The 250,260-nt window shown below is 63.3% G+C and overlaps 28 protein-coding genes and 2 long non-coding RNA genes across 56 annotated transcripts in view; 17 read left to right on the top strand and 13 right to left on the bottom strand.

The window, feature by feature from the left end:
* The first annotated feature begins 12,644 nt into the window (after positions 1-12,644).
* On the top strand, positions 12,645-28,546 carry LOC125325812 (meiosis 1 associated protein). Of its 4 annotated transcripts, none has more exons than XM_048303285.1 (10): positions 12,645-12,716; positions 16,999-17,281; positions 19,516-19,698; positions 21,296-21,470; positions 24,472-24,645; positions 25,153-25,303; positions 25,884-26,025; positions 26,544-26,750; positions 27,282-27,437; positions 27,621-28,546. In XM_048303285.1, the coding sequence occupies exons 2-10, from the start codon at positions 17,033-17,035 to the stop codon at positions 27,759-27,761; spliced, it is 1,578 nt and encodes a 525-aa protein (XP_048159242.1). In that variant the 5' UTR covers positions 12,645-12,716; positions 16,999-17,032; the 3' UTR covers positions 27,762-28,546. The 4 variants fall into 4 exon arrangements, with proteins under 4 accessions (XP_048159242.1, XP_048159245.1, XP_048159246.1 ...); XM_048303289.1 differs by having other exon boundaries at positions 12,651-12,763; XM_048303288.1 differs by lacking the exon at positions 27,621-28,546 and having other exon boundaries at positions 27,277-27,379.
* Positions 28,547-29,868: 1,322 nt separating this feature from the next.
* DOK1 (docking protein 1) lies at positions 29,869-36,207 on the bottom strand. Its single transcript, XM_048303284.1, has 5 exons — positions 36,115-36,207; positions 35,640-35,933; positions 33,300-33,408; positions 32,995-33,167; positions 29,869-31,412 (listed from the first exon to the last, which is right to left on the bottom strand). Exons 1-5 carry the CDS (start codon positions 36,175-36,177, stop codon positions 30,288-30,290), a joined length of 1,764 nt encoding a protein of 587 aa, XP_048159241.1. The 5' UTR covers positions 36,178-36,207; the 3' UTR covers positions 29,869-30,287.
* Positions 36,208-38,729: 2,522 nt separating this feature from the next.
* LOC125325810 (protein O-GlcNAcase-like) lies at positions 38,730-51,412 on the top strand. 6 transcript variants are annotated; one of them, XM_048303280.1, is made up of 17 exons: positions 38,730-38,812; positions 41,503-41,554; positions 42,720-42,817; positions 43,371-43,501; positions 43,958-44,129; positions 44,412-44,510; positions 44,786-45,070; positions 45,172-45,300; positions 45,787-46,964; positions 47,048-47,222; positions 47,525-47,581; positions 48,224-48,309; positions 48,521-48,625; positions 49,463-49,554; positions 49,936-50,128; positions 50,209-50,380; positions 50,680-51,412. In XM_048303280.1, exons 2-17 carry the CDS (start codon positions 41,526-41,528, stop codon positions 50,814-50,816), a joined length of 3,138 nt encoding a protein of 1,045 aa, XP_048159237.1. In that variant the 5' UTR covers positions 38,730-38,812; positions 41,503-41,525; the 3' UTR covers positions 50,817-51,412. The 6 variants fall into 6 exon arrangements, with proteins under 6 accessions (XP_048159237.1, XP_048159240.1, XP_048159236.1 ...); XM_048303279.1 differs by lacking the exon at positions 38,730-38,812 and adding an exon at positions 39,262-39,698 and having other exon boundaries at positions 45,790-46,964; XM_048303278.1 differs by lacking the exon at positions 38,730-38,812 and adding an exon at positions 39,262-39,698.
* A 710-nt stretch (positions 51,413-52,122) lies between these two features.
* Positions 52,123-68,146, top strand: LOXL3 (lysyl oxidase like 3). Of its 3 annotated transcripts, none has more exons than XM_048304148.1 (15): positions 52,123-52,252; positions 58,082-58,403; positions 58,749-58,912; positions 59,285-59,496; positions 62,394-62,453; positions 62,718-62,937; positions 63,144-63,324; positions 63,614-63,768; positions 64,519-64,692; positions 65,254-65,416; positions 65,779-66,022; positions 66,564-66,679; positions 66,771-66,907; positions 67,266-67,377; positions 67,528-68,146. In XM_048304148.1, the coding sequence occupies exons 2-15, from the start codon at positions 58,094-58,096 to the stop codon at positions 67,599-67,601; spliced, it is 2,322 nt and encodes a 773-aa protein (XP_048160105.1). In that variant the 5' UTR covers positions 52,123-52,252; positions 58,082-58,093; the 3' UTR covers positions 67,602-68,146. The 3 variants fall into 3 exon arrangements, with proteins under 3 accessions (XP_048160105.1, XP_048160103.1, XP_048160104.1); XM_048304146.1 differs by lacking the exon at positions 64,519-64,692 and adding an exon at positions 64,839-64,994 and having other exon boundaries at positions 52,133-52,252; XM_048304147.1 differs by lacking the exon at positions 62,394-62,453 and having other exon boundaries at positions 52,134-52,252.
* Positions 68,147-69,730: 1,584 nt separating this feature from the next.
* On the bottom strand, positions 69,731-75,625 carry HTRA2 (HtrA serine peptidase 2). The gene is made up of 8 exons (XM_048304151.1): positions 74,984-75,625; positions 73,911-74,115; positions 73,626-73,820; positions 73,461-73,493; positions 72,936-73,044; positions 72,458-72,527; positions 70,318-70,413; positions 69,731-70,077 (listed from the first exon to the last, which is right to left on the bottom strand). The coding sequence occupies exons 1-8, from the start codon at positions 75,346-75,348 to the stop codon at positions 69,912-69,914; spliced, it is 1,239 nt and encodes a 412-aa protein (XP_048160108.1). The 5' UTR covers positions 75,349-75,625; the 3' UTR covers positions 69,731-69,911.
* A 98-nt stretch (positions 75,626-75,723) lies between these two features.
* Positions 75,724-83,951, top strand: AUP1 (AUP1 lipid droplet regulating VLDL assembly factor). Its single transcript, XM_048304150.1, has 12 exons — positions 75,724-75,839; positions 76,128-76,265; positions 76,702-76,852; positions 78,023-78,210; positions 78,365-78,437; positions 80,514-80,587; positions 81,368-81,434; positions 81,964-82,069; positions 82,207-82,353; positions 82,490-82,650; positions 82,805-82,893; positions 83,718-83,951. The coding sequence occupies exons 1-12, from the start codon at positions 75,790-75,792 to the stop codon at positions 83,764-83,766; spliced, it is 1,293 nt and encodes a 430-aa protein (XP_048160107.1). The 5' UTR covers positions 75,724-75,789; the 3' UTR covers positions 83,767-83,951.
* A 191-nt stretch (positions 83,952-84,142) lies between these two features.
* Positions 84,143-86,246, top strand: LOC125326028 (BCL2/adenovirus E1B 19 kDa protein-interacting protein 3-like). Of its 2 annotated transcripts, none has more exons than XM_048303774.1 (6): positions 84,143-84,340; positions 84,908-85,037; positions 85,137-85,266; positions 85,341-85,435; positions 85,551-85,672; positions 85,886-86,246. In XM_048303774.1, exons 1-5 carry the CDS (start codon positions 84,253-84,255, stop codon positions 85,657-85,659), a joined length of 552 nt encoding a protein of 183 aa, XP_048159731.1. In that variant the 5' UTR covers positions 84,143-84,252; the 3' UTR covers positions 85,660-85,672; positions 85,886-86,246. The 2 variants fall into 2 exon arrangements, with proteins under 2 accessions (XP_048159731.1, XP_048159730.1); XM_048303773.1 differs by having other exon boundaries at positions 84,146-84,340; positions 85,523-85,672.
* A 195-nt stretch (positions 86,247-86,441) lies between these two features.
* Positions 86,442-132,121, bottom strand: LOC125326002 (dedicator of cytokinesis protein 2-like). 4 transcript variants are annotated; one of them, XM_048303730.1, is made up of 53 exons: positions 131,343-132,121; positions 129,704-129,787; positions 129,553-129,593; positions 129,245-129,300; positions 129,048-129,165; positions 128,810-128,958; positions 128,240-128,375; positions 127,967-128,121; positions 127,495-127,576; positions 126,481-126,616; positions 126,148-126,223; positions 125,905-125,984; positions 125,609-125,734; positions 125,399-125,523; positions 124,699-124,797; positions 124,223-124,295; positions 124,025-124,128; positions 121,902-122,091; positions 120,908-121,005; positions 120,687-120,776; positions 120,292-120,392; positions 119,990-120,124; positions 116,924-117,035; positions 116,238-116,308; positions 115,727-115,833; positions 115,425-115,552; positions 114,871-114,921; positions 114,085-114,180; positions 95,297-95,395; positions 95,086-95,180; positions 94,734-94,812; positions 94,516-94,616; positions 94,307-94,365; positions 93,997-94,145; positions 93,742-93,827; positions 93,103-93,259; positions 92,702-92,742; positions 92,437-92,527; positions 92,234-92,353; positions 91,588-91,677; positions 91,362-91,466; positions 90,722-90,863; positions 90,456-90,537; positions 90,279-90,363; positions 89,968-90,054; positions 89,586-89,762; positions 89,377-89,460; positions 89,152-89,289; positions 88,738-88,823; positions 88,162-88,312; positions 87,773-87,881; positions 87,254-87,387; positions 86,442-87,181 (listed from the first exon to the last, which is right to left on the bottom strand). In XM_048303730.1, the coding sequence occupies exons 1-53, from the start codon at positions 131,524-131,526 to the stop codon at positions 87,092-87,094; spliced, it is 5,640 nt and encodes a 1,879-aa protein (XP_048159687.1). In that variant the 5' UTR covers positions 131,527-132,121; the 3' UTR covers positions 86,442-87,091. The 4 variants fall into 4 exon arrangements, with proteins under 4 accessions (XP_048159687.1, XP_048159688.1, XP_048159689.1 ...); XM_048303731.1 differs by having other exon boundaries at positions 129,048-129,144; positions 131,343-132,120; XM_048303732.1 differs by having other exon boundaries at positions 131,332-131,448.
* LOC125326012 (basic proline-rich protein-like) lies at positions 105,402-112,258 on the top strand. Its single transcript, XM_048303750.1, has 3 exons — positions 105,402-106,954; positions 109,201-109,275; positions 111,808-112,258. Exons 1-3 carry the CDS (start codon positions 105,429-105,431, stop codon positions 112,034-112,036), a joined length of 1,830 nt encoding a protein of 609 aa, XP_048159707.1. The 5' UTR covers positions 105,402-105,428; the 3' UTR covers positions 112,037-112,258.
* Positions 132,122-133,570: 1,449 nt separating the features above from the next.
* Positions 133,571-139,879, top strand: DQX1 (DEAQ-box RNA dependent ATPase 1). Its single transcript, XM_048303744.1, has 11 exons — positions 133,571-134,429; positions 135,564-135,757; positions 135,951-136,326; positions 136,558-136,794; positions 136,997-137,096; positions 137,234-137,389; positions 137,557-137,748; positions 137,840-137,965; positions 138,769-138,959; positions 139,042-139,232; positions 139,311-139,879. Exons 1-11 carry the CDS (start codon positions 134,148-134,150, stop codon positions 139,495-139,497), a joined length of 2,232 nt encoding a protein of 743 aa, XP_048159701.1. The 5' UTR covers positions 133,571-134,147; the 3' UTR covers positions 139,498-139,879.
* Positions 139,880-139,958: 79 nt separating this feature from the next.
* Positions 139,959-143,395, top strand: LOC125326024 (interleukin-12 subunit beta-like). Its single transcript, XM_048303767.1, has 7 exons — positions 139,959-141,260; positions 141,423-141,492; positions 141,846-142,067; positions 142,273-142,381; positions 142,465-142,646; positions 142,746-142,894; positions 143,141-143,395. Exons 2-7 carry the CDS (start codon positions 141,423-141,425, stop codon positions 143,279-143,281), a joined length of 873 nt encoding a protein of 290 aa, XP_048159724.1. The 5' UTR covers positions 139,959-141,260; the 3' UTR covers positions 143,282-143,395.
* Positions 143,396-144,043: 648 nt separating this feature from the next.
* LOC125326029 (alpha-internexin-like) lies at positions 144,044-145,756 on the bottom strand. Its single transcript, XM_048303775.1, has 3 exons — positions 145,245-145,756; positions 144,524-144,648; positions 144,044-144,459 (listed from the first exon to the last, which is right to left on the bottom strand). The coding sequence occupies exons 1-3, from the start codon at positions 145,647-145,649 to the stop codon at positions 144,408-144,410; spliced, it is 582 nt and encodes a 193-aa protein (XP_048159732.1). The 5' UTR covers positions 145,650-145,756; the 3' UTR covers positions 144,044-144,407.
* A 146-nt stretch (positions 145,757-145,902) lies between these two features.
* Positions 145,903-150,412, bottom strand: TLX2 (T cell leukemia homeobox 2). Its single transcript, XM_048303770.1, is given in 4 exon segments — positions 145,903-146,938; positions 147,348-147,585; positions 150,030-150,387; positions 150,389-150,412. Coding segments are annotated over 4 exon segments (837 nt in total). The 3' UTR covers positions 145,903-146,721.
* A 7,061-nt stretch (positions 150,413-157,473) lies between these two features.
* On the top strand, positions 157,474-160,691 carry PCGF1 (polycomb group ring finger 1). 2 transcript variants are annotated; one of them, XM_048303764.1, is made up of 9 exons: positions 157,474-157,824; positions 158,593-158,698; positions 158,792-158,944; positions 159,274-159,345; positions 159,434-159,542; positions 159,659-159,692; positions 159,834-159,917; positions 159,992-160,072; positions 160,532-160,691. In XM_048303764.1, the coding sequence occupies exons 1-9, from the start codon at positions 157,729-157,731 to the stop codon at positions 160,577-160,579; spliced, it is 783 nt and encodes a 260-aa protein (XP_048159721.1). In that variant the 5' UTR covers positions 157,474-157,728; the 3' UTR covers positions 160,580-160,691. The 2 variants fall into 2 exon arrangements, with proteins under 2 accessions (XP_048159721.1, XP_048159720.1); XM_048303763.1 differs by having other exon boundaries at positions 157,476-157,824; positions 159,831-159,917.
* An 11,157-nt stretch (positions 160,692-171,848) lies between these two features.
* On the top strand, positions 171,849-176,140 carry LBX2 (ladybird homeobox 2). Its single transcript, XM_048303771.1, has 2 exons — positions 171,849-172,198; positions 175,354-176,140. The coding sequence occupies exons 1-2, from the start codon at positions 171,883-171,885 to the stop codon at positions 175,737-175,739; spliced, it is 702 nt and encodes a 233-aa protein (XP_048159728.1). The 5' UTR covers positions 171,849-171,882; the 3' UTR covers positions 175,740-176,140.
* Positions 176,141-176,657: 517 nt separating this feature from the next.
* On the bottom strand, positions 176,658-180,842 carry TTC31 (tetratricopeptide repeat domain 31). 3 transcript variants are annotated; one of them, XM_048303746.1, is made up of 15 exons: positions 180,629-180,842; positions 180,393-180,512; positions 179,995-180,266; positions 179,796-179,879; positions 179,540-179,608; positions 179,291-179,434; positions 178,979-179,207; positions 178,741-178,831; positions 178,520-178,661; positions 177,997-178,098; positions 177,843-177,915; positions 177,628-177,766; positions 177,466-177,540; positions 176,952-177,054; positions 176,658-176,869 (listed from the first exon to the last, which is right to left on the bottom strand). In XM_048303746.1, exons 1-15 carry the CDS (start codon positions 180,753-180,755, stop codon positions 176,753-176,755), a joined length of 1,887 nt encoding a protein of 628 aa, XP_048159703.1. In that variant the 5' UTR covers positions 180,756-180,842; the 3' UTR covers positions 176,658-176,752. The 3 variants fall into 3 exon arrangements, with proteins under 3 accessions (XP_048159703.1, XP_048159705.1, XP_048159706.1); XM_048303748.1 differs by lacking the exon at positions 176,658-176,869 and having other exon boundaries at positions 176,986-177,260; XM_048303749.1 differs by lacking the exon at positions 176,658-176,869 and having other exon boundaries at positions 176,988-177,078.
* Positions 180,843-181,048: 206 nt separating this feature from the next.
* CCDC142 (coiled-coil domain containing 142) lies at positions 181,049-186,067 on the top strand. Its single transcript, XM_048303740.1, has 11 exons — positions 181,049-181,130; positions 181,448-181,544; positions 181,925-183,286; positions 183,366-183,452; positions 183,660-183,824; positions 183,890-184,044; positions 184,119-184,283; positions 184,381-184,495; positions 184,569-184,746; positions 185,276-185,484; positions 185,802-186,067. Exons 1-11 carry the CDS (start codon positions 181,083-181,085, stop codon positions 186,041-186,043), a joined length of 2,823 nt encoding a protein of 940 aa, XP_048159697.1. The 5' UTR covers positions 181,049-181,082; the 3' UTR covers positions 186,044-186,067.
* Positions 186,068-186,542: 475 nt separating this feature from the next.
* MOGS (mannosyl-oligosaccharide glucosidase) lies at positions 186,543-189,454 on the top strand. The gene is made up of 4 exons (XM_048303742.1): positions 186,543-186,935; positions 187,029-187,240; positions 187,314-187,504; positions 187,619-189,454. The coding sequence occupies exons 1-4, from the start codon at positions 186,575-186,577 to the stop codon at positions 189,324-189,326; spliced, it is 2,472 nt and encodes an 823-aa protein (XP_048159699.1). The 5' UTR covers positions 186,543-186,574; the 3' UTR covers positions 189,327-189,454.
* A 111-nt stretch (positions 189,455-189,565) lies between these two features.
* On the bottom strand, positions 189,566-191,672 carry WBP1 (WW domain binding protein 1). Its single transcript, XM_048303766.1, has 4 exons — positions 191,567-191,672; positions 191,397-191,499; positions 190,847-191,008; positions 189,566-190,375 (listed from the first exon to the last, which is right to left on the bottom strand). The coding sequence occupies exons 1-4, from the start codon at positions 191,627-191,629 to the stop codon at positions 189,819-189,821; spliced, it is 885 nt and encodes a 294-aa protein (XP_048159723.1). The 5' UTR covers positions 191,630-191,672; the 3' UTR covers positions 189,566-189,818.
* Positions 191,673-192,403: 731 nt separating this feature from the next.
* On the bottom strand, positions 192,404-195,967 carry INO80B (INO80 complex subunit B). 2 transcript variants are annotated; one of them, XM_048303754.1, is made up of 6 exons: positions 195,836-195,967; positions 194,835-195,548; positions 194,545-194,728; positions 194,256-194,377; positions 193,863-194,074; positions 192,404-193,404 (listed from the first exon to the last, which is right to left on the bottom strand). In XM_048303754.1, the coding sequence occupies exons 2-6, from the start codon at positions 195,340-195,342 to the stop codon at positions 192,940-192,942; spliced, it is 1,491 nt and encodes a 496-aa protein (XP_048159711.1). In that variant the 5' UTR covers positions 195,343-195,548; positions 195,836-195,967; the 3' UTR covers positions 192,404-192,939. The 2 variants fall into 2 exon arrangements, with proteins under 2 accessions (XP_048159711.1, XP_048159710.1); XM_048303753.1 differs by having other exon boundaries at positions 194,835-195,967.
* Positions 195,968-199,047: 3,080 nt separating this feature from the next.
* Positions 199,048-207,184, top strand: RTKN (rhotekin). Its single transcript, XM_048303752.1, is given in 13 exon segments — positions 199,048-199,440; positions 200,828-200,968; positions 200,970-201,022; positions 201,501-201,562; positions 201,714-201,767; positions 201,849-201,966; positions 202,528-202,752; positions 202,987-203,081; positions 203,480-203,586; positions 204,812-204,943; positions 205,177-205,342; positions 205,788-205,892; positions 206,465-207,184. Coding segments are annotated over 13 exon segments (1,593 nt in total). The 5' UTR covers positions 199,048-199,404; the 3' UTR covers positions 206,764-207,184.
* A 2-nt stretch (positions 207,185-207,186) lies between these two features.
* LOC125326030 (drebrin-like) lies at positions 207,187-213,411 on the bottom strand. Its single transcript, XM_048303776.1, is given in 14 exon segments — positions 207,187-207,539; positions 207,656-207,701; positions 208,003-208,388; positions 208,390-209,058; positions 209,131-209,239; positions 209,336-209,410; positions 209,837-209,891; positions 210,158-210,309; positions 210,751-210,828; positions 210,979-211,113; positions 211,572-211,646; positions 211,722-211,834; positions 211,917-211,969; positions 213,273-213,411. Coding segments are annotated over 14 exon segments (2,133 nt in total). The 5' UTR covers positions 213,359-213,411; the 3' UTR covers positions 207,187-207,438.
* Positions 213,412-215,713: 2,302 nt separating this feature from the next.
* Positions 215,714-220,871, top strand: LOC125326010 (rho-related BTB domain-containing protein 2-like). The gene is made up of 9 exons (XM_048303745.1): positions 215,714-215,980; positions 216,254-216,357; positions 217,643-217,828; positions 218,256-219,061; positions 219,429-219,547; positions 219,820-219,970; positions 220,200-220,288; positions 220,419-220,524; positions 220,603-220,871. The coding sequence occupies exons 1-9, from the start codon at positions 215,789-215,791 to the stop codon at positions 220,770-220,772; spliced, it is 1,923 nt and encodes a 640-aa protein (XP_048159702.1). The 5' UTR covers positions 215,714-215,788; the 3' UTR covers positions 220,773-220,871.
* A 1,537-nt stretch (positions 220,872-222,408) lies between these two features.
* On the bottom strand, positions 222,409-227,254 carry WDR54 (WD repeat domain 54). Of its 2 annotated transcripts, none has more exons than XM_048303762.1 (10): positions 227,178-227,254; positions 226,594-226,801; positions 225,929-225,991; positions 225,774-225,840; positions 225,022-225,078; positions 224,819-224,946; positions 223,856-223,956; positions 223,613-223,775; positions 223,303-223,377; positions 222,409-223,157 (listed from the first exon to the last, which is right to left on the bottom strand). In XM_048303762.1, the coding sequence occupies exons 1-10, from the start codon at positions 227,195-227,197 to the stop codon at positions 223,026-223,028; spliced, it is 1,014 nt and encodes a 337-aa protein (XP_048159719.1). In that variant the 5' UTR covers positions 227,198-227,254; the 3' UTR covers positions 222,409-223,025. The 2 variants fall into 2 exon arrangements, with proteins under 2 accessions (XP_048159719.1, XP_048159718.1); XM_048303761.1 differs by having other exon boundaries at positions 226,594-226,891; positions 227,178-227,212.
* Positions 227,181-229,645, top strand: C5H2orf81 (chromosome 5 C2orf81 homolog). Of its 2 annotated transcripts, XM_048303756.1 has the most exons (5): positions 227,181-227,297; positions 227,833-228,075; positions 228,163-228,375; positions 228,465-228,578; positions 228,694-229,645. In XM_048303756.1, exons 1-5 carry the CDS (start codon positions 227,196-227,198, stop codon positions 229,444-229,446), a joined length of 1,425 nt encoding a protein of 474 aa, XP_048159713.1. In that variant the 5' UTR covers positions 227,181-227,195; the 3' UTR covers positions 229,447-229,645. The 2 variants fall into 2 exon arrangements, with proteins under 2 accessions (XP_048159713.1, XP_048159712.1); XM_048303755.1 differs by lacking the exon at positions 227,181-227,297 and having other exon boundaries at positions 227,638-228,075.
* A 1,594-nt stretch (positions 229,646-231,239) lies between these two features.
* Positions 231,240-233,711, top strand: LOC125326022 (retinol dehydrogenase 13-like). The gene is made up of 6 exons (XM_048303765.1): positions 231,240-231,653; positions 232,230-232,469; positions 232,557-232,646; positions 232,718-232,906; positions 233,169-233,275; positions 233,363-233,711. Exons 1-6 carry the CDS (start codon positions 231,497-231,499, stop codon positions 233,549-233,551), a joined length of 972 nt encoding a protein of 323 aa, XP_048159722.1. The 5' UTR covers positions 231,240-231,496; the 3' UTR covers positions 233,552-233,711.
* Positions 233,671-237,152, bottom strand: LOC125326018. The gene is made up of 5 exons (XM_048303757.1): positions 237,030-237,152; positions 236,237-236,349; positions 235,655-235,807; positions 235,395-235,561; positions 233,671-235,015 (listed from the first exon to the last, which is right to left on the bottom strand). The coding sequence occupies exons 3-5, from the start codon at positions 235,803-235,805 to the stop codon at positions 233,717-233,719; spliced, it is 1,617 nt and encodes a 538-aa protein (XP_048159714.1). The 5' UTR covers positions 235,806-235,807; positions 236,237-236,349; positions 237,030-237,152; the 3' UTR covers positions 233,671-233,716.
* Positions 237,153-237,616: 464 nt separating this feature from the next.
* Positions 237,617-247,930, bottom strand: LOC125326031. 2 transcript variants are annotated; one of them, XR_007203655.1, is made up of 5 exons: positions 246,929-247,930; positions 244,544-246,826; positions 239,498-239,716; positions 238,386-238,749; positions 237,617-238,264 (listed from the first exon to the last, which is right to left on the bottom strand). It is a non-coding gene; the product is annotated as an uncharacterized LOC125326031 (long non-coding RNA). The 2 variants fall into 2 exon arrangements; XR_007203654.1 differs by having other exon boundaries at positions 246,646-247,930.
* Positions 244,997-250,260, top strand: part of DCTN1 (dynactin subunit 1) — a 42,600-nt gene continuing 37,336 nt past the window's right edge. For all 6 annotated transcript variants that reach the window (XM_048303739.1, XM_048303738.1, XM_048303737.1 and 3 more), the window contains exons 1-2: positions 244,997-245,078; positions 250,124-250,260. The exon at positions 250,124-250,260 is cut by the window's right edge and continues 109 nt beyond it. In XM_048303739.1, the coding sequence (XP_048159696.1) occupies positions 245,046-245,078; positions 250,124-250,260 (170 nt within the window). In that variant the 5' untranslated portion in view covers positions 244,997-245,045. The remainder of the gene's footprint in view (positions 245,079-250,123) is intronic.
* Positions 249,868-250,260, bottom strand: part of LOC125326032 — an 8,994-nt gene continuing 8,601 nt past the window's right edge. The window contains exon 4 of the long non-coding RNA XR_007203656.1: positions 249,868-250,260. This exon is cut by the window's right edge and continues 227 nt beyond it. This is a non-coding gene — a long non-coding RNA (uncharacterized LOC125326032).

Genomic DNA, 250,260 nt, shown 5'->3' with positions numbered 1-250,260 from the left:
CCCTGCCCATGGCAGGGGGTGGGATGGGATGGGATAGGATGGGATGGGATGGTCCAGCGTGCCAGGGCCTCACCACCCTCACAGGGAAGAATTTCTCCCTACTATCAATCTAACCCTGCCCTCTGGCAGTGGGAAGCCATTCCCTGGGTCCTGTCCCTCCAGCCCTTGGCCCCAGTCCCTTTCCAGCTCTCCTGGAGCCCCTTCAGGCCCTGCAAGGGGCTCTGAGCTCTCCCTGGAGCCTTCCCTTCTCCAGGGGAACATTCCCAGCTCTCCCAGCCTGGCTGCAGAGCAGAGGGGCTCCAGCCCTTGGAGCATCTCCATGGCCTCCTCTGGATTTGCTCCAGCAGCTCCACATCCTCTGATGCTGGACCCGGGGCTGGAGGCAGCTCTGCAGGTGGGGTCTCACCTGAGCAGGGCACAGGGGCAGAATCCCCCTCCCCCGCTGCCCACACTGGGGGATCAGCCCAGCACACACACAGGGGGGCTCTGGGGGCATGTCCAGCCAAAAAGTCTCATGTTTGGCTTTCCCAAGAACCGAATCACCCACCTAGAAGCCCCAAGAGAGATGTGGGTTCCCAACAGATGGACAAATACCTGTGTAAATCACCGTAGGTGTGAGGATGCTGCTCCCTGCATCCCCAGCTATTACCACGATGAGGCTCAGCCACACTGGGAACTTTTAAAGGCAGGAACTGGGGAGCAGGGAGGTGATTTGGGACAAAACTTTGGCAAATCCTTGAAAAAAGGAATGAAATTGTACAAGCTGATGTCCAGGTCCCTGATTCTCGTGAACCCCCGGCGAGCCACGAGCGTGTGGCACCAGCATGGATGGAAAGGCATCCTCCAGTGTCATTAACTGGGAAATAAATCCCCAGTGCGTGTCACAGATGGAAAGGCAACCTCCAGCGTCCTTAACTGGGAAATAAATCCCCAGTGGGTGTCTCGCCTCTGCTGCCCGGTTTTATATCTGGAACTAATTTCGTCGTCATTCCGATGAGTGACGAGATAATTGCTGCAGCTGGGCTATTCAGCCTGCTCCAAAGAACCCCCTTTTTTCCATTAATTCAGGCAGTGATTGCAGACTCCCGACCAAATTTATTTCTGCTGCGCGTAAAACCCCATTAAAGGCAGCGCCTTCACCCTGGGGATGGGCTCAGCCCATCACAGCCCTCGCTGTTTAAATGGTGTGTTCACGTTTCTTTGTTCTATGGGAGACAAAGGAAAAGCTATTTTCCTAGATCAAAATAAATAAATACGGAAATCTGCCGTCTCCCTGCGCAAAAATGGACACTCACGTCCCAATCCCAGATAATTATAAATGATCCATTCTTGCCCCAGAGTCAAGAAAATGCCCAAATTGCTGCCTGCAAACTATCTGTGAAATGCTCTCTGTTCTCTGAGGAGCGCTGGGCGGGCGAGGAGCGTGGCGCTCGCCTGGCACGGCCGCGACGCTGACAGAGCTGGGGACAATGATCACAAACTCTTCCCCGACCAGCTGGGAGAGATTTGGAGTCGAGGAGGGCTTTGTGCAGAGGAGGGCACTGCGTAAAAGCGAGACAAGAGTTAAAAAAGGAGGAGGGGAGAAGCTGCCCGGGATAATCGCTGGGAGAGCATCTGCAGGAACGTCCACAAAGCCTCCTCGTGTTGATGCTCTCTTCATTTTTTTTCCTGCTCCTCTGTGTTGTGCTGGCAACACAATAAAACAAGGGAAGGTCTGGGGATACGAAATAAGATTTGATTGCTGCTGGTTTTCCCAAGTGTAAAAATAATAACGTGAGGCAGAGGGACTGTACATCGGATTGAAAGTATCTGCAGGGGGGGGTTGTGTGAATGCGATTCCTATTCTTGCCAGCGCCATAATATTCCCTGTTCACCAGCTAAAAGGAAGCTAAAATTAGGATATAAAAGTGTCTTCCACCGAGGGAACAGAAATAAATTGCCCTATTGTCAAGAGAAGGGCGTGGGGAATCTCCCGTCTCTGACCTTGACTTTGACCCCGTCTGCCTTTCTCCCTTGTGTCACCCCGAGCTTCTCATCTCGTCCTTTACCTTGCTCGATCTTTACACGGGGAACAATGGGAGAGGAGCTGTCAAGTTAAATGGCAATTTACAGCTGAAACAAAGGGGCCGGCGTTTTACACCACGGCCTCTGGCAGCCCATTAAATGAAAACAAACCACTGATCTCATTAGCGAGCGCTCCCAAGGCGGCTCCTGCCGCCGCCTCCCGGCCCTGAGCCGCTCTGAAGGCAGAGGATACAAAATCTTGGAAAGGAAATAGAGGAAATATCCTATTTTTCTTTTGTCACAAGGGGTGTTTTTACAATCAGAATCGCAGAATCGTGGAATGGTTTGAAGAGACCGTAAAAAAACCCCATCTATTCCCACCCCCTGCCATGGGCAGGGACACCTTCCACTATCCCAGCTTGCTCCAAGCCCCATCCAACCTGGCCTTGGACACTTCCAGGGATGTGGCAGCCACAGCTTCTCTGGGAATGCCGGTCCCAGGGCCTCACCACTCTCATCATAAAATATTTCTTCCTTATATCTGTTCTTTCTAGTTTTCTGTTGGAAGATCTCGCTGGTAGGGAGCTCAGGCAGAGGACTGAGGTGGAGAGGTTTGAGTTTAACTCCTGATAACCCACTTCACTTATCCCATCATAAAATGCAAAGAAGACCCATCAGCCCTTTTTAAGATGTTGATGCCGATGAGTTAAAACTGTCCAAGAGCAGGTTGGTAGAGCTGCAATTGCAACGTAAACCTTCCTGCAATCAAACAGCCCCAAAGAGCATCACCCTATTCCTCCTGGAATTCAAAAGCAGTCAGAAAATTCTCACTGGATTAAAAAATTTTGAAAAAAGAAACCCAAACAGGAAAAATTATGTCCAAGAATGAACATAAGTATCAAGTACAAGCCCCACACCACGAGGGGATGCACCTTTGAGATATCAGGAGGTGATATCTGAGCTGGTGATCAGTCATCTCTTGACCACATTTATGATCCGAAGAGGATTCAGCCAAAGCACAGGAAAGGGCAGATGAGAAGCCAGCAGGGTGAGAGTCGAGTGCCCATTGCACGTGCAAAACCTTCACTTGACCTGGGTCCATCTATTTTCTCCCTAAATGATCTACAGAAGGCTTCTGGAATTAACATTCCTGCGGGAAAAGCTGGAGCTGTGTCAGGTTTAGGTCGGATATCAGGGAAAGGTTCTTCCCCCAGAGGGTGCTGGGGCACATTCCCGAGGCTGCCAGAGCTCCAGGAGCGTTTGGACAACGCTCCCAGGGATACACAGGGTAGGATTGTTGGGGTGTCTGTGCAGGGCCAGGAGTTGGACTGGATGAGCCTGGGAGGTCCCTTCCAACTCAGGATATTCCATGATTAAATAAATCGCATCATTATTAGCTTAAATGACACTCAGAAATACTTACACACCTGAGAAAAGTCTGCTCTACAGGAAACTCTCTGCCCAGGAAGGTTTTTATCTCTCACTCTGAATTTTTTAAAAAATCCTTTCTCTGCAGAGGTGTGCAGAGGTGGGCAAGCTCCTGGTTTCTAAAAGCATCAATGTCCAAAATTTGCTATCAAATAACATAAAATATTCCAGGCTGGATGTGTGATGGGTCATGAGCTGATGCTTCCATCTCTCATGCCTTTGTTGTCAGAGCTGTGCTGCTCCAGCTCCTTGCTCCACTGGCACCAGGAGGCAGCAAATCCATAAAAAAGGTGGAAAGCCAAAGAAAAAAAAAACATCCTGGATGTTGCTTTGCCTCCTGTGGCTGTTGCTGAGCTGGGGAAGCACTAATATTTACTACCCTGGTCCTGGTTTTAATTGCAGCAGGTTCTTCCTCTGGGTCTGCAGGGCTTTGCTGGCTCCTGCTGTCCCTTTCCTCTACATCCAGGTAAAACCTGGAATTTGCTTTCACCTGCAGCAGAAGATGCAGTCAGAGGCAGAAGGGAGCCCTGTGACCAGAGCTGAGGGGGCTCTCTGTCCTGGAAGGGCCATATACGGATGCCTCATGCCTGCAACAGGAATTCCCATATTCCAGGTCCAGGTATTATCCCAGGATTTCTGGGAGTAACCACAACATTTGTAACAGGAGTCTCCAGCTGAATGAAAACTGCAGGAGAAATGGCATTTCGGACCAAAATGGAGGCCACAAACCTGGAGGAGAAGCTTTAAGTGCAGAGTTACGTGACAAGGAGCCATTTCTCCATCCCAGCCTGTGGGGTTGCTCCTTCCCCCAGCTCTCAGCACCAGCAGGAAGGGATAAAAACAACACTGCTGATCCAAAAGAATCAACCTTGGGGTTTATTTGACCTGCAGGAGGCCCTTGCTCAGGTTCTTTCTCTGAAACACGCACAGAAAACTCCAGGGATGCCTCATCCCTGGAAGTGCTCAAGGCCAGGTTGGATGGGGCTTGGAGCAGCCTGGGAAGGGAGGTTTGGTGCCTGCTGGACACACAGAGAGGAGATTCCCAGAGCTGCTTCCTCCTGCAGGCTCAGACAGTTTTGCTGCTTGGTTTTTGTCATGTGTCCATGCATTTCCCTCCTCCTCAGCTGCCAGGATCTGCACACCAATTACACCCAGACTGCTGCAGGCTGTGGTCACCTCTGCCAACAGCAGTGCAGGCCTCCTGCAGGAAAACAGAAGTCATTAAAATTAATAACAACCTGCCAGGCACTCAAGACGCAGTGAATCAGCATTTAAACTCAGACCTAAAGGCTGGGCCTCGTGGGGCTTGGAAGCTGAAGAAACAAGTTTCAAGTAATTGTGTGTTCATGCTTGGATTTTAATTACATCCACGTGGAGACACCATTTGTTATTTTATGAGCATTGCTCTTAAAGGCATGAATTTGGGATAATCACAAAAGCCCAGGGAGGCAGTGAGTGAATCCATCCATCCATCCATCCATCCATCCATCCATCCATCCATCCATCCATCCATCCAATATGTTTGACTGTGATTTCAAGAACCTGTGCCCCTCTATTAGAGCCAGCTCACTCCAGCTTGGTAAATTCTGTGTGAAGGCAACAGGAGGGAAGCCAGGCCTGAACTGCAGGGTCTGTAAGGAGCTCCCAGACAGACGCTCAGTAAATCAGGGGACGCGCATGATCCCATAAATCAGGATCCTGATTAGGGTCAGAGGCTGCACGTGCTGCACAAAGCACTGCCCAGGAGCTGCTGGGCTCCTCCCGTGGGAGGAGAGCCAGAGTTTCTCTCCATGGCAAATTACAAATTACTGGAGTGTGCAAAGTCCTTGTCTCAGGGGAGTCCAGCAGCAAACAAAACGAATCCTGCTCTTTTAGGGATTCTGCTCTCACCTGGAAGTTTGTCTCTAGGGGAGGGAGGGAAGAAATCACTGTTTCTCCAATCACATCCATGAATGTCACCCATTGGAGGGCACAGGGTGGGCACCAGGCACAGCCCAGGCCACCCATGGATGTTGGGGTCCCTCCCCTGCCGTGTAGCCCTGGGAGAGGGGCCCTGAGGGCACAGACACGGGGTTTCCCTGCCCCTGCTCAGCCTCGTTCCCATTGGTTGGTTTGTGTTCCCTGCGCGGGCAGAAGGACCCTTGGTCCCGTGACTGGAACAGTTCCTGGGCAGAGCTCCGGCCATGCGGCTGGAGAAATAAACATCTCTGAAACAGCTATCAAGAATCTGTCTGTCCGTATATATTTCTTTTCCACGGGACTCCTGGTTTGATATATGCGTGTTGCAGGATCCCCACTGCAACAAATGGTGGAGAATGCGGGCAGAACGATCCCCGATCCCTAAGCGACTGATTTGTGTGAGTAACCCTGGAAACTTTGGATTCCTCTTCTTGGTTTTGCTTTGCTATTCCGTATCTAAACTATGGAGGAACCGTGGGAAGACTCTTGGCTCTCAGAGCCGCATATGGACATTTATCTTAAACTTAAAATGATTCTTGAACAACGATTTGTAAATTTTAGCTTGATTCAAGCTCAAAAAGAACTGAAACACTTCCTGGCATGGTTGTTTAAGAACTTTTTCTATGTTTCTTGGGATTTAATTCTTACCAAGGGCTTTTGGAAAACCGTTTGGACACAGTTAATACTGGAGTCAAAATATATGCCGATGGAAGAATATTTTCGTGAATATTATTTAGTTACCGAGAGTGTTGAGCAATGTCAGCTGTGTCCTGGGGAAGGGAAGCGTGGCGCAGGGACCGTGCGGCCCAGGCCACGTGCACCGAGCGCTCTGAGAGCAGCAGCGAGGCAGTTCCCACGCGCGGGCGGAGCCACGCGAGCCGCAGTGTCGGTGGCGGAGCGGGGAGCGGCGGGACCCGGCGGTGCCCGAATGGCCCCGTGCAGCGCGTGGTGGAGCGAACCCCGTGAATGCCCGACCGAGAGGGGCGGCGCGCGGGCGGCGGCTGGCGGCGATGGCGGTGGAACGGAGCCGCGCCCAGCCGAGACGCGCGCTGGAGCAGGGCGCGGGGGGGTCGTCGCTCGGGGGCCCAGCCGAGACGTGGGTGCAGCGCCCGGCAGCGGCAGCGAAGCTGCGACCAGAGGAGGCGACGCACGGAGAACTGAGCGGCGTGGCCCGGCCCGGCCCGCGCAGCCCCGAACGCGACCCCGGGAAGAGCGCGCAGGCACGAGCAGCCCCGACAATTCCAACACGGGAGCGACCGAAAGAGACAGCAAAGACGCAGCGAGACAGAAAACAGCAGCCACTCGGAAAAAGGAAAAAATCATAGTAACTAAGATCTTAGGGATAGTAAAATGGTATAATGTTAAGCAAAATTATGGTTTTATAACAAGGTGTGACAACCAGCAAGACATATTCGTGCATAGAACTGCTATTAAAAAGAATAACCCTGAAAAATGCATCCCAAGCTTGGGAGATGGAGAGGTGGTGGAATTTAGTATTGTACTAGGGAGAAAAGGGTTACAAGCATCGCAGGTCACTGGGCCTGATGGTGTTCCTGTAAAAGGCAGTATATATGCAAAAAATCGTAGTCATGTTAGACAGTATCTCCATTGTAAGCCCCCCCTACAGTCTCCCTTTCCTAATCCCACCTTTCCCTTTTACCCTATGTCCTATTACCCCCAGTGTATTCCCAATCCGTTTTTTCATCCATGGTTTCCCTCACAAAACCATGCTTTTGCCAATTGTGTCCCCAAAAATCCCTTTCCAATGCCGAGTGGGGGATGAAAAGGGGGAGGGAAGAAGTTAAACCCTCTCCTGCCTCAGTTTCCCCACAAAGCATGCTCAGAGAATTCTGTCTCCCTTCTGTCAGCCCTAAGATGTTCCAGAGAATCTGTTTGGACATTTAAAGACTCAGGAGGGTGGCTTGTTTTGTCTTGAAACTGTTCTTGTTATGTTTATCCAGTTGTTTTCATTCTCCTTTTATTAAAATAAAACGAGTGAGGTGTTGGGGTCCCTCCCCTGCCATGGAGCCCTGGGAGAGGGGCCCTGAGGGCACAGACACGGGGTTTCCCTGTCCCTGCTCAGCCTCGTTCCCATTGGTTGGTTTGTGTTCCCTGCGCGGGCAGAAGGACCCTTGGTCCCGTGACTGGAACAGTTCCTAGGCAGAGCTCCGGCCATGCGGCTGGAGAAATAAACATCTCTCTGAAACAGCTATCAAGAATCTGTCTGTCCGTATATATTTCTTTTCCACGGGACTCCTGGTTTGATATATGCGTGTTGCAGGATCCCCACTGCAACACATGGATGTTGATATTCCAGTGGAAAAGGGAATTTGGGATTTATTTGCACAAACACTGATCTGGCACGGGGGTGTTTCTGCCTATATTCATCCACAGAGTTACCCTTAAGCCAGCCTCTGTCAGGAATGTGCTGCCTGCTTAATATCTTTATTTTCGTGTTTGTTTTCTTGTTCGTTTCCTGGTTCCTCTAACAGGAAGAGCTGCAATTCCCAGTGTTTAATCCTGAGCAGGTTAAATCCCCGTGGTGTAGTTTCATTATCTTCTCCAGGTATGTGGAGCATGAAGTTAATGGGATCAGAGCTGTTCTGGGTTAGCCAGGCACAAAAACAAGGGGGAAATCAATCCATAAAGGTGAATTCTCTGTGGCTGAACACAAACTGACACTAACAGCCTCTTAATTAGCGACAGGGATAATGAAATCACTCGGGCAGGGAAGCATGAACGCATGCACACATCAGAGAATCAGGGAATGGTTTGGGTTGGAAGGGACCCTAAATCCCAACAATCCCACCCCTGCCATGGCAGGGACACCTCCCACTGTTCCAGGCTGCTCCAAGACCCATCCAGCCTGGCCTTGGGCACTGCCAGGGATCCAGGGGCAGCCACAGCTTCTCTGGGCACCCTGTGCCAGGGCCCCACCACCTTCACAGGGAACAATTCCTTCCCAATATCCCATCTAACTCTGCCCTCTGGCAGTTTAAACCCAGCTTTAAGCTGAAAGTTTAAACTCAGCCCTCGCCTTCAGGCAGAAGCCCCATTTCGAAATTTTATTCCATTCCATAAAATTTCAGTTCACTTCATTTTGTTCCAAAAAATTTCATTTCATTCCATGAAATTCCGTTTCGCTCCCCTTCATTCCATGCAATTTCATTCCATTTCATGAACTAAAATGACACTTAAAATTTTATTTTATTTCATTTTACTTCATTCCATAAAATTCCATTTAATTTCATAAAATTGTTTTTATTTAATTTAATTCCATGAAATGAAATTTCCTTTCATAGAGGAATGTTTTGAAATTTCATTTCATGTCATTTCACAAAATTTCCTTGTATTTCATTTAATTCCATGAAGTGAAATGAAATTTCCTTTCATGAAACGAAATTTTGAAATTTCATTGCATTGCACTGCACAAAATTTCATTTCATATAATTCCTTCAAATTTCAGTTTAATTCATTTCATTCCATTCCATGAAATTTCCTGTGCCCTCCAACACTGTTCCTTCAACAACACCCACACAATTTTGAAGGAAAAGGAAAGGAATTCTCCAAAAAAGTCACAGCTAAGAGGAGCTTCCAAGGAAACAAAAAGAGATGGTTCCAAACCGAGCTGAGTCACTTTGACCAAAGCATTAAAAAAAAAGTTCTTTTCACCTGTGCAGGGGACAAGCTCCCATCACCTAAAGCTAAACCAGAGGTGCCCAAATCCAGGAGTGACCAATCCCTCCAGCACGGCCACTTTCCAGCAGAAATGCAGATTTCTCTTAAAAATAAGGGTGTTTTGTGGGGTTTTTTTTCAATACTCAGCGTTTAAACCAATTTGTTCATGAAAGGGCAGCAATTTGTGCTTCCTTGTCAAACCTTGTCCCATACTCTTCGTGGAGTCAGGTTTCAAGGATGCCCCATCTAAAGTTTAAAATCTTTATTTTAAAATCATCTTCAAAACATCTGCAAGTGCTGAGGAACCGTAATTACTTCAGAGTAAGTAACAAGAATAAGATGCTTTGCTTATATATATATACATATAAAATTAATATCAGCATATTTCTAGATTTCAACACCTGGAAAATGACAAATTTTGGACAAAACAAGCCATTGCTAACAGCATTTCAAACCTTGACCAGAGTCAGCACTGTTGAAATCCAGGTGTATCTTTAGTGTCTTTTTTTTTTACACTCCATTTAAAAGAATCAGCTCTCAATGCCAATCGTTTCCTTTCCTGTCATTCATAAAGAGGCTAATTTAAAAAGCAAAACTATGACGGGTTTGAGTAATTTGAGCTCGTGTGCTCACAGGGCTCTTGCGATGCAGAGCCCCTCGTTAATTATTTTTCTGCTGGGCACTTGTAAAACAAAGACTTTTCCTCAGCGCCAACCCTGCGTGGGTCTTGGAGGAGCTGAAAATCAGATTTGGCTCTGCACAATTTCAGCTGTTCTGAGAGGATGGCTGGGATTAAGAGCAGAAGTTTGTCTTTCCCGAGGTAGCTGAGTTCAGAGTTCAGCTGGAGAGCCAAGGTAGGGAACATCTTCCAAACAATTTTTTCACGGAATGCCTTTGGACGATGACAAATAAACGCTATTTACAATTTCCTTTAGCGAGTTTGCCGTGAGAAATCACTAAGGATGGAGCCCAAAGTTTCTTCCTCTGAACTATAAAAAGAAGTTTTGCCCTTTTTTGAGTGTTTCAAGAACTCAAATGTGGGATCTGACATGACAAGGACACAGCACAAGAGCAGAGCAGGGAACCCAACATGTCACAGACACGCCTCAGAGCAGCAAGGAAAGGAAACAAAGGGGAAAAATTACCCCAAAAAATCTAACTCCTCCTGCCCTCCCATAGAGCCAGAAACACCTCCTGGATCCCATCATGGTTGGAAGGGCTCTGCCTGACCCAGGAGTGACGCCGGCTGGAAAACCTGGAAATTGCAGAAATTTCCTTGCTCGGAAAAGCGCGGCCGGAGAGGGAACTGCGGGAGTCAGGGGCTGGAATTCCCAGGGGTTATTTGTGCTTTTTTCAGAGCTAAACCATCACGGGACTGTTCCATCCTGTCTCCTTTCTGCCATCCATTTAACCTTTCGCGTTGTATTTCCCCCCAAATATTCCAGCGCAGTTCCCAGGATTTTTGTCAGGCAGCAGAAACCACGAGCCGCTTGAAGCTCAGAAAAAGCCTCGCTCGAATCTGTTCTGGGACCACACTCCAGGCAGCATTTCCCTCTGCAAATTCCAGAGGCTAATTAGTCAGCCATAAAAGAATAAATACTGACCCTGGAATTATGGAAGGATGCTTTTACTTCAATCAGGAGAGACGGAGGATATAAAAAATTCATCAGTTTACACCTGAGCCATTTCCTAACTGCAGAACCGGGAAATAAAGTCACAATCACTCCTGACTTCCAGAGCACCCAGGTTTCGTAGACTTCTGTGGAGTGTTTTCAGATGCTTTGCTTATATATATATATATAAAATTAATATCAGCATATTTCTAGATTTCAATCTCTGTCCGAAATGCCAGCCCTGCCTCCCCGACCAGTTCACTGATGCCTTTTACTCCAACGTGTTCTCTGTCCCCTATACATGAGCTCCGATTTTAAACCCAAAATATTCACTCTGTCCCCTATAGTTTACCTCACATTCCCCCCCACAAAAACGTTCATTCCATCCCTGACAGGTTTTATCCCTCCAATTTTCCCTACCTGTCCCTTAGTGATAAGCTCAATTTTACCCCCAAAATATCACCCATTCATCGCCTCAATTTTACATCAAAATTTCCATTTTCTTCAGCACAGATCAACTCAGTTTTTACCCTCAAAATAGTCATTTTATCCCCTAAAAAAACCGCGAGAAACGGGAGAAGACGCCGACTTGCAGTACCGGGCGTTCCCCACACGGCGGCAGCACTGAGCGGAGAAAGCCACTGCGCATGCGCCGCTCGCTTTGTTCCATCCCGGGAACAAATTAATTACGGGCGAAGCGGGGATTCACTCGAGTCACTGCGCGTGCGGCTTTTTTGGGGTGATTGTCGTGGATTTTCGGTTTGGCTTGGGTCGTTTTTCGTTTGGTTTGGAGGGTTTTTGTGGGGGGTTGGGGTTTTTTTTCCCTTGCAGTACCGCCGAGTCATTGGGGGGCTGCAGTTCCTCGTGTTGACCACCCGGTGGCAGCAGCGACTCAAGCCAAGCCGCGATCCTGGGCTCGCTCTTTTCTGGCCTTTTCAAGCCTTTTATTCTTTTAATTTATAAATTCAGAAGTTAAATTTGCCCTTTCAAACACTGCAGTTCTATAGCCAAAGCTCTCTTATATCTTAAAATCCTGTATATAAGACAACAGACACGTAGGGTTGTTTCGAAATCAATTTTTATCTATATTCATTTTGTCAATATGTATAAAAATGAGGAGCTTGAAAGGTTTTAGTATTTACACACACGCACGCTCCCTGTGAGTTTTCAGGCATTTTTGGGGCTGTGACCTCCTTTTTCGTGAGGGCCCAGCTGCTCTCCTTGATTCCCTACTCATCCCTTCCCTCGTGCCACTACGGAGCTGGAAGTCAAGAGTAAAAATGCAAAGAGTAAAGCGGAAAACCAACCCCAAATCTTAAAAACTCGCTTTATAGTAAAAAGATGTGTCTTTGTTTACATACCTCCAGTAAAAATATTCCCTCTAGAGAAGTCCTGGATTTCCTTTTGCATTCAGTAAACTGGCACAGCTGCGAGCTGATTCCATTAAATTCTTATCTCCAAAATACACAGTTATCCTTCAAGGAGGGATTTTTGGGCTGTCACACAGTTAGGAGGGACCTCTGGCCAGCTGCACTGGCCCCACCGATGCCCATTGGTTCTAAGCCACGTAATTCTCTTCATTAATTAGCATTCTATCCCTATTAGTTAATGATTTCTCGCCCTCATCTGGCCCACATTCTTTAGCCCTTTAATCACCTTTCCAGCCCTTAATCCCCTCTGCATCTTCTGATTCCTCCAACGTCCTTGAAGGGCCATAAATTTACAATCCCAGATGTCCAATCTTCCAACTCCCTTTGGCTTTGTTAATTGAGGCTTGCCGGGGTTAATTTGGGAAAAATTAATGTTTAGGTGATTGAATGATCAAAGTAACAATAATTTAAGCGGTGCAGCATGCGATGGGAGGGTCACAAAGCGCAGGTTTTGGGAAGCAGAGCGATTCCCGTTTTCCCGAGCATCCCAACCTCGGGATTGCGGGAAGCTCTCGCTGCGCATGCGCGGCGGCCCCGCCCGGCCGGGACCCACCCGGGATCCGCCCGGGATTTGGGACAGGACCGGGAAACCGGCCCCGCCCAGGTGGGTCCGGGCCTGGATCGCGGCATTCCCACGGGAGCAGCTCCGGGGTGAGCCGGGATCGGGAAGCGCCGCCGGCTGCGGGGGGAGCGGCACCGGGCAGGGCCCGGCCCCAACCGCGGGCACGGCAGCGGGAAAAGGAGCTTTCTTCCCAAATTCCTTAGGGAGGGCCTTCTCCAGGGTATTTGGGAGTTGGGAGGTGAAAAACATAAACCTGTGCTTCCGTGGGAAGTTAATAATTAGTCCTGACTTCCCGCGTTAAATGCAGCTGAGGCATCCAAGGATAGCAGCCTCGGGCAGTGCTGCCGTGGGGCAAACGTGAAGGAAAACGTGGGGAAAAACCCAATTCAGGGATGGAAGGTGCCCCTGAAAAAAACAGAGATCGGCCAGAGGGGTTTAGTCCTGGTTCTGCTTTAATTGCAGCACCAAAATGCTCCATCAAGGCGCCAGGTTGGGGGAACAAAGCTGGAGCCCTGTGTCCCTCCCCGTCCTTCCATGCCACAGCAGGGAAAAATGCCATGGCAGCAAGGAATAATGTCTGGAAAACACAAATGGGATGTGAGGGAGTCCAGCAAAGCTGCTGGTTTACCTGACACCCCTTGGTGGCATGGCCACCCTTCAGGCACACATGGCTGTCACAGTCCCAGTACAGCCCAGTACAGGTGTCCCAGTCCCTGTCCAGCTGTCCCAGTCCCTGTACTGCCCAGTACAGGTGTCCCAATCCCTGTCCAGCTGTCACAGTCCCAGTACAGCCCAGTAGAGATGTCCCAATCCCTGTCCAGCTGTCACAGTCCCAGTACAGCCCAGTAGAGATGTCCCAATCCCTGTCCAGCTGTCCCAGTCCCTGTACAGCCCAGTACAGGTGTCCCAATCCCTGTCCCTGTACTGCCCAGTACAGCCCAGTAGAGCTCTCCAGTCCCTGCAGAGACCTCAACAGCCAGAGCCACCTCAGCACATCCTGGTGTTCCAGGTGGGACGTCCCACAGGATTTCCTGTGGGACCAGTGCTGCCATCCCTTGCTCCCAGGATCCAGCCACCAGTGAGGGGGTGTTGCTGCCTTAAGCTTTTAAAAAAAACCCCAAAACAGTACAGGAAATATGAATATGAAAATGTCACAGTAAGACTGAAACTTTAGACTCGGAGGTCACATCCAGGGTAGAAGGGGTTCAGGTTGTAGGAGCCATCGGAATGCAGGGACCTGGAGGACAATTCCAGTCTGCTCCAGCACGTGGCTGTATCCCAGGATTTTCCATGCAGCCTCAGGGGCGATTCCCTGCCTGCAGCACGTTCTGGGCCCATGAATTATTTGTGTTTCTGTCAGGTTAGTGTGTGTGTGTTGACATGGTGTCATCCCAGGTTCTTAATCAAGATGCCAGGGAAGATGGAGCACCTGCCCCCTGAGGCTTCATTAGCCGTGCCCATAATCTCATCACAGAGTTATTACAATTCCTATAAAGTTTAATTCTGAGAATTCCAGCCTGTCACTCAAGCACAAGGTCCCCCTGATAGCACAGCTCTCATGGTGGGCTTTGAGTTGGCTGTTGTTCCACAGGAGCACCTGGGAATTCCGCAGGAGCTTGTCCTTGCTCTGCTGCTCTGTCCACACACTGGTGGTTAAGGTTTTATTATTTTTACTCATTTTTAGTGATTCAGAATTTAAAAATGCCTTTTTCTAAACTCCTACAATGTTATAGTTCCTCTTCTTTTGAGAAAAAACAAAAACCCTATAAAGGTTATAATGAGTGATTTTAACACTAATATAAAGTGACGATTCTTACTAAGGTTTGATGATTTTTCTGTCAGTAAAAGCACAAGTCTAAAGCCATTTATTTATGATTGATTAGAGCACTGATGAATAGAGTAACACAATATCTTCTATTATACAGGCTCTGGAATAATCTTGTTTTCAGTGGCTTGATTTTATGCGAGCTCTTTCGCTTTTTTGTCTTTATTCTTCTGTTGATCCCAACCTTTTAGATAAATCCTTTCTAGGCTAGGTGGACAAAAGGATTCACACCAGAGTGAATCCACACTGCACAGCCAGTTTATTTTCTAGTAAACCCACTTATTTCTGCAGCTTGATCTGTTTTGCACATGACAATATTCCTTTTTCCCAGGGTTTTGAAGCTTACTTTGAAAATGGCACCTTTTTAAACCAATTATCTTTAATCCTCTTTAACCAGTGGCTTTGTTGCTACACCTTTTTAGACTTGGATATTATTTAATAATGGGTTTTTATAACAAACTAAGCATGTAGGATGATGTGCAATTGCAGAATGTCCTCAGCAGCCACAAATCACTCATTATAAAGAAGTTTTCTTTCTGTCCCTTTCTAGTTCTGCAGAATTTGTGTCTCCTTGCATTGTGCAAAATGCACATCACCAGCCCTGACACCTGGAGAGTTCTGTTTTATTGAGCAATCACTTAATGTCAAATCAGCTGCCAGGACTTGCAGTTTACGCAATTCTCATGGAACTGTGGTGGAATCCCATGGGATGGGCTCTGTCAGTCCACCCAATGCCTAAATGAGGATGTCATTTTACCACAGCAACCACTGACACAGAATTCCTCAGTTCTCCAGCCTCACCAGAGCCCAGGGAGGGCTATAAAAGAGGTCAAATATTGTACAGAGTGCTGCGTATAAATCATGTTAATATTGCTAAGCAGAGATTAATTAAGACACCACAATTACGAAGAAATGAAATTCAGTTGGTAAAGCGTTGATGAGGGGCTTATTTTACAAAACCAATTTAAAAGAAGCATAGTCCTGTAGAGCGCCAAAAATGAGAGAATTCATTCAAAATTAGGAAAACTCTGTCTGCTTCAGCATCAAAGCTCATTTTCCTCTCTGAAACCCATGCTAAGGCCCAACTCTGGTGGATTTCTGACAGGGTGGGTTTTGTTTCCTTCTTTGAGAAAGCTCTGGGGGGGTTGCAGAGTTCAGTAGCATTGAAGCCTCATCAGAAAAAATTCAGACAGACAAGTCCTTTCCCAGATTCAGTCATGTAATTGAGTAAACTCTGCTGTAAATTGAAAAGCTCCAGGAGAGACACTGATTAAAGTGGTATCTGGCAGTTTTTCATTTGACAATCTAATTCTATCAGAGGACTAATCAAAGCAAGATACCTACATGATCTGTATCTGTATTTATAATATTTTCACCAGCTCTGAAGTGTTCACCCCAGTTTTGAAATTCAGGCTGTGATCACTCTGTTTTGCCTGCACTGACAGGCATCCTAAGGAATCCTAGAAATTCAGATTTTTCTCTGATGATTCTTCAGCCAGATAGAAACTAATTTCTTGCTCTTCCCAAGCCTTGCAGAAATTCTTACTCCAAAGTGCTGGAGGCTGTAGGAAATGTAGTATCTTGTCTCCTTGGTGACCATAAAAGAGCTGTTTGTGTGAGCTGAGCATACCACACAAGTGACAGGCCTGGATTCTGACCAGAGCCTGACTATGTGAATCCAGGGCTGCTTCAAACTTTTACTGATTCTGCTGGGAAGGAAGCTGTAGGAAGAAAAAATGATCCTCGTTCATATTGAGAAGGTGCATGCAGTCATACCAACACTTTTCTTTTTTGAAGCATTTCCTGTATCTTTAGAAACAGCACTGAATGTTTTGCATGGATTTAGTGAAGGTAGGATTTTAGAAAGGCTCTTTGCTCACGAAGTAAAAAAGAGAATTTTTTTAACAGGAAAATGCTCTTGTGCTTAAGATTGAAGGGAGATTGGGGGGGGTGGGGAACAAATGTCATATTCAAGGAGCTCATCCCAGGTGTTTGATGCTCTGAAGAACAAGGGTTGGCTCTCCACACCCACAAAGTAAAATTCATGGATATGCAGGATTTTCTTGCTGTGTCCTGCTGGCCTTTTTTAGCTACAACAGCTGGGGATGAAGGAGCAGGGACTGTTCTCCCCAGGGTTTGGGTGCAACCTCCTGGCCAGTGCAGAATTAGGAGGTGGAGTTCCCAGTCTTGTTTTCCAGCAGCTGATGGATGCACCAGAGCCAGGCTGGGGGACCACCTCACAGCTCCATGCTGCCAACATTTGAAACTGCTCCAGCTGCACCTGTAAGAGCCTCTCTGCCACATTTTTCTTTAGTGAAAACATTCTGTTTCCTGACCACAGGCATCTTTCCTTTTCTTCCTGTGGGTTTATGAGAGTATGGACAACAGTTGCTTTGGAGAAGGATTAGGAATCTAAATTATTGGTGAGCTGTGATTTCAAGCAAATGGGAAAGGGAGAGCCTCCCTCATTGCAGTTCTTTATTTATTTCTCCCGTTCAGATGCATCACCAGGCACGTAACACCCACAGAAGCCATGAATTCCAGAAGATTACCCTCAGAAACACGGAGAATTTTTCCTGCTGCTAAAGCCCCCAGCCAGCAGCCATCCCGCATCCTGGTGGTGGATGTCACCTCTCCTTCCTGGGCCAACACTTGCTCCGTGCTCTCCGAGGCTCTGGAAAACGTCCTGTGCCTGGCATGTGGCCTGGCAGGGCCCTGCCGTGTGCCCCTGCTCAGCCTCTACATGGTACAGCCTCAGCAGGAGTGTCTGCTGCCCTTCACGGTATGCCCCAGGCTGTGCTGCTGCTCAGGAAAAAAAAAAAGTTATTATTTATATCTAAATTTATCTCTAAAAATCTGTATTCAAATTTGTATCTAAATATCAACCCTTGTCAGAGCGATCGTTTCACGGACCTCACGGAAGAGGTGAATTTTCTGAAAGGATGAAGTTTAAAAGGAGGAGTGTCATTTTTTATCTGGTGTGCATAAATTAGGTTTTGTGCTCTTCCTTGCTAAAACATCTGGTTTGGAGCATCTGTTGCACCTTTCATGTGCTGCTCTGTGCTGTACTGCTTCTCTGTCAGAATTTGCACACACAACTCGAGCTGTAATAATTTGGACACTGAACAAATACTGCCAATGTGTGAGAGGTTCTAGATGTTGAAGGGGAAAGGTGCAGAGTTAAAATAACTCTGCTGAATTTGAGAAATATCCTGAAATCATAGATATCACAGAATTACCTGGAAGAGTCCTCTAAGACTAAATCCAACCCAAAGCTCAGCACTGCCAAGCCCACCACTAAACCATGTTCCTAAAGTGCCACATCCACACAGATTTTAAATATAGAGATCTAAATCACTAAGAACAAGTATTGCTCTCATTTAGGGCTCTGCAGAGGAATAAATGTAGATGCAGAATGAGTAGCAGCTCTGCAGTAATAGTTTGGGAATACAAATATGCATCTCAAAGTTCACAAGAATTTTTGAAGATTGTTAGAAGCCATCACACTGAGCACTCTCATTTGCACATCAGTGTGAACACACAGGATTAACCCTTCCACTTTATCCAGCACTGGTGGAAACGTTCTGAAAGGTTTTGTAGAGTCTTCACCTGGGGAAAATAAAAAATCAGAGGTCAAGAGTAAATTAGCAAATGGGATCAGCAAGAAGACTCTGGCTAATGGTGGTGTTTATTTTGTAGAAAAGGTTATAGGTGATGTGACAAGGATAATCTTATGACTGCTGCTCCTGATCAGGTGACTTTTTTATTTAAACAACAATTCCTCATTTTGATGGCCACGGTTTTTAAAGACAGAGGAGCCCTTAGATCACAGTTTGGCTTTCTTCATATCACAGGCTATGCTGTTTCACCGAAGTACGCCTATCTCATTAAAGCTTCCTTCCAGAAAGCCGTCTAGTTTTGATCTGAAGATAAAACAAGAGGGGTAATCAAGTACTTCTCTTGATAGTTTCATCCAGTGGTCAATAATTGTCATTTTGAAACTTGCACCTGGTCTCTAATTTTCATTTATTTGCTTTGTCTTCCAGGGATTTCTTAATATATTTACCCTTCTGTCTAGATTGAAAAACCCACTTGTATTTTATCCTTTCTTCCTCTAAATAGAAGCAGGTTCCTTCTCTGTTCTGGCTGGTAAATCAAGAACAAATTATAAGTTTAACTGCAAAACATTTTTACAATAATTTTAATAATTTCCAAGCCGTTCTTTGTATTCCCTCTGCTGGTTTTTTGGGGGCAGCATTCCAGTAGTAGACATCAGCTGCTGTACTGAAGCTGTTTTTCAGAGCTGTGTTAAAGGGTGCTTGTTAGACAAATCACATGAAGTCAGGAAAGCCCCAGAGCTGAAAATAGAGGTGGGGAGAGTACATGGGGAAGCGTCACACACAGTTACCCTGGTTTTAATCTCTCCTTGGTGCTTGTTTATGGTCTCTGTTCCCACTGGTCTCCCCAATAGGAGAGCCCATGAAGCTTCCCTGGAAAGGGCAGGGAGGGGAAAACAGAGAAATCAGAGAAAAAGTAGATAACTGTGGGGGAGAGCAAATGGTGACAAGATAAGAAATCAGGACTTAAGCATCAAAAAATTTAATGTGGGAGTGAATAACAACTGAGCAGAGCCCTTCCACTGTTCCCACTCAGTCCCACTGAAAGCTCACCCTGCAAACCACGGCTCAGGTGTGCTTCAGTGACTCAGGGGCTCCACACACCTGAAGCAAACGAGTCAAATGTTCACCTGCTGCCTCTTCAGTGAGGAAGGTGACTTCTGGCAGTAATGCCTTGTATTGTTTTAAATAAATTTTGTAGAGTTCACTCAATATCTTTCCTGAGCCCACCATGGACCAGTTTAGCTGGTGGGTCTGTCTCAACTCTTGAGTTCTTGCTGAGGAAGGTGCACCTGAAGGTGAGCTGACATCTCTGTGACCAGCAGCCTTTTTCCACATTATGGAGAGGTATTTCACATTGTTTACCAGCCTTTCCTGCTCCTTGAACTCTGTTTTACAGCAAGTGAAAGAAAACTTTGCCCGAATTCAAGCCTGCATTTCCGAGCTCCGCTCGCTCCCGGCTGAAGGCTGCTTCCCCCAGGGGGGGAATGGAGTGGTGCAAGCTGTGCAGGATGGATTGCAACAATTCAAGCAGTACAGCAGGCACACGGCAGCAGGAGGCTCAACAAATAGTTCTGTTGAGGTAAGGAAATGCTGGGAAGGGAGTGGGAGCCAGCCCACATCATTGTGCTTTATAAATGTGTATCTCATGTGCAGTGAACGTGCTGAAAAATTTCAGTATTCAGCATTCTGGTTGTTTCAGAGATCCACTGTCCAGAAATTCTGAAGGAAGATATCAAGTGCTTAAATCCCTCTGGACAGATTCCTGTGGAAAAGGGGACATATCTAGGGAAAGCTGCATGTACAGCAGTCCTGGCCCAGGATGTGATAGATTTTGGTGGCTGTGTTCTCAGCTCTGAATGTGTGTTTTTGCATAAAGGGGAGGGAAGCTGCTAATAACACATGAGAACAGACATATGAGTGCAGAAAGCAGAGCACGGTTCACAGGAGGAAGTATTTTTTTTAAAGCAGTATCAACTGACATGAAAGAACAGGGGAAAGGACTCACACAGAAATGGTGTTTTCCCCTGGACATAAAATATCAGCTCCAAGCAGTTTTGCATTTCAGACTTCCCAGGCCCAGGGTCCACCTGCCAGTCTTAAAAAAACCAGTCTTAAAAAATAAAATGAGATTTCCCACAAGTGAAACTTCCCAAGTCTTTCTGCTTTGTTTAGGTCCTTAAACCCTTCCAGAGTCTCACAGAGCCACGCTGTGATCAGGCTGTAGTTGAGGCTCACCCCCAGTGTCTGTCCAGAAAACCTTTCTCCTGATTTTCTGCTTTTCTTAGGGCTTTGAGGTATTTTTCCTGACCATTTGAAAGGTGATTTGTGCTTTAACTCTAAAGCTGGGGGTTGGAATGAACAGAGCACACTTTGGACACAAGACCTTTCTTGTCACACAACAAAATCCAGGATATTTTCTGGTGTACTTGAATGAACAAGCTACCTTCAAAATTAAGTTAATCCACGGATGTAGGGAGTTTTTACTCTGCTAAGCAATCCTTGTTCCTCTAGATTATGCGATTTTATTGTACTTCTCTTTGCAAGGGGATGTAAGACATGCTGCAGGGACAGGCTCTGATCACTGACAGGCAGGAGGGAGTTTAACCCTTACAAAAGGCCAAAAAAAGTTTCAGTTAAAGGCCTCTTTCTGCTTCAGATACTTAAGTGATTGCAGTCCCCCCCCATCACAAGCATCTTTTTATGCAGAGTAAGTTGAATTTTTGTTTCCTTTTCTCCGTATCAGACCAAAACTGGGCAGTGGGAATCACACCTACTGCTGCTCTCTTGGGAAATATCTTTAGGATAGACTGAATATGTAAAAAAAAAATAAAATTCCCATTCAGCTTTTGAGGGAGAAGGCCAAGTTTAGTCTGTTTGAACTATAATTAATGTGGAAGTCCCTTCTTACACACAGAGACTCACTGATCACAAGTGCAAAGCAGAGAGCACAAAACCTGTAGATGTTCCTCCAGTGAACCCTCTCAATCCATTTCAAATTGGCTTAAATGTGAGCCAAAACTCAAAAAAATTCCTTATAAATCTGCTTTAGAATAGATCAGCTATTTCAGCAAGATTTCTCCTCTCTCCATGGTAAGACCAGTGCTACTCAACATCATCACCCCTCAAGAGAAAATTTGGGTACAGGCATCTCCTGCATGCTCTGATTTGTGTTCCAGATCATGATTTTGACCAGCCAGCCCAGCAGAGAAATGGTAAAGCAGCTGGAAAAGAAGCTACAAGACATAGACCTGGTGAGTCTGCGAAGAATACAGGTCATTGAGGTTCTGAAGAGAGATTTCCTGGAGCCCGAGGACGTGGAGCAGTGTGTGCTAGCAGAGGAGCCCAGCAGTGGTGAGTGGAAGGCAGTTTTAGGGAAGTTATGGCTTTGGGCAGCACGACAGCCACTGGTTCTTGCTCTGGTCCAACCTCTGCCACTTCCCTTTGGAAGTGCCATTTAATGTCCCTTAGGTCAGTGGGAACTGCTGTGCCTGGAGGAAGTCTGTAGCAGAGCACTTCTCTGGGCCTTAGAGAACTTACAGACCTCATGTATTACTTCAGCTCTGGGTATTATTTAAAATTCATGTGTGATACAGCTTTACTGGAGGGGGGGGGGGGTTAAAGAGAAAAAGGCATCGAGTTATGGGGGTTACACACTCTAAGCATGGACAAAAGCAGCAGCAGGTAAGCAAGAACAGTATCAAAGACAAAAAACCAGCTGATTAAGAGGCTTGGTCAGTGAAAGTAACTCTTCCCAGCACTGTGCAATGTGCAGCCTGGGAGAGAGGAGTAGAAGGGGTTATTTCTGTTTTTCCTGAGAGACAGGCAGTGTTGTCCCTTGCTGTTCATCTTCTTTTGTGGTTGCAGTAGCAAATTTCTGGTCAATTGTCACAGTAGGGACTGGGAATCCTGCAGGGAAGCCCTGGAAGACTCAACTCCACAGAGGAAGAGATGTTCTGTGCCTCTCTGTCACAGGGATGCTTTAGGGAATGCGAAACCCCACCATATTATTTTTTGAAGTGGAGTTTTGTGTAGCCCTTTCACCCAGTAAATGGAATGAAAACATAAATGTGGACATCAAGGCCACTGAAATGTCATGTGCTGAAATTCTAATTTTCTGAGTAGAAGAGTCAGATGAACTACTTGCTAAGAAAAGCAACAGGGGATGAATAGGTCAAATAATTTGAAAAATGAGCCCACCTGGTTTATGATATCCATTGGAGCTCCCTTCTTCTGTTTCAGAAAAAAAAAAATCCATTTTACTATTAAAAAATTGCGGTAAAGAGCATTGAATTTGCAAGATCCAGTGTGCAGGAAGTGCAAGGTTAGTGCTGTCTGGAACTACAAAATAAATATTGTGGTGCAGCACTTCATCAAGAGCTTCATTTCACTGAGGAGATTTCTTCCATTAGTTTATTTAGGGGCTATTTGAACCTACTTCTATTTTTAGTATGCAGAGCAGGATCAGGATATCCCCTCCACAGGCTCATTCCCAGGGTAGTGCAGCTGGGGAAGACTTCAATATTTTGAAACTCCCCCACTGGCAAAACTTAGAACGGCTTTGAACATGCTGAGATTTCGGAATCAGAACAAACTGATTTAACTAAACCCCATGCAGAGCAGGACATTTGAGGTGGGAATAATCTGGGGGAGTAACCAACAGGCTGCCTGGCCTTTGGATGGGCTGGTCTCTAAATTGTAACCTATTATTATTATTTCTCTTCCCCTACCCCATTACACTCCCTGAAAGCAGCTTTGCCAGACCTTTTGCTAACAAAGGTTAATATTTGCATGTGCTGGAGATAACGGGTCCCAGCTATTTCTGTTTGGGGAAAACAAAAAACAAGCCCTGCAGATAAAGCACTAATGCATTTTTTGTGACCACAGCCCAACTTCTGCAAGTCCCAGGGCTCCTTTCTCTACATGAGCTCTGCTCTCCAGGAAATTTGATTCCCATTGCACAGGAGATGTTGGCATCCCAACCTGTTTTTCCTAAGCAATGAATGCAGTGAATTTATTTGGAATTGTCATGTCTTGTGCCAGCTGCAGATGTGTAAGTGATTAAATATCTATTACAGACGAGAAAGTTAAAAAAAAAAAAAAAAAAAACCAAACAGGAAAATATTTACTGAGGGAAGATCTGAAGCATTTACCAGCCCCAAAACACAAATAATCCCCCTTGTCAGCAGTGTTTTGCTGTTTGTGAAAGTCAATTACATGGATTTCCTGGTGCTTTGTCTTCTGAGCTGTTAATGCCCTCTTCAGTGCACATCCCTGAGAGAAGCCCAAGTCCAAAATCCATAGGGAATGCCTCCAAAACAGGAGGGTGCATTCTGCAGGGAAATGGGAGCAAGGCTCAGTGTCAGGGCAAGGGGCTGGGCAGTGGAACAACTCCATTCATGAAGAGTGGCTTCCAACTTAAAAAAAAAAAAAAAAAAGAAGTAAAGAACAGAAAAAAATGGAATGAATGGTCCTGGCAGCCAGGGACAGTCAAAGAGGATGATAAGGAAAGGTTTTTAGTAGCAAGGGCAGTGGGAAAGATCTCCTGTTGTGAGTGGGAGTCAAGTCTGCTTTGCTGCAGAGGCACAACCGATGTGCTCCTAGTGCCTTCCTCAAGGCTGGGAGGTGGGAACAGTCCAAAAGTGTCTCCTGCAGAGCATTTGAAGAATGGCAGTCATTACAGTAGTCCTGGGTTATTTGCCAGGTAGAAATGAATGAATTTCCATGATTTTTTTCTTTGGTTTTGGGGTTTTTTTTAAATGCACAGTGACGTTTTTGCCAACTAGAAGTACTGCATAAAGAAAAGATTTCTCAGTGTAGATGGATGTAGCACTGTTTTTTAATCCCCCTACTGGCCTGGTAAACACAAGGGGGGAAAAAAAAGGCTATTTCAGCTATTTATTCATCTTCTCAGAAAGCCTTTTCCACATCCTGGCTATATGGTAAAGCTATTTGTGCTACCAGACTGTACCTTCTGTCTTTACAAGTGGCTATATCGCATGTCTTACGCAATTTGCAAATTGATTTTTTTTTCCCTTCACTTTATTTTATTTATCCTGTTTTATTTCTCTGCTGGACTTCAAGCTAGCTTCTTATTTAGATGCACCTCTGAGGTATTATTTTTGGGTGGGTTTGGGGTTTTTTTTTGCAAGGGTTTATATTGTTCATATCCTGCCTAACTCTGCTGTCCAGCCTACATTTCTCCGTGCCTAAAAGCTGGTGCTACATCACACCACATTTGTCTGCACCTCCAGCACAGGAGTTTAAGAATTGCTGGGTATGAGAAACCAGCGAAATCTTTTCGATGGCTGAAAATATTGGTGCCTTTTCACCTATTTTTTTCTTTTTCCTGCAGATATGGCAATCCTGGGAATGGACATCGAGGTGCAAACTGTAGAGGACAATGTCATCAGCCTGGAGATGCTGTTTAAAACGTGGCTCCATGACCAAGGCACAGAGAGGGAACAGCTCCATCTCCTCCTTCCCTCAGGAGGCTTCAGCCATGCTGCTGCACCCAGGAACACCTTAAGTATTTCATTTTCTTTCCCCTCTGCTCCCCTTCAGGGAGCTCCTGAATCCCTCAACCTTAAAGGTTACCCAGGATTTTCCTATGGGCATCTTCCCTCCCATTTAGAGACCTGAGTGGGATCTGTGGGTAACTGGGAAAGTCATCAGGCTTAGAAAGTTGCTGCTTTGCTACCATGGCTGCTGAGGCTGCAATAATTTCCATTCTGCAGCAAAAATGTGCCTGGAGGGGCATGTGAATTTATAGCAACGTGGTCAAGGTAAAAAGGAGCCTTTTAGAGCTTGAATAGCCCTGAAAATTGTGTTCAAAACTAAGAGTCTGTGCCAGAGCTGCACTTAAATAAATGCTGTCTCACAGAGGGACTTGGGGACAGGTTGATGCTTGGTGTCAGGCTTTAGTGTTGTCCCTCCCTCAATAACTGCTAGAAAACACTCATTTTTAAGTGCTTTGAGCATGTCATGTGCTAAACATTGCCAATTCCAGCAAGCTAAACCATTCTCCTTCTCCCAGTGTGCCTGAAGTGCGATTTGCAGGAGAGGCTGCTGGACCCAGCCCTGCTTTCAGGGCCAGCTGATGGCCCTGGGAGAGCAGCAGATCCCAGTTCTCCCTGGCACGTGGCAGCCTGGCCATCCACAGTGCTGCACAAACTCCGGGTGCTAAAGTAAGCGGTGCTCCTTGCCTTCCACTGGGTAACTGGGAGAGGGTGTAGGAAAAGCTTCACCTTCCTGTACAATATCATCCTGGGGCCTGGTGACATCACCAGGAGGCTCTGGGGTGCTGGTAAGCCAAATTGTGGTGTGAAAAAACCCCAATTCCATAAGTCTTCCTCTCATGGAACAGCACAGCCCACATGCAGACCACGGTCACACCTGGTGTCACCACGGCACGCAGTGAGTGTGACAGCATAGGTGTCATTCATGCAACAGTTCTTTCTCCCCAGTGAAATGTTTTATTGCAATAATTCTGCTCTCTCATTACCTAGTGAGGCCACAGCAATTAATTAGATGCCAGAGCCTGGGCTAATTAGTTGGAGTAGTAGTAAAAAGCAAGCAAAGCCTCACCGTGCTGTGATTTCACCTAAGAATTTGCTTTCCTGGCAGCAGTTCATGGCACAGGGCAGAGCACAGAGATGCTCTCCAGTGTCTTTTCTGAGATTTATTTATAGGAAAAACCAGTGTAATTTCTGAGCTATGCACTTGTTCTTAAAATCACGAGCACTAACACGAGCTGTGTCCCTGCAGGGCTCTGAAGTCTGAAGGGGTCTGTGAGTCTGTGCTCTATGGGCTGCCCTTCATCATCAAGCCCACAAGCTGCTGGCAGCTGGACTGGGATGAACTGGAGACAAACCAGCACAGCTTCCATGCTTTGTGTCACAGTCTCCTGGTGAGTGTGTGAAAATTGCAGTGTGATGGGGAAAGGAACAGTCAGTGCACACCTTGTAACATCTGTCTGGCCTGCACCAGGAAACATTTTAAAAGCTGCAGCTTCATCTCATGGGCCAGAGTTGGGCTTGGAAATCCTTCCATCTACTGGAAAGATGCTACAGCTCATCAGACCTTACAGAAGACCTTCAAACCTACCAGAAATGAGTGTTTGGGGGTGTGAAGTGCAAACATCAGGCTGGAGTTAAGACTTGCGGCTTTAATTGCAAAAATAATTAACCAAGGCTTGGAGTGTGGAGAACTGGCCGTTACTGACAAGCTGTAAAGCAAAACTGGGTGTTTTTCATAAGAATTGACTTGCTAAAAGAACAAAACAAATGCCATACTGTCCTCAGCCCTACTGCAGAATAGTTTCCCTTCCCTGGTGTGTGGGCGTGCCTGAGCCCCACAGCTCCCACGGTGGCAGTGCTGAAGGAAGTGGCTGTTGCCTGTTGTTCACACCTGGATTTTGCCCTTTAGAAAAGGAAGTGGATGCTCTTGGCCAGGCGTGAGCCCCAGAACACTGGACCAAACTGGAACGTGGTGGTGCATCCCTATTATGTCATTGTCCCCTCTGACTCTGCCACTCTCCTGGTGAAAGCAGTGGCCGCCAGCGAGCTCCTGCTGCCATCAGCCTTCCCAGCCCTCCTGGCTGAGCACCCTGATCGAGTCCAGGGCCCCATCGAGGTGAGTCACTCATTATCAGCTCTCATTATCACCTCAGCAGATACCAAGAGAAGGAAATGGCTGTGACAATGTCTAGTGACAGCTGGGATGTGATGGAGCACTCCAAAACTCCTTCCCAGCAGACAGCTCTGTTCATGGACAGCAAATACCTGTCCTTTGGAGCAATTTGCATGTCTCTTGGGGGGGAAGAGGCCTTGTGAAGCATAGTTGAGGGTGACAGTGCCCAGAAAGGGTGCTCCAGCTTGTTGGCTGGTTCTGGGCATAGGGAAAGACAGGACTGCATCCTGCAAGGGAATGTTTAAATCCATTAAGATCTGTTTGCAGATGCCTCTTGCTCTATAGACAGCTAAGAGTGCTCCTTGTGGGTAGCAGCACAGCCACAGATCCCTTTTACCCTTCACTGTAGGGTGGCTTAGAGTGTCTACAACTCTGTCCCTGAAAAGGAAACCCAAAAAACCACAAACATGCAAACCCCACAGCCTCTACCTGTCACATCCCGTAGCAAACTCAAGTTCTTTCTTCCAAGAGCAGAGTGCCCTGAACAACTTGGAAGTGGAAGTTGCTTACAACCCCTTGCACCTGAAGAGCAACCTCTACAAATACCTGAAGAGTTCCTTGTACAAACCTCCACACCGGCAGCAGCCCCAGCCCCGGGAGCACCGCCCGGAGCGGCACCAGCCCAGGCAGGTGAGTCCCTGTGTGTGTGAGCAGCCTGGACGGGGTCTGATGTTCCCTCCTGGTCAAATTCCTGCAGGAGAGCTGCAGGCAGCTCCCTGTGCCCAGCAGGGCTGGGTGTAGCACCGGCAAGGCGAGGCACAGCCCAGCACCTCCTCCCACAAGATGCATTTGTGTTTTGTCTCTGTCTTGCAGCCTCAGAGCAGAGCCAAAGCTGCAGTGGCTCCCCTGCTGATGGCTCCCTCTCCTCTCCAAACGTTCAGACCAGCAGCAGCCAGGAGAGGCTCCTGTGAGGGCTCCCTGCTCCCCAAGGAGTACGAGGAGTTCCTGCAGTGAGCACCAGGACCTGCCCCTGGGCAGCCACAGGTCCTGGCTCAGCAGCTGGCCGGATGTGGTCGGGCAAGACACAGAGCTTGGCCTTGGTCAGACAGGCACTTCCCATCGTTTGTTCCTCCTTGTTGTTGTTTCACGGTTGTGTTCGTCACCGAGCCAGTTCTGCAGGAAGTTTGCTGCTCGGGGACCCTCTGTCCAGAGATCCAGCTGTCCCCTGCAGCAGCAGCACCACGTATTTCCTGTTCTTGCCAGCACACGTCACCAGCCTGCCTCAAATTTGGGTTTCTGAGACTGGGCTAGCACAGGCCACAGATCACAGATCTGCAGGAGCAGAAGAGCTGCAGGCAGGGCAGGGAGGAAATCAGACAGGCAAGGCAGGCAGTCGTGCTGAGCTGCCCTCATCCCACAGCAGCAGGTTCGGTGGGGTGTTTGAATAGGGGATGAAACAGGGCTCTTGAATTTAATCTTAAAGCCTGGAGTTCTGCTCTCCCAGATGATTTGGTTGCTTCTGAGATTGGCCTCGCTGTCCAACGCCCCAGCTCATGAAGGGGGTTGTAGCAAGTGCCAAGCCAGGGCAATTCCAGAGAATTCCTGCCCAGATGCCAGCCTGTTTTTCAGTGCAGGTGCAGGGCAGCTGCCCCTGGCACAGCAGGAGCCGAGGGCAGCTCGACCAAGCCAAGGTGGGGTGGTCTCACCAAGCCCCTGCTGCTGAGCACCAGCACAGTTTGTGTTCTACTTACTTGGTTCTGAAAGCTGTTTCAAAATAAAGTTATCCTCCATTGAGTTCATTTTGTGCCTGTGGTTTCTGGCATGTCCAGCACTGCTATCCCAACACTGACCTGTGCTTCCTGGGAAACAGCTGCAGGTGAGCAAGGGCACGAGGCAAACACCACGATCCCATCGGAGCCATCTCTTCTCCCGGGGATGCGAGCTCTGACAGGCCCTGCTATCCAACCAAAGGCATGGGCTGGCTCTTCTGTGCCCTGGCATCTCATCAGGCAGCTGCTCGCAGCAAGACATCAAGGACAGGTATCTTGGAAGACAGGGCAGACACCCAGGCAGGCCACAAGGATTGTTGGGTGCCGAAAGGAGCCATGGGCAGGAAGGAACACACAAATGGCCCAGCCTGGGGCCTGCAAACCAGTCAACATAAAAATGATAAAATCAGGTCCAGGGAGGGGGCAGCAGGGAGGCAACAAAGTTTCTGGAACCACCTCAGCCTCCCTCAGATACCCCAAAACCCATTAGACTTTTTCCCTTCTCCTGCAGCAAAACCCCAGTGGAGAAGAGGACCCAGCAGAGTGGAAGAGCCACAAGTTGGTCCTGGCCACAGCTAAGCTATATTTTTACAGGACTGAGGCTTTCCTCCTGCAACTTGGGCATCAGATAAATGCCCAGAGCTCATCCCCTTACCACCATCTCACCAGCCTGGGGACCTGAACCTGAACCTCCAGCCTTCCCCAATGGTTTGGTTGAGCTGGGGCTACAGAAGTCCTGCTTAGCCCTCTGCACAGGAACAGCACAGTGCTGCCTGTCACACTGGTATCACAGGCTGCTAAACCTGCAGAAGTCACCAGCAGCCCCATCCAGACGTGGGGGCAGCCAATGCCAGGGTGCCTGGTCTGGCACCACATAAAAAGGACATGAAATCTCTCAAAACCATTACCAGCACCAAAAGGAGAACCTGTTTTTCCCCTGGGTAGGCTTCTGCCCAAGGCTGGCCACACAGCAATCACCCAAACCACACAGCAGGGATCACAGATTTTGCCATTAAAGTCAATGGGATCCAGACTGAGCCATTCCAGGCCTTTCAAAGCAGCTGGGAACAGGGTGGGGGGGGATCAGCATTGGGATCAAGCTGGAGAAGGAGAGCTACATTGAGCCACAGCACAGCAGCTGAGCTAGCACTTGTCCCTGCCCAGCCTTATGGCTGGAGGCCATCAACATATCTGAGCCTGACTCTCGTTTCCCTTAATCCCCTGGCATCAGGGCATCCCAGCCACAGCTCAACCTGGCAGGCACTTTTCTTTGAGGCTCCCTCTTAACTCAGTAGCTTTGGCACAGGCACAAACGCACACCTGCAACTCCCCATCCATGCCACAGGCAAACGTGTCGTTCTGAGACATGCAGACTTTAATACTAAAATAACTTTGTATAAAAATACTTTTGGAGACTGATGGCAAGCAGCCTTCCACGCCCCACAAAGGCACCAGAGCCCTGCAGCCTGGTCTGACAGGAAGCCAGAGCAGAGTCGGAGCAGCAGTACAGGGCAACACAGCCAGCCCTCCTGCAGATCAGAAGGCACAGTGGAGCCAGCTCCAGAGCTGGAGAAACACACTGGCACTTGCACCAGCCACAGCTCTCCTGCTCTTGCTGTTTCCCTCCAGGAAAACACAGCCCCTCAGCACTGGTGAGCAAAAGGGGCGCTGCCTGAGCCCGAACAACCCCAAGCCACCCCCCAGAGGAGGAGCCCAGCTGGCACTGGGATGCCCAGTCCCTCCTGAGATACAGATACAGAGCAGCAGCACCTCATATCTCCCCTAAGTCCTCATAGAGAGGCGACAAGCTGTACTCATCCACAGACTGCTCCTTCTTCTGCAGCTGCTGCGGCTTCACCACCTGGCTGTACAGCACCTCCACGTTGTTGTTGTTGCTGCTGTTAAGGCTGGGTTTGGTGAGCACCTTCTCAGGGGCAGCGCTGCCCCACCGCCTGCCAGGGTCCTCCACCCTGTCTGCCCCTTTGGGGATAAAGGCTGCCTGGGGCTTGGGGGCTGGGACTGGCTTAGGGTTCTTGGCCTTGGCCGGGAAGGCGGGTACCGAGTAATCGTCAGTGCTGGGGTTGTAGGGGTACTCGTAGCCGCCCTTGCCGTCATGGCCCTGGGTGCGCCAGGCCTCGCTCGTGGGCCGCGCCTCGTCGTAGATGTAGGTGAGGGGGTGCAGGGGGCGGGGAGCGCGGCCCTCGGGCTCGTCGTAGATGTGCTCCTTGTGCCCAGGGGGAGCCTGGCCACGACCCTCGGCCCGGCCCTGCCCCTCGGCCCGGACCTGCTCGTACGGGCCCGAGTATGGCAGCACCAGCAGCCGCAGCTTTGGCTCCTCCACAGCCCCACCGGGCGCCTTGGCCCCGCTCACGGCCTTGCTGTCCACAGGGTCCGAGTACAGCGGGTCCGGCCGTGGCCGCAGGCCCTTCACTGAGTCCAGGGGCTCTGAGTACACACTGGATAGGTCCTCGGCCGGCGGCACAGCACGGAGCACCTTGGGCAGAGGGGAGCGCGGTGGGGTGCTGGACACTGCGGGCTTGGCCGGTGGCACGGGCAGCTCTGGCAGAGTCCGGCTCTTCAGCAGAGACGCAGCGTCTCGATCCTCCGCTGCTGCACCGGCCCTGGGTGCCAGCCCCGCTTTGGGTGCCGGGGTGTCATCCCCCTCGGCGGGCAGCTCCAGGTTCAGGTTGTCAGCCAGGGCCTGGCGGATCTGCACCATGCCAGGGCTGTCGGCTTCCAGCGAGTCACAGCTCTGACGGTTCTCCTCCACCTGCGCCTTCTGCTCCTGGATGGAGGCTTCCACCAGGCGGAAGATCTCGTTGCCCTGCTTGGTCTCGAAGGTGAAGTTTCCAGGTCCTGAGTCACAGCGCCTGCCAGCCTCAAAGGAGAACATCACCTGAAGGGGAAGCAGAAGGGTCACATCTTGCTCAGCACCCGCTGACCCAGCGCATCATGCAGGCTGTGCTTCCCACCAAAGGGCGTGTGGCTGCAGCACTGATCCTGCACATCCTGCAGGAGAGACTGCCCTGAAATCCTGCTCCTTCCACTCCCACACTGAGGGCCACCCTGTGTCCAGCAGCTGGGCAGGGAAAGGCCACGCTGGCCAGCAGCCCAGAACAAGCTGTGGAACCGGAACTGGAGCACACCTGAGGGGACATCACTGCTGGAGCCCTGCTGCCTTATGTGAGCAGTTCCAGCAGTTTCAACCACTGGAACCAAATAGTCCAGGAAATAACACTGAGGAGGGAGTGGGGTGAGAAGGTGAGTGACAGTTCAGCAGGGGAAACTAGTATGGAATGTTAGGTAAGAAGGGAGCAATCTGGAAGCAAGAGATACAAAAGGAAGGACACGGCTTGGCAGCTCGGCTACCAAGAGTAAGCAAAGCATTGACCTACCAGCATTAATCTGTTCACGGTAAAGATCCTCTAAAGAGAAGTCTCGTACCAGGGCTCTGCTTCCTCTGGTCTGAACACACTCTGGTGAGCAGGTTCCCACCAGCTGACACACACACCCTTCCTGAGCCTCATTCCCTTAACCAGGGGGGATTTTCTGCCTCTCTCACAGGCAGCAGCAGCCCCTGTGATTGCTACAAAGGTCTCTGGGGACAAACTTCTTCTCGTGGGTCAGTGCTGCTGAACAGAAGCACAGTCAACCCCTCTCTGCTCAGGTCACTGTGGGTGCAGCTCCCTACATCCTGCAACTCTCTTCCCACCACCAGCACAGACTCTGCACATGAGCTGGACATCCCCACAGGGGCAGCTCGGTTTCCACCTCTGTTTTGGGAATGTGCCACAGAAAGCACCATCGGCAGAGTGCGGCCGACACGGTCACCGCTATAAACAGCCTCAGGGACACCACTAAACAGCCCCAGGGCCACCACTTCCTCCCTGTCCAGCGTGCCCCAGACCTCCTGCACTCAGGGTAGCAGCAAGGCAGATTGGGGACTCACTGCAGGAGGAGTCTGGAGAGGGACTCTGGAGAGGTCAGTGAGAACAGGAGCAGTTCACCCCACAAAGTGAACAAATCCAGAGCAACTGGTGCCTCAAAGCCCCTCTGCTCTAGCCACCGTCCTTAGGAGGGAGAGACTGAGCCCAGGGCAGAGCCAGGACTACCAGGAGCCAAGAGCCCTGGATGCTGGGGAGAGCTTGTGTGCAGCACTGAGGAATGTCCCTGCTCACGGCACAAGCTGGGAAGCGCTGGGATGGAGAAAGGGAGCGGCAGAGGCTGCAATGGCCTCAGAAAAAGTGGGACAACCGCAGAGGGGATGAGTGTGCTGCCAGCCCATGCTCCAGCATGGTGACACAGGCGGGAACTGAGGACAGTCAGGGTGACATGTCCCTGGCAACTCTGCCATGGTCACAAGGGGCTGCAGCAGTCCTGGCATTTGGCAGGGCTGGCTGCAGGACATCAGCTCAGCCTTCCACAAGGGAACAGCTACGGGGGAGCACCTGCAGCACACGGGGCTCCCCATTCCCCACCTTGTCCCGGCCGTATCTCCGGAGCAGCCGGTAGGGCCAGACATAGAGGATCCTGTCCGTCCGTGGGTCCTTCAGGACGAGGCTGTCACGCTCGGCCTTGAGCACGTAGGTGCCACGCAGCTCGCACCGCTCCGCGGCCTCGGTCCGCTGCACCGTCACCCAGAAGGCGTTCACTGCGGGGACAGAGCTGCTCAGGGCAGAGCAGGGGCACACAGGCAATGCCCAGCGTGGCCCCAGCGATGGGGCAGCAGCAGGACAAGGCTCCATGGAAGGTGGCCCCAAGTCAGGGCAGCAGGAGCTCCCACCTTCGTCTCTGGAGTAGTAGATGGAGTTCACGGCCATCTCCAGGGCCGGCGCCTCCCCGCTGCCCTCTCTGCCATACTGTGACACCACGCCATCGCTGGGGCCATTTCCCTGGCAAAGGAGAGCAGATCAGACCCAGAGTCCCCTTCCCACATTAGCCCCGGGCTCCCTTGCATGGCCTGGGTCCTGCTGCCCTCCCTGGCCCTACACAGCCTGGCTGTCCTGCACCCTGCTCACCCTACAGCCAGTGACAGCCCCCCCTGAGCCCACATGAACATGGATGAACAGGGCCAGGATGCACAGGAGGGACTTCCTTGAGCTCCTGGCAGCACCTTGTCCCAAGCTGGGCTCTGCACTGACAGGGTGCAGGGAAGCACAAGCCACAGAGCTGCCCCCAAATCACGGCACAACCCCAACACGCCCTCCTGGCCATACCAGCACAAGCTCAGGGGGCTGATGGCCTGGCAACAGGGGGTCTGTGTCCTGCCCAGGAGGAGGGGTGGCCCGCAGAGGGGAAGTGAGCAGTTCTATTTTAGCACATGCAGAACTGAAAGTGCAACACACACTGTCAGCAACCGTGTGCCAGCACGGTCCCAAAGGGCCTGGGGAGGGACACAGACCCTTGGTGCTTTCAGAGATCTTCCTCCAGAAAATCCCCTCACAAATTACAGGCTCACAGAGCCCTGTGCAGCTGGCACAAGGGAGGGCCAGTGTGTGGCCAGGAGCTGGAGTTGTTCCGTGGGGCTGCAGCAGAGGGTACATCTTGCAGGAGGCGAGTGCCACAGTTTCAGTTTAAAACCCACAAACACGAGCTTCTTACCAACAAGCCCAAACGAGGCCCAAAAAAGGGCCATCCAGCCCTTGTGTTTGGGTCCTAAAACCTCATGTCCTGACAGCTGATAGCAGCAGCTCCTCCTCAGCTAAAGCATCCAGTGCAGCAGGGCTCCAGCCTGGGATTGGAAAGCCAAGGGCCACCTAATCTTCCACAGCCTTCTAAGGCTCCATTTGACTGCACTTTTCTTCATCTTCAAAAGGAAAAGAAAATTCTGTTCTGAACTCCAAATGAACTCAGGCTCCAGCTTCCAAGCTGCTGGACCCTGCTTACCCTCTGGGCAGCAACATGACACAAAATCACATTGATCAGCACTCCCAGCTGAAGATGCTCTGTGCAGAGAGGCCACGTGCAGCTCTTGTGCCTCCTGCTCCAGGTCAGGCCTTTCTAAAACACATGCCAGCCTTGAAGCCTTTTGCTTACAACTTCCTAAACTGTCAGCTTGCTTCTGGACCTCGGGCACACAAATAATGGCTCCCCTGAGAGGGATGGCAGGAGCACAGCCCTGCTCCAAGCAGGTGCTCCCTGGCCTGGCCACTACCCTGCCCCACTCCAAGGGTGTGTTGTGTCCCCAGCTCAGCCCCACAAGCCACTTCCAGGGCAAAGGCTGCAACCCCAACTGCATCAGGAGACACAGAGTCATTTTCACCAGTGCCTCCCGGCCCCGTCAGCCCTGGCATTTGCTGCACAGACACACCTGGCCTGGCAGGAGACTGCAGGGAGACGCACGAGGGACAAAGGTAAATCACACTCAGCAAACACCCGTCCGGGGGAGATCCTGGGATCACCAGCTGTGCAGCCAGTCCTCCTGCCAGGCAGCCCTGCCCAGCACTTCAAGCCTGGAATCGGCTGGAGCCCAACCAAGGGCTCTCCAAACACCTCCCAGGAGGGACTGTGGGGCCGGGCAGGCATAGGCTGCTCTCCCAGAGGGCATGGAAAACCACACTCTCAGGGCACCCACTGCCCAAACAGCCTCGGGTGGTCATGCTGGCTGACCACCAGCCCCAGGGCCTGCAGGGCTAGAGGACCAGCACAGATGGGGTGTTCCCAGCAGCGAGCCCCAAGGCTGGGCAAGGGGGTTCCAGGCCCTGGAACCAGATGGGTCCTGGAACCGGGCACCACAACACTCTCGAAGCTCCGCTTCCGCCGCTGCTGCTGTGGCAGGAAAGGCAGCAGTGGTTGGGCCAAGAGGAAACACTCCTCGGCCATCACCTGGCCTCCGGCCAGCTCTCTACAGGGGCGAGCACGAGCTCTGCACCGGGCAAGAAGAGCCCGACTTAAAATTTGGAGCCACACCCACGAATTACTGACAGCACGCCGAGGAGTCCCGCAACCCACAGCAGGAGCCAGCAAGAGGCAACCGGAGTGCCAGGGCCGGGTGCTTTAAACCTGGGACCACTGGCGCTGCCTCAGGGCGTCCTTCTCTGTGCCGCCAGGTGGGAAGGGGTCACCCCCACACACACTGATGTCCGTGTCCCGTCCCATCCCCTCCACCCACCCCGGGGCTCACCGGGAAGGCGATCTGGCACAGCTTCGCCACCCATTCCTCGCTCTGCTGCTTCTCGGCCGCGAAGAGGAAGCTGCGGTCGCGGGTCTCCAGGCGGAAGGTGGCGGTGCCCGCGCGGGGGCCGCCCTCGCCCACCGGGGCCACGCTGGTGCAGTCGCTGAGCCGCACCACGGTGCGGGCGAGCCGCCGGGTGCCCGCCCGCCCGGCCGCCGACGGCTCCTTGCAGTCGAACACCTCGAGCCGGGCCACGCCGTGCTGGCTGGCGGGGTAGAGCGCGGACCAGCCGCGCTTCCAGCGCTGCGGGGAGCGGGGTCACACCGCGCCGGGGCCGCTCCCCACCCGGGCCGGCCGCTCAGCGGGAGCGGCCCCCGGAGCGCCTCCGCTCCGGCACCCAGCCGGCCCGAGGGCAGGGAGAAGGGGAAGAGGGGAAGAAGGGAAGAAGAAAGAAAGAAGAGAAGGGAAGGAGGGAGGGACCCACCTTGGTGCCGAACTTGTGGCTGTGCTGCACCAGGAGCGGCCCCTCCATGGCCGGCGGCTCCATCCCCGCGCGCCGCGCGCTTCCGCCCGCGCCACTGGGGCGGGGACGGGGCGGGGACCGGGCGGGGACGGGGACGCGCGTGTCAGGGGCGGGGCGCGCTCGCGTGTGCACGTGTGCGCGTGCGTGAGTGTGAGCCCCTATGTGCACACCTGTGCGTGTGCGTGAGTGCGAACACGTGTGCGTGTGCGTGAGTGTGAACGCCTATGTGCACACCTGTGCGTGTGCGTGCGTGTGAACACGTGTGCATGCGCGTGAGTGTGAACGCCTATGTGCACACCTGTGCGTGTGAACACGTGTGTGCATGTGCGTGAGTGTGAACGCCTATGTGCACACCTGTGCGTGTGCGTGCGTGTGAACACGTGTGCATGCGCGTGAGTGTGAACGCCTATGTGCACACCTGTGCGTGTGCGTGCGTGTGAACACGTGTGTGCATGCGCGTGAGTGTGAACGCCTATGTGCACACCTGTGCGTGTGAACACGTGTGCATGCATGAGTGTGAACCCCTATGTGCATACCTGTGCGTGTGCGTGAGTGCGAACACGTGTGCATGCATGAGTGCGAACGCCTATGTGCACACCTGTGCGTGTGCGTGAGTGCGAACACGTGTGTGCATGTGCGTGAGTGTGAACGCCTATGTGCACACCTGTGCGTGTGTGTGCGTGTGAACACGTGTGCATGCGCGTGAGTGTGAACGCCTATGTGCACACCTGTGCGTGTGCGTGTGAACACGTGTGCATGCATGAGTGTGAACCCCTATGTGCACACCTGTGCGTGTGCGTGAGTGCGAACACGTGTGCATGCATGAGTGCGAACGCCTATGTGCACACCTGTGCGTGTGCGTGAGTGTGAACACGTGTGTGCATGTGCGTGAGTGTGAACGCCTATGTGCACACCTGTGCGTGTGCGTGAGTGTGAACACGTGTGTGCATGTGCGTGAGTGTGAACGCCTATGTGCACACCTGTGCGTGTGCGTGAGTGTGAACACGTGTGCATGCATGAGTGTGAACGCCTATGTGCACACCTGTGCATGAGTGCGAACACGTGTGCATGCATGAGTGTGAACGCCTATGTGCACACCTGTGCGTGTGTGTGCGTGTGAACACGTGTGTGCATGTGCGTGAGTGTGAACGCCTATGTGCACACCTGTGCGTGTGTGTGCGTGTGAACACGTGTGCATGCATGAGTGTGAACGCCTATGTGCACACCTGTGCGTGTGCGTGAGTGCGAACACGTGTGTGCGTGTGCGTGAGTGCGAACTGGTGCACACACATGTGACACAGGCGTGTGCTATCACTGGAGATGGGAAAATCTGCTCGGATGGGCTGAGGATAAATGAGGGCCATGTGGGCAGTGGACAGGGGATAGGTGAGGTTTCACAGGACGGGAAAAAGGAGTGATGTCTTTGCTAGGAGAAAAAAGCAAGTGGAGAACTCGAGGCTGCTTAGCTCAAGTTCATAGTCCAAGAAAACCGTGGAATAAATAGCCAGGTGCTCCCAGAGAAAGCAGAGGAAGGAAGGAATCACAGCAAACACCTGTGTATGCACAGCCCTGCACAACTTCATTCTCTGACTGTCCATGTGGATGGGGTAATACCATCCGTATCTCTCCGCCTCCAACTATGCCATGTCCCCAGGCCCCGAAGCCACTCCAGAGGCACTGGGCTGCTCCCAGTACTGTCCCTGCCATGGCTGGCCATTCCAGCCTGCCCCAGCACCCTTCTGCAGGCTCAGGTTTGAGTCCAGCATTCCCAGCAGCAGGTGGGACAGATGCTGGCTGTGAGGCAAAGAACAAGGACGAGCACAGCCAGGTGCTCCCTGCACCTGGATGGCCCAGCCTAGTGGCACTCTGATGGCACTGTGACCCTGCCAGGTCACTGCTGGTCAGTCACTCTCAGGCTTCTTGCTGCTTTGATGGCCCAGGCACCATGACTCAGTTTCCTGACACAACATAAACCTGCAAAGGGAAGAGGGAGAAGCCACAGATCTTGGTTTTCCAGGCCCTGATGCCCGTTTCTCCACCCGTGGTTTTGATGAAACAGCTGCAGGCGGAGACAGCTGCTGGGAGAGACTTGGCAGTGCCTGGCTGCAGGGGTGAACCTCTGCACTCTCTTAGCTCCATCCCTCACACTTGCATGGTAACAAAATTGTGCCGGTGTCCTGGTTTAGGAATGCTATTCCCCAATTTAGTGTTCCCATTGAAACATCCCAGACCACCTGCTCATGCCCTATCCTCCCCCCGAGGCAGGACGGAGAGGAGAGTTGGAGGCACAAAAAGTAAAGGTCACACAGGGTGAGATAAGAGCCATTTACTAGCAACAGCAATAGGATGTAACCACAGCAGTACCAATAACAGAGTGTACAAGACAGGCGAACGATCAGACCGCAAACCCTGGCAAAACAGTGGCGTCAACAAACAGGGACAGTGGTCTGAAAAAGGGCAAAATGATTTGGTGGTGTCAAACACCTCGGCTCGCGTGTAGGCAGGGCCCCGTGATGTGCAGCTGCAGGACAGGGAACTCATGACGTGGCAGCACGTCTGCAAACCACAGCCTGTGGGACGGAGACAACCACGAGCCAGACGAGCGTCAGCAGCTCAGAGCAGGGTGGCACAAGGCAAACAGCCTGACACAGGCAGGGAGGTGAGTCACCTGCAAGGCACATGGACCGGCCTGATGGCACGGACCAGGAGAGGGAACGCACCGTAGGCCTGGCACGAGGGTGTGGCCAGGGCAGGTGCCAGCTCAGTGGTGAACACAAGGGGATAATGACACTCGACCCCTCGGGAACAACTCTGGGGCTGTGGGGTCCCGGGAAGCTTCAAAGGCAGGAGAAGGAAGTGTCCTCGGGCTGCACCGGGAGAACCCCCGCAGCTGGGGACGCGGGGGAGCCGGGGCTGGCGCGGGCACAGTGCCCGGGAGCGGCGGCGGCTGCAGCGCCGGGGGCTCCGGGCCGGGGGCTCCGAGACTGCGGCTCCGAGCATCGCCTCCCAGGGGCTCCGCACAGATTTCGGGCAGCCCCCGCTCCGCCCCCGCCCCGGCCCCACCCGCGGGGCCGCCCCCTGCGCTGCGGCGAGCGCGTCCCCGCGGGGAGGGCGGGCGGTGGAGCCGCCCCTGCGCGAAGCCGTCCGCGCACCCTCCATCGCCTCCCGCGAACACTCCATCCCCCCGCAGACATTCCACCCCTCTGCGCATCCTTCCATCCCCTCCCGCCAACACTTCATCCCTCCCCGCGCACCCTCCGCCCTCTGCGCACCTTCCATCCCTCCCCGCGCACCCTCCACCTCTGCGCGCCCCCCATCCTTCCGCGCACTCCTTCAACCCCCGCTCCCCCTCCATCCCCCCGAGCACTCGTCCGCCCCTCCGCGCATCTCTCCACGCATTCCTCCGTCCCCCCGCGCACTCCTCCGTCCCTCCGCGCATCACTCCGTCCCCCCTCCGCGCACCCTGCGCCTGCCCCCGCGCCGGCAGGGCCGCTCCTGCGCGGGGATGGCGGAGCGGCCGCGCTTCCTCTGCGGCGTGGTGGAAGGTAGGTGCCTTCGGGGCCGCGGCTGGGGCCGGCGCCCGACCCGCTCGGGCATTACAGGGGCTGGTCCCATCCACCCGAAGTGAGCCGGGCCGGGAAGGGCCCCAGGCTGTGGGGGAGGCGGGAGTGGGGCTCTTGCACGGCACCCCATCTCTGCCGGGGGTCTGGAGCAGCACCCCTGGGATGGTCCCAGCTCTCCCCAGAGCCCCGCTGAGCCCCGCAGCCACACCAGCAGAGCTGACCTCCCAAGAGGGGCACAGGGACCCTCTGCTCGGGCTCCAGAGCTCTACACGAGGTTCTCGGCTGCCCTGGACTCAGGGGCAGCTTCCCGGTGTGCCCCACCTGCCCACCCTGCCCATGGGCAGCAGTGCAGGACCCGTGCCCAGAGCTGGCTCTGTGCTTCTCCCTCCCCACATCCCCAGCTCCTTTTGGAGCTGAGCCAGGCCTGGCAAAATCATCTGCCCTTCTCCTGGCAGCACAGTACCCCCCTGAGGGCCACTGCCCACTGCCTCACCTGAGAGGAAGCTGGGGCACCATGCAAATAAATGTAAAATAAACAGGAAATGCAGGGGTGGAGAAGCTGACATGAGTCAGACAAGAATCATCGATATAGCAGAGTTGACCTGGGAAAGAGGACAGGGATGCTGCTGGCAAAGCCATTCCAGGAGAACACTGCTGGCAGGGCGTGTGCCGGACTGAGTGTCCTCCTTGCCAGCCCACATCAGTTCACAGCAACATGTGCTGTGAAAGTGTCACTTGCAGGTGCCATACAGGGACTCTGGGGACCTCGCTGTGATCTCGAAATAGCAAATTATTTACCACAGAAATAACTTTGAAATGTTTGCTGGGATTCTCAAGTGGCCACAAATTTGGCCCCGTGTATGGTGGGGGATGGATAGCAAGGTGACTATAAATTATTTCAAAGTATATGGAATAACCATGTAGGTGTTCAAGCAGGTAGAAGATCTGTCTGCAGAGAGAAGACAGATGGAGAGTGGGTGTTGCTGTGGTGCAACCCACCTCACCACTGCCCAGGGCTGGTGCTGGGGGTTGCAGGGTGGGCTCCTGCCAAAGGGAGCCAAGGGAATGAGGGCAGATGAGCTCTGGGACACTCAGGTGCTTTGGGAAATGCAGGTGCTTTCCTGGGTGACACTGGCCTCGTGCCAGACACCGAGAGCTGATCCCTTCTCCCAGCTTAATGGAGTTAGTGCAGCCTGCGCCTGTGCACCGCCCAGTTTTGGGAATGCCGTCACTTCCCAAGTATCTGCTCCCCTTGGCCTTGGCTGCTGGAAGGTGCAGTGATTGACTCAAAAGTTGCCCGTGATGCAGAGAGAAAGCAGGAAGATGCCTTGATGGCCAATTGCCATCACCATCCAAGATGTAATGGATTTTCCATGAGACTTCACGTTGCAGCTGCCAGATCTTGCAGAGACTTGAAGTGGCTGAAAGTTCTTCTCTTGCTAAATCTCCCATCTGTGCTGGGACACTGACGGGTTCCCCTTAACCTCTGCTTTGAGGAGCTGTCAAATCTGCATCTCTCCAAACCCATTTATCTGCCTGTCCCCAAGGGAAAGGGCTTGTGTTCCACTGGATATCCTTTCTCCCTGGCCTTGCAGACAACTCTGCACCTCCCAGGGCTTCCTACACACAGAAATATGAAGGGTTCTTCATATTGGAAGTGGTCCCAATGGCGGAATGGGTGCTGCATGTCCAGCAGAGTATCTCTGCATTCAGGGATAGCACAGACAGAGACTGTTTTAAGGCACTAACAACTACATTTTGCCCTTTTTTCCCCTCCCTTTTACAGGTTTCTATGGGAGACCGTGGTCAATGGATCAGAGAAAACTTCTTTTTCAATGGCAAGTACCCCGAATTTTCCTCTCTGAAGGGGCGGTGGCATCGAAAGGGGCTCATGCTTCTTCAGTGTCCCCCTGTCCCAGCGCTCGGGAAGGATCCGCGCTTGGCCGGGCCGTGGGTGCCACGGGACAGACGGACGGACGGACGCGGGGCCGCCCCGTGCCAGCAGATGGTGCTGGGGCTCCACTCATCCTGGTGCAGCCCCGTGTGGGTACGCTGGCCGCGTCCCCGCTGCCACCAGCAGCGAGCGAAGACACCAGGCGGGCAATTCCAGCCTGCCCGGGCTCGCTGGAGCTGGGCTGAACCCTGTGGGAACGAGGGCATCACTCCATCCTGAGCACAGATGGCTGCTGTGTCCTGAGGCTGCCACCCCTGCCTGGTGTGGGTGGCCCTGCTGTGTCCCCGTGAGTCCCCATGCCTGTCTGTGCGTCACCCCATGTCCCAGTGATGGAAGGATGTGCGCAGGATCCGTCACTGGGATGGGAGTTGATCCATGCAGCTCCTCTCCAAGCAGCGCGTGCACAGGCCATCCCTGCACAGGAATGAGCTGCACTGACAGGACCTGCCACCAATGAACTGGGGCTTTGCAGGGCCTCCTGTGGGCAGTGCAGTGGTGACAGTGTGGGCAGTGCCCTGGTGACTGCATGGGCAGTGCAGTGGTGACAGTGTGGGCAGTCACAAGTGTAATTAAGGACCAGAGTGCAGGGACCAGAGATGTGGGTACAGAAAAATGGAAGGAAAACAAGCTGTGATGTTTTAAAGTAACTCAGGAATGAGAAGGTCTAATGGGGGCCTTGTCTGGTGCTGGACTGGGATGCGTTCACATGGTGGCACATGAGAGTGACATGTCCATCGGTGTTTTTCTTATCTGGAAAGAAACAAGACAAGGGACTTTTATCACGAGATACCTGAAGTGCTTCCTACTCTGTTGACCATGGGAAAATGTAAAATAGTTTCTGCTGAGGAGGATAAATAAAACCAAATGAATATATCAGATGGCTTCCATACAGGAGTGCCAAAAGAGGGAGGTGTCTGCCCTCCTGGGGGGCACGTCCTGCTGCTCTCTGACACAAACCTTAGAGCTCAGCTGGCTGAGATTTCTGTCTCCATGTGGCCGTGCAAAGAGCCCGTGTGGAACCTGGGTGACCCCTTGTTCTCCCTGCACAGGCTGCAACGCCAGGGGCTGAACTGCTACATGTACGCGCCCAAGGATGAGCTGAAGCACCGGCTGCTCTGGAGAGAGCCCTACACAGAGCATGAGGCAGGTAGCGGCTCTGCTGGGCCCCACGGGGGGCTGCAAGCATCCCGGGTCCCTGAGAGGGTAGCATGGGCTGTGCCTCAGCTATTTCCATCCTGCCAGGACCCTGCCCATTGCATGGAGGCCCCCAGATCTTGCCAAGCGCAAGAAGATTCCCAGACCGTGCCCATCATATGGAATTGCCTAAGGAACCACCCAGCATGGGGAACTCCCTATGTGGGTCTCTGGCAATGTGATCTCTGGCCCGTACACCCTTGTCAAAAGTCCTCTGTGTCCTGAGGGAGTGGAAATGGTCTTCCTGGAGCCTCTCCCCTCCCAACGACCTCAGCTTCTTCCTTTCAGACTGCTGGGGTTCTCCCTCCATCCCTTGTCTTGCTCCATCCCCTGTCCTGCTCTACCCCATCCCCCTTCACACCTTGTCCCCCTTCACACCTTGTCCCCCTTCACACCTTATCCTGCTCCATCCTTTGTCCCCCTCCATCCCTTGTCCCCCTCCATCCCTTGTCCCCCTCCATCCCGTGCCTCCCAGTTCTCACAGACCCCCTGTGCTCTGTCCCCAGCCCGCATGCAGTCTCTCATCGAAGCTGCCCAAGAGCAGGGTGTGGAGTTTATTTTCGCCATTTCTGCTGGCCAGGACATGGTGTTTTCCAGCGCCGGGGATCGGCTCCTGCTGCAGCAAAAACTCAGGCAGGTACCGTGGGCCATTCCTTCATCCCACTGCTCCCAGGCAAGGGGCACATGTGTGGTTCCTGTGCCCACCCCATGGGCTGGTGTGGGGGTGTAAACCTCTCCTGCTGCTGCACAGAGGGAGCAGCTCTGGGGTGCCCGGTGGCCAATGTGCTGTCCCTGTCATGGTGACAGAGAGCTGAAGGCTCCATGGATGCCTGACGGGGGCAGGAGATGGACCAGCCAAGCCCCAGAACTTGCTGGGCAGCACTGAGGCCTGGCACAGGCTGGAGCTGAGCCCCGGGTCCCCAGGGAGGGCAAAGAGCCACTGGCATGGTGGGGTTGCTCCATGGGCAGCTGCTACTCCTGTGGCACAGCCCAGGCAGGAACTGCCCCATCTGTGCTGTGCCCAGATGCCTCTCTCCAGCCCCTTGGGGCTCTCTGGTGCCCAGGGATCCCAGCAGCCCCTCTGTGCCCACAGGTGGCTGCCATGGGGTGCTGCTCCTTCGCGCTGCTCTTTGACGACATCGACCCCTGCATGTGCCAAGCTGACAGAGATGTCTTCCCCTCCCTGGCACAGGCTCAGGCCTCTGTGGCCAACGAGGTCTACCAGGAGCTGGGCCAACCCTCTGTCTTCCTCTTCTGTCCTACAGGTACTGCCCGCAGCGCTGCAATCCCAGCCCCCCAAACCAGGGAGTCCCCTCACACTGGGATGCCCTTTGGCTGCACCCAGCCCCTGTCCCTGCTGAGAGCTGAGTGCCCTGGCCGCCCCCACAGCTCTCCCTGGACTCCTCACGCTCCTGGGGGAGCTATGGACATTTTGGGACTAAGACAGGACCAGGCTGCAGCAGGGCCCCAGCCCCTGTCCATGATCCCGGCAGCCTTTCCTCTCCTGTTCCCCCAGCCCTCAGGGGATGCTCTGTGCTCTCTCCCAGAATACTGCAGCTCGCTCTGCTCTCCCAGCCCCAGCCAGTCCTGCTACCTGCAGACCATCGGCCAAGAGCTGCTCCCAGGGATCGGTGTCATCTGGACAGGTGAGCACCAGGACCAGCTCTGGGTGCGTGGCCACGTGCAGTGTCTGCAAACCCTGTGGCCACGGGCTGTCCTGGGAGAGCCACCAGCAAGTGACCCCACTGTGGTGCCTCATATTGGGGTGTGCAGCCCCAGCCAGGCAGGAGTTTGAGCTGGGGGTCTGCTCTCCTGGCTTGGGAGTGTGGGTGGGGAGACCCAACCCACATCTCTGCCCGTGTCCCTGCTGTGTGTCCGATGGACCCTGTGCCCCACGTGTGTTCCCGCCCTGATGCTGCAGGCCCAAAGGTGGTGTCACAGGAGCTCTCAGCAGTGCTGCTGGAGGAGGTGGAGGCTGTCCTGAGGCGCTGTCCCGTCATCTGGGACAACCTCTACGCCAACGACTATGACTGCAGACGTGTCTTCCTGGGCCCTTACATGGGGCGTGCTCCTGGCCTCATGTCCAGGCTCCACGGGCTGCTCCTCAACCCCAACTGTGAGCTCCAGGCCAACTTCATCCCCATACACACACTGGGCACCTGGTTTCGGAGCGAGCTGGGGAGCTGTGCCCACCCTGACCACGCAGGTACCTGGCCCCAGTGCCCATTGCTGCCCATCCTTGCCCAGCCCTGAAGCTTTCCTGCATGGAACCAGGGCTGCCCAGGCTGACGAGCTGCAGTTCCTTAGGAATGGAGGCAGTGGCAGCCCTGGGGGACAGCCAAGGTGCTCAGGATAGGAGCTACAGCCCCCAGGAAGCCTTGGAGCTGGCGCTGTGTGACTGGGTGGCCGAGATAAACCAGCAGGCCTTGGAGCCAGGTAGGCAATGGATCTGCACATGCAGCATCCCTCAATCCCTGGAGCGCTGGATTGGCTCTGCCAGGAGCTTGGTGGGCACGGGGTGAGGGAGCCCCAGCCTTGCCCATCTGGAGGGTCTCTGGGGCTGGTGTGGCAGCAGGGCCGTGCATGCCGTGGTGGGCAGGTGTGAGTGTCCACCCTGCCATGCTGCCCCATGGGTGCTCCTGCCATGGCCACAACCTGGAGAGGGTTTTCTTGGCTGGCAGCACTGAAGCCTGCGCCAGCTCTGGAAGAGGGGGTCAGCCAAGGGTGAGCTTGGTGTTTTGCAGTGTTTGCCTCTGCAAAGCCACAGCCTCACCAGCTCCCGGGGCCTGAACTCGAGCCCAGGGTTCTGGCAACTCATCTCCTGCCAGCTTGGGGATGGAGCTCCCCAGCACTGTCCTGCTCCATGGGCAGAAGTTTCCATGCAGCTGCCAAAGGGGCTTCCCTCTTGTTCCATTCTGCCAGGAGGAAGGACCCCAGGACACCCCAGTGTCAGCCTCAAGGGAGGACCAAGGCTGCAGCCTGGCACAGAGCGAGGACAGGAGGTCACTCCCGACCCTCAGCCCCACGACTCTGCTCCCGGTGGGGCAGATCAGCACAGCCCCAAGCCCTGTGGAGTGGCACCAGAGGAGGGGTGCAAGGAGGTGACCTCGGAGCCTGAGAAGGACAGCGGGAGCAGGACACCCACTGGCGGTCAGCAGGGCCCTACAAGGGCTGGGGACCAGCTCGCCACGGAGAGTGGGGAGAGCTGTGAGCCCTCCTCTGCTCTGCCCAGTGTGGCTGGGAGTGCCCAGTCTGCAGGAATCCCAATGGCCACTGAGACCCCCCCCAGTCCAGGCCCCACCACGAGCTCCAGCAACGGGGCCACCACCAGTCAGAACATTTCCTCGCCCACCAGTGATGCCAGGACAGGGAGTGCCAGCCCCGCCCAGTCTCTGAGCAGCACCCAGCCTGAGGCCATCAGGACTGATGTGCCCCAGACACCCCCAGGGCCTGAGGTTGGTGACAGCCCTGCCCTCCCAGCCCCACTGACTGATGAGGTTGGTGCTAGCCCTGGTCCCATGGCACCAGTGACCCCAGAGGAGGCTGGGTCTGGCCCCATGGCACCACTGACCCCGGAGGAGGCCAGGACCAGCCCCACATCACAGATGACCCCAGAGAAGGCCAGGACCAGCCCCATGGCACCAGTGACCCCAGAGGAGGCCAGGACCAGCCCCATGGCACCACTGACACCAGAGGAGGCTGGATCCAGCCCCATGGCACCAGTGAGTCCAGAGGAGGCTGGGTCTGGCCCTGTGACCCCCAAGGAGACCAGGACCAGCCCCACATCACAAGTGACCCCAGAGAAGGCCAGGATCAGCCCCGTGGCATTGGTGACCCCAGAGGAGGCTGGGTCTGGCCCTACGGCACTGATGATCCCAAAGGAGGCCAGATCCAGCCCCACAGCACCACTGACCCCAGAGGAAGCCGTGTCCAGCCCTACAGCACCACTGACCCTGGAGGAGGTGCGGATGCTGGTGGAGCTCTTCTACCTGCCCTACCACCATGGAGCTCTGGCACAGGATCTCCTGGAGCACTTTCGGTGGCTGCGGGCAAACAGCCTCAGCGTGGGGGTCCCAGCCACGGCACCCGATGCCTGCGGGGTAAGGCTGGTCCTGGTGCTGCTGCAGCAGGGTGGCTGCCATGGCGTGTGTCCCTAGGTGGCTGACACCTGGTGTGTCTCCAGGGCACGCAGTGGCGAGGCCGGGCTCAGTCCTTCCAGCTGCTCTGCGCACGAACGTGCCGCCTGCACAGCCGCTTCGTCAGCACCGCTGGCCGGGCGCTGCTCTACGACCTGCACCCCTACCTCTGGGACATCCGCAACATGCTGCTGGCCGCCAGTGCCTTTGTCCTCTGGCTGGGTACGTGGCTGATGCCAGCCCTGCCAGCCCCTGCCAGTCCCCGTCACACCTATCCAAACCCAGCTGAGTTGGAGTGCAGGACTCTGTGGCACTGGGGCACATCCAGGGCACCCTGATGCTTGTTCTCTGGGGATCCACTGCTTCCCCACTAAGGAGGTGAAGGTTTCTGGGACCCACCCCAGAGATCTGGGGTTCCAGTGTCCAGCTAGGGGTGCCAGGGTCCCTTCTGGGAGTGCACCTCCCCTTGACCCCTTTTCTGCGGCTGATTTGTGTCCTGTGCTCACCCCTTCACCTCTTTGCAGATGGTCACCTGCTCTGCGACCCCGACCCCAAGGGCACCTGGGGGAACTGCTTTGGCTGTAAGTATGGACACTGCCCTAGCTCACCCCTTACCAGCCCCAGCCCCACAGCAGCAGCCAGCACTCGCCATCAGGCTGCCCTTCCCCACACTCTGCCTGCTGAGCCGAGCAGGAATGGCCCTGGGAATGACACAGCGGGGCAGGATGAGGCACTGCTGCCAGGGACAGGGCAGTCATTGGAGTAGATCTTCACCATATCTCACAGTCATTTCTAGGATATGGTTCCTCAGCCCTTTTATCCCAAAGACCCCAGAGCCTGTGTGGAAGAAGGGTTCTGGGAGCAATATGCCCTTGGTGACAGAGGTGGAGCTGTTTTTTCAATGCCTGTGCATCGCTTGGCACAGTTTTCCTCTGGTTTAGGGCTCCCTGGTTGCTTTGTGGGCCTTGTGACCTCTTAAAAACCAAGAACTGTTACCAGGTGATGACCTGAGCAGGTCTCCAGTGTGAGAGGGAGCCGTGTACCTTGAGCCCCTTCCTCGGGGACGCAGCCATGCAGGGCACGTTCCCACTGTCTCAGGCTGCACAGCTGGGGAACACATCCTTGGAGCTGTGACAGCAGGGATCTGCCTGGCAGAGGCTGACCTCCCTTTGCCTAGCAGGTTTTTGTTCACCTCATGTGTGTCTGTGTCCTGCTGCTTCCAGGGTGCCAGAGTATCACTGCCCCGATCCTGCTGGGGAGGGACGCCGAGCCCTGGGCACGTCGTGGGGGCCTCTTTGGAGAGCTGCAGGTGAGGGTGTCTCCCTCCCTGTGGGGGCTGAAGGAGCCATTGGGAAGCCAATATCCCAACTCTGCTGTTGAGCTGCTGCAAGCTTGGGAAGGCAGAGCAGCCCCAGGCCTCTGCACCTGGGCTGTGATTCCTGGGATTTCGGGAGTCTCAGAGCCACCCTCCTGCTGCCTCCAGGATGCCAGGACCAACTGATGGACTGTATCTCTTCCAGGCACTGCTGCCTGTGGGGAACAGCTGTGACCTCTTCTACCATCCACCCCCGCTCTTCCCATCCAGCCAGCTGTACCTCCTGCGCCCGCTGCTGCCCCTGGACAAGGTGGGAGCCGTGGCATGGAGGGGTGTCCTGCCAGAGCCTTTGCATGGCTTGTGCTGCCCTTAAAATGATGCGTTATGGGTTCATCTGCTGCTGACCCCAGGCTGAGCTCCCAGTGTGGGGTGACACAGGTGGGGAGGGACCTCGGGTCCAGCTCTGCTCAGAGCCAGCTGGCCTGGGGCAGCTCTCGGGGCTGTGGTCAGCATGTCGGACCATGGGCTGGAGAATGTGCTGTGGCCTCAGCAAACCCACCTCTCTGTGACAGGGGCCTGGCCAGACCTCACTCCCTCACCCTGCTCCTCTCCAGCTCAAGGAAAGGCTAACACCACAAATCCAGGCACCACAGACACGAGTGCAGCTCATCTGTTCAGGCTGAACCTTGACAACAACAAAGTCTGTGTCCAGTGAAACCCTGAGAGGAAAATCCAGCTGAGCCCATCGGCCTGTTGCAGGAACAGGCACAGCAGGGCACGGTCCTGCCCCTGTTGTTGGGTTATCAGGGCAGCCTCCCCTTTCAGGAGCAAGGCTTTTATCAGAATGTTTGCAGCAGCAAACTCAACTGTGACCAAGACAGGACATTTGAGGATGTCCTGCTGTGCTCAGGCTCTCTGGAGACCTGAGTTTCAGTGTTGTTTTTGGTGCCGTTCTGGCTGCTCTGAGCATGCTCCTGCCTGGGGCCGTCTCTGCAGCGGCTGCTCTCAGGATGCCTGACCGGAATGGCAATTTCTGGTTTGAAGGCTGGCTGTGCTGTGGTGATGAGCCCGAGGCCAGCAGAAGGTGGTGGCTGGCATTGTGGCACGGCAGGCACAGACAGGGCTGACATGGGTCTGGGTCTTCCAGGGAGAGCTTTACCGCATGTGCCGGGAGAGTTTGGACTGTGATCCCAAAGTGGCAGAGATCCTCGTGGCCCACCCGGATCTCCTCGGTGACAGGTGAGATGTAGCCCTTTGGACTGTGCTGACCCTGGACACGTGCTGGGTGATGCAGGGCTGGGGAGTGAGGCAATGGCCTCTCGGCATTCTTTTGGGGACCAGCTTTGCCCCATGGCTGGCAATGGCCTCACTGAGGGGGGCAGGGAGGGACACCCCCATGCTGATGTCCAGCAGGGTCACGGCAGCCACTGTTACAGATGTCCAGCCTGGATGCTGGAGGCTGCAGTGGCTCCCGTTGGCTGAGGGTTTCTAGCAGGGATCTCAAAGGGGTGGTCAGTGGGTGCTGGGTGCTGTCCAGCTGGGGCATGAAGGACGAAGCTGCTCTGAGGTTTCCCAGGGGCTCCAGGCTCAGCTGAGCCATGCTCCTGCTCTGCCTGGCAGACTCCTGGGCAGCTTCCTCAGCCTGAGCCCCGAGTACACCTTTGTGCTGGAGGATGAGGGTGGCCCGTGTGGCTATGCAGCCGGAGCGCTCCACGCCGAGGGCTTCCTGCAGCAGCGAGACAGCAGCTGGCTGCCGGCCATACGGCACAAGTACCCCCCAGACCTGGGCGCAGGTGGCCCAGCTCTGGGACAGGTGAGGGGACACCTGGAGCAGAGGGGAGCGTGGATGGGAGAGGTGGAGGGGGTTCCCTCACTTGTGCTTGTCTCCTGCAGGATGCCCTGGAGGAAGCAGTGGTCTTCTTCCATGCAGAGCCACTGGCTGTGCCCCAGCCCGTGCTGAGACGTTTCCCCTCCCTGGTACAGCTGGGCACGGCCCCCCGCGTGCTGGACGTGGGGGCCAGTCGCAGCCTGGCCCTCTGCCTGCTGAGCGCACTCAGGGCCAACGGTGAGCATGACCTCCGAGTGCTGGCCCTTCATCCAGCACAACCCCATCCCAACTGCTCCCTCACCCACCAGAGCTGGGAGCTGGCCCCTCTCTGGTGGAGAGCAGCCCCAGCTCCCAGGCACTGTCCCCTCCCTTTGCACTGGGGGAAATGACTGGGACATGTCTCAGGGCATCACAGGGGCACTCTGTGCCAAAGGGGCAGTGGAGAGACCAATCCCCTTACGGAGGGGATCCCTGTCACTGTGCCCCCAGTCCCAGCACTGGGGTTCTGGTGCCCTGACCTCTCACCTCCCTTCCAGGGTCACGGGGAGTGTTCTGCCAGGTCAGTGACACCGACCGGCAGCAGCTGAGCTTCTACAGCAAACTGGGCTTTGTCGCCCTGCCGGTGGCCTGGGGCAGCTCTCCCGGCACTCAGCTCCTGGGACGTCTCCTCTGATGGGGCACAGAGAGCCAGTGCCCCAGGACAGGCTGGTTCCCCAGGCCAGGCTGACCGCCCATCCCGCACAGCGTCGGCCTGAGCAAGCGGGAACAGAGGGGCACCTCGAGCAGACCAGGTACAAGTGAGAGGGGACACAGCCTGGGGGTGAGCAGGATGTCACTGGGATGTGTGCAGGGCTGTGAGGTACCTGGGTAGCAGAGAGCTATTTCTGCCACTCAGGGGATTGGGCCACCTCTGTGCCACCCCAACTGGTCCTGTTTGCTGGGTACCCTCCACCTTTGCTGGGGAGCCAGGCTGTCTGCAGGCCCCCAGGCCTGCGGGAGCCCATGGGCAGTGTCTGGGTTGGTGGTCCCGGAGCACAGCACGGTGCCTTAGTGCTACGGGAGTGTCCCTGTCACGCAGGCTGGGCTGCCCAGCTCTCTCCATCCCCTGTGTGGCCTGAGGCTGATGCTGGGGCTGGCTCTCAGCACCGAGGACCTGCTTGTCCGTAATGGATTGATCTGGTATGGGATTCGGTGAGGCAGCCTCTATTTTTGTGCCTGGGGGCTGAGGGAAGCGCTGTCCTTGGCAATAAAGCGTTTGCTGGGCTCTCACCATGGCTCGTCTCTTGGGGGAAAGTGTTGGGGTGCCAGCACGTCCCTCTCACACCCTCATGCCCTCTCACACATCCCACACCGGCTGTTGCTACAGTCAGTCTTGTGTCACCTCAAACAAAGCAGCTCCCCACACACCCACTTCCCCAGCTGCTCCCCGGCTTCCCCCTGCTCTGCACTCCGGGAAGGTGCTCCAGCCTCTGGCAGTGTGAGCTCACGGCCCCAGCCCTGTAGGGCTTTCCTGCGGGATGGGACCCCCGGGCTTGGGCCTCCCCTATGGGTCTGGGCGCCGCAGCCAGCCCAGGACAGGCAGGATGACCAAGGAGGGGGCATCTGTCCAGCCACCCAACTGCCACCCCTGGAAAAGGGCTGCCAAGGACAAACCATTCCTGGCTGTTTCCCTCCCTTGCCCTTCGGAGCTGGCTGCCCCGGCCCCGGGGTGAGCAGAGGGCTGGCTGGGGTCGGGGTGGCCAAACCCCGGGAGTGGGGGCTCAGCTGGCAGCCCCTCGCGGCCCCAGGAGCGGCCGGGCAGCTCCCGCGGCTCCGTCCCGGGGGGCCGGGGCCGGCCCTGGAGCCGAGCCCAGCCGGGGCGGGGGCTGGAGCCGGCCTCATCCCGGGGCGGCGGGCCGGGGGCGCGGGCCCGTCCGGGCCGTCCCGGCGGCGGGGCCGGGGCCGCTCGGCGCGGGCCGGGGCGGCGGGGCGGCCCCGGACACGGGCACGGCGCGGGGCGGGCCGGGGCGGAGCGCGGCGGCACGGACCGAAATTGCTCGGCTCGGCACTGCAGGATACGATACGGCACTGCACGGCTCGGCACGGCTCGGTTCGGCACTGCACAGCTTGGTACGGCTCGGTTCGGCTCGGTTTGGCACACGTTTCTGCTCAGTACGGCTCGGCTCGTTTCGGCACGGCTCGGCACGGCCAGCCGGCACCCCAGAGATACCGCGCGGGGCCCGGGAGCGGCTGTCCCGGCAGCGGCGGGGGCTGCGCCTTGCGGGGCCGGGGCGCCTCGGGGGTGTCGCGGGTGCGGGGTGGGTGCGGCGATGCCGCCCCAAAACCCCGGTGGTGGGAGCGTGTCCGTGCCGTGCCCGTGGGCGCTGCGTGTACCGTGGTGCGGGAGGTGCCGTGGGCCGTGTCCGTGCCCCGCGGGCAGCGTGAGCGGGGCGGGCAGCGCGGGTGTCCCGCGGGAAGGGGAGCCCGGCGGACCCGGCGGGGTTGTGAGTGCCGCCTCGGGGCTGTACCGCACCCCAAAGCGTGTGGGCTGCGGGCCGAGCTGCGGGTTACAAAGTCCGGTGGAGAGTCAGGATTTCCATGAAGACCGGACTTGCTGTAGCTCATGGAAGAGAGGATGGATGGAGGGATGTGGGGCGGGAGGGCTGGCGGTGATGGAAGGGATGATTCTTCGCTGCTGGCTGTTCGCCTTCCCAGCTGCTCTCAGAGGAGCCCGCAGCTGAGCTGGTCCCGTCTCCAGCAGGTCCAGGAAGGCTGGTTCCCTGCTCCGGGATGCCTGGGACCCCAGCCCTACCAGCAGCCCCCCAGCCCCGCTGCCCGCCCCTCAGCCCGTGGTGATGGCTGATGTTTGCGCATTCCTCCGAGGTCTTTCCCTCCTGCCGGCAGCTGGTTCCTCCCAGGGCTGCCTCTCCCGAGCCCGGGGCAGCTCAGAGCAGATTGGGCAGACCCGAGGGCCCTGCCGTGTCTTGGGGAGGCTGGGTGGGGGTAGGAGCTGTGCCGTAACCTGCCCTGGCTTAGGGGGTGACAGCAGGATATGGGGATATCAGGTAGCCCAAAGGGGCTGGACCCGGAGCTGTCAGGGAAGGGAAGTGCAGCCCCAGCCCCACACAAAGCTCTGCCCCGCTGACACCCCGAGATCCGGAGTGTCCTTTCCGCAGCAGGGTCCCTGTCCCTGCATGGAATGGGGTCACACAGAGGGTGGCAGGGGTAGGCACCCTGCCTTCGGACAGCGAGGGGCAGCGAGATCCCAGCCACGGGAGGTTGTGGTTTTGGGAGTGACAGTAAGCCTGCCAGGGAATCCAGATTCCCATGTGACCCTGGGCTGCTTCCTGGTGCTTCTGGGACCAGTTTGTGGAATCCTGTGCCCTTCCAGACCTTGCTTACCCCGGAGCTCTGACCCATGGCAGGTCCCCTCCTGAGCGGGGTGGGGGTATCAGGGCTCCCCTGCTTCGTGCACATGCACTACTGACACTCCAGGGCTGCCGGGAAGTGGGAAAAGTGGAGCAGGCCCATCCAGGCAGCCGGATTGCGAAAGGGCCAGCGCTGGGCTGCGTGTGATGGGGCCCTGGGGAGAAGGGGAGGGATGGAGCCCTGAAACCATGGGACTCACCAGACCTTCTCCTGCCCCGACTGCTGGGGATGTGACCCCATGCTCTCAGGGATGTCCTGGCATGGGACATCAACAGAGAGTGACTGTGTCACCCCGTAACCTTCCCAAGGAAGGATAAACAGAGCGAGCTTCCTCTCCCTTATGCTGGCGGGTTTCCCAGGTCCTCGGTCTCTTGTGCTGCTCTTCTCCAAGTCCTCCCAGTTGTCAGTGCCTGGGATGCTCCATGTCCCCGTGGGTGTGTCCAAGGCTGCTGCTGAGTGAGCATGTCCCTGTGAGGCCTCTGTGGCCTGGCCCTTTCCTGCTGCCGTGGTTTGGGATGTCATCCCTGTGCTGCAGGGATGCCCCGTGCTGATCAAATACACGGACTCACCCGAGGACCTGCTTCACCAGGAGCTGCCCCTTCCCGAGGTCTGTTGGATGTTCACCGGGATTTTGGTGGGGCAGACTGAGGTCCCGCTGTGTGCCCAGTGAGTGCTGAAGGACACACCTGATTTGAACAGTCCTGAGCCCCAGGCACCCCCATCAGCACAGCCGAGGAGCTCTGGGAGGGGCAGGCCCCGTGCAAGACACTTGGGAGAGCAGAACAATGGTGGGGACAGTGCCTGGCCATCAGGGCTGCAGGCCCTGTCAGGGTGACTCTGTCCAGGGGGACTCAGCATCCCCCATCACCCACTGGGACAAGCAGAGCCAGTGGGCTGGCATGAGAGCAGTTTGAGCAGTGCCATGTGGGGCTGTCCCCTGTCCTGAAGGGTCCTTTCACCCGTGCCAACCCCAGCAGCGCAGGACTGAGGCTGAGGACTGGAGAGAGCCCCAAGATTTTGGGTCCGCAGGACTCTCGGACACCCCACCACCAGCGCCAGCTGCACTGAGGGCTGGGATGTGGCTCAGGGCCCCGTGCACACCCGGCTGGGACATTCCTGAGGTTTCCTGGGCAGTGGCAAGAACCTGGGCTGCTTCCCGACTCCCACGCCCAGCACTCGCTCCAGCCAGCCCGTCCTCCAGAGCCCTTTACCCTTGCAGTGGAGTTCTGCTGAACCTCTGTGCCCTTGTGCCAGGGCAGCACATCCAGAGTGGCACAAGCCCTGGTCCAAGAGGAGACTGTCCCTGGCTGGAGCTGACAGCAGGACAGTCGGGATGCTGGGGTGGGCTCCCCATCCAGAGCAGCAGGCAGGGCTGGAGCGGAGCAAAGCAAAGCCTGCCAGTGGAGCAAGCAGTCGGGCAGCAGGAGAGGAGCAAACGCACGGCTTGTGCCTCAGAGAACGGAAAAAGTGATGTGGACAATGAGAGCCCTGTTAGCCTGACTGCCTGGGACACGGACACGGAGCGTGTTCGGAGAGGGAGGTGGTACAGGAACGGGGAAGGAGCCGTGCTGTGCTGCAGGGAGCTCACATGGCAGCTGGCCTGGGGAAGGGCTTTGGCCCCACAGAGCTCAGCAGGGAATGTCACTGGGAAACTCTGAGGTGAGTGGCAGAGCTGAGGTGGCAGGGCAGAGGAAGCGCAGTGGGGATGAGGGATGCTGGAGCGGAGCTGAACCAGGACCTGGGAGCAAGGATTACAGAGCCTGGAGGTCACGCTGCTGAGGCTTGCAGGGGAATTGATGATTTGCTGCACAAAGCCCAAGCACTTTCTCAGGTGCCGTGTTCTGGTCTCTGGTCCTATGTGTTTTGTTCCTCAATGCACAGGTTTAAATTTTCCTTGTAGTCAAGGATATAGGCTGCACGACACTGCTTTACCAGGCTGTCCCTATTCCCATCTCTGTTTCCCCCCATTTCTGTCTCTTCAGTCTGTACTAGGAGAGTACTTTTCTCCTCCTCCTGGCACAGTTTTGCTTTGAAAAGCATGTGATCCTCACCAGAAAGCCCACAGAGTGGTGACTTCCCCATGTAACCACATTTTAGTTCCAGCAGGTGACCGGTTTTAATCCACTTAGCAGAAAGTGCACTGATTTTGTTGAGTGCTAATTATTCATTAAAAGGTGGTGCAAGATGAATCGAATGCCTTCCAGTCTCAACCTGCTATATCAACACAGTTACTCCAATTAACAGGACCTGTGATCTCATAAAAGGCCATTCCCGCTTCCTGACGCGGGCTATTTCTGCCGGACCGTGGAGATTGGCATTAATTGTGCCGATGTCCTTCAGGGTTGTACTGACCCCGTTGCGAAACTGCCCAGTTCCACAGCAGAGCATCCTGCTCACTCAGGAGTGCTGGGGAAGCTCCAGTCCTTGTGCACTCCAGCTTTCCCTAAGGAAACACTCTCCAAGGTGTGTTACAGTTAGCACTGAGAGGGCTCACATTTGTGTGTCAGGACAGCTCTGAGGGTTTACAGCCCTTCCTCTGGGCAGGGCGATGTGGAATAAGAAGTTTTGTTACTGCTGTGAGATGGCAAACTCATCCCTTCGCTGCTTCCCAGGCGGTGTGGAGGTGAGGATGGAGCATTCCCATCCCAAGCCCAGAGACTTGGTCCCCTTTTCTAAGCCGCTGGCAGGGCTGGAGTGGCCCATGCACCCGCCTTCCCTTCCTGCTGGCTGGGTAAAAGGTTCAGCAGAGCGTTTCTCTGCTGCCTGCCCACAAACATGCATCCTGCTGGGCTCTGCTGTTCTCACAGTGCCAGAGCAGGCAGCTGAGGCACCGGGAGCCCAGAGCTGGCTCCCACCACCCCCAGGGCTCCAGGCTGCCTGGGCTATATCCCCACCAGCTCTGTGGCGTCCCCTGTGTCCCAGTTGTGACAGAGGAGAGAGCCAGACCCACACTGACATGATTGCCCCGAGGGATTCGATGTGCTTCATAGAATTATAGGGTTGGAAAAGACCTCCAGGGTCATCAAATCCAGCCTGTGACCAATCCCCACCTTGTCAACCAGACCAGAGCACTGAGTGCCATGTCCAGTCATTCCCACCACTGTGTCTGGTGTAGAACTGGACCAGCAGTGCTGGTCTTTGTTACTCCTCACTCCCTTGCTGAGCATCTCTGCAGGCACCAGGCTCATCCCGAGGCTCTCGCTGCTCCTGGTGGCACCTCCGATGTGATGTGTGCCCAAAGGGGCCGGCAGGCAGCAGGGCTGGGCCCTGTGGGGCTTCTGTTGGTGTGATGGGTGTGGAAAAAGGGCTGGCATTGGGCACCATCCTGATTCATCCTTGTCTTGGCCCAGGAGACATTCCCAGAGGCTGGAGTGTGGACCAGGTCCTCACCCTCTGGAAAAGTGAACCAAGCAGGGATGGGGCTGATTCCTCTGTGAAAACCCTGCCCTGGAGGCTGGTGGGGAGGTGGAGCAGCTGTGCCACCCCCAGCTCTGCATGGGGTTTGAATTTGTTTCCCTTCCTCTGTGACACTGCAGCTAAACTTGGGAATTTAAAATCACCCCGGGAAAGCCAGACCTTGTTCTTTTTAATGTTTCCTGATGGCGAGCATGGTCTGTGTGAGTGCATTGGGCAGGATCTGTGCTCAGGGTGGTTGTGGAGCACAGAGATGTCTTGCTGTGGGGCTATCCTGTAGGGGTTTTGGGGTCTGTTTTCCCACCTTGGAAGAGACCAGCAGGGACAGTGGCATGAGGCTGCAGTGGACAGGGAGGTGGGCAGGTGGCCATGCTGGTGCTCATGCGTGAGCATCAGTCAGAACTTGTCAACACCAAGCAGAAATGCTGCTCCTGAGCTCCAGGATCCATGGGAATAGCACACTGAGAAGGGAGGGCGGCTCACAGAGAAGGGTTTTCACTATTGTTTGCCATGGGACTGGTGCAGGAATACCACATCTCCCTCAGGTATTCAGGGAGCCACAAATATCGTTGGAGGAATGGAGGAACGCAGCACAGAGGAATGTGAATGCTCTGGCTGCCTCGCTCCTCACAGAGGGCAGGAGCGTGGGCTGGAATCCCCTCAGCCAGCAGCCATTCCCTGCTCCTGCTGGATCGAGCTCCTGGCCAGTCCAGCAGGGCTTTCCCTGTGCCCTGAGCCTGTTCCAGCTCCCTCGGCTCTGGCAGCAGATCCCCCTCCTTCCCTTCACCTCTCTGGGGGTGACGCACACCCCTGTGCCCGTCTGCCCTCACTGCCCTTCAGATGTGACCGGGCAGCGCAGTGGGGGCTCAGTAGGGGCTGTTGGTAGAGGGGGACTGGGAACAGGGGCACTCTGGGCAGGTCCCTGACAGACCCGAGGGGGCAGGGCTGGTGCAGGGGCTGCGTGTGGGGAAAATTGGGCTGGCTCTGGCCAGGACAAGGCACGTGGCTGTGCTGGTGCTGGGCAGGGGGTTTAACCAGCACAGGGCTGGGCAGGGAGGCTGGATGGGGGGGCTGATGTTCCAGTCCTGCATGCCCTGACCCTGTCTGCCCCTGCAGAGCCACGCTGCCATGGGAGGCTGCGGCACATGGGCATGGCCGGAGCTGCTGGTGCTGCTGGGCAGCGCATGGCTGTGGGTGGGCAGTGCCCAGCCCACTCCCCCGGGCCCCACGCAGGCCCCTGGGCCCCAGCTGAGGTTCCGCCTGGCCGGTTACCCCCGCAAGCACAACGAGGGCCGCATCGAGGTCTTCTACAACGATGAATGGGGCACCATCTGCGACGACGACTTCACGCTGGGCAACGCGCACGTGCTGTGCCGGCACCTCGGCTTCGTGGCTGCCACCGGCTGGGCCCACAGCGCCAAGTACGGCAAAGGAGTTGGTAAGAGAGGGGTGGTGGGCACAGCATCCCCCTGGCACAGCCCCCCACACTGCCGGGACTGGGGTGGGTGCCCTGACAGGTTTGCAAGGGGCAGGTTCTGTGTTTGCAGAGTGTCTGGCAGTGAGTGTGTGCACATGTGGGCACATGTGGGAGCTTTCTGTCTGTCAGAGCAGCCCCTTGGGGAGGTGGAGACCACCCAGGGCTTTACTCTTGGCATTTCACTGGCCTCAGCTTTGTGCTACAGCTCCTGCTGCAACCTGTGTGGTCCCTGGCCATGCTCCGTGGGCGCCTTCCCTGTTCCCAAGGGATGCTTGGCTCCCCCTCACCCCCAGCTGTGTCTGGCAGGGCGGATCTGGCTGGACAATGTGAACTGTGCCGGAAGCGAGAGGAGCATCGGGGACTGCAAACACCGGGGCTGGGGGAACAGCGACTGCAGCCATGAGGAAGATGCGGGAGTCGTCTGCAAGGATGAACGCATTCCAGGCTTCAAGGACTCCAACGTCATTGAGGTGAGGAAGCTGCTGGCCAGCGTGGGCAGCTGGTGATGTCCAGGATCCCACAGAGCACCCTGGGTATGGGGCAGTGTGGGAATTCTCCCTGGGGGTGCAGGAAAGCAGTAGTGGCTTTCCTGGCTGTGCTCCCCAGAGCTGCACCTGGGGACTAAAGGGGACAAGGGGCACTGGGTACACTGGATGGGATTTGGTCCTTGGCTGCCCAGGGCCATCAAATGTGGCCAGCAAGGATGCAGGACTGGCTATTCCTGTGCCCTGCCTGTGACTAGGGACCCCTCTCCGGCATCCTTGGAGATTCCCTGGGGGTGGGCTGGCAGGAGAAGGGGTGATGGGATGTGATGTGAGCTGGGGCTGACCTGATCCCTGCAGACCGAGCAGAGCCATGTGGAGGAGGTCCGGCTGCGGCCGGTGGTGTCCGGAGGGCGACGGCAGCTGCCGGTGACAGAGGGCATCGTGGAGGTGCGCTACAAGGACAGCTGGGCACAGATCTGCGACCAGGGCTGGGACAGCCACAACAGCCGCGTCATCTGCGGCATGATGGGCTTCCCGGCGGAGAAGAAGGTCAACAGGAACTTCTACAAGTGAGTGAGGCCGGCAAGGAGCCCACAGGGGTGGGGTGTCAGAGCAGAGCCAGGGGCACGGGGCTGGGGGTGGTGCCAGGGGCATGAGATAGTGCTGGGGGGACAGCAGAGGCTGTGCTGTTGGGTGGTGTGGCTCCTAAAATCCCTCCCACCCTACTGCTCGCCAGTCTGAGCCCCAGCTGGCTATCTGGACACTCAGTAACCAAGCTGAGGGGCTGTGGGGTGGTTGGGGGGCCTATCCCCCTACCACACACACTACAGCAAAGGCCACTCCAAGGCAAGCGCTTTTGCTCCCTGGCAGTGGTGCAATGTCATTTCCCTCTGGCTCCCCATCCCAAGGGAGGTTTGCAGCCATCAGGGGATGCTCCAGCCACACCATGGCTTGAGCAAGGGGCTCGGACAGGCCATGCCTGGCATTGTGTGTGCCCTGAGCAGGCAGCTCCGGTGTTGCTCTGCAGGCAGCCGAAGCGAGCAGCCAGGATGAAGGGCCGCAGCCCGAGACCAGGCAGCAGGTAAGGGGCCAGGGTGCCCCATCTGCTGAGCTGTGGCAGAGCTGGGCTGTCCGGCCCCGCCAGTCTCTACCGTCAGAATGGATCCTGCCACAAACGGATCCGGATGGAGCAGACTGAGGGCCTGGGCTGCGCTGGCCCAGTAGGACAAACCCTACCCCAGGGGACCTGCCTGTGCATGCTGGGGTCCCCCATTCCCCACAAGAGATGATCTCTCTCCCAGGCCAGTCATGCTCCAGCCTTGTCCTGCACACCAGGCAGGAGTCCTGGCACCCCAGGAGGGGAGCAGGAGGCCTCGGAGCAGAGCCGTCTCTCCTGGCGGATGGGGAGGGAGGGCTGTGGAAATGGGCTGCTTTCTTCAGAAAGCAGCGGTGGGGACACTGGAAAGGCTGTGCACCCCTCCATTCCCTGCAGGATGGGCTGGCATGGGCACCAGAGCCCATGCTCAGCAGTGCTGATGGGCACAGCATGGCAGGTCCTGCCCTGAGTGCCACATCTGCGTGGGGTCTCTTGCATCCTCTGCCCACTCACTCTTGCTGCCTTTCTGCCAGACCCAGGGGATGGTCTGGCTGCCTTTTCCCTCCCTCTGCTGAATCCTGCTGCTGGATTTGTTGGTGGATACAGTGAGCCAGAGCCCATCCTCTCTGGGCTGTGCCATGGCACCTCTTTCCTGAGCCCGCTGCCCCCAGCACGGGGCCTTGCCCCAGTCCCACCACCTTCCCTGGTGCTGAATGTGCCCTACACCCACTGCGAGCTCTTCATTGTGACACTCACAGGTCTGTGTTCCCAGCAGTCATCCTTGCCAGCTCCTGCAGCTGGCGATGGGAATTCAGGTGGGGTCATCCCCTGGGTTTCCTCAACCCTCACCTGCAGGTCCTGTTTGCTACAATGTGCTGTTTTCTGCCTGGTTTGGTGCTGACTGCCCCTTTCACAGTGAGCAGGTCCTTCCCCTGCTGCACTGGGGGAAATATTTTGTGTCTCCATGAGGCTGCAGTCCTGTCCCTCTGCCCAGAGCAGGAACTGGCTCCTGAGAGCCACACTCTGTTTTGTAGGGGCTGATCAATTTGGGGCTGCACAGCCACAGTCATATGTGGGCACAATATCCAGGCTGAAAGGGGAGTCCTGGTCCAATTCCCTGTGTGGAGCAGAGCCAGCTGTGGGTTAACCCAGGACTTCATCCAGCTGGCTTTTGAAACCTTCCAAGGATGGCAATTCTGCAGCCCCGTGGTCTCTGCTCCAGTATGGAACAGCCCTCACAGGCAAAAGGTTTTCCTTACCCTGAGCCTGAACGTTGCATTGTCAATCACGCCTCTTTTCTCTTGTGCTCTTCCCTCCCTGCTGGAAGAGCCAGGATCCTCACAGCTCCCACCTCAGCCCTGGCTGGAGCAGTCCCACACCCCCCTCTCCTCCCACACCGCCGTCTTGCTGCTCTCTCTGGCGCTGGCACCACATAGATGACATCTTCTTTTCCTGGGGACCCAGATCCAGATGCTGGATCCAGATGTGGTTTCCTGAGTGGGGATGGTTTAACCAGATGGCACTGATGCCCTCTGGCTGTCTGAATCCCAGCCCCGTGCTGTGTCCTGGGGCTCGCTGCACTGTGCAGGCTGATAGCAACCTGTGCTGACCTGCAGGACAGTGGCCAAGCTTGGTTTTGCCTGGTCCCTGGGGCTGTCAGTCCCCTGCCCTCCTTTGGGCCACTCTGCTCTTCACTCCTTGCAGGCTCTGGGGTTTTGGCTCTGCTCAGCATCTTCCTCCCCGAGGGAAACAAAGCATTTGAGGATGTTGGGATTGCACCTACGCCTTGTGTGTGCTGAGCCTCAGGCAGCTTCCCTTCACGGCTCAGCCTGTGCCAGGGCTGCTCCGTTTGCTGGCAGTGGGTTCTTGCCAGCCTGCAGCGAGTCCCACCATGCCCCATGGCCCCAGGGCGAGCGCCCCAGGGTCGCCTGTGCTGCTTGCTTGGTGCTGTTTGCTGGGTGTCCTGCTCCTTGGGGACATGGCACAGTGGTGGCATCTGGTGTCTGGATGAGGACACGGACACACCTCACCCACACCTGACTGATCAAATGGTGGCCTCCGGTGTTTGATCTTTTGCTGTGTGACAAGGCAGAGCAGGATGTGGCTGCATCCAGCAGTTTCCTGGTGGGATGCATGCAGGAAACTGCATCATTGCCGAGGAGTGTGGCTGTGTCACACTGCTGGCGGCAGATGATGCTGTTGCACCCCTGTGTGACACGAAGGGGATGCACATGAGTCTTCCTGGGGGCCAAGGTGCCCAGTTCAGCCTCCAGTGAAGCCAGGGCAGGCTGTGCTCTCTGTGTGACTGCTGCAGGCAGAGGTGACAGCCTGAGGATCTGGGCTCCGTGATGGTTGTTTTCTGTTTTCCAGGCTGGCCTCTAAATCTCAGCCTAAACAAAAGTGCAGGGAGGACGTAGGGCCCAAGAAGAGGTAAATGGCTCCAGTGGCGAGCCAGAGACAGGAGCCTCGTGCAGTCCCACCAGAGCTGTGCGTGTCCCCACGTGCGTCCCCATGCTGCTGGGGGTATGGGACAGGCAGTTGGCGAGGGGTGGACACCTGGCAGGCACCGTGTGTCACCCCAGGGACAGGGCAAGGGGCACGGCCAGCGTGTGCAGCCACAGGCAGGGTGGTTGGTGACACCTCCGCTGCCACTGGCCACCCTGGCCGTGGCTCAGGGCTCCTCTCCCCTCACAGGCTCTTCACGGAGCGGCAGCAGCCCAACTACCGCCTGCACTCGGTGTCCTGCATGGGGACAGAGGTGCACCTGTCCATGTGCTCCTTCGAGTTCTACCAGGGCAACTCCTCTGCCGCTTGCGGGGCCGGCATGCCCGCCGTGGTCAGCTGCGTGCCCGGGCCCCTCTTCGCCACTGGCAATGCCCACAAGAAGAAACAGCGCCAGCAGCAGCAGGGCCAGGTGAGCCCCACAGGGAGGGGGACAAGTCCTGTGGTGCCCCACAGCCGGGTTCTGTCCCCTGGGCTGTGTGAGTGTGTGGGCTCCTGGGTGACTGGCTCTGGAGCAGGAGGTGGGGACGGTGTCCTGTGCCTGCATATCCCAGGAGTCGTGACCAGCGCTGCGTTGTGACATTCCACACTGTCCCACACCTGTCCCCGCTCCCACAGGCCCGGATCCGGCTGAAGGGAGGCGCGAGGGTCGGTGAGGGCCGTGTCGAGGTGCTCAAGAGCAGCGAGTGGGGCACAATCTGTGATGACCGCTGGAACCTGCAGTCGGCCAGCGTCGTGTGCCGCGAGCTGGGCTTCGGCAGCGCCAAGGAGGCCCTCACCGGGGCACGCATGGGCCAAGGTGAGGCTGCCAGGGCAGAGGAGCCAGGCATCCCCTCCTGAGGCTGTGGATGAGGCACTTGTCCAGGCTCTGCTGGGCTGGGGTGTCCCGTGGGCACTGGGCTGCTGGATGCACGTGGAGCATCCCAATGGGACCATGGCTACTCGACCACACTGCCCCAGGCAGCAGCTGTGAACGCTGGAGTGTCCAGCTCCCTCAGGCCTGCTGAGAAGAGAGGGCAGCCTTAGGGACAGGGTGGTGCTGGGCATCCCTGTGTCACAGGGCCCTGAGTCCTGCTGTCCCCCGGCAGGGACGGGTCCCATCCACCTGAATGAGGTGCAGTGCCGAGGCACCGAGAAGTCGCTCTGGAACTGCCCCTTCAGGAACATCACACAGGAGGACTGCAAACACACGGAGGATGCAGCTGTTCGCTGCAACATCCCCTACATGGGCTACGAGAACCTGGTGCGCACCACGGGGGGCTGCCGGCTCCATGGGGCTCCCAGCAGCGGGGCCTCAGAGTGGGGTGCTGGGAGAGGCCCATGGGATTCATGGGACCCTCATCTCTCCTCCTCTGCACCCCACATATTACCCTCTGCTCTGGGGCAAGGGCTGCCCTGGGAGCTCAGGGCTTTTGTGGGTGGGAGTCCCTGTGAGGAGGGGGTGGAGGGGAGGCTGTGGGGGCTCTGGGTGCTCTGTGGGTGATGCTCTGTAAGGGGAGGTGTGAGGCAGCTGCTCCCTGCTGCTTTTCCTGCCTGTGCCCGCTCCCCATCAGAAACACCAGAAAAAAAATCACTGTGGGCCAACCAAGAGAGATTTTTTTACCTGTGATGAAACAAGCAAACGGAGCAGCTTGTTCTTGTTTGCCCTGGCCCAGTGTTTCATCCGCTTTGAGCTTTTTTAATGATCTTTTAACTCTCTCACACCTGTCATTTCTGAAATGACACCATTTCAAAATGAACTGTTTTCCCTGCGCTGGTGAGGCAATTCCCAAACTCACAAGCAAATTCTTGTCCCCAAATCCACCAGTTTTGGCAAGTTCCCTGCTGACTAAAGTTGTGCTTGGCTCTGCTCAGTTCCTGGCTTCCCCTTCCCCCTGTGCAGGCACCGCAGCACAGCCCTGGCTGTGCCGGGACAGGGGCTGGGGACAGTCCGGTGGTCCAGGGGGAGCATCACCTGTGATGGTGATGATGCTGCCACTGCCTTTTTCCGCAGATTCGGCTGAGCGGGGGCCGGAGCCGCTTCGAGGGGCGGGTCGAGGTGGCGGTGGGGGCTGGCGACGGGGACCAGCCCCGCTGGGGTCTGGTCTGCGGCGAAGGCTGGGGTACGCTCGAGGCGATGGTGGCCTGTCGCCAGCTGGGTCTGGGATTCGCTAACCACGGCTTACAAGTAGGTGCCAGCACCAGCTTGGCCAGGGCAGCAGCAGCCACCACCACTGCTCACGGGGCTGGGGACAGGGACGGATAGGGCTGGGGATGGGGCAGAAGGTGGCACAGCGTGGGGTGCCCGCTCACGGCCCCAGGGCTTCCCCACAGATCCGCCTGGCCGGCGGGAGGACGGAGTTTGAGGGCCGCGTGGAGGTGAAGCGAGGCAGTAAGTGGGGCACGGTCTGCAGCGATGGCTGGACCACCAAGGAGGCCATGGTGGCCTGTCGTCAGCTCGGCCTGGGCTACTCCCTGCATGCCGTGACGGTAGGTGCCAGCGGGGAGGGCCCCGGTGACGCTCTGGCGAGCACAGGCACCGGCCGGCGCTTCCCAAATGACCATGGGGCTGCATGGGGACAGATGGGTACAGAGGGACATGGCCACTCCATGTCATAGGACAGGACCTTTGTGGGCAGCCAAGGGCATGGGCAGCTGTGGTGGGGGGCTGGCTGCAGCCTGGGCATGAGTGAACCAGGGCAATCCAGCCACCAGCCCTGCCACCCAGCCTGCCTCGCCCCCTCCCCAGGAGACGTGGTACTGGGACGCCAGCAACGTGACAGAGATGGTCATGAGTGGCGTGAAGTGCGCTGGCCATGAGATGTCCCTGAGCCACTGCCAGCACCACGGCGCCAGCGTGAGCTGCAGGAACACGGGCACCCGCTTTGCTGCGGGCGTCATCTGCTCCGAGAGTGAGTGGCCACAGGGGCTGCGGGCAACAGGGGCTGCAGGGGGGCTGTCTGTGGGTGGGGGTTCTGCAGGGAGGGGGTCTGTGAGCAGTGGGGTCTGCAGGCATGGGCTCTGCAACTGGTGGTGTCCGTGGGCAGTGGGTTCTGGGCAGTGGGGCCTGTGGGTGGTGGGGTGTGCAGACAACAGTGCTGTGCGGCCAGGGGCTGTGGTCAGTGGGGTTTGCAGATGGAGAGGCCGCAGGGTCAGCCAATGCCCAGCCAATGAGAGGGCACATGTCCCCCCTGCTGGGCGCTGCTCCGTCCCCTCCACTCGCCCCATCCCTGCCAAGCAAAGGGCCTGTCCCTGAGCAGTTGCCTGTCCCCAGCTGCATCCGACCTGCTGCTGCATGCGCCGCTGGTGCAGGAGACGGCGTACATCGAGGACCGGCCGCTGCACATGCTGTACTGTGCCGCCGAGGAGAACTGCCTGGCCAGCTCGGCCCGCCTGGCCAACTGGCCCTACGGACACCGCCGCCTGCTCCGCTTCTCCTCCCAGATCCACAACCGCGGCCGCGCCGACTTCCGCCCCAAGGCCGGCCGCCACTCCTGGGTCTGGCACGAGTGCCACCGGTGCGTGTGTGGCACAAACAGGGACAGGCATGTGGGCAGGGGACAGATGGGGCTGGGGGTCAGAGTGGGAAGAGGGTGATGGTGCTGCATTGGGCTGGGTGAGGGTGACACTGGGTGAGGAGGGTGCTGGGCAGGGGTGACGTTGAAAGAGGGTGACACTGTGCAAGTATGACACTGAGTGAGCATGACACTGGATAAAGTCACCCCAAGACATTGATGAAGGTGACACCGGGTGAGGGTGACACTTGCTGAGGCAGAATCTGCTGCCGAGGCTCCGACTTTGCCTGGTTTGTCTTAGGGATGAGCAGTGTTGGAGCTGGGGTTTCCAGGAGGGCACGGATGGGGCTGCAAGCCCTCTGCTTGCCTGGGCCATGTGACTGGGGACAGTTTTGTCCCCTCCCAGGGCTCTGCCCAACCTCACAGTGCCACGGCCTCAGAGCAAGGGCTGCGGAGACATTCCTGGTGGCGAGGGGCCGGGCAGGTGGCAGGGGGCTGATGCAGGGCAAGGCAGTCTGCAGCTGGTGCTGGCTCCCTCCCACAGGCACTACCACAGCATGGACATCTTCACCCACTATGACATCCTGACCCCCAACGGCACCAAGGTGGCTGAGGGACACAAGGCCAGCTTCTGCCTGGAGGACACTGAGTGCGAGGAAGGTGGGCGATGCGGGGCCCCGCAGTACCGGCCCTGCCCGTGTCCCTATGATGGGGCCAGGCTGGGACGAGCTGCGTCTCCTCCTGCCTGCAGACGTGGCCAAGAGGTACGAGTGTGCCAACTTTGGGGAGCAGGGCATCACTGTGGGCTGCTGGGACCTCTACCGGCACGACATCGACTGCCAGTGGATCGACATCACTGACGTCAAGCCAGGCAACTACATCCTGCAGGTGCTGCACCTGACCCTCCCCAGCCCCTCCTGCTGCCCCCACCCTCTGTCCCTGCACCCCAGCTCTCCATACACCCCAGCCATGCATCCCTCTTTCCCACTGGAGCTTGGTGGGGCTGGTGGGTGTGCTGGCATGGGACAGTGACTGTCCTCATGCCTGCAGACATGCAGGGCTGCTCAGACATGCTGCCACATGGGTTTTCCAGCTCTGCACTGCCCATGGGCACGTGGTGCACAGGGACAAGGCCACTGCACCAAAGAGCCAGCCACTGGCTCCTTGGAGCCCTCTAGCACAGCTGGGGAGACACATCCTGTGGGGCTGGGGAAGGGCTGCAGGCCTCACTGTCAGTGCCTCACAGGTCGTGATCAACCCCAACTTCGAGGTGGCAGAAAGTGACTTCACCAACAATGCCATGAAATGCAACTGCAAGTATGACGGGCACCGCATCTGGGTGCACAGCTGCCACATCGGTAAGTGACAGAGCTGCAGGAAGCCGTGGGGATGAGTGAGGATGGGCTGGCGTGAGGTGCTGGGGTCCTGGGGGCAGCTGTGGTGGGAGGTGCTGGCAGGGCAGGGGATGCACAGCACGGGAGCCAACAGCCCCTGACCTCTGCCCGCAGGAGATGCACTCAGCGAGGAGGCCAACAAGCGGTTTGAGCAGTACCCAGGTCAGCTCAACAACCAGATTTCATAGGGCCCTGGCCCCGGGGAGACAGGCATCTCCCTCCCTCACCCTGTACGGGTGAGAGGAAGCCACTGGGGGACCGGCGGGGAGGCCTCATGTCCAGCGCTGCTGCCATCGTGTCCTGCCGGGGACTGCCCAGGACTCACCACCGGCTGCCCTTCCCCACCTCGGGGGGGCTGGTGCTAGAGGCACCGACACCTGCACCTCCCAGCCTGGGGCTGCCATCCCAACCACTGGCCAGAAGACCGTGCCCACATCCCCTGGGCTGCGGCACACGGGTACGGTCCGGGAGGTCCTGCACCCCCCACCGCTCTATCCCTCCCATCCCAGCTGCACCCCATCTCCCACTTCCCCCTTCAGCCCTAGTTCCTCACCCCACAGCTCATCCCCTCAGCTGGCCCCAGGACCCACCACCCACACAGGCCCTGGGAGCCCCTGGTCCCCTGGGGATGGTGCAGGTGTCTCTGCCCACAAGCGCTGCCCAGGGATGGCTCCTACCCCATCTCTCAGTTGTAATTTTATTTCCTCTATAAAGTTGTAAGTTCTATTTCCCACTGGCTGCTGGCACGTCTCTGGCTTGGGATGAGAAGCCTGGAAGGAGCAGGTGACACAGTTCATGCTGCGGGGCTGGTCACCACGCTCCGGCACAGTGTGGGAGCATCCCCTGGCCCCTGCACTGCCTCATCCACACAGCCCTGGCCCCACACAGCCCTGGCCCCACACCACCCACCAGCAGCAGCCCCATGGCACCGCGTCATGGGGGTAACTCTGGAGCCAGGATGTGGTGAAGAGCTGGTGCCCCCGCACCAGATCCAGGGCGAATGTTATCGAGCAGAAATCCCATCCTGCGTCTGTGACCCTTGGGCATTGGGGTCCACGCAGCTGTGACCCACAAGAACTGAGGTCACACAGCAGAGAGGGGCTGCCTCGACTCCTGTGGGAGCACAGCCCGGCAGGATCTGGGACTGGGCAGGGACACTCGGATGTGACACAAGGGCTGAGAGAGGGACAGCCCAGCCCTCACCCCTCAGCTGGGTGCTCTGACCCCACCAGCCCCTTCCCCATTCCGGGGACCCCGGGCGCTGCCCCCAGCCTGGGAGGAGGAGGGGGCAGGCCTTGGCTCAGCCCTGGAACGCGCTGCGGTCGGCGCAGCCGGAGCAGCTATGCCAGACACGCCGCGATTTCCCCCGAGCCGGCGGCGCTGGCCGGAGCAGCGAATTCCTCCGGCGGTGCCGGGGCTGCTGAAAGGAAGCCTGTTCTCAGGGCAGGGCGAGCGCGGGGGGAGCAGGGGCAGAGCCGCCCCTCACCACAGCACCGCCGAGGAACTGTGCTTCTTTATCTCCCAAAAGCAACAGGCCGGGGCTCGGGAGCTCCGTCACGGGCACGGCCTGGCCCGACAGCCGCATTCCTCCGCCGCGCTGGGCCCGACGCGGCTGCTCCCGGCTGCCCTCGCCTCAGAGCCCCTGCTCCCGCTCCAGCAGCGGCGGCTCTTCCAGGAAGGCAAGGAACAGCCGGAGCTGCTCCTTCCCCGAAGGCCGTCGGCCGCCAGCTGCAGAGCACAGGGACGGCCCCAGCCGTCCCCAGGGGCCGGGTGTGTGTGGGAGCGGAGCTCCAGCACTGACAGCGAGCTGGGGGCGGGACAGGCAGAGCTCCCGCCCCGGCTCCGGCTCCCATCCTCAGCCCTCCGGGACATCAGGGGCAGGAGATGCTGCCCCAGACATCACAAGTCCAGCACTGACGCCAATTTCACCATGGCCTGGAAAGCTGCTGCACGGGAGGGGATGTGGACACAGGGCTTGGAGCAGTCGCAGAGCTCACAGCAGAAGGGATGTGACCAGAGGGACACGGCACACCGGCACTGCTGCACTCCAGCGAGGTAATGCTGGTTCCAGACCCGCTCTGGGGCCGCACTCACCCACAGACAGGCCACACAATCCACAGCTCAACAGCTGCCCACCTGACGCAAACAGCAGAGTCAGATCCCAGCCCATGTGGGTACCAAGCGGGTGGCAGAACACCGCTAACGCTGAGGAGGTCCCTGGAGGCACAGCTCCTCCCCAGCCACAGGGTCTCATGTGGGGACTGACACGAGGAGCAGAGTCCCATACAGCCCAGCCTCCACCAGGCAACTGGTGTTAGGGGCCACTAGAAAAGTGCTTTATTCGAGTACAGAGGGGAACGGCTGCACCACGAGTCACCCAAGCGCAGGCGCCTCTCCTGGCCCCTTCCAGCCCTGCATGAACTCTCTGTCCCTGCCTGGCCAGCACGGACACATCTCAGTCCTGCCCTCGGCTCCAAGCCAGCGCCGAGTGGTCTCTGCTACTCGGTGACCTCGGGGATGACGCTCACCAGCAGGGTGTCGTAGCCACGCCGAACCAGCAGGGCCAGGTTCTGCTGTGTCCGCACCGCCTCGTACACGTCCTCGGCGCGCCGCGACGCCGTCCCGTTGATCTCCAGCACCACATCCCCGGCCTTCAGCCCTGCCCTGTGGGGAGAACACGGATGAAGTGCACAGAGGGTGAGGCAGACACTCGGCGTCATCGTCCTCCAAGTGCAGCAGGAGCTGTGCCACCAGGGGGTCTACAGCCACAGCCAGCGGGACACCCAGCCTGGGAAAAGGTCCCCAGGTGGTTTCTGCTGCAGATCCCAAGCCCTGCTACTCTGGAGCAAAACACATCCCACAGCTCCTCCCTCACACACCCCTGAGGCACAGGGCAGCACTTACTGGTGTGCCGGGGAGCCGATGATCACCTTGTGGATCAGCACGCCGTAGGAGATGTCAGGAAAGCTGGGGTCACGCAGCTTCAGCTCTGCCAGGATGCTGCAGAGTGAACACTGGCATCAGGGATGGAGCTGGAGGCAGAGCAGGGCTCCCAACCCCACGCCCTGCAGCTGCACAGGCTCAGAGACCAGGCACAGAATTTCCTCTCCTGTGTCCCTGCATCCTGCTGAGCACGAGCCACAGCTGCCAGCCCCAAACATCCCCATCCTCCTGTCAAAACGAGAGGACAAGAATCCCAACGGCACCAGCGAGGGCTGGGAACCCCAGAGCAGCTGCCAGCTGGATCAGAGCTGTGGTGATGCACATCCCCACATCACATCACCCTTCCTAGGGGTCAGACCTGCCCCTCCCCTGCTGCAGTTTCACTTCTCTACCCTGGATGGGCAGGACACACAACACAAGCTGTGCCCCTCTTCCTGCCAGACGTGTCAGCAGAGCTCTCCTCCCAAGTCTAGAGACTAAGCAATCACAGTTTCTCCAAATTTCCCACAGATTTTAGGTTTTCTAAACCAAATTTAAACTCTGCATCTCTCACAGCTCCTCTTTGGACTCTCCCCAACTGCTCCTCACCCATCTTGAATGAAATCCAGAAGTGGATGCAGCACTCCAGCTGGATGTCTCCAGAGTGACAGCATTCTTCCCTCAAACACTGCATCAGCTCAGATCCCTGCAGATCCAGACACTCAGTCTCTGCCCAGCCCTGCTCCTGTCAGGTCCCTGCTCAGCCAGTCAGGGCTCCCCACGTGGCTGAACTCCACTGTGCTGTCCCACAGCCCAGTGCAAGCTGCCATCCCTTGCCAGTTTCACACAGCAAAGGTGGGAAGGGGCCTCTCAAGATCATCGCACCTGACCCCCAGCAGGCTCAGTCAGGGCAGGCTGCTCTGGACTGTGTCCAGTGGGGTTTTGATGATCTCCAAGGACCCTGCAGGCAATGTATGCCAGGCTCTGACCACACTTCTCACAGTATAAAAGGGATTTCTTGAGGACCCTCACATGTCTCTGTGCCCACTGCCTCTTATCTGCTCTGGGCACCACAGACAGAACAACGGGGTCTGTGCCTGAGCCTGTGCCCAACACGGAGCTTCTCTTTCCTGTGCCAGGGAAAGGTTCCGGCCTTTCCGCTGAGCATGTTCAGAGCAGTCACTCGATTCCAAGGCGAGCAATCCCTTGTTGGGAGCCCTTCCTGCTGGGCACAAACAAGCCTGGCAGTCAGGTGGTCTCCCTGGACTGGCTCAAGGGCTGGGCAGAAACTGGACCCGCTTCCCAGGAGCCGTGTCTGAGGAATTTCACGCTGCTTCCTGACAGACCCCGTCCCAGCAAGCGTGGCCAGGGAAGCAGGAGGAGGCTGGGCCAGGCTCCCACATCCCTCGGGTTCTGCCGAGTACCAGCACCATCTGCTGGGCACTGGGGAACTTACCAGACCTTTAGCAGGGCAGAGCACAGCCACAAAAGGTGTTTGCCCAGCGTGGCACAACACCAGCCCCACGAGGCAGCTGAAGGGCCCTTAAATGTGACTGCAAAAGCCAAAGAACCAGAGCAGGTGTTGCCCTTGAGAACTGCTCCCGGAGGTGAGAGCACAGGTCCTGCTTGCTGACAATGGGCACTTCACAGAATCATGGAATTGTTTGTGTTGGAAAAGACTTTTAAGATCAAATCCAACCACTCCCCCAGCACTGCCCAGGCCACCACTGACCATGTCCCCAAGTGCCACATCCACAGGGCCGGTAAATCCCTCCAGGGATGGGGACTCCACCACTGCCCTGAGCAGCTCTGCCAGGGCCAGAGAGTCCTTTCCAAGAAGGAATTTTCCCAATATCCAACCTGAACCTCCCCTGGCACAACGTGAGGCAGTTTCTTCTTGTCCTGTCCCTTGTTCCCTGGGACTAGAGCCTGACCCCCAATTGGCTACACCCTCCTATCAGAGAGAGCACTTTTTATCTGCTCATAGAGTCTTCTACAAGTACAGAAACTTGCAAGTTTCCCATTTACCCCATAGCCAGCGGCACCCTCAGTTATATTTGGGAAGATCCCATCACATCCCTGCCCGCCCTGTCCTGTTGGCCCCTGACGTCAGGACAGGTACCTGGGAGTAAGGGTCAGCATCATCACCCCGATGTATCGGCGCTTCGTCTCTGCATTGCCAAACCAAGAGCCTATGGAAGGAAAGGACGTGGAATGTCATGGCTGGAAAACAGACACACGCTCAGAACAGTGCTGAGCTGAGCCCCCACAGCCCTCAGAGTAGGCAGCATCCAGAGCTATTCTAAGTCCCTACAACAGCTCAGTCCAGTTCCCAGTAGCAGCAGGAGCGTTCCAGATGTTGCATTTTGCACCATGACTTGGCTTCCCTGGGTTTGTCAGCTTTTTGACAGAGAATGTCCCTCTCCAGTGTTACAGGAGAACCAGACAGGGCAGGGCAGCAGCACCACAGCTTTCCTGTGGCATCAGATGAGACCCCAAACACTTTTCCTACTTTCCTTGCCTTTCTCAGGAAGAAGGGTCCAGAGCCTCCCTCTCTCATCCTCCTCCCCCATCTCCCAAGCAGAGAGGTCCCCACTCACTCTTGCGCTGCTCCTCCTTCTGCAGGAACTTCCGCAGCCGGTCGGAGGGGATGGCAAAGGAGATGCCCGACGTCACCTTCATGGTGTTCACACCAATCACCTCGCCATCCTGCAGGGAAAGGGCACCGGGCTACCCAGCCTGGATCACCGTGCAGAGCAGGGGAACTACTGCAGCAGCCTGGGGTCCCACCTGTGTGCCCACCCCGTGCCAGGCTGCTGTCCCTGTGTCCTGCCCGATGTTGCTGAGGCTGGGCAGGACCCAGGAGCTGAGTCTATGGAATGAGTCCATGCAGTCCCTGGTTCTGCCCTGCCAGCACCAGCCAGGCCTTGTCTCCACCAGAGCCCCATAAGCTCCAGCTGCTTCAGACACTGCACAGGGGTCTCATGCCAGGCTTATCCCTCCTCTCCCTCCTCCTTCCAGGAAGCCTCCCAGCACCCACAAGTGCTCCCACAGAGGGACAAGGAGCAAGGGCCACACAGCACATCCCTGCCCCAGCCAGCAAGGGGACAAGCAGCAGGACTCACCAGGTTGACGAGGGGGCCCCCAGAGTTCCCAAACTACGGCAGAGGAGAGAGAGTGTGAGCAGCAGACAATGAGAGCCCCATCCTGAGGCCAATCCCAGGGTGACCAGCCAGAACCCCGTGCTCTGTGCAAGCCCCTCCTCCCTCCCAGTGCCCCATGTCCCTTACGTCGATGGCGGCGTCGGTCTGGATGTACTCCATATCGGTGGCGGCCAGGCCCAGCTCGCGGCTGCCGCGCTGCGCCGAGCTGACGATGCCTGAGGTGATGGTGTTCTGCAGAGCAAAGGGGCTGCCCATGGCCACCACGAACTCGCCCTGCCGCACCTCAGCTGAGCGGCCCAGCGGCAGCGTGGGCAGCGGGTGCTGCGGGGAGCGAGACGGTCAGCGGGACAAAGCGGGACAGAGGGAATGTCCCCACATCTCGGTGTCCCCATGGCTGTGACAGGCACACACCTTGGGTTTGATCTTGATGGTGGCGATGTCCGCCACCTGGTCCACGTCCTGCACCACGGCGTCGTACATCTCGCCGCTCGCCAGCTTCACCCGCACACGCCGCCGGTTCGCCACCACGTGCGCGTTGGTGACGATCAGCCCATCCGGGGACACCAGGAAGCCTGAACCGTTGGAGATGGGCACCTCCCGGCCCAGGAAGGGGTGCCTGTAAGGAAGGCACAGGTCAGGAGGAGTGGTAGGGACAGGCACAGTGGTACCCGGGCTGGGAGGCAGCAGGGAACAGTGAGGGTGTGCGGGCAGCAGCACGATGGCAGAATCCTTCCCTGCCTCAAGAGTCTGCACAAACAGGAGAATAGACGCAAATGCAGTAGGAATCCAGCCACAAAGGTACAATCCTACCAGGAATAGAGGCATGTGGGAGCAGGAGGGGCTGTGACCTGTGCAGGGACAAGGCCAGAACACACGGAGCCCAGCCCTGGAGCAGGTAACAAACACCTGAGAGGCAACAGGAATGTCTCCTGCCAGCGGGAGCAGACTCACAACTCCAGGCCCTGGTCGATCACCCCAACCTCCACTGAGAGTCAGGTGAGGTGAATGGAAAATGGGATGGTCCAGCAAGGCCAAAGCCCAGCTGGGGTGAATTATTGCCCGTATGGGTCAGGAACAGCACCAGCTGATGCCTCTCACGTGAGGCAGAGAGAGTGACACTGTACACGGGTAACACCAAGCTGGAGGCAGCAGTCACCCAGCTGCAGGGCAGAGCTACTGCACAGAGGTGCTCCGAGAGGCCGGAGGCGCTGGATGGTGAGAACATGACAGAGCACAAAGGGAAATGCCAAGTGCTGCTCCCGAGGCAGAGTAACGGGGCAGCCTGGACGGCAGCTTTGCCAGACGGCCCCGAAGGACACGGAGGCGGCTGCGACGTGTGGCAGCCGCGTGTCGGTTCCTCCCGCGGCACTTGCGGGAGCCCTCCGGAATGGTTCAGGAGAGGCCGGCGGAGGTCCCGGAGGGGCCGGGGCCACACTGCACAGGGAGGAGGGAAATCCCTCCCGGGGACCTCCCGGTGCCGGTACCTGCCCACGATCTCCACGTAGACCAGAGCGGGCGCCGTTTTCTCCACCACGTCGGCGATGAAGTTGAAGGCGGCGCGGGGCGAGGTGGGCGGCGGGGCGGGCGGCGGGGCGGGCACGGCGGCGCTCAGCGGGGGCCGGCGGCGCTCCCGGGCCCACAGTAGCACCAGCGCCGCCGCCCCGGCGCCCACCGCCGCCGCCAGAGCCCGGCCCCCGGCGGAGGGCGGCGGAGGATGCGAAGGAGGAGGAGGAGGAGGAGGAGGGGGCGGTGGCAGCTCAGTGGTACCGGTCAGCGCTCGGCACCAGCGCTGTACACCCGGTGGCACCGGGACCCACCGGATCCGCACCTTCCGCGCCGCTGCCGCCATGCTGCCGAGCGGCGACCACACCCCTCCGGGGCAGGGCCGGGCCGCGGAGCACTCCGGGAGTTGTAGTCATGAGGCGGGGTCTGCCGGAAGCCATCCTCTGCCACGGGGCACGCTGGGAGCTGTAGTTCCGAGGCGGGGCCTGGCGGAAGCGCGTTCTGCCGCGGGGTACGCCGGGAGTTGTAGTCCCGCTGGGAGCTACTGTCCTGCCATCAGTGAGATGTGCCGATAACCGGCGCGACGGCGGAGCAGGGCGGCCCCGCGGTCAGAGCCGCTCACCGGGCCCGTCGGGGCCGCCAAGGGCCGTAGCCGAGGCGAGAGTGCTGCGGCGGCGCGGTGCGGACCAGGAAGGCGGCACGCTCCCAGCGTGCCCCGCGCGCGGCCGCGGGCAAGATGGCGGAGGGTGCAGGTGTGGGGCGGCCGTGAGGCACCGGCACGGCGGGGATGGAGCCGCCCGCGGCCCCGGGCCCCGAGCGGCTCTTCGACTCGCACCGGTGAGCGCCCGCCCGGGGCCCGCGCGGTGGGGATTCCCGGGGAAGCCGCGCGAGAACTGCGGGAACCCTGGGCGGGGGTCGCGAGGCCAGCGGAGGGCCGGGGTGTCTCACGGAAGCCGCGTGGGGAAGGTCGGGGTGACCCGTGGGGGGACCAGGGAGGGTCCGGGGTGTGCCTGAAGTGGGTTGGAAGACTTGTTGGAGGGACCACGCGGAGCGGCGGCCTCAGGGCGGGTCCGGGGATCGTTCCGGCCCTTCTCAGGCGGCCCCGGCCGCTCTCTGCCCCTGCAGGTTCCCGACCGATGGGTTCCTGCTCCTGGCCTTGCTGCTCTACGCCCCCGTGGGGCTCTGCCTGCTTGTTCTGCGCGTCTTCATCGGCGTCCACGTGTTCCTGGTCAGCTGCGCCCTGCCCGACAGCGTCGTGCGCCGGTGCGTGGTCTCGGGGGGCTCCGGCTGCTGCCCCGGGCGGCTCTGGGGCGGCTGGGCTGCCCCGGCCCCTGGGTATCACGACCCGCGGGGGCTTGGCTCAGGCAAGGATCTGTGGGGAGCTGTGCCTTCGGGACTCCTTGTCATCAGGAGCCTTGGAGGTGCTTCCTCTGGCAAGCTCGGAGCTGGCAGCCACCTCTGGAGTGCTCAGGCACTGGTCCGGAGCACGCGGATCGGCGTGGTGTGCTGCTCAGGAGTTCTGTGGGCACTTGCTGCCCTCATCCCAGTCCCGGCCCTACAACAATTCCTGCTCTAGATGTGTCATTTCCATTTGGTCCCAGTGTCGTTTGTCCAGCTGCCAGAATTCCCGGGTCCCTTCGTGTTGGATGTGTTAGGCTCGGATGGTGGGACTTGAGGAAGATCCTTGTTCCCCTGGCAGGTTCATTGTCCGTGTGATGTGCTCCGTGCTCGGGTTGCTGGTGCGTCAGAGCGACCCTCGGCTGCGCGGGGCCGGCGCCAGGGTCTTCATTGCCAACCACGTCACCCCCTTCGACCACAACGTTGTCAGCCTGCTCACCTCCTGCAACACGGTGAGGGCACGGCCGGGGCTCCTCCCCCAGGGCGGGGCACGGGCAGCTCTGCCCGATTTGGTCTTGCAGTGGTCACAGTATCACAGAATGTTCAGGGTCAGAAGGCACCTTAAAGCCCAGCCAGTGCCACCGCTTGCTGTGGGCAGGGACACCTTCCCCTAGCCCAGGTTGCTCCAAGCCCCATCCAACCCGGCCTTGGACGCTTCCAGGGATCCAGGGGCAGCCACAGCTTCTCTGGGCGACCTGGGCCTGGGCCTCACCACTCTAACAGCCAAAAATTTCTTCCTAATATCCAGGCTAAATTTCTCCTCTTTCAGTTGTACCCATTACTGCTTGTCCTGTCACTCCAGTTCCTGATGCAGATTCCCTCTCCAGCTTCCCTGTAGGCTCCTTCAGATCCTGGAAGGTTTCACCTCCAGATCTGATTTATTAACTCAGAGTGTTAACCTTGAGCTATTTTCTGTGGCTCAGTGTCACTCTTGGGCTCTGCCTGAAAAAATGGAACAGGGTGAGGAGCAGCAGGAGCTGTCACAGTGAATGTTGATTTTGGTGAAGCATGGACAGATCCCAGCAGCTTCTTCCTTCTCTGGCCTTCTGGATAAGGGGGCAGGGTGTGGGGTTTCCCACAGCACCAGGTGGGCGGTTTCGGGGGGTGCATGGAGGGTGCTGAGGGAGCTGCATGCTGGTGATGCTTGGGTAGTTCTGGGCTGTCCCTGCTCTCCTGTAAAATCCTTTGTGTGTGGAGTTCCTGAGTCAGCAGGCTCTGGGTAGCTCCTGTGTCCTGCACAGCCATGGATTTACCCCTGGCCTGGAGAGGAGGGACTCCTGGGAGCAGTGTGTGTCCTGCCAAGTGTGTCAGGGACTGCTGGAGAGAACACTGGGAACACGGGCAGCTGAGAGTGCCTGTCTCTGGCAGGCAGGGCACAGTCTGAACTGTTTGGAATCCAGTCCCTGTGGAACTGGGGCTGGAGCAGGGGCTGAGGCCTGGCAGTAAGGTGTTCTTGGCCACCAGTGCTGTCAGCGCAGGTCACTCTCAGTCCCAGAGGGATTTTTGCTAATGAAGAGGAACTTTGTCACCTCTGTCAGCTGGGAAGGTGGGCCTGGAGGGGCAGGAGGGCCTGGAAAGGTGGGAAGGGTGGCGTTTCCTCCTCACTCCTGTTCTCCCTGCAGCCTGCATTGAGCGGCACCCCAGGGTTCATCTGCTGGTCCCGGGGATTCATGGAGCTGGGAGTGACAGGCAGCCGTGCGGAGCTGGTGGATTCGCTGAGGGAGTACTCGGCCCACGAAGGGAATCCCCCACTGCTGCTGTTCCCAGAGGAGGCGGCCACCAACGGCCGGGCCGGGCTGCTCCGCTTCAGGTGCAGGAATGGGAATTCCCACAGCAGGGTGGCACTGGGGAGTGGGAATTCCCTCGGCAGGGTGGCTGGGAATGGCTCTGGGGAACCAGCACTCTGTGACAGATTGGCTCGAGGTGGCTCTGGGATCATTCACTGCAGAATTCCTCCCTTCCAGCTCCTGGCCCTTCTCCATCCTGGATGTGGTCCAGCCCGTTGCCCTGCAGGTCCGGAGGCCGTTGGTGGCCGTGGTGAGTGGTGGGCACAGGGACAAGGTGTGGGGTGGGCTTTGCGCCGGGCTCTGGGTGCTGCTGTTCCTTCTGCTCCTGCTCTGGAGCTTGTGGTGTGGCCTGGCCTCGTGTTCTGGCACCCCAGAAACAGCTGCTCGGGGTTAACACTGTTCCTGGTGCCTTTCCTGGGAACTTGGCCCAGTCAGGACTCCCCTGGTTTCATTGGCCAGTCTGACAGATGTTTGGTGGCCTGGCTGGCTGTCACTGTGCCTCTGGCTTCCATGGCCAGTTCTGTCTCCTCTCCTCTTGGTGAATCCCTGCTGTGAAAGACCAGCTGCAGTCAGTCCTTGTGAGAGGGCCCATGTGCCAAAGGTCCTGCCAGGCTCTGGAGGCTCCTGAGCTGGTGCCCCAGGCACAGACACAGGACATGGTGCAAGAGCAGCCCCACACAAGAGATAAAGTTCACAAGGGCAATGGCAGTGCTGCCAAAGGCAGGGAAACTGCTCTCAGCAAGGCTTTGTTGAATTTCTTATTTCTTGATATTTATAATTTATGGTCTGGTGAGAGTCATGGCTGTCACTCATGGGTCTGGTGTTTCTCTGGGACACAGCAAAGGAACCCCTGGCAGGGTGAGGAGTCATGTGTGCAGGGATGGGAACTGCAGGAATATTTGGCAGAGCTTTGTTAACCCCTGCCAGGCCAGGGAGGCTGAGGCAGAGTTCAGGGAGGGCCACAAGTGTGGGTGAAGATGCACTTTTCTAGCAATGAGGGTAAGTTACATTTTGAATGACTCCTCCAGAGAAGTGGTAGATCTCTCCTGTTCTGGACAGTTTATAAGGAGTTTCTTGTGCTCTTATGGGTTTGGTTCCTCTGAGAAATTCAGAGATGTGACAAGTTATATGTCTGTCTGTTTATCCCTTCCCTTGTGCATGTCAGGAGGAACAGTGGGTCTGTGTGGAGGTGCTGGTTACAGTCACTTCTTGGCTCAAATTCTACCTCCAGAGTCTGAGCAGGACTTTGTACTTCGTGCACATTGGCTGAGTAAATCCTGGTGCATTTCAGGTGTGATTTTAAACCATCAGAAACTCAAAGGACTGGAGATGTGATATTTCAAATGGTTCAACTGGTGTTTTATAGAAAATTTTCTTACATACTTGTGTGATATATATCAAACACTGGGCTGATAAAAACACCAAATTTGGGGTTAAGAAAGAATTTTTTCCAGCTCCAGTTGCATGGAATGTTGCAGGAGGGTGTTGTTCTGTGGCACAGGCAGTGTAGCTGAAATCTGGCTGTGGGCATCACTCCAGGCATTTGGGTTTAGGCTTCTGAGGTTCTGTTTGTCCAGGAAATGAGGCTTCTCTGTTCCCCTCATGGCTGGGCTTTTGGGGCTTTTCTCATTTTTCTCCCCAGGCTGTGGGATAAACCAGGCACAAGCCTGTCTGAGAATCACAGAATCATTTGGGTTGGAAAATCCTTCTGAGCCTATGGGGTCCAACCATTCCCCCAGCACTGCCAAGGCCACCACTGACCATGTCCCCAAGTGCCACATCCACAGGGCTGTTAAATCCCCCCAGGGATGGGCACTCCCCCCTGCCCTGAGCAGCTGTGCCAGGGCTGGACAGCCCTTTCAAGGAGGAATTTTCCCAATATCCAACCTAAACCTCCCCTGGCACAACGTGAGGCAGCTTCCTCTTGTCCTGTTCCCTGGGAGAGCTTGCAGGAGCTGGGACATCACAGAGAGGCTGTTCCCACCAGAATGAGGGAGGCATTCTCATGGTTTTGAGGCATTAGTAGGTTTTCAGGCATTTTTGGTGCTTTCTGAAGGCACAGACTAGGAGGGAATGTGGGGATACTGAGGTGAAGTCTTGCTGCTGTCTTAGTGGGAGGAAAAGGTGACTGGGAGCAGTGAAAACTGGTGATGACTAATGAGGGTGAAGCTGCCCTGTGGCTTGCCCTGCTTGCACTGCCTTTGCTGTTCCCACTTTCCCAGTCCTTCAGCCACAGCTCAGGTGTGCTCTGCCCACCTCCATCCCCTGTGGAGCCTGGACCAGCTCCTGTTCCATGGGTGGAATCTCAGTGTGCTCTCTTCCCCAGAGCGTGGCTGACTCCTCCTGGATCGCGGAGCTGCTCTGGACTTTCTTCGTTCCCTTCACAGTTTATCAAGTAAGGTACTACGTCTCTCTCTTCCATTTGGGGCAGGGTTGAGGGTGGGCAGGGCCTTGGTGTCACCGTGGCAGTGAGAGCTCCCTCCCTGGGTGCCACAGCAGGGCTGGGCTCAGCACCATCTGAGCCTGGCCATGTCCAGCTGCTGGACCAGCTTCTGAGGTGGAAAGGAGAGGAGTCTCAGTCTTTCCAGGTGTTTAGTTCAAGTTTCCAGCTGTATTTTTGAAGCTGGTCTGCAGTGATTCTCTCCAGGGCTGCTCAGCCTAGCAGTGCTGGCTCCCAGCATCTCTTGTCTGTCCCTACAATCCTTTGGGAATGGGGTGGTCCAGGGGGATGGTGCAGTGGTGGTCCAGACCCCTGCCCAGGGCGTGGGTGAGCCCAGGCTGGCTGAGTAGCTTTGCTGTAATGAGAGCAGTGGAAGGGACTGGGAATCAAATGTAGGGCTTGGTGTATTTCAGCACAGGAAAGCCTTTCCCTGGTTCTATCTGCCTGAATTCTGGGTGACCTGTTTTCTACTTCCATGTAAATGGCCATGGATCCTCATTAAGGCCTTTCTGGGAACTGTAGATCCCTCACGTTACACTTGAGGGCTAACACAGCTCTGATGAGCCAGTTCTGTCTTCTGAGCCGAGCCATGTCCTGGATTTGGGAGTGGGTGTTGGGGTTTGGTGCTCCTGTGGGGAAAGGTGTGGGGGTGAGCAGGGAGCGTGGCGGTGGGGATGGCAGGGTGTCTCTGGGGGCTGCTCCCAGCGGGGCTGGCTCCATGTGCTGTTGTCCCCATTCAGGTGGATGCCGTCTGTCCCCAGACAAGCGGACGAGCGGAGTGAGGACTTTGCGCTCCGAGTTCAGGAGGTAGGAGGGTGGTGTAGGAGAGGGATGCGTAGGACTGCTGCAGTTTGGGATGGGCACAGAGGAGAGCAGGGTGCAAGCAGAGTTGCAGAGGGCGTTTCTGGATGTGTTTGTGTGATGGGAGCTCTGGTACGTATTTATTGGCCCTTACTCAGTTATTTCATGGCCTATTTGCCACCCCACATTGAGCCTTTCTGCAGTTGTCAGGGCTCTTCCCATTGAGTTCAAACCTTTCACCCCCTTTTTATAATGCCACGAAGCAATTGTTTCTCCACCCTGCCCATACGTGCTGAGTACTTCACAGCTCCAGACATCTCCTTGTCAGCCTGTTTTGGCAGGATGATATTGCTACTCCTGATCCTTCCTGGTTCTCTGCAACGCTGAAATGCATCCCTGAGGCCCTGGAGAAATCAGTTCCCAGCCCTCCTGTCACCATGGCTCCATGTACCCCTGACACGCTCCCCAGCGTGGAGGGGCTGCCTGGGCCGTGTGTGTTGTCTGTTTTTACGTGTGACTCCTCTGCATTCCACAGCTCTTGGCCGTGGAGCTGGGTGTGGTATCCACACGGATCACCGCTGCCGACAGGACCGAGCACATGAAGAGGCTGAGGCACACGTCACGGCTGCCCTTTGCCCCAGGTGGGCATCCTTGGGGGGGTTCCTGGCTATGGAACCTCAGCCTGGGCTCTGCTTTTGGGGGGCTTCTGTCTGCTCTCAGCGACAGGCTGCACACTTTTAGTGCCTCACCCCTGTGCCCACTGTCCTTTCTCTTGCAGCCTCGAGCCAGCGCCCAGCAGCCCGGCCCAGGGTGCCCCCCAGCCTGCCCGGGGGTGCTCCCGAGGACGTGCGGGTCATGGCCATGGCACAGCAGGTCAAGGAGGTGCTGCCTCATGTGCCCCTGGAGGTCATCAGGACAGACCTGGGTGAGTAGGGACTCGGGTGGCAGCAGGGACGTGGGGGCACCTTCTGTGGTCTGAAAGAAGAAACCTTGTCCCCACTGCACTGGAACACAGTGGCAGCCAGGATGGAGTGTCCTGATCTCTCCCTTTGTCCCTGCAGTCCAAACCAACTGTGTAGACACCACCATTGCCAACTTGCTGGAGGGGAGAGTTCCCTTCTTCCCTGAGAGTAAAGAGGCTGGAGACCTGCCTGCCCCGTCTACCTCCCAGGCTGCAGCTGCTTCTGGCATCCAGGGCTCTGTGGCTGCGCCTTCTTCCAAGGTACTTTGGGGTTGTGTCTCCCTGCTCTGGTGGCTCGTGTGTAGGACTAGCCAGGGGCATGGAGCACTGACCTGGCATGCCAGGTTCTTCCAGAGCCACCAAGGAGGCCCCTGCTTCATCTGTCTGCTGATGGCTCCTGTGCTTTCTCTTCCAGCCAGCTACAAAGCAGTTTGCGAAGTCCCCCGTGGAGCGTCACCTGTCCTTGCAGGAGAGGAAACGAGCCTTGTACGACTATGCCAGGAGGTGAGAGCCCCCCACACGTCCCCCTGCCAGGGCTATCCAACAGATCCCCCTGCTCGAGCCCCCAGATCCCGGCCCCAGCAGCACCCGAGATGTCCTGGGCACTGGGCTCTCCAGTGTGAGTCATGTTTGGCTGATGGGAGCCCCTGTGGGACTGGGTTTCTCAGGGGTTCCACTGGCACTGTTGCACCCTCAGTGTGGGCAGGACATTCTTGCTTGGCACCAGGGACAGCGCTGTTAATCCTCCTTGGTGTGAGGGAACAGGGAGTGAGTTTGATCTCTGTGCAGGGTTTCCATGAGGCAAATCATGGGACAAGAGGCCAGTTCTGGTGTGTGGGTCTTGGTTTAGGAAGGTACAGAAAACTGAGGATTGAGTTTGAGGGGAAGTTGAGTGTGCCTGGGCTTGTTGGGCGCTGGGTGGCTGGGGTGGTGCTGTGGGAACTGTCCTGTTGGGAAACCCTGACTGGGAAACCTGGCTGGGATCTGCTGGGGTGCAGGGACTGCCATGGGTACCTCCCAGCCTCTTGCAGCCCTCACTCGGTCCATGCTCTGTCGGGCTTGTTGTACCTGTCCCGTGGCTCTCTCAGAGCAGCTCCTGCTGCCTCCACCCGTTTCCATGGGCTCCAGGCGAGCTTGGAATGGAACCAGGGTCCGACCAGAGCCAGCGTGCAGCCACAGAGTGCCCAGCCCTGGCGTGCTGCGGTGTCCCCAGGTCCCGGTCCCTCGGGGCTGCTTCCCGGCCGGACGGGTGATCCCCGGAGGGGTTCCCGGTCAGGCCCCTCGGGAGGTCCCAGCCCCGCGGTGTCTGAGGGCGCTCTCTCCTGCAGGCGGTTCGCCGAGAAGCACGGCGCAGCAAGGGCCGGCGGCAGCCCCTGACCGGAGCCCCGGACCGGACCGGACCGGGCCGGTGGCAACCCCTGACCGGAGCCCCGGACCTCACCGGACCTGGCCGGTGGCAACCCCTGACCGGAGCCCCGGGCCGGATCGGGCCGGACCGGTGGCACCGGGAGCGCGCGGGCCCCGCGCGGACGGGACGGGCGGGGCGGGGGCGCCCCCTGGCGGCGGAAATAAACGGCGGCAGCGTCCGGCGCGGCTCGGGCTGTGCGGGCACCGGGGCGAGGGGCGGGGCCAGCGGGGGAGAGGGGCGGGGCCAACGGGGGGGCGGGGGCGGCCCGGCTCCGTGCGGGTCTGCACGCGCCGCAGCCGATGCCTGCTCGCGCGCCGCACGTAGGCGCCGCTTAAAGAGGCAACGCGGCGGGGCCGCCGCCTCCGCGCCCGGGCGGGCTGCGGCTCGCGGACCCCAGCGGGCGGAGCCGGCGCCCTTTTAAGAGACCGGCGCCCGGTGCCGGTGGTTTTATTTACATGGGGGCTCGCGGGCGTCACGTGACTGTCAGCGGCGGGGGCTGCGCGCGGAGCACCCGCGGGGCCATGGCGGGAGCCGGCGACGACGGTCCGGGGGGAACTGGGGCACCGGGGCGGGATCGGGGCACTGGGGGAGCCCGGCGGGACGGGGAACCGGGGGCTTCGGGGCACCGAGGGGTTCGGGACAATGGGAGACCCGGGCGGGAAGGGACACCGCGGGGTTCGGGACAGTGGGGGAGCCCGGGGGTCAGGGGGCTGACGTGCACATGGAGGGTCTGGGTCACCGGGAGTCCCGGGTGGTTGATGTGCACTGTGGATGGGGGAGCAGGTCAGTGGGGAGCGCAGGCGGGGTTTCTGCGGGGCTGACGTGCGCCGTGGGCCGGGGAGCGCGGGGGTCCCGGGCAGGCTGGTGTGCACCGGGGGTTGGGTCAGTGGGGGTCTCGGGGGGGCTGATGAGCACCGCGGGGATGGGGCAGATGTGGGTCCCAGGAGAACAGCCCTGGGGTGCGTGGGACGTTCCGGGTTGGAGACTGCACTAGGTGCTCCCGCGGTGTATGGGTAGGGGTGCGGGGTGTGCCGGGGAGGGCTCCGGGCCGGGATGGGATGGAGTGCAGGGGTGGGCCCGGGACAGCGCGGGGGCTGACAGCCCCTCCAGGCTCCTGGGTGGAGCTGCGGTGTGGCCCAGGCTGCCCTGAGCCCCAGCCGGCACCCTCGCCGTTCTCCTGCCACGCCGACGTGGAGCGGATGCTGCTGGAGGCCCAGCTGGAGACAGAGAGCGGTGACGGGTGAGTTCCGAGGGGGAGCCGAGCTCCGGAGCCTGCCTGAGCCGGGGCTGGCACTGGAGGTACAGGCTGGGCTCAGTGACTGAGGGTTTCTGTTTGCAGGGCCCTGCTCGTGCTGGGCTCCCCAGCCTGGGATGACGACGGAACCAGCCATGGGAGCGAGCAGCCGGGGGAGAGTGAGGTGCTGCCTGCCCACAGCCAGCCCCCAGCGGGCTGCCCCCACCCCCGGCAGGTGAGGGAGCTGCCCCCACCACACCCTGCTGTGCCCCCGGGCTCTGCTCTGACCTGCCCTGTGTCTCCTTCCAGTGGGATGTGCCAGAGGAAGCCAAGTGGAGGCAGCGACGCCTGACAGCGTCCCTGGGCTGGGCCTGTACCCGCTGCCCTCGGTACCTGTCTCCAAAGTAAGTCCTGTTGTCCCCCTGCCAGCAAATCCTGCTGACCCTCATGCTGCTGTCCCTGTGCCCCTGTTAATCATGCACTTTTCCCAGGGAATTTGCCTTTGTGTGCTCCCCCCAGCCAGTGCTGTGGAGCCTGCAGGGAGGTGCAGTGGGGAGGAAGAAGAGACTTTTCAGTTCAGAGCTGCTGCTGCTCTTCATCCCCTCACTCCTGCTCAGCCACCTGCTGACCCTGGGGCTGGGGTGAGTGTCTGTGGGTCTCACCATGGGCCTGGAGGGAGTGTCTGGAGGGTCTTGCCCTGGGACTGGGGGAGGAGGGAACACTCCTGCATTTGGACTGCTCATCCACCACTGCTCCCAGCAGCTGCAGTGGTCTGCTGCCATCTCCCCTTGCTCCTGGCTTGCTGGGGCCCAGCACCCTTTGCCAGTGCCTCACAGTCACTCTCTCCAATCCAGGATCTACATCGGGAAGCGCCTGGCAGCCTCCTCAGCCAACCCTCTGTGAGGAGCCGGGAAGGCAGCACCCGCTGCTCCGTTGGGAATGCGGGGAGAGCCCGGCACCAGCGCAGCCTGACCACTCCCAGGCCCCGTGTTCGTGGCACGAGGCGCCTTCTCCCCGTGTCTCTCCCTCAGCCCTCGCCTCAGGAGCTGATCCCACTCTCCCCCGTAGACCAGAACCCGCTGATGGCAGCTCCCAGCCACAGGCAGCCCCTGCCTTCCCCATCCCTGGTTACGGGTCCAGGTCCCCCTGTAACACAGACTGTAAATACGACTGAGCCCACCTGAATAAAGAGCCCTGTGCCAGCTCAGGGGCTGAGCAGCGAGTCCCCTCCCTGTGTCTGGCCAGCACAGCCTGGCTTAGGGAGTGACCACTGGGCTCCCTGGGGTCCTTCCCTGTGGCAGGAGGGTGAGTGCCTGTGCTTTGGGGTGGTGCCAGCTGGGGAGGAGCCCCTGGCTGGGCTGTGGGCGAGCAGGGGTGGGTGCTGGGGCTCACACGGGTGCTCAGCCCCCATGCGGGTGCCTGGCTGAGGCATTTGCCCTTTATTAGCTGTAGCTGCAGTGCAGAGGCAGGAGCTGAGCGTGGCATGGCCAGTCAGGGCAGTGACACCTGCCTGGTGCAGGTGGCAGGTGTGGGCAGGAGAGGTGGCACTGCAGAGCGTGAGGCTGCCAGGGCCCATGTGTACACCTGTGCAGTCTGGACCAGGAATGTGTCTTGGTGCTGAAGGATGGGGTGGGCAGCCAAGGAGCAGGAGCTGTCCCGTGAGTGGGGAGCAGGAATCGCCCAGAAATGCCACCAGGGAGATCGCTGGTTCTCTCCCTGTCATGGTGCAGTCCATGGGCAGCTCGGTCCTCGTGGCTGGGAGGGGCTGCATGTGTGGGAGCTCAGCACAGCTCCAGTGGCATAGGAAGGATGCAGGGCCAGGTGGGTCCCAGCTCCAGGGGACATCGGGAGGGTGGCAATAGCCAGAGTTGGCAGGACACAAGGTGGCAGTGCCCAGTGCACAGTGGGAGTCCCGTGGCCACGCAGGATGCTCCAGGTGGCAGTGCTGCAAGAGGTGCTCCAGCAGGTGAGAATTAAGCAGGGCCGTGGGTCCAGCAGCTGGCTGGGCACTCTGGGCAGGGGTGGCCCCTGTGGACACTGCAGCTGCAGGTGGCATCGGGTCAGAGCTGTGACAGTCGCTTGGACTTGGGTGGTGGCAGCGGCGGTGACTTGGGGCTTTTGTTCCCATCCACTGTTGGAGATGTGGATACCTGCGAGCAGAGAGGGACGTGAGGGGTGGTGGGACTGGGGGCCAGGGCCAGCCAGTGCCTCCCCTCCCGTACCTTCCCTCCTGCTGCAGCATCGCTCTGCTCCAGGAACGTCTCGTACACCGCGGGGCTGAACTTGCGGGGCAGTGGCGGGAGCTTGCTGGCGCTTTTCACACGGCCACCAAAGCCAGTGGGAGACAGGGACGACCCTGTGCAGGCAGGAGGGGTGGGATGGAGGCTTAGCCAGCCTGGGGGTGCGTAGGGCCCATCAGCGTCCCCAAGGCTGTTGGGGCCAGCGTTCCTGCCTACGGGACTGTGGCAGTGCTGGGCAGAGGGGACAGAGGTGCCATGGAATGTGAGCCCAGCCAGGAGCAGGGAGCTGGTTCCCACCAGGAACAGCTCTTGGCACCAAGACCCGGTGGCACAAGGTCCAGGATCAATGGCTACAGCCCCACAGGGAGTGTTCAGCAGGGGTGCTCCCACTCTGTGCCACCATGAGGGGCACAGAGGCATATGCTAGGGCTGCTGTGGGAGGGCACAGCCCTGCTCATGGGGCTGTAGGGACTCCCAGGAAGGTGGCCTGGCAGGTTGTACCTGCAGTGCGGGGCTGAGCACCAGCAGCAGCTCGGCTCGGTGGGGGCTGTTTCCCATCAGAGCTCAGGCTGCTCTCACTGATGTTGCAGGAGAGTCTCCACTTCTCGTCCTGGGACACAGAGGAGAGGCTCAGCACCTCAGGTTCCAGGCAGCCCTGCAGCCCTGGGTCTCCAGCCTTGTGCCCTTCCAGCCCCTGCTCCTGCCCTCCCTGCAGCAGGGGCTGCCACCAGCCCCCCGAGGGGTCCCATCTGGGCAGGGGGCTGGTGCTGTGGGCAGGACCGGGGGCTGGTGCTGTGGGCAGGACCAGGGGCTCTGGTCAGGTGCAGCAGGACACCCAGGGGAGTGCAAGCAGGGCACCAGGGAGGCACTAGGTCTGTGCTGAGCATCACCTTGGGCTCTGGCAGCTCCGAGATGGACTGGCGTGGGTCCTGCCGCCGGGGCCCGAAGATGGAGCTTGAGCGGTTCTCCCTGCGCTCGTTCCTGTGGTCCTCGCTCTCAGAGGGGCGGGGGGCAGGCTTTGGGGTCGGGGGTGCCTCTGTGCTGTGAGGTGACTGGGACAGGTGAGGGACAGCAGGGGAGGGAGGAGCAGGGCTATGCCATGGACCAGCTGGAGCATCATTAGGAGCGGCTGCACTCAGCCAGGCACCAGCACCGTCCATGGCAGAGCTCCACAGGAGAGGTTTGGGGGACAAGAGTGGATGGCTCAGGTGACAGCAGTGTCCAGGTGAGCCTGGGAGCTGCACATGGGGTGTCTCCCCTCCATGCCCCTCATAGGGACAGGGCCACCGTGGTGGCCTGGCGGGATGGACCCCTGAGATGCACTTGGCACAAAGGGAAGGTGGAAGGGCAGAGGACTGGGGAGGTGGGAGAGAAGCACCTGGGGCAGAGGAGAGTGAGGAGGGCTCAGCAGGGAGGGCTGAGGGTGGTGAGAGGGGACAACCAGCACTCTCCACCACAGCACTTGCCTGGCTCCAGTGTGGCTCAGCCAGTCCCAGTCAGGTACCCAGGCTATGGACCGGGGTCGTCCGCTCCGCCGGTCCTCAAAGAACATCTGAGACACAGCCAGGAGGGATGAGAGGGCAGAGCCTCCCCAGCCCATCCCTGGGCTCCACCAGGGTCAGCAGTGCCCTCTCTGACCACTTCTGCGTCAGCGCCAGCCACCCCCAGCAGTGCTGTGCTCCCTCCTGGGGCAGGCAGGGACCCCGAGGTCCCCCATGCGCAGTGCCCCTCACCCTGTTCCTGCCCCGGCTGTGGCCTCAGCCAGCTGCTCCCTGCTGCCCCACACCTGCGTTGGCTTGTCCAGTGTCACCCCCATGGTGCCAGGCACTGCCTGTGCCCCCCAGCCGTGCCTGCCCCATGCCCACTGCCATGGCACTCACCATCTCCCGCATCCCATACTGACTCTCCACCTTGGCCCGCAGCTGCTCGAAGCATTGCTCCATGCGCTCGTGGAAGGGCCGCAGGTCCTCTGTCACCTTCTGCCCATGGATCCGGATGCCCTCTGCCAGCAGCGGGATCTGCGGGAGAACAGGGACTTGTGGGGCTCCCTGGGACGGGGGACACCAGGGGAGCTGTTCCTGCCAGACGGATGCTGCGCCTGTTACCTGCCAGGCGATCAGGTCCTTCAGCTTCTCGATGTTCACTCCATCCTCAGGGTGCTCCTGGATGTAGGACTCCTGGAAAAAAGCCTGCAACGACCCCCCTCAGCTCCACTGCTGGCCCAGCTCCACAAAGGCTGGGGATGGCAGAGTGGTGCCAGTGCCAGTCTTGGCTGCGCCCAGCCGGCCCCAACACAGCCCCTGGGTGTCCTCACCTTCTCATACTTGACGAAGCCACCCATGACAGCAGGGTCCACGATGCCATTGAGCAGCATGGAGAGAGGGTTAATGGGCAGGCTGGGGTCGTTCTGGTGCCGGTTGATCTCGCTCATGATTTTCTCATTGGTTTTCATCATGGTCTCAATGGCGTTTTGCAGGGGGGAGATGACGATCTGTGCGCAGAGAGGGGTCAGCGCTTGCTGGCACAGCCACCTGCCCCTCCTCGTTAGGGCTGGCAGGGTGGGCTCTCCCCACCCCACTGGAGGGACCTCTGGGGCTGCACATGTCACTCCATGAAGCCCCTCAGACCTGGCAGGGCTGGGGCTGTGCCCACCAGGACCCTGGGAGAGCCCTGCTGCCCCCCAGCCTCCTCCTCACCGTCTCAGTGGAGGTCACAACGAACCAGCGCAGGATGCCGGGCAGGGGATAGGCTGTCCTGAAGGTTGTCCGCTCAATCCACATGTTCTGTGGGAAGAGCAGCAGTCACCCCCCACCCTCTTCCCATCACCCTGGGTCACCCCTGGCTGTCCCGTGGCGTGGGGAGCTCCCACCTCTGTGGGCACAGGACTACCACCTTCCCTATCCCAGGGCCCCCTGTCTCTCCTCTGGACCCTTAGCTCCTTGCAGGGCCCCCCCAGCTCTCCTGTCCCTCCCTGCGGGGGGTCCTGGCAGCCCTTCCCAGCACTCACTGCAAATTCGTTGTCCGGATCGCTCGGGCCCCTCTTGAAGGGCCGTGAGTAGCTGAACCTCTGGATGTGGTTGGCTTTGTAGAAGCTGTGGGGAGGGAAGGGGCAGAGATGGGAGAGGACCTCCACTGTGTCCCACCCACACGGAGCAGAGCAGGACTCCCTGAGCTGTACACTCACTTGGTGATCTGCTCAGGGATGCTCTGGCCTTTGAGCCGGATCTTGGCTTCCTCTGCCGGCTGCACGGTGAAGCACTGGATGTCTGTGTGAGTGAAGGAGCCACGGGCACGCACTGGGGGAGGACGGGGCTGCTGGGGAGAGGGGCTCCAGGGCCCGGAGGGGTGAACCCCAGGGGTACAGAGAGGCACTGCAGGAATTCTCGCATGGAGAGCAATGGACAGGGACCGAGCCACCCTCCCAGCCCCATCCCTGTACACAGAGGATACACTGCCCTGGGGAGTCAGTGATGTCCTGGCCAGGGGGAGATGTGCTCTTCAGCTTCTCAGCATTGGGGAAGGGGCTCAGCAGCTGCATCTCAAAGTCCTCACGCCGCTCATACTCCTTGCCCCGGTAGATGAAGACTTTGTTCTGCAGGGGAGGAAGGTGACAGCTCATCCCACTGCCACAGAGCAGGGCCGGCGAGGCCCAGAGAACTGGGGTGCTGGTGCTGATGAGGCTGAACCCCCTGCCAAGCAGGAGACACCCCCCCTCTAGAATAAAATATCCCCCCAATCCAGGAACTAGAGGAAAAAGGAAGCAGGCCCATGGAGAATCAGGACTGGTGCCAGCCAAGCAATGTCACTAAGGACAAATCCTGCCTAACAAATTCAGTGGCTTCTATAAGGACGTGGCAGCATGGAGGGATGCGGGGAGAGTGACTGGACTTGTGCAAACCATCTGACCTTTTCCCCAGGACACACATCTCCAGGACAGACGTGGAGGGGACAGATGCTGAGTAAGGAATGGGCTCGATGATGACACTCAGAGTTGTGGTCCACAGCTCCACACCCAGGTGGACACCAGTGAGGAGTGGGTTTCCTTGGGTGCAGAGGTGGCAGGTGTGGAGCTGCTCCTGGTTCTGCTTACCCGGAGGAAGGTGGGGAAGCCCTGCCCATAGTACCCCACGGCAAAGTAGTCCGGGCTGGGCCGCAGCACCTTCAGGATCTTCTCATAGAACTTGGCTTCTCGTTGCTGCAGGGGAGAGGGGTAGGATGAGGGCAGGATGGGGCCCTGAAGACCCCCCCATTCCCCCCAGATCATCCCTGCCATCCTGCCCTGCCAGCAGCCACCCCAACCCCAGCCAGGCACCCACCAGGATGTCACTCAGCATTTCATAGTCGAACACGTGGCTCTCGTACTGCTCCGCCAGCTCCTTGCAGATGTGGATGGCCTCCTCCCACATCTGGAGAAGAGAGGGGCCAAGACAGGGCCCCCCGGTGCAGGGTGAGCTGGGGAAGGGGGCACCAGGGATTTCCAGCAGAGACCACCCTGCCTGTGGGGGCACCTGCACCCCTGCATGCCATGAGGAGGGGGACAGGGCTCTCCTGTGGGGACTGGTGGTCCAGTGGGCAGCAGCAGGACTTGGCTTCCCACCATCTCCAGCCCTGGAGCCCCCCAGCCCACCCCATCAAGCCTTTGTCCTGAGCTGTCTGAGCTGCCGGCCCCTGGCAGTACAAGGACTGGGCTGGGATGCGATGGGACAGGATGGGATAGGGAAAAGGGACACAAAGGACAGTGGCTGTGGGGTGAACCATCCAGCCCAGGCTCACTGCAGGGCAGCTCCAGCCCCACTGCAGCAGTGGGGAGAGTGAGGGGCTGTGCTGAGGGTGAGGTCTGGGAGCTTGGAACAGGGGACAGTGGTGGCAAGGGGGCCAGGCTTGCTCTAAGCCAGCCCAGCTCCCTGCAGCTGCGAGGGCTCAGAGGCTGCAGGGTCTGTAGGGGCAGGTGGCCACACTCACCTTGCCCTGGTCGAAGTATTCAATGATCTGGTTGTACAGAGCCTCCTTCAGCTGGCGCTGGGTGTGCAGGTGGGGGCTGTGCGGGCCCGGCACGGGGGCCGCATTCGACTCCTCTGACCACTGCACAAGGGAACGGGGACGTGTCACACCATGCCCACAGGGCTGCCCACCCTCCACAGTCCCCCTGAGTCCCCCGAGCCCACCGTGAGCAGCCGGGCGTGCAGCAGCAGCGTGTAGGCTCCCTCCGTGTAGTTCTCGTAGCTGATGTGCAGATCCTTCAGCTTGTACAGGTACCTGGGAGTGACAGAGCCATGCGTGGGGAGTGACAGTCCCATGTGTGGGGCCTGACAGTTTGGAGGCAGAGCCCCATCACCCTGCCCCTCAGGCTGCTCTGCCACCCCCATCCCACTGGGATTGCTTGGGACACCCCACCCCAGGTGCTGCCGGTGTCCCCAGGGCTATGCTCACCTGATGTACATGGCCTGGCGGTCGATCTCCTTGTAGAAGTTCTGTGGAAGGGCAGACGAGGCTGTTTGAGTGGCCCCAGGGGTGGCACATGCCACAGCCCCCCACACTACCACCCTCTGGGTCGTGGTGCTGCCAGGACCATTCCCATGCAGGGATGGGGTTGCCACGGCCCTGGGGAGCTGCACGGTGACTCCCAAGGGACGTCGCTTCTGGCACCACGTGCACCCTATCTCTGCTGTGCCAGGGGCACCACTGGGATTTGGGGGGATGCAAGAACAAGCCCTTCCAGCCCGGGGGACCTGGGGAAGCATGGGAACAAGCCCTGGTTGCCCCAGGGAGCTGGGGACATGGGGATGAGCCCTGCCAGCCTCAGGGAGCTGGAGCAGGGCACAAGTGCCCACCAGGAGGTTGACGGTGCAGCTCATGCTGTAGGTCTTGTTCTCGTCATTCATGACAGCCCGGTAGTCCAAGAGCCGCTCCAGGAGTTCGCTCACCAGCTTCACAAAGTCCTCTCCAGGCTTGGCCAGCTCAGGGTGGCTCTGGCAGCAGCTCAGCAGGCTGGGGAGGACAAGAGGACACGGGTCCCACTGCACAGCCAGCTCTGCAGTGCTCCCACCACTGCCCTGCTCAGCACAAGAGGGCAGGAGCAAAACCTGGGCAGAGCAGGGGCATCACCCGGGGCAGGAGTAATTCCTGGGCCAGGAATGACACCTGGGGCAGTGGCATCACCTGAGGCAGGGGTATCACTTAAGGCATAGCGTAATTCCTGGGGCAGGACAAGGGTAATTCCTAGGGCAGGGGCATCACTGGGGCAGAGGCGACAGCTGGGGCAGGCAGGGGCTGGCTGGCAGGGCCAGCAGAGGTGTGCAGGGATCGCACAACGGTGCTCAGGCACCAGCCATCCTCCTCGCTGGTCCCTTTCCCCCGTGGCACACTCCGGGCCAGGGCACAGCATGAGGAGGGATGGGAGGGCAGGCAATGGTGACAGCAAAGGGTCACGCCCTGGGGAGAAGGTGGCAGGGATGTCACTGCACACTCACATGCTCTTGAAAAGCTGCATGTACTGCTCATCCCCCCGGCCGCCCTCCACCTCGCTGTCCAGCCTGCGCAGGATCTCATCCTCAAACTGCGGAGAGGGGACGAGGATGGGCTGAGCTTGGAGCAGCCCCTCCTCAGAGACTGCCCGCAGAAAGGGGTCTGGTCCCTGTTCCCAGGCCATGCCACTCCCCTGGCGTGGGTGGTTCCCACGACATCCCACCCCATCCTGCTCCCCCAGGAGCAGCCTTGTCCCTCACCCGGCTGAAGCTCCCGGTGAGCCGGTGCTCACAGAGCATCATGTCAAAGAAGATGGGGATGGTGGACCTGCGCAGCTCCGGCTCTGGCACCAGCGTCATCTCCAGGATGGGGCCCACCATGCCCGGGATGAACTCGATCTTGCGCTGGCCTGGGAGGACAGGGAGGGCTGCGGGGCAGATTCGCACCCACACAGGCTCCCATGCCTACACCAGTAACACCCCACTCCCCACAGCCACTCTGGGGACGGTGCTGATGGACATCAGCCCAAAGAGACCCAAAAATTCCCCATCACTCCACAGCGTGGCTCACCGAGGCTGTACCACATGTCCCGGATGGACGCTCCAATCGTGGCTCTCATGTCCCCATACCTGCCGGGACAGAGGTCAGTCAGCACTGCTCTGCAGCTCCGGGTGCAGCACAGCCCAGCTGGCTCATCCCAAAATCCCTGACCTCGTGCCATGGCGGCAGCCCAGGGCAGGGACCCGAGGTGTGGCCGGCTGGGCAGAGTGGGGACTCACTTGCCCAGGATGCTATTGCGCTTGGCGGGGGAGAAGTTCTCCAGCTGCAGGGACTCCTGCGTGAGGAAAGCCACGGCCAGGTGGAAATAGTTGTTCCAAAGCTGTGGTGGAAGCACAGGGATGAGTGCCAGCCTGGGTGGCACAGTGGGCTGGGGTCTGGGCTGGGTCCTCTCCTAATCCCCCTGGCCCAAACCAGGACTGAGGCAGTGCCCACCCACCTGCAGCTCGAAGTTGCTGTTGCTCAGGAACATCTCGGTCAAAGTTGTGGCAAAGTGGTTGATGGCACGCAGGAACTCCCTGGGGGTGAGAGGCCATCGGTGCTGAGTGAGGGCAGCACCAGTGTGCCCACTGCCCAGCCTGGTGTGTCCACCATCCACATGCCCACCATCGTCCCACAGAGGGGTGGAGGTGGGAGGTCCTTTGTGCCCACCTCAGTGCAGCCAAACACTGTCCAGCGCACCAGTCCTGCACGTCCAGAGCCACGCTCCAAGTGTCCACCTGCCCTGAGGCATCCCAGGTGCTCACACCCAGCCCCAGTGTCTTCCTGCAGGTCCCTCCCCACGCCCTCACCGGTTCTGCACCATGTTCATCACCATCCAGTCACCGGGATACACCGTCTTCCCAATCAGGTCCTTGAAAAGGATAAAAGTCTCCATGAGGAAGTCCTGCAAGGGAGGGAGAGATGTCAGGAGCCGTGCTGGGCTGCAGTGCCCTCTGAGGGGAAGCACTGAGGGAGGTGCTGGTGCCGGAGGGCGCGGTGTTGCCGTGGGGCAGCACTCACCATCAGCTCAGGCCGGGAGGGGAACGCCTGGATGTAGGTGCTGTAGTGGTCCTTGTCCATCTGGCTCAGGATGGCAGCCATGCAGGCCACATAGTGGCTCTGGGAGAGAGGAACTGGTCAGGCCCTGCTGGGTCCTGCAGCCGGCACCATGGAACAGGACACTGTTCTTGTTCCTCCAGTCAGCTCATACCCTGGAGCCCCAACTGCCTTGGGGTCTGTTTGCCCCCTGCCCGCCCTGGTCCCTTCTTCCCCAGCTCCCCAGACCTCTTCTCCTGGCCCCTTCATGCCCAGTTCCCAGACTGTGTACCCCACTCCAGGGATGAGATGGCTCCTACACCCACCATGATGCTGGGAGAATGTAGGTACAACTTCAGAGTGATGCTTAAGCACCTCTGTCATTTTTGGGGTAATTTAAGGCCATCTGTGGATGTAAGGGCATTTTGAAAATAGCAAGCAGGTTCTTCCTGGAGCGTCTCTGGTGAAGGGTCCCAAACAGAGCCCTTAGCTCCACTCCAGGAGGCTCCCAGCTTTGTAGCAAGATGAGTGGAGTGTGCACGAGCGGGATGCTGCCCAGAAAGCTGTCCCAGAGGCACATCCGAGGCTGGAAACTGCGGGAAAAGGCAGCTATTTCTGCGGTAAGAGCATTGTCTGGTAGGCTCAGGAGCAGTGATGGCCCTGCCGTGCCCTGGTGTCACAGATGGAGCTTTGTGGGTGGCTTCAGGTGCCAGCCCTTCCGGGGATGCTGCCGTGCCGTGAGTCCTGTGAGGGCAGCACCGGGCGCTGGGCACCACTGCCCATCCCGGGTGCCACAGGCACCTTCCAGCTCTCGCAGATCTGGCACTGCCGGAGCTTCCTCCTGGATTCCGGCAGAGACGGAGCCCCACTGCAGCCCCAGGCCAGACCTTCCCAGCTACATGGAGACCAAAGCGGACTGTTCGGGGAAGGATGTGACTGATGCCGGTGACCAAGGGCTCCAGCTTCGCACCATCAGCCCCTGGGCAGCCCCGGGAGCTGCTCGGGATGGGGCGTAGCCCGCCGGGGACTGCTGTGGGGAAGAAACGTGCGGCCACGGCCAGCCCTGGCTACGAGCGGCTTTGAAGGGATTTCTCTTGTGGGCAGCAAACGGATCAAACCCCAACAGCTCCCGCGCCTTCGGGAATCCATGTGGTGCCACAGCCCCGCGGCCGCCCCGCCGAGAGCTGCCCGGCGCAGCAGCACCGGCACGCCGGGGGCACGCAGCGCCCGTCCGGTGCCGGGACCGAGGTTCCCCCGCTTCTCCTCCGAGCCCTACGGCTCCGGGTCTCGGCTCCCGGGCGCGCTCCCTTCCGCGGGGCTCCGCCCCCCGCCCCGCTCCGCCCCCGCCGGCTCCGCCCCGGTACCGGCGAGAGCGCGCCGCCCCGCCCCGCCCCGCCCCGCTGAGCCCCGCGCCCGCCGCTGCCGGACCCGCGCCGCCGCCGCCGAGCACCAGGTACCGGGCGGGATGGGGAGGAGGCTCGGCCGGGGAGCGGGGCGGCGGCGGGACCGGGCGCTGCGGGCATCGGCCCTACTGCGCCGGGCCGGTACTGGGACGCCGGGCAGCCCCGCGGCCGGGGCGTGGGAACCCCGGGGCCGGGAGCGGCGACGCGGTGCGGGGAGCCCCGAAACCGGGACTGCGTGGCGATGCGGGGACCCCGGGGGCGCGGGAGCGGTGCGGGTACCCTCGGCCCGCGGGATGCGCGGGGGCCGGCGGGGCTGGGGCTCGGAGCCGAGCTGGGCTGGCGAGGGGGATTCGCGGTGTCCCCGGGTCCCCGGGGGTCGCGGCACTTCCCTGTCCTCCCCTCCCCTGCCAACGCCGAGCCGGAGCTGCCCGGGGAACTGCGGGAGGCACGGGGACGGTGGCACCGTGCACCCAGCATCCTACGGCAGGCACCGTGCGCCGGGCACCCCGCACCGAGCCCCCTACGCCGGGCACCCCGCACCGAGGTGGCCGCCGGCTGCCGTGGCGGGGGTCTCTGGGGGACAGAGCCGTGCTGGAACGGTGGCACGGTGTGCTGCCGAGGGAGCTGCATCTGTGGTGGTAGCTGCTGTGTTGGAGGGGTCGAAGACCCCCACGTCGTGCCGCGGTGCCGCAGCCTCGCCCTGTCCGCCGCGGCTCGTGGCCCCGCCGGTCGCCGGGTCGCTGCGTGCGGGAGCCGCTCTGGGGAGCGGCCAGGCGGGCTCATCTCCGCTCCCCCTCGTTAGGAACGCGTCCGTCAGCCGGGGCTGTGCCGGGTGACACACGCACACGCAGATCCAGGGATGTCACTTTCGGTACCGCGCGCCGCGGTGACGCCGGCCGGGGCTAGAGGGATTCAGCCCACGTTGCTCCCGGCAGCTCCCGGCGCCGCGCTCCGCGCCCAAGGCCTTGTGTCCGCCGGCGGGGCTCCGGGATGCGGGAGCGAACCCCAGGCAGTCCCGCGAAATGGGGATGCGCAGCTCCCGGGGTGCGCCCGTCCCTCCCGGGGTGCTCCGGTCCCGATCCTCCCCGCGGGAACGCACACGAACCCCGCTAGAGCTGCGGCTCCCGGCAGCGGTGCGGGAGGGGGGGCCGGACGTCTCCGCGGAGCCGGTTTTGTGTTGGGAGCACGAGGTGGACACGTATGAGTAACCACCGGGCCCGGCTGTGCCAGCACGGGGACATACGGGGACATCGGTGTCAGCTGCTCGCTCTGAGGGGCACAGCGCGCTCAGTGCCAGCAGCAGCTCGCGGCGATCTCCACACTCGGCCCTTGCCGGGGGGTACGGGAATGACCCCCTCGGCAGAGCCGCGGCGGCAGGGGACGCGGGGACCGCCGGCTGCGCTCCCTCCCTGCGGTGCTGCCCGAAGAGCGGGGCCGGGGGCCGCGGGGGGGAGACCCCCGGGCAGAGCCGGGCTGGGACTGGCACCTCCAGCCCTTCCCCGTGTCCCTTCTCCGCAGGGAGCATTTGTCCTTCCGGCGCGCTCGGAGGAGTGGGGTGGATTTCGTCGCAGAAGCTCCTTTGGACTGAGGTTGTCTTCTTCATAAATGATAATTATTGTAATTACTTAATAGCATGGTGGCATCCAGAGGCCACAGATAATTAGTGGGTCTATTCCCATCCCTGCTAACAACACTACTCCAGTCCCAAACAGTGCCGTGGGCAGAGCCTGCCTCGCGTGTTTGCCAAGATGCTCTGTGTGCTCCGGGCTGTTTGGTGGTGGGGAAACTGAGGCAGGAGGTGAAGGAAGACATTTGCTAATTCCCAAATTCCCCTGGTAGCCAGCGTTGTCTAAAGCGCATGGAGATAAAGAGGGGCAGGCTGCTCGATGGCATTGGGAATGCACTTAAAGGCAGGAATTTGTATTCTGGAAGGACGTTCTCAGTGCTGGGAGCTGCAGCTGCAGAGGCCATGCTGCTGGCTGCCAGCACCGTGGCCAGTGGGTGGTGGTGGGATGGGGGCTGCCCCAGGGGGTCCCTGCTCAGGGGCCGAGCCCCCTGAGCCTGGACCAGTGTGTGCAGGAGCAGCGCAGGAACTGCTGGGCAGTGAAGCCTTTCCAGCTTTTTCCAGAAGTGTGCTCTGGGGACAGTTGGTGCCTTCCTGATGCCATTTCTGGCCTGTGAGGGAGCCCACAGAACCCTGGTCTGCCAGGGTCCCCGGGCCCAGGCAGCTGCTTTGCACGCTGGGGCAGCTGAGCTCCAGATGGGTGCCTGAGCCCCTTCTCCAGAGGTGAGACATCCTCCCCAGAGAGTGCAGGGCTGTGGGGGTCTGCAGATGAGCTGGGTCTCCGGTGGCCAAAAGTCTCTGGGCTGTGTCCCACTTCCCTTGTCCTGTCACTGCTGCAGGATCAGCCCGTGCCGGAGATGCCGGCAGAGCCCTGGGCTTTGGTGCTGGGCACCAGCCGAGCTCTGTGGGCTGAATCTCCATCATAAGCGTCCTCCCAGGTCCATGCAGCCACACAGGGCTCGGAGGAGGATGGTCTTGCCCACACCCCATTCACTGGGAGGCAAGCAGCTGAGCAGGGTGTTCTTCCTCCTAGCATGGTCTCTCCTGCAGCCCCAGGGGTGGCACTGAACTGCAGTGCCGGCAGCAGCTCCAGGGATGCTCGCCTGCTCCTCCACGGATGCGGCCGAGGGAAGCCTCGGGACGTGGAACAAACTCCTCCTGAGCTGCTCCCGCTCCGCATGTGCTGTCTGCCCCGCTCTGCCCATGTTCCCCCGGGCGGGTCACTCTACCTCTTCATGTCTCATTAAAACAGTGATACCGATGCTCCTCTGCCTGGCAGAGAGGTGGGAACGCCAGCAGGTAGCACAGGGAACAGAGACACCACTGCCATGACAGCCGTATTAGCATCCACGGGAGACAGAGGAATAATTTGGCTTCTGCAGCTTCTGAAGGCTCGTGCAGAGGCTTTGTACTCCCGTCTCCCTGGCCGTGTGCAGCCTCCATCTGCAGCACCAGCACATCCGCAGTCGGAGGGGAGCGATGGAAGCGGAACTGGTGACCTCCGCGTGCCGGGAGGATGCCGCTCCTCCTTCCCCAGCCGATGGGATCCTTTCCATGGGCATGAGCCATGGCGCGTGCGGCCAGGCCAACCGGGAGCCTCAGTGGCCGCAGAGAGGAGACCGCGGGCTGGCCACGGGTGCTGGTGCCGTGGGGAGGTGGGTGGCGGGGCTCCCTGCCCCAGCTGGGTGCCAGAGCCTTCTCCTGGGCCCCGTGGCTGGGAGAGTGACTAATGTTCCCGCAGAGCACTTCAGCCAGTGACCTACATAGGGATGAGTGCGGATCCCTCGGCTCGTGTGAGCCGCCGCTCGCACCAGGACCCGCGTGCCAGTGCCGCTCCCAGAACCCCCAGGCGATGCTCGATATGGGGCTGGGGGAACTGCGGGGCACAGGCACCCCGCGCATGGCCCTGGTGGCAGGGACGGCACCTGTGTCCTCAGCCAGGCCAGCCCAGGGGTCCTGGGGGAGCCCAAGTGTTGTTCAAGCAGAGCCTTGAGCACTGCCGGGAGGGACGGGGTCGGGCACTACAAGGTCCATCAGGGACATGGGGAGCTGGCCTTGGGGACATGAGCCGAGCTGGACCCGTGGAGCGCTGGGAATGTGGCTGGAGAAGGGGCATCTCCTTGCTGGGGACTGCGAGGGCTGAGCGCTGAGGAGGGAGAAGAGCTGCTGGAGCGGAAGCGCTCCGTTGGCACGAGTACAGTCGGATATAAACGGGCCGTGATTAAGTGCCTGCAGGAAATGAGAAGGTCTGTGAGGCTCCCAGAAGCCAGGTTCTGGAAGAGCCTCCAAGAGAAGCGTGAGGGCAGGGCATGAGCTGGCTTTGTGGTGGAGCTTCCTCAGCGAGGAACCAGATTTCGAGTGTGCAAGCTGCCCGAGGAGCTGCTCCAAGTCCTCCATCCTCGAGTCCCACACACACTCTGATCTGAGAACAAACGCCTCGAGTCTTCCCGGAGCCAAGGCAGGATTAGGCTCTGCTGTGGAGTGATGTGTCATGAGTCTGGCTCCTGCCCCTCCAGCACCTCAGCCTCCAGTGCTGCCCCACTCCATTGCCAGCAGCACCTCTCTGGAGATCCAGAAAATCAGACAAAGGCACTACCTTGCGAGCGGAGCCGGGTCATTCACTTCTCTCCTCTGCAGTTCCAGGAGAATCTGACTTCCTCTCTCATAAATCTCATCTCCTGGCTTCCTGTGTCCCAAGGAGAAGATTTATGTGTCTGCTCTGGTTTTCCCTCTTCCACAGGCGCTATCAGGAGGGTGAGGGGGAGGACAGGTGGGGAAAGGGCCGAAGCTGGCAGGTAACTCTCCAGACAAGGCAGTGTGAAGCGGGGCTCTGACCTCTGAGGTCAGCCCTGCACCATCAGAGATGAGTCCCATGATGCAAACCCGGCAGGTTTAGTGCCTCTTACTCACAAAATTCACCATCCATCAGCACTGGCCAGAGAAACCCCGTGCTGGGGGTCTCCAAGGGGTGTCCGTGAGAAGAGATTCTTGATGATTCCTCAGCTCCTGGGGTCACACAGAAGAGAGATCACTCCTAGCTGTGTGAGCAACCAGCAGAACCGGCTGCTGCAGAACTCCATTGTGTCACAGTGGCGTCACCTGCTTTCACCTGTACATCATCGATGTGACCTGCTGTCTGTCCCACCTTATCCCTGCACCTGGAATTCCCATAGGAACCAGTGGAGAAAAACACTCAGACTTTAAAAAATTGCTGAGGTGGAGGATCCACCACTGTGCAAAACCTTTCCTAGCTGTTCCTATGCCAGCTGGCCTCACTTTTTAAGGAAGTTGCCTCTCGGACCTGCCAACACTCATTTCCAGCTGCCGTGAGTGGAGCCTGGAGCTGCCACCCAGAGCCCCATCCTGCGCAGCCTCTGCTCCATGCCCCTCTCCTACCTCTCTGCTGGCCTTTTTCCTTCCTCGCTCTTCATTTTCTCCCCTTTCCTCAGTTTCCCTCTGTGGCCAGGGCCACGGGATGGTTACGAGCAGAGACGTGCTGGTTAGCTGGTTTTGATCCACTTAATGTGTGCCACATTGCTTTGGGATTATCCTGCTTTCTTCGTTGAAATGTCAAATGCCTCGCAGAAATCTGAGTCTGCTCCGCTGAGGCTTTTACCTCCACTGACCAAACTTGGAACCTCATCAAGCCCGGCAGCAAATGGGTTTGATGAGCCGTGTTCTCCGCAGCCCCACGCTGACTGCGTGGCTGGCTTATGCTGCCGTCCTTCAGAGGGGATTAGTCAAGCTCCAAGCCCATTCCTTGCACGGTTCCAGCCCACCTGCATCCCCCAGACCACCATGTCTGGCTCTGTGTCTCCCTGCCCCACCCACTGGGCTCTCCTGGGGTCACTCTCCACTGACCACTCCAAGGAGGACCCCAATGTCCAGCAGGGCACATCGGAGCAGAGCACCGAGGCTCCTCCTTTGGCCTTGGGAGACAGCACAGATCTCTCCTGGAAAGGAGTAACCACGACCCTGGGGTCCCATTGGACTGGATGCTGGAAGGGGCTGTGGTGGGCTCAGGACCTTGGAGGAGCTCCAGCAGCCCCAGGATGGAGGCACTGAGCACCACTGCCCAGTAAATGTGCTTGAAGAGCGGCTGGGAAGTGCTGGTTTGACTGGGTGCCAGGTGCATCCGAGATGTCCTTTGGACCCATCGGTATAGTGGGTTCCTCAGGTTCAGGGACAGTCCAGGAGAGTCCATCAGACAGGGCAGCCCCGAGGTTACACCATCCTGATCCCGTCCCACGGCGGGACTCATTATCCACGCTCGGAGATGCCGGTGTGCTGCAAGCAGTGCCTGAGCACGGCACTAAACCCAACCACAGCACAGAGCAAACGCAGGGATGCGTGGGAGGGTCCTGGCGTGGGTGTTTGACATCCTCAGAGCTGTTCCCAAATGGAGTTGCTCCATGTATAATTTACAGGCTTCCCTTTGTCCTTGTGGCTTGTCTCTGATCTCCCGGCGGTTCGGGAGGCCGAGGGTGCTCCGGCGAGGCCCCGCTGAGTGACAGCGCCGCGTTTGCTGCGCCGGCAGGGGAACGGCCTCGTCCCGCGCTGCGTCAGCCAGGGCTCGGCGAGGTCCCCGTCGCAGCATCACAGGGCTGGTGCTGCTCTTGGACCGTGCCAGCGGCACTCCTGCCCCATGCCCGGCCCTTGGAGCCGTTTCCCAGCACCGTCTGCCGCACGCTCCCATTAAGGACCCCTCCGGAGTAGGCTGGCCACACGCAGGCTCCTCTGGAGGGCTCGGCTCAGCACGGAGTTGTGGCCAGCAGGTCCCTCTGCCCTCGGCGTGTTGCCCTCCCTGGCACGACCACAGCCAAGGATGCTGCTGGGGATGCGGGCAGAGGGCACCAAGCTCTGGGCACCGGCCATCGCTGTGGCACGACAGAGGTGACCCCACATCTGCGACGGGGCCTCAGGGGGTGGCTGATCCCACGGCCGCGGATATCCCGGCAGGCTCTGCCCAGCCCAGTGTGGGTGCCCCGGGCCAGGAGGGATGTGGTGATGCAGGAAGCGAGGACGGGCGCCGCTGGCTCCAGCCCCAGCCAGCTCGCTCCTCGGCCTGTTGCTGTCCATACTAACGAGGAGCCCCATCCCATCCCTCGTCTCGTCCTGCCTCACAGACATCTCCGGGCGTCTGGGCATGGCTCCAAGCTCGGGAAGGGAAGAGCCGGGCGGCTGGGCGGCGCGTGGAGCAGCATCCCGACGAACGCGGAACAGGGTGTGCGGAGGCGCCGGGGCGTGCGGGGCCGGGGTGGGCGCAGGGAGGGCTGTGAGAGCTCCCTGCTCCGCTGGGTCAGTGCTCACTGCCGGCGTGGGCAGGCACGGGGCACCGGCACGCAGCGCTTGGAAGTTTGGTTGTTCCGGCACTGGGGACTCCGGGCTGCTGTGCTGAGTCAGCGCTTCGTGCCAGCAGGAACCAGGCAAGACAGGGAGGGGGCCGGGGGGGTGTCTGAGCCTTGTGTCCGTCCGCAGTGAGGGCAGGGGGGCTGCGGAGACAGCGAGGCTCCCGCCTCGCCGTGCGGAGAGGGTGCGAGGGCACTGCGGGAGCAACGGGCTGTGGTCTGGGACGGGGATCACGGGGATGTGAGACACGGGACATGGTGTGGTGCGACAGAGCTGAAACACTGCTCGCCGCGGCTGGAATCTCTGTCTTTGGCTGCGTCCCAAAACGAGCCGCCGGCCTCCCCTGCACCCCGGGACATCCCAGCAGGGCTCCCGGTGTGCCCCGTGCTCCTGGTGCCCGGGCAGTGTGATGGGCCAGGGCAACCGCCGGTGGCCCAGTGGGCAGAGGCAGAGCCAGGTGGGCACAGGGGTGGGCGCTGGGGGTACGTCTGGGATGGGGCTGCGGAGCGGTTCGCCTTGCAGGTGTGGGGAGGAGGAGCCCTGCAGAGCTGTGCGGGAAGCATGGCAGGGACGGGGACAAAGGCAGGGACCAGAATGATGGCAGGGATGAGGATATGGCTGGGTGCAATCCTCACTGTGACTCCGGGTCCTGCCCTGTGCCGCCTGTGGTGCCAGTGTCAGTGACATCCCCCGGCCTTGCTGAAGGTTCTTCCTTCTGCTGGTTCTCATATGCCTGAAGCAGCTCCGTGTCCCCAAGCCACTGTCTCACCACTGCTCACAGAACTGGCCCTCCATGCCTGCAGCGCAGCCAGCACCTCTGGTGCCCAGTCTGGCCACAACCCACACATGACAGGTCCCCTGTGCCCCACACACGTCGGGTCCCTGTGCTCAGTCCAGCCACACCCCATACACACGTCCCTGCGTCCATCCGGCCGTGCCTCACTCGTGATGGGTCCCCCTGTGTCACTCTGGCCATGCCCTAGGCAGGATGGATCCCATGCCCACTCCAGCCATGTCCCGTGCTGGGTGGGTGCCCCACGCCTTGTCCATCCCCCGCAGAGCCGGCGCCCGTGTGCGGCGGGTGTCCCATGTGCGGCAGGTGCCCCGTGTCCGTCCGTCCCTCACGGGAGCCCCTTGCCCTGGCCCCTGCCCTGCCCTCCCGCTGCCCGCGCACGAGGCACCAGCCCCGGCGAGGCAGAGCTATTTTTAACAGCTGCTTCTGCTTGATTTGAGCTGTGAACTCGGAACGTGTTTATGCTAAAGGGGTTTCTTTTCCCTTCTCCCTTTGTGCTGAGGAGGCAGCGCCGCAGATCAAAGCCTGTCTCTTCGCGTTTGGTGATGGTGGGCTGGGAGGGAGCCGAGGCGGGAGAGGCCGGCAGTTCCACGGGGACACTTGTGTCCTCGGGGGCCGCGGTGGCGTGGCCGGGTCTGACGCACCTCTCTTTGTCCCCGCAGGTCCGGGAGCTATGGGCGGGCACGGCCGGCACCGGGCGGCCCGCAGCGGGCGGCGCTGAGCCCGGGCGGCCGCGGCGGGACGATGGGCTGCGGGCGCCGGCGGGGAGCCGCGGTGCCGGGCAGGGCTGTCGGGGCGGCGTGCCGGGGGCTGTAGGGCCGGGCGGCGGGCAGCATGCCCTGCGGCCCCTCGCCCACCTCCCGCCCAGCATCCCCTGTCCGTGGCGGCGCGGGATGAGGCTGCCCGCCGCCCCAGCAGCTCCGGGGACGGCTGCAGCCCAGGGCTCCGGCCGCCGGCGCTCGGCCCCCCGCGCCCCGCCGCAGCACCCCGGCCCCGCGGCCTTGAGCCATGGTCAGCCGTGAGCCCGTGCCCGGCCCGGCCCCCGCCGGCGAGGGCAGCCAGGAGAAAGCCATGACGGTGCGCTCGGTGCTGCTCAACCGCGACTCGCCCGACATCGAGAGCCGCCTCAAGCGCCGGCGCAACCGCACGCAGCAGGTCCGCTTCAAGGACCTGGTGGAGGCCGGCGCGGGGCGGGAGGACAGCCCCCCGCCCGGGCCCGCGGCCGCCCGCGGCCCCAACACCCCACGTGCCTCGCCGCCCCCCAGGGACCCCCCTGAGCCGGCGGCTCTCCGTGCCTCGCGGCGCAGCTGGCCCCAGGCGCAGCCGGGCTCGCTGACGCTGCCCATGCCCAGGAAGGCGTGCATGAGCACAGCCATCCAGACCTCCCCCAGCCTCCAGAAGCCCTTCCCGGCCCCCCAGCCCCGCAGCAAGAGCGTCTGCGATGTGGTGGGGGATGCGGTACTGCCCGCCGTGGCTAGCGCCCGGTGCCCGGGGGCGGGCGTGCCCACCGCGGCCAGCTGGGCCGTGGCCCCGCGGGCCCCCGGCAGCCTCCCTACCCATGACCACACCGCGGCCCTCGCCCAGCACGCCAAGGTGCGCCGCACACCACCACCGCCACCACCCAGGGACCCCCCTCCCCCTTACCAGGGCACGGCCGGGTGCCCCGCTGCCCGCTGCGCCCCTCCGGTGCAAAGCTGCACCCCCGAGCCCTGCCCGCCGCCCCCAGCCTGTGCCCAGCTCCGCGGGAGCCCCCGGGGCAGCCACGGGCTCACCCCGCGCCCGGCCTCCGTGCCCTGCGGCCAGCCCCGGCCGCCCGCCGAGCAGCGGGGGCTTGGCCGCAGCGACTCGGAGCGGACCCTGCCCTGCGGGCGCCCAGCTCCCCCGTGCCAGCCCTCGCCGCACCGCCGGCAGCCTGTCCCCGTCACGGACACCCACGGCCTCCACCAGCCACCTCAGGGCAACCCCCCGCGGGACCCCCCGCCACCCCAGCACCAGCTCTGCGCCACGCTGTGGGGGGGGCCCTGCTGCGCCTCGCCAGCCCCCATCCCACCAGCGCCGGGCTGGCACAGCTCGGCCGCCGCCGCCCCGCCGGAGAAGACACCAGCTGCCCTCGGCACCTGCAGCCGACTCCGCGCCACCGAGCCTGGGCACGGCTGGGCAGGACCCGAGGGGCCCAAGGAGCCGCTGTCCACAGCCCCACAGGGCCCCAGCGTGGGGACACAAGCGGCCGGGTGGGCACAGGAGGCCCCCCGGCACGGACAGCCCTGCCTCGCCGCTGAGCAGCCGGACATGCTGCACCACGTCCAGGACCTTCTGCAGCTGGTGGTGGTGGCCAAGGGGCCGGTGGGACCACCAGCGAGGGATGAGGATGCCCGGATATCTCAGGGAGAGGGCCCCCGGGGGCCCGGGGAGCAGGGGGACCTGCATTCCCAGCTGCAGTCCCTGGAAGGGGTGCTGGAGACCAGCCAACAAACCATCCGGGTGCTGCTGGATGTCATCCAGGACTTGGAGAAGAAGGAGGCGCAGCGGGACGGGTGAGCAGGCAGGAACAGAGTGGGGGCCTGTGGGGACAATGTCACTGGGGGCTGAGGATGTAGGACGAGGGGCCCTGCCAGAGATTTGGATGCTGCTGCCTCATGAAGGTGTTTCCCTGTGGGAAACTCGGAGCTGCTGCCAATGTACACATGGCTCCACGTCTTGGTGCAAGGTCTCACATGCCCACGGTGCCTTCCCCATGCCCAGGGATGGGTGCATGGGGTGCAGGTCTGGGGGATGAGGGGATGCTGGGCTCCCACCCAGCTCTGGTGCAGTGGATTTATCCATTGGTCACTGGGAGCAGGGATCTAGTATGTCACATCCCAATGGCTGCCCCATCCATGGAGGTACCTTTGGCACAAATCCAGCAGCCTGTGCCCCTGTGATGGATGTGTTTGCATCCCAGGGAGGTGCCCAGCACACCCATCCTGCCCAGGACCTGTTCCAAGGGGCAGGGTTTCCCCCAGGCAGCATTCCTTGGCCTCCAAGGCTGATTTGCCAAATGAAGCAAGGTGTTCTAGGTCAGCCCACAATGACCTTAAGCTGAAATGCTCCAAACTCATCTCACACGAGGGCAACCAACCCCCAAGAGGTGCCAGTCCTGGCATCTTCCTGTAAAACCTCTGGGGCTTGTTCCTGATGCCCAAGATTGCTGTGATCCATCCGTGGTTTTGGCTGTGAGCAAAGCACAGGGAACATTGTCCCTGTGCCACCCCTGGAGCGCTGTCAGTGGGGAGGGACCTGTTGGGGGTCTGGGACACCTAAATTAAGACCTCAGCTCCATAAAATGTTACAATCAAGCAAGCAAACAAGATGCCCAGAAACACACCCTGCATTTCCAGGGATAGGAAATCACATCAAACATTATCCCGGTGTCCTTACGCTGCGGAACAGTGCGGCCTCGTTTGCCACGGGTCATATCCCAGGTGCCCACTGTGCACCAGAGCAGAGCCACCAGCCCTGACACATCCTGGCACCGACCACCAGCAACATCCCACAAAAATTTATATATATATGACATGAAAGACCATCCCAGAACGAGCTCTCCCAGCAGAGGGGTGCTGCTGTATAACGCCAGAGCCGCAGGCACACACACATATACGTACCACATATATATATATAAAAGGGCTCATGATCTAATTCAGGTGCTGGCAGAATAAATCCCCATTGCAATGTGAAATTTGGTGCATTAACAGACCCAGTTTCTGAGGGCTGAGAAACCGTGGTCAAGGTCGAGTGACAGGAGGAAGATTTCAACAGGGAAATGCGATGTCTATGTGGGACATGTGCTCTCAGCTGTGCCCCCAAAATCCACAGCACTGAAGAGGCAATGGAGACAGGGAGATGGGGTCCCAAAGGGACCAACAGCATTCACGGGGCCCCTTTCTGACAGAGTAGAAGGAGCCAGGGACCAGCAGGGAACACCTGCCAGCAGTGCTGGGGTGCAGGAGGACCCCAGTACAGCCCTTGGGATCCGGGTGTCTCAGGGCTGGGGTCTGGCACCAGCAGCAGAGACATGTGGGGTGAAGACCCCTTCTGTGGAGAGGGAGGAGGATGCAGCAGCATGAGCATGAGCTGAGCCAGGGCAGGCATCAGCTTAATCCAAGTCCTGTGCACCTTCCTGGAGGAGGATGCTCTGGTACAAAAGCATCAAAAAGAGATAAATTCTGAGTCTGGCGTAGGCTGGAGATTAGTCTGAAGTATCTCCCTGTGCCCATCTGCCAGGGCACTGCTGTGCCAGAGCACCGCCATGTGCCTTGAGCTCCCTCCGTGGCACCATGTGTGAGGAGATGTGTGGTGACTTGGGGGCTGCAGGTGTGGGGACCCTTGGGATGAGGATTGGGATGGGGATGGACGGGGGGGACACAGCAGGAAAGGTTTGGAGATGCCTCCGTGCCCGGCTCTGGTTTGCTCCCATCAGAGAAATCTGCGAAGCCGAGAGGCACCTGGCCTGGTGTTAATTGGGATCACGTGGGAGGAGAGGGATTGGGATCCCAGAGAGGAAAAGGGATGGGATCCGGGCAGGAGAGGAGATGGATCTCAGAGAGGCAAAGAAGCTGGGATCCAGGAGGAGAAGGGCTGAGATGCAGGGAGAAGTGGATCTGAAGCCCAGGGAGGAAAGGAGCTGGGATCCAGGGAGGAGAGTCCTGGCTGCTGGGCTGGAAGCACAGAGGGACAAGGGGCAGCAGGGGACATGGGCAGACCCAGACTGGGTCTCCAATCTCACAGCACATCTCTGTCACAGGCGACACTCGTACCGGACTGGGCAGGACATCGCCAACTGCGGGACCTGCCGGGACTGTGCCTGCATCATCTACAGGTGAGGGCCAGCCCTGGCTCCATGCATCCCGTGGGTCCTGCTTCCCTGCACTCCCAGACTTCTCCACCGGCTGTGAGGCAGGAGCAGGGGTGGTAGCCGAGCCTGTCCCCATGGGGACCCGGGGGGTTACCATGTACAGACCATTCATGGGTGTCTGGGCTGTCACTTGGCCTGGGTCTGTCCATTCCTCCCTGTGAGGAGCAGCTCCTTCTCCCAGGATCATCCAGGGTGATCTCCATGGAGGAGCAGCAGCTGGAAGGGGGCTGCTCTGGCACGATGGCAGAGCATTTATCTCCTGTAATGGCAATCTATCGGGGAAGCCTCGCTAGCGGCTGGTGCGTGGGCTCACTCCAAATCCAGGCTGCATCCCGTTGTCCCTGTGCCAGCTCCGCACAGATGCTGCAGATGGGTTCCTGCCCCTCGCTATGGTTTGGGAACACAGGGCCTGGGCTCTGCTCCACAGCGTTGGCTTTGGGCCAGGGCATGGAAGCCCCTTCCTCTGCTGCACTCTCTCCTCAGATCCCGTTTGGTGTGTGGGAAAAGGCACCTCATGCCCTCCCAGCATCGTCTCTGGGGGAATTGGGAGGGTTGCAGTTTTGCTAAAGCTTTCTGCCCTTCCAGGCACCCCTGGGTGTCCTTCTGTCCCTCTGGCTGTCCCCCCTGCAGTGCAGGTGGCTGGCCAGGTGTGCTCCCATTTTGCTGTTAATTAGGCTGATGCTGTTAGCATGGGGATGTGTAGGACACGGTGAACTGGTCCCAAGCTGTGCTTCATGGTGCCTGATCACCGTGGTGCACGTGCGTGCCGCTGCCCTGCTGCACTCTGTGAGTGCCGTGCCCCCTCCTCGGGGCACCTCAGGCTGGGGGTGCCCAGCTGGGGGCCCCTCATGTCCCTGTGCTCGGTGCCGGTGCTGCCTCAGCGCTCCTGCTCCCCACACACTTGCTCCACACTCCCCCGCTGTAGCTCGTGGGGGACTTCAGGCTAATTAGGCCTGACGAGGCTGTCTCCACGGAGCACGGCAGTGGCACAGATGTCACATCTGGGGGAGGTGGCTCCCCAGCATGGCCAGGCTCCTGCTGGGGACTCGCTGTGGGTTTCGCTGCCACCCATGGGATGAGGAGAGGCTCTGGGGGCACACAGGGTGAGGGAGCAGGGGCAGCACCCCCAGCCCCAGACCCCAGGGATGGCCCAAGGAGGAGATCAGACCTGCCTGCCCCTGTCCCATCTCAGGGTCCCACAGCGGTGCCAACCCCTCCCTGTGTCACTGCAGGGTAGCTGAGGTCCCTCCCTGCGCTGCCCCCCATTATGGTCTGCACCCCTCACCCTTTTTGCTAGAAACGGCTGGGACACTCCTTGTCCTCACAAGGGGAGGTGACAGGAGGTGCCAGCGTGCCAGGGGGCTCGCGGGGCGCTCCCCGTGTGCGGGGCGGCTGCACCACGTGCGTGTTCCTGGGCACACGCCGCGGCACCTCGCTGATCCGATGGGACATGCCTGGTGTGAGGAGATTGACGTGTTTTCCGTGTGAGGGAACATCGCAGCACGCGGCTGCCAGCAGCCAGCCTGCGCCACAGGGTGCTGCGGGGACACTGGGGGCTGCGGGGACACTGGGGGCTGCGGGGACACCAGAGGCTGCAGGGACACTGGAAGCTGTGGGGACAGCAAGGGCTGGAGGAGACAGCAAGAGCTGCAGGGACCTGGACCTGTGGGGACACTGAAGGCCTCAGCATTGTCAGGAAGCCTGAGAGCTGCGATGGGGGGCACAGTCCCCCTCACCTACCCAGATCCAAGGCACCTTAATTCCTGCCTCGCCAGCCGTGGGATGGGCAGCAGCAGAGCCTTGCATGCTGTCACCACTTCTCGATGCTGCAGCTGCCCTCAGCCATGGCACCTGGGACACACAACCCCTCTCCAGAGGGTTCATTGCTAACAGGGGTCCCACAGACCCCCAGCTCGCTCCCCCACCTCAGCACTGGTCCCTAGCCGGGCCAGTGTCCAGCTCCTGCCGGCCACACACAAAGCCATGGCATTGTCAGTGGGGTTGGATACAGAGGAGGGAGCAGAAGGATAGGGCAGGGGAGGCAGCTGAGAAGGACCCACCCCAAAAGACCCCTGGCCACCAGATCAGGCTGATACTGGTCCATCCCTCCCCAGAAGCGAGCCCTAGATGTCCGGCACAGCCATTTGATGCCACATGCCCTGTGGGATGGGGTGGCTCTTTGGGAGGGATCCAGCCCCGGACCACCCCCCTCACAGCGCACAGGCGGTAGGCAGGGGCTGTCTGAAGGCACGCACAGCAGGATGTCCCCTCACAGGGGTGCACAGTGACCCCGGGAATTCCGGCCATGTCCCTGTGCCACCCAGGGAGTGCAGCAGGGCTCCGCTCTGGGGGACGTGCCCTGGATGGATGAGCTCCCCGGGGGCTGCGTTTGGGGTGGCGGGGGCACGCAGGCAGCGGGGCAGAGCGCTGTGGCAGGTGGGGGCTGTGACAAGGGGATGCCATGGTACCCCCTGACGCCGTCCCCGCGTGCTGCAGCGTGGAGCACGATTTCCGGCAGCAGGAAGGCCGCTTCCAGCGGGTGCTGAGCCACATCGAGGGCGACGCGGGGCCGAGCTCCCCCCCGACGGCGCTGGGGGCGGCGGGGGTGGCGCTGGGGGCGGCGGGGACCACCTCACCGCCCAGGCAGGAGCCGTCGCCCGTGTCAAGGCTGCCGGCAAAGCTGGACGTGAAGAAATCCCGGCGCAAATGCTTCTGGTTCCTGTGAGCGCGGTGCCCGGTGAGCCCGGAGCGCGGGGGCACCGTCCCAGCACTGGCCCCCTGCCCACCTCTCTTCCCTCCCTCCCACGGTAGGGTTTGGGTAGCACCAGCTTTTCTATTTTTAACCATTCCGTTGAACGCGGGGAGCTCGGGTGTGGAAACGGCGAGGGGAGCAGCGACTGTATTTAAGGAGAATTCAATAAATTCCACGGAGACGCTATTTTTGTTACATCCTCTCCCGCCTGTGCACTTCTGTTCTGGGGGAGGATGAGAAATGAGGAGGGGGCAGCGGCTGTTTCCCTGGATTCCCCTCTGTTCGGGGTTCCCTGAGGTACTCCCGCCCACCCCAGGCTCAAATCAGTGCCCACCTGCACCCCACAGTGGGGGCTGCTCACCCATCCCTCCCATGCAGGTTAACTGGGAACACCAGGATTTCCACTGGTCAGAGACAGCGGAAAATGGTCTCTGTGGGATTCTGGCCTGGAGAGAGGAGACCTGTCCCCAAAACCCCCGGGTGGAAGGGTGGGCTGGGCAGGTGCTCTTATGGGTGGGGAAGATGCACTGGCTGATGACAGGGAGATGGGGAATGAGCAGCACAAATATCCCAGCCTCTGTGGGGCTGCCACGAGAGGGAAAATGGCATCAGGGTGCCAGAGTCCCAGAGCAGCACTGGGTGTCTGAGCACACCCTGAGGAGTGCCTGTGGTGGGAGCAGCCACGGCTCTTCCAGCAGGGCCACCGACCTCCGTAAGTGGGACAGCATCCAGCCTCCTCCAAAAGTACTGGCCACCCCCCAGCCATGCCAAGCTGCTGCTGCAGCCACAGAGGGGAGGGAGGGGAGGGTGGGCAGGTTTGGCCACAGCTCTCCAGTTGGTGCCCACACCGCAGCACCCCAAAGCAGGAGATGCCCACAGTGTGCCAGGGACCCCCCTGGTGCTCGGGGGCTGCAGCCAGGACAGGGGCCCAGGGGCACAAATCCCTTCCTGCCCAGCAGATGGGATGGATGGATGGATGGATGGATGGATGGACACTGTCCTGGTGCGGGCACACGTATTTTTGGTCCTCTCAACCCTTCCCAGCAGCTGGAGCTGCTGAGGCAGCCTGGGCTGAGGATCTGGGACCCCCGACAGAGGGCAGGGGCTGCGGCAGCAGCACAGGAACCATGGGCGGTGCTGGGAGAGCTGCCAGACGGCCCCTGTGGAGCCACGAGTGAGCGTCGGGAGTGCGGCAGTCAAAGGATCCTTCCCTGCTCCCGTGGGCTGCGCTGCACCACCGTCATCCCCCCCCTCGCATCCATCGCTGCCCGGCGCTTTCGGCTCCGGCTGCCCCAGGCCCTGAGTCACAGAGCCTGGGAACGAAGGAGAAAGCAGGATGGAGCCCAGTGCGACCCCGCATGCATCTCCTGCCTGAGTCACGGCTGAATCACATCCCGGCGCTGAGATCGCGGCACAGCCCCGGCGGCAGAGCTGCCGCTCCGGCTGCCCACAGCTCCCCGGGCGCGGCACACAGCGTGGCACGGTACGGCACGGCAATTCCCTGCTCCGGCCTTCCCGAGCACAGACCAGCTCCTCTCATCGCCCTCCCCACGACACAGTGCGGCTCTGGGTCTGCCCCCCGAGCCCCGGCTCTGTCGTCTCCCATCGCTGCTCCATGCGGAGCTCTGACCCACCGCCCTTCCCGTGTGTCCAGCGTGCTCCTCACACGTTCTCGGCGTGTAAAACTGTGACGGTTCACTGGGTCCAGTTCCTTGTTTTCCAGAGAATGCAGCCCAAACCCCTCATTGCTCCCAAAACAGCTTTTCCTGCACCTCGGCCCTCTGCCCACTCCCTGCTATGATCCCGCTGCTCCAGCCCTGCTCCCGGCACGGCTCCTGCTTTCCTCTGCATCCCACTGGGCACATGCCTGGCATCCAGCCCCATCCTGCTGGGTACCGGCAGCAGGGCCAGAGAGGAGCAGAGCCAGTCACGCACACCCAGACCCCCAAACCAGCGACACCTCGTGCCTCTCTCGTGTGGCCCCAAGGGAAGCGGCGCAGCCACGGCGCAGTGGGACTCACCCTCAGCGGGCTCTCCCGGTCCAGGACGATCACCCTGCGATTGACCGTGTGGAGCAGCTGCTCCAGGATCACCTGGATGTGCTTCTTCACCTGTGCCTGCAAGGTAAGAGGTGTCAGGGCCATGGCAGGGCACGTCCCAGCTGTGGGATTTGTCCCAGCATGGTGTGGCACTGCATGGTTCATTCAAGGGCTGGTGGCATCGGGGTGGCGAGATGGAAACGGAGCCTGATCCAGAACGGGAGTCAGCGAGGCAATGTGCTCCAAATATGGGATTTGGGATCTCTGTGCAGCTCAGCCCTGCACACCTCCCTGGCAAAGTGGCCACTTGGGGACAAAGGGGACAGCTGAGGATGGCTGGGGATGATGGGGACGGCTGCACTGGCACTGGGCAGGCAAAGGTGGGTTCAACACACATGGGGTTGAAGCAGGAGCAGAATCCTCCCCCAAGAGCGTCCCACCACCCTCTCCATAAAGGCTACTTCAGGTTTAAAAGTTAAGCCCAAAATGAGACATTTCACCACAATTTTCAAGCTTTCCCTCCCACTCCTGGGCTTCCTGGTGCTGTGGGGATTAAAGAGCCACCTTACCCTCGCAGGACACAGTGTCCAACTCGGCTCCCACAGTGCCAGTCACTGTCCTGCAGGTGCAACACCTGAACCTCCAAATGGCCCCCAAAAGGGACCCCAGAGCAGCCAGGAAGGGCAGGAACAGAGGAAGGCTCCCGAATAGCCAGAGCACAAAGCTCTGTGCATTCCCAAAACTTTGTGTTGTTGCAGGGACACTCACCAGCTCCACGTTCCCACGGTCCTTGTGCCGCGCTCGCAGCTTCTCTGCGCTCTGCAATCACCAGAAACAGGGCTGAGACCCCGGGAATGGCCCCAGCCCACCCCAGACAGGCCACATTTGGGCGGGTGGGTGCCCGCCACGTCTCTGCCTCACGTTTGGTACCATCACTGTTCATTTTGGAGTGTGGCACTGCCCAGGAGCTGGCTGGCAATCGCTGACTATCTGCCTTCCTCCCTGCCCTTGCCTTCTTCCTCCCTGCCCTCACCTTCCTCCCAGCTCTGCAGAGCCAGTGATGTATCCCCCCACTCAGGTCAGTGTCACCCCTGAGCCTGGAAGCCCCTTCCCCACTCCTGTTGGGGAACCCACCAGAAACTCGCTGAGGTGGAAACCATGAGGTTTTTGCCCCATCCTGGGCAGGTTTCCCCTGGGATGGCAGCACGCACAATTCCCTGGGCAACTACGGTGAACACCAACCATATCCTGGCCAGGAATTGGTGCTTAACCCCACTCAGAGGGGTTTGGTCAGGTCACTGCCCAGATGATTCCTGATTTACCTTCTGGGCCTGGTACAGCACCTCCAGGATGCTGCTGAGCAGCTCGATGCAGGCGTCCTCCTCCTCACCTGCCTGGATCAGCTCCTGCAGGATGGGCAGGGCTGCCTGCAGCACCAGCTCCCGGCACTCTGGGGGGGACAAGGGGGCACAGGGATGAGGGAATTGTCCCCCTCTGTGGAGCCACCCCAGGCATGAGGCAGAGGAGTGGTGCCTGTGCAGGGACTCATCCCCATCCTGTGCCGTGGCCCCTGGGTGAGCTCAGCGAGGGCAGTGCCATCAGGACCCCCCATGTCCCCTCTCACCATGGGACTGGAAGGCTTTGCTGCTGGCAATGTGAGTCAGGGACTGCAGCTTCTGCTTCAGCAGGCGCTGGGGCAGCAGGTTCCCCACAAAGTCCCGCAGTACGGCCCTGCCATCAGGAGAGGAGTTAACCCAGGAGCTTTGGGTTTGGTCAGGATGGGGCTGCTGGGTGGGGGGAGCCCCTCGATGGGGCAGAGCCGTGTGGGGTAGGATGGTTCCACAGGGCAGCCGTGCCCACCACAGGCACTCAGCAGACAAACCCCACCTGAATTCCCAAAATGAACCCAGCTGGGGCTGAGGGTTCCCAGGCTCAGCCCATGCCCAAGCACAGGCAGCTGCTAAAATGGAGCAGAACTCTCCCATTTTTGCACTGGGAAGGGGATCAAGAGGTGATTCCAGACCCCCCTGCCTGCTCTCGCCCTCGGCTCTGGGCTGGATGCAAGGACAGAGGTGGCTGTGGCAGGTGCTGAGTGTGACACGGGGCTGGGGTTGGTGGGGGGACAGGGACCCTACCCCAGCGCGGAGGAGTCAAAGATCCCAAACACATCCTCGAGGATGGAGGGCAGGTACTTCAGGGCTGCTCCCTGCAGAGACACCGGAGAGCTGCCTTCAGACAGGGTCCAGCACCCTCTGGAGCCTCCCTCCGTCTGGGACACCGTGGGTGCAGAGCGTAGCCCCATCCCAGACCCATCCAGCCTGCAGTAGCTCTGCTTCCCCAGCTCCCCGTGCCAGCCTGGTCTCGGATGCAGGGAACGCAGCCAGGCCAGCTCCAGGATGGGGACAACCCCCAGGAACCTTCCCCAGATTTCCCTCTGCAGACTTCAGCACACGGGTGGCCAGGACAGCGTCTGCCCGGTGCCACCGAGCTGCTGACCCAACGCCACGCCACAGCCCCAGTGCAGTGAGGGGCTTTGTGGTCTGGGGCCTCGGGGTGCACAAGGGGGGTCCCCACGGACAGCAAGGGGCGGTGTATGGGGTGGCAGCTCTGTCTGACACCATGGGGGAGGTGTACACACAGGATGGACAGTGTCACCCCAAAACGAACACAGTGTCACCGTGGCATGGGTGCAGGCAATGTCACCCCAGCACGGGGACAGATGGTGTCACCCCAGCACGGGGACAGCCAGTGCCCGGCCTGGGCACCCTCCCTCCCACCACACACCAGAGCTGAGCCCTCCCAGCACCGCCCTGTGCCCTACCTGGGAGAGCAGCGTGGGACCCTCCAGCGGGGACTCCATCAGCTGGTTCAGGGCGAGGAAGAACCGCTGCAAGGTGCACTGGAACTCGGCCACCTCCTTCCCCTCGTAGAGCCTGCAATGGCCAAGGTCACTGTGCTGTCACCGCGCTGCCACCAGGCCACACACCTTCCCCGGCACCACAAGCCTCTGCTCGGGGGTCACTTGCCATCCCAATTAATGACACTGGTCCATGATGTTTGGATCCGTGGCTGGATCTAGTGGTGCGCCCTGGCATTATCACAACCTTGGCACGGCCACAGCCTTGGCACAGCCACTGCCCCACCATGACCACAGATCCACGCACAAAAACCCTTTTTTTTTAAAAAAAGCCTCTTTTCCATGATTCCACAGCCCAAACCCCTCTCAGAGCAGTTCAGCACCGTCCCACTTGAGCAAGAACATCCTGAGCCCTCCAGCCCCCCCTCAGCAGCTGGACCAGAGCAAACCGAATGAGGGAATTTTAGCCTTGGGACGTTCACAGCCCCAGGAAAACTGCAAAGCTGAGGTGTGGTCACAGGAATAAAGTCACTGCAATGGGCCATTTTTGAGGTGATGAGGGAATAACCTCAGGAAAAAATCATCCAACCAGCTATGTAAGGAAATCTTGGAATTATGGACTGGTTTGGGCTGGGAGGGACCTCGAAGCTCATCCAGTCCCACCCCCTGCCATGGGTTGCTCCAAGCCCTGTCCAACCTGGCCTCGAAATCCACATGGACTGTGACAAACCCACCCTGATCACAATTCATTCGGGAAGGGTCCCGTGGTTCCCAGGAAGGGATGTTCTTTTTCCTGGGAAGGGCCACCCTGCCCAGGATCCCCTGCAGCCCAGACCATGGTGGGAGCCATGATGAGCAGCTGTGATGGCCTTTGGGGACCCCAGCAATGTCCCCATGGCAGGGGTCTGGGGGGACAATCAGCAGCTGCGGGGTCCCTGGTAGAACCAGTGACTGGTTAGAGGTGGAGGGTAAGTGGCCAGCCCTTGCTGTGGCACTGGGGGACAAGAGGGGGGCCAAGCGGGACTGGCAGAAGCCATGGGCACTGCTGGAGGGGGGTCCAGCTGCAGGAACCGGGGGTCTGTGTGAGGCCAGGCAAGGGGACCACGAGCTGTGATGCTGCAGGTGGCTGTGAGGGGGTGACCCCAGCCCCCCCAGAGGACAGCAGAGCAGACCCCCACACAGAGGGACAATGAGCGCTGGCAGGGAAAGTTTTGCCGCCCTCGGTGATGGTTAAAAAGCAGAAGTAGCCAGAGGAACCAGCAGGGAGGAAGCAGCGAAGGAGAGACATCACCACGGTGCCACTGGGGTGCTGGGGGGGCCCTGAGAGGAAACAGGGTGTCCCAAGGTGGAGGACAGTGCCCTCAATCATCCCTGCAGCAACCTGGGCTTCTCACAGGAGCTGCAGGCGCCGCTTGCCCGGCTCCAGCAGCAGCACAGGCAATCCCAGAGCCGGCAATCTGCCGCAACTGACTCTAATTACAACCCAATTCCTGTCGATTACAGCCTGTACAAATTGCAGCACGTTCAGAGCACTTAGAGGATCTGAGGAGCCCGTGTTATTGCATGTTGAGATTGCTGAGATAAAGGGAAGCTGTATAAAATCGCTAAATGTCCTCGGGGATGTCTCTGTTCCAGGCAAACTCATTCACGGGGCTGTTTGCAAACGCGCCGCGTAATTAATTTCTTCTGCCAGGAGTGCTCTGAGCTGGGAATCTGCTCTGTGTCCTCATGCAGGAGGGAGAGACAGGTGCTGGGTGTGATGTTGTGGAGCACCCCGGAGCCATGGATGGGACACTGGGAAGGGATGGAGCGGCAAGGACAGACAGGGCTCAAATGGCACGGTTAAGACAGAGCGGGGCAAAGTGAGGTGTGACGGTCCCTGGGGGCACAGGGACCCCAGCCCAGCTCCTCACTGCCAGTGGGAGCACCCACAGGGACCCCGACACATCCTGGGCTTGGGGTGGAGGAGGCAAAGCCCTCATTCCCCCAAAAACAGCCGCCTGCCGAACCATGGCGCCTGGGAATGGGGTGATCCCGCTGCTTTCGATGCCAGCCAGTGCCCACCCCATGCCCTTGCCATGTGTGTGGGGGGGGGTCCCTCGCTGTCCACCGTGTGTGGGGCCCCTCACTGCCCGTTGTTCCCTCAGGACACTTCAGCTTTCAGTGCCGTGTACGTGGAACGAAAGAGGAACGTCACCGGCTTTTTCTGGTAACACCGATGGTCGTGTTCTGATTTCTGATTTCTTCCTCTCCCACGCCGGCCCAGAGGAGGGTTGTTTGTCCCATCACCCAGATTGGGATGTGAACAAGTGAAACAAGGTCCTGTGGGGACTCTGGAGGTGCCTGGGGGTGCTTTGACCTTTGAGCCGTGGAGACTCCCAGCCGCTCGCTCTGCTCATCACAGGATCACAGCAGGGTTTGGCCCTCCAGCTCCACCCTCCTGCTGTGGGCAGGGACACCTCCCACTGACCCTAACTGGGCTCCAGGAAACTTTCCCAGCACAGTGCCAGCCACGCAGGGGCACGGATGCTCGGGACATTTTGCCATCTCCATTGTGGGAGAATTTTAAGAGCTCATTGGAAACCCCCGTCAGGAGGGGTGGGGTAGAGGTCACTGTGGTGCAGGTTCACTGTGGGGCATTTGGGGTGGCTGAGAGCGATTTGAGCTCTCCCACCCCCGGGGTGGACAGCACTGCCCACCCCCACAGTGCACCACCATTGTCCAGCAGCATCCAGAGGATGGCATGAAGCTGAAAATTGCTAGAATCCTCACAGAGAGGATTCACAGCGATGGAGGAGCCTGCCTGGGGACCAGCCAACACCACAGCATGGCCAGGAGTGGTGGGTGCCACCCTGGCTGTCACAGCAGCCAGCACCAGGTGGGTTGGGCTGCCACTGCCACAACCCTGGGACCGATGGTTGGCACTGACACCGCTCCCACTGTGCAGGGACCCCCACAGGACCTCCCTCCCACAGAGCCCACGGCCAGGAACCAGCACTGGGAGCACTGGGAGCCAGTGCCAGCACTTACCGGGCGAAGAGGCGCCGGGAGCGGACGATGAACTTGAAGATGTACTCCAGGGCCTTGAAAGTGCGCGGGAGGGGCTCGCAGGGCTCCCCCCGGCCCGCCTGCTCCACGTACTGCGTCAGCACCGACAGCAGCTTCCTGCGGGGTGGGATATCCGTGGCCAGGGATCGGCCATGGCTCAGTTCCCACTGGTGCTCCCAGCATTCCAGCCCCATCCCTCCCTGTACCCACTGTCTCAGTCCCATTTCTCCCGTTCCAGCTGTCCCAGCCCGTCCCTCCCCGTGCCACAGCCCCCAGGAACGCACTTGTAGGCGAGCGTGGCGCTGAAGTGCTGGCGGATGTAGGCCTCCAGGACTGTGTTGAAATGCTGGAACTTTCTGTCGGCCACCAGCCCCACGATGAAAACCTGGGGGCAGCGGGCAGGGGCACGGCTTGGCGTGGGCAGGGGGAAGCCTGGGGACAGCAACAGCCACCCTGAACCCCACCCTGCCCTGGTCCCATCACTGGGGTCACTCTTGTCTTAGTGTGCGAGAAACACCTTTGAATCCTGCTGGGATTGTCCCCCAGAGGGACAGTGTCCCTCAGAACGCAGCCCTGCCCTGTGCTGGGTCACTCAGAGCAGTGAGCCCCATCGCCCCAGTCCAATCACTGCCCACCCTGCACTGGGGAGGGGGCTCAGACCCACGCAGGTCCTGCTCACCAGGGCATCAAACACAAGGGTGTCATAGACATCTGTCTCCGAGTGTTCCATCATGATGGAGAACAGGGCATCCAGCGTGTCCTGGAGGAACTGGGGGGGACATGAGGCCTGTGAGGGCTCAAGTGCTGACCCCAGCATCGCCCAAGACCCAGCTCTGGGCATGGGGGTCCCATGGGTGCAGGAAGCAGGGAGGGAGGTGGGGGAGCAAATCCCAGCTGTACCTTGATGACCTCCCCTCCATCCACGTGCATCAGCTTCTGGAGGTTCCCGGAGAGCAGGCTGGGCTTGGAGCGCCACTTCAGCAGCCCCAGCAGGTTCACTGGGCAGGAGGAGTGGAACAGCACTGACCACTTCACTCACTGCCAGAGCCCCATGTTACTGTCCCCTGGCTCCTCATCCCACCCTCACTGCCCAGGGCAGCCGGGACCCCCTGAACCCTCCACACAACCACTGCTCAGTGCTGAAATCCCCTGATATCAGGGCCATAAAGCACAAACTTTAAATAGGTCGTGGCTGTGGGAGATGAAATTGTGCTGCAGGAAGGGAATTAATGGAGCAGCCTCATCCCTGACCCCTCTGCACTGAACCACAGTGCCCTGGACCCTGCAGCCACGTGTCACCGTGTGTCACATCCCCACGCCACCAGGCCATGTCCCCTGAGCCCCCTGCACTTAAGCCAGAGCTGGATGAGCCATTCCCATCCTCTGGCCTTGCAGAAGGTGGGAGGAGAGCCTGGCACTCCCATGGGCCCTTCCCCTGGCCAAGGGGGAATGTGTCTGCGCCAAGGGGGAACGAATGTTCTCGGCTGCCCTGACCTGTGCAGAGCAGCCCAGGGCTGGAAGCTCCCCTGAGCTAACCCAGGAATGGGAGTGAAACCAGAGAGCCCCAATTCCCACCCCAATTTCAAAGGAAGGTCATGGAGCCTCCAGCAGCCACATTCAAGTGGGAATTCCACTCGCTGGTGCTCCTCTGCAGAGGATGGCAGCCCCCCAAAGTCCCCAGATCGAGCTGATCCCCTTAGGAACAGCCTCGGCCATTCTGACCATGGCCAAGCAGGAACTGAGCGCTCAATGTTCCCGCTGTTTTCAGCTCGCTGTCCCAGCGTGATGGACACTGGAGAGCCAAACATCGGGAAAAGTGTGGTCCAGCGGGTGGGAACATCACCGGGGAGGGCACACAGCCCCGCCTCCCCCACCGTGGGGAACCAGGACTCACCATTCTGGGTCAGCTTGGTGGAGCAGACGAGCGTGGAGATTTGGAAGCTGTCCCGGGTGGACACGGCTAAACCGGACGTGGCCCCGCTCACACGGAAGGAGGAGCCGGAGAGGAGCTTCGACTCCGACAGGTTCCGCTCCGAGGGCAGGGACAGGTAGGCGCTGGCATCCTCCAGCTTCTTGCTGTCACCCTGCAGGGCACAGCACAGGTCACACCTGGAGCCCCAGGGGACAGGGCTGGGCCCTGTGTGGCCCAGAGGCTCAGTTCTGACCCCATGGCTGGTGGCTCCCACCGTACAGCACCCTCATCCCACCCCTGGTACCCTCTGGCTCCTGGGAGCCATTGGCTCCCCTACATTGACCCCACAAAGCTGCTCCCTGAGGGGATCTGCAGGGACCCTGCTCAGTGGGGACAATCAGCTGGGAGGGACACTGAATCCCAGCCTGTGTCACACAGGGGGGACAGGGGAACAGGCAGGAGAAGAATGATAAAGAGGAGTCTGAGGCTGGAAATTAAACACACCTGAGGACTTCTGCAGGGATGGACACGCAGTGGGACACCGGCACGCACCAGGACAGTGACATGGAGTGGGACACCACCCCGCTGTCCAGCACAGTTGGTCCCACAGCATCACTGTCACCCTACATCTCCCACCTGTATGGGCATGCCAGGGCCTCCACAGCCACAAACCAGCCTATTTCTGTGTCCTCTACTCTAGGCTGAAAATTTAATCGATGTTCCATCCAGGAGGACTCACTGGGGTGACTCTGAATGACCCTTCCCTGCTCGCTGGCCAGCCTGGCACATGGGGGATGACCAGAGCCACCCGGCCCGGCTGCAACTCACAGACATCCATCCTTCCCTGCCTGCAGCCTCGCAGGGTTGAAACCCCTCATGCTGAAGGTCGGATGGGGGTGACAGAGCTGTTTGCTGTTGCCTTTTTTCCCCTAGGACACAGACAACACACAGGAGCCCTGTGCTCCTTCCCAGGGCTGAGCCTGCGCAGGGAAAACCGGCTGGAATTCAGAGTGGCTGGAGATCAAGAGGTCTGAGCAGCTAAAAGCCCATCACTCACATTCCTCTGGCAAGCAGAGATAAAAAGATGAAATAGCTTCTGACTCCCAGAATCCAGCCCCCAGTGTCTGCCGGGAAGAGCTGGAGTCAGCCAGGGAGAGGACAGAGCAGGGCAGGACGTGGTGGTTCAGGAGGGCAGGGACAGCCCTCAGAGGGGAACAGGGACCCAGGAGGGAGGTGTGGGAGGTTTGATCTCACTGCCACAGCCAGCACTGGCACATCCCAAAGGTGCCCAAAGCTCCTGCTGTGGAGGGGACAATCCCCGGAGAGCCAGGGATCAGAGCCAGCGCCGAGGGCCATGGCAGCAGTTAAAGAATTTGGGTCTTTCGCCCAAAAATAAAGTGGGGAGGAGGCACGCAGTAAGGATTTCAAATGTGCAGGAGCCTCGGGGAGGAACAGTGCGGTCTGTCCCTGTCCTGGGCAGCCACAGCAGGCGGGAGCAGGCCAGCTCATCCCAAAGAAAGGCAGGACTCAGGCAGGGACGTGGCTCTGCCTGGGGAAACTGTGGTCACGTTGCCAAAACCAGAGAACACTCCCATGCAGCAGCCCAGGAGCAGGGAGGGGCAGGTTACCCCCAGAGACACTGGAGCTCCATGGCCGGGCAGGGACCCCAGAAGGTGCCAACACACAGGGAAGGGCCCTGAGCTCGCCCTGGCAGCGGGGACCAGCTCGTGCTCGTTTTTCCCAAATGAGCAGTGATTTTCCCTCCACTCTCTCGGAGCAAACCCGAGCAGTGCCAGCACTGGTGAAATCGGGTGAAGCGCAGCCACACCACGGGGACGTTCCCTCCCCGTCACAAACGCTTAAATCACCTTTTCCCAAACAAAACTTGTCATTCCAAGGGAGCAGCGCAGGGATTGGAGACATCGTGTGCGGGGAGCCCTCGCCACCAAGGACAGCGGGAACGGCAGGGAGGCACTGCAAACCCTCAGGGACTTTGGGTACGTGCCACCAGCGCGGTGGCTCAGGCAGGGACTGGGACCCTGGCCCCAGAAGTGCTGCTGTCCCACAGCCCCCCCACTTCAGGGGGCTCTGTGGCCCCCCCATACCTTGTACAGCACCAGGTCGTGCTCCCCATCCCTCAGCGTGGTGCCATCGGGGCACATCAGCCTCACAAAGGCCATGGAGAAAATCCGCTCGCTCCGGTCCTTGGCTGGAGGGGACACACAGGGGTCAGAGGGGACCGGGGACACAGCAGTCAGGGAGAGGCAATGCTGGGAGGAAGGCCTGGAGCGAGGGACACTCACAGTCGCTGGAGGAGCGATGGCGGAAGGTGAACCTCAGGTGGGTCCTGTGGACGTCCTCGATGGGAACAGCAATCTGGGTGGGAATGTGTGCCAAGGTGAGGGCAGGGGGCATGGGCTGAGCCCCTACCTGGGCAATGTCCCTCTGTGCCCGGACGAGGGCTGTGCTGGACCGTCCAGTGCTGCAAACCAACCCCACACCCTTCCCAGTCAGCCAGCAGGGGCTGTACAGGGCTGCAGTGCCCATTCCCAGGACCACCCTCCCCAGTGCTGGTCATCCTGGGTATCCATCCAGCTGTGACACTGGCAGCAACTCCATCGTCCCTGAGAAGGGACCAAGGACTGCCACCCAAAAAGCCAGCCCCGATGGGGACCCCCTGCAGCAGCAGGGTCCTGCGGTGCAGGAGGAATGAGTGCCACAGCCTGGGGGGGCTGCAGCCCCAGCCCACCCCAGCCCCACACCCCGGGGCTCCCCAGACCTTCAGGGTCTCCATCCAGCGCTGGTGCCGCTGCTGGTAGTAGACAACAGAGCAGTAATGGCTGGTAGGGCTGTCCCCTGCTCCTGCGTGGATCACGTTCTGCCAAGAGGAGATACCTCGAGATCAGCCCAAATCACCTTGCTGGGAGGGAGAATTCCCATCTGAGCCACCCCCTGAGCCGCCCCTGCCCACACCTCCCTAAACGCCATCCCCACCACCTCCTCCAGGCCTGGTGCCACCTCTGAAGGGACACATGACCCTCCCAGGGCACGCCAGGGCTTGGCCCTGTGGATGCAGATGGAGGATGCATCCCTGGACCTGCCCAGCTGGACCCTCAGCAATTCCAGCCCGTTCCTCAGGAGCCAGGTAAGAACTGATGTGAGAACACCTATGGAGAGGCAAGAGCCAGCCTGGAGAGGTGACACTTGGGTCTGACCCCTCCCTGCCCTCCTGCCAGCCTCCAGCTCCTTCCCCTCCTGCCTGTCCTGGGAGGTGGCCAGGAGTTCTGGCTGCTCTCAAGGGAGGACGATTTTCTCTCTATCCCTTCACAGCATTTTCCCATATTTTTATTCTATTCCCAGATCTCTATTCCGGGCAGCTCCAGGGGCTCCAGTGGCCAAAGAGGCTCCTCCAACTGGTTTTGCTACTGGAGCTGGTGGCTCTGCCCGAGGTGAGGTGACACGGGGGACACCTGCCGTACCTGCACCACATTTCCTGCCTCGTCACAGACACACACAGTCACCTCCACGTTCTTCTGCGTCTTCTTGTTGCCCTTGTCGAACTCACCCTGCACCAGCGTCAGGTAGATGTCGTTCCGGACATCACCTGGGGGGGACAGCCCCGTCAGCCAGGTCCTGGCACTGTGCTGGCACCCCCAGGGACCCCCAGGATTGTCCCCTCCAACACTTGCCTGGCATGATGACCTCCGGGTAGCCCAGCTTGCGAGCCACCGCCGTGCTGCGGTCCACCAGGTGAGGGTAATCCTTCCTCACCTGGCTCAGGTCTCCCCACAGAATCTTCAGGGACACCCAGAGCCCTGCAGGGACCACAGTGATTTTTCAAGGGGTGACAGCAAGAGCTGGGGGGATCCAGGGCCACCAGAGACCACAGCAAGTCCTCGACCCTGCAGGGGCTGCCCCACATGACAGATGGCCCAGGGAGGAGTCTCATGGCACGGGGTGTGCACAGGGGACACGGGGTCTCTACCTTGTCCCTTGTGGTTGATGTCCTTCCCCTCCACCGCCTTCCGGATCATATTGTGAAGGAAATCGCCATCAGCAGCCACCCTGGAAAAGCCACATTTAGGGGAAAAACCTTTTCTCTGATCCGTGCACCTCTTGTCCCCTCGCAGCTGGTGTCCCTGTGCCAGCCAAGCCCTGGAGTGCTGCTCCCTGCCCGCTGCCCCCCCCAGCATTGTCCCCCAGCACTCCCCCTGCCCTTGGGGCTCACAGGTGGACGGGGATGAAGTGCTGCTTGTCCTCGTCGCTGTCACACGTCCTCTTGGTGATGTCGGTGATGTCCATCACTGCAGGGACACAGAGGTGGCACCGTGGCGGGGCTGGCACCCCCAGCCAGTGATCCACACCCAGAACAGGACCGTGGGGGGAGGTGAAGGCAGAGGGGCTTGCGGGGCCAGCCATGCAGAGGTTTGGGGTCTGCAGGCAGGGAAAGGGGACAGTGGGAGCAGCCCAGGGACATCACAGACCCTGGTGTGGTGGCTGGGGGGAGGTGACAGGTGGTGGCACGGGCGTCCCTGGGGGTCTCCATGGAGCCCACCCCCACCTGAGATGCCGAAGGGCCGGCGCAGGCCCGTGCTGAGCTTGCGGCTGTGGCTGTCCCGCAGGTCCATGCGTCCCACGCGGATGATCTGGCACACCAGGAACAGCCGCTCCCGCTTCAGGTCCGTGCTGCCCAGGTCCTGGGGGACAGGGGCTGTGTGACCCTGGCAGCACCGCAGGGGACGTGCCAGCGCCAGTGCCAGATGATCACGGAGTGCCCAGGGCTGCGCAGGGGGAACCAGCGGGCACAGAGCTTCCATAGGTCCCTGTCCCTGTGGGGATAGTGGGCACACAGCCCCCGCTGCCCTGGGGGATTCTGTGCATCCCACGAGTCCCAAAGCCCAGGAATGGGGACAATGCTGGGTTCTATGGCCCCACAGGTCACCCCCGGCCAGGCAGCCCGGCGAGCGGGGGACAACCTGGCACGGTGTAAGGATGGCAGGGTGGCCCTGCACCCCAGCTCCGGGGACACTGGGGAGAGGACCGTGTCCCGCGGGTGCTGCCCCTGCGCCAAAACCTTCCAGCGGCGCTGAGGGGAAGGGACAGGGACATGCACAGCGCGTGGGGACACGTGGGGACAACATCAGCGAGCAGAGCAGGGGGCGGAGATGGGCGAGAGCCGGGGGGCGGCAGCGGGGCCGAAGTGCTGATGCTGCTCATAAACACTGATTTTCCCGGCTCATTTGCATATCGATGGCTCCGCGCCGTCCCGGGGGTCAGCGCTGCGCTGCAGCCAAAGCGCTGAGTCAGCGGGTGCCGACGGGCGAGGGACGGGCAGGGGGACGGGGCACCCCGAGACCCCCAGCACCGGGAGCGGACCCCGAGAGGCAGCGCCCGGCACGTCCCGGCGCCAGGGCAGGGGTCTGCGAAGAGGCTGGGGGTACGCGAGCAGGGGAACTGGAGGGGGTTCGGCTGCTCGCGAGGGGACACAGGGGACCCGAAATGCTGCGGGTGGGGCAGCTCTGCAGGAGGGGGCGGCGGGCGGCAGCAGCGCGGCTCCCCCGAGGTCTGCGCTCACCGTGAACACGACCTTGAGGTTGTTGAGCAGCTCGATGTCCTGCGGGACCCCGGTGCTGGCCCAGCGGATCACGTAGTTCTCGCTGTGAGGCGGGTGATGGTTGAGGTGGGCACCGGGATGGCAGAGTCCCTGCCAGCTCCCACCGCACAGACCCTTCAGCCCACCAGTGTGCCCAGTCGCGGCACAGGGCCGGCCCAGCCTGGCTGTCCCCAGTCACCCCACTGGTCACCTCGCCAGTGCCTGGGGCAGGACGAGCCACGGGCTGTCCCATGGGACACGGCTGCATGGCTGGCACGGCACAACGAACCCTCCCGCTCTGGAGAAGCTCTTTGGGAAGGGACGTGTCCCTTCCCCCTGTGACACCCGCTGGGTCCTGCTGGGCTGGGCAGGATGGGCAGCCTGGGGGATGCCACAGGGAGCAGCGGGACAAGAACCCGGCACAGCAGGGGCAGGGGTCTGCCCTGCGCCCCACCTGATGATGCGCTGCTCGCCGGGGTCGTACAGGGCCATGAAGAGCTGCGCCTCCTCCCCGATGTGGCAGACGAAGTTGCGGACGCAGAGGTAGAGGTTGTGGGAGGGCGAAGCGGCCCCGTGGGTGCCGTGGCCTGGTGCTCTCTGCTGCGGGCTCTGGGGGGCACGAGGTGGGGGGCACAAGGTGGCTCAGCCCTGGGCACAGCCCCTGGCATGGGGGGCATCAGGCTCTGGGCATGACACGGCCAGGCTGCGGGGCCAGCAGCGGCCTCACCGTCTCCTCCTGGATGCGCTGCGTGAGGGTCTGCGCCGCCCTCCTGTGCGCCTGGAAGAGGCTGATGACGCTCGTCCTGTCGGGGTCCAGGATGTTCTCGTCCTCGTCCCGCACCACCAGGTCCAGCGCGAGGATCCTGCAGGGGGCGGGATGGGGTGAGGAAGGACCGGGGCGGGGCACGGGTCTGTGTGTCCCGCCAGGACTCACTTGTCCTTGCACAGGGTCTGAGGGGGCAGGACAGATCCGACTGGGAAAGCGGACAGGAGCCGGGCAGCACCAGGGACACTCCTGTCCCAGCCACGGCTCGTCGGCCATAGCCCTTGGCCAGGTGGCTTGTGCACCTGGTGGCACATTTACTGTCCCCAGCCATCACGGGACAGCCAGCTGGGATGATGGGGACACAGGGACAGCCAGCCAGAACAGCAGGGACACAGGGTGCCCCAGGGACACGCAGCTGGGATGATGGGGACACAGGCACACCCAGACAGGCTGGCAGGGAGCACCCCTGAGCACTGCACAGCCTGTGCCAGGGGCGGATTTGGGGTCTCTGTGCCCCATCCCCGCCCTCACTTGTTGCCGTAGTCCATCTTGCCGGTCACCTCCTTCCTGAGCCGCAGGAGCTGGTCCTTGGGCAGTGTCCCTGAGAGCAGCTGCGACCGCTGCTCCATCAGCTCCTGCATCATCCTCTTCACCTGCCCGTACCGCTCCGTCTGCCCGGCCTGTGGCAGCACCAGAGGGTCACTGGGGTCACCAGGTATCCCCCACCGTGCTTCCAGATCCCCCGGACCCCCAGACCCCCGACCCTCACCACATAGAGCTGCTTCCAGATGGTGGCCCACTCCCGCAGCGTGGTGGTGATCTCCTGCACCATGGGCATCTCGGCGGGCACCACGCTCTCCTCTGTCCTGGGGGAGGCACAGGGACCCCTGGAGACCCCGGCTCCACAGGGACCCTGCACAGGGCAGAAGGTGGAGCCCACCACCCCTGCCCGTGCCCCGGACCTACCCCTGCTGCTCCACCACGGCGCCCTTGAGCCGGATCAGCGAGGCCGGGAAGATGCCCTGGGGGAGCCAGAGTCATCAGCACCCCCGGGCTGGGAGACGTCCCTCGGGGGGGCACGGCTGGGGGCTCCCAATGCCACAGGGTGCCCAGCCTGCCATGCCCCCTGCACCCCTGAACCCAAACATCCTCCCAGGGACAGAGCAAGCCACTGTCCATGCCCCCCTGTGCCCCCCCCAGACACCCAGCAGGGACAGGGAAAGCCACCAGCAGTGCCCCTCCTGCCTCCAGGACCCCGGCATCCCCTCACCTACCTGGGCAGCCCTGTTCCGGAGCGAGTACCCGCAGTACCAGCCTGCGAGGGGAGGGGACATCATCAGCCAGGCTGGGGGTCCTGGCCCCCACTGCAGGGACAAAGGACAGTGCAGGAACCCATGTTGGGGTGCACCCGGGGGTCCCCCTTACCCTCGGAGGCCTGCAGGATGCGCACCATCTCCCCAATCTGCAGCGGGAGGTGATGCTCCTGGGTGCGCGGGAAGTTCCACACGGCTGTGGGGAGAGGAGCTGGGAGCTGGGATCCCTGCCCAGAGCCCCTCACCAGGCCCCAGGCCCTGTGCACCTGCACCCCACAGCCAGCCCCCCACAGCACCCCAGCAGGCCCCGTTCAGCCCCGAGAGATGGGGCAGACTCCCAGCCCCACAAACAGCGTGAGACCCCCAAGCACCTCGACCCCACACCCCAGAAGAGCCACGGCACAGCCTGCACAGGGCTGGGGGCACAACAGAAGCCACCAGCCCCCTCCCCAGCCCTCAGGGGTCTCCTATGGGACCCTCGTGCCTGCCACCCACACCCTGGGTGCCGATGGTCCCAGTCCTGGCACAAGCAAGTGTGGGGAGGCAAGTGCCAGCAGAGCCCCTGTCCAGGGCTGGTGGCTCAGGGACAGGTCTGTCTGGGGACAGTGGAGCTGGTGGCAGGGGAGGGGGGCGGTGGGGACAGGAGCTCTCCGGTGGCCAGCCACTTCCTGCCCAGCAGCACTGTGGTTGTCCGTGTCGCTATTTCTGGCCTCAGGGACAGCTCTGGGGCAGGCAGCCCTGGTTTGGCCCCCAGACTGGGGGACAGTATCCCTGCATACGGGGGTCCCTGGTAGGACCCTGCCTGTGCCCACCCTTGAGTCCCAGCCAGGGCCAGCTCATATTGCAGCACCCCCAGACCCTCATGGCTCGTCGGGACCCCTCATGCTGACCCTCACACCTTGGGGCACTGGGAGCCCCGAGGTCCCACGGGACCCCTCCCATCACTCTGCACTCCCCACGAAGACCCTGAGCCAGCTGGGACCAGCAGTAGCTCAGCCCTCACTCAGGTGCTGCCCAGGACCCTGCAGAAGCTCAGCCCTCGCTCCAGCACTGCAGACAGTGCAAGGGAAGGGTGCAGGAAACGGCCCCGCAAGAAACGGGAAGAGGCACAGGGCTGCCAGAGCCAGCACAAGCTGGTGGTGCTGCAGGGAGTGGGGGTGCCCACGGCTGGTACAGGGCACAGGGAGCCCAAGCTGGGGGTGATGCAAGGAATGGGGGTGCCCAGGGCTTTGCCATCACCAACACCGAGGCAGCTGCAAAACCCCAGCTGCAACCTGAGGCAAATTATTGGGGTGTCTCAAGGCTCCCCCAGAGCCTCAGCAGGCGGGCTGAGCCCAGACCCGCAGCCTGGAGGGAAGCCAAGCCTCCACCCCAGTGCTGTGCCCCAGCGCTTCCCACTCACACCAGCACCAGCTCTGGAGCCTCCTGGCACCTGTCCTGCTTGGTGCCCTTCCCTGAGCCTTCTGTCACCAGCCCTGCAGTCGCCACTACCCCCCTGTTTGTTCCTGCACCCACCAGCCCACCCAGCACCGGGGGGACCTGGCCCCCTCCTCGCATCACCTCACAATGGCACCAGCCCGGCACCATTGCTGCCATCACCCAGCTGCCACCACCTGCCACCACCACAGCCGGGGGTACCACGGGTGTCGCCACACCCTGAACACCCCATCCCACCAGCCCTGCGCCCCTCCAGGAGAGCGGGAGCCTCCACAGGGCCCAGCGCCCGCAGCCCCCACTCACCCACGCCATACTTGTCCTTGATGGGCAGCCAGGGCGCCATGGCCACCGGGGCACCGGAGCCGTGCCGCGGGGACCGGGGCGCTGCAGGGCCACTGGTGGTTCCTCCTGCTGCACTCGCCGTGTCACGTGTACCCCCAGCTTGTGAAACCTCCGCTTCCTCAGCGCGCTCTGAGCACAGGGGTCCCACCCCACCATCCTGCACCGCCACGAGCCAGGGCAGCGCGGTGGAGATGGAGCCCCTGGGAGCCCCACACCACCCACCCAAGAGTCTGGGCTCAGGGGTCACTGGCAAGATGGTTCTGGTCACTGGAGTGGGTCATGTGGTGGCACGGTGACCTCCCTGGCTGAGCACCACGGCCAGAGCCCGCAGCCAGCAGGACATGGGCCTGGACATGGGATCATGGAGTGAGTGCAGCTCCAGACACGCCATGGCACGAGGAGCCACGCGGAGCCGTGTGCCTGTGACAGCCGTGAGCTCCCAACCGGCACCACCGGGATGAGGCTTCTGCCGTCGTGGCTGGGTCTGGCTTGTCCACATCTCCATCCCTGTCCCTTGGTGCCCCAGGCCCAGCTGTGCCAGCGCTGGCTCCGTGCCCCGTCCAGCCCTCCGCAACCACGGCACTGGGAGCAACGGCTCAGCACCAGCCACTTCCTTCCTCCTGCTGGCCACACTCGGCTGTCCGGCACTGGTAGCTCCACAGGGATGGGGGCTTGGCCAGGCCCACACCCCTTCATGGCCACACTGCCCGGGACCCTCTGACCCTCCCGAGTCCTGCTGCCACTGCACTGCTGCTCCCACAGATTGAACCATGTCTCTCTCCATCAGCCCCTTGGAGCCAGCACCCGGCTCCTTCCCTGCACCCCCACCCCCTTGCATGTCCCCAAATCCCCTGCAACCTGAGCCTGCTCTGGGGTCACCCCTGGGTGTAGCCCCCCTGCCCCACGGGTCAGCCCCAGGACAGACCCCCTGACCAAAAGCCGGCCCTGAGAAGAGCCATGGGGCACGAAGAGCCCCGGAAGAGAGAGAGACCGGGTGGGTTTGGGATCAACCAAAGCCGGGCATAAAGCGATCCTGCCGCGGCACTCCGGTGCCACCACCTGGGCCGAGGTGCGAGGGCGGGACCGGCAGGAGCTGCAGGAGCGGCCGGAGCCGCCACACCGCACGGCAAAGCTCGGGATGTGCCGCCAGATCCCCGCCACTGCACGGACCCGCCCGCGCCGGGGCTGGCAGCACCGGGGGTGAACAGAAGGAAATGTGGCACGGGCACCGGTGTGGCACGGGCACCGGCGTGCGGGGACTGCCGGGGCTCTCGGAGAGCAGGAGCCGCAGGCGTGGCACTTCCCGCAGCCTCCGAGGCTCCCGGTTCCTGAATTCCCGCAGTCCCGGGGCCAGCACGCACCGCTCGGCCGCCGCCCAGCGCTGCCCGGTGCGTGGCTCTGTCCCATGGCGCCGGCGGGAGCTCTGGCCGGCCCGGGCCGCCGGGACCGTTCGCCGGTCAGGGAGCTCCACCTGCCGGTCCCGCCGGGAGCCGCCGCGGCCGAGGGTGCTGCTTCGTGTGCGGGGCGCCGGTACGGGATGTCCGGCATCGGGATGTCCGGCATCGGGATGTCCGGCCACGGTACGCCCAGTGCTGGTACGGGGTGCGCCGCTCCGGCAGCAGGATGCCCAGCACCAGTATGACCAGCACCATTACGAGATGCTCCGGTACGGAAGGACCGACACCGTTACGGGATGCCCGGCTCCAGTACACCCGACAGCAGTACAGGATGTCCCGCATGGGGATGCCCGGCACTGCTACGGGATGCGCCGGTACAGGATGCACGGCTCCGGTACTCCCGGCCCCGCACCGGGATGCCCAGATCCAGTACAGGATGCCCCGCACCAGCACCGAGATGTCCGGTACCGGAAAGCCCCGTCCCGATAGGGGCTGCGGGCGGGCTCGGACTGCAGCCGCGCCCGGCTCGGAGCCGCACACCGGAGCTGGCAGCGGAGAGCATGGGGCAGGGCGGGGCTGCGGCCGGAGCCGGGATCGCTGCCGGGGGTGCCGGGGGGTCCCGGCGGGGACCGTCCGCTCCCGTCCCGCCGCCACATCCGGGCCCCGCCCGGCGCGGGCGCTGATTGGCTGCCGCGGGCGGGGCACGTGACGGCGCGCGGGTCACGTGACCGTGTCCCCAGGCAGGGCCCGCGGTGGCGCGCGCAGGTGAGCGGCGGGACCGGAACCGGAACCGGGGCCGGAACCGGGCCCGCGGCCCGGGAGGGTGCGGGGGACCCGCCCCTGACCCGCCCCCGACCCGCCCGCTCCGCTCCGCTGAGGTCCGGCCCGGTGCCGGTGCTCAGGTGCCCGGTCCGGACCGTCCCGTACAGGTGTTCCGCCGACCCGGTCCGGCCCATCCCGTTCGGGACCGGCCCTCCCGAGGTGTCCGCCCTGCCCCGCAACCCCTGTACCCCGCGTCGGTCCGGTCCGCACGCACAGCGCTGTCCGGTCCCCGCACTCCGCTCGATCCTGCGGGGCTCTCCCGGTGATCCATCCCCTTTCTCCGGTTCCCTGCCCGCCCGCCGGTTCCCTGCCCGTTCTCCCGGTCCCCCATACGCCGGCTCTGTTCCTGGTGTTCCCGGCCGTGTCACCCCTCCACACCTGTCCGTGCCCCTCCGCCCGCATCCCGCGCCCGTCCCTGGTACCCGCGGGTCCCCGCACCCCGCGGGACGGGACGTGGCACTGGGCTGCACCGGGCTCCTTCCCGGGACGTAGGCGAGGGTGGGTCAGCGCCGGTCCCGCTCCACCCCCGCCCGCCCTCGCAGCTCCGGTGTCCCCGCCATGGCCGGCTCCGGGGCCCCGGGCCCCCTGCCCGGGCCCAGCGGCCCCGGCTCCGCGCTGGAGGAGGAGGAGGAGGATGAAGACCCGTCCCTGGACTGCGACGGCGACCTGGAGGTGAACCCCTACGATGGGCTGCCCTTCTCCTCCCGCTACTACGAGCTGCTGCGACAGCGCCGGGAGCTGCCGGTCTGGACCACCAAGTACAGCTTCATGGAGCACCTGGAGGGCAACAGCGGCATCGTCCTGGTGTCCGGACCCCCCGGCACCGGCAAGAGCACGCAGGTGAGGGCAAGGGTAGCTGGAATGCCCGGCTCTACCGGGGGCTGCATGTGGATCCTCCTGGACCCCACGGCAGCGCCTGAGCCGTGCGACACACACGGAGGGGGTGCCGGGCCCCCCGGGAACGCTGCACTGAGCCCGGCGGGGTGGGCGGGCACCGGGAAGGGCGGGCACGGGGACGTGCCAGGGCCGGCACTGGGCTCCGGGCGAAGCCGCAGCACGAGTCGGGAAGCGGTGCCACGGGAGCAGCTGGCACGGGAGGTGGCAGAGGGAGGGGGGAACGGCCGCTCCCGGAGCTGGGCCTGGTGCAGGGGCAGTGGCAGGGCTGGGGTGCCAGAGCCCTCCCCGCCGCCCTGGGGAGTTGGACGCAGTTGCTGGTGACACTCGGGAACGGCACCTGGCAGACTTTGACCAGGGAAGGGATTGCGGCAAGCGGCGGCGCAGCTGTGGCTGCTGCGGGGCCGGATTGGGCTGGGTCACCCACCGCAGGCTATCGGGGTGTTGGCCTTGGGTTCGAGGTGCTCAACCAAATCACCTCCCTGGGTGTGACCTGCTGAGTTTCTGGGCTTGGCTGGCGCTGCCGGATTTGGGGAATAAAGCCCCTGTGCGGGCCCCAGGGCTGGTGTTTTTGGGTGCAGCACCGTGCCTGCAGTCCCTGCAGGGCGCTGGGGCGCTGAGACACAGGCACCACTTGTGGGGGGCTCAGAGGTGACAGGAGGAAGCAGGACTCAGGTCCCTGGTGCCCAAGGGACATCCATGTGGCCTTGGCACTGTCCCACACCACCTGGCCAGGCGCTTGGCCAGCAGCTGCTCCCTGGTGAGCCCTTCCCTGTCTCTCTCTGGGGTTTCCCAGGCCATTGTCCCGTGTCCCTAATGTGAGATCAGGGCCGTGGTGTCCCGTACCGGGGCAGGAAGCTGCGGGTGTGGGGCCATGGAGCTCCTGTTACAGTCTGTGGGGCTCCAAGATGACAGGAGTGGGGAGGGAAGATCCTGCTTGGGCTGTGAGTGCCTCTGAACAGCCCCTGGCCCCAGAGATCCTGCAGCCAGATCCCTGAGGAAGGTCCCTGTGCCCTTTGGAGGGGTGCAGCGGGGAGGGGACAGTCCTGGGGCCACGCTGACCCGCGCCCTGTCCCACAGATCCCACAGTGGTGCGCCGAGTACGCCCTGTCCATGCAGTTCACCCACGGGCTGGTGGCCTGCACCCAGCCCCATAGCCTGGCCGCCCTCAGCCTCTCGCTGCGCGTGGCCGACGAGATGGACCTGAACCTGGGCCACGAGGTGGGCTACTGTGTGCCCCACGAGGACTGCTGCACCGCCGACACCATCCTCAGGTACGGGAGGGACGGCGGGGCCCGCGCCGGGAGCACAGCGCCCTAATCCCACTGAGCTCCGCGTAATCCCTTAATCCAGCCTGGCCTCGCTGGAAAGCGGCGCAGGCTGCTGTGGGGAGGGGGCTGCTGTGGGGAGGGTGTGAGGCGTTCCCCCCAGCCAGGGGTCCGTGCTGATGGGGTGGGGCCGTGGCAGGTTCTGCTCGGATGAGATGCTGCTGCGGGAGATGACGTCGGACCCGCTGCTGCGGCAGTACGGGGTGGTGGTGCTGGACGAGGCGCAGGAGCGCACGGTGCCCACGGACGCGCTGCTGGGGCTGCTCAAGGACGTGCTGCGCCAGCGCCCGGCCCTGCGGCTCGTGGTGGTCACCTCGCCCGCCCTGGAGCCGCGGCTGCGTGCCTTCTGTGGGGACCCCCCCGTGGTGCGGATCCCGGGGCACAGCTCCCCGCCGCAGCTGGTCTACCGGGAGCCATCGGCCCACGGGCACGTGGCCGCCGCTTGCCAGGCCGTGCTGGACATCCACCGGCGCCAGGAGCCCGGCCACGTCCTCATCTTCCTGGCCAGCGAGCAGGTGGGCTGAGGGGGGAACAGGACAGGGGAGGTTTGGGGTGTCCCTCCTCTCACTGGGGAGCGCTGAGGATGGCAGGGGCAGCTGGGGTTAAACTGGGGGAGCTGCGGCTCCTTTGCAGAGGGGCCGTGGGCGCTGGGAGGTGGGCACGGGGCATGGCGCAGCACCCTGAGCTGGGGATGGGGACACTGCGGGTGTCAGTGGGTGTCACCTGCGCCCCCTGTCCTTGCCCAGGAGATCTCCGAGTGCTGCGCTGCCATCCAGACAGAGGCCGTGGCGCTGAGCCCGGCGCTGGGCCCGCTGCTGGTGCTGCCGCTGCACCCCGGCGTGGGCCGGGCCACGCAGCGACTCTACGAGACACCCGAGGAGAGCCGGGAGCGGCGCGTCATTGTCACCCACTGGCTCGGGGACTCGTCCTTCTCGCTGGGCACCGTGCGCTTCGTCATCGACTCAGGGCTGGAGCTGCGCAGCGTGAGTGGGACAGGGCACGGGTGGGGGTCTGGCTCTGCTCCGGGGTGCAGTGGGCTGTGGGATCCTCCCTGCCGTGGTGTTCCAGGCTGGGAGGAGGGGTGTGCCCCGGGGGAGGTGGCAGCGGTGGCCTTGCGCTGGCAGGTGAGGGGCCTTGGGGGATGGCAGGGGTCCCCTGCGGTGTCCCCCTCACAGCCTCCCGTAGGTGTACAACCCTCGCATCCGTGCTGAGTCCCAGGTGCTGCGGCCCATCAGCCGGAGCCAGGCCGAGTCACGCATGCAACGAGCAGCTGGCAGCCCCCCAGGTGAGACCTGTGCTGCAGTGTCCCCCCTCGGGGCTGTTGTGCCACCCCACCGGGACCGCCGGCAGCCACTGGCCCAGCACCTGTCCCCACCTGCCTGTGCCATTGCCCTGTCCCACCTCATGGCCCCTCTCCTGCAGGCACCTGCCTGCGCCTGTACTCGGAGGCCTTTGAGCAGCGCCTGCCCCCCAGCCCCGCGCCCCACGTCAGCGAGACCAGCCTGAGCCGCCTCGTGCTGCTGCTGAAGCGCCTGGACATCGCCGACATGGGCCAGTGTGACTTCCTTGACCGCCCAGGTAGAGCCCCTTGGGGCCAGGCGTGGCGTGAGGGGCTGGAGCAGAGGGACACGACGGGGCAGCCATAGCTGTGGCCATCACCACGGCCTGGGTGGTCTCTGGAGAGGGACTGCAGGCCTGGCAGGTGCAGGACAGGGTGGGCGAAGCTGCCTGATGTCCCACTCCAGCCCCCGAGTCGCTGATGCAAGCGCTGGAGGACCTGGACTACCTGGCAGCCCTGGATGACGATGGGAATCTGTCGGAGGTGGGGATCATCATGTCGGAGTTCCCACTGGACCCGCAGCTGGCCAAGGCCCTCATCGCCTCCTGCGAGTTTGACTGCGTGGAGGAGATGGTCAGCCTGGCCGCCATGCTCACAGGTACCGTGTGGGGGGCTTGGGGGGCCCTCAGGAGCCAGCACTGCCAGGGAGGTGCTGGGGGCACACAGTGACCCCCACTGCCCACCCGCAGCGTCCCCCTGCTTCATGCCCCTGTCCACGCACCTGGAGGAGGCCGTGGCACTGCGCCGGCGGGCGCTGCTGCACCCCAGTGGGGACCACTTCACCCTCATCAACATCTTCAATGCCTTCCAGCAGCGTGAGCATGGGCGGGGGCTGGGGGTGGGGGGCTTGCAGCCCTGTGGGCATCCCACAGACTCCTGTGTGTCTCCTGTATCCCCTGCTCCTCCCAGTATCCCAGACCCCCTCATGTGTCCCCTGCCCTGGAGCTACATTCCTGACCCCATCCCAGTGCCCAGCCTGGCTGGGGGAGGTTCTGGGGGGTCCCAGTTCTAGCCTGGGGGCTGTGCCCTCTGCTCGATCCCTGTCACCACTGTGTGAAGGGGTCAGAGACAGGGGGAGCAGCAGTGCTTCTGTGGCCTCCAAGCCCCCAACCCAGCGAGGTCTCTGCTCACCTGTCCCCATCCCCATAGCACCACTGTCCTGTCCCCACATCACTGACCCCACTCTGCTACCCCATCCCCACATCACTGATCCCGCTGTCCCCTGCCCACGTCACTGACCCCGCTGTCCCCTGCCCACGTCACTGACCCTACTGTCCCACCCCTGTCCCCATGTCACTAATTCCACTGTCCTATCTCTGTGCCCACGTCCGTGACTCCACTGTCCCATCTCTGTCCCCATACCATTGACCCCACTGTGCCATTCCCATCCCCGTGTCGGTGACCCCCCCTGTGCCATCCTCATTCCCATGTCATCCCTATCCCATCCTTGTCCCCACATCGCTGACCCCGCTATCCCATCCCTGCCCCATGGCACTGACCTATGCCCCTGTGCCATCCCTGTCCCCACATCGCTGACCCCGCTATCCCATCCCTGTCCCCACATCACTGCCCTCGCTGTGCCATCCCCGTGGTGCTGACACCGCTGTCCCTCCTGCAGACGCCGGCGACGAGGGCTGGTGCCGGAAGCACGGGGTGTGCGCCGAGGCTCTGCGCCTGGCGGGCACCGTGCGCGCTGAGCTGCTCGAGGTCATGCGCCGCATCGAGCTCCCGGTCTCGCCACCCGCCTTCGGCTCTGACGCCAACGCCCTCAACATCCAGCGGGCCCTCATCTCCGGGTACTTCCTCAAGGTGGGCCCAGGAGGCTGAGGGGAGTTATGGGGGAGCTGTGGGGGGTGTGCCAACCACCCCACTCCTTCCTGGTCGCTCCCAGGTCGCCCGAGATATCGACGGCTCCGGCAATTACGTGATGCTGACACACAAGCACGTGGCCCACCTGGCCCCCGCCTGCGGGTACCTGCTGCGGCCACCCCCACGCCGCCTGCCCCCCTGGGTGCTCTACCACGAGTTCACCATCTCTCAGGACAACTGCCTGCGCGTGGTCTCGGAGATCCAGCCCCAAATGTGAGGGCTTGGGGACGGGGAAGGACAGGTCCTTACAGGGGCTCCCTGTAGCCGGCTGACCCCCCGCTGTCCCCACAGGCTGGTGGAGTTGGCCCCCCAGTACTACCTGAGCAACCTGCCGCCCAGCGAGGGCCGGGACCTGCTGATGGAGCTGCGGGAAAAGGTGGTGGTGGTGGCGGCAGAGGATGCGCCGGCAGAGCCGGAGTCGCTGGCAGAGGCGGCCGGACGCGAGGACGAGCAGGGGGACGTGTGCGTCCTGCAGTGAGCCGGAGCAGCGGAGCCCCGCGGCGGGGCTGCCTGGGCTTGGCCGTGACCCTGGGGACAGGGGAGCCACGGGGAGGCCCCAGGGAGGCCGTGCGGCTGCAGGGGCTGTCCCAGGTCCCAGGGAGGTGCAGGCACTGCCTCAGCGCTGCGCTGCGGTCAGTCGTGGGCCAGCGGCTGTGGGACAACCCCGGCACCTCAGAGCGTGGATTGGGGAGCGCTGGCCCCGGCCGGGGGAGTTGTGTGGGCCCTCCCCACTGGGCTCCTTCACCCCATCTTTCCCGGGGGTGCTGCAGGGCTGGAGGCATCGCCTGTCCCACTCCCCCTGCACCCCGGGCTGAGGGGCCACGCAGGGGTCCCTCCTGTATAAAGTTTTGTGACCTTTACTCCTGGCTTTGTGTCCATGACTGCAGCGAGGGGTCCAGCTAGGGTGGGGTCCATCCTGCCGAGGGACATCGCCACAGAGGGGTCCAGCCAGGGTGGGGTCCATCCTGCCGAGGGACATCGCCACAGAGGGGTCCAGCCAGGGTGGGGTCTATCCCTGCTCCTCCTGTTTCCCAAGGGCGGTTTCTGTCTGTGAGGCCTCACTGCCCTCCCACCCTTGTTTCGGGTGCCAGGCTGGGATCCCTGGCCTTTGCATCAGGGCTTCCCCTCTGTGGTTGTGGTTCTTCTGCAGAAGCCAAGGGGAAGCTGTGGTTGGCGAGGGGCCCCCAGAACCTGCCATCAGCGTCTGCTTCCCCCAGACAGGACAGGATATGGGTGCGCCCGCGGGCAAGGTGCCCCATCCCCTCCCACCCCCGTCGGGGTTCCCTGCAGTGCTACAGCCAAGGGCTGAGCTGCTGCCTGGAAGCCTGGGGGTCCTGGCTCTCCCTCCCCTCCCCGCAGCCCACACAGAGGCTTCATTCTGCTCAGGGAGGGGCCCGGATGTCCCACTGCCCCCTTATGGCCTCAAAAGGTGAGGACTGGGCTCCCCCAGCCTCCCACAGACCCCACTTCCCCTTTGCTTTCTAGAAACTCCAGAAAGTACGTGAAAGGGTACAGCACTCCCCTGCTGGGGCGGGATCTGCTGTGTGTCCTCAACATGGGCTGACATCGGTGGGGTGGCAAAGGGACAGCTGGTGACCATGATGATCTCTGTCCCTAGGTCCTCATCTCTGCACAGTGTCCCATGGGACATGCAGTGGCCCGAGGAGGGGAGGGAAGGGGTGAGACAACCTGGGGCATCACCCCGAGCCTCTGTGGAAACCCTCCCCTCTCCTCGGGGACTCACTGCAGCCCATCCAGAGGGGCCCAGCCCTGAGCTGCCCCTCTCCAGACCCCCAGGACAGGTGCTGAGAGACCTCGCTGGTCTCCCCCACCCTGTAGCAGGGCACTGCGGGGGCTCTGTGCAGCACACGGTGATGTGCAGACCCTCAGGTGGTGCCAGGGCTCAGCAGGGGAGAGCTGGGACCACCCAGAACCCCGACACCATCCCAGGTGCCCAGCACTGTCCCTTGCCTGGCTGTTCCCATGGTGACCCATCCTCTGGCATTTGAGGGCAGGGCAGGGGTGTCCGGTGCCCCCTGCCCTGGGAAGTACCAGCGGTGAGTCCCAGGGCTGGGTGAGTGGGGAGGGGGGGGCAGTGGTGGACTGAGCGTGGGTCTCATTCTCCTGTTCTGAGAACTGTGATGCTGCTGTGGCTGCACCTTGGGGTGGCCCCATGGAGTCCAGCCCATATAAGACCACAGCCCCCGGCCCTTCTGAGCCTGCAGGAGTGACACACCAGAGGTAGGCACAGACCGGGAGGGTTGGGGGGTCTCGGGGGGGATTCTGCTTCAGGGGTGCTGCTCCCAGAGCTGGGGGCTCTGCCCTGGCTGGCCCCACTGGCTGTGCCCCTCTCCTGGGTTATGTCCAGCTGGGACTGCCCTTCCCCTCCCCTTCCCCTTCCAGATGCTGGTGCTGGTGGTACTGGTGCTGTGCCTCGTGCCTGCGGAACCCCTGACTGCCTTCCCCCCAAAGTGTGAGTGCTGCCCCCGGGGCACAGGGGAGGCCTTGGAGGGGGGACCCCCCCAGCTGGGGGAGCTGCAGGGACTGCAGAGGAACCGGAGGGAGTGGGAGGCATCCCAAACCCACATCCCTCTGATACATGTTGGGACAGCTCTGCTGGGAGATTGGAGGATGGGCATGAGGGTGATGTGGGGTGGGTATGGGGTGAGGGAGTGCAGGGATGGACATGGAGCGCAGGAGCAGGGTGAGGACTGTGGGACAGGATGGTTGTGAGGCCGAGGGCCACCCAGCCCCATGGGGGTGTGGGGGACAATCTGCCCCCACCACAGCCCGTGTCTGACCACAGGCTCTGCCTCTCACCTCCAGTCCAGGTGGGGAAGCTGAACCAGGACGTGGTGCTACGATGTGACACTTCAGAGCAGCACATCTACTGGACACTGAATGGAGACCAGGAGCCCATGGCCGAACTGGTGCCCGAGGGCCAGAGCCTCACCATCCTCGGCTTGGACCTGCCAGCCACGGGCAACTACAGCTGCTGGGCCGGCTCTGTCCTGCTGGACACCACCTACGTGGTGGTCAGCGGCACCGGTACGGAGGGGCATGGCTGGGGCAGCCGGGGGTGATGGGGTGCAGGGGTGGAGGGCTGAGCACCGGGAGATATTTGTGCCCAACCCGTGGGGCTGCACCAGGCAGGGTTGTGTGGCTGGGGGGAGCCTCACCAGTGCCATGCAGGGAGGGGGTATCACTCCCAGCCCCATGCAGCCCCTGACCAGTCACCCCTCGGCCCCCTCAGGCGAGGAGGAGATCAACGTGTCCTGCCAGGCTGAGTCCTACAACGGCTCCTTCCACTGCTCCTGGCCCGGGCCCCCCTCTGCCGTCTTCCGTGCCCGTCTCACACGCAGGTGGGTGCCCCAGGACCCCCCAAACCTACCCCAGCCGCACGGCCACCTGCCCCTAAGACCTGCTCACACCTCCCTCCCCACAGCAACGGCTCCGTGGGGCCATGGATGCCAGTGGCCAGTAACCATGGCCAGTTCAACACCAGTCTGGCAGACCCCTTGTTCTGCCCCTTCGGAGAGGAGCTGCACCCGCTCCAGCTGCACCTGGAGGGGCTCTCGGACACCTCCTACCTCAACCTCTCCAGGCACTTCTTCCTCCGTGACATTGGTGAGCTCAGGGCAGGAGCAGCAGGGTGGGGGTGCCCAAGAGGTACTGGGGGCTCCAGGGAGGGTCTCAGCCCCTGTTCTGAGCCCCCTCTGCCCACAGTGCGTCCTGACCCACCCCAGGAGCTGACCCTGCAGCAGCGGGGGGAGCAGCTCCACCTGGCCTGGGCCCCCCCGGCCTCCTGGCCGCTCCCCAAGTCCTACTTTGCGCTGCTCTACCATCTGCAGTATGAGCTCCACAACGGCACCCAGGTAACAGGAGGCTCCCTGCACAGGCTACCCCATGTCCCCACCCTGCCCTGTGCCCACCCTGCCCCATCCCTGACTCTTCCCTGTGCCTGGGAAGATGCTCAGCCACAGCCCCCTCCTCACTCCGCTGCTTCCCTTCTTGGGATGGTGAATTGTCACCCCTGCTCTCCCCAGTGCTGCCCAGGTCAGGGGCTGCTGGTGCCCCCCTCCCCGAGGGTCTCCCTAGACCGTGCCCTGCCCCCTTTGCAGGTTGAGCAGTTCATGGAGGGTGCAGAGGAGACACCGGTGCAGGCGGGCGCGCGGCGGGTGCGCATCAGCTGCCGGGACCCCTACACTCCCCCGGCCTGGAGCCCCTGGAGCGCCTGGATGGACTTCAGTGCACCCCAGTAACACCGGCTTCGAGGGTGCTGACCCTACAAACGGGCACCTCCTTTCCCCAGAACCCCCCTCCCTTTACAGCTCAAAAAAGGCTTTTTTTCCCCCTATTAAAACGCTGGGATCAGCTTTGCTACCACAAACCCTGGTCAGTGTCTGTGTGGGAAGGGAGGTGCTGGGCACCCACAGCTCCCCGAGGGGCTCCCAGCTGGCACAAGACTCGGTCCATCTGCGTGGCTGGGACAGGCTCCACCCGTGCTCCAGCCCAGCTCGGGGACAGGCGGGATAGAGGGTCCCCACAGCCCTGCCCAGCTACACATGGGTTCACTGGACTTCCCTAATCCTCGAAAAACCCTCCCAGCTCCGCCTCCTTTCTGGGGACTGTGGTGGGACAACGTCCCCAGACACAGGGGCAGCACCCAGCGAGCAAGTCTTGGGGGCAACCCCCTGTCCCCACATCCCAGGGAGCAGGATCCCATCCTGACCCCAAGAGCGCCGGTCACAGTGGGGGGTGGGATCCGGGACCAATTGCCACCACTGGGGGGCTCAGCTCCCACTGAAAGTGTGGCTGTACCCCACAATGTTCCCCCCTCTCTGTCCCCGTGGCGTGCCCAGGTCGGGGGTGAGGGGCTGCACCACGCAGGAGAGAACCCACACCCCTCCATGAGCCCCCTTCCCACAGAGCCCCCCACGCCCCTGCCCCACCACAGACCCCTGGAGCACAGCCAGGGGTGCTCCCCGCCCCCCCTTTCCCCCCCGAGACGGGCCGGCTCCGGGTGATGCCACGGGGCTTTATTGAGGTGCTTCCGCACGGGTCTGGGCCGGGACCCCCACCCCGGAGAGGCTGGTGAGTGTGTGTCCCCACGGGCGCTGCCCTCCCGGGGGTCCCGGGGCAGGCGGGCACGCAGAAGTCCGGGGGACCCGTGGAACGTGGGGACAGAAGGACCGGGGTTCCGTGAGTCCAGAGAGGTCCAGAGGGTGCCAGGGAGCCATGGCCCGGGGCGCAGGAGTCGGGGGTCTGGGGTCCGGCGGAGGAACCGGGGTCCGGTGGTGGGGCTGGAGATCCGGTCCCGGGACCGGGGGTCCAGTGGTAACGGTAGGGCCGGGGTCCAGTGATGGGACCGGGACTCCAGGGGTCGGGTCACGGCGGGGCCAGGCCGCCCAGGCGCAGCTCCTCGCTCTCCAGCATCTCCCTGGAAAAGAAGGGCCGGGCTAAGCCCCTCACCTCCCGCGCCCCCCGCGCCCCCCCTCGCGTACCGGTACGCGGCGATCTCCGCCTCCAGCGCCATCCGCAGCCGCAGCAGAGCCGGGTACTCCCGCAGGCACCGGGCCATCTCCGCCTCCGCCGCCCCGATCTCCCGCTCCAGCTCCGCCACCCGCTCCTGAGCCGGGCCGTCAGCAGCGGCGGGGCCGCGGGGCGACCCCCGGGATCCCCGGCAGGGCCCCCGCACACAGGGACCCCCGGCCCGACATCCTCCCCACAGGGAGCCCCGCTCGGACCCCCGCCCACAGACCCTCGGTCCGACCCCCGCCCCGAACCCCACCTACACGGAGTCCCGGCACCCCTGGCCCGACCTCCGCTCGCACGGACCCCTGGAACTCCGCACCGCCCCCCGCCCCGCACGGATCCCCGGGCAGATCCCCGCCCCACACGGACCCGCGGGATCCCCAACCCCGCACCGACACCCACCCCCAGGGACACCCGGTCCCCCACCCCACACAAACCCCACATCCCAGTCCCACCTGAACTCCCCCATCCCATCCCGCGCCCGCTCCCTCCCGGGGCCCCCCAGCCCCATCCGGACCCCTGACCCCCGCCCCTCCCCATTCCCCTCCCCCCCTTCTCCCCATCCCTCCGGGCATCCAGCTCCAGCACCGCCCCTCCCTCCAAACATCCACCCCCCCTCCTCACATCCCAGCCCCCATCCCCGCTCCCTCCCAACCCCCAGGCGCCCCCCGGCCCCCCCCCATCCCGCACCTGGTACTTGGCCAGCTCCCCGCTCCGCCGGTCCCGCAGCCCCTCCAGCTGCCGGTGTAACGCGCCCACCGCCCCCCGCAACGCCTCCACCTCGGCGGCTCGGGCTCGCAGCAGCCTCCGGTAACCGGCGGCCTCAGCACGGGCACGGAGCACCGCCTCGCCGCCGCCGCCCCACCGGCACCGGGGCCGGCCCTCGGCCGCGCTCATCCCGGTGGTAATGCGGTTCCACCCCTCCGCGTCACGGAACCGCAGCCAATCCCGCCGGTACCGGGTGTCCGACTCCTCCCGGTAGCAACGGAGAGGGGGAGCCGGCAGAAGCCTGTCCCCCAAAAGTGGGGTGAGGGGCTGCAGCATGGTGGATAGCGGCGGGGTGGGGGCCAAGGTCGAGTTCAGGGTCAAGGTCATCGCTGTTACACCCCTTCCCCCTTCATTCCCTCCATCATCATCAACAGAGGCTGGAGTCGGGCTGGATGGTCCTGGCGGGGGGGAACCCCCACTTAGGGGGTCACTGAGGAGGGGGTGCAGCGATTTCCCAGAAGGAGGGGAATTCAGCCCCTCTGCACCCCACGAGTGTCCTGTGGGTCACACCAAGGCTCAGGCCACGGGAGGTGATGGCAGTCCCGCAGGGAGTCGGGGACTGGTGCGATCCATGGGTATGGGGGGCACCCCGAGTCCATGGCGGGGGGCTGCGGGGGCACGTCCAGGCCCAGGGAGCTGACAGACCAGTGGGTGGGGGGCCGGGGGCCCAGGCCATCAGTCTGTCCCACCACTGGGGGGCTGGGGTGGCACGGTCCTTCATCCAGCCCGGAGGGCACAGATGGAAGCCGGAGGTGGCAAACTCCGACCGGGATAAGGCAAGTGGTGCGGGTGGTGCAGACCCCGCTGTGAGGGTGGGGGGTTTCCAGCACCAGGAATGGGAGGTCCAAGCCATGCCCTGCTCCAGGTGGGCTGGGGGCTGTGGGGTCCAAGGGGAGCCAGCCTGACCCACGGAGCTGCTGGTGGGGGAGCTGCAGAACCCTGCCAGGTGTGGGGGCCCACTCCTGGCCCACTCCCAGGGGTTCCGGGCAGGGGGCTGCAGGTGTCCATGGGGTGTAGAGGCCCAGCCCTTGACTCCCACAGGTCTGGGCAGGGGGCTACAGACATCTGTGGGGTGCAGGGGCCCAGCCCTGGGCTCCTGGGGGTCAGGCAGGGAGCTGCAGAGGTCCATAGGGTGTGGGGGTCCATCCCCGGGCTCCTGGGGGTCCAGGCAGGGGGCTGCCCACAGCAGTGCTCCAGGTGGGATTTGGTGAATCTTTGAGTCCAACCACAGGGGCTCAGCCTCCCTCCTGGGTGGTCCTGGGGGGCTGTCCATAGCAGGGAGGGGGCTGCCAGTGGGGGGCTCCCAGGAAGCTGCAGCCCCTTCCCTGCCATGGTCCAGACTCAGAGCCCACCGGGCTCCCACTGCCACCTCCAGGCACATCAGCAGCACCCAGGGCCCTCACACCACAGAGGCCACCCCCGAGACCGACGTCACCTTGTTGTCCTCGGCCCAGGGCTGGAGGTTCTGCAGGGCGTAGAGCGAGGAGTTGTGCATGCAGAGCGGGTCCTGCGGCAGCGGCTGCGCCAGGCTCTTCTGGAAAGCCTCCTGCTGCAGGTGCAGCATCAGCCGGTTGGCCTGCTGCCGCTCTGCCTCGCGCTCCTCCGCCGTCTGACGCCTGCAGACACCCACCGTTGGCACGGACCGCAGCTGGCACTGCCACGTGCCAGTGGGCTACTGCCCCCCAGCCCTGTCCCTCATCTCCTTACTACTGCCATGTGCCACTGTGGCACATCCCACAACACCAGCAGACCTCACCCAGCCAGGCACAGGGGGTGCCACGGTGATGGGCAGCCCATCCCATCCATTCCTGGTCCATCCCAGTCCCATCCTCTCCCAGAATGTGGGGCTTGGGTGCAGCACAGGGTAGCTGCTGGAAGGATGTGGGGTTTGGGGCTGCCAGAGGGATACTGGGGTGGCTTCCAGAGGGATATTGGGGTGGCTGACAGAGGGATGAGGGGATTGGGGCTGTCAGAGGGATGGGGGGCTCATGGTTGAGGCGGCTACCCCCGGGCCATCCTTGTTACCTCCACTTGGTGCGGCGGTTCTGGAACCAGGTCTTGACCTGGGCGTCCGTCATTTTGAGCGCCTTGGCCAGGGTGGCACGCTCGGCCGAGGCCAGGTACTTCTGCCGGTGGAAGCGCTTCTCCAGCTCACAGATCTGCACCCGGGAGAAGGATGTCCGCGGCTTCTTGCGCTTGGGAGGCGTCCGGTTCTGGTACGGGTGCCCGATGCGCCGTGTCGCCGCGAAGGGCGACAGCGCGGCTGCGGGGAGAGCGGGGTGATGTGGGCTCAGGGGGACCCCGACAAAGCACAGCAGAGCAGGACCCTGGGGGGATGTCAGGGGGCTTGGGGCCATGGGGATGGGGAGCTCAAGGGGGGCACGTTGGCATGAGGAGCTCTGCGGGGGCCACTGGGACTTGGAGCTCCAGGGGAGACACCAGTGCTGCCTGGGAGAGGAGGGGAGGGGGACACCCAGTGTCGTCCCCACCCACTCCCCCAGCTCAGGGACCCGGGGGCAGCTCAAGACATGGCAGGAGGGAGGATCCTTCCCCTTTCCTACCCCACGGCACGATCCCTCCCCAGCCCAGCGGTCGGCACTGGAATGTCGGGGTGAATGGGCTGGCCCCGTCACAGGACTGATGTGGAACCATCAGGCTCCGACCGCACAAAACCACCCTCCCCTCACACCGAGCCCTGCCGCAGCCCCCGAGGAGCCGTCGCGGCACTGCAGGGGCCGCCCAGCCCTGCCAGAGAGGGGATGGGACCGCAGAAGCTGTTGGGAGGCAGACAGTGTCTCTTTCCATGTGCCAGCAGTGCCTGAGCTGGTCACTAGCAGCTGCCCGAGTGCCAGGGGCCGGGGAAGGGGCTGTCCCTGCCCAGCTGAGGTGTGAGCCAGCCCCGGTGAGGCCAACGTGCCACATCCCAGCCCCAGAAGCTGCCAGAGCTTCAGGGAGCATCAGAGTAGTGAAGAGCATGGAGGAAACAGAAGGCTTGGCGGGGTCAGCCCCCAACGCCTGCACCCCTCCTGCTCTGGCAGCGGCCTTGGCCAAGCCATGACCCCATGGCCCCATATCCCCATGGCACCACAGCCGTCACCAGGGCCAGCACCGCATGGGCAGGGCTGCACATGGCCGGGACCATGGGTAGCCATGGTGCCCCAGGCCCCCATGGCACAGGGATGTGGGGCACAGCCCCACAGCAGCCCAGGGACCCCCTGGCGCCCACAGACCCTCCCTCCCACCCGCACCCAGGAGGCCACCTGGCCGCCGGCGGGGGCAGACACGGTTGGCGCAGGTGGAGCCATGCAGTCGGGGGGACGGAGGCCCCCGCGCCCCCTCCCCGCACGGGGCGGCCCCTCGCCGGGACCAGATGCCTCCTGCCCGCAGCCCACCCCAAGGCCAGCGGTGCTGAGTGATGGCTGCGGCTGGGAGACCCCGTGCCGGGGAGGGGCCGCCCCGTCCACCCAACGCTGGCGCCAGGCAGGAGACGAGGACGTCACCCGCCACCCCTGCGCGGGGACGGTGCTTCGTCACCGCTGCGATGGCGGGGTGGGCCGGGAGGCGAACACGGTTCTGCTGGCGCCCGGGCGGGACCACCACAGCCCCTAGCCTCCCACCCCACACCGCCCCATCGCCCACACGGCCGGCACTCGGCCCCCAGCCCCGCACGGCCTCCAGCCTTGTCCCCGCGTGTGGCCACACACTGTGGACGTGGCAGTGCCGCCATCTTGGGCGGGAGCAGAGCCGAGCCAGGCCGGGGGTCTCCGGCACCCGCACACGGCCCCAGTGCCCGGGACCCCAACCTCAGCACCCGCTCCTGCTACTCGGGGGTGCAGCAACCAGCACAATCCCCCCAGCACTGGTGCTAAACCCCCACCACAGCGCGCAGCCGCAGCCCCACCGGGCAGCACCACAGCCCCTCGCCGCCTCCCCAACACCTGCATCGCCACAGGGCCGCCCTGGCCTCTCCCGCAGCACCGCATTGAGTGTTCCACACTGATCCCTGCACGTTCAGATCTGGGATCCCACGCCCAGACACCCCACAGATGCCCCCCACCACCGCGCCCACCGTCCGGGGTTCACAAGGCTGGGGCATCTGCTCTGTGCATGGACAGGCTTTGTCCTGCAGTCCCACGGTGAGTCCCCCACCGTGCAATCCTGTCCCCACAGAGCCCCCACACCACATCTCACACCCCGCAGAGCCCCTCACCCTACCCTGCGTTCCAAGGGAGCCCTCACTCCGCACCCCACAGAGCACCCACCCCACAACCCGGCTCCCCACAGCCTCCAGCAGCTCCCGGTTACAGTGGGACAGGGTCGCCACCCGGCGCCTCCGAACCGGGGAAAGGACCAGACACGGAGTGGAGCTCGAGACCGGAGCCTGGTGGGACCCCTCAGGCTCCACCCGGAGCTGCCGGACTCTGTCCGGTGCCGCGGTGGAGCCTCCGGTGGCCGCGTCTACCCCGAGCCGCTTTCGCGGGCCCCGACGGCGGCGGGCGAGGACCGGGCGCTGTGGGAACCTGTGGAGCGCACGGTCGCCATCCCAGTCCGGTCCCCGCGTCCGCTCCGACCCGCGCCGCGCCGCGCCCGCCGCGCCGCACCGCACCGCACCGCCCCGACGGAACCCCGGGAGCCGCCGGTGCCGTGTGAATCCCTGGAGCCGTCAGTAGCCGCCGGTAGCCGCCACTAGCCGTCCCGCCCGCTCACCTGAGAGCCGGTCTTTGGCGATGCGGCGCGTGGTCTCCATCCAGGGGAAGGTGAGCCCCGGCAGCGCGGGCCCCGGCGGCGGCGCGGCGGGGGCGGCGGGCGGCGGGGCGGGCGCGGGCCGGTGCGCCGGGACGCGGATGACTCCGGCGGGCGGCGCGGCGGGCGCGGGGGTCACGTTCACGCTCACGTTCATGCTCATGTTGAGGTTGTAGGAGCCGAGTGGACCGGCGGGGCCGTACCCGCTGCCGTAGAGCCCGTAGTCGGGTTCTGCCGCCGGCCGGTGCGGCCCCGTGGGCTCCGGGCCGCCCAGGATCTGGTCGATGCCGAAGCTGATGGGCTCGTGGGGCGCGGGGGGGCCCCGGGCCGCCGCCCTCCCGCTCCATCCCGGCCGCGCTCAGAGCCGGCGGGGCGCGGGCATGGCCGGGGGGCGGCGGGGGGCGGTGGCGGGGACGAGCGCGGAGCGCCCGGTGCGGGTCAGGATGCGGTGCAAGGTGCGGGTGCGGGCCCGGAGCAAGGTGCGGGGCAGGTGCCGGGTGCGGGTGCGGGCCCGGGGCAGGGTGCGGGGCATGGCTCGCAGCCGCTGGCGGCCCCGGGGCGGGAGCGCGGGTGGGCTGCGGGCCCTGGCGGGACGCGCTTTTCTGCCCCGCTCCATCCGGACCGGCCGAACTCCCACCGCCTGCGCCCTGATTGGCGGCCGCGCCCCGTGATTGACATCCCGGGGCCCCGCCCCCGCCCCGGGGCCCCCCCGCCCCCGCCGCTCCGGGCCCCCGCCCCGGCTCCGGGACGAGCGGACGGGCCCGTCGGGTCCCGAGCGCCTGCGCCCCGCACGGTCCCCGGACGCCCCCCGTGCACCGACGTGCTCCGTACCCGTTCGCCCCGCCGGGGCGTCCGCCGCACCCCCCCCCCCCACACGGTCCACCGGAGCCGCGGCCGCACCGGGCAGCAGCGCGGCGCCTTTCCGCGTCCCCGCTCCGCCTGCAGCCCCGTCGGCGCTTCCAGCCGCCCCTCCCGGGGCGCACGAAGCGGTCCCTGCCCCAGCGCCGTTATCGCGGGGCGCACGGACCGGCTCCTGGGCTGCTCAGGGTTCGCTCCGAGCCCGGTTCCCGCCGAGCTCGTCCATACGGGAGTGAATGGATCTGGCGGCCCCGGAGCCGACGCGCCCGGTGCGGGGACCCAGGGGGTGTTCCGACCCGCCGTTCCCAGAACACGGACCCATCCCGGGACATGGATCCCGATCTCCTCGAGCCGCCGTTGCCGGTAGCAGGGACCTCGGTTCCCAAGAAACCGCCTTTCCAGGGGCACCGACCCCCACGCCGACCTTCAGTTCCCGGGCCATGAATCCCCGTTCCCTGGGACCTGCCGTTCCCGGTAGCATGGACCCCATTTTCCACGGACCAGACTGTTCAGGGCGATGGAGTCCGACACCCCTGGCCCCGCCATTCCCGGAGATAGACCCCGATCCCCGACCCGCAGTTCCCTGGGATGGACCCCGGTTCCCCGCCCCGCCTTTCCTGGTCACAGAGCCCGGTCACAGAGCCCAGCCCGGCTCCGTCGGCGGGCGGTAACGGCAGCGGAGAGCGGCACGGGCTGGGCCGGGTCTTCCGACGACTATCGCGACAGCGACTCGGCGGCCCCGCGGGTGGGTTCCCGGCGGTTCCCGGGCGGGTCACGGCCCCGGGACAGGGGTGGCGGGGCGAGGGCGGCCTCCCGGGCACCCTGGCGCCACCGGTCTGGGGCAAATGACATTACCGGGGCCTGCGCCTGTAAATCACGGCGGCACCGGGGGCTGCAGCTGCCGCACCGGGAGCGCGGCACGCCCCGGGGCACCGGGGGCACCGCACACCCCGGGGCACCTCACATCCCAGGGGCACTGCAGGCACCGGGGGGCACCGGGTGGTCCCAGGCTCGCCGCAGTGTGGGGTGCCCGTCCCTGCAGCCGCAGCTCTGCCGGGGTGTGGGGCCGCGGGCGCCAGGGCTGCACGGGCACACGCTTGTGCCACCCTCGGCCGTGCCCGCGTCCCACCACGGCACCGGGCACGGCCGAGCTGCCCCCTTCCACACCAAGGGCACCGACGGAGCCTCGTGTGCCCAGAAGGAAAGGGGGACACAACACCAGGACCCTGCCCTGCAGGCGCCGTGGCTTTCTGGTGTTTCCTGCTCGCAGCCCGGCAGGTGCCGGGACAAATCCCAGCGCTCCCGCTGCGGCTTTTCCACCCGGAAAGAGTCACCGGCTCCGGACCTGCTGCGGCAAAAGGACCCGCTGTGACCCCGTGGGGTGCAGCCATGGTGGTGGCGGTGGCAGTGACAGCGGTGACAGTGGCGGCAGTGGCGGTGACAGTGGCAGCGGCAGCGGGAGGAAATGGCCGGTGCCGGAGGAGGAGGCGGCAGCAGGTTAATTGAACCCGGAGCAGGAGGCAGATGTTGCCGTGCCCAGGGGCTGGAATCTGCCGGGCCGGGAGATGGATTGGGGGGCTGTGACGGGGCCGGGGGCAATGCGGGCTCACCCGGCGCCTGCTTGCGCCAGGGCCCGCCCCATGCCCACGGGGGTCTGCAGGCGGCACCCCCGGCCGGAGCAGCCCCCCTGCCCTGCACCCTCCAGCACCACGGCCAGGGTTGCCCTGGGAGGGCGCAGGGAAGACCTGAGGGTGCTCAAAGAGTCATAAGCCCCTTCCCACCCTGGTTGTGGGTGCAGGGTGTCCCCCTCCCATGGACCCCGCTGGCCAAGGGCCCCTCACTGTCACCACCTTGTGCGGTTGGCTCTGTCTTCACAGTGACCCTTGGGCCACCGCGAAGGACTCCGTGTCCCTGTGCCTGCCCCAGGGTCCCCTGAGTCACTGCGAGGACCAGGCAGGGTCCCTGCGCCCGGGACCCCCCAGTGTGCCAGTACAAACCCTTCCTCGTTTGTCGGCCACACCAGGGACCCCCGTGTCCTCGGTGTGTGCCTCCTCCCACCCCAAGGGGCTGGGCCTGGCGGTTCTCATGGGTGGCAGTGACAGCTGGAGGGGATGTGGCAGAAAAAGGAGCATTTGCCCACTTGTAGGAGGGAATCAGCCTTCAGCCAGCGCAGCGCCAGGCCCTGCCACCGCCAGAGCTACACCAGCATCTCCCTGCCCCGTGCCCTCCATGCCCCTCTGCCCCTCGGCACAGCCGTGCTGGGAGCAGGGGGTCGCACATGGGGTCTATGGGGTCTGTGGGGTCTGGCCCCTGCCCGCCCCACCACGGGAGTGCTGCCCGAAGCTGCCGGGGCTCCTTGCCCCGTCCCCCACCTTTGCCCTGCGGCTGCCGGTGCAGCTGCGCGGCTTCGTGGTGCCACGTCCCCGGTGCTGGCCGTGCCGGTGCCCCCGTCCCCCACGGGGACGCCGCGGGCTCGGGAGCTGCTGCTGGGGCGGGGGTCGCTAGGACGGGTCCCTGCCTGTCCCCGGTGCCGCCGGCGGCCGCCTCGGTGCCCCGGCCATCACGGCGATGGCGCGGAGGGGACCTGGCAGGGCCCCACGTTCCCACCGGCCAGAGGCTGCCGCGCACCCGCTCCCGCCCGCTCCCCCCCGTAATCTCATTACCGCTGGACGTCCCCTTCTTCCTCCCGCTTCCCCCCAAACCCGCTGGCAAACTGGAGGGACAGTCAGCTCCTCTCTGGCTGCTGGGTTAATTCTGGGCTAATTAGATGAACCAGCCCAGATTGGATTACTTTAGCCTGCATTTGGTCCTCCAGTCCTTGGCTTGCGGCTCCCGGGGGAGCTGCTGGCGCCTCCTGCCTCAATCAGACACTTCTTAACCGCATGAAACACTCCCGGTGCCCCCCGCCGCCCGCCCGCCGCGGGCGCCGGCACCCGGACGGGGTGCGCGGGGTGAGGCGGCAGCAGCCGGTGGGCGCGGTGCCCACCCCGACCCGGCTGACACGCCGGGAGGGCTGGCATGAGGATGGATGGGGCCGGAATGGGGATGGGATGGAGTCGGGATGGAGCCAGGATGGAGCCACTACGGAGTTGGGATGGGGTTACTGTGGCCGCGGATGGCCCCCGTGGGCTCCCGGGGACCCGACGGCCGAGTCGCCCGCTCGGACGTCACGGTGGCCCTCGGCGTCTGCGCGGTGTCCTCGGGGAGGAGCCGGGTGCCACATGAGTGCGGGGGCGGTGGCACGGTGACGCCAACTCGCGGCTGCTGGGGGGCTGCTCGCCCCGGGCACACCCAGGCTGCAGCCCCTGCGGCGGGGGACAGTGGGTGCTGGGGGTCCGGTCTGGGGATGTAGCACGGGCCACCCCCGTCAAACCCACCCCGTGGCCCCAGCTCCGTAGTCTGGGGGCAGGGTCAGAGGGGCTGGGGGACACAGTCTGGGCTGGGGGGGGCAGCAGCGGTGATGTGGTTGCACCTCCCTGGCGAGGGGGGGTCCCGGGGAGCCCTGCGTGGGGGGAAGCCGCCATGGCCAGCTCCGATGCCAGCGGGGCGGGAGCTGAGCCCCCAGGCCTGCGGTGGGGTGAGGGCAGTGGGGAGGGGGATGGAGCAGGGGGCTGCTGTGGGAGTGGGGGGCACGCACAGCCCCCACCCCTTGGGCTGCAGGACTGGTCAGTGGGACCAGTGCCCAGGAGCCACGGGACACATGGCTGGACACACCAGTACCCTCTCCCACACCGAGTGCCCTCAGGGTGCCCAACCCCACGTCCCCAGAGTCTGACACTAGCCAGGGGCTGCTGGGGGGGGGGGGGGCTGTGCTGCCCGTCCTGGTGGGCTGGTGACCCGTCGGGGGGCCACAGTGTGCCGGTGGCTGGTGGCCGCTGACAGCCACGTCGCTCAGGGCCTCGTTATCGAAGGTTAATTGGATTCTGCAGATGTACTCGGTGCATTAGGCAGGAGCTCAGTCCATGAGTGCCCAGCCCCCGCTGCCCTATAGGGACCCCTGCCCACCTCAGAGGGACTAATGGGGGACCCCTGCCCCCCCCGGGAGACCCCTGCCCGCTCTGAAAGGGACCCCTGCCCACCCTGCCAGGGACCCCTGTCTGCCCTGGGGGTCCCCTGCCTTCCTTGGGGGACCCCTATTCACCTGACAGGGACCCCTGCCCACCTTGCCCACCACCCTGGTGGACCCATGCCCACAACATCACAGCCCCTTGCCCACCTTGGCACCTGCTGGCAGACACCCCTTCCACAGTCACACTGCCCCCAGAGAGCGCCTAACAGGGCCAAGAACCGGCATGTGGGGCCAGGACAGCAGCTCTGGCCATGGGGATGCCAGGACAGGATCTCAGCTCCGGCCACGGTGCAGTGGGACAGACCGGACGGGGGGGGGGGGGGGGGGGGGGGAGGGGGGGAGGGCCGTAACGCTGCCCACTGCGGTCATGAGTGTGTCCAGCCTCAGCCCAGCCTCGCTCAGCCCCAACGAGGAGTCCGGCCGGGAAAGCGCCCGGCAGCACTTCCCAGAAGGAGCCGCCCTGGCCCTGCCGCGGAAATGGAGCTGAATATCTGAGCAGGGCTGAGCTAAAAGCCTCGGCCCCGCAGCCCCGCGCAGCCCCGGCGGCTCCCGCCATCAATTATTAACGCCGAGATGGATCCGCGGCCTCGCGCGTGCCCGGCTGGCGGGGGCGGCTCCGGGAGTACCGGCTGCCGGGACCCCAGCCTCGGGACTCTGCCCTCGGTCCCGCGGGGCCCGTGCCGGAGCCACCCACAGACCCCGCTCCTCGCCCGGCCGGGGCTCGCGGTATCGGTGCCGGTCCCGGGTGCGGTGCCGGTGCCGGTGCCGATTCTCCTCACGGCGGCGGCAGAAAGCGATGCTGCCCCTCCGCGGGGCCGCGCTGGCCCCGCTGTGACCCCTGCAGGCCCCCGCCCCTCCCCGGATGGCTCCTGGCAGGTACAGATGGGACCAGACCCTCCCCAGCCGGGGGTCACCGGCCCCCGCCGCGCTCTCGCCTCCCCAGAGGCGCGGGCAGGGGGTGGGCGGGCGGCGGGGCGGGGGCTGGTCCGGAGCCTCTGCCCGCCGGCGTACCGGCACCAGCAGGGGCTCGTGCTGCTCCCGGTGGGGTCCCGGGGGTCTCGGGGCCCGGCCACACACCGTGCGCGGCCCGGGACGGGGGGCTAGCACCGGGGTCACTGGGGCTCGGCCGGTGTCGCACGGGGCCAGGCTTAGACGCTTCGGTCGGGCAGGAGGGACAGCGCGATTGGACTGGGCACACTGAGGCAGCTGAGGTGACGGGGAGGCATAAGTGCTCCGACCCGTATCCGGGACCGGGACCAGAACCTGGACCTGGATCAGGACCGAGATCATGACCGAGATGCATCCAAGAGCCCCAAACACGCACTGTCCCTGGCCGTGGCAGCCGGTGCGGAGCCGGTGCCGGAGCAGGGCTGGCAGCGCGGCTGTGTGCCAGGAGCTCCACGCTAGGGTGGTGAGTGCCAGCTCCTGCTCGGGGGTCCCGCCGTGGTCCTCTGCCCGCTCCCACTCCATGGCAGGCAGCAGCCTTCCCCGCCGTCCGGTCTGGAGTCCGGGGGGTGCACAGCCCGTGAGGGGCCGTGGAAGGCTGTGAGGGGCCGTGGGGAACCCGTCTCGGCTCCGCATTAGCGCGGCCGCTGCTTCCCCTGAGCCAAACCTTCATTAGCGCGGCTCCGGCTGCACTGGGTGGGGCCGTGGGCTGCTCCGCTGGCACCCCAAACTATCGGCACCTCGGCACTCCAACCTGCCATCACTCCAGCACCCCACACCCCGAACTGCCAGCACTTCAACCCTGCCAGCGCCCCAGCACCGGACACCCCAAACGTCAGCACCAACAGCACCCCGACACCCCAAACTGTCAGCACGACGGTATCCCAGCAACACCGCAGCACCCCAACCCTGCCTGAACCCCGAACTGCGAGCACCCTGGCACCCCAAAGTGCCCCGGCACCCCGAACTGCCAGTGCCATCCCCAATCCTGCAGCACCCGGGTACTGCAGCTCCTCCTGCACCTCGGCACCCCAACGCTGCCAGCACCCCGGTACCCCACCGCTGCCTGTGCCACTGAATCCCTCAGCCCAGCCCGGCACTCGCCGCCGCAGTTCACCCTGTGCCCCAGTCGGGACACCCCCGTGTTCTCTCCCGAATCCTCCGAGACCCCCAAAGACCTCGGAGCCCCCAAAGACCTTGCACACCCCACGGGCCCCTCTAACCCACCATTACTCCCTAAGCCCCCCGCACGGACCCCGCGCCCCACTCAGACTCCCCGCCCCTCTAGTGCCCCCTCGCAGCCCCCAGACCCCCTCAGACCCGCCCTGACCCCTCCCGTACCCCCGGTTCCCTCCCGTGCCCCCCCCCCCCCCGCACTCCCCCTTGCCCCCCCCCGCCCCTCCCATTCCCCCGCGTTGCTCTGCTGCCCTCTGGCGGCCTTCCGCAGCACCACGCGCACGTAGCGCCCTCTCTGATTGGCGGCCGCTGCTGTCCGTCAAAAGCATGCCCTCTCGCTATTGGTCAGTGCCGGGAACACCCTCCCCTAAACACAGCGGGTCCGGTGGCGGCGGCTCCCGGCGGGTCCCCCGGTCACGGACGAGGTCGGGGGGGTCCCGGAATCCTGGGCCTCTCCCTGTGGGTCGTGGTGAAGGGTCAGCACACGGCCGAGCTTGCGCTGCCCGCCTCGACTCGCAACGCGCGGGGCACGCTAGGAGTTGTAGTCCCGCCGCTCGCCGCGGCCCCGCCCCGAACCCGGAAGTGCGCGAGGCCACAGGCGGAGGCGGCTCTAAGATGGCGTCGCCTCCTCAGGGGGGCCCGATGGCCATCGCCATGCGGCTGCGGAACCAGCTCCAGGCCGTCTACAAGATGGACCCGCTGCGGAACGAGGCAAGCGGCCGTACCGGGAGGGCGGGAGGCACCGGGAGGAGGCGGTGGTGGCGACACCGGGGGCCAGCTCGGGCGGGGAAGGGAGGTGCCGCGGCGGCGCCGCTGGGGGGCGCTGTGAGACCGAGGGGCGGTGCGGGGAGGCGGGGCCAGTGGAAAGGGGCGTGGTCAAGGGTCGGGGCCGGGACCGGATTGGGGGTGTCCCCGGACCCCCGAAATCCCATTTTCTGACCTAATAAGGCAAACCAGGGTATCTAGCCCTCCACAAATCTCGTTTTGTGGTGCAATAAGGGGATACAGGGGAGTCAGCCCCAGAACATCCTGTTTTCTGGCATGTTAAGGCAAGACAGGGGGTGCAGCACCCCAAAATCCTGTCTTGTGGCGTAATAATGGAAGACAGGAGGCATAGCCCCCCAAAAATCCCATTTTCTGGCATATTAAAGTAAGACAGTGAGGCTAACCTCTCAAAATCCCATTTTCTGGTGTAATAATGGAAGTCAGGGGGCCATCCCTACAAAATCCCGTTTTCTGGCATATTATGGCAAGACAGGGGGGGCAGCCCCTCAGAATCCCGTTTTCTGGCATATTAAAGCAAAGCAAGAGGTGCAACCCTCCCCAAAATCCCATTTTCTGGCATATTAAGGGAACGGCAGGAGAAGCTCCGTGGGCTAAGGGGTTCCACGTGAAGGATGAGAGTGGTCTCGGGGGTCTCCAGGTGACAGGTGAGGGTGGTCTTGGGACACTCCAGGTGACAGTGAGGTGTCCCCACAGGAGGAGGTGAAGGTGAAGATGAAGGAGCTGAACGAGCACATCGTGTGTTTCCTGTGTGCCGGGTACTTCATCGACGCCACCACCATCACCGAGTGCCTGCACACCTGTGAGTGTCCCCGCCTGGGTGGGGGGCTTGGGGAGGGCTGTGAGTCCCTTTGGGGTGCGGTCCCAGCCCCCCCACACCTGTCCCTGTCACCAGTCTGCAAGAGCTGCATCGTGAAGTACCTACAGACCAGCAAGTACTGCCCCATGTGCAACACCAAGATCCACGAGACGCAGCCGCTGCTCAACCTCAAACTGGACCGGGTCATGCAGGACATCGTCTACAAGCTGGTGCCCGGCCTGCAGCACAGTACGGGGGACTCGGGGGGCATGGCCTGCAGCACAGGGTGGGGGGGCTTGGGGGAAGAATGGTGGGAGCAGGGATGTGTCTCCGTGGGAACAGAGATGCGGATGGGGAGCTGGAGAGGGTCAGGAATGGGGATGGGGCCCAGGATGCAGAGCAGAGACTGGAATGGGGATATGGGACAGGGAGAGAGAGAGGGATGGGGACTGGGACAGGGTCTATGGCAGGGGCCTGGTGCAGTGGGAGCAGTGAGGAGGGGGTGCCAAGGACAGCCAGAGACCCCCCTCAGGGGCAGATAAACCCAGGTGTGTCCCTGAGCCACCTCTCCCTTGCAGGTGAGGAGAAGCGGATCCGGGAGTTCTACCAGTCCCGTGGCCTCGACCGGGTGACACAGCCCAGCGGTGACGGTGGGACAGGGGGGCACGGGGGGCAGCCAGCCGTGGTGCTGGGGTTGCCGGGGGTGCAGGGGGCTGATGGTGCCGCCTGTGTCCCCAGACACGGTGGGGGGTGACCCCATGGGGCTCCCCTACAGCACTTTCGATCACTCGCGCGCCCACTATTTCCGCTACGACGAGCACGTCTCACTCTGCCTGGAGAAGCTGAGGTGAGTCCAGGGGGGCTGCAGCCCCTCAGTGGGGTGTGGAGGGGACACGGGGGACACTGGGCGTGGCCACCACCCCTGAGACCCAGGACACGTGTCCCTTTCTCTTCCCACCACAGCTCCAGCAAGGACAAGAGCAAGGCTGTGCTACAGGTGAGTGGGGGTCCCTGCAGCTCCCACCCCTGGCCCCCAGCTCTCACCCTGGCCGTGGTGGGGGTGTGTGGGGTCCTGGGAGGGGTGTGGGGTCTTCGAAGGCCCCCACAGTCCCCCAACTCACCCTGCCCCTTGCAGCAGAAGTACGTGAGGTGCTCGGTGCGGGCGCAGATCCGACACCTGCGGAGGGTCCTGTGCCACCGGCTGGGGCTGCCCCTGCAGCACGTGAGTGGGGGTCCAGGGGGGGTTCCCAGCCCCCAGCGGTGTCCTGGCCCCCCTGATGCAGCCTCCCCATGCAGGTGCAGATCCTGTTTGACAACGAGCCCCTCCCCGACCACATGACAATGAAGCAGCTCTGGCTCTCACGCTGGTTTGGCAAGGTGGGCATCAGGGGGGACGAGAACCTCTGATTTTGGGGTTCACCCAACCGGGGAGGTGATGGGGTGACCTTCCGGGTGTGGTTCAGGGCAGTATGGGGTTGGGGGATGGAGGATCTTTAATGTTGGTGGCCGCAGTGGTGATCTGGGGAGATCCCCAGCCCCTGTGTGGGTCAGGCAATGGGGGGTCCCCAAAAGGGTTGGCCAAGTTCAGGGTGCAGCCCCAGGAGGGTCCTCGAGCTGGGGTTGGGGGTCCCTGTCCCAGGGCACTTCTGGGCTGGGGTTCAGGGTCTCTGCTCCAAGGGGATCTTGGGCTGGGAGGGAGTCCTGGGCCTGAGGGGTCAGGGGCTGGGATGGGCGGTCCCTGTCTTGGGGGGTACCTGGACTGGGATTTGGGGTCTCTGCCCCAAGGGGCATCCTGGGCGGGAATCCCCCAGCTCTGACCCCTGCCTTGCCCCGCAGCCCGCGCCTCTCGTGCTGCACTACAGCATCAAGGACAAGAGGAGGTAGGGGTGGGGGGTGGGCGCTGCCCCCCCAATGCAGCCCTGCTCCCGCCCCCCCGCCCCCCATAACTTATACCCCCAGTTCGAGTTTATTTTTGGAATAAAATTGTGGAAAAGCCCCCTTGACTCCCTGCTTTGTCTGGGGGGACTGGGGGCTGCTATGGGGGTCTTAGGAGGGTCCCCTCTGCACCAGCAGCTCCAGGAGCTGTGGGGGCTGCATGTGGGGGGCTGAGCCATGGGGAGCTTGGGGGTGCGCTGTGGGCAGTGGGGCAGTGCAGCCCCCTCCATCCCCATTCCCCTGCCGTGCCGGGGGGTCTCGCAGCCCCTCAGCCCCGCACAGCCGTGCGGGCAGGGCACTCCCCAGATCGATCCCGTCACGGCTGCCTGGCGCGTGTCCGGCCCCTCAGGGCCCCCCGCCCCACATAATGAGCCTTAATAAAGTCATCGGCCCTTTGATTGCCGGGGAAGGGGGGGAACCTCGCAGCCCCCCCGCCCCGCGCGGCCCTAATTAGCCCGGGATAATATTCCGCCATCTGGATCCGCGCGCGGCAGCCACGGGCACAGCTGCGGGCGCGGGGGTCCCGGCGGTGGGTCTGTCCCTGGGGTGGGGCTGCGGCCCCCGGTGCTGCGGGAGGAACAGGTGCCGGATCCCTGTGATCCCGGGGATCCCGGGAACGCGGCTCCGGAGGGGCCCTGGCTGCGGCTCAAAAGGTTCAAAAGGCTCAAAACGCCCCGGTCCTGACCCCGCTCCGTCCCCCCCGCACGGTGGTGGCAGTGCCGGGCTGTGCCGGGCGGCTGTCGGGGATCACACCCCCACCCTCTCTCCCCGAACCGGGTGTCCCATCCTGGGGCGGGCATGGTCTGGGACCCCCCGGCCTCGCGTGGATGTGGCACCGGGTGCCCCGTGCCCACGCCGGGGAGGGCGCGCCGTGGCCCATCCTTCACCCCCGGCCCCGCACTGAGATCTGCTCTTGGTCCCCCGCGCCGGAACCCCCGCGCCGCCGCCGCTGCCGCTGCCGGGGGATCCGGTTACGGCCCGGCCCGGCCCAGCTGTCGGCCATCGCTCACCGGGCGGGCCCCCACAAGGACGGAGGGAAACGCGGGGGCTGCAGGGCCGTCGGAGCATGGGGACACAGGAAGGGGCATCCCAAGCGGGGCTGGAGGGATGGCAGTGCGGAATGGGGGCTCCAAATGAGGCTGGAGGGGTGGGGTGCAGGATTAGGGTTCCAAGTGGAGAGGGAGGGGCGGGCGTGTGGAATGGGTCCCAAATAGGACTGGAGGGCTGGGGGAGCAGGATGGGGGTCTCAGTAGGGCTGAAGGGCTTCAGGTGCAAGGTGGGCGTCCCGAGTAGGGACAGAGGGTTTGGGGCACGGGATGGATGTCCCAGACAGGGCTGGATGGGTCGGGGAGAAGGATGGGCGTTCTAAACGGGGCCATAGGGATTGGGATGCAAGATTGGAGTTCCAACCGAGGCTGGAAGGGCGGAGGTGCAAGACGGGTGTCCCAGCTGGGGTCAGAAGGATGGGTTGGGGACCCTAAATGGGGATGCAGAGATGGAAGTGTGCGAAGGGGATCCCAGCTGGCACCAGAAGGCTGGGGGTGCAGGATGGGGGTGCCAACCAGGGCTGGAGGAGTGGAGGTGCAGGATGGGAATTCCAAACAGGGCTGGAGGGCTCGGGTTGTAGGACGGGGGTCCAAACCAGGACTGCCTGTGGGGGAGTGGGTGTGTAGGTGGATGGATGGATGGATGGACGGAGGGACAGATGGATGGATGGACGGATGGAGGCGGGGGCTGTCCTCGTGTCTGTCAGCAGCGGCTCTGGCAGCCAGTTACAGACGGCAGAGCAGGAAGCCCCCCGGAGCCCCCCACGCCCCCCCAGTCCTGCACCCCCTCCCTTATCAGCGCCGGCCCCGGAGGAGCCTAATTCAAACCAACTGCGGGGCTGACGTTGGTAAATGAGCCCCCCGCCCACGGCCTGGCCCCAGCGCCCACGGGGGCTGCCCCGGAGAGGGGGGAGATGAGGGTTGGGGGATCCGACGTGGCAGGGGCAGGTACTGGGGAGATGTTCCTGTACCCCCGAGGCGCAGTCACGCTGAAGGCACTTTGATGTCCCCCTGCCCCGTCATGCTCTGAGGGGGCTAATGGCCCCCGGCTCCAGCCCGGCAGAGAGGGAAACCTGAGCCCCTCATCCCCCTGTCAACCTGGGGGACGGTCGGGGGTCCCCAGCTCTGCCCGAGAGGATCTGGGCATGGCATGGACCCACATGACCAGGAGGATGGGACCCCTAAGAGCTCCTTGGCTATGTGGGACCCCCAGGGCTCCCACTGGGGGTGGTGGCATCCCCAGCCTGGAGGGTCCCAGGGCCCGGATGGGGAGTGAGAGGCGACATCGCACGGATGTGCCAGGGGGCTGCAGGTGCAGTACGGGGGAGGGGGGGAGGGGTCAGTGGGAGGGACCCCACAGAGAGACTCCCCAAGCCCCCCGCCCCCATAGCCCTGCAGCTCCTGTGCCAGAGTGGGGGACAATGGGGGCACAGCACAGCCCGGGGCGGGGGGCACAGCGTCACCCCTCCCTCCTATGCCAGTGTCGCCAGGCACTGCCCCCTCCTACCCCACAACCCCCACCCCGCCCCTCACTGGTGCTCACCCCCAGCTCCCTGCAAAGACCCCACAAAACCCACCAGCCCCATGGACTCTCACTTTGGGTGTCCCACCTGGGGGTGGGCACAGGCGGTGGACCCCGGGCTGCTGAGCCCCCCGGCTGTGCAGCGCCCCCCCGGCTGCACCGTCCCTGCCATGCTCCGGCAGCACCGGCTCCACGCAGCCCTGACAAAGACAGATGAGGCGTCGACACCTTCACACCCCATTGCCGGGTGAGGGGCCATGCCCGGCATCCCGGCACGTGGTGGGCACTGGGATGGTGGGATGGGCCGGGTGGGCACCGTGGGGACACGTGTGACACAGTATTGCGACACACCCTGATCTCCTCCCACCCCAGAGCACTCACTGGGCCCATGGCAGCACACGGCCATCCCTGTGGTGCCCATCCCATCCCATCCCATCCCATCCCATCCCACCCCACTCCATGCCCAGCGGCGCGCGACACGGGCACGCGGCTGTCACGACGGGAATGAGCCGTCGCGCCAGCGCGGGGACGCTCCCTGTAACGAAGCACCGGGATGAGGCTGATGAGAAAATCCAAACGCAATTTAATTCCTGTCACCGCCTGAGGGGCTCTAAATGACGCCAGGGGGTTCTGACGGGCCCACGCTGAGCCCCCCCCCACCCAGCCCCCACCACACTGTGCCCTCCTCACCTCCGCTGGCCCCCCCGGCCCTGTGCTTCCTGTCCGCTTCCTGAGGATGTGGGCACCGGCGCTGGCACCGGGATGCCCGCCGGCGTGGGAAGGGGGGCGAGGGAGGGGCATCTTCCTGCGGACAGAGGGGTCATGGCAGGGCCTGGGAAAGTGCCGCCCCCAGGACCCCAACACCCACTGCAGCCCCCCGGGGAACCCCCGGGATTGCTCGGAGCAGCTCGGCTGGTGATGGGAGCAGCCTTGGCACCAAGCCGCGGCACCAAGCCGTGGCACCAAGCCCTGCCACCGGCATCCCCGGACTCGCCGGCTCCCTGAACGCCCAGTCCCAGATGCTGGGTGGTCACAGGGCGAACGTCCCCAGCAAAGGGGGCACCGAGCACCGCCAGCCTCTCTTGGCACGGGTGTGAGGGGTGGTGGGGCCGTGGGAGCGGGGCCAAGGGCACCCCCTCACATCTCCCGGTTTATTTTGGCCGCCCGAGTTTCCTCCAAGCCTTTGTCTGATGTCTGCAGGCCCCCCCGCGCCCCCCGGCTTCCTGCGTGTCAGCACGGGCAGGGGGATGCGCTGCGGGACCACCGTCCTGGCACGCCCCACAGGGATCGGCGGGATGGGAATGCGAGGAGGAGGCTCCAATACCTGCGGTTCTGCCCCGTGCACGGGTGGGACAGGGGCTGGGATATGGGATGGGATATGGGATGGGATATGGGACATGCCATGGAGTGCACAGGGGATGCACACATGGCGTACAGGTGGGCACAGAGGTGTGGGTGCTCTTCAGGGGTGCCAGACGGGTCCCCAGGGCCAGGCTGGTGCAGGTGCTGTGGTTTGTGTGCTGGTGCCCCGGCGTGGCAGCTGGTGCCACGGTGTGGGTGTCACGGCATGGGTGCCATGGTGCCAGTGCCACGGTGTGGGTCCTGGTGCTGTGGCATGGCTCCCAGTGCTGTGGTGTGATTCCCAGTGCTGTGGCATGGGTCCTGATGCCACGATGTGTGTTCCAACACCATGAGGGTGACAGTGCCGTGAAGCGGATCCCAGTGCCACGATGTGGGTCCTGGTGCCACAAAGCAGGTGTTATTGCCACGGTGTGGGTGTCAGTGCCATGGTGTGGGCCCCAGTGCCACCGTGGGGGTCCCAGTGCTCTGGGGGTCCCAGTGCGGTGGCGCTCGCCATCCCGCCATTGTTCCAGCCTTTGAAGTCGGTGTTTCCTGGTGGGTTTGTCCCGGCCCATCCGCGCTGGTGCTTCCCAGCCATCCCAGTACAGGGGTTTGATGTCCGCGTGCCCACGGCCACAGCCCGACAAGGGGCTCCCACCGAGCCCACCTTCACCTGGGACCTGCCAGGGCAGGACAAGGACTCACCAGAGCGCCATGGTGCTATCAGAATGGACATCACTGTGGTCCCTTCCCTGTGAACCCCCCATTCCCCTGACTCCCGATGGTATAACGGGATGTGGATAACCCCGGGGTTAGGATTTGGGACAAATCACAGCAAGATTGGAAGTGTCCACGACAGCCCAACCGATGTGCCAGGGCTTAGGACGGTCCCTCCACTCCTGTCTGGCTGCCCCCAGCGCCCCGAGGCTTCCGTCCGGGCCCAGCGCTGACGGCACGGCCGTTCCCTCCGCTATTCCCAGCATTTCCTGGGGTTTATTGTCTTCCCCTCCCTGTCCCACCTTCCTCGCAGGAAACCCTTCGTCCCTCGGGGCCAGCGGCTCCATTACCAGCAGGACGGCGCTCCCGGCTCCCTCTCCATGAGCAGGGATACAGCCGGCGCCCCGGGAGCCGCTCAACCCCCCAAACCCTGCTCAGACCCCGGTACGGGGGGTCCCGGCAGCACCACGCGGGTCTGAGCCCCCGCCATGGCTGTGCTGGCATCGATGCCAAGGTCCCATGGCAGAGCAGAGGCCGGGGACTCTCCCCAGAGCCCCTCTCCAACCGGGGGGGGGCTTGTTCTGCCACGGCTGTCGCCCACCAGTCCCCTGATCCCTAAATCAATTGGGTGGGTTATTGCAATGCCGCGTCTCCGTCTGCCGGATAATTGCATGTGATCCCGGCAGGGAGGGGACGCGCCGCCATCATCCCGGGGCTCTGACGGCGGCACCGGGCTCTCACGGTGGGACAGGGACTGGGGAGAACGGGAGGAACCCGGCACGATGAGGGGGTGCTCTTGGAGGGCTGAACTGCGGTCTGCTCCCTCCCCACCCCCATCCCTGTACCTATCCCATCGCCATTGCATCCGGATCCCCATTGCATCCCCGTCTCCATTGCATCCCATCCTCATTCCCATCCATCCCCCCACCTCTTCCTACGCCCCCCGGACCCCCACACCCCCCGGGGCCTCGGGCGGCAAATTCCAAAGGGCACCCGGGAAGATTAATGGCGGGGCCGGGGCCGGGGCTGGGCCGGCCGGTAACCGGATCGCCCCGCGGGAGCAGGAATGCGCCGCTGACCCCGCCGTGCCCGCCTCGCCGCGAGGGTCCCGCCACGCGGGGTCACCACGGGCTCAGTCACCACGGGCACCGCGCAGCCTCTGCCCCAGCCAGGGACATCCCTCAGTCCCCAAACCCGGTGGGGCTCCGTTCCCCGATCCCCAAACCCAGCGACACGTCCCCGCGTCCCAGGGACAGGCAGTGGCCTCGGGGTCTCTGTGATGGGGGTGACACAGTCATCACGGTTCCCGTTCCGAGATGGGTGCCACGTGCCATCTCCTCTCCCCACATCAAGAGGGGCACCAGGGGCTTCATCTCCCTCTTCTCGCCCCAGCCTCAGGGTAGCAGAGACCCCCCTACAGCCCCCAGGGAATGGGGATACCCAGTGTTGTGCCGTGCCGTGCCGTGCCGTGCCGTGCCGTGCCGTGCCGTGGGGGATGTGGCGTGGGGACTGCGGGGGCCGTGGGGGCTGCAGGCGGCCGGCTCGGAGCAGCTGTCGGGTCTAAAGTTACGGTGGCGGCTGGGGGCGGGGAGCGAGGCCCGGAGAGGGACGGGATCCCCATGGTGTTGTCCCCGCTTAGGGTCCCCCCGTTGTCCCACCCCGAAGGTCCCGCGGGGCGCAGGGCCGGACCCCGCCAGGCGGGGAGGATGCAGGACAGACCGGGGCTAAGAATAGCGCTGGGGTGGGAGGAGGAGGAAGGATGGGGCTTCCTCTGCGACGCCTCTTCTTCCTCCTACCAGGCTCTGCCAGGCAGCACGTGTGACACGGGGACACTCCGAGTGCCACCTGCCCCCCCGCTGTCCCGCACCCCCATTCCCAGTGTGACAGCCCGTGCTGGCGGCTGCACTCCACAGTGTCCCCTGGAGCACCCACCGTGCCCGCTGCCCGTACAAGTGCCAACCCCCATCACTCCCGGCCGCTGTCACCCCCACGCTGCTGTCAGGCCCCATCACCGCTGTCACCCCCCGCCGCTGTCACCCCCCGCCGTCGCCGCGTTTCGTTGCACTTCACTTTTTAATTAACCTCGGGGCGCTGCCTCGCCGGGGTTAATGGCAGCGGTGACCCGCGCGGCCATCGATCCCCCGAGCCCTGTGCCGTGCTCGCAGCGACGGACGGTCCCCTCGGGGTCCTGCGGGATGACAGGGGCGAGTGCCGCCCCCCCCCCACCCCGTCCTACGCATGGCAGAGCCCCGTGGGACCCCCGGGGTGCCCCCACTCTGCTGCCACCACTGTGGCGGCGAGGGACTGTGGGCACACATTGCTCGAGGTGTCCCCAGCCAGGTTTAGGGGTGGCCCTGGTGCCACGTCTCCCCCCCTCCCCCCCCACATTGGGGACCCCCTCCCGGCCATTCAGCGGTCCCGTAGCCGTGCCAAAGGCGGGGTCCCGTCCCCCAGCAGCCGCCCCAGCCCCCTCCCTGCTCAGGTGCCCCTGTCACCCCTGCGCACTTTAATCCGGGGGTCGTTCATCTTGGGCGGGGGCCGGGCTGTCAACGCCCAGACGGGCCATTTCCGAGCCGAGTCCCCCGCGCTCAGCCCTAATTGAATCCTCATGGCCCCGCCGCCGCCTCGGCCCCGCCGCGGCACCCGCCACCGTCCCGCTGCCCACAGCAGGTCTCCCAGGGGTCCCGGTGCCATGGGGAGGCTGGGGGTGCCCCACGCTAGGCACCCGCCGGAGGCACTCGGAGCCCCCCAGCCTCTCCAGCCGCCCCATCCCGCTGCTGCCCCCCCTCTCCCGGCACAGAAAACCCCGCTCGGTGGGCAGCGGGCACGGCCCTGCCCCACGGCGGGACGGGGATCCCACGCCCCAACACCCCGGCGTGCCCCCGCCGCACCACAGCCGCAGGTCAACTCTGGAGGGACCCCGACCCCATGGGGGTCCCAGCGGGTCCCTCTGCTGGGGCAGGGGACAGGGAGTCCCCGCCATCCCGGCCGTGCCGTGCGGGGGTCAGGGGGCGTGGGCGGGCGATAGCTCGGCGGGGGGGCAGCGGCGTTTGCTGCAGCCGGAGCCTTTGAAATGCAACCCCCCCCCCCCGCCCACGGCCCATTTGGCTGGAGTTTGGCCCAGGCACAAATGGAGGCCCCGGAGCGAGCAGGGGATCCCGGGGCGGGGGCGGGGGGTGCGGCAGCTGGGGCTGGGGCTGGCGGGACCCGCTGACCCCGGCCCGTCCCTGGCACTGGCACACGTGGCTCCACGCGTGTGGCGGCTCTGGATGTGAGCTGGTGTGTGTCCGTGAGCCCTCCATGCGCACCTGGACACGGCTGCGCACACCTGCACGTGCCTCTGCACACCTGCACACGCCTGCACACAGCTGTGCCCGCACACACGGCCGCGGGGAGTCTGCTGGGCTGGTTGTGCCCACACGGACACACGGGTGTGGCAGCAGTCGAGGTACGTGCAGGGCCCCGTGTGTCCCCAGTCCTGCACTGTCCTCCATGTCCATATTCCCGTCCCCATCCCATTCCATCCCACCCCATTCCCCCACGCTCCCCCCGTGCTCAGCCCCCCCGGAGCGCGGGGGGCGATGCCGCTCGTGTTAATGAATCGATGATTTGCCAACAGCCCCAGGGAGGGATCCCCGTCTCCCCTGGCTCCCCCGACTCCCGACACATCCATCCCCATCCACCGGAGCCAGGTGTAATCCCATTATTCGCGGCTCCACTGAGGTCCCAGCCCACCACAGGGTCAAGATTTATTGCCAGTAATTGCTGGGGTCCCGTCCCCCGGCGCGGGGGGGCTCCCGGCACCCCCCCGGCGCTGCCGCCACTCCTTACACTTTAATTCCGCACCGAGCTGTTCCCTTATTAAAGGAAAATTCATTTGCCAGCGATTTCCATGTGCCGGGGCCGCGCGGGGCCGCGGCCCTAATCGCGTTACAGAGCGCTGCGGCGCAATATTGGGATGGAGCCGATAAATAATGGATCAGGGCGGCGCGGGGCGGGGGAGGCGCGTTACGGGGGCGCCGCACCCCTAATTGTGTTACCCCCGGCACTGCGCTGGCACCCCAACACCCTGCTCCTGACACCCCGCCTCCGGAACCCGGGCACCGCGCTCCTGGCACCCCAGCACCCCGTTCCTGGCACTCCACTCCCGGCAGCTGGCGGAGGTGTGCGGCCCCGGGTGGGGGAACACCCGGAGCTGCCGGTGCTTGGAGCCGCGGCAGCCCCCAAGATGGGGGATGCTGGGTGGGGGGACACGGCAGCCCCAACCCCATCACGAACACCCCCTCGGTGCCCCCTCACGGATAAACACAACCCCCCTCGCATGTGCACACTCATGTGAACACACACACACACACACACACACGCACAAACACGCGTGGGCCCCGCTGCTGCTCATCGTGGGGATGGGGCGTGAGGGGCTGGGAGGTGGCCGGGAGCTGAGTTCCCAGACCTCCAGTGACCTCCCAGAGACCCCCCAGGGACGCCCCCGGGGTGGAGGAGTGGGACCAAGGCAGAGGCTGTCAGTGCCACACCAGCTGAAGTGCCCTGGGGTGCCCTCAGCCCCACGCCGTGGACGTGCCCATCACCGCCCCCTCGGGCCACGGGCACCCGGCCAGCGCCTGGCACTCTCCCGGCCCCGCAGGAAGCTCCCATGTTCCTGCAAAACCCCCAAGGGCTCGTTTTGTTCCCACCCTGTGGCCTGGTTTGGGGTGAAAAGCGTTTCCCATCCTGTGTTCCCGGCAGCTGGAGCCGGCACTTCCTACACCGGGGGGAAGCTGGAGGGGTCGGGCAGGGTGTGGGGGGCTCAACCCACCCCGGCAATGTCTCACCGGCCACCTCGGGGCACGAGTGGGGGCTCACGGAGGGAAGGAGGTGCCAGCACCATGATCTGGGAGCATCCCGGGGCGCAGGGATTCATCACAACTGCTGAGGAGCAATGCGTGGGGATGATGGGGGGGTTGATCAGAGGGGACCATGGGGTGGGGGGGTGACATCCCATCCATCAGGGTGAGCACCACTGCTGGAGATGTGCCGGGTTCCTGCAGATTTCCGTGTCGCAGCCCGGTGGGAGCACTCCCACTTTCCCAGCCCTGGACTCGGCCGCCGAGATCCCGCTGGCCCCGGAGGAGCTGGAGCGTTCCAGAGGGGTTTGCTCAGCGGGTGGGCGGCCGCAATTCCCCATCACCACGAGAACATGGAATCACCCTGAGAAGCGATTTCCCAGTGTGTGTCCCAGAGCGTTAAACCAGGACTGAGATCAGGGCCTCCCCACGGAGCTGGGATCCCCGGGAATGGTTGGGACTCCTGGGAAGGGCTGTGACCCCCCATTCCCTGCTCACCGGGCTCCCAGGGCCTTGTGGCCGGCACGGTGGCCTCATGCCAGCAGTGCTGCTGGAAAGTACTGGGCTCACAGGGGTCCAGCCGAGTCCAGGACCACCGGCAGCTCCCGTGGGGGGAGTGGGGGTCCCCGTGGGGGTACCAGCTCGCCTGCATCCCGGGACGGGCTCCATCCCCCGGTGAGAGCCGGCGGCACGTGCGGCCACGGCAGCTCCGCCATCTCCCCGCGCCCTGCGGAGAGGACAAAAGCCGCGTGCGAGGAATCCGTGCAAACGCCGCTGTGCCCGGCACGCCGCCGTGCGAGGGGCCCCGTGTCCCTCTCCCAAACCGAGCCCTCTCCCCACCCCCCCCACCCCCCCCCACCCGCCGGCCTTTAATTGCTCCGGCTGCTGGGAAATTTCAAGGTTGAATTTGTCAAACTCCGATTTCCAGCCGGGAGATCGCGTTCTGCCTTTGTCAGCAAGATTGGAAAAAATCCCCCCCCTCCGCCTTCCCGCCCCCTCCCCACTTCCATAATCCTGGCATCGGCGCTGCCGGATCCCCCTGCACCTGCTCCCCCAACCCGGCTCCGTGTGCTCCCACCGGCCCCCCCCCGCATCGTCCGCAGGTTCATTACCGCCGTGACCCCCGTGACCTCGCCATGTCCCCGATCCCAGCGACAGATCCATGGGGTCACCCGATGGGATTGGTGCTGGGGGGTGCCGAATCACCTCTCCAGAGGGGCGATTCGGCATCCCCCAGCCCCAAACCCGCCGGATAATCCGGACGCGGCGTCGCCAGCCGGGCCTCACCTGCGTGTGCGGCATCCCGGGATTTTTACGAGCGGCCGAAATCCCGGAGCTATTTGTACCGGGAAAGGGCAGCGGGAATGTGGGGAGGGGGGGGGGGGAATTTATGGCTCTGAAACCCAAAACCCACCCAAAAGGGCTTAATCACTCCCAGCCGCGGCCCCGATGCTTTTATGGGGCATTTTAGAGCAAAAGAGCCAATAAATTTTTGGGTGAGGGTAAGAGCCACGGTGAGGATGAGGAGGGAGCAGAGGAGGAGGGGGGACCCACTGGGGTGGGTTAAAATGGGGGAGACGACGGGGGGGAGGCGCGGGGCTGCGCCCCGGTAGTGGCGGAGAGGGGTCGGTCCCCCCCCCCTCGACAGGGGGGGCGTCCGTGGCTCCTCCTCCTCCTCCTCCCGGTATCCCGGGGCTTTAAGGCGGTGGAACGGGAATCGCGGGGCTGGGGGGGGGGGGCGGCGGCGGCGGGTCCCGGTCCCGGCGCGGGTCCCGCGGTCCCGGCATGACCTCAGCGGGGGAGGCGGCCGGTTCCCCCCCGCTGCCCGCCGCGGTCGGCGGCCACCGGCGGAGCCCCCTGGACCGGCTCCCGCCCCCCGCCAACACCACAAAACCGCTGACCCCCTTCGGCATCGAGGACATCCTGGGGCGCCCCAGCGGCGGGAGCCCCCCCGGGACTGGGACCGGTCCCGCCGCCCCCCCCGCCCCGACAGGGCCCCGCGGCGGCGGCTGCGCCCCGGCCTCACCGCTCTGGGCGCTGGAGGAACTCGCCAGTAAAACCTTCCAGGGGCTGGAGCTGGGAATGCTGCAGGCGGCCGGAGGTACCGGGGCCGGGGGGCTGCTGGGGCGGGGGAGCTCCGCCGGGAGCGAGGAGGGCACCGGGCAGGTGGCGGGGACGGAGGGCGGTGGGGAGGCCATGGCGAGGCCGGGGACGCCCGTCGTCCCCCGTCCCGGGAAGTTTCCTCCTTGTCCCGGAGGGGCGAGCGCGGCTGGGAGACCCAAGAAGCCGCCGGTGCTCGGCCGGGACACCGGGGACACGCGGCAGACTCAGTCCGAAGGGAGGGAGAAGTCCCGGGGCCGGACACAGGGAACCGGAGCGAACCCCGGCCCCGTGAGCCGCCACAGGCACCGAGGCACCGGAGCTCCGGGAGAACCGGCAGCTTTGCCGGGAGGCGCGGGACCAGGCGCGAATCGGTCCCGCCGAGCCGTGACCGTGACCGTTACCGTGACCGAGCGCGGGGGCCGAGTGGCGGATCGGGCCCGCCGGCAACGGAAACCCGGTACCGGCCCGACCCTCGGCGGGGACGGCGGCTCCGTCCGGGATTGGCCTTCCAGAGCAACCCGGTACCGGCGAGGTCCGACGGCCGCTCACAGATGGGGACTCACGAACTGGTCCCGCAGCTCCCGGGCTCGGCCGAACCGGGAGGACGGGCGGACATCGACAGACAGCACGGCGCCTCCGGGAACGAAAAAATCCGTTACTGGGTTGGAGAGACGGACACGGACGGAACGATCGTGACTCCAGGATTAACGGGAAATCCCTCACACGGATGGACACACGGACAGGCAAAGCACGGCGTCGCCGGGAATGAATAAAACCGTTACCGGGACAGACAGACCGACGCGGACAGACCGAAAAGGCTCCGGTAATTAACGTAGAAAAACAACTCCTTACCGAGAAGGACGGAGAGAGTCTCCGCGATTAACGTGAAAAAAAAAAAAACCATTACCGGGACGGACAGACCGACAGTCACGGCAGAGCCGCGTGCCGGTAATTAACGGACACGGATGGGCACAACGCGGCTCCCGCCGGTAACGAAAAGCCCTTCGGACAGACGGACGCGGACGGCCAGATCAGCAGTGAGTAACCGAACCTTCGTTACCGGCCGGACAGATGAACAAGGATGGAGCCGGGCTCCGATAATTAACGGGGAAAAAAAACCCTAAGTAAGGAGAGGCGCTCCAGTAATTGAGGAACCCACCATACCGGGCAGACAGACGGACAGACAGAGCTGTGATTAACGAATAAACCAACCCGTTAACGGGCGGACAGTCGAACAGAACGGGGACGCCACACGCGCCCGGTTTTAAGGTAAAAACCCTCGTTATCTGACGGACGGACACGGCAAAGAACGAAATAAGTGAGCGAAAATATCGCATTACCGGGCGGACAGACGGACAGGAACGGAGGCGAAAAAATTCCCTTTTCCGGGATGGACAGACGGGTAGAAACGGGGCCGATCTGGGCTCCCGGAATTAAGGCAAAAAGGCCCGGTACCGGACGGACACACCGACAGAAACAGCGTCGGAAAAAAATAACGAAAAAGCCGTTACCGGGTGATCAGACGGAGAGAAATGGGAGAGACAGGGGCTCCCGAGGCGGAGGTAAATTCCCGTTACCTGCCGGACAGGAGGACAGACACGGGACTAATAAAAATGAACGAAAAAAACGCTGCCGGCCGGCAAGACGCGGGAGCGATCGGGGCTCCCGGAGCGGAGGTGAAGCTCCGGTACCGGCCGGACGGTGGATGGACACGGCCGAGCGGGGATCTCAGAATTAACAAAACCCGGTCGCGAACCGGCGGCGGGTAACGGCGGAACGAGCCGGGACTGCCGGACAGAGGGAAGTGCCGGTAACTCAGGTAAAACCTCGTTACCGGGACGGACCCACGGACACAGCCGGGACAGCCCAGGGCTTCCGTGATGAACGAAAACGCCTCTTCGCCGCGACGGAAGGACGGACTGAAAACGGAGCCATCAGGGCTCTCTGAGCAGGGGTAAATCCCCGTTACCGGGATGGACGGATGGACAGAAACGGGGCCGATCGGGGCTCCGAGAGCGGAGGGGAAGCCCCGTTATTGGACTGACGGACGAACATGGGATCGATCGGGTTTTCGTGACCGCGGTAAAGCCGTGCTACCGGGGCGGATCGACCGACTCGGCCAGGACGGCCCGGGGCTCCTCTACCGAGCGAGGAGTGGAGTCTGCGCTGCGAGAGACCCTGGGAGCCACCGCTGTTACTGAGGGATGCACGGCCCGAGTGGCCTCGGCAAGCCCGTGAGCGGCGTTATCGGCAAGCCCGTGAGCCGTGAGAGGAGGATCGGTGCCGCCGGCAGCGGCGGGGCTGGAACGGACCAGGGGCGGGAGCGGGAAAGAGATCGGGACCGAGACTGGGATCCTGCCGGCGGCGTGGAGCCGTGCCCGGGGTGGAGATCCGCGTCTCGCCGGGGGTTCTCTGCGTTGCTGGCGGCAGCAGTGACCGCACCGGGGCCGAGAGAGGCGACGGGATCGGATCGGGGGACCAGCATGGCCCCGGATCTCCTGGAATCGTGGGGAAGAAGGAGAATCCCGGCTCCCTACGGAGGCTCCCGGCTCCGTTCCGGGCTCCCGGAGCAGCCGCCGGCGGGACACGAGTGTCTCAGCCTCGGTCGCAGCGGGGGCGACTCCGACACGACCGAGGCCGCTGTAGAACGATGACTCCCGGCTTCCGGCACCGGCTGCGGTTTGGTTTGCTCGGTTCGGTTGGGCACGACTCGGTTTGGTACGGCTCGATGTGGGCCGGTTCGTCTCCGTTCGATCGGGCGTCGGCGGGGCCGGGCCCCACCCGCAGAGCTCGGCGCGGCTCGGCGGGGCCGGTGCGGGTCCCGGTGCGGCTGCCGTTACCGGTGCCCTGGCACTGCTGTGCCCAGAGACCAGGGCCCGCAGTGCTCGGAGTGGGTTCCGGTGCGGGTGCCCGTGGCTTTGACCTGACGCCGCTGCCCCGCAGGTCGAGGCCCGCAGTGATCTGCGCGGCTCGGCAGTGCCGGTCCGTTCCGGGTCCCGGTGCCGGTGCGGGTCCCGGGGCCGTTACCGGTGCGATGCCCTGCCCCCGCCGCCCCTGCAGGCACTTCACCGCCGGGCGCCCGCGGGCCGTTCCCCGGTGCGGGTCCCGGTGTCGTTCCCCGTTCTCTGTGCCCTGATCCCGCTGTCTTCGCAGGTCCGTCTCCGCCGGGCGCCTCGGGCCCGCGCCCTCCCTGCAGAAAGCGTCGCAAGTCCCGGACCGCGTTCACGGCGCAGCAGCTGCGGGAGCTGGAGCAGCGATTCCGGCGGCAGCGCTACCTCTCCCCGGTGGACCGGGACGCGCTGGCGGCGCGGCTGGCGCTCTCCGCCGCTCAGGTCATCACCTGGTTCCAGAATCGCCGCGCCAAGCTCAAGCGGGACCTGGAGGAGCTGCGGGCGGACGTGGCCTCGCTGCAGGCGCTGCCTCCCGCCGCCCTGCAGCAGCTGGCGGGGCTGCCCGAGCCCCCGGGGGCTCCCGGTACCGGCACCGGGACCACAGAATCCGCCGAGCTCTCGGAGGAGGAGATCGACGTGGCGGACTGAGCCGAGCACGCTCGGCTCCGTTCGGCTCCGTTCGGATCCACTCGGCTACATTCGGACCGAGACTGCTCCGTTTGGATCCACGCGGGTCCATTCGGGCCGGCTCGGCTGAGTTCGGATTCACTCGGGTCCGTTCAGGCCGAGACCGCTCCGTTCGGATCCGCTGGACTCCGTTCGGCTCCGTTCGGGTGCACTCGGGTCCGTTCGGACTCACTCGGCTCCACTGTATCCACTCGGCTCGGTTCCGACCGGAGCCGAGCCCAGCCCCGCCCCCTCGGTGCACCCTGTTTCGGGTTGGTTTTTTTTGGTTTTTTTTTGTTTGTCTTTCCATTGTTTTTTTAAAATTTTATTTTCTATCGGCCCCGGTGTAAATATTTGCAATAAAGGCGACACCTTAATATGGACCCCAGAGCCTCCCACCCCCCACTTTTTTCCGGGCGAGCACCTCCCACCGCGGGCATTAATTTGTTTTAACCCGTGATTAATTACCGGCTGCGGCCGCCCCTGCCCCCTCAATCTGCATATTAATCAAATTGTATTTGATCTCACGCCTGTCACACCCCCCCCCCCCCCCGAAGCTCCTGTCACCAGCCAGTGACATTAAGAGGGGGCTGGAGACCCCCCCTTTACTGTCCCTCGGGGCTGGAGTGACATGGGGGGGTGACGGGGGACAGAGGGGGGACACGGGGTAGGCAGGGACATGGGAGGGCTGGAGCAGTGAGGGTCCAAGACTGCAGTGGGGAGGGGTGGCAGAGAGACTGGGGGACACCAGCTCAAAGGAAGGCGAGAGAGAAAAACAAATCCCAGTTTTATTAAAAAACTTGTACAAAGGGTACAAATCCCTGAGGGGCCACAGGGCACAGCCCGGGCCCACCCCCCAGCTCAAGGGGCTGCAGGATGGGCCCTGACCCCCAGCACCCCCAAGGCAGAATGGGGAGACATTCCCACCCCCAGCAGTGGGGGACAAGGCACAGGCAGGTGAGGGGGGGCCCTGGCAGCCCCCCAACAGAGCAGGGTCAGCTGAGTAGCCCCCTGGGGATGCCCCTGCCCCTGGCACGGGGCAGGGGGGCCGGGGTGGCGTGGGACGGGTGCTTGAGTTGTAGCAACAGCTTGCTGCCCTCCACGGTGGCACCCTGGGGACAGAAGGAGCTGGCAGCTGGCACCAGGACAGGTTCCCTGTGGGGACGGGGTGTCCCAGGGCCACCCCCAGCTCACCTGCATGGCTCTGTAGGCCTCCTCGGCCTCCGCCTTCCGGGAGAAGTTAATGAAGGCACAGTGGCGCCCTCGGAGCAACTGCATGGAGCGGATCTCCCCGAACCTGGGGGGCAACAGTTAGAGATTCCTAAATGGGAAGGAGGAGAGTTAGAGACCCCCAAACCTGCAGGGTGGGAGGGTCAGAGGCCCTCAAACATGCAAAGCAGGTTTAGCAACCCTCAACAGCCTGGGAAGGATGAAATACCTCCAAAGATGGAGAGAGTGAGACACCCCCAATTCTGCAGAATGGGGGAACAGACACGCCCAAACCTGAGGAGGAACAGTTAAAGACACCCCAAGCTGTGGGATAGGGACCCCCAAACCTGGGGGCAGTGTGTGTGTCAGAGGCTCCTCCCCAAGCATCCCTTGCAGGTCAAAACCACCAAAAATGAGGACAGAGACAGAGATGGGGAGCTTGGGGGTCACCAAGGCTATGCCAGGGGCTTGAGGGGGAAAGGTCCTGGGGGTTACTCACCGGCCAAAGGCATGATACAGCACCTTCTCGTTGATGTGGGAGGTGACATTGCCCACCCAGAGCGGGAAGCAGTCCCTGCCAAGAGCCATCCTAGTGTCAACAGAGCCAGCACTGCCCCACGGGCACTCTGGGTGCCCCCCCCACATCACCAGACACCCGTACTTGGCAGGGTGGTTCGGTGGCAGTGTCAGGTGGCCACTGGTCACAGCAGGTTCTGGGTCTCGTGTGGGGCTCCCAGCGCTGCCTCCCGTCACACTGGTGCCACTTGTGTCCTGGCAGCTCCTGGTCACCCCTCTTGCTGCTGAGGGGCCAGAGGGGTTGAGCACCCACAGGGATACCCCCGAGGCCCCCTCAACCCACCCACCCCTGTCCCTTACCCGGGAGAAACAGCGGCTCCTTAGCCTTGAGCAGGAAGGGGGACACCAGGACACCCCCGGGGCGGCTGCACTGCTGTGAGGGGACAGGGGTGAGGCATAGGGGGCACAGCAGGACAGGGGGCAGGGGATGGGGGCTTGGGAAAGGGGGTCTTACCTGCAGCAGGGCCCGGCAGGCTTCCAGCTGCGTGGCTACCTCGGCACAGGCCCCATCCTGCAGCAGCAGCTCCTCAAAGGTGCGTGCAGCCTCGGCGTAGCGCTGGGGGCCAGAAGGCACCTACAGCCCCCTGCCTGGCCCCACAGGCACCCCACACTCCCCACCCAGCCCAAATGGCACCTCAAAGCCTCACTGACATCCCCCAGTCCAGCCTCACTCCACTAAAACCCTGCAGCACCCCCACAGTCCCCTGCCCAGTCCTCCCAGCCGTGGCATCCCACAGCCCCAATTCACACCTAACACAACCCATGCAGCCATAGCACCCCACAGCTCCCCACAGCACCCCTCAACCCCCAATCTGATCCCAACAATAGCCCACAGCACCCTGCAGCCACTCTGAAAGCCCCATACTCACTCCTGGCACCCTGCAGCCCCTCACCCAGCCATGGCACCCACCAGGCCCCACCCCAAGATCCCCACCCCCTCCAGCCAGCCCCACAGTCCCTGAAGCCACCCCAGGTACCTGAAGCCCCCGCAGGGCCTTGCCCTTGCGGAAAGAGCCCTTGGGCCAGCCCGGCCGCAGTGCCAGCGCCGCCTCCGCATCCGCCAGCGCCTCCTCGTATCGACCCAGCTTCTCCAGGCAGTACGAGCGGTTCCCCAGGAGCCTGTGGGGATGGGGGTGTCACTGCAGCCTGTCCCTCCCACCCCAGGATCCCCAGGCCACCCCAAGACCCCTCTGCTCACCGGTGTTCCTGGGGGTTCAGCTCCAGGGCGACGGTGAAAGCATAAACAGCCTCAGTGTGTTGGCCCACCTGGGCCGCTGCGATCCCATGGCCTGGGGAGGTGACACAAGGGTGGTTAGTGAGGACACAAATCTCCCCAGGGAGGGACAGTCCCCCTGGCACAGCCCCGCTGAGCTGGGGAGAAGCAGGGAGAGCCCCCAATGTCCTCCCCTCACCCCTCTGGGGGTCCCTGCACTGACCTGCGAGCATCAGGCTCTGCTCTACCGTGCTGGGGCTGGGGGCCCTGGGCTGGAGGGGCTGGGGGGGCACAGGCCTCTCCTCAGGGTCCCCATTCCCCTTCTCTGGCACCTTCCTGCTTGGCTCCATGTTCTGGGTCCCAGGGGACCGGTCACTGCCTGGGGGGGGCAGCCGGACCCCCGCCTTCTCCCGTGCTTTGCAGACGAAGGTGCAGCTCAGGTCCAGCTCCTCCTGGGGAAGCAGGGAGAGATGGGCAGGCAGAGCCTCTGGAGCCCCCACCCCCAGATGGCTCCCCTGGGGTAACCGTCCCTCACCTCTGTCACCTCCGTGTCCTCTGGACCAGGCTCCCCTGAAGGGACTGGGGAGTCCCCAGGGCACGGAGAGGGCTTTGGGCAGCATCCCTCCTCCTCAGCACCATTCGGGGGGGGCCCAGTGCCCGCAGGGCAACTCGGGGGGCTCTGCAAGGAGAGGGAGGGGGTAAGGTGCCTGGGGTAGGGGATGCAGCCTGGCCTCATCTCTGGGGACTCCCAGAACAGCACGAGGCGGCCGAACTGGTCACTCACAAGGTCAGTGTTCTCTTTGTTCTTCAGCTCTTGACCCAGTTTCTCCCGCTTCTTTCTGTCTTTTTGTTTCTGGAAAGGGAGAATGTGGACCCATGAGCAGGTGTCAGGCAGAGAAATGCAGTCCCCACAACCCCACCGCCCTCAGCCCTCACCCTCAACTCAGATCCCCGAGCTCAGGGACCTGCTGGCAGCACTCTAAGAAGCAGCGACCCAAATCCCCAGGGGCTGGCAGTGCCCCTTCCCAGAGCTCACTCACCTTCTTCTTCAGCTTCTTCTTCTCTGCTTTCCTCTTCGCCCTCTCCTCCTCCGCCACCAGCTCCTGCGCGTTCCTCTCGGCCTCCTGCAGGAAGGATACCCTGAGTCAGGATGTCCCCGGGACCACGAGGTGGGACCCCTCCCGTGATGTCAAACCGGGACCCCTCAGCCCCTGGAGAGCAGGAGGGGGGATTCCCCACCTCTGCCGTGAGGCTGGTCCGGCAGGGTGTGGGCAGCCGGTCGAGCAGCGCATCCAGGGCGGTCGGAGAGGTCCGGGGGAGCTGTGGAGGCGGCTCCGAGCACAGGAAGGACTTCCGGAAGCCACAGTATCTGTAGGGAACGGGCCCCTCTGCGACAGGAACATCCCAGAAATCGCCCCGGTCCTCGTAATCTGTGTCGAACTCGTTCTCATCGTAATCGTCATTTCCATCGCCGTCGTCATCCTGCAGCTGGTAGTAATCCACCCTGGGGCCTGGCAGGAGAACGGGGGATGTGAGGAGCAGTTCCAGGCACCGGACACCAGCAGCCCCCACCCAGTTCCCCCTCCCCTGGCAACTCCCGAGAGTGGGGACCCCCCGGCAGCCCCCGCCCCACTCACCGTCGTCCCAGAGCAGACACAGCTCCCCCGTCTTATACTTGATCACAGTCTGGGAGGGGCCCTGCGACGGCACCGGGAGGCCGCCGAAGCTGGACATACGGTGCCAGGGGCAGAAAGGCGCTGTGGGAAGCGGAAACACCCATGAGCCGGCGGAGGCGGAACCGAAACCAGGCCGCCACCAGGCCCGGCTCCGGGTTCCCACCCCTGCGCCCCCCGGGCCCCGCTACGACCCGTACCGCCGCTCCAGCCAGCGGGCCCGGGCGTGCAGCCCCAGGGGCAGGCAGCGGGGGCAGCCCCGAAGCCGGAGCCGCCTAGTCCGGGCCCGGGCCCGTCGCCATCCCGCGTCCCGGCCGAGCCCCACATCGCCAAGAGCCGCCGCCACCGCCGCTCCTCAGAATCGCATCACGGGGCCTACCGGAAAAACGTCACGGCGCCGGTTGAGGCCGCCCGGCCGCCATGTTGGGTGCGGGCAGGACGGCGGCCCGCAGGGCCCGCACAGCGCAGGACCGGGGCTCCACATCTTCTCCCGCCATCCCCTCCTGCCTCAAGGCCGTGGACCCGGCCGCCCCCCGCCGCTCGTCCCGCCCCCCACGCCGGGCCCCTCCTGGCGGCCGGTTTGGCCCAGCCCTCCGGATTAGCGAGGGCGCGGCCTAAGCCTCTTTGCTGCCGCCGCCCCCGGGATGGCCCGGCATGGACGCCGGCGGCGCTGAGCGGCGCGGCGGAGAGCTATGTCTGCAGGTGAGGCCGCTAGGGGCAGGGGGGCTCGGACAGCCCTCACGGGGCAGCGGTGGGGCCGGGCCGGTAACGGGGTGGGGCGGGGGGGTACCGGGCCCAGGCAGTGCTGTGTCTCCATGGCAACGGCACAGGGGGCGGGGCGGGGCCAAGACGGCCGGTCATGGTTGGGGGCGTGGTCACAGCAGGCGCTTGTGGGGCGTGGTCTGGGGCGTGGTGAGGGCGCGGTCACTGTTGGGGGCGTGGTCAGTAATGGGCGGGGTCCGGGATGGCCCCGCCCCTCGCCCCGGCCCGGGGGTCCTAAGCCCCCCGTCCTCCTCCAGGTGGGCGACGCCGGCCTGGGCGGCCTCATCCTGCTGCTGCTGACGGCCCGGCCGGGACCGGGCGATGGGGCTGCCCGCGGGGAGCCGCCCGAGCCCGGTGAGACCCCCGAGGGCTGTGGGGACCACAACGGGTTCTGGGGGGCTGCGGGGATCCTGATGGGGCGCGTGGTCCTGGAGGAGTGTGGAGGGTCCTAATGGGGTTCAGGGTCCTTGGGGGAGTATTGATGGTGTGTGGCGGGCTATGGGGACCCCAGTGGGCTGCGAGGTCCTGGGGGGCTGCAGGGACACCAATGGACTATGGAGGTCCTAGGAGGCCTGTGGGGAATGTAACGGGGGGTCCTGGGTGTCTCAGGGTTAGGGTGGCACTGTGGCAGTAACGGGGAGGTGTGGGCAGGCGCTGCCCCACACTGAGGTTCTGTGCTGCACTTTGGGGTTCCCACCCTACGCCATGGTCCCTGAGGGTCCCGTGCCCCCCAGGCGGGTCGCGGGGCCCTCTGGCACGCTCCCTGCAGCGGGCAGAGGCCATGCTGCGCAGTTGTGTCACCCCGGGACTGCGGCGCCTGCTGTCCCCGCGGTCGTGCCGGCGCGGTGACGGTGATGAGGATGACCACGAGGATGAGGATGAAGCAGCGTCCATCGTGGTCCCACTGGAGCAAAGCTTCCTGGGGCTGCGCCGCTGCCTCTGCGTCTGGGAGGACCCTCGCACCGAGACTTTCCTGGGGTACGTGCGGCCCCATCCCAGCGGTGCCGGTGACTTCTCCGAGGACGCCGTGCGGCAGCGCGTGGCGGAGCGGGGAGCAGCCCTGCACGGGCTACTGCAGCACCGTCACCAGCTCCGCCTGGCCCGCGACTTCACCCGACGCCTCAAGGCCTCCTCTGACTTCCTACGGCGGCTGCTGGCGCTGCCGAGGCCCGGAGAGCCTGGGGACCCCGCGCCGGCGCTGCAGGAGCTGTGCCTGGAGCTGCGGGCACACGCGGGGCACTGGGCTGCGCTGCTGCGGCGGCTGCGGGCGGACGCGTGGCTGCGGGCGCTGCCAAGGCGCCGGGGCGAGGCCGTGGTGCACATGCGGTGGGCGCTGCTGCTGCCCGCCCTGACGGCCGCACGCCTGGCCAGGCAACACATCGAGGGACGGCTGCAGGAGCTCGGCCGCCCCGGCACCCCCGCCCCGGCCTCTGAGTGCCTGGCTGACCTCTTCCAGGGGCTGGAGATCTACAACCACGTGGTGCAGGGGCTGGCGGAGGAGCTGGGCCCTGAGGGGAAGGCCCCCAGTGCCTTCACAGTGGGTGGGGTGCTGCAGTTGCTGGCGGCCGAGCGTGGCCGGACCGTGGCCCAGAGGCTCCAGCCCCTCCTGTGGCCCCAGGATGGGGACATCAGGGATGGACACATCTGCTGGAAGGACGTGGTGGTGCCGTGGCCACCAGGACGCAACGCTGTGGGGATGGGCATGGGAATGGACACAGAACCTTCTGGAGCAGAGGTGCCACCAGCGCTGGCGGCTGAGCTGCAGGCGCTGTGCCAGGAGGACGAGGAGCTGATGGGACACGTTTTTGGGGTGCTGGTGGCCTCAGCTGACAGCCTGTGGCAGCCGGTGTTGTCGGAGAGCCCCGAGCCCCTGGGGCTGGTCCCGGGGCTGCGGCCGGGCAGTGCAGGTGGCTGGAAGGCCGTACGGTGGCTGGACGCTGCCCGCGGCCCCGCGGCCACCGCACTGAGTGCCCGGTACCGCGTGCTGCTCTGGGAGGCTGCGGGCGCTGTGCTGGGGGACAGCCCGGGCACTCCTCCTGCCACCCCCGGAGCCACTGTCACCGCGGCGTGGGAGCTGAGCCGTGCACTCACTGTTGGTACGTGGGGATACAGGGGGAGTGCGGGGCTGTCTCAGGGTGTCCCTGCCCTGCCCTGACCCCCCATGTGTGCCCACAGCCCGTGTGCCCCCTGAGTGCCAGGAGGAGCTGGGAGGGCTCTGCCTGCGCCTGCTGTGCCGAAGCGTCCTCTGCAGCTGGGACATGGGTACGGGGGGCTGGGGGAGCACAGGGTGGGGTACAGGGGGTACAGGGTGTGGGCTCTGGGGTACAAGGTGGGGGGCAGGATGTGGGGCACTTGGTGGGTAGGGGGTGAGGAAGTAAGGTACACTACGAAGTGTTGGATGTGGGATATGGGGTGGGGTGTGGGGTGCAAGTGGGGGATGTTAGGGCCTTCTGACTGTTTCTCCTGCAGATTTTACCCGTGCTCTGGGCTCAGGGCTGTCAGACAAGTGCTTGGAGGTCCCAGAAGGGCCCCCGGGGCCAGGGTGCAGCCGCACGGCCCAGCAGCTCCAGTGCCTCTTCCCAGCTGTGGCACTGGCCCTGCGCTGTCTGTGCCTGCTGCCCACCCGCCCGCACGGTGAGAGGGGTCCGGGGAGGACAGGTGGGTCTAGGGGTCCTCTCTATGCTGACCCCCACCCACAGCCCCCCCCGGGGGTCTCTGCCTGCGGCTGCAGGTGCTGGGCCGGTGCCTGGCGGCGGTGGCGGCTGCCCACGCGTGGCTGACTGGCCGGGCCGGGCGGTACCTGGCGGCCTGGGCGCTGCCTCAGTTCCTGCTGGTCACCCAGGGAGACCTGCAGGTACGGGGCACAGGGGTTACGGGGCTCTGGGGGGACACGGAGGGGCTGGATTCACTCCACCCTCTCCCTTCCAGGTGCTGAAGGCAGAGGCAGAGCAGCTGATGGTGCAGGTGAGCGGGACCTTCCCGGAGCCAGGGGACATTCATGGGGACAGCCCCCTTGAGCCACTCCCCAGCCCGGGGTCCCCGTGGGAGCTCCAGCTGTGCCAGCAGATCCGTGACATGGCCAACAGCATCCAGGTATGGTGGGACCGCGGGAGGGGGATCCTGAGCATGAGGATGTCACCCCGTGTCACCCGGTGTCACCCTGTGCCACCCCATGTTCCCCGTGTCCCAGCTCTTCTCCAGGGACGTGCTGCGGATGTTCTCCACCAGCTGCAAGCGGCTCTCGGCTGAGATCTTCGACCAGACCATGCCACTGGGCCGGCACTGGCGGCTCGGGCCGCGTGCCGGTGGGTGTGGGGGATGTGGGGTGCTTGGGGGGGGCTTTGGGGGGTCACTAAGCGGGGTCCCTGTGCTCCCCAGAGCTGCCCAGTTCCCCCAGCGCGTACGCAGCGGCCGCGGTGCAGGCGGTGCTGGGGCAGGTGCTGCAGGGGGCCCAGGCCCTGCCTCACGATGCCCAGGCGCCCACCCTGGCACGGGTCACCACAGCCTTCCTGGAGGCCTGGATGGATCACATCCTGACCCGCCGGATCAAGTTCAGGTACTGGGGAAGGGGGTCCACAGCCAGAGCCACAGCCGGTGGGCAGTGCCAAGGGTCCCAGTGGGGGTCCTGGGGGTCCCAGTGGCAGTTCCAGGGGTCGCAGTGGCAATGCTGGGGGTGCCGGTGTGGTCTTGGGGTCTTGGTGGCAGAGCAGGGGTCCTAGTGACAGTGCTGGAAGTCCCAGTGGTGTGGCTGGTGGGCCTAGTATCAAGCTGGGGGGTCCCAGTGGGCAATGCCAGGGATCTCAGTGGCAGTTTCAGGAGTTCCAGTGGCAGTGCTGGGGGTCCCGTGGCAGGGCAGGAGGCCCGATGGCAGGTTGGAGTCCCTGCGACAGTGCCAGGGGTCCCAATGGGGGTCCTAGTGACAGTGCCAGGGGTTCTGGTGGGCAGTTGTGGGGGTCCCGGTGGTGGTCTTGGGGGTCTGATGGCAGTGCCGTTGTCTCCGTGGTAGTCCCAGAGCATAGTGGCAGTGCCAGGGGGTCCCGGTGGGGATTCCAGGGGTGCCATGCCCACCCTGACCCCCATCCCAGCCTGCAGGGTGCCCTGCAGCTCCGGCGGGACTTCGAGGCGGTGCGGGAGCTGGTGTGCTCAGAGCGCTCCGGGCTGGCTCCCGAGGCCCGGCAGGCGCTGCAGGCCCTCTGCGTCTTCCAGCACACGGACGCAGCTGTGCGGTGCCTCCTGCAACAGCCGGGGGGGCTGGGGGGCCCCCCTCGGGGCTGGAGCGGCCTCCGGCGCTGTTGTGAGAGCGGGGTGGGCTGAGAATGGGGTGGGATGGGATGAGACAGGGCGGGGATGGGATAGTATGGGGATGAGATGGGAATGGGATGGAGTGGGATGAGGATGAGATACGGTGGGGATGAAATGGGAGTGGGATGGGATGAGGTGGTGTGGGATTGGGATGAGATGGGGTGGGGAAGGGATGGGACAGCGTGGGATAGGGATGGGGTGCAGGGATGGATGGGGACAGGGAGAGAGAAAAGGATGGGGAGGTGCATGGGGACAAGAACCCCTACTGGGAGCAGGATCTGGTATCCCAGCCTATCCATCCCTTCCCAGGCTCAGACGAAGGTGCTCACCCCTTGGAACCATCCACAGACCCCCTCCCTGGCCAGGACCCTCTGGAGGGGCTGGGACCAATCCCAGGGACCCCCGTGCCAGCTCCGCAGGCCGATCTCCCGTCCCGTCCCGAATCCCCTTTCCCAGGCAGCCAGCAGCAGTGGCTGTCCCTGCGGCTGCACCGTGCCCGCCGCTGGCGCGTGCCAGGGCTGCCATGTGTCGGGAACAGCCCCGAGGGCTGACCTGGAATAAACATGGCAACACCATGGCTGTGGCTGTGTCTGTGGGTGGGATACGGGGGGATGGGGGTCTGGCATCACTGGGGTGTGAGCCTGGGATTCCAGCTGGCACCAGTTGCTGGTGGGAAGGATCTAACTGGAACTCTTGTGGGGAGACTGGTGGGGCTAGGGGGTCCTGGAGGGGCTGGGGGTGAAGGGTGGGATTCCCTTGGGGTTCCTGGGGGACACTGCAGGTGCATAGCAGGGTGGTTCTAGGGAAGGCTGGGAGTCCATGGGAGTCACTTGGGTATTCCCGGAGAGGCTGGGGGAGAGATCAACGATCATAACAAAACGGACGGGAGGGGCGTGGGCTGGGTGGCAGGGCTGGCGGGGGACACCCTGCGGTGTCGCTGTCCCCTCGGGGCCGCTTTGGGTTCCGCGGGGTCCTTGGGAGGACCGAGCCTGCTCGTGCTCCTCCCGCCCGCCAGGGGGCGCTCGCGGAATTGGCCTCGCCACACGTCGCGCAGCGCTGGCGTCACGAGCGCGACTGCCCTGATGGCGGGCGAGCGGCGGCGGCGCGGCGGGGATGGACCCCGGGAACGGCCCCGGGAGCGGCTCCGGGAGCGGGACCCGAAGCTGCGGCAACAACAAAAGCCACCTCGAGGCTCCGGTTGGGGTCGGACGGTGCTGGCGCTTACAGCAGCGGCGGCAGCGCTGGCGCTGGGTCTGGCGGCGGCAGCGGCCGAATGGAACCGGTGGAGCGAAGCCTCCCGCCTCGTCACTCCCCACCCCGCGCCTCCCGCCGTCCCCCCTGGCTCCACCGGGCCTCTCGCATCGCCCACCTACTTTTGGGGCACTTACCGGCCTCACGTCTATTTCGGGATGAAGACGCGGAGCCCGCGCGCTGTCGTGACCGGTGAGGGGCGCGGGGGGCTCTGCCCCGCCCTGGGGCTCGTCCGGCCCCGCTCCCACCACGAGAGCTGCCCCTGACACCTCCCCGCCCCTCCAGGACTGATGTGGCTCCAACACGGCGGCAACTTGCGGCACACGAGCGAGCAGAACGACGGCGTGTCGCGGTATGGGTGGCTGATGCACGACGGGGAGAATTTCGGAGTGCAGGAGATCCGCGATGAGGGGCTGGTGCTGAGAACCGAATTCGTGAAGCAGCCGGGGGGAGACCATGGCGGCGACTGGAGCTGGCGGGTCACAGCAAAGATGGAGGTGAGGGGACGAGGGTGAGAGAGGGGTTGGGATGCCGGGGAGCTTTTGTCATCCTCCTCTTCTTTGTCCCCAGGGCAAGGGTCCGGCCCCTCTCCTGTCCCTCTTTTTCTACGTGGCCACGGATGGGCAGGGGACGCTGCGGCCGGTGCTGGAGAACGGGACACGGCTGGCAGCCGTGGCAGGGACGGCAGAGGAGCTCGGGGACTTCACCCTCACCTTCCTGCCCCCCACTGGGGAGGGTGGGGAGGGGCCCAAGTACGCGAGGTGAGTCCCTGGGCTGCAGCCCCCAAACCCTCTGTGTCCCCTCCATCTGCCCCCATGTCCTGTTTCCCCTATCACCACCATGTCCCCCATCCCTGACTCTCCTGTCCCGCACAGTTACAACTTCCTGGCCGCGAGGGTGCCGGGGCTGCACCGTCTTACCGACCTGGTCCGTCAAAGCCTCCGTGAGAGCTCCGTGTTCTCCCCACCGGGCCGGCCCCGCCGCCGCTTCTTCGGGGTGTCCAGCACCGGGGGGCTGCCCGGGGAGGCCCCGCAGGGGCAGCTGCTGCTGCACCAGGTGACGCTGGAGCCACCAGCGGTGCTGGAGGTGACGTTGGAGTCGGGCAGCGCCGCGGGGGTACGGCATGGGCGGTTGGCGGGGCCAGCGCTGAGCGCAGCGCTGGCCTGGCACACAGCCACCTTTGAGCAACGCTTCGAGGACACCTTCGGGCTGGGGGCACGTGGGGTGTCCCTCCCGCAGCGCCGCTTCGCCCAGGCTGCACTCAGCGAGATGTTGGGCGGGATCGGCTTCTTCCATGGCCGCTCCCTTCTGCGCTCGGAGCGCCGGGAAGAGCCGGTGCCTGGTGCTGAGTCCACGCTGTTCACAGCCGTGCCCTCACGCTCCTGCTTCCCGCGTGGCTTCCTGTGGGATGAGGGCTTCCACCTGCTGCTGCTGGCCCGCTGGGACCCCGCGCTGGCCCGTGACATCCTTGCCCACTGGCTCGACCTCCTGAACACCGACGGCTGGATCCCGCGGGAGCAGATCCTGGGGGACGAGGCGCGGGCCCGGGTACCCCCTGAGTTTGTGCTGCAGCACAGTGAGACGGCGAACCCCCCGACGCTGCTGCTGGCGCTGGAGCGGCTGCTGCCCGACGCGCCCCTGCCCTACCTGCATCGCCTCTTCCCGCGCCTGCAAGCCTGGTTCGAGTGGCTGAACCGCACCCAGGCCGGCCCCGAGCCCTTCACCTTCCGCTGGCGCGGCCGCGACACCGACCCCGAGCGCTTCCTGAACCCCAAGACTCTGGCGTCAGGGCTGGACGATTACCCCCGTGCCTCCCACCCGTCCACGCAGGAGCGGCACCTGGACCTGCGCTGCTGGATGGCGCTGGGCGCCCGCGTGCTGGCAGCGCTGGCCGAGCGCCTGGGCGAGCCCCTCGCGCTCTATCGTGACATGGCCGAGGCCCTGAGCGACAACGACCTGCTGGACCGGCTGCACTGGGCACCTGAGCTCAGCACCTTCGCTGACTTCGGCAACCACAGCGCGGCCGTGGCTCTGCGCTGGCACCGCCCGGCCCCTGTGCCCGGCCGGCCTCCCCCGGCCCCACAGCTGCGGCGGGAGGTGCGGGAGGCGCCGCGGCCGCAGTTTGTGGGTGCTTTGGGCTACGTGAGCCTGTTCCCGCTGCTGCTGCAGCTGCTCCAGGCAGACTCCCCACGGCTGCCGGCGCTCCTGGGCTCCATGCGCAGCGAGAGGCAGCTCTGGACGCCCTTCGGGCTGCGCTCGCTGGCCCGTGACAGCCCCTGGTACCTGCGCCGCAACACTGAGCACGACCCCCCATACTGGCGCGGCTCCATCTGGGTCAACATCAACTTCCTGGCACTGCGGGCGCTGCACAGCTACGCACAGGCGGCAGGGCCGCACCGGGAGCGCACGGCCGAGCTGTACCGGGAGCTGCGCCACAACCTCGTGGCCAACGTGTTCCGGCAGTATGAAGCCACCGGCTTCCTCTGGGAGCACTACCGGGACAGCGATGGCACCGGGCAGGGTTGTCACCCCTTTGCCGGCTGGTCTGCGCTCGTTGTGCTGGCCATGGCTGAGGACTATTAATGTGTGGGGTTCTGCGTGCCTCCGCCTGCCTGGCGTGCTCAGGGCCAGGGGAGGTGTTGGGGGGCTGTGCCAGAGCCCCCCTGCTTCCCCTGCAATAAACCTCTGTGACTGTGGCCTCTTGCCACCCATGTCAGGGTGTCACAATGTCCCCTTCGCTGACCCCAGGTCAGACTGGTGCTCCCTGTGCCACGGGGGGATGTTTTTGCTCCCTCCCTGTGGAGTCATCACAAGGGGCGATGGTACTTCCACATCTCTTTAATGGTGAGAGAATGCGCCGGGACCACCCACCCCCACGGTCTTGGGCACCCCCCAGGCAATGGGGCCGCCCCAGGCAGCAGCACCGGGATCATGGGGGAGGCCCCAGAAGCAGTTCAGAGGGAAAGGGGCTCCAGCAGGACCCCACCACGCTGCAGGGTGGGTGTCAGTCAGGGCGAGGAGCCCCCAGGGGCTCCGTGATGAGTCCAGACCCCAGCTGGGGGGCCTGTGGGGGGCTCAGAAGGGCAGCACAGGTGAGCCAGGCCCCCCACCACCCCCTGGCCCCCCACAGCCCTCGGGCTCGCCCTCCTCCTCCTCCGGGCCCCGGCCCACCTCAATGCCTGAATCCCCTGTGAGCCGTCGGTGCCGCCCGGAGCAACCCCCCAGCGCCGCTCCACCACCCCCGTCCTCGCCCCTCTCAGTGTCAGAGCAGGGGCGGCCCTCGGCCTCACAGAAGTCCGGGGGGACTTGTTTGGGAGGGCCCCCGCGGGCCGGCAGCTCCTCGGGCAGGGGCAGGTCCCAGCTGGCACCGGTGCTGCTGGAGCCGCCATCACAGCCAGCACTGCCACCTCCCGGGCCCGGGCCCGGCTCCGGGTCCGTCTCGTCGGTGCCCGGTGCCGAGAGCGAGGAGCTGCTGGGGGAGGAGGCGCAGGAGCAGCCGCACGAGCAGGAGCTGCAGCCCCCGGAGGAGCCGGGGGACAGCGAGGGGCTCCCGGGGCTGTAGGGCGGCGGTGGCGTCCCGGGGCGCTGCGCCACTTCCTCGTACGCCGGGAGCTTGAAGGAGGCCAGCAGCCCTGGCGGGGGAAGAGGCAGGGTCAGGGCGACACCCGGGACACGGGCGGGCACCGGGAAACGGCCCCCGAGAGGATAGAGATGGAGATGGAGGGGAAGGGCACAGCATGGCACAGGGCAGAGCTGGGGGGATGTGGGGAATGGAGCTGGAGAGCACAGCCCGGGGCAGGGAGGGGGATGTGGGGCTGGGGGGGATGCAGGGCCTGGGGGGTGCACGTGGGGGACTGTGGGGCAGGGGATCCAGGGATCCCGCACTCACTGAGGTCCATCATGGAGGCAGAGTATTGGGGAGTGACACAGGGGGTCCTGACTCACTGAGATCCCCCGTGAAGATGGTGGGGTACGAGAGACTGGGGGTGACACATGTGGGGTGCTGCGGGTCCCGATGCACTGAGGTCCCCCGTGGAGGGGGGTGGTACTGGCAGGGGCTGGGACTAGGGGGTACGGGGGAAATTCAGAAGCCCTTCACTCACGGAGGTCCCCCACGGACGGGGGGTACTGGCAGGCACCGTGGTAGGCGATGAGGTTGATCTCACGCTGCCGCTGCTGCTGCTGCAGGCGCAGCTTGGCCCGGCGGTGCCGGAACGCGCAGCAGCAGCTCAGCAGGATCAGGATGGTCCAGAGCAGCCAGAACCCTGCGGGAACGGGGGCGCAGAGCGGGGGGGTCACCCTCACATCGAATCCCCCATTCCCTCGGGGGGGGTCCGGCTGCAGCCCCCAGAACCTCCCAGAACCCTCAGTCCCCCCAGAGTCCCAGCTCTTCCTGAGCCCCCAGTGTACCTCGGAGCCCCCAGGCCCCCTGAGCCGCAGGACCGCTCCAGGGGCCCCGATTTTCCTCGGAGCCCGCAGTCCCCGTCTTCCACCCCAGTTCCTGCAGGACTCGCACGGAGGCCCCAGCCCCGACAGAGCCCCTGACCTCCGCGAGTCGCAGGACCCCCACGGAGTCCCGGATCCTCCCGAAGCCATCAGCCCTCCCAGAAGCCCCCGATCCCCTCCGTTCTCCCCGGAGCCCCCCGCACTCACACCACAGCTCGTAGTAGTAGGTGCAGCAGCCGCTCTCCCCGCAGCAGTGCCCGGTCTCGCACACGTAGGGCCGGTTGTTCAACCCCGGGCAGAACTCCCGGGCCTGCGGGCACGGCCGCACCGTCACCGCGGCCCCGCGCGCGGCCCCCCCGCCCCGGCCCGCCCGGTACCTGCGGGTGCTGCCGGCCCAGCAGCGCGGCCCAGGCCCCCTCGGCGCTCCCGGGCCGCTCCATGGCGCCGCCGCCTAAAGCCCGCCGCGGCCCCGCGCCCGCCCGGCCGCGGCCCCCGCCGCCCGCAGCAGCCGCCGCCGCCCCGTCACCGCCGCCGCCGCCATCGCGGCCCCCGCGGCCGTCGCCGCCCGGGCCGGGGCCGCCGCCGCCGCCATCACGCCCGGCCCGAAATCCCGCCTCCCCGGCCACCGTCGGCCAACCAGCGACCGCGCCGCAGCCGACAGCCAATCGGCGCCGGCGCCGCCGCCCGACTGCAGCCAATGGCGCGCCGTCTGCCTGAGCCTCACGCCCAACAACAGAGACAAAGGGGCCGAGCCCCGCCTCCGCCGTGATTGGCGGTCGCAGCGACCAACCGGAGGCGGAGCACCGCCCCCAGGCCCTGACTGACGACGATACTCGCCAATGGTGGCCCAGTCCCGAGCCCGACGGGGAACGCGGCCGCCCCCGGCCCGCCCCAGGGCGGGCGCTCGGCACGGCGCTGCCAATGGGCGCGTACGCCGGGCCTCTTCTGCCTGATTGGCGGAGCGACCGACCAATCAGCGTCGCCGCTCTCCGCTGGGCAGCGCCCCCGCCAATGGGCGCTGCCGGAGAACGCCCCGCCCACCCGGAACGGACCATAATGCACCGTAGGGGAGGTTGGCTTGGGCTGTTCCACAGCGCTGCCGGGGGAAGTGGGGTCTGTACCATAGTGCTCCGGGGGGGTGCCGGACTGTACCATAACGCTCCCGGGGGGCGGGCTGTCTCCCCCATCCCAACAGACCCATCATACACGGCTCCTTCACCAACAGCCTTTAATCAGCCCCACGACACCGGGACTCGCCCCTCCCAGGGCCCTCCTTTATCCCCTCAGGAACACCCCCAGTCCCTGCTGGGGTCCCCAACCCTCTGTGCCTGCGGCGGAGGGGCTGGAGCCCTCTGGAGCTCCACATCCCCGCTGTCCATATCCATTTGGAGGAGCCCCCCCTATGTCCGTGACGAAGTGCAGCTGTCCAGGTCCCTTGTGTCCATGTGAAGTGGTCAGGGTCTCGGTGTCCATGGCACGGGATTTAAAGCCCCCTGTTCTGGCCTTCTGGCTCCATGTGGAAGGTCTGGAGCTCCCCACAGTCCTCCAAGTCCACGGTGGAGGATCTACAGGTTCCTCTTCCGGCCCTCTGTGTCCATGTGGAGAATCCAGACACCCCCCAGCCCTCCCTATGTCCGTATGGCTCACTGTTCTGGCCCTTTGTATCCACGGCAAAGGATCCGTAGCCCCTAAGGAGGGTCCGTAGCACCCGGCGAGGGTCCGTAGCCCCCCGCAGCCCGCTCTGGGGAGCTCACCCCGGCGTCTGCAGCAGCTGCAGGTTGCGCTGGTAGCAGCCCAGGCTGCAGAGCGGGCGCCCGGTGCGGGCGCAGCTGTAGCGCTTGGGGTTGGGGCAGCCGGGCACGGCGCAGGGCTGGGCGGGGGGCACGGGCGGGGCGGTGGCGGGGGGCAGCGGCAGCGGCAGCCCCACGGGGAAGGACACGGTGATGCCGTCGCCAGCGCTGCGGTAGTGCACGACGGGGCAGGGCGCGGGGCGGGCGCGGCGCTCGCGCAGGGCCCTCACCTTGGCCTTGTGCGTGCGCGTGAGGCGCTCGATGGTCTGGTTCTTGCTCTCCTCGGCCTTGCGGGCGGCCTGGAGCCGCCGGCGCCGCGCCCGCTCCTCCCGCTTCTCCCGCATCTCCTCCGTCACCTCCTTGGCCTTGGCGCCCATGGGCAGCTGCAGCAGGGGCTGGCTCTGCTGCTTGTGCAGCAGCGCGCGCTGCAGGGGCACGGGGGGCAGTCAGGGTGGGGGTGGAGGGGCCTGAGAGACCTCCGGGGGCTCCAAATGGGCTCGCCACCAATTCCAGGGCTCCCCATGGGTTCCAGTCTGGACCCCTGACAGCTCCGGCTCAGCCCCACACCAGTTCTGGGGTCCCTGCAGCGCCCCCGGATTCCCTCAGCCATGACCCAGGAGGTCCATGATGCCCCCCCAGAACCCCTCAGTCTGCCCCTAGTCCTTCAGCCCTGTCCCAGTGTCCCCGCAGCGCCCCACAGCCCTCCATCCCTGCCAGTTTTGGGGCCCCTGCACCCTCCAGCCCTGTCCCCGTGTCTCCAAACCCCTCCAGCCCCTCCCCAGACCTGTGCCAGCAGCTCTGCAGCCCCCAGAGCCCCCCTCAGCCTTGCCCCCCTCAGCCTTGCCCCCCTCAGCCTTGCCCCCAGCCCCCTGTGCCCCCTGACCTGCCGGGCTGTCAGGAGGGACTCGTCCACCTCCCTCTTGATGTCGCCGTTGTCATCCAGCTCCCCCCTCTCGAGGGCCGCCAGCCAGCGCCGCTCCTCCTCCTCTTCTTCCTCCTCCTCCTCTTCCTCCTCCTCCCCCTCCTCGCGGGGAGGGAAGCAGCTCTCGGAGTCCAGCTCGGGCAGTGGGGAGGGGGCCAGGTTGCTGTCCTCATCTGGGGGGGCCGGGATGGGAACAGTCACGGAGCGTAGGGGTCACCCCATGCCGGGGTCACACTGGTCTGGAGTCATGAGAGGGATCCAGAGCATCCCCCTCCCCACCCAGCCCTCCCTCTGAGCCCCACAATTTCCCCCTCAGGGCTTCTCCTGCCCTCCCCCACAGGCCCCCCTGCTCACCCAGCCAGGCCCGGTACTGCTCGATGGGGACCCCCTCGCTGGGCTCCTCCTCGTCCCCTCCCAGCAGTGGGGAGGGGGACGGCGAGTGCGGCCCTTCGGGGACCACCGTGAACGTGGGGACACTGTGTGGGAAGAGAGAGGAGTTTGGGGAGGCTGGTGAGGCCGGGGAGGGGGGTCCCGGTTAGAGGCGGACATGGAAACACGCCCGGCCCAGCCTCCCACCTCCTCCTCGCACATTTTGGTGCCCAGGATCTGCCCCCCAAACCCCGCCACCCAGGTCTCCCCTCACCTCTTGGTGCCCAGGATCTGCCCTCCCAGCTTGATCCGGAGCCGGAGCCGCAGCCGGGGCTGCCGGGAGGGTTCGGGGCCCGGGGGCGGCCCCGCCTCGTGGTGGTGCCGCTTCTTGTGCTTTTTCTTGTGCTTCTTGTGTTTCTTCTTGTGGCCGCCATGGCCGCCCGCCTCGGCCTCCTGCCCTGTGAGAGGGAACACAGGGTGAGCGAGGGGTCCCTGCGGGCTCTGCCCCGCTGGGGAGTGACTCCGCAGCCCCCCCGGACCACCCCCGGCCCCGCGCCCTCTCACCGTGGCCGCCGGCCTCCATCGCGCCGCGCCGCCAGGCCCTGCGCATCCGGCTGCGGGGGACCCAATTCCGGACGGACCCGCTTCCGCCCGGACTCGCTTCCGCCCGGACTCGCTTCCGCCGTCTTCCCGGGGCCGCTGACGCTGCCGCCGCCATGTTTGAAGTGGGCAAGTGGTGCGCTGTCCCGGGGGGAAACCGCCACCGCGGTGCTTTTGGGCCGCCCGGGCCAGGTGTGTGAAGGAATTCAGGCGTGAACTCAGGTGTGAACTGTGCAGGTGTGAGCGAAACCACAGGGCGAACACACGGGGTGAACGTGCAGGTGTGTGTTAGTGTGTGAGCCCAGGTGGGAACACACCGGTGTGAGCTGCGCAGGTGTGAGCGAAAGCACAGGGTGAATGCCCAGGTGTGATCACAGGTGTGAGCTGTGCGTGTCCTGGCTATCCTGGGGGACTGTTCCCGCCCAGCCGCGGGTCCCGGCGGTCCTGGGGGCAATGGAATGCCGGGGGACATCGGGAAGGGCAGTGCCAGCAGGTCAGGGGAGGGTCCTGTCCCTCTGGCCTGCCCAGCTGAGGCACATCTGGAGTGCTGTGTTCAGGTCTGGGCTCCTCGGGACCAGAGAGCTCCTGAGCACGTCCAGAGGAGGCCATGGGGGTGCTTTGGGGTCTGGAGCACTTCCCAGGCTGAGGGTGCTGGGTCTGGTTCGTCCGGAGAGAAGACTGAGAGAGAACCTCATCAATCCACACAAATCTCCCAAATACCCACACAAACCCCTCAAACACCCACCCAAATATCTCAAATATTCACACATATCACTCATCCCACAGGGAATCCCACCAATCCGCGCAAAAACCCCACCCAGCCCCACAAATCTCTCCCCGGGGTGTCAGGATGGTGCCCAGGAGGTTTGGCCACGAACCAAACACAAATCCCAGCTCAGCACGAGGCAGAGCTGCTCCCCACGGAGGGGCCAAGCCCCGGGACAGGTCACCCGGCCGTGTGTCACCTCTGCAGGTGACACCGCCTGGGCGGGGGGTAGGACCGGCACGTCTCCAGAGGGTCCTTCCCACCGCGACCGCTCCGGGATTCCGGGATTCCCTGTGGACACACCCGCGTGCGCGACAGCTCCGTGCCCTCCCGTGTCCGCGACACCGGCGCACACGCACGGCGATGTCACACCCGCACGGAGATGTCACACCCCGACACACACACAGAGACACCCCCGCCCCCCGCCCGCAGCTGCCGCTGCCCCGGGCCATTGTCCCGCCCGTGCCAGGAGCCGCCGGCACCGATCGCCGCCGCTGCCCCCCCCCCCCCCCCGCCCCCGCCGCGGGATCCCGGAGCTCTGCTGGACCGGGAGAGCCGATCCCGGGATCTCCCTCCCGTGCATCCCGGTGTCTCCCATCTGTCCCAGGTGCGCCGGAGCCCGGGCGAGCTCCGGGGAACGCGCCGGAGCCCGGGACTCTCTTGACCCTGCCCCCCGCTCCCGGACCACGGGGACCTCGGGAACCCCTGAAAGCTTCAGACCCCGGGACCCCTCGGAGCGCGGGGACCCCGCGGGACTCCGCCGGGATCTCCCGGAAAGCTCCATAGGACCGGCACCACCTGGGACACCGGGAATACCGGGACCCGCCCCCCCCCCCCCCCCCAAGGCTCCGGCGCATTGGGGCCCCCCGAGACTTCCCGGACCCCTCGAAAGGCTCCGGAGCCCGGGATCCCCCAAGACCCCCGGGAGTGCCGGGACCCTCCAGAAACCTCGGACCCTCCGGATCCCCCGGGACCCCCGGGACCCCCGCCCATGTTCCGGCGGGACGAGCGCAGCCGCGCCACGGTGGCGCGGGGGTCAGCGCTGGACATGGAACTGCGCCGGGGCCGCTGCTGCCCCCCGGCCCCGGCCTCGCAGGTACGGGAGCACTGGGAGCAGCGGGATCAGCCCGGGCACGAGGCTACGGGGGCGGCCGCTCCCTGCCCCCCGGGCCCCCCGGCCCGTCCCGCTGCCCCGGCCCAGCCGGGAATTCCGGTGGGATCCGGCACAGCGGGAAGCGCCCGCGCCCCCGGCACCCGACGGGGAGGGGGACTGGGAGGACTGGGAGAGACTGGGTGGGACTGGGGGTCGAGGAGGGGACAGGGCGGCTGGGGCGGCTCGCGGTGCCGGGGAGGGGGCGCGGGCAGGTGGCACAGAGGGACAGGGCGTGCAGGGGACACGGGGCACTTGGGGGGTCCTGGTTCATTTGGGGGCTCCTGGTTCAGCCCAAACCAGCTGCGTTTGGGGGGCCCAGTGCGTATGGGTGGGGTCCTGGCATCTTTCTGGGGGTCCCAGTTCCCGGGAGGATCTTGGTGGATACTGGGGGTCCCAGTTCACCCGGTACCAGCTGCATTTTGGGGGTCCCAGTGCACTGTGGGGGTCTTGGTGCGTTCGGGGGTTCCAGTTCACCCAGTCCCAGCTGCCCACTGAGGGGTCCTGGTGTACTGGGGGGGTCCCAGTTCACCTGGTACACCCACACTCGGGGGGTCCCGGTGCAGCTGGGGAGTCCCGATGCATACTGGGGGATCCCAGTGCATTTGGGGGGGGTTCCGGTGCATCCTGGGGTGGATCTGGTGCATTTTGAGGGCTCCCGGTACACTTGGGGGGGGGGGGCTCCGGTGAATACGGGGGGACCCGGTCTGTCAGTACCAACCGCACTTGGCGGGTCCGGGCTCGCCTGGGGGGCTCCCGGGTTACTCGGGGGTGTCTCGGTGCCCTCGGGGGTCGTCCCGGTGCATTTGAGGCCATCCCGGTGCGCTTTGGGGAGGTCCCGGTGTATCTCGAGGAGTCTCGGTTCACTCGGGGGGGGGGGGCATTGTGGGGGGTCGCAGTCCCCCGGTACCAGCTGCACACGGAGGGTCCCGGTCCAGCTGGGGCAATCCCGGCGCCCCCGGGGGAGGGTCCCGCCCCCCCCGCACCGCGCTTTTCCCCCCAGCAGGGGGCGCCCCCCGCCCACTCCCGGTGTCCCGGAGCCCCGCGGGGGGGGGGCGGGGGGGACACGGAGGCGGCTCCTGGGAGAAGCGGGGGGGGACACGGGGAATGGGGGACACGGGGCGGGACATGGGGCGGGGGCGGCCGCCGCTTCCTGTGCGCGATCGCGGCGGAGCGAGAGCGGCCGGAGGTACCGGGAATGGGGGGCAGCGCTGCGCCGGGGGTGGGGGGCGCGGGGGGCGCGGGGGGGGGAAGGGGTCCCGGTGCCGGTTCCTACGGGGGCTCCGCTCCCCGTCTCCCCCGCACGGGACCCCGTCTACTCCTCCCACGCCTCCCACCCCCTCCCCCAGTGCCGTTCCCCGAGCCCCGTTCCGCACCCCCGGGCCGTTGTGTCCCCCCCTTCCCGGACCCCTTTTCCCGTCCCCGGCACCCCCAGGCTCTGCACCCTGACCCCAGCACCCCCCGTCCCGCCCCCGCACCGCGAACCTTGCACCCCGTCCTCTGCCTGCACCCCTTGTCCTGTCTCCCGTCCCCTGCACCCCAAACCCCGCACCCCGTCGTGTGTCCTGCGCCCCAAACCCTGGAACCCTTTGTCCTGCGCCCCGTCCCCTGCACCCCATCCTCTCCCTGCACCCCTTCCCCGCCCCCCAGCTCGTCTCCCCTCCCCCGCATCCCTTATCCCCTCGCTGCACCCCAAACCCTGCACCCCATCTTGCCCCCTGCACCCTCTCCTGCCTCCCTAATCCCTTCCCTGCCCCCCAAAACCCTGCCCCTCCTTTCCCATCCCCACACTCCATCTTGTCTCCCGCACCTCATTTTCTCCACCCCTCCCCTTGTGCCCTGCACCCCAAACCCTGCACCCCAAACCCTGCACTCCCTCCCTGCCCCTAATCCCCCCCCTGCACCCAAACCCTGCCCCATTATGTCCCCAAACCCTGCACCCCATCCTTCCCCCGTATCCAGTCCCTGCACCCCCTCCTCTCCCCGCACCCCAGATCTCATCCCTGCACCCCTTCCTGACCCCCATCCCCCATCCTTTGCACCCCACCTTGCCCCTGCACCCCTTCCCTGACCCCTTATCCCCCTCCCCTGCACCCCAAACCCTTCCCCCCATCTCTTCCCTTGCCCGCCCGCCATATCCTCTGCCCGCACCCCAAAACCTTCCCCTTCTTGCCCCCCAAATTCATCCACCCCTCCCTGCACCCCAAACCCGGCCCACCCCATCCCAACCCCCCCGCCCCTCCCGTCCCCCCCGCCCCCGCTGCCCTTTCCCGCACAGTTCCCCCCTTGTTCCCTGGGAGGGGGCGGCGATTTGGGGAAGCCAAACAACGTGGACGCTCCCCCCCCCCTCCCAGATTCCAGGGACGGCCCCCCCAAACACGTGGGGGACCCCCCAAATTCCCACGGGGAAGGCCATAAAACCCCCCTTTTCTCCCCGCAGCCACCTCGGTGTGTGAGTGTGGGTGGGGGGGGGTGCCCCCACTACACCCCAGCGCTGGATGCGGCGGGACCCCCTTGGGGGGCTTTGGGGGGACCCCCCAAAATAGCTGGGGGGGTTCCGGGGGTCCCGATGGAGGTGGGGGGGGGGCCGCCGGCTGCGGATCCTGGAGGATCTCAACATGCTCTACATCCGCCAGATCGCCGCCAGCATCCAGGTGGGAATTTTGGGGGACCCCCTTCCCCTCCCCCGACTCCAAATCCGCGATCCCCCGGGACCCCCCGGAACCCCCGGACCCCGGGTTTCCCGGGGTCCGGGGGTTCCGGGGGGTCCCGGGGGTCCCGGGAAGATGGAGTGCGCTCCTCATCCCATGGGATTCACCCCCTCATGAACCCCCAAAACCACGAGAGGGGGGGATTTTGGGGTGGTCCCGCTCCCCCTGTTTCCCGCGGGGGGTTATTTATAGGTGATGACGTCACTGGAGGGGGGTGGGGGGGACGACGACAGGGGCGGGATCGGGATCGGGATTAGGATCGGGATGGAGGAGCAGGAGGTACCGGGAAGGAGTTGTGGGGTTGAGGGAGGTCGGTGGAGGGAATCGGGTGTTTTGGGGGGGTGCTGAGGGGTTTATGGGGTGCGGGATGTGTTTGTGGGGTGCGCGGTAAATCCGTGGGGCGAGTGGTTCCCCCGTAGGGTTCAGGATGGATCTGTGGGGTGCATGGTTCCCCTAGGGGGTGCTGGATGAGTTTGTGGGGTGCGTGGCCTGCCTTTGGGGTGCACAGCTCCCCCGTGGGGTGCACGATGGATCTGTAGGGCACGTGGTTCCTTTATGGGGTGCACAGTGTGTTTGTGGGGTGCACGGTTCCCCCGTGGGGTGCAGGAATAATTTGTGGGGTGCCTCGTAAACCGATGGGGTGCACGCTGGATCCCTGGGGTGCGTGGCTCTGCAGTGGGGTCCATAAGGTGTTTGTGGGGTGCGCGGTAAATCTGTGGGGTGCACGGTCTGCTTTTGGGGTTCACGGATTCCCCGTGGGGTACATGATGTGTCCATGGGGTTCCTGATAAATCTGTGGGGTACACGACGTGTTTGTGGGGTGCCTGGTAAATCTATGGGGTGCACAATGTGTGGGTGCAGCTGGGACCCCTAATGCCACAGGGACCACCAGGGATGCACGATCGGGACCTCGAAAGGGCAGGGCTGAGGCCCCCAAACCAGTGTGGGACCCCCCCTCCCGTGTGTGTAGGGCTGGCACCCCTGTGCATGGCCGGGACCCCCGGGGGGACGTGGCTTGTGGGGTGCTTGGGTCCCCTATACCCAGCAGGTGCCTCCAGCCCCCCAATCCCCCCCGGACCCTCCCAAACCCCAAATGTGGGGAGCAGCTGGAGCTGCTGTGGGTATGGGAGGGGTTTTGGGACCCTCCTGACCCCCCAAATGTGCCCTGTTCTCAGGATCCAGAGTTGCTTTGGGAGCGAGAGGGGTTTTGGGCTCCCCCTGACCCCCTCAAATGTGCCCCGTTCGCAGGAGCGGGCTCTGGAGCGGGCGCTGCGGGTGCGGGAGGGGTTTTGGGCTCCCCCTGACCCCCCCAAATGTGCCCCGTTCGCAGGAGCCGGAGCTGCAGCGGGCTCTGGAGCGGGCGCTGCGGGTGCGGGAGGGGGCCCGGCGGCTGCTCCCCGCCTGCAGCCGCCCCGAGCAGGCGCTGGAGACCACCAAGACCCTGGTGCTGTGCGATGCCAGGGTGGTCGCGGCGGGGGGGGGAGTTGCAGCGGCGCCAGGAGGCTCGGCTAAGGGGGGCCCGGCGGTGAGGGACCCCAAAAATGATGGGGGAGGGCAGTGGGTACCCCAAGGGACGCCCAAAGCTGCAGAAGGCGCCCTATGGAGCCCCGAAATTGGAGGGGGAATGGAGGAGCCCACAGGGTGGTGAGGGGCACCCCAAAATGCGGAGGGGGGGAGGAATGGGGGACCCCATGGAGGGTGTGGTGGGGAGGGTCCCCAAAATCTGGGGAGGGGGTTTGAGGACCTCGTGGGGGTTGCGGTGGTGAGGGACACCCCGAAACCTGGGGGGGAACATCGGGGACATGGCAGTGAGGGGACCCCTAAAACGCAGAGGGTGGGATGAGGGACCCTGTGGGTGAGGGACACCCCGAAATTTGGGGGGAATTGGGGAATGCAGGAGAGCACAGCTGTGGGGATGAGGTGGCAGGAGCCACCCCAAAGCTGGGGGGAGCACCCCAAAAGCCTGGGAGGAGCTTTGCTGACCCCCTGCCGTGCCCCCGCAGCCCCTCGGACGCCGGGCCCGGGGCTGAGCGGGTGCCGTGCCGGGGCACTGTCTGCATCTCAGGTATGGGGGGGCCGGGGGTCCCCGGGGGGGTTCTGGGGAGGGAGGACCCCATCCTCTCTGCCTGCCCGCCCTGGGGCACCGTGTGCATTTTTGGTGGGGGGTCTGGGGGTGTCGCAGGGGGTCTTACCCCCCTCACGCCCCGCCACCCCAGATTTGCGCATCCCGCTGATGTGGAAGGACACCGAGTACTTCAGGAACAAGGGGGGTGAGTGTTGGGGTGCTGGGGGTCCCCCCTTTTCCCTGTGACCCCCTCTGTGACCCCCCCTGATCCCCAGTGCCCCCCCAGAGCTGCACCGCTGCGCCGTGTTCCTGCTGCTGCAGGTGGGGGCCGAGATCCACGACACCCCCACGGTGCTGGTGGACCGAACCCTCACTGACATCTGCTTCGAGGGCGCCGTGCTCTTGTGAGGGGGGGCACGGGACCCCCGACACCCTCACACCCCTCCCTGGGACCCCCCTATGGGACCCTCGACACCCCCACATCCCCCCCTCAGCTTCTCTATGGGGCCCCTGACCACCCCAATAAGCCCCCATGGGATCCCTGATCCCTCGCATGGGACCCCCAACCCACCCCACAGGACCCCTGACCCCCCCCCCCGCACCTTTGGGACCCCTGATCACCTCCACACCCCCCCAGGGACACTGACACCCCCCATGGGACCCCAGATCACTCTGGTTCCCCCCCCCCCCTCCAGGGACCCCTGCCACCACCAAACCCCCCTTGGGGACCCCCACCCTCATCTGCCTCCCTCCAGGGGACCCCTGACCCCCCTCTGGGGACCTCTGACCACTTCGGAGGGTGACCCCTGCCCTCCTCTGCCCGTCCCTGGGGACCCCTGCCCACCCTTGGGAGGGACCCCTGCCCCACACCTCCCCTCTGGGACCCCCCCGTCGGTGTCCCTGCTGTCCGTGGGGGTGTCCGTGGGGGTGTCCCCTGCTCTCGCTGACCCCGCTGTGCCCCCCAGCTCCGAGGCGGGCCCCGATTTCGAGCTGAAGGTGGAGCTGTACAGCGCCGGGCTGCCTGGCGGGGGGGCGCAGGGCAGCACCCCCAAAAAGCTGGCCACGCGCCTCAGCACCTCCCTGGGCCGCTCCTCCGGGCGCCGGGCACGGGCGGCCATGGAGGGGGGGCCCGGCAGCCCCCCGGGCACCGGCGGCACCGGGGCACTGCTGCTGCCACCCCCCGGCGTCCCGTGAGTACCCCCGAGACCCCCCCGGTACACCCCCACCCCTCCCGTGTGTGCCCCATGTCCCCCCTGTGCCCCCAAACCCCCCCATCCTCCCCGACCCCCCACAGACCCCTTCCACCTCCCCGTGGCACGCCCCTGACCCCCCCATGGTGTCCCCCGGGTGTCCTCGGTGCACACACGCCCTGTGCCCCCCAAGACCCCCCGCAGTGTCCCCCTGACCCCCCTGTTGTCCCCCAGGTGTCCCCAATTCCAGCTCCTGGCCCACGCCGCGCTGTCCCTGGAGCAGGTGCACGACGGGTTCCGCACCCACGACCTCGTCGTCGCCGCCGACGGTCAGTGGGGCCCCACGGCACCCCAAAACACCCCATGGCACCCTATAACACCCCGTAACCACCCTGTAACACCCCACAGCACCCCATGGTACCCCATAACACGGGGAATGGGGCTGGGAAAGATGGAGAAGGGTCTGGGGGTCCTGACAGGGTGGAGAGGGAGATCTTGGGGTCCTGAAAGGGTGTGGGTGGGGTCTGGCGTCTAGGTGACCGGGGCTCCTGGTAAGAGGAGGAGGTGGGTCTGGGCTCCTTTTGGGGTTTGGGGATCCCTCTCAACCCCCAAGGCCCTCCTGTGTCCCCTTCCCAGAGCAGAGCCACTGCTGGGAGGGCTTGGGGTAGGTGTGGGGGTCCCTCCCAGCCCCTCCATGTCCCCCCCTGTCCCCCCGTGTCCCCCCCAGAGCAGAGCCCCTGCTGGGTGCCCCTGTACGGGCGCATGTGCTGCCGCCTGGCGGCCAGGCCGAGCTGCATGGACACCGCCGCGGCGACAGGGACCCTGCGGCTGCAGGTGAGGGACGGGAACGGCACCGGGAACGGCACCGGGAACGGCACCGGGAATGAGAGAGAGGGGTGGGATAGAGGGATGGGATGTGTTAACATCCCGGTGGGAACAGGGACCCTGCGGCTGCAGGTGAGGGACGGGAACGGCACCGGGAACGGCATCGGGAATGAGAGAGAGGGGTGGGATGGGGAATGGGGGAGAGGGGTGGGATAGAGGAATGGGATGTAGGGATGGGATATAGGGATGGGATAAAGAAATGGGATAGAGGGATGGGATATAGGAATGGGATAGAGGGATGGGATAGAGAAATAGGATAGAGGGATGGGATAGAGAAATGGGATATAGGAACGGGATAGAGGGATGGGATAGAGAAATGGGATATAGGGATGAGATATAGGGATGGGATAGAGAAATGGGATAGCGGGATGGGATAGAGAAATGGGATATAGGAATGGGATAGAGGAATAGGATAGAAGGATGGGATATAGGGATGGGATAGAGAAATGGGATATAGGGATGGGATAAAGAGATGGGATAGAGAAATGGGATATAGGGATGGGATAAAGAGATGGGATAGAGAAATGGGACGTAGGGATGGGATAGAGGAATAGGATAGAAGGATGGGATATAGGGATGGGATAGAGGGATGAGCTGCATAAACATCCCCACAATAATGGGGACCCTGTGGCTACCGGTGAGGAAATGGGATAGAGGGAATGGGATTGGGAATGGGATAGAGGGATGGGACATATCAACACCCTGTGGTAACTGGGACCCTGTGGCTGCAGTAGGGGAATGGGATTGGGCATGGGAAAGGGGTGGGATAGAAGGATGGATATGGGGACACAGATAAGGGGGAACGGGGGTGGGTAGAGAGATGGGGACAAGGATGAGAACAGGACAGGGATGGGGACAAAGATGGGCATGGAATGTGGTCAGACAGAGAGGAATGGGATGAGGACAGTGACGTGCATGGGAACAAGAACAGGGACAGACACAAGGGTAGGACAGAGATGGGAAGGGACAAGAACAGGGACAGGGGATGGGAATGGGTTGGGATGAGAATGGGGACAGAGCTGGGGACAGGATGGGTGGTGACAGCTCTCGTCCATCCCCACCAGGGGCTCTGGACTGGTGGGGCTGGAGCTGGGGGGCTCCCTGTGCTGGGTACAGAATCGGGGGGCACTCTGGTCACCCGCGGGTGCTGACGGCTCCGGGGGTCTCACTGCAGGCGCCAGGGGCTGAGGGGCCGAGCGGGCCCCCCCTGTTCTGCGTCCTGCGGGGCCCAGGGCTGCTCTGCTACGGCAGCGCCGGCGAGGCCGAGGCCGGGCAGGAGCCCAGACTCACCATCGCTGTCACCAAGGTGTGGGGGACACGGGGGGCACGGGGGGCACAGGGCTGGGGGGCACGGGGGGCTGTGGGGGACTATGGGGACTATGGGGTTATGGGGGGTAGGTATGGGGGATGCGGGGCACTTGGGGGTGGGGTGGGTAGCGGGAGCAAGGGGGGCTGTGGGGGGCTTTGGGTGGTTGGAGGTTTATGGGGTGTTCTGGGGGGCTGTGGGGCTGCGGGGTCCAAGGTGTCCCGGTGCCGCAGGACACGCGGGTGCGCGCGGTGGAGTCGGGGGGCCGCAGGCAGCCCCCCGGGGTGGCCGTCACCAACCGGCTGGGCGGGGAGGAGGTGACGCACACGCTGGTGGCCGAGAGCGTGGCCGAGGCCCAGCGCTGGCTCGAAGCCTTCGGGCAGCACCTCTACGACTTGGGTGAGCCGGGACCCCAAGGATGCCCCCCAGATCTGCGGGAACGCCCATCATCCCTTTGGGACACCCCCTCCCATCCCTGCGGGATCTCCCAGCCCTGTGGGACCCTCCACCTTGGTGGGACCCTGTCCCAGTGGGATCCCCGTTGTTAAAGGACCCCCAGCCCAGTGGGACCCCCTCATCTTGTGGGATCCCCACGTGGCAAGACCCCAGACCATCCCTGTGGGACCCATCCCTGCGGGACCCCCACCCTGCAGGACCTCCAACCCCGTGGGACCCCAGTCCTGAGAGCACCCCCATCCCCGTGAGACCCCCATCCCGAGCTGACCTTATGCAACGGAACCCCCATCCCACTGCAATCCCAATCCCAGCTCACTCCCCGTCTCGGGAGCACCTGGATCCCGGGGGGCTCCGTCCCACGGCCCCCCCATTGTCCCCGCTCCCGCAGCCCAGTGGAAGCAGTGCTGTGAGGAGCTGATGCGGATCGAGGAGCCTCCCCCGCGCCGCCCCCCGGCCCCGCTGCCCCCCCAGGGCTCACTCTACCACCAGACGGGTGAGTGGGGTCGGGGGTGGGTCTCTCTGGGGGGGCTCTGCTCTGTCTCCCCCTCTCTGCTCTCTGCTCGCTCCCTAACGCTGCTCTTCTCGCTGTCCCCCCCCTCTGTACGCCCCCCGCCCCATTTCTTTCCCCCCGCCCCTGCCGCTCTGCCACCCCTCTCCCGCGCCCCCCCCAGCCCCGCCGGGCCCCCCCGGGACCCCCCCGGGCGAGGGGCTCCTGCTGCAGGAGAACGTCTCGGCCGAGATCCGGGCGCTGCTCAGCTCCTACTACAGCGACAGGTGATGGGGGGGGGGACACGGGGGGGCCCCGAGACAGCCCCCCCCCACTGCCACAGCACCCCCAGGATGGCCGTGGGGACTGGGGGTGGGGGGGGGGAGCAGCGAAGGGACCCCCAAACCCCCACCACTACCTGTGAGGGCTGTGGGGCATCCATGGCGGGCTGGGGTGGCACTGGGTGTAATGGGGGGGCCATTCACAGCCCCCACCCCACGGCACAGCAGCCGGGGGTTTGCGGCGGTCTGGGGATGCCCCTGACCCCCCCGTGACCCCCCCTTTCCCCTTCCCCCCAGCTATTGACCCCTCCGATGACATCGTGGCGGTGACCGACATCCTGACGCGGCACCGGGGGGGTCCCCAAGCGCCGGGCTCGCCCCCGTGGCTGTCGCTGTTCGAGGGGCCCCCCCTGCGCAGCCCCAGCCCCCCCCGCCGGGGCCGCCCCCGCACCCTGTCCCTCGATGCCCGGCTCAGCACCCTGAAGGGCCGGGGGGGCCCCCCCAAACCCCCCCACTCCAGCTCCTCCAGCAGCGGCAGCAGCAGCCCAGGACCCCCCCAGCGTGACCCCCCCAGACCCCTCCAGTCCCGGGTGTGACCCCCAGCACTTTGGGGAGGGGGAGGGGACAGGGAGGATGGACCCCCCCCCCACCCTGCTCGCCACAGGGGTTTGGGGGGGCTGGGGGCTCCCAGCTTCTGTTTCTGGGGAGAAACTGGAATTTCTGCCCCTCCCCATGCTGGGGGGGGCTCAGGGCTAAACTCCAAAAAGGGGGGGGGGGGCTGGTTTCCTTCCCCCCCCCCCCACAAGGGTGGGTGCTGGGGACCCCCCCCCCACTGCAGGGGAGTTCCCCCAGGGTGGGTGCTCAGGGTCTAACCCAGGGAGGGGCACAGGGACCCCCCCCCCCCCCAGCTCTGCTTTCCCTCACCTCTAACCCGGGGGGGACACGACGCCCCTGGCAGCCCCCTCCCCCAATTAATAATGTTCACTAATAATTTGCATTAAAATTTATTTAACAGCTGCTTTGTGTGATTTCGGGGGGGGGGGGGCGTGGGGGTCCCTGTGCCCGGGTGGGGGGGGCCGTGCCCCCCCATCCTGTGCTGCCACCAGAGGGGGGGGGGTTTGGGGTGCTGCCCCCTCCCCAAGCTGCTCATTTGGGGTGCAAGTGGGGGGTGGAGGCTGTGCTGGGGGTGTGTGGGGAGGGGGCGTCCATCCTGGGGGCTGTGGTGCCATAGGGGGGACCCTGCCCCAAAAGGGTGCTGGCCCCCCCCCCACCTACACTGCATGGGGGGAGAGGTCCTCGTCCTCGGTGGGGGGGGTGGGGCCCCCCAAAAGCGGTGGGTGGGGGGCGTCACGGGCCAGCAGCAGCGCGAAGCCTGGGGAGAGAGTGGGGTTGAGATGGGGGGAGCTGGGGGGACTGGGGGAGGTTTTGGGGGGGTTTGGGGTGGGGTTGGGTAGTTTTGGGGGGGTTTACGGGGGAGTTTTGGGGTACCTGGAGTGGCTTTGTGCAGGACGAGGTTCTCGCTGGGCTCGTCCCCCTGCAAAGAGTGGGGGGACTTGAGGGGTCCCTCCACCCCCAGATGTGCCTGCGCCCCTCACCAGGGGACTCCACCCCATCTCCCATCCTGCCCCCCACCCCGTTCCCCATCCAGTCCCACCCCAACTCCCAGAACCAGCCCCCAGGGCCGTGTATTGCCCTCTGCCCCCCCGCCCCAAAACCTGCAGTCCCCACAGTCCCCGTGCCCCCCCCATCACCTCCAGCCCCACATAACCCCAGAGCCCCTTTTGGCCCCCCCACATCTCCCCCAGCCCCCCATCATCCCCAGCCCCCCACCGTACCTGCCCCGGGGGGGGTCTCGGCTCCCAGGGGGCCTCCCAGCCCCCCCACTCGTGCCCCCCGATTCCATTGCGCCCCAAATCCTGGGGGTCCTGCACCGGGCGGGGGGGGCCGGGGCTGTGCGGGGGAGGCCCGGCCGGGGGTATTGGGGACCCCTCCCGCGGGCTGCGGACCCCCTCAACCAGCGGCCCCAGAGATTCCCATGCCGGGGGGCTGGGCAGGGGGGGAGTGTCCGGGAGGGGCCCCTCTTCATCCCGGGGGGGCCTGGGGGGAGACCCCAAGCCGGGAGTGCTGGAAGGAGGGAGGGGCTCTACCCCATAAGTGCTTTCAGAAGACCCCGACCCAGAGGGGCCAGGGGGGATCCCCATCCGGGGGGGGCTGGGAGGGGGCCCAGACATGGCAGAGGGGGACTCTGACCCGGTGGTGGCAAAACTGGGGGTCCCCAGGGTGGCAGAGGGAGGGGTCCCAGTTCCCATGGGGCTGGAAGGGGTCCCAGTGGTGGCACATTGGGGGGTGTCCGACACCACAGGGCTGGGGGGGCTCCTTGGGGTGGCAGAGGGAGGGGTCCCTGTCCCCCCGGGGCTGGGGAGAGTCCCGGTGGTGGCACTTTGGGGGGTCCCCGTCCCCACAGGACTGGTGGCAAGGGGGGACCCTGCTCGGGCTGGGCTGGAGGGGGTCCCCAGGGTGCCACGTTGTGGGGTCCCTGTCCCCACAGCACTGAGGGGGGTCCTGGTGGTGGCACTTTGGGGGGTCCCCGTCCCCACAGGACTGGTGGCATGGGGGGACCCTGCTCGGGCTGGGCTGGGGGGGGTCCCCAGAGCGGCAGAGGGAGGGGTGCCCCTGCCCGTGGGGCTGGCGGGGGTCCCGCTGGTGGCACATTGCGGGGTCCCTGTCCCCGCGGGGCCGGGGGGCAGAGGCGGCGGCAGCCGGCGGGGGCTGGGGGGCGGTGCCCCCCTGGAGGCGCCGGGCGGGGGGGGTCTGGGGGGGCTCCGGCCGGCGGAAGATGAAGGCGGATTCCGTCAGGCTGCGCTGGTACCGCAGGAAGGGCCGGCGGGCACCTGGCGGAAGGCGGGAGGTCAGCAGGGACCCCCAGAGCCCTCCGTGCCCCCCAACCCCTCCATGGCACCTACTGGGGGTGCTGCCGGGCAGGGGCGACGTGGACGTGGAGCCCGAGCGCTCCCGCTGCCGAAAGAATTCCCGGGGGTTCTGGGTGCGCTGGGAGACCAGGATGGCGGCTTCCTGCGGGATCGGGGGGTCAGCGGGGGTGTGGCACAGGGCGCAGGGCCGGTGGCCCCATGACCCGGGGGCAGGGAGGGACCCGGTCCCGACACTCACGGCAGCCGTCCCGCTGACCCCGCTGCGCCCCCCGCGCTCCCGCTCGGCCGCCTCCTGCTCCCGCTGCTGCTGTTCCTGCGGGACACGGAGGTGATGGGAAACATGGATCCCTCAGGATGGAGCCCTCGCATCTCACCAGGTTAGACCCCCCACCCCGGATCCCCCTGAAATAAACCTCCTGTATTCCTTGCGATGGACCCGCTCGATCCCTCAGGATGGACATCCCAGATTCCCTGGGATGAACCCCTTCAGATCCTCCAGGATAGACCCCTAGAACCCCTAGATCCCCTGGGATGAACCCCCTGGATCATCTCAGGATGGAACTCCTGGATCACCCGGGATGGATGTCCCAGATCCCGCCCCCTTCCCCCTCCCTAGATCCCGCAGGATGGGACCCACAGATCCCCTAGGATGAACCCCCTGGATCCTGCTGGGGTGGAGGCCTCTTATCTCCCTTGATCCCCCTGAGACCCTCCCCGTTCCAGCCCCCTTCCCGCTCACCCATCGCTCCTGCTCCTTCCTCCGCTCCTCCGCGTCCAGCCGCGCCTGCTCCTGCCTGCGGGGCCGGGAGTTCGGGCATCAGGGAGGGATTATAGGGATGGGACACGAGGATGGGACATGGCACACAGATGGGAAACACCAGTGGGGTATGGGAATGGGGACACGGGGATGGAGACATGGGGATGGGACACAGGGATGAGGATAGGACGCGGGGATGGGGACATGGGGATGGGACACAGGGATGAGGATGGGACACGGGGATGGGAACATGGATGGTGACACGGGGCTGGGAGAGGGATGGAGCCCAGTGTTGCCCCTCACCGGCGCTCCTCGATGAGCCGCTCCCGCTCCTGCAGCCGCCGCTCCCGCTCCGCCGCCTGCAGCCGCTCCTCCTCCATGCGCTCCCGCTCCCAGCGCCGCCGCTGCTCCCGCTCCCGCTGCCGCTCCTGCTCCTTCCGCTGCTGCTCCTCGCGCTGCGCACGCACCGGGATCAGCGCCGGGATCGGCACTGCGAGCCAGCACCGGGACCTGGACCGGGAACTCACCCGCCCCGGCACCAGGAGCGGCACTGGGACCCCTCTGCCATCGGCACCGGCACGGAGAACCGGCACCGGGACTGGGAGCCCGCCGCACTCCACATTGGGACTCTCGCAGCCTCGGCACCAGGACCAGGACCGGGACCCCATCGACCTCAACACCAGCACTGGCACCAGAACCCCCCTCGGTCTCGGCACTGGGACCGGGACCCCACTGCACCCCACGCCGGGACTGGGACCCCCACCAAGCTCGGCACCGGGACCCCTGGGCTCAGCCCCTGGCAACCCCAGCCCGAGGCAGCAGCCGTGACCCCATTCCTGGGATACCGGGGGACCGTGGGGACCTCCCGGCCCTTCCCCAGCCCCCCGACACCTCACCTCAGCCTGTTCCCAGAAGGAATCGCGCTGGGTGCGCTGGAGCTCCAGCGCCGGGTTGGTCTTGCGGTAGTTGGTTCCCTGGGGAGCACAGGCGGGTCAGGGTGGGACGCCCAGAACTCCCCAACACCCCCTGCCCAGGGACTCCCGGGAAGGGTGACCGAGCACCCATCGCTCCCCAGGTGTCCTCCCCATTCCCGCGGGGACATCGCCCCACCGAGACCCACTCACCACCAGCTCCGGGGTGTCCTGGGGGGTCCTCCTGGGGGGGCGAGGGGCGGGGGGCTCCAGCTGTGCCAGCACTCGGCGCAGCCCCTCCAGCGTCACCTCCTCGGAGCGGCGGGCGCTGATCACCGCCGTGGCCTCCTGCCGCCGGGAGGGGACGGGATGGGACCGTGCCACCCCTCCCACGGCCCACCCCCCGCATGGATCCACACTCCCCGGGGAATCCCGGCACAATTCCCTCGGACGTGTCAGGCGTGGGACTGGATCCAGACGTGGGGCTGGATCCAGATCCCGGACCCAGACAGATCACCGGAAGCTGTTCCGGGCGATGGGGAGGGCAGGACCCCCCCCCCCCCCCCTCCGTCAGGACGGGATGGAGGGGGCAGGGATCCCAACCACAGCTCCGGCACGGCGGCCAAGACTGGGAGCACTGGGAAAGCGGCGGCTGAGTCAGCAGCGCCAGGAATGCGCCCGGGCACAGGCAAAGGTCGGGGCGGCGAGGTGGGGGAGACAGGGGCAGGAATGGGGAACACGGGGGGGGGCGGGGACCCCAACACACCACCCCAGGACCCCCCGAGGGCTCCGTGCCCCCCACTCACCCTGAAGAAGCTCCGGATGGCCGGCAGGTGTCCGGCACACGCCGCCCTCAGCGGTTCTGGCACCTTTTCCCCCACCTGGCACCGCACCCATTGCTCAGCCCGGGGGGGGTCCCATGCGGGGGTCCCCCCGGGATGCCCCCCCGCACTCACCCAGCTGATAAGGACGATCCTGGGGGTGCCAGAACCAGGATCGGGGACCCGGCACAGCCCGTACATGACGCTGCCGACAGAGAATTTCCCAGCGAGCTCATCCGGCCCCCCGGCTGTAAGGAGGGGGGGTCAGAGGGGGTACCGGGGGAACTGGGGGGACCCCCAAATACTCCCCGGCAGCTTCGCTCCCGGTACCTCCGGAATCCAGGAGCTTGAGGTCGTGGTGCTTCTCATAGCCAAAGACGGCCCTGGAGGGGGAGAAGGGGGGGGGTCAGGGTGGGGGTCAAGGTGGGGGGGTCAGGGTGAGCGTCCCACAAGGTGCGGGACCTGCCGGGCTTGGGCACCCCCCGTGTTCCCCCATGCCACCAGCTTGGGATGAATTCATGGAAGTGCCGCCGGCAGCATCCGCCCCCGGGACAATGGGAATGTGGGAAGCGCCGGAGCGGCACGGCCCCCCCCCAACGACCCCCCCCCCGTGAGGAGGTGCCGGGACCCCCGCCCGGCCCTGGGAAGGCTCCGGGGGCCCCATCTCGGAGGGACCAACACCCCTCCCCCCCCCCCCCCGCATTTCCAGCGGCTCTGCCCCTCTTTGTTCCCGCGTGGCTCCGGTTCCGGGCGCACGCGGGACACGGCTGGGCACGGCTCCGGCAGCACGCGTGGAGCACGGCGCGGCGGGGCACGTCACGCATGTCACGGCATGTCGCGACAGGCTGCGGCGCCACATGGCGGGACAGAGCCCGGCACGCGGCCGGGCGGGCGCCGGGAGGAGCCGGCGCTGGAGCCGGTCCAGCCGCGCTCCGGGGGCAGAGGGCAATGCCCGGGTGGCCGGTGGCCACAGTGACGGGCGGCCCCGTGACGACGAGGGGCTGCGAGGCCGACGAGCCCCGGTGCCGTCGCCCCCCACCCCGGAATGGGGGTTTTGAGGGACACCGGCTCGGGCTCCGCGGCACCGGCACCAAAGAGGGGCCAGCCCGGGACCCCCAGCCCTGTCTCGTCCCGGGACCGGCGTCTCCCCGGTGCAGCCGGGCAGAACCCCCCTCACCGCACCCCGGGGTGCTCCCCCACTCCCGCAACCCCCCCCGGGCCCGTCCTGCCCCCGCCCCGGGCGGCGGCGCCGCTCCCACCCTGGCGGCACCGGGAGGGACCGGGCGGGACGGGACGAGACCGTGCGGGACTCCCGGTTCCCAGCGAGGCGGCGCGTAGGGCTCAGTCCTGGGACCCCCATGGGGACCGGCACCCCCGGCCGAGACCCCGGTGCGCCCCGGAGCCTCCGTCCCGGTGCCGGTAACGGTGCCTCTCGGACCGCCTCCGACGCCCCGGCCCGTGCCGGTGCCTGTTCCTGCTCCCGTTCCCGGTCCTGTGTCCGGTGCCTGTCTCGGTGCCCATTTCCAGTCTCGGTCCCCTCTTCCGTTCCCGGCCCCATTCCCTGTTCCCTCTGCCGGGTCCTCATTCCCGGTGCCCTGTTCCCGGTCGTTTCTTCCGTCCCCCTTCTCGGTCTCCATTCCCGGCTCCCGTTCCCTCTCCCGGTGTCCCCCGCCCTCCCATTCTCACCAGTCGGTCGCAGCCCGGGGGTTCCCCACGTCCTCCCGCGCCGCCAGCAGCGCCAGCCGGTACCGCTCCAGCCCCGGCCCCGCCATCCCGATCCCGGGGCCGATCCCGATCCCGGGGCCGATCCCGATCCCGGGGCCGCCGCCGCCCTGCGCCCGCCCCTCCCTCCCCCGCCGCCCCCCCGGCGCTTTCCACCGCCCACGGGCGGCACCGGGCGGGGCGGGGGCGGGAGCGGCCGGGAGGCACCGGGACGGGACGGGCGGCGCTGGGAGCGCTGGGAGCACTGGGAGCACTGGGAGCACTGGGGCGCGGGTGCCGGGCCTGGGTCCCGCACTGGGACAGGGTCCCGCACTGGGATGGGGGTCCTGTAATGGGATGAGGGTCCGGTACTGGGATGAAGGTCCCATACTGGGATGAGGGTCCTGCACCGGGATGAGGGTCCCGCACCGGGATGAGGGTCCCGTACTGGGATGAGGATCCCGTACTGGGATGAGGCTGCTGTGCCAGATTCCCATTCTGGGACATCGATTCAGGTCCCAGGATCCCACAGCAGGACATGGATCTCACACCAGGATGTGGGGCAGGTCCCAGGGGCCCGCACTGGGACGTGTGCCCGGGTCCAGCATCGGAATGTGGCTGCGGTGCCAGGATCCCACACCAGGATGAGGGTCCCCAGACTGGGATGTGGGTGCAGGTTCCTGGGGGCCCAAACTGGGATGTGGGTGCTGTGCCAGGATCCTGTGCTGGGATGAGGATCCCACACTGGAATGTGGGTGCTGGGCCAGGATCCTGGACTGGGATCAGGGTGTTATGCCAGGATCCAGCACCCAACCAAGGAGGGGGGTGTGTCCCTCTTCCCTCTTGTGTCCCCCCCGTCCCTGGAGCCTCTCCTGACGTTCCCTTTTTATGCCAGGAAATGGGATTTTGGGGAGCTGGAGGAGTCTCCGGGTCCCCCTCGACCATGAAGGTGGTCGGGGTGGCCCCGGGGACATTCCCAGCTCAGTGTCTGGCCCGCCCCATCCGCACACGGCCCCCGTCCCAAAGCCTCTCCCATCGTTCCCTTATTTGGGCACCGCGACTGGAAAATCCCAAACCCCCAGGGAGGAAAAAAATGCTGGAAAATGGGATCTTGGGCCCAGTGACACGCCCAGCCCCGTGTGTGGCGAGCCGGGTCACCCCCTGTCCCAGCGCCACTGGTGTGACTGGCATTACTGGTGTCACTGGTCTCACTGCTGTTACTGGTGTCTATGGTGCCATTTGGGTTGTTGGTGTCACTGGCATTACTGGTGTCACTGGTCTCACTGGTGTTACTGGTTTTGCTGGTACCACTGGTGTCACTGGTTTTATTGGTGTCACTGGTGTTACAGGCTTTGCTGTCACTGCTGGTGTCACTGGTTTTACTGGTGTCACTGGTTTTACTGGTGTCACTGGTGTTACAGGCTTTGCTGTCACTGCTGGTGTCACTGGTTTTACTGGTGTCACTGGTTTTACTGGTGTCACTGGTGTTACAGGCTTTGCTGTCACTGCTGGTGTCACTAGTTTTACTGGTGTCACTGGTGTTACTGGTTTTGCTGTCACTGCTGGTGTCACGGGTTTTATTGGTTTCAATGCTGTCATTGCTGTCACTGTTGTCGCTGCTGTCACTGCTGTCGCTGCTGTCGCTGGTTGTGCTGGTGTAACCGGTGTTGCTGGTTTTACCGGTGCCACTGGGGTTATTGGTGTCGCCGGTTTCACTGGTGTCACTGATGTCACTGGCGTCACAGGTGTCACAGGTGTCACAGGTGTCGCTGGTGTCGCTGGTGTCACAGGTGTCGCTGCTGTCACTGCTGCCGCTGCTGTCACTGCTGCCACATGTGTCGCTACTGTCCCTGCTGTCACTGCTGCCGCTGATGTCACAGGTGTCGCTGCTGTCGCTGCTGTCACAGATGTCGCAGGTGTCGCTGCTGTCGCTGCTGTCCCTGCTGTCGCTGCTGTCACAGATGTCGCAGGTGTCGCTTCTGTCGCTGGTGTCACTGCTGTCGCTTCTGTCACTGCTGTCACAGATGTCACTGGTGTCACTGGTGTCACAGATGTCACAGATGTCACAGATGTCACACATGTCACTGCTGTCGCTGCTGTCGCCGCTGTCGCCGCTGTCGCGACCCGCCCCCCCCGCCCTCCCCCTCCCGTGGGCGTGTCCCTCTGACCCCGCCCCGTGGGCGTGGCCTTTGCCCGGGGGTGGGCGGGGCCCTGAGGGGGCCGTGCCGTCACGTGGCGGCGCGGCGCCCCCTGGCGGCGCTCCTTTGTCCGCGCGCGGGGCGGGGCGGCGGGGGGCGTGGCCTGGAGGGCGGGGCCGCGCGGGATTGGCGGGGCGGGGCGGGGCGGGGCGGGGCGTGCCGCGGCGGCGCGCGCTGATTGGCTGCGGGGCGGGGCGGGCCGGGCGGGGCGGGGGTCGGTAACGGGCCGGGCCCGGGTTCGGGTCCGGGCGGGGGGCGCTGAGCGGGGCCGCTCCGTTGCCCGGGGCCCCCCCCCGCGCCCCCATGGACCCCGACGTGGACTACGAGCGCCCCAACGTCGAGACCATCAAGTGCGTCGTGGTGGGCGACAACGCGGTGGGCAAGACGCGGCTGATCTGCGCCCGCGCCTGCAACGCCACGCTGAGCCAGTACCGGCTGCTGGCCACGCACGTGCCCACCGTGTGGGCCATCGACCAGTACCGCGTCTGCCAGGAGGTGAGGGCGGGGGGCACCGCCGGGCACCGCCGGACAGCGGGAGGGGGACAGCGGGAGGGGGGTTACCGGGGGACACCGGGCACCGGGCATCGCTAGGCACTGAGGGGCATCGGGGCGGGGTGGGGGGGGACAACAGAGTGTACCCGGTACCAGAAGGGACACCGAGGGGGGCCCCGGGAGGGGGTAGCGGGGCCACACCAGGGTGGTACTGGTGGTACCGGGCAGGGCGGTCGGTGATGGTGCCGTTCCCGGTGCCACTCCCGGTGCCGGCAGGTGCTGGAGCGCTCCCGGGATGTGGTGGACGAGGTCAGCGTCTCCCTGCGCCTCTGGGACACCTTCGGGGACCACCACAAGGACCGGCGCTTCGCCTATGGCAGGTGAGACCGCGACCCGCTACCAGAACCCCACCCCCTACCACCATCACCCTGACCCCCGCCACCGGCACCCCCGAGACCCCCAAACCCCATCACCGGCAGCCCAGCCCAGCCCCCACCACCAGCACCCCCACCCCAAGCCCTGCCCATCCCGGGACGCGCGGAGCCAAAGGAGCCCCTTGGGCTCCTGCCAGCGCCCAGAGAGCAGCTCTGGCACCCCAAACCCTCGGGGAGGGGCGGGGCTGCCCCCATTCCCGGCCGGGGACGGCTTTGGGGGCACCCTGACCCCAACACTGCACCCCCCCGAAGCCCCCGCCCCGAGCAGGCACCCCGGCTGCTCGTGGCCCCTCCGGAGTTGTGGGTGGGGGGCGGCCCCGGGGGGGCTGTTGTGGTGCGGGAAACTTCCCCGGGGGCGCTGGCCTGGGCGCAGGAGGGGCCCCCCAGACCTCCCCTGGCCCCCCGGTTGTAAACAGCCGGTCTCTGTGGCCGCCAGCACGTCCGGGCTCTTATCGCCGCCGCCCCGCGCCAGCCCCGCGGCACCTCTAATCTCCCCGCGGCACGGCGGGGGCCCCGCCAGTGGGGACACCCCAGCAATGGGGGGGCAGGGGGGGCCGGATCCCCACGGCCCGCGGTGGCCCCGGGGCTGGCCGGGGGCCCCGGGGGGGCCGGTGGCGGCTATCTTGGTCTGGGACACGGGCCCGGCTCCAGCGGCGCCTCCCGGTCACGTCCCGTCCCGGCACGGACTAAAAACAACCCGGGCCCGGGGCCACGCGGCTGCTCCGGGGACTTGGGGGTGCTGGCACCCACCGTGTGTCCCCTGGCACCCCCACCATGTCCCCTGGCACCTCACGCCCCCTGAGCCAGGGCTGGGGTGGCAGTGGCCGCCCCACGGTGGGCGCAGGGATAGCGGGCATGGTCTGTCCCTGGTGCTGGGGACTGGCACCCGCCCAGCCGACCCCGCCGTGGGTCCATGGGTCACCCTGGCCGTGGGCATCCTGGGGGTCTGGGGGGCTCCTGGGAGTCCATGGGGCTCCCATAGTCAGGAGGCTTCCAGGTGCTTGTGAAGCTCCCAGGGGGTCTCTGGTGCTCCCATGACCGTGGGACTCCGGGAGTTGTGGGGCTCCTGGGGGTCTGGGGGCTCTCAGGGTGTCGTGGGAGGTAGTGACAGGCATCCTGGGACCGGGCTGGGACCCGGGTGCCACCTGAGCAGGGCGTGTTTGGTGACACGGAGTGACAGCGGGGCGGCACCGGGGCAGCGCTGCCCTCCCGCTCCTGCTGCTCCCTCCAGGTCGGACGTGGTGGTGCTCTGCTTCTCGCTGGCGAACCCCAACTCGCTGCGGCACGTGAAGACCATGTGGTACCCCGAGATCAAGCACTTCTGCCCCCGCACCCCCATCGTGCTGGTGGGCTGCCAGCTGGACCTGCGCTACGCCGACCTGGACGCCGTCAACCGCGCGCGCCGGCCGCTGGCCAAGTGAGCCCCCAAAGTGTCACCTCCCAGCCCCACGGCGACAGGGACACCCCAATGTGTCATCACCAGGACCACCCCAGTCCCATGAGAATGGGGTCCCCTCCCTCTGCTGCTCTGGGGACCCCCAGTTTTGCCACACCCGGTTAGGGTGTGTCATCCCAGCCCCCGTGACCCCGCAGGATGGGGGCCCCTCATGGGTCAGGGTCCTCTGACAGCACTTGTGGGGTAAAGCCTCTGCCCCTCTCAGTACTCCTGGGTTGGGGTCTCCCCTCCAGGCCCCCCTGGCACCCCCACAATAAGGAGGGGCCACTCTCCCAGCACCCCGTGGGATGGGGATGAGACCTCCCAGCATCCTTGGAATCAGGAGGGGCTGCCCTGGACACCCTCCTCAGCCCCTCCCCAGCTCCCCACCCTGTCCCTGCCCCCTCAGGCCCATCAAACCCTCGGACATCCTGCCGCCGGAGCGGGGGCACGAGGTGGCCCAGGAGCTGGGGGTGCCGTACTATGAGACCAGCGTGGTGGCCCAGTTCGGGGTCAAGGACGTGTTCGACAACGCCATCCGCGCCGCGCTCGTGTCCCGCCGCCACCTGCAGTTCTGGAAGTCCCACCTGCGCAAGATGCAGCGCCCGCTGCTGCAGGCGCCCTTCCTGCCCCCCAAGCCCCCCCCGCCCCTCATCCAGGTGCCCGACGCTCCCCCCGGCCTGGGGGGGGGCCCGGCTGCGCTGTTCCAGGCCCCGCTCTGTGCCGACGTCGTCTTCCAGCTGCAGGGCAGCCACTGCGTCTTTGCCCACCGCGTCTACCTGGCCACCGCCTGCTCCCGTTTCTACGACCTCTTCACGCTGGAGGGGCCACCGGAGACCCTCAGCGAGGGGGACGGGGGGACCCGTGACCTGTCATCGTGGGGCCGCGGCTTCCTGAGCCTGCGCTGGGAGCTGGTGGCCGACCCGGTGGCGGGGCGGGAGCGGCGGATGGCGGTGGTGGCCATGGACCGGGGCGTGCGGCCGGAGCCGCTCCGCGCCGTGCTGGAATATTTGTACACGGGGAAGCTGGAGCGGCCCCACGGGGACCTGCGCCAGGTGGGCGCCGTGGCCGAGCTGCTGGAGGTGTTCGACCTGCGCATGATGGTGGCCAACGAGCTCAACCAGGAGAGCTTCATGAACCAGGAGATCACCAAGGCCTTCCACGTGCGCCGCGCCAACCGCGTCAAGGAGTGCCTGGCCAAGGGCGTCTTCGCAGGTACGGGGGGTGCGGGGATGGGGGGCTGTGGGGATAGGGAGGTCACCACTGTCCCCTCCAGCTGGTGTCCCCTTCTCGTGGTGCCAGGGTGGGCACAGGGCTACGATCACCCTGAGGCCCTCCCACCGCTGAGGTCTTTGGGGTCTGGGGTTCCGGAGTCAGTCATGGGCGTGCTGCTGGGGTGGAATGACAGTTCTGGGCTGGGGTGGGCAAGGGGTGTCCAAGGGTTGCTTGTCCCTGTGGCAGTGGTGGCCGAGGGGTGGCTGTCCCTGGTCTGCAGTGGCCGAGGGGTGGCTGCCCCTGGGCTGAGGTGGCCGAGGGGTATCTGAGGGGTGGCTGTCCCCCCTGAGCTATCTCCTGACCCCAGACGTGGTGTTCCGTGTGGACGACGGGGTGGTGCCGGCGCACAAGCCGCTGCTCATCGCCGGCTGCGACTGGATGAGGGCCATGTTCCGGGGGGGCTTCCGTGAGAGCTACGCCGATGAGGTGGGGGCCGGGGGGAACCTGTGGCTCTGTGGGGCAGGGTGGGCATCTTTGGTTGGGGTCTGGGGGCTGCTCGGACCCCCTGGACCAGGGACGTGTGGATCTTGCTTCCCTCTTGCTGAGGAGAAAGTGGGGAGCTGTGCTGGGTCGGGGGGCTATTCCAGGGCTGGGCGTGCTGTGCCAGCTCAGGCACTGCCAGGAGGGGTCCCCCCTTCCCTCAACCCCCTCGGGGGGTGGCTCTGAGCCTCCCCCCCATAAATCCCCCGATCCCACAGGTGTCCCTGCCCGGCACCAACTGCGCCTGCCTCCGAGCCGTCCTCGACTTCCTCTACACGGGGGTCTTCACCCCCACGCCCGAGCTGGACGCCATGGAGCTGCTCATCCTCACGGACCGGCTGTGCCTGCCGCGGCTGCAGGCGCTCACCGGTGAGACCCCCCCCCCCCACCTCTCCCCGCAGCCCCCCCGGTACCGCGCCCCCCCTTCCGTGGCCCCTGACGTCACCTGCCAATACCCTGCCGGTGCCTCGGGGACCGATCGATCGTCCTCGTGTGTCATTCGCTGTCCTTATGTAAGGGCGGTGGGGGGAGGGCGTGCCGGCTCGGTCCCTGCTGTGTGACCCCTCCTGGCCCCCCGTGTCCCCCCGCCCCATCCCAGAGCAATACGCTGTGGACGAGCTGCTCCGAGCCTTCATGCAGCGCGTGGAGATCGACGAGCAGGTCATCATCTACCTGGAGATGACGCAGGTACGGGGGAAGGGGGGGGTGGAAGGCACGGAGACCCCCGGGGGGAAGGGGGGGAGGAAACACAGAGACCCCCAGGTGATGGGGTGACACCCCCCCCCCCAAATCCCCCTCCCCAAATTCCCCTCCCCAGTTCCACAACGCCCGGCAATTGGCCGCGTGGTGCCTGCACTACATCTGCACCAACTACAACCGCGTGTGCCGCCGCTTCCCCCGAGAGATGAAGTTCATGTCCCCAGGTACGGGGCTGGCGAGGGGCACGGGGGGCACGGGGAGGGCGTCCCCGCCGTGCCGTGACCGCCGGGATGTCCCCGCAGAGAACCAGGCGCACTTCGAGCGGCACCGCTGGCCGCCGGTGTGGTACCTGAAGGAGGAGGATCTGTACCTGCGCTCCAAGAAGGAGCGGGAGCGCGAGGAGCAGCTGCAGCGCAAGCAGCACCCCCGCAGCAAGTGGTGCTTCTGGCGGCCCTCGCCCCCCGTGTCCTGAGCAGGGGGCTCGGGGAGGGGACCCCCGCGTGGGGCTGGGGGGCTCGGGAGGGCTGGGGGTCCCTGTGCTGAGCAAGGGGTTCGGCCTCAGGATCCCCACGCTGGGCTGGGGGTCCCTGTGGTGAGTGGGGGGGTTTGGGGCTGGGGGGCTTGGCTGGGCTGGGGGTCCCTGTGCTGGGCTGAAGGTTCCTGTGCTGAGTGGGGGGGCTCAGGCTTGGGGCTCCCATTATGAGCCCTGGGACCCCCACACTTGACCGGGGGGCTCAGCTGGGCTGGGGGTCCTTGTGTTGAGTGAGGGGCTTGGGCCTGGGGCTTTTATAAAGGGCTGGGGGGCTCGGCTGGGCTGAGGGTCCCCGTGTTGAGTGGGGGGCTCAGGTCCAGGGCTCCCATACAGGGCTGGGGGTCCCTGTGCTGGGCTGAGGGGCTCAGGCTCAGGACCCCCACCCTCAACCCCAGGGATCCCACACTGAAACGGAGGGGGTGGACCCTGGGACCCCCACCCTGGGCTGCTTCACTCGGCCCTGGGACCCCGCCACTATTGAGCCAGGGGGCTTGGCCAGGGTGGGGGTCCCCCAAGGGCTTGTTTACCCCCCACCCCGGCTGTTTACAGGCTCTGCCGTATCGCAGCCCCCCCCGTCCCACCGTGCCTTGGACGTGCGGGGGGGCCGTGCTGAGCCCCCTCCCCCCCGGCAGGGCCGCCCCGCCCCGGCCAACGCTGGTGCTACCTCTGACCGAGCAGTATTTGGGGCTGGGGGTGCGCAGGGAGCGGGGGCTCTGCCGCTCCTCCTTTCTTTTTTTTGGGGGGCTCCCCACCCCCGTAGGGCTCTCTGGTGCTGTATTTTCTCCCCCCGTGGGGTGGGGGGAGGGCCAAGCTGTGAGCAGGGTGGGGTGGATGGGGGGGTGGGCGCGGGGTGGGTGTCCCTGGGTGCTTGTGTGGCTGCGAGAGCCCCCGGCTCATCTCTGTGCCTTGGACGGGCCCCCCGGCCCCGGGCTGTGTCCTGGGGGGGGATCATTGTCCCTGTCCCGGGGGTGTGACAATGTCCCTGTCCCCGGGCTGTGTCTCCCACCCCCTCACCCGGAGTAAGGGGGGGGCACCGTCCCCGCCCCCGGGCTGAACTGCACAACCGTTTTTACACTTTTTTACCCCAGGAGCACAGCAGCCCCTCCCCCCCCGCCCCGCCCCCCCCCCCGGCCTCGCCCCCCCCCCCCCCCCCCCCCCCACTTCAGCAGCGGCTGTTTTAACCTTTAATAAAGCCTTTTTTAACGGAGCCTGACTCTGCTGGCCCCCCCCAACACGTGAGACCCCCCCCAGGAAGGAGCGACGGGGGGGGGGGGGGCTTCATTCGGGTGTATTTATTGGGGGGGGTACAGAGCACATGGGGGTGGGGGGACCTCACACACTGGGGGGGACACGAGTGGGACATACAGGGTGGGGGGTCACTTATGGATGGGGCAGATCCCCGGCACGGCAGGAGGGGCTGGGGGCTTCCCCCCCGCTCAGGGCCTGTCCCAGGCTGAGCCCCCGCTGTGGCTCCAGGACTGGGCCCCCCATTTCCCCCCCGCTCCCCCCAGCCTCGCAGGGCCCTGGGAGCAGAGCCTGGGGTCACCTCAGCTCCCACGGGGGGGTTTGGGGGGGTCAGGGGCATTTAGGGGGGGGCTGGAGGGGACCTGGGGATGTCCCTGGGGTCCCGCTGCAGCTGCTGCTGATGTTTCCAGCCCCAGAGCACAGCTGGGACCTCAAACATCTGGCCAGTGGCCATGGGACTGCAGCGTCCCACCGGGATTTGGGGTCCTGCGGAGGGTTGGGATGCAGGATCCTCCAGGACCCCGTGTCTCCCCCGGCTTCCCTCCCCCTTTTTCCCCTTCCCGGTACCCGCGGCAGGCGGGTGTTGCATCCCGGGACGCTGGGCCGGGCCCGGGGCTCTCCCGGCCGGAGCAGCAGGTAGCACAGGTTCCCCGGGATCCTCCCGTCTGAGCCGGGTCTGTTCCCAGCCACGCCGCCCTCCGGGAAGGGTGGGAGGCCACGGGAGGATCCCGGAGCCGGCGGGAGCCATGGGAGGATCCTGGGGGTGGTGGAGCTGGAGCAGCTCCCAGCCCTCGGGAGGGCTTTGGGCAGGGGAGGATCCCGGCCGGGCTCCCCCCGCACATCCCCACGGAGCTCCGGGGGGGGGTCTGTGCTCACCCCTCGCCCACGGCCGCGCTGCCGGAGCATCCCGGCGTTCCCGGTGTTCCCGACATTCCCGGAGCTCCCGGCTCAGGCTGGCCCGTAGCAGAGGATCTCGCTCAGGTCGTAGCCGGTGACAGCGAAGGTGTCCCCGGCGGGGTCACAGAAGCGAGCGCCACAAACCTGCGTGTCTGTCACGCACTCGGCGTGGCAGTGCTGGATCTGCGGCGGGAGCGGATCCGTAGGGAATGCCGAGACTCCTACGGCAGCCACAGCTCCAAGGGCCACATCCCTGGCCCACGTGCCCGGTCCCCACGGAGCAGCCGTGGCTCCGAGTGCCAGGTCCGTGTCCCAAGCCCGGACTCACCTCGATGCCATCAGTGTCCGGGTCCCTGCTGAGCTGCCAGACGTGGACGAAGGAATCCTCTGCGCCCGACAGGAGCTGCCAGGGGAACAGAGGGACCGTGGGGACACCACAGAGGTGGCAGTGCCGTGGGGCAGGGTGGGACACTGGGGTGGGACATTGGGGTGGGACGCCGGGTTGGGATTTCAGGGTGGGATGTCAGGTGGGATGTCGGGGTGGGATGCAGGTTGGGATATTGAGCAGGATGTCAGCGTGGGATGCTCGGTGTGATTCCAGGTGTGATTCCACGTGGGACACCCCGTCCCCTCCGTACCTTGCCGGTGAGCGGTGCCAGGTCGAGCGCGTAGATCCAGCGGGCGTGGGCGCTCACCTGGGCACGGATCTGCCCCGACCCCGCTTCCCACAGCCGGATCTGCCCGTTCCCATAGCCCGCGGCCACGATCCCGTTCCACAGCCTCACCGAGGAGCAGGTGCAGCTGGTCACAGGGGAATGTGTCACCTCCTCTAGGGCGTCCCCCCCTCGTGTCCGACACCCTGCGGGACCCCCGGGGCTCACCCAGATCCCGGGATCTTCCCGAGCAGGGTGAACTCCTCCCCAGTACTCCACAGGCAGAGGGTCCCGGAGTCATCGGCTGTCACCAAGTCCCCGGCCCCATCCTGTGGGGAGAGATGGCTCAGGGGCATCACCGGGCAGTGTCCCCAGCTCTGGGATGGCACCTGGCACTGCCCTGGCTGCGGGGCTGCCCCAGGGGCACCAGGACAAGCTGGAACAGCTCCCGAAGCGCTGACGGATCCCGGCCGGAGCGGGGCCGGGAGCACCCGCGGGCGGCTCCGCCGGAACACGCCCGTGTTTGCCCACGCTGCCACGCCGAGGGTGGATTTCGAGGAAGGATCAGGGCACCCCTCCCTCTGCGAGGATTCCCGGCCGCTCCCGGCCCTGGGAATCTCGCTGGGGCAGCCCTGGGAACCCTCGGCACTCGCGGAGCAAAGTCCAGGGGGGTGTGTGAGAGGATGGGGACGGCGGCTGTGGGAGGTGACACAACAGCTCCGTGTCCCCGCGGTGACACGGCAGCTCGGGAACGGGTTCTGGGGGATGAATTCCTTGGGGATCCCAGAGCAAGGAAAGTTCAGTGACTCATCAGGGAAAGTGCTGAGTGGGAGGAAAGGGCTGGTGAGTCTGCAGGGACCTGCCCTGTGAGCTCCCAGTGCCTCAGGAGGTTCCAGGAGAGATGGGAGGAACTTGGGATAAGGGATGGAGTGACAGGGCAAGGGGGAATGGCTTCTCACTGGAGAAGGGGAGATTTAGATGGGACATTGGGAAGAAATTCATCCCTGTGAGGGAGGTGAGGCCCTGGCACAGGGTGCCCAGAGCAGCTGTGGCTGCCCCTGGATCCCTGGAAGTGTCCAAGGCCAGGTTGGACACTGGGGCTTGGAGCAGCCTGGGATAGTGGGAGGTGTCCCTGCCCATGGCAGGGGGTGGAATCAATGGGATTTAGGGTCCCCCACCGTCCCCCCATACCGGGGCCTGGCCCTGCTCGGCCGCGATGTCGGTGATGGGATCCCGGTGCTGCTCCAGGATCTCGCTCAGCGTCACGTTGGTCCCTTTTGGGGGGATGTCAAACACCAGCACGGCCCCAGAGGATGTCCCTGTGGGGTCAGGGGGTCAACAGGCCTGGGCCATCCCAGGGCCACTGCCTTCCCCACGTCCCAGGCCTGGCTCACCCACGCAGACGAAGCGGCCGCCGGCTGCGGCAATGCCTCGGGCGAACACGGAATGTGCTGGAAGGGAACGGGTTTGTGCCACCCATGGGCAGGGACTGACCCCCGTGACAGGAACTGGGGGTCACACCCCAATCCTGGCACGGGTTTGGGCCTGTCACGACAAGATAGCGAGGTGCCGGTGTCCAGGGAACGGAGCTGGGGAAGGGGCTGGAGCGGCTGAGGGAGCTGGGAAAGGGTGTGAAGCTCCAGGAGAGGCTGAGGGAGCTGGGAAAGGGTCTGGAGCTGCAGGAGAGGCTGAGGGAGCTGGGAAAGGGTCTGGAGCTGCAGGAGAGGCTGAGGGAGATGGGAAGGGGCTGGAGCCCCGGGAGAGGCTGAGGGAGCTGGGAAAGGGTCTGGAGCTGCAGGAGAGGCTGAGGGAGCTGGGAAAGGGGCTCAGCCTGGAGCAAAGGAGGCTCAGGGGGGACCTTGTGGCTCTGCACAAGTCCCTGACAGGAGGGGGCAGCCGGGGGGGTCGGGCTCTGCTCGCAGGGAACAGGGACAGGAGGAGAGGGAACGGCCTCAGGCTGGGCCAGGTGTTGGGATATCGGGAAAATTCCTCCTGGGAAGGGCTGTCCAGCCCTGGCAGTGGTGGAATCCCCGCCCCTGCAGGGATTTAACATCCATGTGGATGTGGCACTTGGGGACACGGGTCAGTGGTGGCCTGGGCAGTGCTGGGGGGGGTTCAGGGGTCTCTGAGGGATTCAGGGATTCACCTGCCGGGTGCTCTGGGACGTGCAGTGCGTGCCAGAAGACCATGGTGGAGCCGTCAGACTCGTACATCTGGGATGGAGGGACAGGGTGGGACACTCTGGGGGGTGACAGGGGGGCAGCAGGACCCCCAGGAGTCCCCAAGCCCCGCAGGCCTCACCTGGACCCCGCGCTGGGACGTGAGCACCAGCAGCACCCGGGATGGGAGCTCGCACCACGCGGCCTGGGAGGGACGGAGTGGGGCGGGAGTGGGGGGCACGGGCAGGACCCCACAGCCCCCTCCTGGGGCAGGACCCCCAAAACCTTCCTGCTGGAGCCCTCCAACTCCTCCTCCTGTGGCCCACACAAACCCTTCCCCTGAAGCCCCCCCCAAAACCCCCTCGTGAAGCCTCCCAAATCCTCCACCTGGAGCCCCCCCCAAAACCTTCCTCCTAGGGCAGGATCCCCCCTCATCCTCCTCCCGGAACAGGAGCCCCCAAACCCTCCTCCTGGAGCCTCCCACACCCCCCTCCTGGGGCAGGACCCCCTGGCCCCCCCCACCCCAGCCGTGTCTGACGTTCCCACAGGGGGGGCCCCCCTGGCCTCGGGGACCCCCCCAGCGTCCCACAAACCCCTCAGGGGGCTCCTTCGCCCTCCCCACGGTCTGGGCACTGCAGGGTCCCGGGGCTGCCCCCGCCCTGTTTCGGTGACAGGAGGGTGACAGAGCTGTGACACGGCCCCACCAGAGCCAGAGCCGTGCCAGGGCCGTGCCAGGGCCGTGTCCCACCCCCTGCCCGGTGCCAGGAAGAGCCAGGCGAGGCTTTCCCTGTGCTCCCTGTCCCTCACCTGTGTGAGCAGGGGGGTGCTGAGGGCCGAGCCCCCTCCCCGGGCCTGCAGCTGCCGGGGGGGCCCTTCGTTGCCCAGCAGGCTGAGGCTGGTGCCGTGCACGGTGCCGAAGGCCGGGGGCCGGGCAGGAGGGCACAGCACGGCCAGGTTGTTGTACAGGGCCGAGCTGCTGCTCCGCAGGGCCAGGCTCCGCTCCCGGCGGTACGGCCTGAGGGGGGGCACAGCGAGCCGGGGCTGCCGTGGGTCCAGAGGGGGAGTGGGGGCAGATTCAAGAGGGGCCAGGGGCGCTGATGTGGGGCTAGTGATGCATCCAGACGCGGAGGGGTAGATCCAGGGAGCCGAGGGAAGCTCCAAGGCGGTCCGGAGAGCTCCAGGGGGCGGGGGGCAGATCCGCCCCCCTCCCCTCCCAAGGGCCCCCCAGGCCCACGGCCCAAGGTTCTCTCCCAGGGACCCCACCCCAGCCCCACCTCCCCGACCCCTTCCGGAGCCCCCCGGCCTGCCCGCCCCACCCTTCCCGCCCCTTTTTCCCCCCCACCCAGTCCCCCCAGTGGCTCCCAATTTCCCCTTTCCCCCTCCCCGCTCACCCGGTGCTCGCCGCCGCCATGGAGACGCGTCGCGGCGTGATGACGTCACGAAGGGCGGCGCGCGGTGATTACGTCACGTTGCCGTGGAGTCCGGGACGCCGAAGGGGCGGGATGGCCGAGGTGGGACTGGGAGAACTGGGCGGGACTGGGGGAACTGGGAGGTGGCAGAGCGGGGCCAAGGGGGCCGGTGTTGGCTGGGAGGAGCTGGGTTATACTGGGATATACTGGGGTATACCGGGGTATACTGGAGTGAGCTGGGGGGCCGTTCTGGGGCGGGTTGGGATGTACTGGGCTATACTGGGGTGTACTGGGATGAGCTGGGGGGCCGTTCTGGGGCGGGTTGGGATGTACTGGGCTATACTGGAGTGTACTGGGATGAGCTGGGGGGCCGTTCTGGGGCGGGTTGGGGTGTACTGGGCTATACTGGAGTGTACTGGGATGAGCTGGGGGGGCCGTTCTGGGGCGGGTTGGGGTGTACTGGGCTATAGTGGAGTGTAGTGGAGTATACTGGGATGTACTGAGATGCACTGGGATGTACTGGGATGAGCTGAGGGGCCACGCTGTGGTGCGTGGGGGTGTACTGGTCTATACTGGGGCGCACTGGGCTGGTCCCGCCCAGGCAGCGGCAGCTGTGGGGGTCTCTGTTCCCGTGCAGAAAGCGAAACCCCGCGGGGCCGGCACCAAGTCGCGACGGGACAAGTCACGAACGCTCGTGCGATCGCAGCCCCGGCAGGGCAAGAAGACCTCCTCCAAAAGCCCCGGCCGGACCGCGGCCCAGCTCACCCCGCCCGACGATGGCGGGGAGTCCCCGCCCGAACCCTTGGACACCGGGCCCATCCTGGACGATCTCCTGGACCGGGTGATGAGCGAGTGCGCACTGGCGGCGGCGGCACGGCAGGTGAGAGACCCCCCCCCCCCCCAGTGATTTGGGGAGGTTGGGGGGGGCTGGGAGTCCCGGGCAGGGGTCTCAGCGCTGTCTCTGCAGCGGATGTCCTTCACGGTGTCGCGGGCGCGGGACGCCATCCTGTTTGTCGCCGAGTGGCGGTTCCAGGTGCGGGACGACGGGGAACCGGACCCTGAGGGGGACCCGGATCCCGAACGAGACGGAGTCTGGAAGGAGGATGAGGAGCCCGAAACCTGCACCTGGGACTCCTGGATAGCGGGCGTTCCCCCCATCGTGTCCCGGCCCTCGGAACAAGTGAGACGTTCCCCGACCGCCCCGGAACCCGCCCGGGCCGCGGGACGAGCCCTGTCACCCACACCGGGTCCTCTCTGTCCCCCGGCCAGGTGCCGTCCGAGGACGTCCCCGTGATAGCCGAGGCTGAAGGTCCGCCCGAGTGTCCTGGCGAGGTCCCCGACGCTGTTCCCGTCCCGACTGTCCACCCTCTGCCCACGGACCAGGTGAGACGTGCCCCGGCTACCCCTCCCTGAGACCCCCCGGGCTGACCCCCAGCAGCTCCGGGGCCATGGGACACCCGGTGTCACCAACACCGAGTCCCGTTTGTCCCCCGGGCAGGTTTACGATGCGGAGCCGCCGTGCCCGGAGCCCTCCGCAGCCGCCGAAGCTCCTCCCGCTCAGGTCCCCGACGCTGTCGCCGTCCCGCCCGTGTCAGGGCCACCCAGCCCGGAGCCGCCCATCGCTCCCCGGCCCCCCAGGAAGGGCCTCCGCCTCTCCCGGCCCCCGCGACCCCGGCCGGCCCCGCCGAGCCCGCCCCGGCCCCCGGCTCCGCTCCCGGCCAAGCCCCCGAAATCGCCAGCGCAGGGACCGCAGGGGTCCCTGGAGGCCACGGCGGAGGACGGCGGCCAAGTGCCACCGCTGCCATCCTCCTCCCGCACCCGCCTGGCATCGATCCAGCTGCTCAGACCCTCCGGCGGCAGGGGGGTGCCCAGGCTGGGTGCCCGCCGCGTTGCCGCTCGCTGGGTCGTCCCCGAGGTGAGCGTGGTGGACCTGATGACCGAGGCGGATCAGATGCGGCCGGGAGCCTCGCGGGTCCGGCTACCCCCGTCGGGGTCCCGGCAGGTCCTCCCGGGACCCGGGCGGCCGCCCAGGGCCGAGCCGCAGCTGTGTCACCCCTGGCTGGCCTCGGCTCGGCTGGCGCCCGGTGTCACCGTGCGCTGGGGCGGCAGCGAGCGGCGCGGGCCGGCCGTGGAGGGGCGCGACCGTCAGGGGGACGGGGAGCAGAAGGAGGAGGCGGCGGTGAGGAGAGCTGAGCAGCAGCTGAAGCCCATCCTCCCCTACCCGGAGTGCCGGATGTCAGAGCACGAATGAGAGAAGCACCTGGAAAACCCGCTGGGAATGCGGCAGCTCCGGGGGCTGTCGCTCTCGGGGGATGTCTCAGCTCCGGGGGGTTCCTCCTCCACCGGCGCCGGGGCTGGCACCGGGCACGGCACCGCGCGGCGCCCCCGGAGCTCGGGGCTCTTTGCCAGCGCTGCTGAAGAAAACAAGCAAATAAAAACCCCTAAAATGAGTTTTCCCCACTCGGCCGGGGAGCCGGCGGTGCCACCGGAGCCGGACCGGGAGCACCGGGCGCTGCACCCGTGGTGCCACCAGCCCCCGAACCCACACGTGGCTCGTCCCCGCAGCGCCTTTGTCCCCAAATGAGGAGTAAGGGGGATGTAACGGGGTGACACGTGTGGCTTCGCCCCGTGAGCTCCGGCGGGACCGGGCGGGCAGAGGCTGCCCGGAGCCTCCTCTGCCTTCCCGGGAGCTCCGGGGTCCCTCGCCTCCGGGACTGTCCCCGCCTGCTGCGCCACTCCTGAAGGTCCCTGCTCCCACAGGGACGTGCTCCAGCTCCGGACCACCCGTGTCCGAGTGTCCCCGCACTGCAGGATGGGGACTTTGGGGGGCACAGGGGGCATCGCCCCTCCTGTAGCCGTGCCGGGGTTGCAGGGAGTCCGCAGCGGCGCGGGCGAGCAGCCCTGGGGTGGCACCGGGGACACCGGAGTGACACAGGGAGCTTTACACGTGCCCCGGTCACTCCCTGAGTTATAGTTATAGAGTTCCTCATTAGCATATGAGGAGTGAGCGTGGTTTTCAGCTCATTAGCATGAGCTGTGACAGCGGGTGCGGTTTTCAGTTCCGTTTTAGCGTGAGGCGAGGCCTTAGGCGCGGCTTTCGGTTCTCATTGGCATAAAATGATGGAGTAGGCGTGGTTTTCAGTCCCTAATTAGCGTGAGAGTGTTTTCACCATCGCGCGCTTGGGTCTTAATTCAGTGTTGGTCGAGGGTCTGCTCTGGCGGTTCTACAAGACGAGTGCCCCCCAAATCAACAGCCCTATTTGTGACCCCACTTCTTGCGCTGCTGCAATGACTCCTTTGTTGCTCAACACCACAAAGGAACATTGGGGCGGTGTCTTGGGGTGACTTTATGATGTGTATCCCATATCGCTGCCCTATGCCCAGAAATTAATTCTTGTGCCTTTCTATGCCTTTCGACTGAGCCTGAGAGGGGGAAGGAAAAACTGAGCAAAACTTCCTCAAAGCAGTTTGCAGCTTGTTCAAGGTCACATAGAGATAGGGACTTTTTTTCCAGCTGCGGCAGGGGAGCGAGGAAGCATCCGGCTTGCTGCTTCCCAGTCAGCTTTTGGCCAGTTGTTTCAGCTTCTTTTTCTCCGGAGAGAGACTGAGAGTTGAAATTTTTTTCCCTTCCCTGGAATTTCGGATTTTCTTCCTTTTCCACTGGACTGCTTCAGTATTAGAACACATCAGGAGGACTTTCCACCGGGCACAGAGGGCCTGGCCCTGGCCCAAGCCCCAGCTCCGAGGAGACCAAAGGGAGGACTAACGCTTTCCCAGGTTTTTTCTCCACAGAGAGAGATTTTTATTATTTAACATTATTTTCCTTTCCCCGTGTGTTTGGTAAATAAATAGTTTTATCTCTTTCACTTTCCTTTGAGGAAAATTTATTTTCCCCGAACCTAGTGGGGGACGGGTGGTGACCTGCGTTCTCTCAGAAGATATCTTTCTAAATTTGGCCAAACCGGTACAGGCGGAAAGTTTTCGGTCCACACCCAAGAAGTGGTTCCTTTGCGATTGGTGCAGAGGCACTGGTGTGGTTTTACACGGCTTAACGTGCAGGGCTTGTTAACAGCACTGCTGGAAACGTCATCGCTGTCGCTCGCTGGCAGGGTGGCACAGGGGACAGTGGGGTGGCATAGGGGGCATGTGGCTCACCCTCCTTCCTGCCCCAGCCACTCTGCCGTCCCTCCTCAGCTCCCAGCAGCTCACGGAGCAAAGGGACTCATGCCGTGCCTTGCTGCCGGCCGGGCAAAGGTCCTGCTTAGGTAACCTTTGTCCCCAGCCACATCCCGCACCCAGCCATGGAGCTGCTGGGCACCCTGAGCCCCCCGTGGTGGCTCCTGCTGCTCCTGCTCCTGGGGCTGCTGCTCTGGGCCATGTGCAGAAGCCCCTGGGACCCCCGCAAGTGTCCCACCGACCTGACAGGCAAGACAGTGATCGTCACCGGAGCCAACAGCGGTGAGCAGGGACGGATGGCAGGGACATGTGCAGGTGATGGCGTGACGGCTGTGGGCACATGGGTGTGTCCCTTTGCCAGCCTTGGACCCCAGTCCCTGCTTTGGGAATGCAAATGGCTGCAGAAGCAGCTGGTGGCCTGTCCCTGGGCACCCACAATGTGCCCCTGGTGCCCCCGGTGCCCCCTGCCCACCTTCTGAGGCCGGACTCTGCCTCGGCCCTGTTAATGACTGAGAGACAAGGCCACCGTGCCACTGGCCACCACGGCCACCATGTCACACCAGGGATGGGGGTCACTGCCCACACCCGTGTCCCACTGCCGAGCATGAGGTCGGGCTGGCACCGCGAGGGACGATGGGATGCACAGGCTGGGACTGGGGTGTCCCTGTGTGCCCAGGGACAGAGTGACTCCCCATGTGCTGGGCTCCATTCCACCCCTAGTGCCCATCATGTCCTCCCGGCTGGTTTTGGCTGTGGCAGGGGCTGCCCAAACCCTGGGGACAGTGGCACGGACCCCGAGGGATCCCTCGCCAGGGGGACCTGGCTGGGATCAGCCCACACCCGCTCCGTGTTCTGCAGGCATCGGTAAGTGCGTGGCCATGGACCTGGCGCGCCGGAACGCCCGAACCATCCTGGCGTGCCGGAGCCGGGAGCGGGGCCAGGCGGCCGTGGAGGAGATCCGGGCGGCCACCGGGAACCCGGCGGTGGTGCTGCGGCTGCTGGACACCTCCTCCCTGGCCTCGGTGCGCGCCTTCGCCAGCGCCGTGCTGCGCGAGGAGTCGCGGCTGGACGTGCTGGTGAACAACGCCGGTGTCACCGGTATGTGCCAGGCCAGGCCCCGCAGCCCCAACAGGGCTCCAGCACCGCATCCCAATGCCCCACGGCGCTCCCCGCCCTCTTTTCTAGGGCTGCCCTTCGCCATCACATCGGAGGGGTTGGAGGAAACCTTCGCCACCAACTACCTGGGCCCGTTCCTGCTCACCAACCTGCTCCTGGGTGAGCGCAGCGGCTGGGGGACTTGGGGGAGCTCTCGGGACCCCTCCCTGCTCACCTCTTGTTCCGCACAGACCTCCTGAAGGCCTCAGCGCCCGCCCGGGTGGTCAACGTGTCATCGTTCCGGCACAGCGTGGGCACGGCTGACAGCGGGTACCTGACGGGGCAGCGGCGCCCGGGCGGCTACGACGCCGCCTACGACAGCACGAAGCTGATGAACGTGCTCTTCACCGCCGAGCTGGCGCGGCGCCTGCAGGGTACAGGTGGGTGCTGGACCACGCCAGGCTCAGCTGTGCCATGCGGCACCCTGGGGACATCCCCTGTCCCAACTCCCTGTGCTCCCTTGCCAGATCCCAGGAGCTGCCGGCAGGGCTGGGAGGGGGCTGACACGGGTTAGACACTCGCTGGGATTCCCCAAGAGTGGCAGAGCCCCGGTCTGACGCCAGGCTGGGGGCTGCTCCTGCTGCTCCCCGAAGGATTTGGGGTCCCCGGGGTCGCCACCCTGCTAATGGTGCGGCCTGGCAGGGGTGACGACCAACGCGCTGAGCCCCGGCGTGGTGAGCACCAGCATCATGCGCCACTTCAGCAGAACCGTGCGGGTGCTCTTCAGCCTCCTCCGCCCCTTTATGAAGGTGAGCGGGGCCGGGTCCTGCCCGTCCCGGGGGCAGCGGGGTGGGTGGGGGGGGTGACAAACCCGCTCTCACCCCTGTCCCCCTCAGTCGGCCGAGCAGGGCGCTGCCAGCACCATCTTCTGCGCCGTCTCGGAGGAGGCCGAGGGCATCACCGGGAAATACTTCGACAGCAGCTGCCGGCTGGCGCTGCCCTCGGCGGCCGCCCGCGACGCCGCGCTGGCACGGAAGCTCTGGGAGGCATCGGAGCGGCTCACGGGGCTCACGGAGCGAGACTGAGCCACCGGGATGTCACCCCTCGGCACGGCGGCAAGGGAGACACGGATACCGCTCTGCTCCCCCCGTACCCACCCTGTGCCACCCGGCGCTGCCCGGGGGACGACACGGCGCCGGCCAGGTGTGACGGGGACACTTTTATTAAAATGCCCGGCTCCACGCACGCCGCTACTCCCAGGTGATGTCCAGGTCCAGCCGCTGCTTCCTCACGGCCTGCAGGAAGGCGTCGTAGTCGCGCCGGTGGATGTCGGGGCAGCGGGACAGGTCCAGGCGCTGCAGGGGCCCGTCGGAGCCCAGCAGCTGCCACACGGCGCCGGCCGACACGAGGCTCTCGGCCAGCGACAGCTCCCGCAGCTCCCGCAGCGCCGGCCCCGCCAGCGCCGGCTCCAGCACCGAGTCCAGCGGGAAGGGCACGGCCAGCAGGCGCAGGGTCTGCAGCTGCGGGGCCTCGCACAGCAGCGAGGCCAGCGTGGAGCTCAGCGCCGGCCTGTGCGCGGCCGGCACGGGCCCGGCCAGGGTCAGCGAGAAGCTCTGGAGCTGGGGCAGCCCGTGGGGCAGCAGGTCGGTGGCCCAGACTGGTGGCAGGGCCGGGGGTTCCTCGGGGGGCTCGGCATGGGCATGGGGGTCTGGTGGCACTTCCAGCTCGGCGCTGAAGCTCTGCAGGCCGGGGCAGCTGGCGAGCAGGGTGGGCAGAGAGAGAGGGTCCCGGCAGATGAAGCCGTGCAGGGTCAGGGTGCGCAGGAAGGTGCCCAGGCCCTGTGCCAGCGGCAGCACCTCTGCCAGCGCCCGGCCGTGCCGCCCGGCGCAGCCCAGCGTCACCCGGGACAGGCACTCCCAGTCCGGCAGCTCCCGGAGCCCTGAGGGGCCGGGACTGTCCTCCAGCCACACGCTGACCTCCTCGGCTTGGGGACACACGGCGTGGACGATGCCCAGGGCGTCCTCCTCCACCTCCTCCAGCTGCCGCAGGGGCAGCGTGAGCGGGTGTCCCTTTGGTGCAGCCCCCCGGCTCTGCGCCAGCTCCTTCAGCGAGGGGAAACCCTCAGAGTCCTTGGTGCCATCCAGCTGCCGCGTGTGGAGCAGCCGGAGCGCGTCCGGCAGGGCACTGTGTGCCAGCACCTCCAGGTGTGGCAGGGCCAGCAGCAGGAAGGCCACAGCAGCCACCATGTCCCCATCCTCGGAGTGCTCCAGGTCGCGGGCCAGCAGCACGCGGAGCGTGAGGCAGCCCGGGCTCTGTGCCAGGGGGTCGTAGCCCAGGTGCCGCAGGGCACGCGGCGTCACCTTCTTGCAGCCGGACACGTCGAGCTCCCGCAGGTGCCGGCAGCAGGAGCCCACGGCCGAGAGCACCTGGACGTTGGCCTGGGTGTGGGCCAGCCCCAGGCGGCTCAGGCGCGGCAGCCCCTCAGCCAGGTCCACCAGCACAGACGGTGAGAGCCGCCCGCAGCCCCCCAGGTCCAGCACGCTCAGGCCCTGCAGCCACATGGGGAGACACTCAGTGGGGCGGGCAGAGGGGCATGGATGTCTCTCTCATGCCCTGTCCCACAGAGGGTGGGCACCTCAAGACTCAGAGAGGGTGGCCATGGCCTATCTGCTCCTCCTGCCCCAATCCCTCAGCCCATGGACCATGGCACCCCCAGTCCCACTCGCCCCCACCCCACTGACGGTGGGCATCCCCATCCCCACGGATGGTGAGCACCCCCAGCTCTATTCCCCCTGCCCCATGACAGGTGGGCACCCGCATCCCCACAGAAGATGGCCACCTCTAGCCCGGCTTCCCCAGCCCTAATTCCCCTGCCCCATGGAGGGTGGGCATCCCCAACCCCACAGATATTGGCACCCCCCTGCCCACCTGGCAGCGCAGGACGATGAGGTGGCCCAGGGCGTTGTTGGCGAGCGCAGGGCAGGGCCGCAGGCTGAGCTGCTGCAGGTGTGGCAGCAGCAGCAGGTGCAGTGCTGCGCGCGACAGCCGCCGGCTCGTCCCCAGCAGCCTCAGCAGCTCCTGCACCAGCCCGCAGGCTGGGGGGGAAACGGGGGGTCAGCGGGGCCTGGGACCCCCACCTGCTCCCCCCACGGGGGTCCCGGTGCCCTGGCACATCCCCCACGCCTCACTCAGGTCGTTGAAGGGGCCCACGAGGAAGCGGAACTCGTACTCGTCCAGGTAGTTGTCACTGTAGTCCTTGGCCCAGAGGCTCTGCATGTGCTGGGCCAGGCTCTGCAGGCACAGCGTGGTCAGCGTGGGCACTGCCCGCTGCCGGGGCATCCCTGCACGGGGACAGGGACAGTCAGGGACAGCCACCATGGGCACTGCCCGCTGCCAGGGCATCCCTGCACGGGGACAGGGACAGTCAGGGACAGTCAGGGACAGCCACCATGGGCACTGCCCGCTGCCAGGGCATCCCTGCACGGGGACAGGGACAGTCAGGGACAGTCAGGGACAGCCACCATGGGCACTGCCCGCTGCCAGAGCATCTCTGAGACAGGGACAGTCAGGGACAGCCACCGCGGGCACCGCCACCCGTCAAAGCCCGACCTCATTTTGGGCTCATTTTCCGCCCGGTGACCTCCCGGCGCCGGTTCCGGTTTCAGTTTCACTCCGTTCCCGGCGGGAATCCCGCCGCGATCCAGGGATGAACCGGCGCCGGGCACGGCGGCTCAGCCCCTGGAACTCCCCCGGGGCATCCCAAACCTCACCCGCAGCTCCCGGTGGGCACCGGCGGCTCCGGGACGGGATCCTTCGGCTCCGGGAGTTATCCCGGTGTTCACCGGGACAGGGGACGCCTGGGCGCTGGCGCTGGCTGGTGTCCCCGGAATTCAGCAGGAAGCGAGGAGGTGAATCCTGATGGGATAATTAAAGGCCCAGCCCGACATCGAATCCCGGTTCCTGGATCCGTAACCTCGGAGCCATCCCAATGCAGCCAGTGGGGTGGGGAAGGGTAACTGGGATGGGGAGAGGCGCTGGAAACTGGAGAAAGGGAACCGGGGACCACGGAGACATGGGGACCGGGAAAAGACCCTCAGGGATTGGGAAAAGACCCCCGGGACCGCGAAAAGACCCTCCGGGATGAGGAAAAGGCCCTTTCAGGACCAGGAAGAGGACCTTGGAGACTGGGAAAAGACCCTGGGGACTGGGAAAAGACGCTCTGGGACAAAGAGGAGAGCCCTGGGGACTGGGAAGAGACCCTCTGGAACCGGGAAAATGCTCTTAGGCACTGGGAAAAAACCCCGGGGACAGGGAAAAGACCCTATAGAAAAGGAGGAGACCCCCGTGGAGTGGGAAAAGACCCCCTGGGACCGGGAAAAGACCCTCTAGGCCAGGAGGAGACCCCCGGGAACTGGGAAAAGTCCCTCCGGGAAGCAGCTCGGGCACACAACGGGAGGGAAGGAGGCGGCCGGCACGGCAATATCTCTGGAACACGAGGCAACAACCCCTGCGACCACCCCGCTGCTGACAAATCAGCGGCCGTGCCAGGTCGGGAGCACTTACCGGGGGGTTCCCAGCTGCGTCTTGTCCCGACTGATCCCGTTCCGGCCGGCTGCTTCCTCCTCCTCCTCCTCCTCATCGTCCTCCTCCTCCTCCTCCTCCCCGGGCCTGGCCCCGCCATCACTCGCCCCTCCTTCTTCCTGGCTTCACTCCGCGCATTGCGCATGCGCATGTAGCGAAGCCCCTTCCGCCCTTACTGCCCCCTCGGGCTGCCCCGTGCCGTGCCTGACGCCCAGCGCGGCCGTACGGCCGCGCTGGGCGTCAGGCACGGCACGGGGCAGCCCGAGGGGGCCCTGATGTCGGGCGGGGTTGGCGGCGCCGGGAGCGGCCGGGCCGGAGGTACCGGGAGAGGCCTGAGGGGGGTCGGGGGGTCCCGGGAATGAGGGGAAGTGTGGGTTTGGGGTGGGGGAGAGCGAGAGAGAAGTATCGCGGTGGTGGTGGGATGCCGAGCGTCCTTCGTTGTGGTGGTCTGGGGGTCTTGTGTTGGGGGGGTAAAGCGGTGTGTGTGGGGGGGAGTGTGTGAGGGGTCTGAGGGGGTCTGCGTGAGGGGTTTGGGGGGGTTTCTGGGGGTTGAAAGGGGTGATGGGGTCTGTATGTGGGTCTGGGGTGGTGTGAAGGGGTGTGTGGGGATCTGTGTGAGGGGTTTATGGGGATTTAGGGGGGGTACGAGAAGGTTTCGGGGTTTATGGAGGGCTGTGTGAGCGATCTGAAGGGGTTTGGGGTCTGCGTGAAATATTTGTGGGGGTCTGGGGGTGTCTGCGGGGGTGTATGTGTTGTATAGGGGTGCTCGGGGGTCTGCGTGAGGGGTTTGTGGGGGTCTAAAGGGGTTTGTGGGGGTCTGTGCGTGGGTAAGGAGGTGATTTTGGGGGTGTTTGGGGTGATTTAGGGGTGTATGGGGGGGTCTGTGGGGGTGTTTGGGCTCTGTGAGCAGTTTATGGGGCTGTGGAGGCGTCTGTGGGGGTGTTTGGGGGGATTTAGGGGGGGTCTGCAGGGGTATTTAGGGGTGTTTGGGTTCTGTGTGAGGGGTGGTCGGTGATGGGATGAGGGCGGCGCTTCCCCCTCGGGATTGGGAAGGTTTGATCCAGAAGCGAGGTGGGAATGACTCAGCCCGGGGGTAATTACTGGCCGGGATAATTGAGGGGAGCTCATTAAGAATGGCATGGAGGAATATTCCCGGTCCTGGATCCAGGGAAAGCGCGGCGGCACCTTCCAGCAGGGGATTGTGTGCTCTGGGAATTCTGTCAGAACACCACCTCCCCCCGCCCTCATTAGCACAGTATGCGAATAATTAATTAACCGCATCAACTAATGAATGAATAATGATTAATTAAGGGGTGGGATGCGGGCAGGGCCATGTACCTGTGTGAGGTGTGCTGCTCCCAGGGTCACCCGGAGCTGTGTCCCAGTATCCCGCTGGTGCCATCCCTCACTCCAGGCTGCTCAGGGAATTCCGGAATTCCCGAATTCCTGTCAGGAGGGACCTCCCAGCGCCGTTCCTGGGCTGTTGCACTGCGGATGGGCCCCGATCTCATGCAGCATTTTTGGGTTTCCACGTTGGGTTTTTAAAAATTCCGGGTCCATGCGAGCTCGTCGGGAATTCCGGGAATGCGTGGCTCTCCCAGGGCAGGTTCTGTGCTGGGTGTTTGGTCACCTGGCCAGGTGACCTTGGAGCGATTCCTTCGTGCTTTTCCCAAACGTGGAGCTGGGTGGCTCTGCAGGGCAGCTTTGGGGATAAACACAAGGATTCAATTCCTTTGCTTTGTTTGAAGGGGAAAAGGAGAAATTTTAATGGATTTCAGTGTAGGAAGGTCTGGATGCTGGCGTTGTCCTGGGGGAGTCACGTTGTGCTGATGTTCCAGAGCCCCAAAACCCACCCAGGAACTGCTGAGGCAAAATTTTGGGAGGGTTTTTACACCCATTCCTGAGTTTTCCAGGGGAAAATGCCTAAAGAATGGAAAATCAGGGAAGGGCATGGGTGGTGAGGATGGCAGGGATGTGGGATCAGTGCTCCGGCTGGATTGTCCCCTGCTCCTGGGGTTTCCAGGGACTGGGGTTTTTTGGAGGGATTGGGGTTGGGTTTTTTGGAGGGATAGGGGTTTTGATGGATTGGGGTTTATGGATTATGGAATGACTCGCAGCCCTGGCTCTTCCCCCCCATCCCACCCCCCCCCCCCATGCCCTCATTTACCAGCCCTCAGAGAGGGGGAGCTGGTCAGGAATTCCGTAAGGAATGAGGGAATAAAGTTGAAAGCTGGGAATTGCTCGGAGCAAGATCCGCGGGGGTTTGGCAGGGAGGAAATCCAGGGATTGCCGCTCCGGCGGCAGCCGCGCAAAGTCCCGCATGGAACGAGCAGCTCCCATTCCCCCCCGAGGACCGAGCGGTTAAATCAGCTTTCCTGGGAATGCTCCCACTTGGAATCAGCCGGGAATCCCGCGGGGCGTTGGATGGGGATGAGCTGAAATCCACTGACCTCCCGCCGCATCCTCGGCGTGTCCGGGCGTTGCTGTGGCTACGGAGCATCGATCCCACGCCGGAGCCGGGAATGCGCCGGGATGATCCCGCGGGGTCGGGGCTGGGAGGGGGCTGCGGGGGCTGCGGTGCCGCGGTGCAGCCGTGCAGGGCGCAGGCTCCAGCGCCGGGTCCTAGCGCCGGGATCCGCCTCACCTGGAATGAGGTCCCGAGGGAGCAGCTGGGAAGGAAAACGGCGATTGGGAGGCACCTTCTGGCTCTGCACAATTCCCTGAAGGGAGGGTGGAGCTGGGAGAGGTCGGGGCTCTGCTCGAAGGGAACAGGGACGGGATGAGAGGGAACAGCCTCAGGCTGGGCCAGGTTCAGGTGGGATATTGGGAAAATTCCTTTGTGGAAAGGGTTGTCCGGCCCTGGCAGTGGTGGAGTCCCCATCCCTGGAGGGATTTACCGGCCCTGTGGATGTGGCACTTGGGGACAGGGGTCAGTGGTGGCCTGGGCAGTGCTGGGGGAATGGTTGGACTCGATGGTCTCTGAGGAATTTTCACCCTAAAGCACTCCATAATTCCATGGAAATTGGTGTGGGATCCCTGCAGCGCTGGCCTGGGTGACACCGTGTCCGCCCTCCAGTTCTTGCTGTTCCCAAGGGACGTGGCTGAGTGGCCTCATTTTGGGTGCTGGACGTCCCTAATTTGGGGGGAACTGGTCAAGCTCTGCAGAGGGGGACTTTGGAGAAGGGCAGGAGGGACAGGACCCAGGGAATGGCTTCCCACTGGGAAAGGGGAGCTTGGGGTGGGATGTTGGGAAGGAATTCCTCCCTGTCAGGGTATGGAGGCCCTGGAATGGAATTCCCAGAGCAGCTGTGGCTGCCCCTGGATCCCTGGAAGTGTCCAAGGCCAGGCTGGACACTGGGGCTTGGATCCACCTGGGATAGTGGGAGGTGTCCCTGCCTGTGGAAAGAAGGTGAAACTGGATGATCTTTGAGGTCCCTTCCAACCCAAACCATTCCATGACTCCAGGATTCTGATTCCAAGCCCAGGCTGACTTCTGGGGTCCCCTGGGAGCGTTCAGGGCTTAGAGGGGAATTTAAAAAGTCTCAAACTCACTCAGGATTTGTTTTGCTGCGTTAAAGACTAAACCCCAAATGCTGGTTTAGGATTTCTCTCCTGAACTCACTTTCCTGACAAACTCAGCTGCTCCCTCCCAACCCCAAAATCAGCTTCGTGCAGGAATTTCACTGGGAGATGTGCCTAAAAAACGCATCAAAACGCAGGAAGGTGGAATTCTGCTCCTGCTGGATAAACAGTGGGAGTTTCTGAAGGATTTTAACCTTCCTCCTCCTCATGCTCCTTGAGCTGGGGGTGTTCCAGCTGCTCGGCAGGGGGCTGGCATGTATCCCAGATCCCAGGGAAAAGCCTGGAGCTTGAGAGGGGATATTTATGGACTTCTGTTCTCACTGATGATGAATTAAGACAGAGAGTTTGGGCAGCAGAAAAATCCACGTGGATCCTGCAGAGCGATGGCTGGAGTGGTTTGTGGGGGGATCCATGTCCTGGGAAGTGGAGTGGGTGGCACTGGCAATCCCTGGAAGTGGGGTGGGCGGCACTGGGAATCCCTGGAGCTCTGTGACACCTGGTGCTTCCTCCCAGGAGAGTGAGAATCGCTCCACCCCTGGCCCGGTGTGACCCTGACATGTGGAGGATGCTCTGGGCTGCTCCATCCCAGTGTCCATCCCAGTGTCCATCCCAGTACACAGCTCCACAGACTCGCTGAGCGGGAGTGGGAGCACAAGGCAGCGCCTCTGGTACGTGGTGTTCCTGATAAATCCCAAAATATCTGGGAAGGGGCAGGGATGGGGTCCTGCTTCCCCTGTGCCAGTCCCCTCCCTGCTCATGCACCAGGAAATTTATTTCTGAGGTTTAATCAGATTTTGGGTGTGTTTCCATAGAAAAGGGGATGCTGGAATTCCTGGAAGGCTCAGGAAGGTTTATTTGTCCTGGGGATTTTTTCAGCTGGAGCAGCAGTTCATCCTGACACGGCAGTGCCCAGGTTTGGGGGGAAATTGGGATTGTTGCCCTTGGTACAGAGCAGGTTTAGCACCAAATCCATAGGTTATGGTGAGGGTGGAGCAGCCAAAGCCCCGTTGGAGGTTGGGGTGTTCCCAGAGGGCTCTGGATCATCTCACAGGGCTTTAATTACCAAAACTTCCCACATTCCCATGATTCTGGCACTAATAAAGCTCCTGTCCCACCTCACTGCTTGTCTTGGGCTCAGGATCCTTGTGGGTCTCTTCCAGCTCAGGATTTTCCAGGATTCTTTCCCTCAAGGGTTCATTTTCATCCCAAATCCAAGTAGTGAATAAACCAGGAGATGGTGAGTGGTGCCTGTGACTTTGTTGTGTTGAGAAATGGGGTATCCTGGAAGGCACCAATGGGAATATCCATGAAAACCTGGAGGTCACTGTCCTTTGGGGTCACCAGGGCCTGGTTTGGAATGGGAAATGGGTTTAGGTTTCCATAGCGATGGAGTTGCCGTTCTTGGAGGGATTTAGGTTGGAAAGTGGGAAAATTCCTCCCAGGGCTGGGTGGGAATCACCATTCCTGAAGGGATTTACGGATGTGGCGCTTGGGGACACGCTCAGTGGTGGCCTTGGCAGTGCTGGGGGAGCAGTTGGACTGGATGGGCTCAGGGGGCTTTTCCAGCCTGAAGGATTCCATGATTCTATTCCATGAATCCATGATTTCCAGCACAGGATTCCCAGAGAAGCTGCAGCTGCCCCATCCTTAAAAATGTTTCAGGCCAGGTTGGACGGGGCTTGGAGCAACCTGGGACAGTGGAAGGTGTCCCTGCCCACGGCAGGGGGTGGCACTGGGTGGGCTTTGAGATCCCTCTGAGCCCAAACCGTCCTGTGGTCCTATGAAATTGTGTTTGTGTGGAAAAAATTCCCTCGCGCTTCGGTTTAACATGGAAAACTCCGACTGGGCAGGAGTGTGACATTTGTCATTTTCTTTTTAAATTAACAACTCCTCTTCTGCTCCACCTGGGAACGAAGCCTGTCTGGTATTCCCTGGTATTTTCCCGGTTTTGGGGTTTGTCCTGCTATTCCCAGAGCTCTGTGGGAAGAGCAGTGGGGAGTTCCCATCCTCTTGAGGGGTTGCTGTCTCACACCCCTTGCTCCCATCTGAATTCCTGCTGAAATTCCGTGGCTGTTTCCTGGTTTTTCTTGCACTCAGAGGAAGCTTTCTTGAATTTGAGTGCCCTCTTGGCATCCCAGCCTCTCCTTGGAATCCAATCCCCGCCGTTGCTCCGTGGGCTGAGCACCCTCCAAGTGTTTGTGTCCATGGCTTTTGTCCTGCTCCCGGCTGCTCCCTGGCTCTGGGGTCAGCCAGGATGCCAGAGGAGGATTCTGCAGGGGAGAGGAATAGCAGAAATCCTTTAGAATTTAGGAATTAGGAAGAAATCCTTCCCTGTGAGGGTGGAGAGGCCCTGGGTGCGCCGAGAAGCTGTGGCTGCCCCTGGATCCCTGGAAGTGTCCAAGGCCAGGCTGGACGGGGCTTGGAGCGACCTGGGATAGTGGGAGGTGTCCCTGCCCACGGCAGGGGGTGGAATTGTTGGGATTTAAGGTCTCTTCCCACCCAAACCATGCCATGAGTCCATGGTAGGTATTAAACCAGTTGAGAAGATTTAGAAAATCTGAATGATTTTATCCATAGAAGGAAAAACCTCCTCTGGAATTCCACCCCCTGCCATGGGCAGAGACACCTTCTGCTATCCCAGGTCGCTCCAAGCCCCATCCAGCCTGGCTTTGGACACTTCCAGGGATGAGGAGGATACCAGAGAGGACCCTTTGGATCCTGAGTGGAGCTGGGATCCCCAGCTGAGGGAAGGGGTGTTTATTTTGGGGGTCTCTTTGTCCCACAGCTGTTGGGACACCCCATCCTGCTCTGAATCCACTGCTTTGGGTGGTTTTCACTTGCTTTTTGTTGGGATACTGCAGATTTTGGCACCAAATGTCCTGGTCGTCCCCAGAACTGCCAGGTCCGGGGGGAAGGAGAAGGAGCTCATCCTCTTTGTAGCTTTTTGGAGAATTTTGGGTGGATTTTGTGTACGAAGTTTCCTTTAAACCATCATGGAGAGGGGAAGCAGCTGGAGCTCCGGTGACCACCAGGTACCTGGGGTGGCTCTGGTTGAGCTCCTGGTGGTCCCAGTGAGAAAATCCCAGTCTCCAGCTGGGTTTTGTGTTGTCTATCCCAGTTGTGCATTGTTAAATCTCCTTCCCCTGAATGCCAGTGATGGCCACCAGCTTCATTCCGTGGGACGTTGTGGCCTTCCTCTTCCTGGATGTGCCATGCCCAGTGACACATCTGGTTTTTTGGGGGCATATCCATGGTTTTCTCACTCTTCTCCCGGTTCCTGAAGCCAGATTCCAGCTCAGGTGCAGGTGTTGGGTCACTTTTCCATCCTGGAGGAGGCTCATCGGGCTCCTCCAGAGGGGCAGCTCCAATCTCTGCTCCCTGTGACCCAAGGGAACAGCTGGAGCTGTGTCAGGGAAGGTTTAGATGGATAAATCAGGAAAAGGTTCCTCATCCAGAGGATGCTGGGGCACTGGAACAGCTCCCCAGGGAGTGGGCACATTCCCAAGGCTGCCAGAGCTCCAGGAGTGTTCCAACTACGCTCTCAGGGATGAGGTGGGATTGTTGGGATTGTCCTTGTGCAGGGAAGGAGTTGGATCCGTGATCCTGTGGGTCCCTTCCAGCTCGGGATATTCTGTGGTTGGGGGGTGGTTCCATGTGTTGGGGTCCTGCGCTGGGACTGCACAGTGGCCGGTCCTGGTGGCTCCCAAATCCCCTCGTTAGCCTGATTAGCCCCGGGAACAGCGCCCAGAAGAGGGGTGAGGGCGTTAATTTGGGATCCGTCAGCTCAGCCAGGAACAATGGGACACAATGGGACACAATGTCACCTGTCACAGCCAGGCGCAGGGCAATTAATGATCATTAAAGCCGCCCATAATTAACCCCTTGGGCTCCATCCACCCACACGTGCTGCTCACCTGTACCTGGAGAGTTGGGACAAACCCTGCTCTAGGGCAGGGCTGTTTTTCCTCAAAATTTCTCCATGAAGGGAAGAGCAAGCGGGACAAGCCTTGTCTGGCGTCACGGCGGGCACAATTTGGGGTGTCCCTGCCCGGTGCCCACCGCAGGGCGAGCGGGAGGAGGCCCGGAGTGTCGCGGGGTGGCCGTGCCGGTGGCTCCTGCGGGGAGCGTTAGGACCCAGCGAGCCGCCGGCGCGGTGACAAGTCTGGAGCGGCACTGGCGCAGAGTGGCTCCATCGGCAGCGCTGGAATTCTCTGTATCCCTCCCTCGGAGCATCCTCGCCCAGAAAAGGGCTTCCCTCCCTCTCGTACCGCCCGGCAGAGCCTCGGGGGAGGGGGGGGGCGCGGGGCGCGGGGATGCTGGGATCGGCCGGGACGCTGGGAAGCGCCGCTGGATGCTGCCGGCCGTGAGCTGGGAGAGCTGCTGGCTGCGAATCGGGAATCTCTGGAGCGCGGCAGCATGGCCCAGGGCAGGAGGCACGCGTCCGGCCGGGTAAGGGCGGGGGTGGGGAGGGGGGAGCTGACTCAACAGCTCCTGGCTCTGCCGGGTCCTATCGCGACAGATCGCGACGCTGTCGCAGCGAAAATAGCTGGGTTTTGTAGGGAAATCTCGATTGTGCTCCCTGCGCTCCCGTATCCCTGGAATGTGGCACCTCCCTCGCTGACAATAATGCCGGGAGGGGAGGTGGATGCTCCGGCTTGCGCCGGGGCCGGCGCTTTTGGGCGGACTTACCTGCCCGTGTAGGTGATTACCCCAATTCATTACCGCGATTAATTACCCCGGCGGCCGAGCGGCCGCTCCGGCTCAGCCCCTTCCCGGGGCTCCGGCGCAGCCTTGCCGGGGCTGCTCAGCACAAAGATCCCGGCGTGTTTTCCTGCCTGCCGCGGGCTCCCCTCCCTCCGGGCCGGTTTTCCAGGCGGCACGGAGCGATCCCGAGCTTCCGCGGGCCTGGCAAGCGCTTCCAGGTTTTTCCGTATTGCAGCTACCCCTGGGCTGTGCGGTGCCAGCGGCCCCCCGGGCCAGGCCTTGCCCGGGACTTTCTCTCCCTGTCGCTGTGTCCCTCTGTGGCCGCCGCCGCGGTGACATTGTGTCTCAGACCCCGCCGGGCACTGCCAGCGCGTTTGGGCCTGGCTGTGCCAACTCGGCAGCGACTCCGGCATGGAGCCGGGGTGGGCAGAGCCTTCCCACCGCTCCATGGGACCCCCAGACCCTCCGTGGGCACCGTGTCCTGCCCGCTGTGGGATACGCCAGGCCCGGAGCCGGTGGGATTTGGGCTGTGGCCAAAGGGATTTAGCTGCGGAGGGAGCAGCTCGGGAAAACTGGCCAGCCTGGAGCCTTTTTTGCCCACCCCTGCGGGGTCCGAGTGTGTGTCCATGCAGGTCTGTGGGGGCTGGAGCCCCCTGCCTGCTCCTCAAACCTCCCTGTTTTCCATGGGGAGCTGGATGAAGGGGGTGAAATTCCAACCTGAGTCCTGACAGCCTGGAGGGATTTGGGGGCTCCAAGGGGGCAGGGAAGGAGCCAAACGCTGGCTCCAAGGGCTGATGGAGATGTGGCTTTGGGACTGGTGGCAGGACTGGGGATCCCGGGAATCCTGGGGGTCCCAGGGCAGCGCTGGACACTGCAGGCAGGGTGCTGTGAGCAGGTTATCCCTGTTGGGCTCACGTGGATTTTGGAATGGGCACCACAGGGACCATGGCTGTGCCGGCCCTTCCCGGGGCTGTGTCCCTGCCAGGTTTTGGGGACACTGCTCCCGGTGTCCAGAGACACCCAAACCCTTCCATTTGGGCAGCTTGGAGTCCAGTGCCACATCCTGGTGTCACCCAGAGCAGCCACCCTCAGTCCCAGGGCGATCCCTCCTTTCCACAGGGATCTTGTGGCAGCAGCACCATCGACTCGGCACTGACCAGGCTTAAACCCGGAATTCTCCCCAAGTCTTTCCCTTTTCTGGCTTTGTGGGTCACGCCTGGGATTTGTATCTTGTCAGAGTTGGCTGCTCGGGATTCTCCCAAAACTTTTGATCTGAGCTTTGAGTGACAGTTTGAGGCTCCGTCAGACTCACCTGCACGGGGGAGGAACACACTGAATATTCCCGGGGTGATCCACTGGGATGGAGCGGATCACTGAAGCCCTCGGATGGAGCACAGGGGTGACCCAAATCGCTGGGAATTCATCCCCTTTTCAGTAGCTCGGCACCAGGATCTTCACACAGCAGAGCAGTCAGTCTGTGGATGTCTATCATGCTTCAAAAAGGGGGGAAAACGGGAAAATGCTGGATTTCGGGAAGTTGTGGGGGGCAGAGTCTCCTGTGGTGGTGGCAGTGCATCCATGTGCTTGTCCCTCACCTGGAGCAGGTGTCCCTGGAGTGGGGACAGGCTCCTCCTGGCCTGGTGGCTTCCTCCAGTGGTGGCTGCTCCAGAGGCTCAGCATTCCTGGTTGCTCCTCTGGCTGCCCCATTCCCACCACCTGCCCTATGCCCTGGATCTCCCCAGCTGGCCCCCACTGCCTCCACTGTGAATCCCTGCATTTCCCATTTACTGGGATTTAGGAGTTTATTGCCGCTCCAGAGCGAGCGGTGACAGGGCTGTCACTATGAGTGGCCCCCGCCCTTCTCTCTTCCCATGTGGCTTCCCACAGTTCTGCTCCTCCATCCTCTTCCCTCGCTGTCCGTACCCCCCGTTCCCAGAATTCCCGAGTGTGTTCCCCTGGGAATGTCGGTGTGGCAGAGGGGGGGATCCATGAGGAGCTGGCCTGGGAAGCTGAGGGAATTCTGGGCTGTGTCACTGGCTCCTGCCAGGCTGTTGTGCCGTGGCGTTCCCAAAGATGACTGTCCCCATGTTTGTCCCTCCTGTCCACAGCTGGGCAGGGATTGTCACCACGGCCAGGAGGAGTGACCACGGGTGTGTCCATCTCTCCTGGGATGGCCATCGGATCCCCGACCACGGTCACCCGGCTGGGACAATAGCTGGGAATGCCCATCCCACCTGCTTCCAGCTGGGACAGTTGTTCCTCTTGTAAAACCTGGATTAATCACGTTGGTTTTATGGGAATTCCAGTCGGGGGTTTATCCTTTGGATTGGAGTTTCCAAGTGTCTCACAGACCAACGTCTGATTGATTGGAAACAGAAGGTGGAGATCACTTCCTGCTCCTGAGGGATGGGATGTGGTTGAGGAGATTCATTCTGGGCTCTCCTTCTTTTCCCAAGTGCGAAAGACTCGGGAAGAGTTTCCATGAAATCAGTGCTGGTTGGCAAATGTCCGTCAGGGCTAGGCTGGGAGAGCTGGGAATGTTCCCCTGGAGAAGGGAAGGCTCCAAGGAGAGCTCAGAGCCCCTTCCAGTGCCTAAAGGGGCTCCAGGAGAGCTGGAGAGGGACTGGGGCCAAGGCCTGGAGGGACAGGAGGCAGGGAATGGCTTCCCAATGCCAGGACTTGGAATGTGTCACATCCAGTGGATCTTACCGGGCTGCAGGTGCCAAACGGAAATGGGGAGGGATAAAAACTCCTGGTCCAGGAGCCCTGCCATTTACTGGGGATTTGGGATTTTCCTTTGGGCTTCTTGTTTCCTTGGAGCTCTGCTCTCATTTTCCATCACACCTGGGACATGATTTTCCACACACTTGCTGGACATTGCTGCAGCCTTGGCAGCTGGAAGGAGCCAGAACTTTGGGAGATATTTGGGTCTGGAGCGTCGATTTTGCCTTTGAGTAGTCTTGGGTTTCGTTGTTGGGTGATGGATTTTGGGGTTTAATACGAGATTATTTTGGTTTCTGCCAGTTGTGTTTGGAAGAAACCCGGAATTCAGGCTTGTGGGAAAACCTTCATCCCTGGTTTCAGTCACAGAACCCCAAACCCGGTGGGTTCGCTCCACATTCGTTCCGACCTCGGGAAGTGATGTGCAAGAGAAGGGGATGGTTTGGTGGGATTCCAGGAGCTTTCAAAGTCCCCAGGGTTCTTCCAAAGGCTGAGAATTCCCTGAATCTCCCAAACCCCCTGTGGTGTCCAGCTGTGGCTGAGGTTTGTCCGCAGGGCCTTCCCGGCCATTCCCTGCCGTGCCGGGTGAAAGAGGCTCTGTTTTCCTGGGATAAAGAACGGATTCTTTGGCTGAAGCTGGGCCCAGAGTGACCAAAACTCCACATTTCTGCACAATGACCAGAACCAGTGACACGAGGGGTGGGGGAAATGCCAAACTGGTCCCGGTTTGGGGGCTGCTGGGAGTTTAGGATGAGCGGAAAGATGGAGCTGAGCAGGACAGGGAACATCCCTGTCCCCTCTGGGATAGAGGCAGTGGGATTGAAAGGTGTCAGGGTTTGAAGAGGGGGCTCCAAAAGATCTGGAGAGGGGCTTTGGACATGGGCATGGAGGGACAGGATACAGGGAATGGCTTCCCACTGGAAAAGGGGAGATTTGGGTGGGATATTGGGAAGGAATTGCTCCCCTGGGAGGGTGGGCAGGCCCTGGCACAGGGTGCCCAGAGAAGCTGTGGCTGCCCCTGGATCCCTGGAAGTGTCCAAGGCCAGGTTGGATGGGGCTTGGAGCAGCCTGGGACAGTGGGAGGTGTCCTTGCCCGCAGCAGGGGGTGGGATTGATGGGATTTAAGGTCTCTTCCCACCCAAACCATTCCAGGATTCCATGGTTAATCTGTTTTACTCAGGCTGATTGCAGAGCAGGAGGTGCTGGGGGTGGATCCCAACAAATTCCCTGTGATTTCAATAATCCCAGGGGTCTCCAGTACCCATGGAATTCCTCGCATCCATCACCGCATTGCTGCTCCAAGAGCATGGATCACCTGGATAACCATGCCTGAACCCAGGTGCATCCCAGGATGTCGTGCTTGGAGTGTCCTGGTGCCCACTGAAATATAAATATGGATGTAACGTTTATGACAGGATCATGGAATCATGGAATTGTCGAGGTTTTAAATCCCTCCAGGGGTGGGGACTCCACCTGTGCCAGGCCAGGAGAGCCCTTCCCAGGAGGAATTTTCCCAATATCCAATCTAAACCTCCCCTGGCACAACCTGAGGCCATTTCCTCTCTCCTGGATCATGACAATCCCACTTGGAAAGCTGCTGGACTTTCCCACCCACATTCCAAGGTTGGGATACCCCGAGTCAGGGCACGGGGGAGTGCCAGGAACACCACGGGAACCACCAGATCCCAACAATGTGAGGGGATGGGACAACGACCTGTGTCCCACACAGTCTGTGTGCTCCTGGGCACAGAATTCCCAGGCTGGAAAACCATGGGAACGCTGATACAGCAGGAAAAGATGGAGCACGAGTTGGTTAAGGCTGATTGTGCTGCTCTTGGGGTGGTTTTTTTTTTCCCCCCCAAGGCTCATAAAAATGTTATAAAAAGGAATTAATCAGATTTGTGAGGCCGGAGCGACCACTGATGGCGGCTGTGCCCTGGTTTGTGGAAGGAATCACCCTTGGCTGCCTCCCAAAATAAAACAGGGGGTGGAGGGCGATGAAACATCCCGATATCCAAACGTTCTGCCTGTCCCAGCTTCTCAAGCTGTGCTTTCCCCTGATTCCCCAGGCCTCCAGCACGCCCAGGATGAGCGCGGACGGCGGCAGCAAGCCCCTGAAGGTGGGCTCCCGCGTGGAGGTCATCGGCAAGGGCCACCGCGGCACCGTGGCCTACGTGGGGGCCACGCTGTTCGCCACCGGCAAATG

Source organism: Corvus hawaiiensis, chromosome 5 (genome assembly GCF_020740725.1).
Source record: "Corvus hawaiiensis isolate bCorHaw1 chromosome 5, bCorHaw1.pri.cur, whole genome shotgun sequence".
Lineage (NCBI taxonomy): Eukaryota > Metazoa > Chordata > Aves > Passeriformes > Corvidae > Corvus > Corvus hawaiiensis.
The sequence above is the reverse complement of the archived record's forward strand: the minus strand, read 5'-3'. Positions and strand labels throughout refer to the sequence as shown.

Bases quoted from the DNA above. Each gene is read 5' to 3' on its own strand.
- MOGS (XM_048303742.1), top strand. From the start codon at position 186,575: ATGGCGGGCGAGCGGCGGCGGCGCGGCGGGGATGGACCCCGGGAACGG. The intron at 187,241-187,313 runs GTGAGGGGACGA...CTTTGTCCCCAG, and splicing joins GGGTCACAGCAAAGATGGAG to GGCAAGGGTCCGGCCCCTCT. The intron at 187,505-187,618 runs GTGAGTCCCTGG...TGTCCCGCACAG, and splicing joins GAGGGGCCCAAGTACGCGAG to TTACAACTTCCTGGCCGCGA.
- LOC125326024 (XM_048303767.1), top strand. From the start codon at position 141,423: ATGCTGGTGCTGGTGGTACTGGTGCTGTGCCTCGTGCCTGCGGAACCC. The intron at 142,068-142,272 runs GTACGGAGGGGC...CGGCCCCCTCAG, and splicing joins CGTGGTGGTCAGCGGCACCG to GCGAGGAGGAGATCAACGTG. The intron at 142,895-143,140 runs GTAACAGGAGGC...CCCCCTTTGCAG, and splicing joins AGCTCCACAACGGCACCCAG to GTTGAGCAGTTCATGGAGGG.
- WDR54 (XM_048303761.1), bottom strand. From the start codon at position 227,197: ATGGCGGCGGCGAGCACCGG. The intron at 225,992-226,593 runs GTGAGGGACAGG...CGTCCCTCCCAG, and splicing joins GCACCCCCCTGCTCACACAG to GCCGCGTGGTGCGAGCTCCC. The intron at 225,079-225,773 runs GTGAATCCCTGA...GTTCCCTTCCAG, and splicing joins CGTCCCAGAGCACCCGGCAG to CACATTCCGTGTTCGCCCGA.
- LOC125326010 (XM_048303745.1), top strand. From the start codon at position 215,789: ATGGACCCCGACGTGGACTACGAGCGCCCCAACGTCGAGACCATCAAG. The intron at 219,062-219,428 runs GTACGGGGGGTG...TCCTGACCCCAG, and splicing joins GGCCAAGGGCGTCTTCGCAG to ACGTGGTGTTCCGTGTGGAC. The intron at 219,971-220,199 runs GTGAGACCCCCC...GCCCCATCCCAG, and splicing joins GCGGCTGCAGGCGCTCACCG to AGCAATACGCTGTGGACGAG.
- PCGF1 (XM_048303763.1), top strand. From the start codon at position 157,729: ATGGCGTCGCCTCCTCAGGGGGGCCCGATGGCCATCGCCATGCGGCTG. The intron at 158,945-159,273 runs GTACGGGGGACT...TCTCCCTTGCAG, and splicing joins GGTGCCCGGCCTGCAGCACA to GTGAGGAGAAGCGGATCCGG. The intron at 159,346-159,433 runs GTGGGACAGGGG...CTGTGTCCCCAG, and splicing joins GACACAGCCCAGCGGTGACG to ACACGGTGGGGGGTGACCCC.
- LOC125326028 (XM_048303773.1), top strand. From the start codon at position 84,253: ATGGGGGCTCGCGGGCGTCACGTGACTGTCAGCGGCGGGGGCTGCGCG. The intron at 84,341-84,907 runs GTCCGGGGGGAA...CAGCCCCTCCAG, and splicing joins GGCGGGAGCCGGCGACGACG to GCTCCTGGGTGGAGCTGCGG. The intron at 85,267-85,340 runs GTGAGGGAGCTG...GTCTCCTTCCAG, and splicing joins GCTGCCCCCACCCCCGGCAG to TGGGATGTGCCAGAGGAAGC.
- LOXL3 (XM_048304148.1), top strand. From the start codon at position 58,094: ATGGGAGGCTGCGGCACATGGGCATGGCCGGAGCTGCTGGTGCTGCTG. The intron at 66,023-66,563 runs GTGCGTGTGTGG...TCCCTCCCACAG, and splicing joins GTCTGGCACGAGTGCCACCG to GCACTACCACAGCATGGACA. The intron at 66,680-66,770 runs GTGGGCGATGCG...TCCTGCCTGCAG, and splicing joins GGACACTGAGTGCGAGGAAG to ACGTGGCCAAGAGGTACGAG.
- DOK1 (XM_048303284.1), bottom strand. From the start codon at position 36,177: ATGGAGCCGCCGGCCATGGAGGGGCCGCTCCTGGTGCAGCACAGCCAC. The intron at 33,409-35,639 runs GTGAGCCCCGGG...CTCCTTTGCCAG, and splicing joins TGTGCCAGATCGCCTTCCCG to GGAAATGGCCCCAGCGATGG. The intron at 33,168-33,299 runs GTGGGAGCTCCT...CTGTCCCCGCAG, and splicing joins CTACTACTCCAGAGACGAAG to TGAACGCCTTCTGGGTGACG.
- LOC125325810 (XM_048303278.1), top strand. From the start codon at position 39,659: ATGGCGGAGCGGCCGCGCTTCCTCTGCGGCGTGGTGGAAG. The intron at 50,129-50,208 runs GTGAGGGGACAC...TGTCTCCTGCAG, and splicing joins GTGGCCCAGCTCTGGGACAG to GATGCCCTGGAGGAAGCAGT. The intron at 50,381-50,679 runs GTGAGCATGACC...CCTCCCTTCCAG, and splicing joins GAGCGCACTCAGGGCCAACG to GGTCACGGGGAGTGTTCTGC.
- LOC125326018 (XM_048303757.1), bottom strand. From the start codon at position 235,805: ATGCCCCGGCAGCGGGCAGTGCCCACGCTGACCACGCTGTGCCTGCAG. The intron at 235,562-235,654 runs GTGAGGCGTGGG...TTTCCCCCCCAG, and splicing joins GGGCCCCTTCAACGACCTGA to CCTGCGGGCTGGTGCAGGAG. The intron at 235,016-235,394 runs GTGGGCAGGGGG...ATGTGGCTGCAG, and splicing joins TCATCGTCCTGCGCTGCCAG to GGCCTGAGCGTGCTGGACCT.
- HTRA2 (XM_048304151.1), bottom strand. From the start codon at position 75,348: ATGGCGGCAGCGGCGCGGAAGGTGCGGATCCGGTGGGTCCCGGTGCCA. The intron at 73,494-73,625 runs GTAAGGGACATG...CCTCTGCCGTAG, and splicing joins AGACCGACGCCGCCATCGAC to TTTGGGAACTCTGGGGGCCC. The intron at 73,045-73,460 runs GTGAGTCCTGCT...CTTTCCCTGCAG, and splicing joins GGGGCCCCCTCGTCAACCTG to GATGGCGAGGTGATTGGTGT.
- WBP1 (XM_048303766.1), bottom strand. From the start codon at position 191,629: ATGGAGCGGCCCGGGAGCGCCGAGGGGGCCTGGGCCGCGCTGCTGGGC. The intron at 191,009-191,396 runs GTGAGTGCGGGG...CCGTTCCCGCAG, and splicing joins CTACTACTACGAGCTGTGGT to GGTTCTGGCTGCTCTGGACC. The intron at 190,376-190,846 runs GTGAGTGAAGGG...TTCCCCCGCCAG, and splicing joins CCCGTCCGTGGGGGACCTCC to GGCTGCTGGCCTCCTTCAAG.
- LOC125325812 (XM_048303285.1), top strand. From the start codon at position 17,033: ATGAATTCCAGAAGATTACCCTCAGAAACACGGAGAATTTTTCCTGCT. The intron at 17,282-19,515 runs GTATGCCCCAGG...TCTGTTTTACAG, and splicing joins AGTGTCTGCTGCCCTTCACG to CAAGTGAAAGAAAACTTTGC. The intron at 27,438-27,620 runs GTGAGTCCCTGT...TCTGTCTTGCAG, and splicing joins AGCGGCACCAGCCCAGGCAG to CCTCAGAGCAGAGCCAAAGC.
- DQX1 (XM_048303744.1), top strand. From the start codon at position 134,148: ATGGCCGGCTCCGGGGCCCCGGGCCCCCTGCCCGGGCCCAGCGGCCCC. The intron at 137,390-137,556 runs GTAGAGCCCCTT...GTCCCACTCCAG, and splicing joins TGACTTCCTTGACCGCCCAG to CCCCCGAGTCGCTGATGCAA. The intron at 137,749-137,839 runs GTACCGTGTGGG...GCCCACCCGCAG, and splicing joins CCTGGCCGCCATGCTCACAG to CGTCCCCCTGCTTCATGCCC.
- LOC125326022 (XM_048303765.1), top strand. From the start codon at position 231,497: ATGGAGCTGCTGGGCACCCTGAGCCCCCCGTGGTGGCTCCTGCTGCTC. The intron at 232,647-232,717 runs GTGAGCGCAGCG...TGTTCCGCACAG, and splicing joins GCTCACCAACCTGCTCCTGG to ACCTCCTGAAGGCCTCAGCG. The intron at 232,907-233,168 runs GTGGGTGCTGGA...GCGGCCTGGCAG, and splicing joins GCGGCGCCTGCAGGGTACAG to GGGTGACGACCAACGCGCTG.
- LOC125326012 (XM_048303750.1), top strand. From the start codon at position 105,429: ATGGTCAGCCGTGAGCCCGTGCCCGGCCCGGCCCCCGCCGGCGAGGGC. The intron at 106,955-109,200 runs GTGAGCAGGCAG...TCTCTGTCACAG, and splicing joins AAGGAGGCGCAGCGGGACGG to GCGACACTCGTACCGGACTG. The intron at 109,276-111,807 runs GTGAGGGCCAGC...CGCGTGCTGCAG, and splicing joins TGTGCCTGCATCATCTACAG to CGTGGAGCACGATTTCCGGC.
- LOC125326002 (XM_048303730.1), bottom strand. From the start codon at position 131,526: ATGGTGGGGTGGGACCCCTGTGCTCAGAGCGCGCTGAGGAAGCGGAGG. The intron at 129,301-129,552 runs GTAGGTGAGGGG...TGGCTCCCCCAG, and splicing joins TCCGGAACAGGGCTGCCCAG to GGCATCTTCCCGGCCTCGCT. The intron at 94,146-94,306 runs GTGAGCCACGCT...CTGTCCTCCCAG, and splicing joins GGACATGTGGTACAGCCTCG to GCCAGCGCAAGATCGAGTTC.
- TTC31 (XM_048303746.1), bottom strand. From the start codon at position 180,755: ATGTGGGGCTCGGCCGGGACGCGGGATGGCGACGGGCCCGGGCCCGGA. The intron at 178,832-178,978 runs GTCAGTGCAGGG...TCACCTCCCCAG, and splicing joins GCAGAGCCTGATGCTCGCAG to GCCATGGGATCGCAGCGGCC. The intron at 178,662-178,740 runs GTGAGCAGAGGG...CCATCCCCACAG, and splicing joins CTGAACCCCCAGGAACACCG to GCTCCTGGGGAACCGCTCGT.
- LBX2 (XM_048303771.1), top strand. From the start codon at position 171,883: ATGACCTCAGCGGGGGAGGCGGCCGGTTCCCCCCCGCTGCCCGCCGCG. The intron at 172,199-175,353 runs GTACCGGGGCCG...CTGTCTTCGCAG, and splicing joins AATGCTGCAGGCGGCCGGAG to GTCCGTCTCCGCCGGGCGCC.
- INO80B (XM_048303753.1), bottom strand. From the start codon at position 195,342: ATGTCCCCCGGCATTCCATTGCCCCCAGGACCGCCGGGACCCGCGGCT. The intron at 194,729-194,834 runs GTGAGAGGGCGC...TCCCTCTCACAG, and splicing joins GATGGAGGCCGGCGGCCACG to GGCAGGAGGCCGAGGCGGGC. The intron at 193,405-193,862 runs GTCAGGGGGCAC...GTGCCCCTGCAG, and splicing joins CCCTCCTGACAGCCCGGCAG to CGCGCGCTGCTGCACAAGCA.
- LOC125326029 (XM_048303775.1), bottom strand. From the start codon at position 145,649: ATGACCTTGACCCTGAACTCGACCTTGGCCCCCACCCCGCCGCTATCC. The intron at 144,649-145,244 runs GTGCGGGATGGG...GGCCCGGCTCAG, and splicing joins GGGAGCTGGCCAAGTACCAG to GAGCGGGTGGCGGAGCTGGA. The intron at 144,460-144,523 runs GTACGCGAGGGG...CTTCTTTTCCAG, and splicing joins GCGGAGATCGCCGCGTACCG to GGAGATGCTGGAGAGCGAGG.
- AUP1 (XM_048304150.1), top strand. From the start codon at position 75,790: ATGGAGCCGCCCGCGGCCCCGGGCCCCGAGCGGCTCTTCGACTCGCAC. The intron at 76,266-76,701 runs GTGCGTGGTCTC...TTCCCCTGGCAG, and splicing joins CCCGACAGCGTCGTGCGCCG to GTTCATTGTCCGTGTGATGT. The intron at 78,438-80,513 runs GTGAGTGGTGGG...TCTCTTCCCCAG, and splicing joins GGAGGCCGTTGGTGGCCGTG to AGCGTGGCTGACTCCTCCTG.
- CCDC142 (XM_048303740.1), top strand. From the start codon at position 181,083: ATGGACGCCGGCGGCGCTGAGCGGCGCGGCGGAGAGCTATGTCTGCAG. The intron at 183,825-183,889 runs GTGAGAGGGGTC...CCCCACCCACAG, and splicing joins GCTGCCCACCCGCCCGCACG to CCCCCCCCGGGGGTCTCTGC. The intron at 184,747-185,275 runs GTACTGGGGAAG...CCCCCATCCCAG, and splicing joins ACCCGCCGGATCAAGTTCAG to CCTGCAGGGTGCCCTGCAGC.
- C5H2orf81 (XM_048303755.1), top strand. From the start codon at position 227,710: ATGTACTGGGATGAGCTGAGGGGCCACGCTGTGGTGCGTGGGGGTGTA. The intron at 228,076-228,162 runs GTGAGAGACCCC...CTGTCTCTGCAG, and splicing joins TGGCGGCGGCGGCACGGCAG to CGGATGTCCTTCACGGTGTC. The intron at 228,579-228,693 runs GTGAGACGTGCC...TCCCCCGGGCAG, and splicing joins ACCCTCTGCCCACGGACCAG to GTTTACGATGCGGAGCCGCC.